Genomic DNA, 288,358 nt, shown 5'->3' with positions numbered 1-288,358 from the left:
TGAGTAGCTCCTATTCTTTGAACAGCCTTTTAGTATTATATTTGGATCCCCCTGAAAGGATCTTGTCCTTTGGTTGGGAAGCTAGCCTGATTTCTGATTGTTCCTGACCTGGAACATATTCAGAAGTTCTTTCTTGGGCCAAAAAAGCGACATCTCCAGCCTCCCTGAAGCCCCTGACGACACCAGGAAAGCTCTCTGCATTTTCTCAGAAGACGTTGTCACTTAACCTCCACAGAGCATTTCCAGTTGAATCCCCTTTTTTACAGAGTGAAATCAAACTGCAGGGTGAAGTCATGGTTAAGACTGTGGGCTCCAGAACCAGGTTACCTGTGTGAATCTGGGCTCCGTGTGACCTTGGGCAAATTAACTAACCTATTGCTGTTTCCCTTTCCTCTGCTTGAATGCGGATATAATAATAGAACAGCCTCTCAAAGGGCTGTTCAGAGGATAAAATGAGTTAGTATAGATGAGATGCTTAGAATATGGTAGTACACAGCAAGTGTTAATTGTTGGTATTAGCTCGTATGAAAGAAAATAGAGTATATCAATTGGAAAACCACTCAACTCCTGACACCAAACCTACAAACTAACTTGCATGCACTTATATCATTTTCTCCTGTTTCTCCATTCTTTTCAGAGGTTCTTTTAGGTTGCCTCAGGTTAATTCTTCCCCTGTGCTTCAGATACATCCCATGACCCCTTACTTTCTCAGGGACCTAATTCATTATACCCCTCACCCTCTTTCTCACTTCACGATGTGGAGGCCTGGGAGGTCTGGGTAAGGTTGTGGGGTAGTCCTTCCTTAGGTGATGTTTTATGAGAGTGCTGTCTTGTGTGGGCAGACAAGTCGTGTTGGGGATCTTAAGAGGGATCCTTGAACAGATTTTAGAATTTCAACTTTCTGAACTTTCAGGCTTCCAAGACTTCGGTTTGATAAAGGAAATTTGTCTAATCAAAAAAATTTTTGTTGTGATTTTTAAAATTGGAATTGGGAGGCACCTGGGTGGCTCAGTCATTTAAGCATCTGCCTTTGGCTCAGGTTGTGAGTCCAGGGTCCTGGGATTGAGCCCCGCATCAGACTCCCTGCTCTGCGGGAAGTCTGCTTCTCCCTCTCCCTCTCCCCCTGCTTGTGTTCCCTCTCTCTATGTCTCTTTCTGTCAAGTAAATAAAATCTTTAAAAACAAATAAAAATTAAAAAAAATAAAATTGGAATTGAGATTGCACTGAATATATACATCAATTTGAGGAAGACTAATTTCTTTACAATATTGACAATCCATGAACATGGTATATCCTGCCAATTTTTCAAGTTTTTAAATTTTTATCTTAATAATGCTTATTTATTTACAAAGAAGTCTTGCACATCTTTGTTGGATATATTCCTAAGCATTTTATATTTTTGACACAATTTAAATAGAGTCTTTTAAATTATATTTTCTAACTGTTCATTGCTGGCACATAGAAATTATACTGATTTTCGTAGTTTGTCACAAGGTCCAGCTCAGTCTTAGCTCTATATATTCTAATAATATATTTGTTGAATATTTTTTTGGATTTCTACGTAAATATACATATAATCATGTCATCAATTTTATTTCTTCTTCTTCAGAACTTGTACATTTTGTTTCTTTATTTTCCCTCAATACACAGGCTTGAACCTCCAGTGTAATCTTGAATAGAAATGATGACAATGGGTATATTTGTCCCTTTCCCTAATATTATTTTTCTAATATCATTTTCTCCAATATTATTTCCTTGGTTAATTCCAAAGAATAATAGTAGACTTACAGACTATTAGAGTGGGGAAGAAACTTTGAGGACCATCAGTTGAGACAGCAAGAGGTGAATGGAATTCCTTAATCGTTCAATGAGAGTGAACAGGGATCAGAACCCAGATACTCTCACTTCTAGTTTAGTATTCTTTTCCCTATAGCCAAAAACCTCTCTGGAAAAGGAATACAATTAAGACAATTTCTTTTTATCTCCTGAAGTTAAGGAGTGCTTGAAGTTAAAAGTTTTTAGAGTTGAATAACATGTGGGCTATGCCATTAACAAAGCTGCCACAGCTAGGCCAGAAACAGGGATGCGTCATTGGCAAGTCCAGCTCATTCCACTAAAAGCTCCAGGCCTATTTCACCTCCAGAGAGCTTCCAGAATGGGCAATGGTCCTACTTGATTTGAGATTCTGTAGTAATTTCACTGACCTTTCCTCTTGATCCTATGTCAATCTGTCCTGGCACCACAAGAATAGTTGGTGTGAACAAAGCTGTTTATACACCTATTCTCCTTCAGCCTGATTTCCCATGAGATCAAAGGAAATGATTTTGTCCAGTTTCCTCTTTTCTCTTTGGACTTAAATTACTGGCAGAGCATGACCAGTGAAACTTCCACCTGTCTCTTGCCATTGTCAGCACCTTCAATTCCATGACTTCACTACTCCTCATAACCAGATTGATGATCCCTGCTGGGACTTAGTATGTCAAGAGTGTCACCGACGGCGTAACTGACTGCTTTTGAGATGCCACCGCAGAAGGCAGTATACGTATCATACATAGTGATAGACCTTTAAGAGTTTATAATCTAGTTGCAGAGACAAGATTAACTCGCACGAATTAAAGAGCAATAAATGATAACATACATATAATCTCTATTAGTAAATAAGTATACAAATACATATATCAACATAAAAATAAATAGCCCCAGCCACTGAACAAATTCAAGAGTATTAAAGCCTGTGCCCACAGTCCTGACTTCTATATTGCAACTGCTCCGACACATTCCCACACATTGTTACCCCTCTGTCATCTCAGCTCCAATTACTGGTTCTTTCTTCCCCTTCCCCCACCCAAGTCATTAAGGGAAATGTTTGCTGTGGGTATTCTTGTTGGAACTTGGAATGTACTTTACTCCGGGAAACAGTGGTTAGGAATGATGTAAATACTTGAGCCACGTTACAGGTTAAATGAGCTTTTGTGAATGGACTGTAACTATTTCTTTGGGAAAGCTGTTCTAAATACAAAATGACCTGCTTTCGAGTGAAGTTTCAGAACACAGACTCTTCTTTAAATTCCAGATACTCAAAACTAAGCCCTCAGGAAGGATGTCCTGCCAATACCACAATGCTCTCCTTCATCAGCAGTGTTGATTGTCTTATTGTATACCTGCAAAAGGATAAATGTGGATGTAATGAGCAATAGAACATGTTCTTTAATTTCATGGAGACTAGCACTCTTCAGGTCCTCCTGTACAAAGGCAGGAGGGTTAAAAGCATTTCTGGAGAACTGAGAATGGATTGCACATGCTTTGTATACAATCATAGCTCTCAAGTCTGCAAAATGAACATATTATCTTAGTTTGCACCCTTGGCCTAACCTGAGGAAAACAGCTTTGGGAATAGATGTTGTTCATAATCCTGAGGCTGCTAAATAATAGAAGTCAGAACTGAGAAGGACAAAACCCCAGTGTGGTATTTGGCAGTGCTACTCCAAGTGTGGTCCATGGACCAATTGTGTCCACCTCATTTGGGAGGTTGCTGGAAATGCAGATTCTTGGGCCCACCCAGAATCAGAATCTCTGGGGTGAGGCCCAAATACATGGGCTTTGACAAGTTTCCCAAGTGATTTTTACGCACAGCAAAGAGAACTGGTGCTAAGTTTGTCTTCTCTCCACTCTGTGGAACCAGCATTGGTAGTAGCTGCCAGAACTTGTAAAAGTCCCATAGCCCTCATAGGGGCCCCATCTGATGGGTCCAACAGTCCCTGGAGCAAAGAGCATGGCACAAACAGGCACCCAATACTTGGGAAATGAATAAATGTAGTGCAGCCCATGTACATTCTGCTTCTCCTTACGTTCTATACACTTCTTGCGATCTGTTTTACCCCCCAATTCATACGTTGAAATGCTGACCTCAGAAAGTAACCATATTTAGAGATAAAGTCTTTAGTACAAGAGGTAATTAAGTGAAAACACAGTCATTAAGGTGGACCCTAATCCAACAGACTGTGTCCTTATAAGAAGAGGACATTAGGACGTTAGGACAGATGCACACAGAGGAAAGACCATGAGAAGACAACAGGGAGAAGATTAACAAAGAGAGAGTCCTCGGAAGAAACTGACCCTGCTGACACCCTTGATCTTGAACTTCTAGCCTCCTAGAACTATGAAAGAATAAACTTCTGTTGTTTGAGCCATCCACTCTATGATAATTTGTTACAGCAGCCCTAGCCAACATGACGCACCTCTGCCCTCACGCACGGGGAAAGGTTTATACAGAGCTCTACCCAAAGTAATTGCCAATTCCTATAGCAACACATCGCTGGCCTTTAGAGTGGGGATGGTGCATGGGATTTTCTGTGATGGGCCATTTGTGCAGAGTACCTCTGCCTGATGCTGACTCAGGTGAGAAGGTGCTCCTCTGTGCTGTCATGTCCAACCGGGGAAGGAGGGCAGCATCAGCCTAACACTCAGGGTTCCAGTGTTTACTACTAACTACGCGTGTGTCTGAGGGCAAATGCCATCACTCTGGGTCTGTTTCTTCATGTGTAAAATGGAAACATTCATGACCTTCATAATGTCAATAATTCTGTCTTTTACAGGGATGTTGAAAAAGTCCGGGGGCGGGTAACATGAGTGAGAACATTAAAATGCATTGTTAATGGGAGGTGGGGATGTGGACTATTGTTTTCACTTTATTAACAGAGCTATTATTAGCAAACCTGCTAGTTCTACAGCTTGGGCGGAACAACAGCTGGGAGCCCGCAAAGAAGCATCTGCTTCCCTGAGCTCCGTCACCTGGTAGAATGGAAGGGCCTTCAGATTCAACCTAGCAGCCACATGTTGGAAACTTGCCAAAGGATCACGTAAACATATTCGTATTTCTGTGATCTGTTTGTCACTGCACATTTTTATCTCGACTTTAGTGTGTGTCCATGTGCATGTGACCAAGTTAACTCATCTATAATTGGGGCTCCCTCTCACCCATGTCCTTAATTTAAATCACATTCCTTCCTACTCTCATTAAAGAATGCTTGAATCTTGGATCGTTAGGAGTACAATGTGATTGAAGATAAAGGCCCCTTATTTCTGAGTTTAGGTCATCAGAACAAAGAAATCATATCAAGGGCTCTGGTCAGCCAGGAAATGGGGCAGATTGAGTGCTAAATGACACCAGACAAAACAAGGGGATGTTTTGAGAGATCATTGGTGGAGTTTAGACTCAAAGACTTCTATTTAATTCGAACCACATAACAAATGATGGTGATATCATTAAGATAAATATCCCACATGGGCCACCCCTTTCCCTCCCATATCATAGCACTGACATCATTTTTGCATATTATATCAATGGCATTTTCATATTCCGCTGAAAGGTCACAATTATGTCAGTAATGAGATGCAGCCCCCAGTCAAGCTGTTCCAAGACACCACCGCCCATTTCCAAAACAATTTTGAGGGCGGCTTCTCAGCAGTGTGAATTCCAGAGAGCAGATGTCTCCTTGGGTGTGAGCCACAAGTTAAGTTGGGGGAGCCTACTCCAGATCACTGTGGTCATTGGAGCTGCAGCCAGGCCACCTAGGAGGACACAGAGTAGCATGCAACCTCCAGGAAGATAGATAGAGCAGGTAGAAGGAAGCTGAAAGCTCAGTGGCACCATCTGTCTGGGCTAACCCCTAGAGTCCTTGCTAGTACAGTCTTGCTAGTTGTCAAACAACGAATCCTTAAAATGAGACTGGTAGGCATTATTGGTCTAAATGTTAAGAGCTCTTTTAAGTGAAGCAGAATTGCGACAGAGACCTGGCCCTGTTCCTTGCATAGGTGTGTGGCTTGAAGCAAATTGTCTATCCTCCCTGAGGCTTCATTTCCCCAGCTATAAGATAGGGAAGGCAACGATGCCTCCATGACAGGAGGATTGTGAGGATTGCCATGTAATGCATGAAAGTCAGCCCTCCATGAAAGCTGGCTGCTACTATCACCATCTATGGGTATTTTAAGGTTGGGCTAAACTTGAACATCTGTAACAAAAGGGACCTACCACTCCTCCAGTCCCCTGCTGGGGCCGAAAAAAGGGAGAGTAAGGTGCATTTGACACTTGCTGAATCTGGTGACTTTTAGAACAGAAGGGAAGAGAAGGGCATATTTGTGAGCACGTATTGGAATCCTCAGAGGCTATGTAATCAGTTTCATGTCTTTATCTCTTTGTAAATGTGGATCTGTGCATGGGTCCATTCTGAGCTCATTTGCTAAGTCAATAAGATTTATTTTCATTCTCCATTCCACTGTGACTACACACTTTTATGCTTGTATTAGCAACCCTCCCTTCACTTCCAGTGTTCAGTGACTTCTTCACTCCCAGCTGAGTCGGTTAGAAAGGGGTCTGTTAGATCACTACCAGGTTAGTGTGAATTAATGCAACATGTTGGCTCTCCCAAGAGGGGTTGCCTTTCAAAAGAGAATGCATGGGAGACAGGGGAATCTTTTCACTACTATATCAGGGCAATGATCTAGACATAGACTATCTGGATTTCAGCAGGGCAATTGACAAAAGCTCTCACAATATTCATGTGGAAGAGAGGGAGAAACATAGACCAGAAAAGAGCACAGTTCTATTTATAACTTGCTCAATGTCCCTGACCAAGGAATGCTTGTTAAAGAAAGAAGGCACAAGAGGATGGTGTCCCTACCGAAGGTCACAGGGCTCTTTCTAAAGCCACATCCTGGCCAACATTTTTATCAGTAACCTAAAAGAAAACACAGATGGCGTGTTGAACATGTTCACAGTTGGCTGGGTTTGTGGCTGATACATTTTGATGATCGAGACTATTCCATGCTCTTATTTGACCTAATAGCATGGCATAATGGACCCAATTGTTCTCCGTGACGGCCCACCTGCTCAGCCCAGGTGATGTGCCAGGCAGTTTGCACATATTATCTCTGCCCCTCCAAAACAGAGACTATTCTCTCCATGTGATAAATAACAAAATCGACGTTCATCATGGTCAAGAAACTTGACTGGACCCTACAGCAAAATGGAAGGACAGCGCTGGAACTTGAATTCAGATCCCTGTAGCACTGAAGTCGTTCATGACTAAGGTGAGTTCTACGCTTCCCTTTAAGAGACAAGTGTACATGGTGTACAGTGGAGGGAAGGCCTTCTAGCACAGTGATTGGCACATATAGACGCAGAAATATTGTGCGGAGAAAACCAGCCACAAGTAGGAAGAAGGAGAGAGGGAAGGATAGTATCTGCTTTAATCTGGGCTGGTAATCATGACCAGTGGGAAACAGCTGATAATATTTTGTTTGGCAAATGGAGACACGCTAGTTCTCTTCAAGTATTTACAGGGCTATTGCGTGGAAGAAATATGAGATGTAAACTGGGGGTGGTGGTGGTGGTGGTGGATTTTCATTCAATGTGAACTGGAACTTTCTAAAGTAATGAGCACTATTTGTCCACACAGCAGGCTCCCTGCCGAGGTGCTCCTTGTCCCTGGAGGTCCCCAAGCAGGCCCAGGTCACAGCTCACTGGAGGTGACAGGGATGAGCAGCAGACAGAAGGCCTCTACTTCATGAGGGTCGTAGTGGTATTTCAGATACTTCAGTGCCTGGGTGGGGGACGCCTTTTGGAGCAGAGGGAGTTCTCTCCCTCCCGAAGTATACCACACAGATTTCTGCCTTCTCCATGGAATATGCCGAGATTATAAGTGTGAGATAGAGACTGCCCTTCCTTTGACCAAACACCAGCAGAACAGTGGCCTCATTTAGTTCTTTGAAGGAGAGGGCTAAAAATTCCCTCAAACAGGCTTCTGGGGAAAAGAAAAACCCTCGAAAGTACAACAGGGGTGCTTTGGGAAGCACAAAATAGGCTTTGTTCTGCCTCTGCAGGCCTGTGCCAGAAGAGTAGTGAGCAAATGGAAAAACGTCCTGACAGACCATGTTTATCACCCATGCCATCTTGCACTATTCACAGATTCTTATACAGACTTTCTTGCTGGGATACTCATGCTCATGAACTTGAGTATTTTTTCTTTTAATGTTCAAGGCAGTAAACCAGGAAGAGCTTGAGACATCCTCCCGGTAACTGGAATACTAACAATGAAATGCACCAAGAGCACAGCCTACTTGATTATTTCCTAATTTTCTCTTTATGCTGGTTCCAGCCCGGAGACCCTGCCAGATGCAGAAAGCTTCCTTCATGGCCGCACAAATAGTTTCCATTTCCCAGCTGAGAGCCAGCATCCAAGAGGATCTTCTGATTTGAGACTGAATGAAACAAAAGATGGCCCAGAGCTTGACTACAGCCAGGAAACAGAGGCTCACAAGCCAGAAAACTTCTGCAATGTCCCAGAAATCCCCATGAGGCAGAGAGGGCACATTGGCTACTCTATGCAAGTAAGCAAGCTTGCAGTCAGTACAATCTCCCAGCTACTTTTCGATCAAAGATTTCTTCAGGCTCTTGGTGAAATTTTGCAAAAAATGCATTCCACATTATATTCCCCATAGTATGCCCTGAGTCTGACTCTCTTCTCATTTATTGTTATGGGACTTCATAAATTCATCATCCAGTCATTTGGTTTTTGATTTACTTCTTTCATTTATTAATTTAGCAAACATATATTGAGCATCTCATAATTCATTCATTTCTTTGTTATTTCTTGAGCACCCATCACCAGCAAGAATGGGGTTGGGTTAAGGAGATGTATACAACATGGTTTCTACTCAGTAGCATTTCCCTCATGCTGAACCCTCACTAAATGCTCTGCACTTTCGAAGAGCTTTCGGTTACATGGAAAATGTTCTCAACTATGTATTTCCAATTCTGGCTGCTTTCCAGAGTTGCCAGATTTCAACATGCCCACTAGATTCAATTTCATTGGGAACATCCCGCTGACAGCTGCACTTCAACATGGTCAAAAGTGAACTCGTGCCTTGCTCCTCTAAGCCTGCTCTTCTCTGTGACTTTCCATTTCTGTTCAATGTCACCATCTTTGCATTGCATGGGCTCAGGTTAAGATACCTTTGAAGTTCCTCTTCCCTTTACCCAGGACAATAGTGACTTTCACCTCCAAAATGTCTCTCAAACATTTGTTTTTTTTTCCATTTCTGTGGCTACTATTCAAGGACAGGATGGAAACTCAGCAGTTCTTACTTGGACTATTGCAATAGCCTTTCGACCAGTCTTCCCACCTTCGTATTACCAAATTCTGGTCTATCCTGAGCTTTGCCTCCAGAATAACCTCCTACTCCCATGTCCTCTGTGCCCACCCAAACTGGTCAAATACCCTTTGCCACATATTCTCTAGGCTGTCCTGTCTCTATGCCTTTTCTTATGCTGTTCCCTCTGGCTGGTGCCCCCTTTCCAATTTCTGCCAGCAGAACTTCTCCCAGATGTAGTCTTCTAGCCCAGGTCCTCCATGAAAACTTGACCGCCTCTTTGGTGACAAGTGCCCTCTCCTTCCTTGAATATGATGGCATCTCATGTCCATGCAGCACTGCCTTAGGTCCCATCTCCCCTTCCAGAATCTGAGCTTCATGACTTCAGCACTCTGCTAAATAAATCATCGAAATGGAAATGTTACTTTGCACGAGGGGGTAAATGGACCATGCCTTTTTCATGAAAAGGAGTGAGTAGAGAATGAAAGATCAAAGGTACTCAAAAGGAAGTGTTTGGAAGAAGGACTTCATAGAATAGAAAAGAACTGAATCAAGGGAGAGCATTTTGTTCATTTTAGACCAGAGGTGAAACATCTCTTTTTTCTGACCTCTCAGGGAAGGATGAATGGTTGAGGAAATGTTCAGGTGGTGATGAGCAGCGCTCCTGCTCTGATGCGGGAGGGTACGGTAGAGTCAGAGATGCATGTGCTTCGTTCCGTGGTCTGGGGCAAGTCACTCTCCAAGCCTATTCCATCCTCTATGAGATGGGAGAAGAGCAGTGCCTATGCATTTGCTGCGAGGAGTATATGAAATAATGTATGGGCTTAACACAGAGTCTGGCCCCACACTAACAAAAATTGGTGTGGGTACTTGCTACATTGTGGCCCAAAAGGGGTGGAGCTGAAAGTTCTGGATTCTAGAAATAGCAGAAAGTGTACAGGAGATGTAAGTAACAAGCTGCAATAGCGGATGTGAAAGTTCAGAAGAGGTGTGATCACAGATGGGGGAAGGTGTGCTTCGGCAGAAAAGGGAGTAAGAACTAAGACAACCTCGGCCTTTATCTAGGATGCTACAGATCGGGAAGAGCTATAAACTACCACTCTCCTGGGATAGTCAGGGAGTTCCGGTGGAACTTAGCTGGCAAATGGCTATAATCAGAAACTGTTGTAGAGAATGACACAAACAAAAGTGGTAAGTTCCTTCCCTCCTGAATGCAGTTCCTTTGATTGCATCGTCAGTAAACGTTCTTTCTTAGTTCTTTCCTTCCTAGGACTCACCTCATCCTCCTCTATGGACTCTAAGACTGTTAAGTGGCACTTCAGAGTGTCCGAGGGACACTTCAATAGCCAGAGGTCCCCGACCACCTTAGCTTCTCCATTTACTCACATGGGAGTCACACTTCCCTAGAGCATGGTGATTTGGGGAGTGAGCAGAGGAATTAAAGACAAATGTCCACCCAGGGGACGACATGCAACTAATCATTAGTCAGAAACAGGAATTCTGGGACATCTATACAGAGCGTTATTGAGGTAGCCCATAAAAGAAATTCATGTCAGTTTGCGTGGGCCTGGTCTCCTTGTTAAAAAGATTTTCAGCGTTTGGGGGGAGGGTATTAGGGGGTGATCAGGTGGTTTTCCAACCTATCTTAGTACAACTTGATTACGGAAAAAGCTCTAAACCTGGGATTGTCTTAGAGACCCAACTGGTGCCTCCAACTGGCCTGATCTGTTGGCAGCAACCTGAGGAACCAGCAGCCCCAGGATGGCCCTCTTTGCCTTGGGAAGCGATTCAATACAGGACCCATTTTCTCATTCTGACTCCCCTGTCAGGATCAAGAGTAGAAAACAACTCTAGGAAGTCACCTTTTTATACGTATTCTGATTAACTGGTATCTGAGGCTAGACAGATGCCAGATTTAACTTGGGAAGACCGAAGGCAGCCCCTTTTCAACTGAAAGAGGTGGCTGAATTAGGATTGCAGGTTGCTAAAGGCATGGGCTTGTTATTTTGGCTTTCATTTCGTGGATATAGGAGGAAGACTAAATTTCCATGGACTTTAACCTAGAACTCCTGGGAGTTGTTGCAAGTAGCATTTTCTTTCTCTCTCAGTTTCATTTTCTTTCCTAATTCTTCTGTTGGAAGGTCAACAACAAGGAGCTCATATTATTTTCCTATCATAATCTCTTGTCCATTTTTAAACACACACACACACACACACACATTATATATTAGTCTGCTTGGGTTGCCATAACAAAACACCATAGACTATGTGACTTCAACAACAGAAATTTCTTTCTCACGGTGCTGGAGACCAGAGAGTCCAAGATCAGCGTGCCAGGATGGATGGTGGGCTCCCGGTGAGAGCCATCTTCCTGGTTTGCAGATTACTGCCTTCTCGTGGGTTTTCACATGGTGGGTGAGAGAAGGGCAGGGGTGGCTCTCTAGTGTCTCTTCTTATAAGGACACTGATCCTATTGGATCAGAACCCCACCCTTAGGACTTCATTTAACCTTAATTTCTTCCATTAAGGCCTCCTTTCCAAATATAGTCACCTCGGGGGTTAGGGCTTCAACATATGAATTTGAGGGGGGAGGGCACAAACATTTAGTCTGTAACAATACATGAATTCTTAACATGAGTTAGGGATGCTGATAAGCATCTAGATTGTTAAAAGAGTAAGCTCATTACTTGGGCTCATAGTACAGTTTCTCTTTCATCTCCAGTTCTCAGATAAAGACAAACATGAATAAGCCATTAGATGAATGCAAATCCCAGTCTCACACATTTTTTCTTCCTTGATTTTAATGTGATTCTTTGCTCATTTGATGATTTGTCAACCTTATTTTATTCAATACATAACTGCCTGACAACAATATAAATCCTAATTTGTTGTTTGATTATTTCTACCTTACCCTCTTCCAAACAGAAGTGTGTGAGGACGTTTACAGAAATGTAGACAGGACAATAGAATTTTTCAGTGAAAGGATGGAAAGGGAGAACCAGCATCGGAAAGGAGGATGGAGCCAAGGGTAATGCTAGAACCCAAAATGGTTGCCATAAACTCATGGGTAGTGCCCGTAACGAGCTCCGATTTTGTGATTGAGCTCCCCAGTAGCTAAAGCCAAAAGAAAAGCAGGAAGACGGGTTTTCTCTGTTGATGGTGAACGGTGAGTCCATGTTCTTTGAAGGCTGAACAAGTGGGAGGGAAAAGGGAAAGAATAGAGTGGACATGTCCTTATGGAAATTAAGAAGCCAGTCGGAAGACAGACTCACCACAGGTGTGCTGAGGGCATACGTAAGGTAAAGCCAAGATTTTCCTAAGAAGACTGCTTTTTCTGATATAGAGCAGGCGTCCTCAAGCTTTCGAGTGCAAAAGAATCACCTAGGATTGTTTGTGAAAGTGCAGAGGATTGTGGGATCCGACCTCAGAGATCTTTGTTTAGGAAGTTAAGGGCAGGAGCTAGGAATCTGTATATTTAGCAAGTTTTCAGGTGATGCTAATTCTGGTGGTCCACAGACCACACGGCGAGAGACATTACCAGAGAGTGCTTGTCTGTGATAACTTTGCCAAGAAACTTTTTCAAAACAGAATGTACAAGTTGCTTACTGTGCATAGAACTGTACGTGTGTGTGTGTGTATACAAAGAATCCATAGAAATCTAATCTTAGGCAGTACTCCTCCTGGTTAACCTTCCAACATAAACTAGTTGTAAAATAAATCCCTAGGAAGTTAAATAAGTTGATTTGCTATACATGGATTTTGGATAGAAGCCAATTAAAACTCCCAGGTTTTTTTCACATGAGCGGCCCTTGAGTTATTGGGTTGTTTTTTTTTTTTTTAAGCTCAAACACAGAACTTTACATTTATTCTTGTTACTTTCCACCTGTGATTCCATTTGATTGGCTGGCCTGAGTCCATGGAGTTGGCCCTATTTGCCCTCTACTCTAAACAGCTGAATTCATAAAGGGCGCCCCTCCCCTCAACATTTAAGCCTACGGAACACTTATCAAAGCCAATTTTCTTGAATTGACAATGAACAACATACTCTATTTAAAGTTTTTTTTTAATTTTCTTCCTAAATTCAAGTTTTTACTAGAGCAGTTAAGAACTAAACAAAATAACTTAATGCTTCCTAAAGTCTCTCAGCACGTGAAGGCAATAACGACTTTTCTTCCATAGAACTTATCACCAGCTGACCTACATTTTCTTGGTTGCTGGTGCTTTTTTTTGTTTTTTGTTTTTTGTTTTTTTTTCCCACAGAAACGAGTCAGACTCCATCATGGCTAAGAGATCTGTAATTTCAGAGGCTTCAATAGTGCCAGTCACTGTGAGCAATAAATATTGAATGAATGAATGAATGGTTGACACAGCATACGTGAAAAATGCTTTGGAAAATATGAAGATGCTACCACCATAAACAAGTTCTACAAATAAGTGGCAGACTGGAAGAAGTTATTTGTGACATGTATAATTGACCAAAAATATAGCTATACTATATTTCTTAAAATCCTAGATATTGATACGAAAAAGACCAGCAACATAATAGAAAAAATGGGTAAAGGGTATTAATAGGAAATTTATAGTAGAGGGAATGTGGTGGCCAATGACCTTGGCAGGTAACTTGACATCTGGATCTAATTTTCCTAACCCAGTAAAAGAGCTCCCTGCCTCCTAGGATTGAAAGAATAAAATTAGTTAATACAAATTAACTGCTTGAAAAGTGGCTGGCACGTACTGCTATTCAAGTGCTACCTAGCATCATCGTCAGTGGTGATCAGAGAAATATAACTGAGAAAAAAATACCACTTTTCCCCATCAGATCAGTAAAAATTTTTAAACAGGTGATGGGGATTAAGGCGTGCACTTGTCATGCTGAGCACTGGGTGATGTATGGAATTCTTGAATCACTATATTGTACCCCTGAAACTAATATAACACTAACTAACTGGAATTAAAATAAAAACTTTTTAAAAATTTGCTACGAGGGTAGGTCTCAATGTTACATGTTCTTAGTACAATAAAATAATTTACTTGAAAAAGAAAAAAAGCAAAATACACATAAAAATGTACCCTATATTTTCTGGGCATATATTTTATGTAAAATATGAAAATGGGCTTGAATCACACATACCAAACTCATGATACCATTGCCTAGGTTGGGGTGTTGGGAATGACAAAGCTTTCTGGGACCAAGGATGATGGTTAAACTTTCACCACCTCTGTGATGCTTTAAATATTTCCGCCCCCCCAGGGGGAAAAAAGTGGCTGGCAGGGGGGAAAAAAGCTAGATGCAAATCCAATAAATATTAAGTTGATGAGTCTGGATGATGAAAATATGTGTGTGGCATTACATTATTCTTTGGTTTTTCTATTTTTAGAACTCAAAATTTTTTTAAATATAAGAAAAAACATTCTAAAGAGCAAAATTTTTAAATTAAGGCATTGCTAAGTTTGAGGGGGAAATATTCATGTGTTATAGATGAGCCACAAACAGATGAAGTAATTTTTCTTAGTCACTTTAATAAGAGTGGCATTTCTCTAAAGTCTTCATTAATGATTGAATTTGGAGAATAAAATGAAACAGTAATGTTTGTTATACCCTTCAGCCCATCCATCCGCTGCTACAGTATGCCGCAAAAAACCCCTGGACGTTCACAACGTCATTGTTTTATTGTTAATAGTGAAACTGAAAAAATCTTGTTTGCTTGTAGGGACACAAAGACTGGAGCTCTCCCACTCTAACAGAGTTGCAAAAATTCAGATGGACTGTCTGCAGCCCAAGACATGGTTTGGCCCAGAGGATGCTCTTGCCGACACAATTGACTTCCTGGTCTCTGCACTGAGATAAAGCCATTCTCAAAGAAGGATGCCAAAAATAGGGAGTCTTAAAATACAAAGGAAACAACCACTGTTTTTTCCTGACATTGATCCTCTTGACGCGGGCCACCAGAAGATAAGTTATCCCCCCTTAAGAGAACATGTCCCAGAAAAAGAAAAAACATTGCAGCTACACCTGTGAGCCGTTTGAGTTCAGGTTGGACATTCCCGAGGCTCAGGAACAGCTTTGTGACCACGGTCAAAAGCTCCTGAAGAGCTGGATCCAAACACCTCCATGACAGCTTTTAAGGTCTGTAATTTACAGCCAATAATTAAGCTTTTAATTGTTATCATTTTCCTGTGTATTTGCTTAGCAGTAAAAACTCTGCTTCTCTTTGTTTACCTACCTTCCTCAGCCTGGATGGGGGGCCAGCCAAAAACGAACAGGGGACTCAACCAGAGGAGGGGCAAATTTGTGATCAGGCCCATTGAATGTTTGTTCAAAGTCCCCTACACAAGGATGAACCAATGTTATGTTGGTTTGATGGCTTGTGTTTTGTCCAGGATTCTCTTCTTTCCTTTTGGCCGGAAGTTGCTTTTTGCACGTAGTCTTAGGAGAGAGGAAACCCGTCGTCTAGCACCTCCCTCCTAATTCTCTAAGGATTTGGTTTCTTACTCTCAGACAGCCAGTCTCATGCTCATTTTGGAAAATGTGAAAGTAGATGTCGGTGTCCAGAAGTGCTCTTCTTTGTCAAGTGCTCCCTACTTCTCCAGGGCCAGGCAAGCCCCTCGGTCCAGTCCTCCACATGGAGCTCGGTTCCACACCAATACCTGCGCGACTCATTTCTCCAAGCCCCCCGGTCTTGTGTCTGGGGTGGGGCGGGGGGGGGTTGTGAAAGAAGGAAGAGAAGGAGAGAGAGAGGGAGGGGGGTATCACAGGGCATGGAGTCCCTGGAGGTGAAGGAGAGGAAGACAAGAGAAGCATGGGTTTGACTGTAAAACAAGAAACAAGAATTTCTAATGTGGCTAGAAACTCGCTCTGAAGGGAATCTCTGTGGGAAAGTCTGAAAATCTAAATTTTGAGTGGATTTTGAGGTGGTATTTTGGTAGGGGGAGAAATCTCATGCCTCATAGTCAAGCCTTACATATACTTGCCAAGCAGAAATGCAGACACCTGGCAAGGGTTACCAGAGGGATGTTCAGTGCAGGAGTGGCAGCATGAATAGACACTTCATTTTATGGCCTCAAGCTCAATCTCTGTACCACATGCCATTGACGTTACCTTCAACGTAAGCCAAAATTTGAAGCTCCTTGACAATGGGAAGTCACAATGTGGTGGAGGATCAAAAGCTGGGCTATTTGGTGTTTGGCATGAAGGAATAAACTAAAATGGCCAGTGACAGTGAGAGGGAGGCCCACAGAAAACCCTGAGGGGTATTTATGATGAGAAAGGGGGGTGGGCAGCAAAGCATAGATCTAACAGAATTCTTCAAAAGTGTCTGTCAATATCAATTCTAATCAGCCTTCCCGAATTCCATGAGTTGATTGTTGTAGTGACCGCATACACATATTATGTCATTTACAGTATGTGTGACTGGTCACCACACAGTATTTTAAAGTTATATATTCTTTAGAAATCTCCTTAAGGGGGTGCCTCAGTGGCTGAGTTAAGTGTCCAGCTCTTGATTTTGGCTCAGGTCAGGATCTCAGGGTCGTGAGATCGAGCCCCACATTGGGCTCCACACTGGGCAAGGAACCTGTTTAAGATTCTTTCTCGTGGGACGCCTGCACGGCTCAGTTGGTTAAGTGTCTGCCTTCAGCTCAGGTCATGATCCCAGTATCCTGGGATTGAGTCTCACATTGGGCTCTTTCCTCAGCGGGGAGCCTGCTTCCTCTGCCTGCTGCTCCCCCTGCTTGTGCTCTCTCCCTCTCTGACAAATAAATAAATAAAATCTTTAAAACAAAATTCTCTCTCACTCTTTCCCTCTCTCTCTGCCCTTCCTCCCCAGCTCACATACTCTCTCTCTCAAAGAAATGAAGAAAGAGATAGAAGAAAGAGAAAGAAAGAAAGAAAGAAAGAAAGAAAGAAAGAAAGAAAGAAAGAAAGAAAGAAAGAAGGAAAGAGAGAAAGAAAGAAAGAAAAAAGAAAGAAAGAAGTAAAGAAAGAAAGAAAGAAAGAAAGAAAGAAAGAAAGAAAGAAAGAAAGGAAGGAAGGAAGGAAGGAAGGAAGGAAGGAAGGAAGGAAGGAAGGAAGAAAGAAAGAAAGAAAAAGAAAATCTCCTTAGAGATGGGGGAAATGGATCTGGAGGGGCAAATGGAAAATATGGAGGTTGTATCTGGGTCTCACTCTCTTCCCATTCTTGCCAGTGTTTCCCTTTGACACACCCAGCAAGTGCCTGTGAGCAAGAGGGCCCACTGATGAGTACATAGGGGTAGCTCCTGAGACATAGCGCAGGTGTTTCATAGCAGAAAATCCATCTAGGAGAGCAAAGAGAGATGAGTTCTTCATCCTGGGAGACCACCCCCGCCCCCAGTTAGTGGCCCTGGAGGCTGAAGGGATTGCTGACCCTATGCCACAGAGAGAGGTGGCATCCCATGGCCTGAATGGTCTGCAGAACAAGCTCATTTTACCTCATGACACCACTTCCGGCCTGCACCGATGTCTGCAACTGTCATCAGAAGAGGGTGAAGGGCTCTTTTGGGTGTCTGAGGGGGCCACAGCTCTGCTGGGCCCATCCCACCTTGGAGCAACCCAAGGTCTGGAGCCCTGGGAGAGGACGGGGTCACCGTACTGAGAAACAGCCATGCACCATTTTTGTGCCTCTGAAAGTCATGACTCAAAAATCCCACCAAAGAGTCCACCAGAAGCTTATAAAAGTCTTGTCACAGTCTTATCCTCACATTTTAATCCAATAATCCTCTTAGACCTTAGACCTAACAGGCCCTTCTTGCTCTGGTGAGTTGGTGACATGTGAGGGTGTGCTTTTTAGTCATCTGCAAGTCTTGGTCAGACAAGAATTTCAGGTCCTGGTTGCCTGGACCACTTCCTAGCACCAGGGCTACTACACTATAAAAGCCTCAGTCCTAGGGGCCCAGCTTGTTGGGGCCTTCCCTCCCAGCCAGTTTCTCCCTCCGTCTTATACTATGAATTGCTGGATATCAGAGCTGAGAGGACCACACAAGCCTTCCCACCCAACATTCTCCTTTTCTGTGATGACTGGAGGCTGCAGAGTCGCACGGGATCGCATGGCCAGTCATGCTGGGGCAGTACTACACTGGTGAACTCCTAGCCAGAGAGTTTTTTTCTAGGTGGCATTCTCTGTAGCTTTTCTGAGGAAAATGTCCTTTGAGAAGAGCGGAAGCTACAGCCTTATTTTGAGACTTTGCTGTTTTGGAGGATGTCACAGGACTAACCTTACCGGAATATCTGTCACACTTCTTCCCTCCCCCTTACGTATCTCGGCCCTCCTCCTCTTCCTGGCTCCCTCATAACCCCCTCTTCTCCCATTTTTTGTCCCCACCACCTCTCCTTCTAGCTCAGCCTCTCCCCTTCTGGTTGTTTGCAAGAGATTTTGAAAGGGTGGCGGGCGGTGAGGAAAAAGCAAAAAACAGGCAAGACTGGGGAGTCAGGAGAGGGGGGAAGTACCTGGAGCTCCCCTCAAGCTGTCTTTGTGTTATTGCACTTTGAATAAATGACCTCATTTCCCAGGGAGTCTGTTTATGTGAATTTTTCATCGCACTCTATAACAAAGTCCTCCACATTCCAATGACTGGAAAGTGCATCCGGGTGCTCTCTCTTTAATTAAGCGCACTACTCTTGATCCACTTACAGCCTTGGAAAATTCTTTCGGAGTGACTGTCTCTTCTTCGTTGAACCCTGCTGGAAGAGTGGGCGGGAGGAAGATGGCAAGGGAAAGAAAATGCTAAACCGCAAGCTTGCGCCCTGCCTTGCGCTGCTCGGGGCCTGATCGGGCCACCCAGTGATGCCGCACACCCCTGAGCTCAGCTCTCCTAAACTGACCTGTTGCCCTGCCTTGGTGTCCTATTACTCATTGCCTGAGGTCCTTGCTTTCACTGAATATGGCCTGTTCCCTAAAAGACTGGATTTTGACCTCTAATCTGCCCACAGATTGGTTGTGACAACCCCTGAATTCCTTTTAGCTCTGACATTCTCTGAATCAAAGTACATTTGTTAAGGGTGCTACGTGTGTGTGCACGTGCACACACACACGCACACACGCCAGGGCCTTCTTCATCAAAGGTGTATCTACCGTTGCATTTTTTATGTATGTATTTTATTTGTCTCACATACAGTGGCAATTCTGATAGTGCTCACCTCAAGCCAGATGGGCAGAATCTGTAGTGCTGATGAGTCACGAGTATATTTGAGCAGATAAAACCTCGCAGCGGGAACGTCGCCACACCACATCATGTAGCCGCCGCACCATACGTGGGCCAAGGTGGGCACAGTACTTCTTTCTGGAGACTAACTGATATTGATGGCTGCTTCTGATCAGTAAGAATGTGCAATTCAGCCAAAGGGCCATTCATATCCACAAGACAAGAAATTTATCTTTCTTATTTTCCCTAGGGTAACAGCAGCATGTCTATGGAGATTAGTCCTTGACATTTTTCTGAAGCTAGAACAAAATTGCTACCCGAGGGGCTACAAACCGATTCTGCTTTGAATGTAAAAGCTTGATTTTACATCAGGGCAGAGTGTTCCTTTTAAGGGAAAAGCTGCTTTATTGGACTATTAATAGTTCATTAATGCAGTTGTCCACAATTGACTAAATGCCAAAACTAGAGTTTCTAGGTTTATGGTGGTGAACAAAACAGAGTCCCTGCCATCTCTAAGCTTGCAGCATAGTGAAGTATAAATACAGTCAAGTAACCAAACATTTCATTGCTCTCAAGTACACAAACGGGGCACAAATGGGATCCATGATGGGTAATAATAGAAGTTCAATTTAGACAAAGCATTCATTATTCAGGGAAAGTGAAGACCTAAAGAATGAAAAAATGTCAGTTAGGCATGACGGGGGAAGAGAGGATGTACTGAGGAAAGGGAACAGTATGTGTAGGTGGTGGGGGGTGGGGGCTATGGAGAAGATTTTGCTTGTCTGAGGAAATGAAGGTGTGAAACATAGTGTATGAAGTAAAAGGTGAGGTAGAAGGACATGACGTTGGAGAGGTAGGCAGGGATTAGGTCATGTAGGTCTGTGTAAGCCATGGGAATGGGTTTACACTCTATTCAAAATGTATCGGAAACCACTGTACAATTTTATTTATTTTTTTTAAAGATTTATTTATTTATTTTGAGAGAGTGAGAATGAGAGAGAGAGAGAGAGAGAGAGAGAGTACATGAGAGTGGGGAAGGTTAGAAGGAGAAGCAGGCCCCTCGCCGAGCAGGGAGCCCGATGCGGGACTCGATCCCGGGACTCCAGGATCATGACCTGAGCCGAAGGCAGTTGCTTAACCAACTGAGCCACCCAGGCGCCCACCACTGTACAATTTTAAACAGAAGGGCAACAGTGTTCAGTTAATATCTGGCAAAGGACAACTGGCTGCTGGGAAGAAAAGTTCAGGGGAAGGCCAAGGTATCTGATGGAGGCCGGTGGGGAGGCAATTGCTAGGTCTGAGCAGGAGATGGTCACCTGACCAGTGGGATGACCGATAAACTGCTATGAGGTGCTTTGGCTCCTGAAGGGAAACATACGGTAGGAGTTACTGAGGCATTAGATTGGGGTGGGGGAGCGGGGGAGAGGTGAGGGAAAGAGGGAACTAAGAATGAGATGCAGATTTCTGGCATGACAAACTGAGTTCATGGAGTGTCATTCAGGAAAAGAGAAGCCTAAAGAAGAGCAGTCTGAAGAGAGCGTAGGGGTCGGTCAGAATTTCCATTTTGAGGTGTCTATGAGCCATTCTACATCTGGACTTAGCCTATGCCTGTTAATTGATGCTTGTTTCTGTGAATATGCATGCTGCTTGAGCACTCTGCAGAAGAGGCGGGGTTTGGGCCAGAAGGAATGCAGGAGAGCCAGCTCTTCATCTCAGTACACTCGCTGTTGAGATGCCCCAGTGTGATTTGGTGTTTTACACAAGATGTTAAATCTGATATTTGTGAAGTGCACCCTAGGCCCCAACTACACCCTGTGGATGAGTTGGGGGGAGGAGGAGGGTCACTAAAGGGAAGCACCAAGACCATTCAATGAGGAAAGAACCATCTTTTCAACAAATGATGCTAGGAAAACTGGATATCCACATGCAAAACAATGAGGTTGGATCCTTACCTTATACCACATACAAAAATTAACTCAGAATGAATCAGACCTAAATGTAAGAGCTAAAAGCTATGAAATCTTAGAGGAAAACAGATTTATGACATTGGATTTAGCAATAATTTTTTGGATGCGATACCAAAAGTATAGGTAACAAAAGTGAAAGTAGATAAATTGAACTACATCAAAATTTAAAACTTCTGTGCATCAAAGGACACAATCAGCAGAGTTAAAAATAATGACTTACCAAATGGGAGAAAATATTTGCAAATCATATTTCAGATAAGGGGTTAATGTCCAGAATATATAAAGAACTTCTACAACTTAATAACAACAACAAAAAGCAACCCAACTTAAAAATGAGCAAGGAAGTTGAATAGACATTTTTCCAAAGAAGATATACACATGGCCAACAAACACATGAAAAGATATTCAACATCACTCAACATCAGGGAAATACAAATCAAAACCACAATGAGACATCACTTCACACTCATTAGAATGGCTACTAAACAAACACAAAAACAGAAAATAACAGAATCACAAGTGTTAGCAAGGATGTGGAAAATTTGGAACCCTTGCGCACTAATGGTGGAATGAAAAATGACGCAACTGTTATCAAAAACAGCATGGCAGCTTCTTGAAAAATGAAAAATGGAATTATCATATGATCTGGTAATTCCACTTCTGGGTATATACTCAAAAGTATTGAGAGCAGGGCCTCAAAAAGATATCTGTACACCTATATTCACAGCAGCATTACTTACAATAGCCAGAGGTGAAAGCAACCCAAGTATCTATCTATGGATAAATGGATAAACAAAATGTGGTGTATATGTACAACGGAATATTATTCAACCTTAAAAGAACAGAAATTCTGACACATGCCACACTTAACCTGGTGGACATTCTGCAAAGTGGAATAAGACAGTCACAAAAAGACAAATGCTGTATGATTCCATTTATCTGGAGTACCTAAGGTAGTCAAATTCATAGAGACAGAAAGTAGGATGGTGGTTGCCAGGGGCTTGGGGGGGTGGGGAGTTTAACGAATGCAGGGTTTCAGTTTTGCAAGATTAAAAGATTTCTGGAGATTGATTGCACAACAATGTGAATGTAGTTCACAACACTGAACTGTACATTTAAAAATGGTTAAGATGGTAAATTTTATGATATATGTATTTTACCACAATAAAAAAAATAAAGCAATAAGACATTTTTAGAATTAAAAAAGCTGAGAGATTTTATTTCTAGCATAATTCCACCATAAAAATACTGAAGGAATTTCTTCAGGCTAAAGGGAAATGCCATCAGAATGCAACTTGGATTCACATGAAGAAATAAAGAGCACAAGAAATGGTAACTTTGCTATAACTATTTTTTTCTTTTCTTAATTTCTTTAAGAGATAACTGAACTATTTAGCACAAAAATAATAAAGCATACTGTGGGCTTTATAAAGAAGTAAAATGTAAAACAACAAAACAATAAAAAATGGGAGTAAATGGAAGTTATACTGTTTTAAGGCTCTTACATATGAGGTAGTATAATATTGATTCAGGGGTAGATTGTATTTAAATAAGCATAGTGAGGAGTGCCTGGGTGGCTCAGTCAGTTAAGCATCTACCTTCAAATCAAGTCATGATCCCAGGGTCCTGGGATTGAGCCCCACATCAGGCTCTCTGCTCAGCAGGGAGCCTGATTCTCCCTTTCCCACTGCCTGCCACTCCCTTGCTTGTGCTCACTCTCTCTCTCTCTCTCTCTCTCTGTCAAATAAATAAATAAAATCTTTAAAAAAATAAAATAAAATAAATAAGCACAGTGAAATTTTCAAAGCAATGACTAAAAGAGTAAAACAAATAGGTACAGGTGATGTGCCAATGGATGAAAAAAAGTGCAATACTACAGAATATACAATTAATTCAAAAGAAGGCAGGAAAATAAGAAAACAACAAATAAGGCTTTGTGATAAAAAAAAAAACCAATAGCAAAATGGCAGTCTTAAATATGGGACATTTCATAATAATAAAAGTATCAATTCATCAAGAAGAGATAACAGTGTCGAATATATATGCAGCTATTAATAGAACTTCAAAATACATAAAGCAAAAAGTGACAGAAGCAAAAAGAGAAATAGACTAATCCAGAAGTACAGTTCAATATTTTAATATTCCTCCCTCAATAGTCGATAGAGCATGTGCACATAACTCTCAATCAATTTGGCCAATTGACATTTATGGAATATTCATGTTCTTGCAAATGCATGTGGAACATTCTCTAATATGGACTCTATGCTGGGCTGTTAAAAAGTCTGTAAATTTGAAATAAAGTATATGAAGTATGTTTTCTGAACATAATGAAATTAAGTTAGAAATCAATAACAAAAAGATATCTAGAGGATCTCTAAATATTTGAAAATTAAAATGTGGGCTGTAGCTAAAGCAGTGAAATAGAAAATAGAGAAACAACAGAGAAATTTAATTAAACGAAAAGATGGCTCTTTAAAAAGATCAATAAAATTGATACACTCACGCTGGATTGATCAAGGAACGAGATCAATTCATTCATCAATTCCATTAACAGGAAGTGTAGAGAAAAACTACTACAGGCATTACAGACATTAAAAGGAAATAAGATAATTATATATACAAATATATATATATTAACTATATAATATATTATATAATTATATTATAAACAAGTTTAGTCCAAAAATTCTACAACCTAGATAAAATGGACAAATTCCTTCAAGTAGACAAATTATCAATACTGATTCATGTAAAAATAAAAAACCTGACTAGCCCTACATCAGTAAAATAAATTGATTTTATATTTAACCTTCTCACAAAGAAAACTCTAGATCTTGATCCTAACAATATATAAGGAAGAACGTAGTATGTCTATGTCACAAGTTTTTTCCAGAAAATGGAAAAGTATTAAACACTTCCAAACTCATTTTATGAGTGTAGTATCATCATGGTATAAAAACTAGACAAAAATATAACAATGAAAGAAAACTACAGACATATATTCCTTATGATCATAAATACAAAAATTTTTAACCCAATATTAGCATATCAATTCCCAGAAATATATGAGAAGAATAATATATCATGACTAAAGGGGGTTTATTCCAGGAATGTAAGATTGGCTTAACATTTAAAAACCTATCCATGTAAGGTAGCATAGTAACAGAATAAGGGAGAAAAACCATATGATCATATTAATAGATATAGCAAAATTACTTAAGAAAATTCAATGCCTAGTCACAATAAAAATTAAACAAACTAAAAATAGAAACTTCATCATTCTGATATGAGGAAAAGCATACAATTACCCCATCAAACTTAATGATAGGAGCCTGAATACTTTCCTCCTATGACTGAGAACAAAGCCAAATGTCTACTCTCACAATTTCTATTTAACAGTGTGCTGAATACCCTTGCCACTGCAATAAGGAAAGAAAAAAAAATCAATCAGATTGAAAAGAAAAATTTTAAACCTTTCTTCACAGATGTTGTCAATATGTAATAGAAAATTCTATGAAACTTATTAAAAATACCAGAACTAATAAGAGAATTTAGAAAGGTCACAAGATATTTAGTTAGTACACAAAACATAGTTTTGGTCCTATATTCTAGCAGCAAGCAAAACTTTAAAAACAATACCATTTATTTTGGCATCAAAAAAATAAAATACTTCAGGATAAATTTAACAAATATATGAACAAGACCTGCACACTGTAAACCACAGTGCATTGCAGAGAGAAAAATTTAAAGATCTAGTAAGTCTATAAACATATTCATGGCTTGAAAGTCTTGATTTACAGATTTAACATTACTCCTATCAAAATTTCTGGTAGAGTTTTTTGTAGAACTTGGCAAACTTAATCTAAAATTTATATGAAAATGCAAAGGACCTGGAATTGATCCTTGAATATTGACCTACTTCTTGTTTCAAAAAACATTTTTGAAAACTAACACCAAAGGTAGAGAACTTACAATAATGGATTTTCAAGACTTACGTTAAAGCTACAGTAATCAAAAACATATACTAGCTCTGGCATAAGGATAGACAAACAGGTTAATGTAATACAAGAGAGTCCAAAAATATTATACACACATATATAGTCAGTTGATTTTGACAATGGTACTGAAGGAATTTAATAAGGAAAGGTTAATCTTTTAAGCAAATGGTGTTGAAAAACCTGGCTATATTCATATAGGGAGAAAAAAATAAATCTTGACTTATATTTCATATCATGCACAAAAACCAATTTGAAATGGATTATAGAGCAAAATGTAAGACCTAAAACTTTCTTTAAATTCTAGGAAAAAATCATGTGTTAAGCAAAAATTTCTTAGCTAGGATGCAAAAATTTAAAACATAAAAGAAAAAAAGAATGGTAAATTAGACATAAGCTAGAATTTAAAACTTTTCCCTTTCTAAATGCATGATTAAGAAGATAAAAATCCAAGACACAGGCTGGGGAAAACATACTGCAAAACATGTATCTGATGAAGGACTTGTATTCAGAACATGTAAATGACTCTTACAACTCAACAATAAGAAGATAACCTACTTTTTTTAATGGACAGAAGATTTGAGTAACACTTCACAGAAGAAGATGTACAAATGGAAAATAAGCACATGAAAAGATAAATATCATTGGAAGAAGACATAAAAATTAAAACCACAATGAGATACTAATATATATCTGATAGAATGGCTAAAATTAAAAAGACTGACAATATGAAGTGTTGACAAAAATAGGGAAGAACTGGAACCCTCATACATTGCTGATGAGATGCAAATGATACAATCACTTTTGAAAACAGTTTGGTTTTCTTATAAAGTTTGGATTTCTTATAAAGTTAAATATACACTTAACATTATATTATAAATTGTATAATTAGGCATTTACTCAAGAAAAATGAACAACTTATGTCTACAACAACATGGGTACATGAATATTGATAGACGCCTTATTCATAATTGCCAAAAAGTAGAAGCAACCCCAATGTCTATCAATAATGAGTAAGTAAACAAAATGTGGTCTATTCACATACTGGAATAATATTAAGCAATAAGAAGCAACAGAGTATTGATAAATGCAACAACTTGCATTAATCTCAAAAGCATTATGGTGAACAAAAGAAGCCAGCCACAAACTGATATATACCATTTGTTTTCTTTTTATGAAATCCTTGGACAAGCAAAATTAATTTATAGAGACAATAAGCTGATCAGTGGTTGCTTAGTACCAAAAATGGGGAGCATTCACTGCAAGGGAGCAACAATTTTGGGGTGATGGAAATGTTCCACAGCTTGATTGGATAGTGGCTACACAGATATACACATAGAACCTAAAATAGGTGCATTTTATGGGAGGTAAATTGTACCTCAATAAGGTGGAATTAAAAAGAAGAAAAAAAATTGAGGTATTTGCTACACACCTACTCAAATGTCTATAACTAAAAACACTGACAATACTGTTACCAAGTATGGGAACAACTCTCATCCACGCTCATCCACTGCTGATGAGTGTGTAAACTGGTAAAATCATTCTAGAAAACTCTTTTGCACTCATCATATGAGTAACCTTTGACACACCGAAATTCCTTTTCCAAGTATATACCCAACAGAAATGTGTACATGCATGCACCAAAAGAATGCTCATGGTAGCAACAGCTAAAAACTGGAAACAATGTGATTTACCAGAAATAGCAGAATGACTAGTGGTATATTATATGATGGAATACTAGACAGCAATGAAAATGAACGAACTGCTCCTATACGCAGGAAACAGGAGCGAATCTCACAAACTTTATACTGAGGGAAATAAGGCAGATACAAAAGTCTGCATACTGTATGATTCCATTTATATAAAACATTAAATGTGTAAAATTAACCCAGGACGTTGGAAATCAGAATAGCATTTTTCTTTGAAGAAGAGGGAAGGGGTCACAGCTGGAAGGGGGCAGGAAAGGAGCTTCTGGGAAGCTGTTAAGATTTCTGAGAGATATTTTTGGATTAAAAACATTTGAGTAATGTAGGGATCTGAAGGGGTACATGCACCCCGATGTTTATAGCAGCAATGTCCACAATAGCCAAACTGTGGAAAGAGCCAAGATATCCATCGACAGATGAATGGATAAAGAAGATGTGGTATATATACACAATGGAATATTATGCAGCCATCAAAAGGAATGAAATCTTGCCATTTGCAATGAAGTGGATAGAACTGGAGAGTGTTATGCTGAGCGAAATAAGTCAATCAGAGAAAGACATGTATCATATGACCTCACTGATATGAGGAATTCTTAATCTCAGGAAACAAACTGAGGGTTGCTGGAGTGGGGGTGGGGTGGGAGGGATGGGGTGGCTGGGTGATAGACATTGGGGAGGGTATGTGCTATGGTGAGCGCTGTGAATTGTGCAAGACTGTTGAGTCACAGATCTGTACCTCTGAAACAAATAATACATGTTTAAAAAAAGAAGAAGAAGAAGAAGATAGCAGGAGGAGAAGAATGAAGGGGGGAAATTGGAGGGGGAGATGAACCATGAGAGACTATGGACTCTGAAAAATAAACTGAGCGTTCTAGAGGGGAGGGGGGTGGGGGGATGGGTCAGCCTGGTGATGGGTATTAAAGAGGGCACGTTCTGCGTGGAGCACTGGGTGTTATACACAGATAATGAATCATGGAACACTACATCAAAAACTAATGATGTAATGTATGGTGATTAACATAACATAATAATAAAATAAATAAATAAATAAATAAATAAATAAAACAATTTGAGTAGCCCCTATTCTAATTTATTTAAAGCCAGTGAAAGGGAAGAATTAATGCTATAGGAAATAAATGGTTAGAATGATGAAGCACTGTTTTAAAAAATTTCTGAAGGAGAGACTCATGAGAAAGCAAAGAGGGTGTATGTGGACGTGCTAATCTTTTATAAGAATGACTTTTTTCTCTCCAACTCTCAAAAAAAAAGATAATAATGGGACTCTACAAAAGGATGGAGGAAGCATGGGAAGTTTGGGGAACAAAGCTAAGGGAGTTTGTATCTGATAACAAAGCAAAGGCAAATGCCGAGAAGTTGTGAATCAGGCTTGGGATCTTAAGAAAAAAGTCATCAAAGTTGGCACATTCACCCCTGGAAACGTGAGGGGCTGCTGCTAGGGATAAATGAAAGGAAAACTGAGTCACATTGGGGGTTTAGCTAAATTTAGAAACTACATTCTTCTCGCTCTGCTAATTGGCACCATCATTCTCTTGGACACCCAGGCAGGAGAGCTGGAAGTTACTGGTTTAGGAAATGTTTTATTCCCCCCTCCCACAGTGTTCTCATATCTCGCACTCCTTCCCATTCAGCTTCCTGCAGTGCAGGCCCTACCAGAGACAACCTACACCACCAGCTTCCCAGAGGGGACTCTGTCTCCAGTCTCTCCTTTCCATACTTGTCTTCTTAGTAAGGTTCAAAAACCTTCCATGGCTCCTAGTGTTGGATGCCATTTAAACAAAAGAGCCTCATCAGCTAAGCCCACCTCACATTTCAGACCATAATGGAATCCAGAGCACATGGCACCTTCATGGACCAAAGACTCACTCAGCAGCTTTCTCATAACGCTGCCAAGCCTTCTCCCAGCCACATATAAACTGATAATAGCTGACATTGATGACCTATGATGTGTGACACATTGTTCTAAGCACCTGGCATATGTTGGCCTATTCAATTCTCAGAACAACCTCCGGGGAAAGTTCGGGTTTTCTCATTTGGTAGCAGGGAGAATAAGATACGGAGAGGCCAAGAAAATTGCCCCACTCAGAGTCAACGAGTGAGAGCGCAAGGATTCAAAGCCCAGGCAGCTGGGCTCCAAAACCATGCACTTAACCCCCACACTAAGAACAGGAACTTGCTTGCCTTATAACACCTGTGTCTGGATCTGCTTGTCCAAGTCACAGTCTGGGCTCTGTGATCCACCTTCCCTCAGCATGGCTCAAGAGAACATTGGTTTTCTCCGGTTCTGGAAGCTACATGCCATTTTGAAGCAAAACTCTCTCCTCCCCCAACTCTTTGTTGGGGTTTGACCCCCAGCCGCAGCCCTTGTCTGTGATGTTTCTCAGTGATGTATTCATGTTTCTGTCCTCCCTGCTCAACAGTGAGAAATGATTACTAATTTTTAAATTCTGATTACGAGTATTAGGAAGTTAAAAAAAAAAAAAAGATTGTAAGGGAAAGCCCATCCTTGTAATGACTAAGTGGTTCCCTAAAAGATTATTTTCACTCTTCCCTGTACCTTGTAATTCGAGTTCCAACACAAAACTATCTTTATTTTATTAATATCTTAGCTTACCCTGTTCTGTTGGATTGAGTCTCATTTACAAAAAGACTTGTTCTTTTCTTCATTGCTTTTCTTAAGAAAGTCATGGTTGGAAAAAAAGAAATGTTTAGAGAGTTGGTTTTACCTGCCTCAGAAGTTTGTTTCCCCTTTCCAAACTCAATGGTTACCCCCTTTACCCCCCGCCTAGAGATTTTTTTTTTACAGGATCTTTTTTAGCAAGCTAGAGGTCACAACCACCTTTGCTATCTGAGACACTTTCAAGATTCCATCATAGCTATAACACTTATCAGTTTGAATGTGTTTACCACGTCACATAAAGTCAAAGATAAATGCTGGTATTCTTCAGCCTCAAATCCTGCAGCCTTGGAAAGTTTCTCAGGCACACTCTGTCCCTCAAGACAGAGCGAAAGGGCCGGTTGTGAGGGGCGAGACACCCCTACCTTCCCACGCTTCGATGTGAAAGCCCTATCGTAAAAACACGGTACATTATCCTTAAAACAAATTTCTCTCTGACTTCAGTGACACTAAAAGGCAGGGCAAACAATGGCTCTGGCATAGTTCCAGGGTCTCTGGACACTGCTTCTTAACATAAAGTGAGTTCACAAAGGCTGGGGTTTCATTTCTGAGGATAGCAGATACTTTAAATACTGTGCACTTTTGTGTCCACACAGACAAAGTAAAGCAGTGAATTGGGGCAATTATCCTTGTAATTCAAGTGCGCCCGTTCCTCCCCGCATACATATTTTGGCTTCAATTATCTGAATGTTTCAAACAAAATGTATCTTTATTCCCCCCTTGGATAATTGTTTCATTTCTCTTTCTCGTGTATATAAATTCCAAGTATTCCCTAGTCCGTATCGACAGATGAGAGAAACGTGTGCACATAAATTATCTCAGAAGCAACGCTTCTCTTTTTTTCTAATGGAGGGCCATCGAGCACCTCCAATATGGTGCAACAGGCAAAAAAAAAAATAGGTTGCCTGTGAGGCTGGAGTCCCACCCAGGCAGGGCCACCCTGCTCCCCATCCTCTAGCGCCGAGGAGCAGAGAAGACAGGAGAGGCCCAGCCACCCGGCATCTGACAGAAGCTGTCATCCAGTAGACAGGAACGCAATTCACCTGTGGCCTGCGTGTTATCACCAGACGTGTTGACAGGCATGGGGGCTGGGGAGGGAGGCAAAGTCTTCTATGCCAGCAGGTGAAAGGCTGGAAGCTTCCTTCCCCTCTGGCCCAACAGGAGTGAGAGACAGCTGCGGCACTGTTGACGGGCATGAGCCTTTCCAGGCATGGACAGGAAGTCCCTAGACCCTTTGTGGAGCCCTTCTCGGGGCGTCAGGGTGCCGGTGGGGGTAGGGGAGTGGGGGGGGCGGGTGGGGGGAGGGTTCTCACAGGATGGGATTCGAAATCGTTGTCCTCAGTGTGTTAAGAGTGAACGCATTATGGGATTAGCTGGCCACCCCGGGACCGGGATGAATCACCCATCCCAATGCGCTCACATTAGTTGAAGGGAAAAAGTTTCTGTGCTTTGGCAAGGTGAACCGAGCCGTCCTTTTTTATTGTTGTCTGTCCTTTGAACTAGGCTATGAAGGAATGTGTCGCTTTCTTTCGAAACTGTGTAGACAGAGATGAGGACTTTGTTTCGGGAACCCCTTAATGGAGTATAATTGAGTGAAGAAAAACAACCCACATGTTTAAACTCCCTAGGAAGTTCATCCTCCAATTATACACCAGAATCTCTGAAAATGACTGATTTTTGGCGTTCTCAAACACAGGACAAACAGGGAAGTGCAACTCTGAAAGACCTCGCATAACTGAAGGAGAAAGCTGTATGGTTTCCATTGTACCGCGGCTACCGTTCCAAGGTTTCAGACTACAAGAGATTCTAAAACAGTCTTGGTTCCCTTGGTGTTAACTGGATAGCTTGTTGATTCCAAATGACTGCAGAGTGAGCAAGCGTGGGTGTATCCTGCTCGGAAGTCGATTTCTTTGTAACCAGCTGGTAATGAGAACAAGATGCCCCATTTCTGGAAAGGGGAACTCTACAGGGCCATACAAACCAAGAGATGTCAAGAGGCTGGATTCATGAGAGCTGTGAAGAATGAGGTGACTGGTGGGAGCTGTTTAAGATAAATGGCCCAGATAAGAAGTCTGTTACCAAGTTCTGGGAATTGTCAGCAACCCATGTGGCCATGGGTATGAAAGAAAAATTATTTCATGATGCTAAGGTTTTTGTTTTCTGGTCATAAATCTGTATTTTTATGTCACTTTACCTTAAAAGGAACACTTAGTTATATGGGATATTTTACCATAATTTATTATTGCTTTGGGTCACAAACAGCAGAAGGGAGCCAGAAATACAAGGCCCTGAAGGGAATGAACCTTGTGTAGAGCTTGAGTGGTTCAGTTGGGTGGTCAGTGGTGTGAGCCACCTGCTGAAGGTCTGCAGCCATTCCTCCTTTCCCCCGTGGATGTGTTTAGGGATCCCCAAAACTCGCTTGCTGAAGCTTAATCCCCGTGTACCATTCAGCCTCTGTCATTTTCCCACTAAAACCTTCAAGCCTATAACCATCCATTTGGTCCCCTCTTCAACCCCTGAAATTTCCACCTCCACCATCCAGATGGAACCACACCTTTCAAAGTCTTCCATGACCTCCCTCTCTTTCTTGCTCCTCCTCTACTTCCTCCTCCTCCTTTCTCTCTATGTCCCCACAACCCCCACCCTGCTCTCTCCCCGACCCTCTCTCCCCAGTTCAAATGCAGGGCACGGGTCAGTGTATCCTTCTCCTTAGCCCTTTGATCTTGGACACTTTTGACCACTAGATCCTTTTAAAAATAATTCCTTTGACTTCCAAGGTCTCAGCAATTCTCTGTCTGATCCTGTGTCACCTTGGCATTTCCCTTCTTCCTCCCGCCCCCTTACCTGTGGGTGCCTTCAAGTCTCTACCATGTAGACACTCATTCCTCCCCCCATATTCTTCCCAAGACCTTTCATTCACTCTCTAGCTCCACTGAAATCCTCATCTCCAGGATTAATCCCTTTCATGCCTGCTACAGTCAAGCTGACCCACTCAACTGGTATCGGGAACCTGTCTTATGTGTCCAACTGACTACAAGATAGCTCTCGCTGTTTTTCCTGATGGCACGGGCAGCCCAAAATGTCCAAACCCAGCATCTTCCCTCCTAAAACTACCTCCGCTTCTCAATGGCCCCATTTCCGGTACCGCTCTTCCTGCTTCCTGTCTTTGAAGCTAAAAACCCTGACATGTGATTCTTTCCTGTTCCTCAGTCTGCATATCCAAGCTGTCACGTTTCTGACTTCAAGAGGCCTCTGTGTACTGCCTTTCCTTGCTCCCTCTCCTTAGCTACCATTTCTCTTGGTTTCTTTCCTCTTTGACAATTATTTCTACGGGTCCTGTGCCAGTGGATCTTCTGCTACTTCGTCCCTGCACCAGGCTGGCCTTTGATCCTCCATATCTGTCCCTCTGCCCATCACTGCAGTAAGCCCGAGCAGCTACTATACCCTCTGCATGGAAACTCACAAGTCCCCCTGCAGGCTGTGGCCACGATGGCCTGTATTTGAACCGTAATTGTAACACAGACCGTTTACTGCCCATCCTTAAGAACTGGATTTTTCTTTTTCAATATCTCTGACACTTGCCTCTTCCTTCCCATTCCCCCCCCCCACCACCACCACCTGAGTGCAGACCCGCTCCCATGGTCACCTGGACAGGGCCAAAAGCTCCCCAACTAGTCCTCATTCCAAATCCCCTTTTCTATCCATTCTCATCACCATCTTCTTCCTCAGCATCATCCTTGCTATGGTGCTCTGCATCCCAGTTTACTGAAGGCTTTCATATATATATTCCTAGCATGTCATCTCCATAATAACCTTTTGCAGTGCAGAGAGGAGAGGAGCAGATGAAGAAACTGAAGCTTAGGATGGTTCAGTGGTGGTCCAAGATTTCAGGGCTGGGTGACTGGTGGAAGCAGGACCCACATCCCTCAAGTCCCAGGATCTGAGCCCTGTGTTCACTTACAGCGCTCAGAAGCTAAACAACAATCATCACTTTTCTGCTTAAGTCTTCCAACAGCTCCTCACTGTCTACAAAATAGGGTCTAATGGCATTAGTCTGGCTCTCAAGGTGGAAACCCCATAGCCTGGTTCCAGATCACTTCCCCAGGATTATTTCTTAAAGAAATTAATTCCTTCTGCAATTCCTTATCTATAAACCAAACTCCAGGAAAAGGTGCCCCCTGCAACTCAGAGCTCATCTCACAACTTTAGCCTATTGTATAGTCCTTTCCCCTCTCAGCAGCTAGTGTCATCGTTTAGAAATGTGAGACCATGTCACTGCTCCCTGTCACACGCAGGATAAAATACCCAGCCGTTCCTGTTGCTCACACATGTCATGTGGTCTGCTCCCAACACTCTCTCTGGCCCCCGGGTCCTGTCATTCACCTCCTCTGACGCGTGCCCGGTTGGTTCACCTGGGCTCCTCAGACCTGCCCAGTATGATCTCTCCGCAGGCCCTTGGTACCTGCTGCTCCCCTTCATGTGGTGCTTCAGCCTCTGAAAGCCACTCTCACGTCCATCCGGTTTCTGTTTGTCAGAAGGACTTTCCCCACCACCTTCCCCTGTCACTCTCTGCCCTGTTATCTGACCCTAGTTTTCTTTTCAGTGCCTAACACCACCTGATACGTTAGTCTTATTTGTTGAGTGTCTTTCTCCTGCCCCTGGAATGTGAGCTCGGTGAGAGTGGAGACTTCGTGTGTCTACTTTATTCCTGCATCCCCAAATCCAGAACCATGCCGGCTGCACGGTAAATGAACATTTGCCAGACGAATCAATCAATCAGTGGAAATGAGGCTGCTTGTCATTGACTGTCTCTGCGTTTTCTCTTGCGCTGCTCTTTCTGCCTAGAATTCATGGAGTGTCCACTTTGCACCGGGGCCTCACAAAGGGATCAGTGCCATGCCTCAGTCCCTCAACCCCCAATTCACCTCCCTTGCCTGCAGGTGCGCTCACTATCCTCTGTGCTCCAACAGCAGTGTCTTTGTGTCCCTTTCGTAACCTCCATTGCCTCCTACCTGTGGTGTGGATAGTTGTGACGTATCCCAGCTGAGGGATGAGACCAACTGCCCCAGGGGCAGAGACCCCCTTGTATCTGTTACGGCACCCGGTACACATCTCAACACATAGTAATTATTTAAGTAGAGTAGTATTTTTAAATATATTGTAAGAGCATGACTGCATTTGTAATTAAATGCATACGTAGGAAAGTAAATACAAATGAAAGAATAGGATGGATACAGGAGCATAAGTAACTAAGGAAAGAGAAATATGGAGGAAAACCCAAGAGAAGCATAGATTTCTCCTCCTTCCAAAAAGTGCGCCCCTTTCTTTGGGTTAACCCCTTTCCTTGAGAAAATGCCCCGGGCAACATGACGGGTTAATTTCAGATGACCTCGACTTCCATTTGTTCGTGAAAGTCCGCGGCCGGCCGCGGGGGGAGGCGGGAAAGCCGAGCTCGGGTCAGAGAGCCCCCAGGCCTCCGTGCGAGGGGCCCGCTCCGCGGTCCTCGGTCCACGGTCGTCCGCGCTCTTCCCCACTGACCCGCTGACGGTGTGCGCCCTAACTCGTGTGCCGCCAGAAAGTCCAGTGACCCTCGGCCAGCGGGGCTCACAGGTGCCTTTCCCAGCGTCCTCGGGCTGCGCGCTGAGCCGCAGCGGGGACCGGTGGTCCGCGGGGGCGGCGGGCAGCGGCGGGGCCAGGGCAGAGGCCCAGGACGGCCCGAGCCCCCGGCTGCAGTCCGGCGCGTTGCTCCGCCGCGAGAACTCAGAAGCAGGACGCGGGAGCGGAGGGCAGGCCTCTCGGCCCAGGGCGGCAGCGCGGTGGCCGGTTTGCCCGGCCAGGCGTAGGGCAAGTCTGGGGAGAGCACGGCCAGCGCCCCCCGCCGCCCCTCTCCAGCTCAGCCTGTCGGGGGAGGGGCTGTGCTGACTTGGTCCCCTGCTGGCCCAGCGTCAGCGGCCCTCGGGATTCACCTCCCAGCTCCCGGGTACCCCTCCGCTGTCCACCTCTGTCCTCCGCGCCTCCCACGGGCAGTTTGGGACAGGCACTACATGCAACATCTACGAAAATTCAAGTCTTCGAGGAGAGTCAGGTACCCCCTGTACCCCAAGGTTCCCATCTGTAAAATGGGTAAGAGAATGCTTATCTGATCTGTGCCTCAAATAAAATGCTTATGAAACATTTCCTGGTAAACTGTTATTCTTACCATACTGACGTTCGCTTCCTTCAGCCTCCCTTTAGAATATAAAAATATTAGTTACGTAAAATTGAAAGGCGGTCACAGGGATTTTATTTCAAACCACCTCTGGTGGGTGCGGGAAATGGGGCTTGCTAAGCAGATCTGAGCCCCGAGGGTGACTTTGACAACAGCAGAGTTGCAGGCTGCCCCTGTGGTGTGATTCTAAGGGCTGGCAGGAATCATTCCGGACCAGCTTTATACCTCCCACCCCAAAACTCACTCTCTCTGGCCAGTACCTGATGCCTAAAACGCCGCCATCACTTAAGCCGAGGCAAGAGTTCAAGGTTAAAATGAGAACCTAGGTTAAGTCATTGGCATGATTGAACTCTAGCTCTTTTCTCACCAAGGGGGGTAGCTTTCCAGAGAAGGACACAGATGAAAAACAACTGTTTGTGCGTTTCACAGAGAAGAGGGCGTTGTTTTAAAAATGTTTGTGAAGAAAAAGCAAAGAGGCTATTAGACACTGCTTTTGTCCTCAAAGAATTTGTACAACTTTGAGATGGTATATAAATGCTGGTACCCTAACTCCAGAATCAGAGTTCTGTCTGGAAACAGAACGGGGGGGCCCGGGAGGAGTATTTTACCTCATAGGCCAAGTAGACAGCAGAGAGTCCTAGACATTCCGGGGGGTGGGAGGAGGGGATTTGGGGTCAGCCCAAAGATAGGAAAAAGCACCCCCACGTCAGGAAGAATGATCTTTCATGCCATCCCTGTCGATGGCTGAATTTGGCCTGATCATACTAGATCAGTAAGAAGTAGGAGACATGATCTCATATTTATTGTGTCCTGCTCCAATAAGCCAGCTACCTTGATTGAATACTTACTCTGTGCCAAGTGCTATCTTAACCACTTTACATTTAAGCCTTTGCAACAATTGCATGAGGAGGGTCTACTTACTGTCCCCATTTCGCAGATAAGGAAACTGAAGCCCAGAGTTGTTAAATTAGCTGCCACAGGGCCCCCAGGCCTTAGGAGACAGAACTAGGATTTGAACCCAGGCACTTGGACTTTAAAATCCACTCTCTTAGCCGGATACCTGACTAGCTTGAGCAAGGGAATTGACACAAGGCCAATGGAAGGTTTTCCTTCTCTTGGGACACTGACCCAGCCAGAAGTACACCCTTCTCCTCGCTGCTCCCACCTGCCGCCTTCCGGGGGCACAGCATAGCTTCAACTCCTTTCTCTTTCGGTCTTACAAAGGCTATGTTTTCAAGAGTGCCCACAGCAAGAAGCTGGTCAGAGAGGGCTGGATTCTCCATCTTACCTCCGCCCAGATGTAGGGGCCAGTCCTCCACTGTGGCCAGAGCTGAGCCCCCACCACCCTTCCAGGGAGGAGGGCGGAGTGAGGACTCAGAGCACCCTAGGTAACAACTGTTTCTCCTCAGGCACGCCCACACACATAGGCACACACACACACACGCACAGGTGCACACACACACGCACGCATGCAGGCGCCTGGGCATGCACACGCACACACGCACACATGCAGGCGCATGGGCATGCACACGCACGCATGCAGGCACATGGGCATGCACACACACAGGCGCACACACGCACGCACGCATGTAGGAGCATGGGCATGCACACACACACACACGCAGGCACGTGGGCATGTACACACACGCATGCATGCAGGCGCATGGGCATGCACACACACAGGCACGCACACACACGCATGCACGCATGCAGGCGCATGGGCATGCACACACACACAGGCGCACACACGCACACATGCAGGCGCATGGGCATGCATGCAAGCAGGCACATGGGCATGCACACACACACGCACGCAGGCAGGCACATGGGCATGCACACACACATGCACGCATGCAGGCGCATGGGCATGCGCACACACACAGGTGCACACACACACGCATGCAGGCGCATGGGCATGCACACACACAGATGCACACACGCACGCATGCAGGCACATGGGCATGCACACGCACGCATGCAGGCACATGGGCATGCACACACACAGGCGCGCGTCACAGGCGCACACACGCACGCACGCATGTAGGAGCATGGGCATGCACACACACACGCATGCAGGCACGTGGGCATGCACACATGCATGCATGCAGGCGCATGGGCATGCACACGCACCATGCAGGCACATGGGCATGCACACACACAGGCGCACACACGCACGCATGCATGTAAGAGCATGGGCATGCACACACACACACACACACACACACAGGCACATGCACAAAACATGGACACGGAGCAGGGACCTTGGTGCATTTAACCCTCTTCCAGGGATCACACAGAAAAGTTACTGATTGCTGCGTCTGAGACTGAATTGCTTCCCTCCGTGTATTTTCACCTTGCCCTCTTCCCTCCTCCACTGCAAAGGGGGGCTCCCCTCAGGCATTACACCCAGGCCTGTTGGGTCTGCACAGAATGAGCCTTCCGCTCAGTTCTGAGACATGGGGTTTGCAAAGAAGAGGTCAGGCTCACGTGTTTCAAGAATGGCTCAAAAGGATGGAGAGTGAGTTCGGGAGCTTGGGGTCTGCTGTCCTTACGCATCAATGTTGGTAATTATCTGAATCTCTAAACAATGAGCTCCAAAAGAATAGGGACAATTCCTTGACTATGTTTATTTCTCCAAATCCTAGGATTTGGACCTGGCATATGGGAAGGAAGGAGAAACGGAATGTGTAACTCAAACACCACCCTGCCTTCATGGGGCACACACTCTCTCTGTATTTCTCTGTAGATATAAGGAAAGTTCAAACGATGACAGGGGTAAGAAGAGAAAGAAATGACACCTGGTTGGGCAGATTGGGAAAGACTGGATGAAGACTCCGACCTTGGAGAGGGACCTTGAAGGACAAGTAGGATTTCAGTAGGAAAAGAGGCATGAACAAGGCATGCTTCAGGAAAGCGTGGGAATATTCAGGAAACAGGAGGTGGTTTCCTTTGGCCGGAGCACAAGGTACATATAAAAGAGCAGTAGGGGCCAGAGTGAGGGCGGTGTTTGGACCAGGCTGACAAGGATGTGAGCACCCCCAGCAGCACTGGGCTGGATGGCGCAGCAGGAAGGCCAAGGTGAAAGGGCCTGGCTGCCTTCCATGTTGTCCCACCTCCATTTCTCCACTGGTTCCAAGAATCGGTTCCTCTGCGTTGAGTGAACGGAGGGACTTTCCTGGCCTCCTGTCTATGCTTGTAACTAGACTTCGCAGAGCCTGCAACAATGGCTTTCTGTTTAGAACCAGAAATCAGGCTTTGGGACGTCATTTTCCATAGGTGGGGAAGGGAATAGATTGTTACTGACTTGTGGAAAGACTATCTGGAGGATGTAACAATTCTACCAAACTCCAATAGACTGCTTTCTTTATTAATAACGATTAATAGCACAAGCCTTTGGTCAAAAGCATATCTTCAACTTCCCACATTTGAATTATTCAACTGGACTCCTAAGTGGGGAGAGCTGAAGTGCAAGAATAGTTGGCATTTGGGGGCGCCTGGGTGGCTCAGTTGGTTAAGCGTCCGCCTTCAGCTCAGGTCATGATCCCAGGGTCCTGGGATCGAGCCCCACATCGGGCTCCCTGCTCAGCGGGGAGTCTGCTTCTCCCTCTGCCTCTGCCTGCAGCTCTACCTCCTTGTGCTCTCTCTCTCTCTCTCTGTCAAATAAATACATAAAATCTTAAAAAAAAAAAAGAATAGTTGGCAAGCCTGTACAGGATTCTAGAAATAAGGCAAATGAGTAAAACATATTCTCCATGTAAAATGTTACAAGGCTGATGAGGCTACAATCCTGTAGGACCAACCTCTGCTCCATCCTCTCACCCATGCCTCTACTGAGCTGACCGTTAGGAACATGCTGTTGTCTCTGTCTCCACTACTTTTCCCTGTGTATTTGCATATTTAGAAAATTTATACTCATGTTTGGTGTTCATGTACCTAAATGTATTGTTTATGTGGTTTCAAAATTAATTTTGAAAAGGCTGGATGCAGAAGGTCAACAGAACACGGTACTTGCTGCAGTGGAAATTTATTTTCGATAAATAGGGCATTTGTTCACTTACACTTGGATTTTCCTTTCATGCTCAGGAAGATGTGGAAGCGTAAAGTTGATACTGTGTGTTCCTGCTTGGGTTTCTTACCCCTTTCTGGAAATCTCCGCCCTATGTCCCACCTCACACAGTCATTAGCACACCTAATAAGCATAAGCAGAAGAAGAAACCCACAGATGGATGGGACTGTCACCCATTCTGCTCACACAGAGCTGAAGAAACCCCCCACCTGCTGGAAGAATACTGGCATCTGGGGGCTCCTGATACATACACCCCCCCATTTCAATAGGGAAAACCTGTCTCAGCCTAAAGGTGGGGAGTTCATCTCCTTCGCTTGCTTAGATCTCTGGTTTGATAGCGATATTGTGCAAGTTCTCTTGCTTTCTTTTTATTTGAAATCTGTTCTTCTACCAGGAGACACAGGGTTCAAATCCTTGCAGATAAAGGCCTTCCATCGGGAAAAACAAGAGACTTAGATAACTCATAGACTGGAAATGTTTAGGCGAATTACTAATAAAATGAACAATAAAGATTTCTTCACTTGGAAGTACACATTTTGGGCACTTTTGAGTTCATTTGCTTTTCCTGTCACCACTAAAAGTGTTAGCTCTCACAGCATAAAACTTGGAAAGTTAGAATGCATTTTCACGTCACCCATTGGCAAGGATCAGCTCTCTCTCCGGATGAATTAACTACTGATCCTTATTCTGCTCTCCTAAAGTGACGTGGGTTATTTTGCCTGTGATGATTTCATTAGGGGACGAGCTAAGGGCACATCATCCTCCCCTGACAATCTGTCTTCCTCTTTATCTCCATGTAGCACTCAGGTCCACGTTGGTTATTGTCAAATAATTATAAAAACTTCTGCTTTCATTGCAAAGGCCAATGACAAATTGCTTTGGGGTCAGGTTTTAAGAAGATGGTAAAATCCTCTAATCCTCTAATGGGCTTCAGGTGCATCTTTACCACCAGCCATGAGGCTCTCTTGAGGTCACTGAATGGATATTATCATAGTTTAGGGATATGGATAGGACAGGTGCACCTGATGTTTTTCTTCCACCCTGTCTTTTAAAGGATTTCCATTAGAATCTGGAAGTCTTGATGCTGAGATTTGCTAAGTGAAGGGAAAATGATTTTACCTTTCAAACGTCCTCAACAATTCTATTTCTGCTGTGACTTTATAATCCTCAAGAGCAATCGTCCCTATTGCCTCTCTTGTGCCATGAAGCCATGCATCTCTGCTTATCACCAAGCATGGTTCCCCGTCGGTATATAAATCATGCCTGATGACAGTACCGCAGTGGCAGCATCGGCTTTCGATGTCAGGCAGTCCTTTGCCTCCTACAGCTGCTTTCTTGCATGTGAGTGGGGATGCAGTACAGCGGATTTGGGAATCTGCGGTCCGATCTCTTACGGTAGCATTAGGAAGATAGGCATTAAAAGAGGGAGCATTGTGCTATGCTAACCTCATAAGTTACAATGTATCCATTACACTCAACTATAACTTTTGCCAAATTTTGAAATCTTCATATTAAAATGTTCAAGATTTATATTAAAATAGTCGTCTCCAGGGGCGCCTGGGTGGCTCAGTCGGTTAAAGCATCTGCCTTCAGCTCAGGTCATGATCCTGGGGTCCTGGGATTGAGCCCCGCATCGGGCTCCCTGCTCAGTGGGGAGTCTGCTTCTCCCTCTGCCACTCTCCCCAGTTTATGCTCTTTCTCTCTCTCTCAAATAAATAAATAACATCTTTGAAAAAAATAAAATAATAAAATAAAATAATTATCTCCAGGGGATCGCAAGCCTGATGAGTGAAGGGAAGGGGTTTGGTATTCCCTTTATCATGCCTCAGAATGACAAGCACATCCAGGGGATGCCTCTGGAGCATCTTTGGACGGTCAGTGTTGCCATGTCTCGTGGAACACCATCCTCCCCCGCGGGATTCCACAGCTCCTTCCTGGGCAGAACACCACTCTGGTCCTCCACCCTAGCCTCCTGCCCACCTCGCCTCATGCCTGGCTAAAGGGAAGAATGAGCGAGCACCCTGTTCCCAGTAGCTGACCCTGAGTTCTGCCTGCTGGCCCCTCTGTGGCATCGACAGCCAGTGGTGACAGAGAATGTGGCGTCTCCACTCCCCAAAAGGCTGGGCGGGCCACATCCCATCAGGAGCTGAGTCTCAACCAAGCCCGGCCCTAAGGCTCGCCTGGGTTACGTCGCATGTTCGTCTGATGTGGTTTCCTCTCCTGAAGAAAAGCCCTTTCAGTCAGCTCAGTCTGCCTGCAGAGCACGGCTTTCCTTCTCCCAGGAGGCTGTGACGCGCCATTACAGTGCGTACCATGCAGAGCGCAGAAGGCACGGGCATTACGGCATCGGGCGGGGCCAGACACCACCGCGCTCAAACCCGAGCCCGGCACCTTCTAGCTGGGTGGCCCTGGGAAAATTCCCAACCTCTCTAGTGCTCCACTTCTTTATCAGGGAAATGGAAGCAAGGACGATGTGCTATCTTTTTCATATGAAATAATACAAGCAATATAGCGATCTCTCAAAAAAACAGTAGCCAAATGAAATGTCTTTTTCCAACTCCCATGTTCTTTTACATATTCTGTAGCACACAGTATGTATTTTTGCCCTTTCCTTAATCACTAAAAAAATGCTAGACTACAGGATGTTAGAGGTCATGTCAGTCATCCAGACACTAAATGGACCTCAGTTAAATAGATTAACTGTATGTGTCCCATTGATGAAGAAAGCAACAAACTAAAAGAAAATAACCTATCGGAGATGCAGACATATTTTCAAGTGACTTCTATGATGAGGCCCAAGTGTCCGTTCAATCTCCCCTTGGCCCAGTCAACCCCGGCATTACACAGTTAGAATAAATTTTCAGAAAGGTAACTCTGAGCTAATACAAGATTGTATTAGGGAGAAAAGCATCCAGTCATTTTAAGACAACATTTTTAGGCATCAATATGCCTAGAGATTTTCTACATAATATATTACAAAAGAAAGGGAGTTCTGGTGACCTGAAAATTCAGTGAGTCCTGCTTCCTGAGGTTTCATTTTATCCAAACTTGACTGGAGTGGAGAACCTTTGTGAATCAGAAGATTTGGGGCTACGTGGGGCAGAACTAGCATACATCATGTTTCTCTTCTCTGTCCTCCAAGACTGTGCCATTAGTCATTATCTATGGCTTAAGCCTTGGAGTAGAGCACAGAAAATGCATCACCAGATAATATGCTCCACTCAAATCATGTTTTGTCATACTGTATCATTAACCCTAAAAGATACTCCTATGAGGCAAACATTCATATGCAGAAATTATGAATTCCTTTTCATTGCTGGAGAAATGAGGGCCCATAAGCAGTTGAAAGGCCACTTGAAATTGCAACAGGAGCTAGTCTTCTCCAACTAATACCAGTATTTAGGTCTGTGGTTCCTCTACCACCTACCGCATTGTTTTTGAAGACTTGTGAAGAGCTACAGTACTGACCTCCCCCCCAAACCTGCATATGACTGATTTAGGGGAGAATGACCATTTCAGGGAGAGTGTGCTCTGTCTCCTGGGTGGAAGCACAGTAACCCATTCACTGTGCTGATCTCCAACTGACTAATAATGCAGCTGCTTAGATTTATGGCCAGTTGATGGATTTAAGGGCTCTTGGCTCTTTTGTTGAAATTCATATTAATAAAGAAGGGGGCTTTATAAAAACTTACTGTTGCATGGAGCGAATGCATGAAGCATCGCAGTGCAAGGATTATGATGTCTTCACAGCTAAAAAAGTAGGGGAGAACCATGCTTTCTTTCATCAGTTTCTGCAGTCTTAAAAGCAAATAGGCTTTGAGGGAATTTACCCATAAAATTTGCAGGATAAAGTAAACTCTGGCAATTATATATAAAATCCTGTTTTCCTCTTCACCATTGCCACCACCAAGAAGTTACTTTGACTGCCAAGACATATTTTCTTTTAAGATAAGACATAAACACCCCAAGGTTGAATTCTGGCAAGTTCTCTTCTTGTCCAAGTTCTTAATTTATGTCTATATGCAGCATACATCAGTTCTCAGCTACTTAAGAGAAACCAAATCCTGGTTATGTCATGCAGTAGCATAAAACTCTAAAAGAACTTTCCAAACTTGTAAGGCAGAGGACCCATTGCTCTTTTTTACAAAAAAAATAAAATTAAATAAAATAAATCTCATCTGGCATTAGGAGTTAACCAGTCTCTTAATGTACAAAACTGAATGTGAGATAAATCAGGAAAAGAGTATTCATATTTGTTGCATATCTGCTATGTTTCAGACACAGTGTCTGTCTTATTTTACTTATCAACAAAATAATGCTTCAAGGTATGATTTCACTCCCTCGTACAGATGAGGAAACTAAGACTGATACAGATTAAGTAACCATCTCATCAGGGTCATGTTGAGAGATTGCAGTAGACAGAATTCTGAAAATGCCTCCTAGGATTCCATGCCTTAATCCCTGAAACCTGTAAATATAATGAGATATCATTCCCATGATTATATCATAGTGCTTAGTTGACCTTAAAATAAGAGATTATCCATGGACCTGACTTAATCACATAGAACCATAAGAGCGGAGAGATTTCTCTGCCTGCCACTGGGAAAAGAAGTTGGAGAGAGTCAAAGCATGAGGAGGCCTGAGGAACCACTGCTGGCTTGAAGATGGAGGATGGAGAGATGCCTCTAAAGGCTGAGAATGTCCCTTAGCTGACAGCCAGCAAGGAAACCAGGACCTCAGTCCTACAACCACAAGAAACTGACTTCTGCCAACAATCTCAATTGAGCCTGGAAGGCCCTTCGCCAAAACCTCAGATGAGAACATGGCTAGCCAACACCTTGCATGGGAGGTCTTTAGCAGAAGACCCAGTTGAGCCATGCTGGATTTCTGACCTTAGGAAATTATGCAACAATAAATGGGAATTGTTTTAATTTGCTAAATTTATGAAACTCTATTATGCAGCAATAAAAAACTAATACAGCAATTAAGTAGAGGAACTGAGATTCAAATTCAGCTCCATTTGGTTTCAACCAAGTAGATAAGACAACTTCTAACCTACTCATAAAACTTGCTTCAATAGATTAATGTGAAATAAAGAACTATCTCATTTCCATAACAGATTAGAACATTTAGAAGATTAGAATTTGTGTCCACCCCATCCCTGATTTCATCTTCAGGAACATCCACCTTTTCCGGATGAACAAACGGAAGAGCAAAGTAGTTAACTAATTTTTGTAATAGTCACCTAATTAGTAAGTAAGAGGAAAACCACTCCTGGCTTTCCTCCAAATGCAACTTTTTCGTAGAGATTAGGAAACTGAAATTCAGGGAAGTCGAGTGACAAGCTCTGGGTCAAAAATCTACTGGCCTCATAATTCCTGGTCTTCCTGGCACATTGACCTGCAACTCCTTGTACCTCAGCTATCTGACCCCAGTCGTTCTGCCCCCTGAAGCCCCCACAGCCTCTGTTGAAGCAACAGCCTCTGACTTGGGTCTCCTCCTCACTCACGGCCCTCCAACCTTTTCCCCAGTGGCTAACCATCCTGCCCCAGGGCCTTTGAATTGACTGCAAATGTTTTCTCTGCCTGGAACACTCTCTCTGTCTTCATCCCTTCCCCCTTAACCATGTTAACTCCTATTCATTCTTCTGATCCCAGTTCAAATGACCGTTTTAGGGACAACTCCCCTGAACCTCTAGAGCACATTAATTTCTATGTATGCATCCTTTGGTTTCCACAGTTGGCAATTTATACTGATTTGGGGATTAAGTCATTGAAGTCTTTTCCACCTATTATATGACAATTCCATGGGGACTAGAATAGCATCTCTTTTGCTCACCTGTGTCTAGCATGGTCCTGGCATATACACGGGTTTCAGCAAATATTGGATGAATTCATGAGTACCTTCATGGATTTGTGCATTACTGAAATAATGTAGCTACTCTCTAGGTAGGCAGGCCATTACATTAAAGATTGTCCCTCCAAAGGGTCAGCCAGTGAAGGTACTTTGGCAATACTAGACCACATCTGTCTCCCTCCACCCTGTCCATGCCAAGCCCAAGAAGTGAGTGTAGGGCTTTTCCAGCTCCAAAAAAAAAAAAAAAAAAAAAAAAATCCCAAAACAAAAAACAAAATCCACTTCACAATCATGATGGGAAAGCACCCTGTGCCTCCTGAGTACTTCCTCCATTTCATGGGCCGGTGTGGAGGTATTTCTCTCCTCTCACCTTTACAGCTTTATTGACAGATCCACTGAGAAAGAGCCACCCACCCCACCACCAGGGGACTGGCCGTAACCCAGCCACACTGGGAGCTGCTATGTAGACCGTTACTTCCATGACTGGGTCAATCCTTTCTCACAGCAGAATTCACTTATAAAAAACTGTTCCACATACTAGTCATTCATGAATAAATTGGCATTTTTATTTTATTTTCTTGACAGGTGTTATTTGGAAAATTGTTTGAAAAGTGGCACTAGACTATCTCCAAGTTCTTTCCAGTTCTGGAAATTTGTCAGTCTGTGATTTTTCACTTCGGATGTTACAGCCACAGATTTACAGCATCACCACGCTCATTAAATGAAACCAAACAGCACCAGATTCCAGGAAGTTATAGGGCAGCAGAGAGAATGCCTTCTTCTGTAAAGAGGGACTGGAGTAAGGCACTAAAGGTACTTTTAATCCAATCTAAGCTTACATATCCCCTACGCTCCTGCCAAGTGGTTAGCTGTCTATTAAAAAATACTTTGGTAGAGAAGCTGGGGCTCTAAGAACCCATCAATAAATCAGTTTATTAGATGACTACCTTCAATTATATCAATTTAAAGACAAAAAATCATGTACATGCAAGCTGACCATTATGAAATTAAATGTCTTGCCTGCCTTATTCTATCATTGTCAATAGTTACACTTTGAGTACATAGCGGGTAAAGGATTTTGGTCCTCATTGCAGTTTGTGGGGAAGACAACAGATGCAGGGCAGGGTTTGGACATTCTGAGAGAGGAACTCTTCCCTGGGATTTTAGGAAAACCTAACACAAGAAGTGGAACCAGAACCATTCTTTGGAGGAAGAGTATATCTCCTCAACGAACACATGGGAAGGCACATCCCAACCACAAACACAAGACAGTCACATGCTAATGATACGCTCTGATATGGGACCACTACTTATTGGTGGATTTGTTTGACTGAAAACTTTTGGTGGAAGAAGAAAAGGCAGGATGGTCAGATAGGGGCTAGATTAATTGGCCTTGAATATTGGACTAAGAAATTTGAACTTGATTCTAAAACTAGGGACCCACTGAAGTTTGTTCAAGGAGTGGCTGCTGATATGCATGTAATTGAGGTTCACCCAGCCCCGTGAGGGCAGTTGTCCCTGACTTACCTGTACACTCTGAGTATCAAGTTGAGAGTGAGGTCCCCATGGTTTAGCATCTTCCTTTAACAATCCTGAGGGATTCTTTGAAGATATAATATTGTGACATCATCAAACAAGAAATTAATTGAAAATTAACATATCCACATTATGGGATATGCATATACAGTTTTTTTAAGATTTTTTATTTATTTATTTGAGAGAGAGAGCATGAGCAGGGGCGAGGGGCAAAGGGAGAGGGAGAAGCAGGCTCCCTGCTGAGCAGGGAGCCCGAGACGGGGCTTGATCCCAGGACCCCGGGATCATGACCTGAGCGGAAGGCAGACGCTTCACCAACTGAGCCACCCAGGCTCCCTGCATATACAGTTTTTAAAAACAATGAATATGGGCACCTGGATGACTCAGGCAGTTAAGCATCTGATTCTTGATTTCAGCTCAGGTCATGATCTCAGGTTTGTGAGATTAGGCCCTGAGTCAGGCTCCACGCTGAGGGTACAGCCTGCTTGAGATTCTCTCTCTCTGTCTGCCCCCGTCCCCGTCTAAAAAAATAAATAAATAAAAGCAATGAATGTCAGTAAGTATGTAGACAACACACTGCAAATAATATGCAGAAGTTCCAGTGTTTGAGCCTATCTTAATAAGAAATCTGTGAAACAAGATTGATAGTGTGAGGATTCACAACCATCACCTTCTTTTAAGGGAAATATCTTCGTCCCAAGCCTGTCAAGTTCTTCTTTTATCTTTCTGCTTTAGGATAATTAGGTGATCCTTGTAGGCAGCCCATGGGTCCACTTTCCATGATAATTGAGAGTGGGTTGATTATTTCCTTACATCAGAAATAAAACAGTATAATTCAAAGATCAATTGCCAGTCAAGCCTGCAATTACTCAAAGCTAAGGGCATAAGTAGAGCAACTTCCTCAACTATAATCCCAAACTCTAGCTACATCTTTTTCCGCTTAACCCCCGTGCGAGTCTGGACAACACTGACATTTAATTAGATGTGGTCTTCTCCAACGGGAGCGCTACAAAACCACTTGTCCCAACCCCAAGTGACTGCCCACGGAATAGCTTCCCTTCTGGAAAGCAAGGGTAGAATTGGGGGGCAGGAGGTGGGGTGATCCGCCTCACACCTTGGGAAGAACAGTGGCCAGGAGTTAGCATCACAGAGAGAGAGAACGCACAGGTTGCAGGCCACTGGGCAAGTCTCCCCACTACTCAGAAGTCTTTGAGTCTTTGCTTACTCTCTGGGTCACACTCTCAAAGTCCTTCCTGAGCACACAGTCTGGTTTTCTTTTAACCATTTGGGGTCCCTTTCTGTGTTGTTAGCTATGCAAACAGTATCCTGCTGAGATCAGGCTCGCAGCAGGTTATGTAGACTGCAGTGGAGCCAGAAAGCGGACACAGCCTAGTCGGGGAATTACTTGATGAGGACTTGAACTCAAGCTGGAGGACGGGGACAGAAAGAAGAAATAGATGTGGGTGCTCCTAGGAGGTATGTAGTTATTTCAGCCTTATGTATTATATTTTGAATGGTAAGATTACAGATGCTTGTTAATTTAATTAGCCCACAGCAAGGCTATCTTCTTCTTTGGTGGATAGTTTTTTGTTTGTTTGTTTGTTTTTTACTTACTGAATAGTTTTAAAAGACCCTTTCTGTTCTTGAAAGGATACATTTCCTAAGAGAAATAGGAGCTCAAAACATCTTGCTTGGAATGTAGGAATCAACTCTCAGGAAGGTATTGGGTTGCTGGAAAGTGGTCATGAAATTGGGTTCTTCATAAACAAAGTCCTTCTGTAATTTCAGAAAAAGTTACTTTGAAACCGGTATATAGAATGTGCCTGAGGTTAATCGCATTACAAAGGACTCGAATCTACAGAGGCAGCTGAGTCCGTGTAATCTGTGAGGTCTCTACCTTCTATGGAATCTCTGTCTAGGTATTTGGCAGGTGGTTTTCTTCTATACCTATGTCAGTTGTCCAAGTATGGTGAATTAGTCAAAGGAAATTATAAAAATAAGAAATTAGTTTTTAAAAGAATGATCTTTTTTAAGATAAATTGAGAAAAGCCATGATGTTTCTTTGGCTTCTGGTTTAATTTATTCTATCACAAAATTCCAAAGAAAAGTGTAACATCTCAGAATTTATATGCAGTATGTTAATATTATGTAATCAGGCTTTGCTGAATTCAGCTGGAAGAAAATGCTGATGGGAATAAGGATTTTATAACGTGAATGAAGTTGAGCTTGTTGGCAGAAGCGGGCTCAGAAATTAAGAGAAAAAGAGAAAGGAAGTCTGGACGAATGGACCTGTACAAAGAGGAACAAATACATATGCAAATGGGATTGCAATGTGGAGGGGGATTTTATTTCTGTTCTGAGAAGGCTGATACACACAAGTGAAACAGCTAGATCTCACCCGTCTTAAACTGATGCAGATATGATTCTCCATATTTGGGGTGTATTCACTGAACGAGCATGAAGGAACTAATATGTAGTAAGAATCTTTCATTTATTCTTACTAATTCTTAAGTTTATCCAAGATCCTCCATATGAATAAAGTCTGATTGCTAAAATTAATGAATAAAATTGTTCCCAAATTTAATAACAAATTAGGAGAAAAAATGAATTTGAGATATTTTATTATAAATTGCCTGTATGACAGAGCGCCTGGGTGTCTCAGCCGTTTGAGTGCTCGATTCTTGGTTTCGGCTCAGGTCCTGATCTCCTGGGTCGTGGGATGGAGGCCTGCATCAGGCTCTGCGCTCGGCGGGGAGTCTGCTTGAAGATTCTCTCCCTCTGCCCCTCCTCCCACTCACTCGTGCTCTCTCTCTCCCTCTCTCAAACAAATAAATAAATCTTTAAAGATAAATAAATAAATGTGTGTATGGTAAAAACTCAGTCCACCATATTTTAGCAGATCAGAAACCTTGGTCATGCTAACTTGAAGAAAGTATCTTGGGGTTAGAAGGATACTGTCTCCAATCCTCTCTTTCCAAGGAGCTCCCAGAAATAAAAAAGAAATCTCAGCTTCCTCCCTCGGCTCTTTAATCACCCTTGCTCCCCATATTGTCCTACTGTTCTTCCAAGCCTGAGTACTATCAGCCTGCTGATAACTTCTTCCTTCAGCATTAAACTCTGTTTAAATTTCAGGTCTTCATATTTTCAAGTACCAATATTCCCCAATCAAAATTTTCCTTTTTTTTTTTTTTGAGAATATCATGGGACTTAATTTTATTGTTAATCTTGCGTTTGTCTTACAGGGCTGGGCTACATTGAGCTATATTTCAAAGTTCATGTTTTAACTTAGTATATATGTAATATGAAAACCCAGTTCTAGATCATCGTATTCCTACTACCAGACATTTGGAACAACATTTTGCAATTGATTTGAGAACAACCTTGAAAACCTGATTTCACTGGAACTTTTCCTTCTAGAGTTTTTGCTTGGAATAAGGTTATGTTTTATTCTTCAGGAACCATAGCCTGCCACCACTTAAAATGGAAGTGAAAAAGGAATAGCATTTTATTGAATATCCCAAGTCTCTAAATTTGCCAGTAGCTTCTAAAGAGTTGTTATAGAGACCTCAGTGATGGCCCTAGATCATTATTTCTGAGATGATCGTGTCCGAAAGAGCATTGCCAATCTACAGTCTCAAAGACCTTTTTTTGGTGTAAATGAGTAAGAATAATTATGGGGCTTTTCCCCTTTCTTCTGATCACTTTGTTCTTCATAATTATTCAGTTCCCTTTTTATTCTTTCGATAGCATGTGCATTCAGATCTTGAGTGTAAAATTCCTTTCCTTGCAGGTAGTGAAGTTAGCCTGAAAACATAAAAAAAGGAAAACTGGATAATCACTAAACTCCATTTGAAGGTAGCAGTGTAGAAGGGCTTCTTTGGGCTAAAAATCTTTTCCCTCCAAATTTGTGTTGGTTCATGTACTAACTGAGCCTCCCATGTGCTCTTGCTTCAATCCATACACTCCCCGTGGCCCATAAGGTCTAAACATCTTGCCTGGTTGAGTGCAGGAGGCATGGGTCCCACGGAATCCTTGTGACTGGCAACATCGTGAAGACTTTGCTTGGCCTCTGCACAACCTTAATCTGACTATTTTTCATGTCTTCCTTTAAAAAGAGAGACAGAGAGGAGGACGAGGAGAAAATTCACACCTCGGTCTTTATCACAACATGTGTAAAACTGAGATTGCCCCAACGTGGTGGCAATAATTGTTCACAATACTGAATTCCCTGGGGAGAACTTGGATGGACATTCTAAGGCAATTCCACGGGATCTCCTTTTATTGATGTACCAATATAGTGCACCTCGAATACGTAACTCCTTATTCCCTTCTATCTCTAAATTCCTGCTGCGTCTCACTTGTCAGAAAACCTTGGCCACGTTACCCACGCCTCTAAGCCTTTGTTTCCTGAGAAGTCTCAATCAATGCCCTAACAATCTTGATCAGCACTGTCAAAATTATCCCCAAGACAAAAAGATTAAGATAGTCTATGAAAAGTGTTTTGCCCCAGTGAAACCAACACTACATTTTCTCTTCGTCCTCGACCGTCCCTTAACACCTTCCAACTTGCAGGGAGGGTGGACTGGGAAGAGCTCACAGCATGGTATTTCACCCCCTTTCTTATCTCATCCCTACTTCAGTGGTGTGCTGGTAAATGTTTAACAATGAGCTTCCAGGCAAGACAGGAGCTTACGGGCAAGGCAGAGGAGGGAAATCTGATTTGTAGCATTTGCCACTTTCTGCAGTGTAAATATTCCTACCATGGCTCATTTCAGGCTAACCAACTTGATTTCCACTGGCTTACAGAATTCTGGAAATGTTAACAACCAGCTCTTGCAAACTAGTACAAGCCAACTCCAACACGCCACTGCTTCTTACCATTCAGGAAATAGAGTTTTATTAGTATCTCTTCAATATAATGTGGGCTTTTTGAAGCTCCAGATTCATAATCTCTCATGCAAGACGCTAGGGGTTTTTTGATGGGGGCTCTTAGAAAGGCAATACAGTGCATATAACATATATATGTAGTAGTCTTGCAGGAGTCTGGGATGGCACCCCGAAATCAATCACCCTCATATTTCTGCAGCTAAATGAAAAATTCATACCCAATGGGATTAAAAGCAAAAACTACAAATAGTCTCTAACTACTGAAGGTGAGGTTTTATTGCATAATGATTTCAGGTCAGGGCAGGCTTTGGTACAAAGGATTTCAGAAAAACTTCCCATTTGCAGAGTTGTTGGATTTCAGATTGAGGGAAAAAGATTTTGAACTGCAAATATTTACAGTACCTCCTTATCAGGGCACATGTGTGCATTAGCCCATGAAATTCTGTGTAGAAGTCATGACTACTGGTCGTGAACTTGTAAAAGGTGACCAAAATGGAGAGATGAAGATGGCTGATGCACGGAGAAGCTCATGTCAGTGGTACATGGCACTTAGGGCAGGTTTGGGAATCACAGAATCTGATTCCAGATTCTGGCGCTGCTTCTTACTATTTATAAAGCCTTGACCACATCACCTGAGCTCTCTAAGCCTTGGTGTCCTCACTTACAAAATGGAGAAAATACACTTAATTGTGAAGATTAAATAAGAGGCAGAGCATCTTAATGTAGACTTAAAACATGGTAGGGGTTCAGAATCCAGTAGTACTCACTGTTATGTCTACTAACTTGTAAGGATTTGTTGTACATCATCAACATCAGAGAAGAGGAGACACAGAAGGATGAGAGAACATGCTAGAAGCCTCTGTCATCAGTTTATTATTTAAATTTTTAATTAACTCAATTTTTCATGGTTAAAAATAGTCTGATTTTCCCCCCACTCATTTTATCATTTCAATTAAAGCATCCATGGCATTGAATTCTTAGAGGAGAAAAGCATTTTCTATTAATCTTTCCCCATGCAGTTGATTATATGTCTTTAAGAAAGATGCAAGAGGTGGAGCACTGGATGTTACATGCAAACAATGAATCATGGAACACTACATCAAAAACTAATGATGTCATGTATGGTAATTAACATAATATAATAATAAAAAATAAAAATAAAAATAAAGAAAGATGCAGGAGGAGATGGAGGAGGGAAGAAAGAAACTTTCTTTCATTTTTGTCTGAAAAGTCATCCGAAGCAACGGAAGTGAAAGGGAAGGAGCAAATGGGAGGTCTGCGAGAAGCTCCTGGATTTGGGGAGTGTATGTTTGGCCAAAACAGTGTTTAAGAAAATTTGAACGATATGCCTTAAGTGTGCACCACATCCTAACAATTCTGAGCTGCTGAACAAATTTTTTTTACTGGCCTGGCCCCAGAAGGCATTTAAATTTGTGATGCCCAATCTACAGGGACACCTCACAGTGGGTCCTTCAGGAGATGCTTTGGTATTTAGGATGGGACCACCCTTCATGGTGCAGGACTGTCCCAACATTGCAGAAAGTTTATTGACTTGGCACCCTACCACCAGTAGAACCCACCTCCCACAGTGACAGCCGAAAACACCCACCCCCAACACACACATTTCTGTAAGACTCCAAGGGCTGTGAGAGTACTCTTGTGGAGAACTTCTAAACATAATATTTTTGAGAAATAAAGTTGTAAGCAGCTCCTCCTTCGAACACGTCTGACATAGAGAAAACAGCCCAAAAAATACATTAAATTTTAAAAGCTTCCACATATATACTGTTATAAATTTGAAAATACAACTAATTTTGAGGCAGAAGCATAAACTGTTCAGTGTTGCTTTATTTCATATAACACAATGAAGAGCGTTCTCTATTACAGAGATGGTCAGGCCATTTGCATAAAATAATACTGGATTTCATTTAACGAAGACAAATTAAAAGTTTCGAGTTAGAGGGGAATTTTTTTCTGCAAATGTCAATATTTATAAAGCATGTCCACGTACATCTTTGCTGTATTGGTCAAAATTGAGGAAATTTAGGCAATTAGAGAAATAGACAAAATTATGATGTTGACTATGAGAAATTTACATGATGCTCACAGGCTTCTGTTCTCCCGGCACATTTCTGTTGTCCTTTTTGGCATTTGTTGGTGTCCCTTTGCTCTCTTCCTGCCCTGGCTGGTATCTGGGATCCTCTTCTTCCCCTGGGGCCTTCTTTACCAGCAGGAAATTATGCTTTTTAAGAAGATCTGGTTCACTCAATAGACTAGTTCAATAATGGGCAGGATAATCCTTCACCATATTATCCTTTGATAAATAATGAATTCACACTTGCCTCCTGGACACCAGGTCTTAATCCACTCGGCTTCTAGGGAGGGGAATTTTAGAGACTGTGCTGCAGGTCAGCAATGGAGATACTATAAAGTGTCAGGATTTCCAAATGGCCTCAAAATCCTCTACCTACTTTTAGACCCAACTCAGCAAGCTTCTAATAATCATGGGCATTTCTTATTTTATCTTGCACTCTTTGAGATCAGCACAGTTTCTTAATTTTTCAATCTTCTAGCTAATTTGAGACTTGAGAAGGATCAAATTAGGGATCACCAGCACCAATACAGATGCTGATCCCCACTCCTGGCTGGAGAGAATTTGAAGGTGCTTGTCACCCTACCATGCATTTACTTACGCTCTTGGTTTTCTGTCTTCCCTACATGAGACTCTATACCGTAAGACCCTTCGCTTACCCTAATCTCTCTCACTGGCCAGAATATTCTAGATCATTTCCTGAAAGCCTCACAAAAATCAAATTTGAAATTGAAACGGCTTTTCCAAAAAAGAACAAATAAACGATACCCATGTTTTTCCTGAGGTACTCTGACAATCCAATGGACACGATGTTTCTGATCTTGTGTGATCATAAATTCAGCCCAGCCATCATCGGCATCATAAAAGTTATCACCATAAGTCGTAAAATGAAAGCAAGGCGCGATCCAGCCTTTTGACTCTGTAAGCTTTGCAAACATTAACTCCCATATGGGCATGGACTGGTGACCCTGAAATGTGATTCTATACAAGACTGTGTATGATTGCACTGCTTTTCGTTAGAAACAGCTGAGTTAGTGGGACACGCAGGAGAGCTGAAACCTGCTCCACCACGTATGGCTGTGTGGCCTTGACCAAATGACTGAAACTTCCAGAATCTCTGTGACCTTGTATGTAATCTAGGGATTATAGTATCTATCTATAGTATCTACCTCACCAGGTCTGTATGAGGAATGAATGAGATGCTATGGGGGACACTCAATAATCTCAAAAGGCAAGAGCATTTCTTTGGCAGAAGTACAATTGGTAGACCCAATCTTATTTGAGAGGGGAGAGGTATGCTTTGAGGGATAGGCTAGGCCTGGGCTGGCTGTCCTCAGGTCCTCCTGGCCTTTTTTCTGTTCAGTATCACAGGATTACAGGGGTGGCAATGGGCACCTCTATAGGCTGAGTGTTCTGGGTTCCCCTGTCAGCTGGGTTCAACCCATGTTGGGTTATGGGGCAAAGGAAGGGAAAAACCAGGGTGTTTCTCCCCCTCTCTGCAAGTGTCTAAGGCAGTGGCTGTTTCTCCAGCTCTCAAAAACAGGTTCCATCCAGGACAGCCCCTCTCCCTGCTTCTCCAACCTGGAGGAGTGAGGAGTGGCTTTCTGCTGTTGATAATTTCTGGGCTGCTTCGTCATCTCTCCTTTTGGATTCTTGGTTCTTTCATCACTTGTGGAGTCCAGTCCTTGCATAAAATCTCTCTTTTGTAAATACTTTAAGAGGTTTCTTTTTCCCTTTTTTGACCTTGACTGACATTGGAATTAATAATAAGAAAACCTCTCACCCAGAGAATTTTCCTGATACTAGATGTACCATTAGAAAGTCATTCCATTGGAAGGGCACCTAGGTGGCTCAGCCTGTTGAGCGTCTGCCTTCAGCACAGGTCATGATCCCAGGGTCCTGGGATTGAGCCCCAATTTGGGCTCCCTGCTCAGCAGGGAGCCTGCTTCTCCCTCTCCCTCTGCCTGCCACTCTGCCTACTTGTGCTCTCTCGCTTTCTCTGTCAAATAAATAAATAAAATCTTAAAAAAAAGAAAGAAAGAGCCATTCCAAGGATTCTTTTCCTTAAAGGGGAGAGTAGGAAATTACTAACGTGGAAGGCTACATACTAGCATGTTCACGAGTCTTACATTGCCCTTTCTTTCATCCATCCATCCATCCATCTACCCACCCACAGAACTTTTATTTCTGTTGTGTTAGGAGTTGAGCAAAGTGCTGGGCACACACAGATAAACTAGATACACAGTGTGATAAACCAGGTGATTTCAAGATCGCTCTCTAGTGCATTCATTTGGGAAATCAGGAATGGCAATGCAGATTAGGTGCCTCGTGCTGTACTTGGCACTCAGTATCAATAAAAGAGATTTCACGCACCTGTTTCTACTTCCTACCTCCCACCTCTCACCTCATTAATAAACTGAGGTGCAGTGAATAATAACCATTCCATTGATAAAGAACCAAAGTTCACAACTGTTATCTGCCTAAGGGTGAGCAGCTAGTAAGTGACAGAGTCTGCGACTGGTGGTCAGATCACACTGCTTCTCTAAGTCCTCTGCGCAAAGAAATGTGTGAGTATGTGGGGTCAGGGAGTAGAGGAGCAGAGAGAGCATTTTCCAGGAATTGGGAAACCCTAATTCTCGTCCCTTCTTTTCCAAGCTGTCCCCAACACCCTATCCAGCAGACACACACATACACACCCACACAAACACGCACACACACGTACAACAATTAGCTTCTTTGAGCCTGAGGCCCCTGGAGTGTCAAGTGAGACCAGCACCTACCTCACAGGAGTGCTAAAGACCATCGGTGTGTACCAGCTCACAAATGTTGTACAAGTGTGAGGTATTCCTGCTCACTTCTATTGCGAGTAACAACAGAGAGAGATGAGGTTATAGGCACGGTTTTGTGTGAGCTCCATGTCCTGGAAAGGGTCCTGATTAAGCCTCCCCAGCCTCCATTTCCTGTCTGTGGAAAGAAGCTAGCATCTGTCCTGTCGACCTCACAAGGTTATTGCACGACCATCTGAAACGATGCTTTGAAGATGGCAAAGATCTGTTTTAGTCCCATTGCAAATCTTCCGTGGTAGTGTAGTCCAAGCATAACCCAGTCTCATCGCTTTAGGTAATACAAGTCAGTCGCGGAGACAAAATAAATTGTAAAACTGAACATAAACTGCACGTTGTGGGGCAAGAACTGTGACATGTGTAACCTTACTGCACAAAACCTTGTTTTGTTTCAGATCTTTATTATATTCTCCATAATCAGGTACACGCATAAAAGCGGACGAAAGGAGATAATCAACAACGGTAACAGCTTTTATCTAGGCTTTATTATCCAGGCTTAGTCTCCTAAGCCTTTCCTGTGCATTACCTTGTTTAAATCACACACAGCAGCTCTGGGGTAGGTACTACCATTACTATCCCCATTTTACAGATGAGGGAACTGAGGCACAGAGAGGGTAACTAATTTGCTCAAGGTCACATAGCTAATAACTGGTAAAGCTGGAGGTCTGTAAACGGTGTGAGAATGCATTCCTACAAATTACAAAACCTAATGGAGCCAATAGGCAAACATGGCATGTCTGCTTTTGACGGGATAAGTGTTAAGAAATCACTTCGCATGCCTTTGACGGTCATCCTAGGCACCTTTGACTGAAGTCATAATTTTACTGCAGAGCCGGCGCCTTTAAACATTTATCAGGCTATTACAAAGGTTAGTCTTCTTCGCTCCTTTTCACTTTTACTTTCTCTAAGCAAAGGTTATTTGGTACATGAACTTAGGTGACTAGGGTAATGATGTCTGAAAACCTGAGCTTCCCCCCTCTTTTTACATAGTATTACCCCAAAGCTTCTGTGCAATACTAGAAAGTTGACTTAAAGAAATGATTTTTGGTATTATTTTAAGGAAATTGTATGGGAAATTATCACGTCCAAGAGAAAGATAGACCCGAGGATCCCGGAAAATGAAGAAAAATGATGTGTCTGCGAAAACGGTAGCTGGGATTTAAAAAAAAAAAAAAATTCCCCCAGGGGTTGTAATTTGACTGCGCTCTTTGGCAATGCTCCAGTGACAAGTCCAAGTGCTTAATCTCGCTCTTCGGCTCTCCCCCTCCTCCTCCCCACCTTGCTCGCCCGGGGGCCGCGGGGAGGAGGGACCGAAGATCCGCTGCTCTCGGCGGCCGAGCCGGCGGCATCTCGGCGCTGGGAGGGGCGGGCCCGGGCGCGGCCGAGACGGGGAGCGCGGCCGAGCGGCGGGGCCGAGCCGAGGAAGAGGAAGTCCGAGCCCGAGCGGCTGCGCAGGGCGCTCGGCGGGCGCGGGAGCCGGAGCCGGAGCCCGCGCAGCGCAGCCGCACCTTCCCCGCCGACCTGCGAGCGCGGACCCCGGCGCAGGAGCCGCCCCTCTCCGGGTAAGCGCCCCGCTTCGCCCCGACGCCCGGGGTCCTTTTCCAGGGATGGGACCGCTCGCCGGGAGCCCCGGGGAATGGGGAGGGGACCCAGGGACCCTCGGTCTGGCACCCCAATCCGCAGGTGGCGGCGGGCGGAGCGTGGTGCCCCGGGCCCCCTCTCCCCTGCGCGCTCCCTCCGGGGTGGGGGCAGACGGTGTTCCCGGAGCGCGCCCCCGCCGCCGGGACCCGGGGCCCGCCGCTGCCCGCCGCCGCCTGGAGGGGGCGACGCGCCGCCGCCCGGGCTCCGGGGACTCCCGGTCCCCGAGTCCCGGCCCCAGCCCCAGCGCAGCCTCGATCTGCCGGCCCCGCGCTCCCGCCCCTCCGCCCGCTCCGAGAAGGGGTTTCTGCGTGCACCCAGGAGTGTTACAAACCCCAACCCCACAACTCGAACAGGATCGTCCGAAAACGGGACGCGTCGGCCAGACACCCGAGGTTAACTCCCCAACACAGGTCCCGGCCCCTGGCCTCCCGGGACCGGCGAACCGCGGTGGGAGTCGGAGGGCAGGGCGCCGCGTTTGGCTTGGGGGACCCCTGCCTTTGTGGGAACTAGCCTTGGGGTCCCGGCGCTGCAAATATGCTCCCTGGGGTGGGGGGCGGCGGTTGAGGTGGCTCCTCCGTCACGGGGGTAAATGGTAGCACCTGGTCCGCTGGGACGTTGCCGACCTCCTGGCCTCGGAGGACGGCGGGGGTCTGCGGGGGATGCCCCAAGCCCAGCCCCTCTTTGTGTCCTCCGTTGAGAGTCTGGTTCCTAAACCAGACGCCTAAGGAGGTTCTAACTGGGAGAAGTTAAGCTGTTATATTTCTTTCGCTTCTTGGGAGACAATGAGGTGGGTGACTTTTCAAGTGCGCCTTGGAGTCTTGTTTGTAGAGCCGCTGTTGTATTAAGTTCTGGTCCTTAACGCTCCGTTTGTACCACCCTCAGGTGGCCCCGGCTACTGCACAGATTTTTGAAATCGTTGAGTGGGAGCCCCGGGGAAGGCTGTTTCCAGCCGGCATCTATGTGGAGCTCCGGGGGAGAGTTGGTGTGGGGGTTTGCCGACGGGGTGGATACCGGACTACCTCGTGTTTCGTATTTAAACCAGGAGGAGTCCAGGATGTTGACTCTAGGTCAAATTTGTCATCTCACAGAATTCCAGGCCTAGATAGGTCGTGTAAATTCTGTGAAAATAGTTATCAGGTGTTAAAATCAGCTGCTTCTGGCTTCTCAGTTTCTGTAGTTGACTGACTTTTAAAGAATTTATAGGCTTTGGACTTTGATTAGACGCTATTAAGACATTCCCAAGCCCGTCGTGTCCGGGAATAAGAAAACTCTATTCTAACTTGAGACCTGAGCAGGCTACTCGCTCCGGGGCCCTTGGCTTCCCGATTATAAAGCGATGTACAGGAACCAGATAGTTTCTAAAGCTTCATGCTCACTCCCCCTGCCCCAAACCTCTGGTGATATTGATTTGGGCTATAATATTCAAGACTTACATAGAAAAGTGATGGTTTGACATATGATCCTTTAGTGTCTTTGAGTCTGGATCCCTAATTCTTCACTTTCCTTTTTGTCCGATTTGAGGCCCCTGTCAGGCCCCCAAATCACCTGAAGAAATGTTGTCCCATCTTGCTGACCTCATACTGCATAGGTCACCCATAGCCATCACTGCCTGACCTTCCCCTTCCGTCCTGCATCCGCTCTCCGAAGCTTATTGTTGAGGGGCAAAGTGAGAAAATTATCTGGCAGTCGGATCCGTGACCCAATCATGCTTTCCTTGATTGGTTTCCCTGCTCATCTCCATCTTCACCGTGGGCACCAATTCTTCCAGTGACTTGAATATGGATGATGCTACCAGGTATAAGCTTAAATGTTTCCATGGGACACTCAGTCTGTGCTCCGAAGACGTTAAGCAATCACTTTTAAACAAATCAATAGAAAGCAGCAGTGTAATTTTTCAAAACCAAGAATAACTCGTACTATTTTGTTCTCCTTTGAGGTTATGATTTTGAGTGATTTAATTAAGATTTAACGGTTCGTAATCTGACACATACATATGGGGATTGCTTGAGTAGCACTGAATCTTTTGAGCTGTTAGTAAACTAAAAGCAGTTCCTGGATCTAGGCTCCGATTCTTTTTTTTTTTTTAAGATTTTATTTATTTATTTGGCAGAGAGCACAAGTAGGCAGAGTGGCAGGCAGAGGGAGAGGCAGAAGCAGGCCCCCCACTGAGCAGAGAGCCCGACTCAGGGCTCCATCCCAGGACCCCGGGATCATGACCTGAGCCGAAGGCAGATGCTTACCCGCCTGAGCCGCCCAGGCGCCCCTGTGCCCTGATTCTTATTGGCTGCAATCCATTTTTTGCAGCGTTCTCCCTCCTGTTTTCATTGCTGGTGGTTGGTCTCTCAAATAATTATCACCTTTTAATCCTCCTGCAGGGATTTAGATGCATGGAATATTAAAGCTAGAATGCCTGGATGATCTTGGTCAGCCCCTGCATCTTAAAGATTTGGGAAAGCAGGGGCACCTGGGTGGCTCAGTCGTTAAGCGTCTGCCTTCCGCTCAGGTCATGATCCCAGGGTCCTGGGATCGAGCCCCGCATCGGGCGCCCTGCGTAGCAGGAAGCCTGCTTCTCCCTCTCCCACTCCCCCTGCTTGTGTTCCCTCTCTCACTGTGTCTCTGTCAAATAAATAAATAAAGTCTTAAAAAAAAAAAAAAGATTTGGGAAAGCATGAGTTGGGAAGAACCAAGTGCTCTGGAATTAACCCGTGAATGAAATTTGCCTCCCTACAGCTCATTAGCACTGAGACCTTGACCCCTCTAAGGAAATTATTTAGACGTAGATTATTTTATAATCAGGAAAATGTAACAATTATAGGTAGTCACTCTCTCTGAATTATCTCACCTTTACCCATTTCTTCCTCTGTAAATTTAGGAAATAATGACTCTTCCCTGTGGAGTCATGCTGAGCATTGATGATTATTAATGAGACGATCCATTGTGTTTGCCACATTCTGTGCTTTAAAGGTGATTGTTGTTGATAAACCAAGTCCCAGGAGTGAGTGTTTTTGCTGGAGGTTACAAAGCTCTCTACTAGCAGAACTGTGATTTAACCCAGGTTCACTTGTCTTTACCCCAGTCGGTACAATCTAGAAATGATGGTGGCATAGGGACATATGTTTTGTTAATTGTAATGGTTCATTCTTTCAGAAAAAAAAAATCACTTGTCTCTTTTGTCTTAGGAAAAACATGGTTCCTAAAGCAAAATGGTCATGTATTCAGCAGGGATGGAAATGGGAACATTTTCTGGACAGAGACTGTAAGCAGCCGAGTATTTGGAGGTGGCAAGCATCTCAACTACTAATGTTTCATCACAGCCTGCATCAATCTTGATAAAATGAAAGGCTGATCCCAAAGACCCCAAAGAGCCATGGGTGTCTGTGCCAAGTAGAACTTAGGACTACAGAGCCAGCTTTCAAGTAATTAAGAGACAACTACACGTTCAGCTTTATATTGCTCACGCTGATGAAAAGCAACAGATGTTTTAGCAACGATAATAGAAGTGTAGGCTAATCCTCCTAGTGAGGGGGCCCGGGTTTGTTTGTAGGATAACAGGGCCACAGGTTACCCAGATGCTACAGAACAACTTCCAGTATGCCTGGGTGATTCCTCTCCCAGTGATCAGGAGTTGACTGTATATCTAGAATAGTTTTCATGTTTGAGTCATGCTTTGCTATCTTTTCAATCTGTATATACAAGGTTACCCCCCCCCCCAAAAAAAAAAAAAAGTTTTTCTGGTGAGATAGAAGCCAAGTAAAAATTTCCAAGCCTAAACATCTTCTTTTGGTAAATATTGAATTACTCTTTGATGGAAAGCTAAAGTATGTTACATTCGTGGATCCAAAAACCCATAACCTTCTTCTTCTTCCTTCCCCCATCCCATACAATCCTGGAGAAAAAGTCGACTTGAAGCATGTGAGGCTAAGTTTTGGAAAAAGATTCCAGCTACACCCGCTTGATGTACTAACCCGATGGGAGGAGAGGCAGGGTTTTCACGGGTCTTTAATTAAGAAAGTTGTTTTGGTAAGCTTTAATAACCAGGCTGCTATGGGGCCTGCAGAAGCCACTTACCACCAGCATGAGGAAAGGCAAAACCGTTACAACAGGTGGCCAAAAGCCAGCAAGCCCTTGAGTGTAAGGAGGACATCTTAAAATATCAAAGACAAAGTTGAAATGGGTGTGAGTCTAACAATCGGCTAAAAATTTAGAATTCTCCTAAGAGGAATTCCTAAAGCAATAAATTATCATACGATTGAATTGGCTTTCATTTCTGAGGTGGTAGATAGATCTAGTTCTCTACATGTCTGGTCACACTAGGCACTAACTCAGATGACCTGTGTCAGAATAGAGGTGGCGGAGGACGCTAGATGGTAAGCCTTTTCCCGTAAAGAGCCAGATAGTAAGTATTTTCTGGCACCTGGATGCCTCTGCCATATATTCTTTGTGTGGGGGAGGGGAATGTTGTTTATTTACAGTCCTTTTAAAATATTAAAACTGATCTTTCCTCGACTGCCACGTAAGACAGGCTGCAGGCTGGCCTTGACCTATAACCATAGTTTGTCACCTCTGTCCTAAATGAAATAGGCTATGTTTGTGGTATCCTTCAGTATTTTTGCAGAAACCCAAAATAACCAATAGGCTCTATTTAAGCTGGCTCAATAGAAATGGACTTATAATCAAATCTCCTTTGTCATTCCTTTTTCCAGTCGTTCTCTATTTTCTCTTTATACTAGCCTTAGAGGTCTGTTCGACATAGCCATCAGTTGACATGGGAATGCCAGTGCCAAATTTCAATATTTTTCCTTCAGTTGGATGCTGAATGGGAGAGAAGCTTGGCTGAGATGGAGTAAAGCCCACACTGAAATGGGTTATTGATGAAGAGTACTGATCATATGAAATGAAGTTCAAACCCCCCAGCGTGGCACCCAAGGCCCTTGGACCTACTTTTCTTCTGGCACCTCCCATGCATACTCTATGTGCCTATCAGTGCAGGTAACTCAGAGAGCCCTAAGTTGGGCTATGCTGTCTGTCATCGATGGTGGAATCTTTCCATACAAAGTTTAAATATCCATCACTCCTATGGAGCCTCTCCTCATCTTATCAGGCAGAGATGTAGACACCTGCACTTCTATATTAACACAGGACCTTACACATGAGGCACTTGGAAAGACAGAGGAATGTGGTGATCCCCAGTAGACAAATATTACTTTTTGAGGGTGGGGGAAGTTTTATTTTTCTCTGTAGCTTCAGGGATCTTCCCATATAGCTTTGGACTAGCACAGAACTCTTTCCAGACTTTATATGTGATACACAGAATAGCATCGTGCCTATGGGTCTGGTTTTTGAAGTCAGGATGTGCCGAGGTCTAGTCCTGGCTTCTCCACTTAAAAGTAGATAATAAGAATGACCTCTAAATTGCTAGGATTAAATGAGATTTGCCTCAGTAAAACATTTAGTTCAGGTTCTGACATGTAGTAATTGCTCAGTAAATGGTAACTTTCCTTCATTCCAGAGCCAGTTAATCAGAACTTACCATGTTTAGAATGATGCCTGATCAGGTTCTGGGCATAGTGGTGAACACAAGAGATGTGATCTCCACGGAGATGGGATGACCAAGGGGGAAGAATCAGGGTAATGGGTGGGCCACCTTAGACCGGTGCTCCAGGAAGCCTCTCAGAGAAGGTAACGTTAGGAACTGTGACTTGAATGATAACTATGAGTTCCTGTCTCATCAAATCTAAGATACTTGTGAATTAGACCATCTTTTAAGGTCCCACTAAGAGGAAATGGTGTCAGTAAAATTGACACCCTCTCCTATAAGATACATCCGTAAGTTGTGAAAAATGTACATCTTAACATCAGTGAAATTTATTGATATTTGTTGCTAAGTAAATATCCATTGAATACATTAGTGATACTCTGTGGTTGCATACAAGATTGGGTTCCAGTGGTTTACATTCTGAGTTTCTCTCTTCTGTTTCATAGCTCTGAAAGGTTGACTTGGATCCACCAAAGATAAATTAAGAATATAGTAAATTAAGACATTGTAAGACACCTAAGACATTTGTGATCTGATGTGTTTTTTAAAATAGTTTAAAACTTTTACTTCGGTCATTTAAAGGAACAAAGCGTATAAGAGAATCCTGTCTACGTGGAATTGACCAACACATACCTTGGGTAGGAGTGAAGTCGAGCGGCTTCTGCAGCTGGATAATTCCTTTTGGCAGGTATCTGCAGGGATGTGTGAATCTTTAATGCACATAAATGCCTTTCTAGGGACAGTGAAGGCATTAGCTGGAGCTTATGTCCTTCTGTTTTCTAGAGTTAATTTAACATAAATACGCCTTCTCTCCTCTGTCTCCCAAGGGGCTGATCATTGTTCTGACCAAGTAGGTCCTTTCTGATAATGAAGTGGAAGGGGCTCCATTTAGATCAGCCCCCTTTTCTCCTCTGGCAAGTCTCCAGGTTTTCACCCTCCAAGGAATGTTCTCTTCCCATATTTCCCCACCTGCCTTCCTGTTCAGAGAGTAAAATACTGCTTAAGTCTTTGCTTTCTGACCACGCTCTAAACTCTGAATCCTTGCTCATCAAGGTCTTTTTCTGCACCCAGTGTGGACCCTTCCTGTCTCTCCTTGTCCAGCTCACCCCATCTGTCCAAGATTCTTTTAACGCCTCGGTTTCTGAATGGATGACTCCATGGGAGCTTTGACAATACTTGGCTATTTCTAGCTGTCATAAAATGTGCTTTCATGCTGTTTTGGTATGAATTTCATCATGTCACCCAAATCCCTAGCACTCAGTGGCATGCTGTTCCCCTGCACATAGTAACTTCCTGGGGTCTCTTCCTTTGTGCCCTACCCTCTCCCAGTGGTCGACTGAAGCCCCAGCAAAGTCCCCTTCCGTGCTCCACCTGACTGGGAGGGGTGGTCAGCGCTTGGCCAAGGAGGAAACACAGTGCAGACCTTTTTCTCTTCCAGAGCCACTCTCTGCGTCCCTCCGCCTTCTCCTGCAACAGAAGCCCTCATGTTTTAGGTGGTCTTCAGACTCGACACCAACTCTAGCTGAAATAGGAGTCTTTGCAAACAAGTAGATGCAAAGGAAAGGTCATCTGTGGGCATTCCAGGGATGCCCATTAACCACAGTCCAGCCTTAGGATGATTTAAGGCTGCTCCAACCTGTGACTAGAAAGCTGGCTGGGGTGGAGGGGGCTGGGGGCAGACATGAGGCCACGAGGAAGGGGCGGGGGCGCCGAACTGAGGCCATCACAGAGGTCAGCTTCCCGGGGCTGTGGGATTACACATGGTCCTCAAACACTAACATCTGTGCTTCTCTGACATGCTGGGAGAGAGGGAAAACTGTAATCTGGAGCATAAATATACGATCCTGTGTTTGTTCCCTTTAAACCATGTAAACCTGTTATTAGTTTAAGCATCTGTGTTGTGCTAAAATATTATCGACGCCTCAAAGGAGGATAGCGTAGCTTGTCTGAAGCAGCTTACAGTCTAAATATTCAGGTGTCTTACACTTCTTAAAATGTGAATCAACTAAACACATGAATTATGGAGCCTAAGAGTCAGACTCAGGAATATAGGATTACCTAGCGGGGGACAGTGGAGCATACCAGAGATGTAGACTTTAGAAGTTAATTTTTTAAAAGAAAAACCTTCTCTTACTTTATGCCTTTCCCATCTTCGATCAGATCTTTTGGAGATTTGCTGAGGAATAATTAGGGTGACGCTCAAAGGGTGATGAAGTGGGCAGGAGACAGATGGGAAATGGGCACGTGGATGGGCTGCCTGGGATTGGCTGTGTCTGGGAAAGTGCTTGGGGAAATATTTGGAAGCTTCTGGAATATAGTTATGGAACAAAATCTTGGTGGTCCTGGCTTTTTTCCACTATTCTTCACTGTGTATATGAGATAAATGCTTCTTTTCCCCTCTCTCCTTTAACAGTTGTTTGGGTTAAGCTCTAAGGAATGCCATTTAATCACAATATTTAATGATATCCGATCTGAAGCTAAAATGGTAAGGAAAGTAATGTGAAAATAATGTTTTTGTGGCACATGGAACCCCGTGGCCGCCGGGGTACCCTGTCACAACAAGACATACCTCTAGCAACTTACAATCCAAATGACTTCCAGAAAGTGTCATCATTATAAAGCACTCTTATTTTTGTTGTTGTTGTTATTTCTTTCTTTTTAGAAGTTACCCTGATGTGAAAGAAAATACCAAGAAGTTCTAAAAATTTGTCATGAGCCCCACAATAGCAATGCCTTTCAAAATCCAGAATAGCCCCAAGGAGCAAAAAGAGATTTATTTCGCTTTATGGTCTGCCATATCAAGATGTGATACTATCTAACCTAGTACTATAGTTCAAGAAATTTCCAAATAGGAAGTTAACAGGTATTTGTTTTTACCTTCTTATATAAATGAAGGAGAGAATACATGTCTGTACGAGCTAAAGACATAATAGCTAGTGACAGCTAGCCTAAAAGTCCCCTTGGTTTTGGATTACTGATACATGTCATAAACATATTTTACAAATGTTCAGAAACTATATACCATATACCAATGAGAAGATTCGTATTTGATACTCTAATATGTACAATAGATATGGCAATCAAATGTCATACTCTCATGCTGTCTTTGCTTCCTTATTGTAATACTAGTCCAGACACTCTTTCTGTGGCATCAATTATGGGAAAAATGGTGTGCATGGAAAAGATTAACTTGTTTTTCTAAGGTTTGAATCCTCAGAGTTGAGACGGGGGTGGGTGGAATATCCTGGAACTGGGCACTCTACACATGTCATTTAGAAGTTATTTGAAAATGCCTTCGGTAATGGGGTTAAAACCATATAACGAAGGTGTTATGAGATTTAAACATGCAATGTGTGTATACTGCCTAGTAAATAATAAGCCCTTGCTAAATAGTGGCTCTTTTACTGTGTTCACTGGGTGTCACTCTTCAGTTTTATTCCCTGCTACCAGATGCTGGAACAATAAACCAACATGACAATAACAGAGGCAAAATTCAATGGTAAGACGGAGGGAAGAACACATTTTTTTGGTTTGTTTTACTGTTGTAGAGACACGATATTCATTATACTTGAACATTCCAATGAGAATTAGTTTATTCCACAAAGATAATTTCTAAATTCTGGGGATACGTTGAACAAAACAGTCCAAGTCTGGAATGAAGGGAAACTCTGTGAGGAGTGCTCTAAAGAAAAGAAGATAGGAAAAATGTGAGAGGGGTGGGGCACTCTCTTTGCCGCGGGGGGTGGGGGGGGGGTGGCGAAGGGCCTATCTGAGCTGGTTACGTTGAGCCAGGGCTTAAATAATAAGTGACCCTGAGAAGATCTGAGGGAAGAACATTTTAGGCAGAGGGGGGAAAAAAGTGAGGAGGACCTAAGAGAAATAAGCTTGGTAAGTTCTAGGAAAGGAAAGGCAGGCTGTGGGTGTGAGACAGGAGAGCAGCGGTAGTGGGGGAATGAAGCTGGAGAGGTAGGCAGGACCTGGATCATGTCGATCTTTATATTATCAGAGGTCTTTACCATGGCTTAAAAGTGCAGTGCAAAGCCCCTGGAAGGTTTGAAGCGGGGGAGTGACATGATATGATTAATGCCCAATTATCACTCTGGCTGCCGCGCAGAGAAAGGACTGCCATGGAAAGTTCTGGAAACAGAAGAGTTGGGGCGCTATCGCATCGGTTCAGAGGATGCTCGCAGAGGAGGTGGTGAGAAGCGGGTTGATTCAGAACTGGAAAGTCAGCCAAGATGGCACAGCTCAAGGAGAAGGAATTTATGGGGATTTGGAAGCAGCCTGGCTACTGTTACTTGTTTTGACCTACATGCTTACCAGTCCCCATCTTGGCTTCCATCACCCTCTCTTTTTCAGCTCCCCTAGGTGGAGTCACAGAGCAGTATATGGCTGCAGGTCTCTGTGAAGCCAGGACCGATCAGCTCACCTCCCCCTAAACCCCTTCACAACCAAGTGCCCCTTCCTTCCAGCTCCGTAGCATCCTCATTACCTCATTTCTAGCGCTTGGCAATGTGGTATTTCTGATAACCACTTAGTTGGTCTGCCTTCCCTCACTAAACTGTGAGCTCCTTTTTTTTTTTTTTTAAAGATTTTATTTATTTATTTGAGCGAGAGAGAATGAGACATAGAGAGCACGAGAGGGAAGAGGGTCAGACGGAGAAGCAGACTCCCCGCCGAGCAGGGAGCCCGATGTGGGACTCGATCCCGGGACTCCAGGATCATGACCTGAGCCGAAGGCAGTCGCTTAACCGACTGAGCCACCCAGGTGCCCCAAACTGTGAGCTCCTTGACAGCAAGTATTTGCACAAAATAATTTTTCTTCTACTGGTTGAAATGAGCATTAAGAAATCTGGGCCAAAACCTTTGTTTTCACAAATTAGTTGAAAAAAAGGAAATTCTGAGTAGGTAGCTAAATATCTGAAGGAGGAGGAGGAAGGAAAGGAGAAAAAAAGAAAAGAAAATGAAAGGAGGAGGCAAACCCCCTGGAGAAATTCGGAGGTTCTCTGATTCAACACTTCATGAAGGTTTCTTTAGGAGAGTGTTTGTGTTCAAATGCCTTTCTGCAAGAGGAGTCCAGTAGCTATTGGTTTGAGAGTTGCGTGGGTCTGCAGTAAATGTGGTGCTCTATAAATATGTATGTTCATTGCCTGCCTTTCGCTGGTTTATAGTGTAGTTGGAAGCTCAGCAGTGTTTATTCTGGAGCAGAAACAACTATCAGAGAAATTGTAGTGGTAAGAAGTCTCTCTAATGTTGCCGCAGTTGAGTGACGGCTCTGCATTTCCAGACAGGATATCAACCCTATGCCAACTCTGTAAACAGGCTCCCTAATGCAGGGGGAGGGCACCTCAGACCTTTTGGTAGGTCGTGAATCTCCTGGGGCATGGAGGTTATGCCGTATTCATCCTGGAATTCCCAGTACAGAGCATGGTCAGTAGATGCCCTTGACCTTTAATCAATTGTTTGATTTCAAGTTTGATCTGGTTCTTGATTTCCACTGTAAAGTGGGATTGAGAAGTCTGATGTTCAATGTTAATGTTTGGGTTTTGGATGAAAACCTTAATTCTAGTTTACCAACTTTGAGCTTAGACATGTAAAAACAAGTTTGAGAAGTCTGTGTGTGTTATTCTCATATTCAGAATTTAGCACTCTTACTGGAAAAAACCGAATATGGCTAAACCACGTTGTTTCGTGTTATTTTAAGTGGTGCAATGCTTGTTCTGTTATTTGCAAATTTAACTTATTAAGACAGGTCTTCGAAGGATCCTGTCATGTTAGAAGGGATTGGATTCTGGTAGCCTTGTTTTAGTGACTAGGCTTATTAGGAAATAATCAAATGACACTTCTTTTAGATATTCCGATTTAGATTTTCTGGCTCAGGTAGGGAGGCACTATTGTGTTTCAAAAGAAATCAAGGGAAAAACTGCAGTGGGCCTGTCTAAGCCTCCCACTTATTTGCACACCTCCTGGGATTTATCTGTTGGCTTTTGCACAATTGATTCAAAGTCACCCACTCAGAATGGGGCTCATAATCTCTCTTTCCAGACCTACCTCCAACTTCCTGGGGTTGTTTTTTTCCCTCCTTTTCCAATTCTTAGTTAATAGCACTGTAACTCACTAGTCACGGCAAGCTATTTCCTTCTCTCTCCTGCCTTGTCCAATCAGTTAGCAGTGACTTCCTAAACAGTTCTCAATCCAAATTCACTTATGCATGCCCCCCCACCCTGTCCCATCCTCTTAGACACTTTTCTCTTTCCTAGACTGTTCGAATAATTGTTGATCTAGCATTGATTGATGTATCTAGAACACAAGTTTGGCCAGTGACTACCTTGTCACAGGGGCCCCTTGTAATGGCTTAACCCAAAGGAAGGGTTGATGGTAGAACTTAAGGCAGAGATAAAAGCCCCAGACAGAGAGACTTTTAGCATTTCTCTGGTCACATCCCTCCCTCCTGTCTCGTGTCCAGTAGGGTAGGCATACTCTGCGGGCTGTACCTCCAGAACATCCAGAATCCTACTTCTCATGGACTTCACTGCTCCCACTGGGTCCAATTCCTTTGCCCTCTCTGCCTGGATTAGTGCAATAGGTTCCTAACTGGTCTCCCTGCTTAGATCCCTGCTGTCTACTATCTCTTTTCTACACAGCAGCCAAAGTGCTGCTGTCCATAGGTTTGCTAATTCAGACCCCCCTCATGGTTTCCCAACTCACTTGGAGTCAAAAGCAAATCCATGAAACAGCCTCCCAGACCCTTCCCAGTTGGCCCCTGCTCCCTTCTTTCTCTCTGATCCCGTCTCCAGCTCTTGCCTACATACTCCCCCTGCCTTGGCTCACTGGCCTCTTTGCAGTTCCCACATACGCTGAACAAGCTCCAGGCTCGGAGTGTTTTCATGACCTCTGCCTGGAAAATTCTTCCCTGGATATCAGAGCCTTACTGTCTTTCTGCTTGTAATTCCCTGCTCAAGTGTCACCTTATCAAAGAAGTCTGCCTCATCACGCTTTATAAAATAGGAACCCCCATACCTTGCAAGTCATATCCTTCTTGCCCTACTTCATTTTTATTTTTGGCATTTATCAGCACCTAACAAAGGATATATTTGTTTCTTTTCTGTTCTTCATGAGAGGAGAGGCTTTGTGTTGTTTTCACTGTATTTCCAATATTTTAGAACAGTGCCCAGCACAGAGAGAAGCTTATACATTCTTCGAATAAATCCTTATCACCATTGCCGTCTCTGGCCTTTAAGTAAGGTAGGTTCTGGTTGTCTGATACCATTAACCCACATTCTAGAACAAGATCAGCAGCCTAAGGTGGTGTCTGTGGTTGCGGGTGAGTGGTTGGGTGAATACTTACGAGTAGAAATGGTGAGAACCTGCCCTGTGAGTCCACTTTTTTTGATGCCAACACTCCTGCTCCTGGGCTTTGAAGACATTTCCTTAGGGGATCCCCCTGGGCCAATTGTCTGCCCTCTAGCGCCATCTTTCCCCAGAAAGCTTTGGCTGTTCTCTCATATCCGCCTGGACTCCACCCAGGTTGCTTCCCTACATCCCGCCTTACTCCTCCACAGTGCCCACAGAACCAAATAACAGCTCACGTGTCGCGGACACTCAAAAAATATCAAGTCACTGCTTGATATCTAGGTCCACTCATTTACCCTTCATTATCCAAATGCTACATATCCATCAAAATAGGCAGTGTGGTATGACAGTTAAATGTTTAGACTCTGGAGCTGGACTACCTGCTTCCACACCAGGTTCCCCCATTCAGAGTTGGCATGACTTTGGACAAGCTATCTGGCCTCCCTAGCTTGGGGGCAGCACCTCACAGACAAGGGAAACAGTACCAGCTCCCAGGCTTAGGATGAGGATCAGATCCAGTCCTTCTTTAACATGTTTGCAAAACCTACTTCTAGCGTCCAGAAAACACTGGTAAATGCTAGCCGTTATTTTCATTAGCATTTCTTTAAAACTGACATCTTTCAGAAAAGTCAAATTGCTCTCTTTTTAATTACCAGGTTAATCAGCTTCATGTATATTAATGCCTGATATGGATTACCAACTTGTCCATGTCTTATTAATTTATATATCTGTATATATGTATAATATTACATTCATTTAGGAAATATTATATTTATCCACCCTCTTCTCAGCATTTTCTTCCTCCCTTCCTTGCTTTATTTTTTTTCTACATAGCACATATTTCTGTCTGATTGACACACTGTAAATTACTATTTATCTTTTTAAGTCCTTCAGGGAGGAATCTCTCCTCTAATTAAAGAAATTTCCAAATAAACACAAGTAGAGAAGATAGTATGATGAACCCCAAGTACCCATCTTGCAGATTGGACAATTATAATGGCCAACCTTGCTTCGTCTGTGTCCCCATGAACCTCCCTCCCCTGCTTTGTAGCAGTAAAAGCAAATCCTAGCTATCATGTTGTTTTACTCATAAATATTTCAATATGTATTTCCAATGGATAAGAACACTTCCATAATAACCACCAATTAATTAATATGTCTACTAAAAATAGCAGTAGTTCCTTAATATCTATTCTTATTCTGTCTGTACTCAAGTCTCCCTGTTGGAGCAGGGGTGTTTTTTTGCCTGTTTTGGTTGCTGCTGCCTCCCAACTACCTAACAGGCACTGCAGCATTTAACCGAATGAGTGGATAAGTTGTATTCTCGAATTTTATTTTTGAAAGACAACTCCATAAAAATATTATAAATGGTGATTGTGATCTTGGGCTAATGAAAGAAAACCCACTTGACTCATAGTGTAGCTGAGGCATAATTCTGTCTAATGTTTACATGTCGATAGAACTAACACCGGCGTCTTTAATGAGTTCTCAGTTGGGACGGGCCATCTTTGAACCTGCTGCTCTTGCCTCAGAGGACGTGAAACTCCATCTCTCTTCACCTTCTTGAACAGGGAATGAAGATAGCCTGGTTCGTACTTTTCGAGCTGAATGGACTGTTTTTGAACGTGAACTGTACTACCTACCTGCTGTTTCTTCTTTCGTACGGTGGGGGATAAAAATAACTACTACATAGGATTGTTAGGAACATGTAATGATAGTAGATAAACTGTTACACGGTGCTTGGGCTTTAGCAGCTATTTAATGAACAGTCGAGACCTGTCCGTTGTCACCAAGCCACTGTTGTTGGCAGTCTCCAAGGCAAGAGTCCCCAGGTGAGAGAGGAAGGCCCCCAAGGGTTGACTGGGGGGTAGCAGGTGGCTACTGAATGAAAGCTGACCCTCAGCAGGGCTCTTCCCCAGGACTTCCGGTCCCTCCATCCAGACTCCCTCTCTCTCCGTTCAGGTTGGCCCTTTAGGGTTTCTTACTTTTGCTGGGGTCTCCTGCAGAATGGGAAAGGGGTGTTGTACTTTTACTTCGGGGCAGTACACTGCCCTTTCAGGGATTACTTTGAAGAGCTTTTACTGCTAATAATGAGATTGAAAAACATCATAGTTCTGCCTTTTCTTTTGAGTAAACACTAGGGAAAAATAGTTGCATGAAAATCAGATTTTGTGCTTTCTTGAATGAATGACTAGGTTACACTATAGATTCCTATCTAAGTAAGATTATTTTCAGGTACACTGGGCTCCCTCGTGAATCTGGGGGCACAACTGGTCTTGTCAATGACATGTCGGCAAATCACTTCTCTTAATGAGCTTAGATACAAGGTCAGTTTTTCTCTCCATCATTCATCTAATACATGGACATGTCGTCTCGATTTTGTGATTTGAAGTAGCTTCCCTCTATTTCCAATACTGCAGCTTGCTCTGAGGCGGATTAACTTGGTATTTGAGGTGAACGAGGCTTTGTATAATCTACAACTTCTGCAAAGCTCAATCTCTCTCCACAGCACAGAGAGGTTCAAAATGTTAGATCCAACTCTGATAGCTTGACCAGAACATGCACCGGTGAGCCCTCTTCTGCATTCCGTGCCTGTGGCCCCTCCCCTCACACCAACCCCAAAATACAATCCAGAGTCTTCTGTTTGCTCTCGCTTGGCCAATGTCACCCTCTGAGAGCTGGCATCTGCTTTATTTCCTTCCTTCCCCATTGCAACGCTCCTCTTTTCCAAATCTCAATGGACATTCTGTAATATGCATATATTTAAATTCTCCCAACAGGGAAAATACACAGATGTAAATTCTCAAAGGCTAGAATTTGTTGTGAGAAGAATCAGAATGAAGAGGGATTACAGTGGGCGAAGTCAGCTATGAGGAATAGAGTGGAAATTCTAAATAAGCAATAAGAAGACAGGAAGGGGCAGGGCATCTGGAGAGCGGGCATGGGGGAAAGGTAAGGCAGTGCAAGGGCTATGGTGAAGGGAATGAAGCTTCGCCTTCTAATTCCCATTTGCCTCCTGTTACAGCAAGGAAGAGCAGACCCTGGAGAGATGGCCCTGGTGGTGGAGGTGGTAGAAGCTAACATTGAGCACTTACCAGCCCGGGCAGACTTCCAGAGGCTTTGCATACACTTACTAATTTCATGCTCACAAGCACTTTGTGGACAATCGCTCCCATTTTGAAGAGGAAGAAGCAGGCGTCATAATAGTTAGATGTCTGGTCCAAAGACACCTAACTAATCAACGGCAGCACTGGGATCAGTGCCCAATGGCCCGACTCCAGATCTCAGGCTCACAGTATGCTTGGTGTGTGGGTTGGGATTGGATTCAACTGCCAGTGGGGGTGGGGAGGGGGACACAGGTCTGAGTAAGTCCAAGGCCAGTAGGTAGCTGTCTGCTCATAGGGACCCAAGCTCCTTCCATCTTGTTGCTCTGAAAGATATCATCTTAAGCCTGGGCAGCCATATGCCCAGTTAAAATTGAGGATTGCATTATTATAGAAGAAAAGGGTGGCTAGTTGGGGGACAACTCAGCTGCTAAGATAAAAGGAAGGTGACATGTGCAAGGTGTGGCATTCCAGAGGGAAGGAGCACCTATTGCCAGAGTCACTGAACTCTACTGCTCAAGCGCCTTGCCGACCTATGACTCAGGGTAGCTACTGAAGTACTTGATTGACAACTGAGCTATCTTCTCTAAAAGTCAAAACCGTATCTAAAATACATAACATCTGGCAGGATGCCCTAAAGTACAAATAAATATTAGATTCTAGTGTTTGATTAACAACTGGGTATTTCCAACAAACACTTCATTTTGGCAAGGGCTGTTTACTAACAGAGTCAGAAGCAGTTTCTCCTGGAGAGGAAGCTTCTAAAGATGCTAATCATCGTAGGATGTCAGTCATTCATGGAGACATCAGGAAACACCTGAAAACTGATACGGTCTGCTTGCTTCCATCAGCTTAATGTCTTGTACGAACTTGCTTTTCTGTCAAAGAGCTGGACTTATCAGACACTTGCTTGAAGGACTCCACATTTGGAATGAATTGATTAATCAAAGAAATGCTTGCAGTTTCAACATTCTCAATCTACTGTGATAGAAAAGAAACCACTGGTAAATGCTGAACTTCTTAAAATTAAGACCTACGTTGAGGGTGGGCTGATTGCATCATTATTGAGAGGATTAGAAAGAAAATCAGAACCGAGAACGAGGATAGCAAAGATTTTTGCCAAGAGGAGGAATTTGAAGAAGTGCAGTCAAGTTAAATGGTATATTTTCAGAAATGTAGATTCTGTGAATTTTCTTCTGTTGCATATCCCCAGAGAATTACAGGAACTCCTTTGTTACAGGGTATCCTGAGTTGGAGGGTTTGTTAAGTTAAAAAACAAAACAAAACAAAAAAAACCACTCATTTGGTGGCAGGCTTCTGGTGAAGATTATAGAATCCATTTATGCTCCGCTGAGTTTGAGGAACAACAATCACTTTCATCATACTTGTTTGCATGGTGGTGGCCCAGAGAAGAATTAAGAGACTTCCTTTTTAAAAAGTTTTTGCTAAGACAGCACTTTTATTTTCCAGTTGAGTCAATGGGATTGTCTTCCATTGGAATTCCAGAAGCAAACTTGATGTCCTAGTGAGATTTAAAAGTAAATTGATGAGAAGTAATTAACTAGTTAATTACCAGTGTGGCAAAATAAACTTGTGCTTTAAAAGTCGCTGAACTACTCAAATGGCTGGGACTTTCAGAAGAAGGCTATTTGTTGATGTTGCGAAGATTTTGGCAGTACTCTAAATGTCCCTGGCCAAGTTTCCTGTAGAACTCAGCAAGGTTTTTGGTCTACTTTAGAGGTGTTTGTCTCTTTCCAAGCTGCCCATGAAAGTTAAGAACAGTGATGCTGATAGTAAGTGGTGAATAAAGCTGCCAACTGGTGTGAGTGGGCTTGTGAGGGGAGCTCAGCAGAGCGCTCACCAGGCCTTATAAATGCAAAGGATTTCCTTCCATTCTCTGAGGCCTTTTGACAGACAAATGATTACAGTTTATTGATGGGCATATCAGCAAGCATTGTTCTGTGGAGGGCCTGGGGTGTGGGAACAGGTCTTAAGGGGCGAGGGAATACATCCGATGATACGCGGGAGGATGGAAAGCGAATATGGTGTGTGTGGGGTCTGGGTAGGGGGCTGTGTGTGTGTGTGTGTGTGTGTGTGTGTGTGTACACAATACACATCGCACACAATTTGCAAATAATAATACAAATGCAAAATGATTTTCACAGAATGCTTTTGTTAATGTTTGCCAAACACATTTGTAAGCAACCTGTTAATAAGCAAATATAGTCTCCATGTGAATATTGTTATTTCTTTCACATTACTAAGACAATGAAGATGTGTGTCAGAGTTTCACTCATTCAGCAGTGATGCGGGTGACTATCTACTGAACTGAAAGCTGGATGAATATTTCCCCATTTTTTGTGCTATTTCTACAATGCAACAGCTATGTTTTAATTTGCATTATTAACATTTTCTTCAGCGCTTTCTTAGACATGAAGAGAACAAATCAAGCCCAGATTTGTAGTGTTTGCCAACTTCCAAGGTGTAACTATCCCCACTGTGGCTACTTCCCTGCTATGGATGTGACATCATTGAATGCAGACTGGGGCAGAAAGGGGCACTGGCCCACTGTTAATACAGGGTTTCTACGACACAGGGAAAATAGATGTCACTGACCTCAAGAGCATAGGTAGCAGTAAAATAATTAAGAAAGGATGAGTTTGGGGCATTTATATCTTTGTTTTTAATACAACTTATTTAATGTTAAGTTTATATTATTTATGTTTTAATGCTGCCTCTAACCATGGGCTCACAACATTCCTGAAATGTAACACTGGGCTCCTGCAAGCTGCTAAGGCAGAGTCTTGAGGAGGAGAGTGCCCCCTCTCCCAGCCTAGGGACGAAGGGAGGAAGCATGGCTGAGAGTGGTCATCTACGCAGCTTTTGACCTGACGAAACATTTTGGAAGACAGCCGCAATTTCCCTTCAAGTGTGGGGCAAACTAAATAAAGGTGGTCCCTAAATTACTAAGGGCAATTCGGATCCAAAGGGTGGTGCAGCCTCTGCCCAGCCACTGCTAGAAGTTTCCCCGCTGGTTACCCCAGGCTTTTTACTTGGAGGAGAGGGTGGTAGCCGCAGAACAAGAGAAGGGACTGTCAAATTTGTGAAAAACCTACCAATTCAGAAACCAAAGGGAAGAAACTATGAAAAGCAAAAACACAGTTTAGACTTGCTTTGGGAACCGATTCTAGATAGTTTGACTCAAGTGAGGACTTTTCTCAAAATTCTACCCACTGAGAGATCCACGTGGTTAAAGACTTGGGGGTGGGGTGGGTTCAAAGGTCACCTCTGTTCTGTGCCTGCTTGCTTTAGCAGGTCCCACCTCCACACACCCCTGCCCCCCCCACAGACCCCCAGGAAGGCTCGCACATTCTTGCACATTCTCCCTTCTTCCACCCTTGTAGACAGGTGTTTAGCTTTATCCACACTTGCACTGGCTCATACCTATCACCCAGCGCAGAGAAGACCCTCAGAATTCATACACCCTTGGAAGGCAATAGAAGATTGTAAAAATAGGCATATTTCTGACACGTTTTCATTTGAATTAATTCAACCTGAACCGCTTTATTCCTAATGCCCACTGAGACCTTCCATACTAAGGGAGCAGATAGTTAGGTGGGAAGCGAGGCAGTTTTGGAGCAGGGAACTTTGCGAAGCCAAGGGAGGCTTTCATGGGACAGATGGATGGGTAAAAGAAAATAAAATGCATGCTTCTAGATGCTTCCTCTCCTCGGGCTTGAAAGAAGAAATGTCTTTTGTTTTTTTTCCTCCCTCCCACTTTTTGCTGCCCACAAGGCTCCAAACAGCACCACTCTGCTTCTCACAGGAGCGAATCGTGAAAACCAACTCTGACTTCTAGGTGGGATGACAGAGCTTGCAGAGGACAACCCATTTGCTGCTTGGACTGCTTACAGTTTTGGCCATCAATTGATTTCTTTTTCCCAAAGGATGTGTTTTGAGTTAAGGAGGGTGGATTATAGCATTAACACTAACATTGATGCTGCCACATCTTGTGTATAAATGCCACGTTTTATTGGGTCACAGTCACACAATCATTACCATCTTTATATTTTTATGATGTGTGTTTATTTTTTTTTGCCTTTGTGTTTACTTTTACTGTTTCTTGTGCATGTTTTTACAATTTTTACTGACTTTTCAATAGGAAAGGAGATTTTTATGTATGGGAAGCAAAGGAAAACTACTGATTCAGGTTGGGTCGTTAGAAGTAATTCCAAACCTGTACTCCTCAAAATCCTTATCCGGCCGTTCAGGTAGCCCCAGACACGGGGCAGCCTGACTGCGTTCTCATGGCAGGAAGACATCCTGACTCAGTTGCCCCTCTGCTCTGCCCACTCCCGGCCACACCCAGGCCAGACCTGGCAGGTCCCGATCCCACAGGAGTTTGCTGCAGCTGCCTGGCCTATCCTTTGTCCCTCCAGACCCCTTCAGCATTTGTGCAAGGGGGGAAGGGCTCTATGTAAACACCGTCACTCCCTCTGTGACCACTGGGCATTCCACACCCACTTCATCCAGGTGAGGGTGAACAGAGCCAATTGTGTGTTCTGTCTTGCTTGTCTTTTAAATTGCCAGATCCTTTTGACTGACTTGGCTATTTTTTTTGAGGTTGTCTAGACTTCTGCTGTAATGATGAGTGTGTGTGTGTGTGTGTTCGTGTGTGTGTGTGTGTGTGTGTGTTCATTCAGTAAATATCTGTGTGCCTGCTCCTTGCCAGGTGTCGTTCTGCTGGTGTGTGGGCACAGGGGTGAACGAGGCTGAGGATCTGCCCTCTCGGAGTTTGCATTCTCTGCAGAAGACAGATACAAACAAGTAAGCATCAGATGCTCTCGGGACAATGAAGAAAAGTAAGGCAGGGTGGCGGGACAGAGAAGGAATATGGATTGGGAAAGAAGGGCTCTTTTTCTTAGTGTTACCCAAATAAAGCTCATTCGTCAATGTTAAAAAGTGGTAGTCGGAGGAAGTAAATACATCTCTGCAATTTATCCTGCCTCCATAAGGAGAAGACCACCTCTGGCTTCGCTTTCTCGGATCGAATCTCCAAGATTTCGTTTCTGTGCCTCAGTTTTCCCATTGTAATATGCATCAGTAACGCACCCCTGGAGTCGCTGAAAGAGTAATTGAGTGAATACTTGTAATGTGGTTGGAGTGGTGCCCGGCAGATAGTAAGTCCTCAAGTGTTACCTCTGATGCTGTATGATGGCATTTAGTGGGTGTCTAGCATTCGTGCAAGGAGGCTCTGTTCCAGAAGGGCAGGATGCTGGAGCTGCTGCTTCGCTGGGGGATAGGAGGCGAGCCACGTCCCTGAACCTCACCTTCCTTCTTTGTAAAATGGGTCCACCTAGCCATTCAGTGGTTTGTGGGGCTGATCACCTGAAACAAGATGGGAGCACAATTTGAAAACTGGAAAATACCATGAATATCGGTGGTGCAATTGATCACTACTAGGGCCTATTTAAAATACCTAATAAGGAATGCTATCAGAATATCCGTCTGTAATCATTTATGCTCCACATCCTGTCCTCCTGACTTCCTGATGCCTGTTTTCTATTTTGCTTTCCGTCTTGTCCCTTGAACACCTTACACATCCCTGTGAGACGTCAGGTGTTCGGCCTTGTCGTGCTGTGCCTCTTGCTGCTCGCAGCCAATTGCATTGTGTCAGGGCAGTTGGCTCTGAGCTGGAGATGAGAGAGGCACCTCCGACTCACACTCACACTTGAGCCTCTTTCCCTGGCGTGTCCCCAGCACGATCCCCTCCCCTGAGAAGTCTGTCAACCTCTAGCCAGCTCCTCACATCATACCAGGAGGAAGGAAGCAAAGAGCTGCGTGAGACTAGCCTACGGAAGGATACTTTCGTTAAATTAGCAAATCTCGATGAACGCAAAAATGTTATACGAGCACTTATTATATATAAGGCACTATCCTAGCGACCATATGGTGAGTGGAAATTTTAGCCCAAAGGTAACCAATAGTTTGTTATGCTACCTACAGTAACAAAAGGGAACGCTTCCCAGGGACAGACTTTTTTGGAAATTTGCAAAAATTAAAATAACTGGAGGCATGTGGCTGTGTTCCCGTGTTGGGGGGCAGCTTGGTGGAGCACCCACCGAGGCCCTGTCTCCCCGGCCCACCACACCGATCATCAGGCACTCTTTTGTGCCAGAGCCTCTCAGGCAGCAGCGTTTCCTCAAGAACCCTCCCCACTGTGCCACGCTTCTTGAGCCAGGACCCTTCGGGGAGGCCCGTGAGGTATATATTCCTCAAAGGCATTCCACACACCACCCCCTGCTCTCCTCACCAGAGTGTAGAGTCAGCAGGAACCCCTCTCTTATCCCCTCCAGACAGGTTTTGTTAAAGGGAGTTACTCCCAGAGGATGTACTATTGGGGGCTCGCGTGGTGTTTTATTGCCACGGAAAATTGGAGACTTTCCCCTTAAATTGAAATAAGAAATCAACAACTGTTTGTTTTAATGCCTCCCAAATGCCTAAAAGTGTAGAAGTCTCTTTTAGGGGATGGAATAACAAAGGAGCAGACCCAGTTAGGGGCTTTGTCTCAGCCCATCTGTCAGAAAGGAGCTGCCACTTCCTTTTGTGTCAACAGATACGGAGTCTGCACTAGAATCTTTTTCTGCTGTTGTGCTGTAGGAAATGAGTGAGCAAGCTTGCTGAGGCCGCTTCTGTCGTTTGTTAAGGATCCTGCATGTCAGGGACACAGTCTTACGGTTTCACTTCTTTTTACCCCAAACCTCACTCCGGTGTAATTCATCAGGTGACACTGAAGTCACGTTTGATGTGATGGTGCCTTCAGCCGCACAGGTGCAGCCAGAAAGAGGAAGACAGATGGGATGATTTCCCCCCCATTTTGCAAGTTAAATAACCTTGGTGTTGGGGATAGGGGGACATTATATCATTTTGTGAGGGCTGGTGCTGTTGAGGTCAATGACAGAGCCATCTTCTGATAGTACTGTGTGAGGATGTAGGCACCATTTTATTTTTTTAAGATTTATTTATTTGAGAGAGAGGGAGCGCACACGGACACACACACACACACACACACACACACACACACACACACACGAGTGGGGGGAGGGGCAGAGGGAGAAACTCTCCAGCAGACTCCCCACTGAGCATGGAACCCAGCGCAGGGCTCTATCTCACAGCCCACGAGACCATGACCTGAGCAGAAACCAAGAGTTGGGTACTTAACTGGCCCAGCCACCCAGGCACCCCTGTAGGCACCGTTTTAAATATTCCTTAGTAAAAAGCATTAACAGGGCATTTTGGGTTTTGTTTTTAGCCCCCCACTCCCCATCCCCTAGAATCATTAGGTTCTAGATCAGCAGTCTTCAAAGTCTGGTCTGTGGTTCACATGTAGGTCCCTAAGACCTTTTCAGAGGGTCCAGAAGGCCAAACTATTTTTATAATAATATGTAAACATTATTTGCCTTTTTTACTCCTTTCTCTCGCAAGGGTCCCACAGAGTTCTCCAGGTAGTACGCGCCATAGGATATCCCAATATACTGGATGCTGAGGTAGGTATGAGAAGCTGGCTGTCTTCCTTCTATAAAGCCAGACAATTGAGACACTTAGAAGACTGTAAAACAACACCAGTCTTCTCACTAAAGAATGTTTATGTTCCATTAAAATGTTATTTACATCAACCTGTAATGGGTTTATGAATGTTATTTTAAAATCAATTAATACGTATTTTGAAAATTGTTCGGGTTTTGTTTCTAATATGATAAATATTAGAATTCATAAGCCACACCAGCTAGAGCTCTTTGGGTTCCTCAGGGGTTTTTAAAGATGTAAAAGGGATCCTGAGAAAAGTTTGAGAACCACTGATCTAATACAAGCGCTCTTCACAGAAGAGCCGGGAAGATCTATTTTCCACAGCCAGCAGCGCCTAGGAGGGAATGATACCAGTCTGAAACCTGCCGTGATTGCCTGTGTCTGCAGAATGTATTACAGAGTTTTCACTCCAAACCTCAGCCCCCGAGATAAGAGCTTTACCTCTCCTTCCAGCACGTTCTCCTGTCACTGCTCTGTGCTCCAGGTGGGCTGGAAGAGCATGTGCCTAGGGCGTGCTGATGCCTTCCTACTTTACCCATCTCTGCTCCTTGTCCTTGGTCCCTGCCCTGCACCCCAGAGACACCACTGCAAGGGAACCCCCCTTCCTCCCCCCATACCCTCAATACCTGAACCTCAATTTCCCTGCCTGTCGTGTCCCTATAAGGAGAAAACAGTTCCTGTCTCACAGGGTTGTTGCAGAGAAGGAATGAGCTCATTTCCAAGGTGTTTGACACAAAGGGAGTGCTCAAGTATCACCTTCTGTTATGAATAAAAATGCTTTTGTCATATACATTTCACCCCCATTCAGATTATAACTCCTCACGGGTAAAGGAGGCCATTGGCACTCTGTGGGACTGGCCCAGCGACTGCTGGAAGGCAGTTTCTCTTAAGAAATTCAACCAGGAAGGTGGTAGTTTGCAAAAGAAAATGGAGGAGACTCTGTTACCATCATCATGATTCTTACAGACACGGTGATCTATTCTTCATCCTTCCCTCAAACAGATGGAATTTTTGTTTGGATTAAGGAATGAGAAGGATATTTACTGCAGACTTTCTACGCACCAGACACTTTCTGTAGTTTTGGGTTTTTTTCTCAGGGCAAATTTGCAATATATATATTTATATATATATTTAGCAGTGGCAGGCAGTGTTCGCTGTCCTCTCTGATGAGGAAAGTGAAGCCCAGAAATAGGAACCTTGCTTCAAAGTGCCCTGCACCGAGAAGCAACTCTGTATTTGAAATCCAGATTGTCTGAAATAAATGGCCATACATTTTTCCATAATGGGGCATGTGGGTGGCTCAGTCAGTTGAGCGACCGACTCTTGGTTTGGGCTCAGGTTGTGATCTCCAGGTCATGAGATTGAGCCCTGCATGGGGCCATGCTCAGCATGGAGTCTGCTTAGATTCTCCCTCTCTCTCTCTCTCTCTGCCCCTCCCCCCTGTGCTCTCTCTCTCTAAAATAAATAAATAATTTTAAAAAACCTTTCTACAACCACCAGATATAATGAGTGAAACTGGATTGAGTCATAGGTCAAAAAACTATTAGAATATCTTGGGATAGTAGGTTAACTTGTTAAGGCTGCCTTAAATTACCATAGACTCAGTGGCTTGAACCAACAGAAATTTATGTCTCACAGCCTGCAGGCTAGAAGTCCAAGATCAGGGTGTTGGCAGGGTCGGTTTCATTCTGACCTTAGCTGGTAGATGGCTGTCTTCTCCCCATAACTTCATATGGTCTTCTTACTGTGTGTGTTCAGCCAGATTTCCTCTTTTTACAAGAACAGGAGTCATATTGGACTAGGGCCCACCCTAATGACCTCATTTTAATTCAATTACCTCTTTAAAAACCCTGTCTGCAAATGTATCACATTCTGAGATACTGGGGGTAGGACTTCAACCTATGAATTTTAAAGGGACACAGTTGGACCCATAACAGAAAACCAGTTAACTTTGGACATGGACTGGGTATCCAGTGGCATTATGGAATTGTTGATTTTCCCAGGTGCAACAATGGGTTGTAGTTCTATAGGAAAATGTCACTTTGGGGGATGCATGATGATGATGTGTGTAGAGGTAGGGAGTGACATCTCTATATTACTTTCAAACAGTTCAACAATAACAACAACAAAAGTCATAAGGGCAATGAGAAAACTGCAAAAGACACCAAAACAGGGGCAGACTCAGAGGAAGTGTCTGCGACACAGGCAATGGACAGGGATGTAGGGTCCCAAATATGTCACAATTCCTGCGGGTCATTTGAAAGGGGGAGGGAGGGGACATATTTTGTTTCGGGTAAGGAAGGGTGTGTGTGTGTGTGTGTGTGTGTGTGTGTGTGTGTGTGTGTGTGTGTGTGTGTGTGTGTGTGTGTTACAAATTTGCCCGAAGAGAGTGTGTTGTCCTCTCTAGAGGTCTTCAGGCAAAGGTTCAGAGTTCCCTGGCCTGGCTGAGTGTCATTGTGGTCTTCCCTGAAGGCTAAAAGTATTGAACGTGTAGGCCTTGAACATTCCGTCCAGTGCCTTGTGATCAGGAGTCAGTACTGATCTCCCGTGTGTTTCCAGCCGTGGAGGGAGGTGATGGGGACCTGGGAAGTCAGTTCCATTCACTGCTTGGGCTTCTGAGTGAAGGGAAAAGCTTCCACGAACCCTGCACCCATCTTGGCAAACTCACTTTTTCTGGCCTCACAAGGCTCCGATGTACCCTGTTGGCAAGCCTTCTTTATGTTTTCAAGGTTCGGCTATGACACCAGCCAAGTATTATGGGATATGACTAAGATAAGTAAATCTCTTTAAATAGGTGCTTATCCGTTCCATTTCAAAAGGCTCAAGGCCCAATATCAAAGAATTCAAGCCCATTGTTTGGAATGCCTGAGGGATAATAGCCTATCAAGTATTAGGAGTAGTTCCATTTTCATCCTGAAACTGTGTGTGTGTGTGTGTGTGTGTGTGTGTGTGTGTGTGTGTGTGTGTGTGTGTGTGTGGTATTTTTACCCTCATTTTAGGTCAAGGCTATAGAAAACTATTTAAAGTTAAATATCTTTGTGCTCAACTGTTAGCAAACTCAGGAAATCTTATGGGAAAGGAAAATAGCAAATCAACCATGCTTTCTGGTGAATGGGACATTTGAGAGAAAAGCAAGCCAGAAAAGCCACTGTCTAGACTCCGTGGTGTGGCAAGTTCCTTTGTCATCGATCAAGGGAAGGGTGTGCTCACAGAGCCCAGTTCTAGAGATGTGATATAACAGGTCAGATCAGCAAGTCCATAAACAGATATGTTTGTTTATACCGTGTCAAATTCTGGACAAAATATTTATTTGAAAAATGAAAAATATTTATGTCTTGAAAGGTGTTTTTGTGGCAGACAGAGATGGAAAGAAAGGTTTTAATCATTTTTCTTCCCAAAGCTTCCCAAGCTCTATTATAAGCTACAAAATCTGCTCTTAAGTAACCTGCACTTGCAAGAGAATCAAAGGCATCATTATCTCCACTCTTGAATTTTGCTAACATCGCAATGATCCCTGATCCGAATTGAAATTTTTCCTTTGTTCAAAAATCAGGTTATCGTGGTTTCTTCCATTAGGACAAGTGAACATTTCCACGGATTACTGTGGTGCAAATCTCAGGAGTAAAGAGAAATGAAACTTAAGCTTACCAATGATAGTGGTCTTTTTTTTTTTTTAATTCAACACTAACATCATTTTTGAGAAGAAAACTTAAAATATCTGGTTTCCTTCTGGGAAATTGCACTGTTGTGTTTTTTTTTTTTTTTTGACCTTCATCTTAAAAAAAAAAGTCTTTACTCGTCTAGGCTCAAGTATGAAGTTAAAATAATTACTACATACCTGAAAAATCCAACATTGACTCATAGATTTTGTTTACTAAGATGGCAGGGTTAACAAAACTGGATAGAACATGTGTCCTGCCTGGCAAAATTGAACATAAATATTTGTGTCAACATATGCTTGCCACAATTAGAAAAGATTTCCATCACACTCTTGCCTTGAGCACCTTTGGAGGAGTTGATTTGCCATCTGCGATCATTAGAAACTTAAATCCCAGATTAGAGAGATAATAACGAACAATTGCCGCTTTGTTGCCTTCCAAACATGTTGCCGTATGACATGCAGGGAGTTTTATGGAATGCAGGCTTTATTCTGTTTTAAGCACAGACATAAGCCTCCATTAATATTGATTTTTAATGATAGCCTTGTAACCACATGATAATGGGATTTTTAAATAGAACCCGTCCTTGTAGAGCATCAGCATTTGCAAATTTAACTATTCTTACATCTGACATGTGGGAAACAGATTGAACCCAGAGTAAATGTTTTAAAGGTTGGGTAATATTGGAATGATGGAGGAAATGCTGTTTCTGTAGTAAAACTGAACAGTGAAGCAATGATTTAGGCATTTGAACTCCCACTTTGAGAGGCTTGAAATGTAATATGTTTCTGGTTGTTTTCTTCTCTGGGATTTTCTGTTTTACTGTAAATTGCCACCGCTATTTAATATGTGTGTGTTTTTCTTGGTATAAACTTCAAAAGGGATGTGGACCTAGTAGAAAACCCCTCGCCTGAAAGAATAGCATAAAGTAGCAGCCTTCCACACATAGCACTTTCATCCTGGTTTCTCTTCAGATGCCTTTGAGATCAGTTTTCAAAGAGCCTGCAGCAAACGGACATTGGTTTGGGGATGGTATGGAGGTAGGAAAATACACATGTGCACATGCACACGCAGGCACGTGCGCACACGGAGTTGTCCTTGCCCTGCCGGTCTATACGCTCTGTATCTAGGTTATGCATTAACTTGACTCACTTGGAGGGACTCGGGGTTGAATTCATTTAGTTTGGCAGGGTTGGTTAATATTCTGCCTCTACTATTAACAGCCTTACGATCCAGCAGAGACAGTAAGATGATTGCACGGTCATTTTATCATCCTGTAGAGTAAGAGGCTGTGTGGTAACAACATCCCCAGCTGATTGTCAGGCACATAATGGTAGAGAAGTTCTTCCACTGACAAGTGGGCATGCGGTGCTGTCACCCACACGCAGATGATGAAGCCTCGAAGTAGACTGGGAAGCAGTGGAAATGGAGAAGTCGATCCAAGAGAAAGCACATGTGTACATGTGTGTCTGCGCACGTGTGAGACCACTCTTCAATTTGAGCAGTACTGTCCATAGTGCCCTCTGAGCAGCCTCTGCCTTGTTCTGCTGGGAGGCCACGGGAAGAGTGGGTCTCAGGGAGCGGGTCCGGGTTTGGACCTTGACTTCACTCTGGGCGTGATGAGAAGCCCCTGGAGGGGTGTGAACCCGCAAGTGCCATGATCTGGCATATGAGTGGATTTGCTCTGGCTTCTATACACAGAATCAGGTGTGAGGATAGCAAGATTAATTGCAGGAGGCTTGTAGCGGTCCAGATGAGAGATGGTGGGTGCCGAGACCAGGGAGGAGCTGTAGGATTGGTGAGCCGTGGTTGAGTATCTGCTGAGAGAGGACCCAGTGGGATTTGAGGGCAGCTTAGTTGTGGGGGCATTGGAAGAAGAGAATAAAGGATGAAGCCAAGGATCAAGCCTGAACATCTGAGTGCATTTGGCATCATCGGCTGAGGTGGGGAACATGGGGGAAAGGCAGGTCAGCAAGGGTGAGAAGGTAGGAGTCTATGGTCATGCTGGACCTTGAATGGGCATTTCAGCTCTAAGCAGTGATGTCAAGTGGGCACTTGGAAGTGTGAATCTGGTGTTGCAGAAAGAGGTCCAGGAAGGAGACATACACCAGAAAACTATTGTCAATTCTGTTGTATTTACTATATACGATCTCTTAGAGTAGACAAAGAAGAGGCGGGAAGACTGATCCTGGGGTGCCCCAACAGTGAGGATGGATGAGAAGGAAGCCCCAGCCCAGGAGACTGGGAAGGAGCAGCCAGTAGGGGAGGAAAACCAGGAGTCTGTGGTCTCCTGGAAGCCAAGTGGAGAAAGTAGATCATAACAGCTGCAAAGTAAAGCAAGATTCTGAGAGTGATCACTGCATTTTGTGGTAGGAGGTCAAACAGTTGAACAATTTCAAGTTAATGAACAGTTTGAGTGGCGTGGAGGGGGCAAAAGCCTGATAATTCCTCTTACTTGCAAGAGAAAGCTGAAATCCTCAAAGATTTTACGAACTACTATGGAAGAGTAAGAAGGGCAAAGAAAATCTCATATGCCCAGGAATTCGAAAGCTCACGGAGTACAGGTTTCTGGATTTTCTGTGGTTGTGGCTTCCCAAGGCTTTGTCATCCTCCCAGCCTGTGATCACCCCACCTGTTGATCACCATGATTTCTCTCTTTCCCAATTAAAACCAAGAAGCCCGGGGCACCTGGGTGGCTCAGTCGTTGGGCATCTGCCTTCAGCTCAGGTCATGATCCCGGGGTCCTGGGTTCGAGCCCCACATCGGGCTCCCTGCTCAGCGGGAAGCCTGCTTCTCCCTCTCCCAGGCCCCCTGCTCTCTCTGTCAAATAAATAAATAAAATCTTTAAAAAAAAATAAAAAAGATAAATAAAACCAAGAAGCCCATTCCACCTGCCCTCCAGCCAGCAGCCTCCTTGCCAGGTCTGCTTTCAGGTGATAGACAGGACCACAGGGAGTGATGCAATGGATGATGTTACTCCTTTGGGAACATCCCCTCCCCTATACACAGGGCATCAGGGGACCCCTAGGGGCCCAGCACGACAGCCCACACATTACACCTAGTCTTGTCTGACCAAGTCTTATGGCCACTCACACCATAATGACAGCATCTTTAAGTCACCTAGCAGGATTCCCAAAGGAACTGAACTGCCATGTGCTGAAAGAGTCCTAGGAAAATGCAACGTCTGAGCTTGCATTTCAGAAGACTTCTCCCCTGCAACAGTGGGTTTGGGGCTTCCTTTTCCTCTTGCAGTAACTACTCCCCACTCGGCTGCCAGAAGGCTCACAGATGCTTCAGAGCAGGGGGGAGGCTTCTGGAGATGGGGATGAAGGGTTGAAGTGGCTGGTAAAAAGGGGATTTGGGCTGGTGGAAGGGGTGCCTCTAAGGGGAAGACCCCCGGGAGCAGGGAACAGGGCTTTGGAGGGGGTCAGCCTCCTGCCAGGGCTTCTTGGCCACAGGTGCTCCCGGGGGCCGGCTGCCTGCTTTTTTCTGCCACCTCCGCCAGACTGTCCACCAGCTCCCCTGGCCCTGAGCCCACTGGGCATGGCAGCAGTCCCTCCACTCACAGCTCTCTGATTCCTAAAACAAGCGTGTGGCATTTCTAATCTTTTTGGAGGAGTTTTTGCTGCAAGTCGCAAAGGTCAACAGTTTAAACTTCTCAGAAATGCCTGTATTATAATAGTGGGGGGGAAAGGGGAAGAAAGGTCAGAGGGCACTAAATTATTTCATCTCCATTCTCCTTATAAAAAAACAAACAAAGAGGCAAGACCGGAAGGAAAGTACCCCACGATTAGCTGTGATGGTCTCTGAGTTATAAGTGGTACCCTTTCCTCGTTTTTCTTTACAATGTGCATCTATTTGTATAACCAACAAAATGTAAATTTAAAGATCTCTTCCAAAGTTCAGTTCTCTGTTTGTATACTTTTACCATCTGCTTTGGCCACGTGGATGCCGGCAGGCTTCTATCAGAGTCTCGGGTGCTATAGCGGACGGTCAGATGGTCAGGGGACGCACCAAGCTGAAGCTGCTGCCCAGGCTGGCTCTGCCTCTCCTCCTGGCTTCTCGTCCCTCTTCCTCCATGTCTTGTTCCCCGTAGGGTGGCAGGGGCGGGTGCCTCTGGTAGAGAAGATAGTCCAGTGGCCACCATCCTTTAGGGACATAAATGGCAGGACTAATGTGCGTTTTCTGTCATGATCACCAGGTAGCCCTGCAAGGTGGACAAGAAAGACACTCTTGCTTCTTGGCTACTGATGAAGAAATGGATGATTCCAAAGTCAGGACAAGAAAGTCTGAACCCTTATTTCCTTACGCTAGTCAATGACAGTTTTTAAGGCTCTTAAAACCACCAGTCTATGTAGAAACAATTTGCGTGAAAAATTTTATACGCATGTAAAAAACATAGCATTGAACTGTTTGGAGCAGGAGTGAGAAGTAAGGTTCCCCCTCCGCCACAGGGAAGGGCACTTTATGATTGCCTGCGCCCCGGGGAGCAAAGATGGAAGCCCACTGGCCCAACCCAGACCGAGCACTGAGGATGGAAAGAAACCAAAGCCAGCAAAGGACTTAGAGAAGATAATAGAAGCCTGGGAATGCCTCAGGCAAGTTCGGCGTCACACAACTCTCGAGGAAACTTTCGTGGGGCTTAGTGTTGTTAAAGGTACCTGAGGGGTAAAAGATGATTGACATCAAGTAAGAGCTCACCTTGCAGTAAGAGGAGGCCTGCCTCTGTTCCGGAAGAGTCTCTGGAGTGGGAGGCAACTGAGTCTGTGCAAGGCAACGGATGTCTCAGGAATGTGAGCATTGAAAATTCTCTGCTCGTTCGGTGCTTTCGTTTAGAAAAGAACAGAACCAGGACTAGCCTGGAGGAGCAGGAATTAGAGAGGGTGGCCCTGAGTCCAATTTGGGAGTTGAAGAGAAAGAGACTCATGAGGGGAACCAGATGAGGGACTAGGGGAGTCACTGGGGAGATAAGAAGGGGCAGGGTGTGCTTTCTGACGCACTGTGAGGGAGAGAGGACCCCCTTCCTGTGAGAACCACCTATAAGGATAAGTAGAACTGGAGGCTCTGTTTGCTGAGGCCAAGTCCAGGCTGCCCTGGACTGATCTTGTCTGAAGTCAGAAGTGAGCTCATTCACAGAAGACAGCTGTGCAAGGGGAGACATAGAAGTATTGAGGCCTAAGTTTCTCCAGCTTGTTAGGACATCCAACACAGCTTTCTTCTGCCTGCTTCGCCGAACAGAATTTATCTGCAGCTCCCCCAGCTTGTCACAGCTGTCTTCCTGCCAGCCTCCATTATCATGCATCTGGAATCTCCGGTGGGAGGCTGTGTGTTTGTGTGTGCCCACGCACCTAACTCAAAAGCTGCTTCCAGAGCTTTGACTACGGGTATCCTTGACTCATTTATCCTTGACTCAGTCCATTTTTATTGAGTTCCAGGTGTGTGCTGAACCCATTGCGTGTTCCGACCTCCAGAAGCTATCTGCCTTTAAACTCTCAACTGACTTGGTGACTCCCTGACCTGTTTTTTCCCTAGCTCTAAGTTCCTTCAGATACCTTATCTCTGCAGCACCTGGCTTATTAATCATCACCAGTCCTTTGGCCTAAGGCCATGTTGGACGCCGTACTCCCCAGTCTTGACTATGGTCTGACCTCTCTTTGCAGAACTCACTGTGGCCACCAGGGTCCCAGCAGGAGAGAGAGCCCCACAGGCCTTCCAGGGGGTCAGCACAGCGTGGGAGCCCAAGGGAGGTGGCCCAGGGCTGTGGGTTGGCCTTGCAGGCTTGGTGCTAGGCTGGGTGCTGCCTGAGCAGCATTACAGAAAGTGGAATGAAGGAGGGGTCTGTGATGGGCAGTGTAAAGGGAGTCGACTCTTGAGTTCTGGAGAAGAGAGCAAGTAGATGTCTGGATGTATGTGTGGTAGTGGGTTCTGTGAAGAGGTTGTGGTTAGAGAGGCTACTTCGGATCTAGGGGCCACAGATGAAGCCCTGTCTCGTGTGGTAAAGTCTAGTGCTCTAGATTTCTCCACTTTACTTTACGTCAGAGGCGCCGGGGGAGCTAGGCTCCAGGGGGGCTGGGGCAGGGCTGACGACGCTTGTGCCGGATGATCCTTGGAGTAGCAAGGCTCTGAGGGCACCCCAGGGCACAGCCAGTCCCTCGATGGAGGCCTGTCTTCAGTGTGGGGGCTGAAGCTGTCAGGAGCAGTAGCTGGCTGACAGAGCAGAGAAACAGGCTGGGCGCAGAAGGCAGGGGGTGCCGGTAGGAGCCCCTCGGCGGTGACCCCGACTGGGGACATACATTTCCTCTGGCTGGAGAATTGTGGGAACTTCTTAAATACTTGTGTTCTTCGTTGCGGTCATGAAGCTACTTGGCTTGTGTATGACTCTCCGTTATTTTGGGGCAGGGTAATACTTTTGTCATGGGAGAGTCAATTTATGAGTTTAAAGAGCTTGTTACTTGCTAGAGAGCAGATTGGGCACACTGCCTAACAAATGTCCTGAATTTTAGACAGACCCCTTGGCTGTTTCTGTCTATACCATAGGCTTTGTCTTTCAGAGAAGCAATATATTTGCATATGTGTGTTGTATGTAGTATTTATATATGTAAATGTTTCTACTTTTATATGAATATGATATATACATAAGCACCACAGTCTATAAATCCTAGCATCTTGGAGCTAACTGGTAATTTACAGATTAGTCCAATCCTCTTATTTTTATAGGAACCATTAAGGTACGAGAAGAACAGGAAGTAACATGGGCACACTCATATTTAGAGGTCTTATTGGCTCATTGATGATGTGAAGGACTAACCTAGACCTCATTATCACATTCTATTATGAATGGGATGAAGCGGGGTCACTTTCCTTTTGAGAAAAGAAAAAGCAGCGTAATAGTAAGGTTGCGTTTCACATTTCCAAGGTCACCATGTGTGGGCGGCCCGAGCATCCAGTCCCTGTGAAGGGTCATCTTTTGCACAAATAGTATACACAGGCTGTGATGTTGTAATTTTTAGTATTTTTTAAAAATCTTATTATATTCGTTCTTATAAATACTTTTCCACACAACCTCTCTTAATGATTACCATACAAAACAGTCCTTTATTTGTGTATAGAATGGACATTTGAAAGTGACAAGGGATCTCCTGGCCCTGATTTGCCCTGGGGTTTGTGTCCACTCATGAGTGTCAGCTGCCTGGGGCGACATGACTCAGAGAACAAGGTCTGTCTTTTGAATCGTTTCCTTCTATTGCTTTTCATTGATGGCAACAAAGCTGTTCATGGTTACAAGCACAGTATAAAGTTGTTCTAATAAATATATGCAGCACAACTAAATGGATAAGTGAGAACTGACCGTTTAGCTGGTGGAGATTAGGGGGAAGGTAAGGAAGGAGGCACCTCTCTGACAGTAGTTCGGCCAACACCAACAAGATGTGAATTGTCCGCCAGACAGGTCCAGAAACCGTGCAGGTAAACTCATTAGGCTTCTAACTAGGCTTCTAACAGGCATCGCAGGGCTTATGTAGGAAGGCAGGAATGGTGGCTGGCAGAGGCAGCCTGCTCAAGTGCCAAGTGCCCCTTGATCCAGCAGAGCCTGAAGGTGCATCCTTGACTATGAAAACTGCCCTGACCCGGGTTCTGAGACCCAGCGGCTGCACAGTTCTGTAATCAGCTTTTGACTCTTGCATGTTAGGTGAGATTCCTGTTCAGATGTGAATCAGTCCAGCATGTTTGAAAGCTACCATGTGAATGGCACTTTGGGAACCCCCCAAATTACAGTTACAACACTGTTCTCTTGCATATACATAGTAGGATAAAGGACATGCCACACATATCCATCTAGTAAATAACACAAGGGTATGGAGGCGGCACACATGGTTTATAGGAAGTATAGACAGTGTGTAGAAAGTGAACTCTGAGTTAGATGAGAGAGGAAATCACTGTTGATCTGAAGAGGAATGACATATTCCTGGCTCCACAGGTGTTCCGTGTAAGAGGTAGGAAAGACGGAGAGAATAAAGACCATAAAGGTGGTGAAGGAATTAGGCCAAGTGGGGAACATGGGTTAGTCCGGAGAGATGTATAATCTTCTGTTTGTGATGTGTCTTCGTCTCACACACGCTGTGTTTTCTCCTGCCTCTGACCCTTGCTGTCAACATTCTCCTCCTGGAAGTTCTTCTCCTTTCCATCTTGAAGTCCTGCGTGAGCTTTCAGATATGCCCCTTTTGCTGCCTTCACATGGGCATTGCTGGGCTATCTCAATCTAATGAAAAGACCTCCTGCTCATTTCTTAGGCCAGCTATTGGGCATTCTGTCCCCTTCGCTTCTTGGGCAACAGAGTGGTGCATACCCGTCGTGGAAGGGCAGCCCCCCACTGTACCCAGGATTGAGCAGAGTACTCCATATGGGTGGATTCATTCAGTCAGTCAGTGCTTGTCGAACACCGAGTACCATAGTTCTTGTCAGGTGATGAGCAAAAGAGAGAAGAGACCACCCCCTTGTCATACAGGGTCTAGTTGGGAACACAGACAGGAAGGAGTAACTTACTGCAGTACAGGGGAAGGAATGCCGGGCTGGTAGAAATGTGCAGAGTTCAAGAGCACATAGGAGGGGCACTTAGCCTAACCCAGACCGAGCAGGAAAAGATTCCCAGAGGAGGTTGCATATGGAGTGAGTCTTGATGAGTTAGACATGAAGTATAGATGAGGAACTATCCATTGAACATGTAAAACGCATTTAGAAAATCTTGCCAGGCACACATATGCAAATACCTGAATTTCAGTCCCTTTCCTGCATTATTATATTAAGCCTTCTCAGCCCAGAAACATTGTCACTGTTTTCTTATGGCTCCAACTGCTCTCAGGCTGATCTCAGCGCTCAGGCTGCTGCTCCTCCAGTGAATGTAAGAGGAACGCTTAGAGGGGATCAGAGCTTCTGAGGTCCATGAAATACATCTCAGTTTACTTATTACTTAAAAGACTTTAAATAGAAAAGTATATAAGTGATACGTGATGACTGGGGGCAGGGAGGGGAAAACAGCTCATACACCTAAATCCCACCAGCCAGAGGGAACCATGTGTAACATTTTTGTTTTCCATCCTCTAGATGTTTTCCTGCAAACATGTCTTTTTTCAAAAATGGGATCCTACTATACTATGCATCCTAGTTTTCAGCCCCTATCTTGGGACCACATTGAGCATTTCTTAGAATATAAGCTTTGTAATAAAGTATCTTAAGTGCCTAATCCGTCATAATGCCTACATTTAGCTCTGTGAGTCCAACTTCAGGAAGGAATAAATGGAGAGACAGAATCATTTTGCAAACTTTTTATTCTGACAGATGCAATGTTGGTAGTAGGGACATTCGTGGTTAAAAGACTAGGCAGAGGAGGCTAAAGAACTCCGCCTCGAAGTGATGTTTTCAGGAATACTTTCAAAAACATTTTGCAATGAAATGATACATATCACTGATGGCTGGTTTTATTTGCCAAAAAGTTTCTGGGGAAACTAGCTGGCTTTAAGTTAGAGGTTACCAAATACTGAAGTTTGCAGGCACTTCTAGTATGATTTCATTTGAATTTCCTTTTCCCAACTTGGTTGATATTTTGCTAATGACTGACTTATTTATTTAGACTTTTAAGCCATTCTGTGCAAATACCTTATGCAATGCTTTTGTTTTTTTCCCCCAAAGTTTATTTATTTTTACCAAGCCAAAAACACACTTCACATCCGGGAGCAACCAACAAATGGATTGGCTCTCCTTTGAAGACTCTTAATCCAGCTTCGCATTTTTGAATAGTGACTCTGGGCCTGAGATCCCACCGATGAGACGGTGTTTCCGCCCTGGAGGTCCGAGTTCTGATGAAGAGAAGGAACAGCAATTCCCGGGAAATGCCCTGCTTGGGGGTGTCCTCCAGAAGGAGGTCATCGGTGCTGGAGCTGAATTGCGAGGGAGGAGAGGGAGGAGGCCAGGCACGGAAGGGCGGGAGTGGTGTGGCGGGCAAGGGGAGGGCAGGGCAGAGTCAGGCGGGGCAGGTGAAGGCCATCCAGCCGCCGTGGCTGCAGGCAGTGCGGTCCTGCTGGTGCAGGGGGGCGCGGCGCCCGGTTCACAGGGACCGGGGGGAAAGCAGGCCACGATCAGGTGGGGTGAGGGGCTTTCGGCTGCTGGGGAGTCAGCCACGGCGCTGCCCTGGAGCTGCTTCACGGGCGGTTGGAGACACAAGTCTGAGGGCTTTGCTTAAAGCTGCAGGTAAAGATCAGGAGCCTCTGAATACCCGTGCCTCACCCGGTTCCTCTTTTGCTCATCTCGGTGGCAGCACAACAGAATAGAAGCATGAGTAGAGTCAGTGAGAGACCAGGAAGTAGAGGATCATGAACAGTGACCCTAGGGGCGCCTGGGTAACTCAGTCCGCAGAGCATCTGCCTTCGGCTCAGGTCGTGATCCCGGGGTCCTGGGATGGAGCCCCGCATCGGGCTCCCTGCTCGGCAGGAAGCCTGCTTCTCCCTCCCCCACTCCCCCTGCTTGTGTTCCCTCTCTAGCTGTGTCTCTCTCTCTCTCTGTGTCAAATAAATACATAAAATCTTAAAAAAAAAAAAAAAAAGGAATAGAAAATTAAAATAATAATGTCAAGGGGTGCCTGGGTGACTCAGTGGGTTAAACGTCTGACTCTTGATTTTGGCTCAGGTCATGACCTCAGGGTCCTGGGATGGAGCCCTGTGTGGGGCTCCACACTCAGCAGGGAAGCTGTTTGAGATTTTTCCCCTCTGCCCCTCCCCCAACTCTCTCTCTCTCTCAAATAAATAAATAAATGAATCTTTTTTTAAAAAATGTCAAAAGATGGTTGAAGAGTATCAAGAACCCAAGTGAGGTTGGCAACCATGGGTTTATCGTGGTATCATTATGCACGTGTGGTGGGTCTTCAGTTTTCAGCCTCAGAGAGATATCACTTAAAATAGGAAGATGGAAATGACCCCAGTGTGGCACTTTTCCTGGGCAGTAGCAAAATTCAAGAATGGAAGGGAGTGAAGGATATCATTCAGAGAGTGGTTAGGGGTGAGCCAGGCAGTATCCGACCCACTAGGAGAAAAAGGAGGGGCTCAGGGGTTTGAGGGGACGGAGACAGTAAGGGTTGGAAAAGTGGGGACCATCACTTTTTTATTATGTACCCATAATGCATACCATAAATACAAAAGTTTCCTCACTTTTTAAATAATGATATTGGCATGTTGTTCATTCTAGGGTCTGTAAGATAAAATGAGAAGTAGTCTCAATTTCCAACAACAAAATCCTAAGTTCAAAGTGGTACATGATATCTTTGGGAATCAGTGATGGTGTCACATTTGACTCAGGTAAATATGGGGCTGGGAGAAGTGTCAATATCCAGCACAGTATTAACAATCAGATCTGGTTTTTTCTCCCTCTGAGAATCAAGGATTGTGCTGACTGCAGAGTGATGGCTAAGATATGTACTCCCCCGTTCAAAAACATGAGGACCTACTGCATGCCGGTCAGTGTGGTGTGGGGTACCACTTACGTCCAGAGTGCCACAAGTAACGAGAAGCCATGGGAGAGACTCCCTGACCCTCAGACTGGTTTCTCATGTGATTTTTAGGAGAAAGGGTCAACTAACCTATATGCCTTTAAAACAAAGCGTGTGATCAAGTGGCCACATGAGCACTGGAGTGTAGTGTAGTGTAGTGTAGGAAAAGTGTGTAGCCCAGGGCAGTCTTGGAAAGCTGGATGGATTTGGAGAAATGTTATACAGTAGTTGGGGTGAAAAAGGATGGGAAGCTCAGAAGGCACACAGCATACCCACGGTTCATTACCCGTTGCCACATTGACTTCTATCATTGAACTATATTCTAGACTAACTTGAGAACTGCACGGAAGCCTGAAACTTAGCTTTGGGATAAAGCTTTTTTTAAAAAAAAAAATAGTAATAATAAAGTGAATAGAAATAAATATTTAGAATATCTTAACTGAAAGAGTAAATCAGTTTTTCCATGACTAGATCAAGTGGTTTAAATTCAAACATATGGAAAAATTTAACTTTCAATTCCAGATTCGAAGCCTAATTTGGGGAGAAAACCCATTCCGGGGAGAAAACCCATTAAAGTGATGAAGCAATTGAACAATAAATCTTTAATTTGTAGAGAATACAGTGAGTGCTTGGAGGTACATCGTTATTTCCGTGCTTTGGGATTATTACAAACACCAGCATCGTTTCCTGAGAGTTATAAGGCTGTGATTTGTAACTGACTTCAGGGCAGGGGTGGGTAGGAATTTATGGGATGTTACCCTTCCAGGAAGAATTAGGACAATTTTTTTTTTCTTTTGGATGAAGATACTTAAAACAACCCAGGTTTTAAAGTAGTTGAGTGACTCTTCTCCTGGAAAAACAATTAGTTTTCAATCCTGTTGCATTTGAACATTCAATAGAGCTGTCACTGGAAATGGAAGAAAATGAAAATGCGGACGGATACACTCCCTCCCCAGGAAGGGTTTATAACAGAATACTTTGAATTTCACACAAATGTTTTACATTATTCATTAAGTTTACTCCAGTACATTTCAATCTGTTGCCTGGAGTATGAGTAAATTGCAATTTTCACTGCTTTAAAAAAAATTTTTTTTGGAGGGGGGGTGCCTGAGTGGCTCAGTCGGTTAGGTGTCGGTTAGGTGTCTGCCTTCGGCTCAGGTTATGATCCTAGGGTCAGGGATCAAGCCCTACGTCGGGCTCCCTGCTCAGTGGGGAGCCTGCTTCTCACTCTCCCTCTGCCTGCTGCTCTCTGCCTCTCTCTGTCAAATAAATAAATAAAATCTTTAAAGGGAAAAAAAATTTTTTGTTTTGGGGAGTCATGGAGACTTAACGCACTGCAAATTTCACTTTTAATAAATGACACTGAAATATTTTTAATGCCCTGAAATAAACAAATGAGCATTTTAAGAGTCTTGTAATTAAAATAAGAAATATTAAAGCCAGGGTGCCTGGGTGGCTCAGTTGTTAAGCATCTGCCTTCGGCTCAGGTCATGATCCCAGGGTCCTGGGATTGAGCCCCGCATCAGACTCCCTGCTCCGTGGGAGGCCTGCTTCTCCCTCTCCCACACCCCCTGCTTGTGTTCCCTCTCTCCCTGTGTCTCTCTCTGTCAAATAAATAGATAAAAATCTTAAAAAAAAAAAAAAGAAATATGAAAGCCATGGGTGGACATGGTAGAGCAATCATGGTTCTGTTGTTTTTTTCTGCTGGAACTTGTGGATTAACTGTATGTAATCTGTAATTCACAAGAACTGGGAAGTGTGTCTGTTTCGGTCTGATTTTGTCCTTTTTAATGTTTCTCATCTAGGTTGTCTTCACTTGTACGACTAACATCTCAGCTTATCTGGAGCTATATTTTTTTATATTCCTTTCACGGGTTCAAACATGTTTCCAGTGAGTTATGGATGGGATATTTTTGGATTTTCTCAGTTTCTGCACTCTGGATTTTTAAGATACTCAATTGACCGAACAGCTTCAGGGAGCCCAAGTAAACCCAGCCATGCTAAATGTTCATGTTGATTATAAGCTATGTCCTGATCTCAGGTATGTTTTTAAAATGTTAAGTGGATCTTAAAATAAGGAAACCTGATAGATGTGCAGTGATTTTGGCAGGTACCCAGTAAGTTGTTAAATGCATCGTGGGCCCTCGTTCCGTGCACTGGATGGCACTCATAATGGATTTTGATTATGTGCTTGGTAGTTAGTGACTTATGGAAGGCAGGATGATGGGCTTTTTCCATTTTAAATTTTAAATAATATATCTTTGAGGCGTTAACAGAGGGCATTCTTAAGTTGAAGGAAATGAAACAATCGTTATCTTTCGGGGTTGTGTTATCCTTTGTAGATAAGTCAATAGCTTACTGTGTAAATGATTGGCTTCAGCATACCTAAGATTTGGGTTCTCTTTAAAGACAAAAAAAAAAAAATCTATAGATACAAATCCCTCTTCAGGGTCATTAGGCAAACTTCAAAGTGTTAATGCTCATGAAAAGAAGCCCTATTTTGAATTTTTTTAAAGATTTTACTTATTTGAGAGAGAGTGAGCATGAGGGGTGGAGGGAAGCAGAGGAAGAGGGAGAAACAGACTCCCCGCTGAGCGGGGAGCCTGACTGGATCCCAGAAACCAGAGGTCATGACCTGAGCTGACGGCAGATTCTTAACCAACTGAGCCACCCAGGTGCCCCTTGAATTTTTTATATGAGTAACAATTTTGGCATAAAACAGCCAGATCATGGTATATCATTCAAGCTTTTTTTTTCCTTTATGTTAGTGTAATATATGACATCCATAAATAGTCACACCTCTAGAGAGGGAACAGAATGTCTTTTGAGCAGCTTGTAGGTAGAGGGACCAGACTACGATGGTTTACCCAGCAGCAGCTGTAATGACAGTATGGCTTCCAGTGACCTGTTACATGATTAACTCGGCTCACTCGGTCCCTTTTCCTGGTTCACTGAAGACTTCCTCCTCCCGTCCTTTCTTGTGACCACCCATTCTTCACGAGAGGTTAGGCACTGCTTCTGGAACAGATCCTCCTTTCCCCAGTTTTGTTTGTATTCTTGCTTTCCTATCATAGTTTGGATAAAAATCCCGTTTGATCATTTTTAGTTAGCTCCCCACGGTCAGAGCCTTAGGTTTTGCTCATTTTGAAACATTCTCTTTGTTAGAAGTTAGATGCCTCATGAATAAGACTTGACTTCTTCGACTCTAAATGGATGTATTGTTTTAAAAATCTAAATCGTTGGAAGGGGTTGAAATCAAACATAAAAACCCCATTTTCAAGTTCAGCCGCAGCTAACAGTTGCTATATTGATGTTGGTTTTCACCAACTTATTTCTTTTCTAAAGCTTCTATTGAGCCTTGGTTCTGCAAAACGGGGATATTAACATCTTTCATTCACCTCTTCTCCACTATGACTAAGGTGACAAACTAGTCCTGGCTTACCCAAGACTTTCCCAGTTTTAGCACTGGAAGTCCCATGCCCGGGAACACTCTCAGTGCCAGGAGGGTCAGCCCTACCTATAACCTCCCAGCGTGTTAGACTCTAATTTTTTTACAGTATCATGGTTTAATACTTCTGTTATACTTATTGTCACAGCGTAACTATGAATGATTACTTGGTCTGTGGATTGTTCCTAACAAATGAAAGCCAATATGCAAATATTATTCACTGCGGAGCCAAGTAATATATACCCAGATCCATGGAGAATGAAATTCCATTCTGGATCACTAAATTTTGCTGCTTGAAAATTTTTCCAACAGCTTCATTTATACACTCCTCTACTTTGGGGTTATATTTGGCTCCTACTATCTTTTTCATGCCATGTTCTCTTCCTTATGGTAGAGAGGAATCATTTGGTAGACTGTTTCTTGGAGTAACTTTTTATATATCTTCATTTGGTAGACTATTCCTTGGAGTAACTTTTTATATATCTTCATTTGGTAGACTATTCCTTGGAGTAATTTTTTATATATAATATGCATGGATGGTAAGCTCTGTTACTGCACGTTTGAAAATGTCTGATTTTGCCTTCACACTTGATTGATAATTTCAGTCTAGATTCACAATGATAGTTCTACTTTGAAGGCATTGCCCCTTGGATACCTACAATCTAGTGTAACCAGTGAGTCTGGTGCTGGACTGATTCTTGTAACTTAGTTGATTGTATATGCATCTGTCTGTTTACCTCTTTGAAGCTTATGGGAATTTTTATTTTATCCTTACTTCTGATATTTCACCAGTGATCTGTTTTTGAATCTTTTTTGTTGACCTTTGTGATCTGAAGTCTGCTCAGGCTCAGGATATTTTCTCCCCACTAATACTTACGCAGTCTTCACAGAGAACTCCTGTAGATGAGTTTAGGACCTCTTGGAATCAATTCTCCATATCTTTCATATTTTCCTTCTCTTTGTTTTGGCTATATGTTCTGGAGATTTAAATCTTGCAGCCTACTGAATGAGTCTTTAGCCATATAAATTCTATCATTTAGGCCATTAGTTTTCTGTTTTGGCACTTATTTATTTAATAATCTGAGAACTTTCCCATTCTTGTTCTTTTTTCCATGAAAGCAATATGAATATCTGTGAGTATTATTCCAGTCCTTGTGAAAGTATTGTTCTTGACAATGATGAAATTGACAGATGATCTTCTTGGATTGCTTAGAATTTTTCTTTTCCAGCATCAAACACTACTTTAATTTGTTAATTTTTAGATAGAACGCATTACTGTTTTCCACCCAAACCCTAGCTCTAGCTAAGTTACCTCTCTTGGTTTTTTGAAGCAGTTTAGGCTTTCCTACCTTCCTGTGCTCTCCAGTTGCTTGTAAAATGTCTTTCCTTCCATTTCCTGACTCTTCCCTAGAGCTCACTCTGATTGCCCTCCCTCCACTCCATTTACATAAAAGGTTCTGGGGCCCTGTCAGGCACAAGCAGTCTCCCCTTTCTCTTAACACTCCTTGGCCCTTGCTTGAAGCTTTCTTGTCATTGCTTCTCTCTCACTCCTGCTGAGGATCACCACTGCTTCTGTGTGATTCCTGAAATGAAGGTAAATAAGGGTGTCAAGAGGACAAGCAAATGCCCAGGCACAGGAGGGAGAAGATGGGGAGTTCTGGTGACCGGGAGGAGGCTGTCCCTGCCGGGTACCTCTTGTATAAAAATAGCTACTCGGGTGGTTAGGGGTTTAAACCATTTCCACCTCTCAAGTAGAAACTTCATTGGTTTGCAACAGTTTTTCAAATTATTTTGTGTTGCAACATTCTTTTAAGTAACAATTAGTCAATAGATGACCAAAATAGAAGCTATTAAGATTCTTTTTATATAGCTGAGAATAGGATAATACAATCTGGATGCATTCTTGAAATTTCTCTGTGGTTTGGCTTCAGTAAATTACTACTTTACATACAGCTTTTAAAATATATTTAGATTTAAGTTTAAAAGTGAGAACCACTTGTGTAAACATCATTGAATACCATTCTTTTAATGAATGGGGTAATGTTATTTATATTCTTTCTTCACTTCCTCTGGAAAGCCCATTTCTTTTAGGAAGGCTTTAACTTACACTGTAGTCACCTTGAAAAGTGAAAGGAATTCACTTTAGTATATTTTAACTCAGCCACAAATTCTTACTGTTGCTACCAAGAAGTGCTGGGCCCAAATCTCTGAGTCTGATGTTTCTAAATTGGGCTAAAAATAGCAAACGACAATACACGTATCGCTAAAGTAGTGAATAGGAATGTTTAGGGGCTGAAGAACCCTTATTTTATTTTCCCTTTAATAGAGAAAATGCTCTTTTTTTCTTTTCTTTTCTTTCCTCCCTCCCTCCCTTCCTTCCTTCCTCTCTCTCTCTCTCTCTCCCTTTCTCTCTCTCTCTTTCTTTTTAAATCCATTTTGCAGTTTGTGTTTCAGGGAAGCTGTGAGGCCAGAACTGATGATGCAGGGTTTCCTGGGCTGGACTGAGGAATCTGGACTCACCCAGACAGCAGTGGGGGGACCTTTGGAAGGATGGAAGCAGAGAAGCAGAAAGTCACGTGATCATGTTGGTTGTATAGATGGCAGGATGGCAGAAGGGTTAAAGGCAGAGCAGAGGGGAGGTCGTGGTGTAATCCATGCCAGAAAGCCGTGTGCCAAGACAGTTAAAATTCTGAATTTTTATTCTGTGTTAATTATACAGCCATTAGACCATTTGCCGGTTATTTTATAAAGACTTAGCCCTTTTAGAGCTAGAAGGGGCCTTGGAGATCTTTAAGCCACCTGTGATTTTTACAAATGGCAGAAACCTGGGAGCTAAGGAAACAAAGTGATTCCTCCAAGTCTAGCAACTCATTGCTGGCAGAGCTTGGGCACGGACGCAGCTGTCCTGATACCAAAGCCAAGGCTTTTCCTGTGGTGCCACCTACCCTTCCTCCCTGCTCTCTGCTATGTGCATGCCCAGGCCAGTGTCCCACCTGGTCATTGATGACACACAGTGTGATACCGACAGACGTAGTCAGCTCATGCCCCACTCTTGCAAATGACTTATCTCGCTTTCCCTACTCTTCCCAAATACACATTCTCGCTCATCACATTCAGAAGATGATCTCGTCTTTTACTTCCCAGGAAAAAAATAAATAAATAGATAAACCAGAAATCACCTAAGAACATGCTGGCCACTGCCTGCCGTCAAACCCAGTAACTGCCATGTGCCTGTCCCTTGTGATAACCAGCCAAAGTAGCCCAACCTTACTTAATACTGCGCTCCGGGCCCTAGGTCCCAGTTCCTCCTGTCTTTTCAGGGAACTTTGGAAGAGTTCCCCGTTTCTCTATTTTCAACCCCGTCTTCAGTAAACAATCTGTTCTGTCAACATTTATATAGCCTTTGGACGCTCCCACTGGAAACCCTGCTTACCATACGTACTCAGCATATTTTACTCATTCATTTAATAATTACTTGGGAGCAACTACACTGTGGTAGGCATTGGGCATCCTGTTGCACACAAAGGAAATGGGGTGTTATGTGGTCCAATGGGGCAAATGGATGCTAAACAATATCTGTGGTTGCTGAGCATTTACATTGGAAAGTGCAATTCTAACTAACTTTATGGCAGTAGGTACTACATCTCAGTGTTTTCATATAGCTACCGTATTTCAGTGTCATAGTGAAAATGGTGGCAGCGTGTCCTGTCTAGTATATCTATGTACTACTAGAGTCCTGCCCGTTGTTCTGGGTTTAAAATCACATGACCAAAGGCCCATGCTATTGCAGGCTCTTGTAACTTGTATATACCCAAGTATCTGGGCTAAAAATGCATCTAAGCAGAAGCCGAAGAAATATTTATCTGGGGCGCCTGGGTGGCTCAGTTGGTTAAGGACTGCCTTCGGCTCAGTTCATGATCCTGGAGTCCCGGGATCGAGTCCCTCATTGGGCTCCCTGCTCAGCAGGGAGTCTGCTTCTCCCTCTGACCCAGCCCCCTCTCATGCTTTCTCTCTCTCTCATTCTCTCTCTCTCAAATAAATAAATAAAAAATCTTAAAAAAATAAAAAGAAATATTTATCTGCTCATGGTGTCAAGTGCAGACTCCCTGAAGTATTTTTGAAATAGCGTTCATGTTAAGTTTGAATCTTTTTAAATCAGCAAAATAACTGTCTAAGCACACACAACGTACCCTAATGACATATTTAATAAAAAGACAAATAGTTTTCTCAAGTACAGATTTAAAATGACAAGGTCTCTATGCATATGTCAATTATCACCCGTCTATTTTCCTCATGGGCTACATAATTCAATTTTAGCATTTCCCCTCTTTTTAGAAGTAAAAACAGACCACATTTGCAAAACCAAAGATTTCCAGGAAGTCCTAGTTGCTGTAATGGCAAGGAAGACATAGATGAATAAATCACTGTTTGGTAGGGACTGTAAAATGTTTTATTGGAAGTCTGCCCTCCACATGCATGTTTCCTTTTTTTTTTTTCCTCCATGAACCTGAAAGCTCATTGAAATATCCTCAAGATGGATGTTAAATAAAAACTCTGTGATATATTTGGTAGTTCATTTTTAAAAAACTGAAGTCAAAGCCTGTTTTTCTTGACTGATGTGGAAAGGTTAAAAAAAAAAAAACCTTCAGTGAAAGGAAATTACCTTTCTAAATATAACATTCTGAAATGATGTAACAGTTTTTTCCATATGTTGCCTGAATAAAAGTAGTGTTTTTACAGAAGCCTGGTTAAAAAAAAAAGGAAAAATCAGTACTCTACCATTAAATAAACAGGCAAACACAAATTCAGATTTCTAACGCTGTCTCCCAAAATATCAGATTATTAAATATCTGGCATAAGAAACATGGTATCTTCTGTTTCCTTATACTAAAATCAATTTTACTTATAAAATATTCCAGCTTTCAAAACCACAGCCATCTGAATTCTGTTCATTTTAGGGAATTTCTCTGTGTTAATTAACATCTTTCATTTTTCCCTGCTTGCTTACACATCTCAGTTACTCCAAACAGTTATTGATCTAGATTGAAAGAGGCTCATGGACTCTAACCTTAGAAGGCATTCCTTATAAAATTCTAGAAATGTTCATCCATTTCCGTGACTTCCTCCATTTTATTAAATACAGAATCTGCCAAATCTTACAACTTTCCTAGTCACCTCCCTGCTTCTTATTTATGTCTGGACTTGCAGATCTTTGGAAACATTTGCCCTACCTATAGTATTCCTCCACTGATGTGTTACCAAGCCCCAAGTTTTAATATTAAAATTGTATTACTTTTATGCTTTCAAGAGCACACCGTGTAACTGCAGCTACCTCTGGACTTTGTTGTTAGCTGAATCTGAGACCCCCTCCCCCAACCCCATCCCACTGGCTGGAAGGTCTGTGAGGGTAAGTACCGAATCTGTCCTAGTCGCTGTTGGATCATCAGCACCAGCGCCCAGTGCCCGGTTGGTGCTCAGCTGTTGGATGCCTTCCAGGTACTTCACGAGTGGCATGGGTTGCTGGGGTGATAGGGAAGTGAGTTGGGAATGTGTTGATAACCGTACAGTAGCCCTTGAGATATAGCCACCATCCAGTCTGTTCCCTGATATGTATCCCTCCGAAGCCTGCTGTCTCGGGCAAAGTCTTGGTATTTCTCTTTGTAACCCTAGTGCCTTTCACAGCCCTTGAATGAAGGTCATTCATTCAAGAATCATTCACTACTTCACATTTTTGCGCAGTGACACCTGCAACATTGGGGAAAAAGAAAAGAAAAGAAAATGATGTTGAAATCCCCAGTTCTATTTGGCCAGCTTTCCTTATTAAGAGGTCCACTTTGTTGTAAGAATGAAAAAAAGAGAGGAACATAGGGGAAAGTACGAGGCAGGGGTCACCTGCTGGAACTCCTAATTTCTGACTAAGTATTAGAATTAACAATCCTTTGGTAAGTAATTACGCCAACTGTTGGTCTCTTCAAAAACAAAGCAAAACTAAGGTCTGGGCCATCAGAATCTAGTATGCACAGTTTTTGTTGTCTATCTGCTTTTGGTTTCTTTAAAAAAAAAAAAATTCACAGCCAACTTACCATTAAGTATGGCTCAGGGTTGGAACGTAGCCGGTATTAGCCTACCATATCTTAATAAGGTATAAAGAACTTTAATCATTTCTACCTACTTTGGTGTGTGACCCTGTGGATCCCAGGAATCGATACAGACTAAAAACTGAACTTGTCTTAAAAGTTCAACTCACTTCTAAATTTTATTCATATGCAGCATGTAGTGCCTGATCAGATATGCAAACCTGATATATAACATCAGGGTTGAGTGAGTAGAACCTTCATTTTGTATCTGTTAAAATGCCACTGAAAATAATTCAACTTATCCAAACTGCTTGATGTGTATAGTTTTTTCAAGAACACATCCATTTTGTTATAGGAGAAGATTTTCTTGGAGGCACTGTCCTTTACTCCATAACCCCACACCTGGCATACATTAGGTGTTCACTGCATAATTTAATCAAATTGTAGGTAAGAGTGGTATATTGACTGGTAAGGAAACCAACAAATATTAGCTATTGAAAGATTTTTACCCCTTTTCCATAGTCTCCACTTCCAAATTCTAGGGTTTGGGTTTTTTTAAGTGGTTGAGACCTGCTGTATTTCTTTCAAAGAAAGAAGTGACCAATTAGACATGTCAAATCAGAAATAAAGATTGACTTGATTCAGGGGTACAGGTCTGTGATTAAGCTTGCAAGGAAAGCTATAGAATGTCTGTCTTTGGAGGTCTCTTTGGGAATAGAAATGTATGTTTGTACGTAATAGATCCTAAATACTTGATGAATGAATGAATAAAAACCAAGTCTCAGTATTTAAATAATTACCTGCATGAATGAAAAATTCATGAAATTGTTTAACGTTCTTATTCTGAAATGTTTGATCATTTTAATTCTCCCCATTCCCTTTCCACCTTGGTCAACCAGTTTCTATTGTGAATTTCATTGCTAGTGGGTTTTCTTGCTTATCTCTGAACAATTATGTGTACATATAGCATCTCAGAACCAAAACTTGGCTCTCTGAAAGGACAAATACAATAAATACTACTTTTCTGTATATTTTCAAATATAACATTTAAAAGGTGTCTTCACCAGTGATAAGAAAAATAAGGTTCCTAGAAATATATCTAATGAGAGATCTGTGAGACCTTTATGTAAAAAAAATGGAATAACTTTAACTTTATTAAAGATATATTTAAAAGATCTAAACAAATGGGGGGGGGGGTAAAAGATGTCAAGTCTCCCAAATACAGGTCCAGTACAATCCCAGTCAAAATCCAGCAAGTTTTTGGTGGAACTTGGGTTGATTCTAAAATTTATATAGAACAAAGATCCAGAAATAGCCAAAAAACTCCTGAAGAAAAATCAGGTAGAAGGATTTAGAGATGTTATTTATATTGTTATAATGCCACAGTATTTTAGAAGTGATTTTGGCAATAGAGGTAAACAATTAGACCCATAAAAGTGTAGTTCTGAAACAGGCCCTTGTTTATATAGAAACCTAATATGTGACAGAGCTGGACTTGAAATTAGTGGAAAGAATAAATTAATAAGTGATACTGGGGTAATAGGTTATCCTTATGGAAAAAAATGAAAATAGATCCCTGCCTCACAGCATGAATAGTAATTTCAAATGGATCAAGGACTTAAATGTGAAATACACAATTTTAAAGTTTTGTTGAAAATGTGATAGAATAGCTTCGTATCCTTGGGGTAGCTAAATAAGAAACAAAAATCATTACAGCAAAAAGAGATATATATTAGAGCATCATATTTAAGCACTTCTGTTTGTCAAGAGAGAGACTGAAGATAAACCATAATCCAAAACAGGCATATGAATTTTTATATTGGGGAATATATAAAAAGCTCCAACGAATTCATTAGAAAAAGATAATTCTATAGTAAAATGGGCAAAATGCATGAACAAGTTTTTCACAGTGAAGGGAACATGAATGGCCAACATACATATGAAAATGTGTTTAACCTCATTAGTAATTGGGAAAATACAATTTTAAGCCACAAAAATATCATTTCCTACCCAGAATAGCTATAATTAAAATATTTTAGTATCAGATGTTGGCCATAATATGGAGCAAAGTGAACTCTTATATACTGTGGGCAGAGTGTAAATTGGTACAGTTACTCTGGGGAAAAAAATTTGGCGTTACCCAACAATGTTCATGTGTATAATGAACATCCCAGCAGTTCCAATTCCTGTTCTACAAGGTAGAACATGAAATCAAGGACCATGTACAACATTGCTTGTAATAGGGAGGAAAAAAATGGAAATAATCTAAAAGTCCAACAGTAAAGCATATGGTCTGCTTGGGCCATGTCCTATTCATGAACCAATCACAGTAATCAGGGGGGTGAAACATGATGAATAGCTTAGCCTAATTAATGTCATTCAGAGTGCAGGAGCTGGGAGGAGGGGAAAGGAGAGGAAATGTTAATGTGGTTGCTACAAGGAGGGTAGATAGATGTTGGGCTTCTGAAACCAGCAGATGATATCACTCCACCCACTTTCAACAACCAATTTAAGAAGGTTTGAATTACACTAGCTGTTGTTACCCGCTTATGGTCTATGAAGGTTGGGAAGTAGCTCAAAGCAGGGCAGGTAGAAGCTAGAAGAGGGTTTTATGTTGCACGGACCTAGAATCACAGGTTACCTCACCTTCTCAAATCAGAATGGACAGCTGTGGAGTGGCACTCCAAGGAGGTAGGTCTGGGGCAGAAGCAGAACTCTAGTCCAAATGCAGGGATCCCTTTGGATTTACATGATCCAATTGCATATCGCCTCAGAAATACTGTGTTTTTGTCCATTTGACCATTTGTGTTACCGATTTAAAGAATGCTTTCTGGGGGGGGGTGCAAAAAAGGAATACTTTCTGGATACTTACAGGAGGAACTTTGGGAGATTTGCCCCTTGTTGGCATTATGAATATTAACTCCATTATGGTCTACACTGGTCTAAAGTCTTATGATTTCTGGTAGCCCATTATGTGTATCTCTACCCTAATTTTGTTTCTTCTGTGAAGTTCATGTGTTTCACCGAAGAAATAAAGATAAGAAATTTTGTGCTTATGTACAGATCTCTGGGGCTCCTGTATTTCAAATAGTTGACATTTTAGGAGAAATGTTTATGCTTTGGGTCTTTGCAAAGTCATTATCATGAGTACAAGTGTTTTATCACACATGACTTTAAATTGTGCCTTGTTTAAGCCCTGCCTACTCAGACCATTAAAAGCTGTTTTACTAGTCACTGGGTATTACGGTTCTGCAAAGCTAACAGGCCTTTTATTGTGTCCTCCACATAAAGAGCGAAGTTGGTCCCTTTTGTGTATAATTTTTGTTCACATTCATTCTGATTAACTAGAATTGATCATGTAGTTGTTGTCAGGGCATTTAACATTTAGTCTCCTCACTCTTTAATACTAAAGGTAAACTTATTTTAGACACTGTAGCTAAAAGGACATGGTGACATATTTTGGACTTCTGTCTCCTTTTTATAAGACCAATCCTGACATTTTATTTATTTTTATTCTCAAACTCACATTACTTGTATTTTGCCTATGTAACTTATTTTAAACATCACCTTGCATGTATTCCAGAAGTTTAGCATTGTTCTTTGGCCAAAAGCAATAAAATGTCACCTGTTTTAGAATGATTCAGTGACGTGCAATCAGCGTTTTCTTTTCACAAATATAACATCAATGAGTATTTATAACCCTTCCTCAACCTTTAAAAGAGTAATGATGTGTTTTAGGGGCTTTTTTTAAAATATCAAATTCTGTTTGTTTCTAATGACCTGAGTGGGTTTTGCACTTAAGGCCGGATAATCAAATATTCGTAATGTGTTTTTTTCTAGAAATCCCATCTTGAATTTATAGAATAGCCTCTGAGGTCCTCAAGTATTCACCTATAAATAAGCATCGCTGATTGTAAAAGTCTCTTGCTGTTCTCATATTCTCATACAGGCAGTTCACCATCTCAGACTCAAACTATAAATACATTGGTTTACCTCATATTGAATTTCCTGGCCAAGTACTGCTTTTTTTTTTCCGTTTCTAAAAAAGCATATTTGTGCTTTTTATCATTTCTCACAAGGAAACCATTATCATAAAGATTTCCTTAAATGTACTCTACGTAGATTCTTTACTGTAAGCATCATTTTTCTGAATCTGATCTATTTTCTGACTGTCTCCATTTTCATTTGTTTGTGACTGGTCATTGCTGCAAATGAACAACAACAACAACCAAAAAAAAAAAATTGCTTTTTTTCTTTTTTTGGTCTATTTTCAGACTGTCTCCATTTTCATTTATTTGTGACTGGTCATTGCTGCAAATGAACAACAACAACAAAAAAAAAACCATTGCTTTTTATGTACTGTGTTTCAAATAATCTTACGGCACCTTCTCTTTTTCCACTAGGCTTTTTTTAGATATATCTTTTGACTTTTCTGGGTATTCAACCTTGTCACCTGCTGATGGTGGTAATTTGGCTTGTTCACTTCCTTTCATATTGCACCGTGAGCATATTTTATGATGGACTTTTTCATAAAAATGTCTGTTGTTTTTAGATTTTTAAAAAAGATTTATTTCAGAGAGAGAGAGAGAGAGAGCATGCACATGCGAGGGGGGAGGGACAGAGGGAGAGAGAATCTCAAGCAGACTCCACACTGAGTGCAGAGCCCAGTCGGGGCTCAATCGCACAACCATGAGTTCATGACCTGAACCAAAACCAAGAGTTGGATGCTTAACCCACTACCACCCAGCACCCCTGTTGTTTTTAGATCTTTTTAAAAATCATGGTCAATGATCTTTTGATTTCTCGGTTACTGAGAGGTTATCAGATATAGACACTGAGTTTAATCCTGTTGTTTCAGCATCTTTGAACATAGGAATATGTGTTGATCTCTTGTGACCTACTGACAGAACACAAGAGATCTATTTATATAATATTTCTAGAATAAGCCCAATTTATATCGGTTTGTCATTATTTTAATATACTCGAAATTGAGTTTTCTGAGCACATTATTTAGTATTCTTCTGCCTTATTTATCTAAGTTAAACAAGCCTCTTCTCTCTTAGTGTCTTGTCAAGTCTGCTTATCAGGCTTGTACTAGCTTTTTCAAACAAACTGGGGAGCCTCGTCTGTTCTATATCCTCAGAGTTTTTTATGTAGTTTGGGAATCATTTAATCCTTGCACTAATCCCTATTTATTAGCTCTGTAGCTTTTATATTTCTGGTTTAGTTTTAATAATTGAATACCATCTAAGAAACTGTTTCTACTGAGATGTTAAGTTATTCACAAGGATATTTTTACATAACACTCAATTCTTAGTCTCTTCCATGTCTGTGATGTATTCCTTTAGTAATTCTATTCCTGTTGGATTTTAAGACTAGATTCGCCTGAAATCTCTCTATGAGGCATTTCATTCTGTAATGAACCAATGACTGCTTTTTAAATATCTAAATTACAAATTCCTGCTTTTATTTCTATTTCTGCCTTTCCTGTATTATGTTTATTACTGTTTTCAAAGTTAACTAAGTTTAAATACGTATTTCAGTTCTTTATTCTCTCCAGTTTAAAACAAAACAAAACAAAAAATACCAAGCAGTTACTAGTGCCACAGTAAAACTACATTTTTTTTAATCCCGCATATATAAAATAAAATTAGCTCACTTTCACTATCCATCCCTACTCAGTTCTCCACTTTTTATAACATGATCTAGGACTTCAGACTTAGATGGAGCTAATTATTATAGTAAAGTTTTTTAAAAATAATTTTTCAAGGGGTGCCTGGGTGGCTCAGTCGTTAAGCGTCTGCCTTCGGCTCAGGTCATGATCCCAGAGTCCTGGGATCGAGCCCCGCATCAGGTTCCCTGCTCAGCAGGAAGCCTGCTTCTCCCTCTCCCCCACTTGCGTTCCCTCTCTCGCTGTGTCTCTCTCTAACAAATAAGTAACATCTTTAAAATAAATGAATGAATGAATGAATGAATATATAAATAAATAAATAATTTTTCAAAACTTTTGAAAATTTTCACTCTATTTGGACTATTCTTAGAATAATTAGCATACCTTACTCCTTTTTTACCTGCTTTTAACACTTACCACCACTGCTACTTTTTCACTCCTAACTTTTTATTTTGATTCATCCCTCAATCAACTGGAATATTTTTAAGTTTTTATCAGGAAGCTATCCAGATGATAAATTTCTAAGCACATTTGGTTTTTCTTTTAAAACTCTACAAACATAGAAATGTCTGTGGTTCCTTCTTTTTAAAAATAGTGACCAGAAAAAAAAGCCACCTCAAATTTTATCAGATGTAAACCTCACCCCTGTAGACTTCCACCCCCACCCCAACTACTTTGCAAAGATAGAAAGGGGGACGAATTATGGGATACAGCCCTGGAGAGGAATCAGGGATAGAGTGGCCATGACCTTAGGAAGTTGCTCATCCAATGGACAACTTGGGCTTCAGGGGTAGGGATAGTGTGGTTGAGACTGAGTATCACCCACTCTCCTCCTGCTTTCATCTCTTCTCCAGAAAGGAGAAAATTCTTCCCGGCTTCTGGGAGGTCATTGAACTTCGTTTTTGTTTTGTTTTGTTTTTTGTTTTTGTTTTTGAGAGAGAGAGAGAGCAAGAGAGTGCAAGCAGTGGGGGGAGGGGCAGAGAGAGAGAGAGAGAGAGAGAGAGAGAGAATCCCAAGCATGCTCCATGTGGAGCCCAACACAGGGCTCAATCCCATGACCCTGAAACCATGACCTGAGCCTAAATCACGAATTGGACGCTCAACTGACAGAGCCACCCAGGCACCCCGTGGTCACTGAACTTAGTTTTTAGTGCTATTGGAAGTTCACCTTTTTTTGAACTTTGTGTGGATTTCAAGGGAAAGGGAAAAATCAAGGATTGAACATCAGTAACTTTCCTAATACCACATCCTGTAAGTTTTTGTTTTTTAATTGAATCATTATGATTATTGTTATAGGTCTATTACAGACCCGTAGTATAGATGTGGCATTTTCCTCAGAAAATGCTGGCCTTTTTGCAGCCAGTGTTCCTTCTGGCACTTAGAATTAGCCCTGATATGTCATCTATGTTCCACTGAAGTAATTCCAGAAAAGTAATAAGAAGCAAGTTAATTTTTGTGTTTCCACTACAGGTGAAGACAGACATTGGGAGTCTTGGAGTGCAGACACTGGAAAGGCTTCAACTGTAAAAGTGAGCTACTTTCTTTTTTTGTCACTTGAATATGAAACATGTTAAAAGATTAATATATTCATAATTTAGGTTTGCTGGGTATTTTTATATAAGTACACTGCAGGCAAAATTTTTCTTGCTTTTAACTATTTTGTGAGCCAGAATAACATATATGGTAACCACAGGATGAAATATAAAAGAAAATGCATACTTTGAATATATATATATATATATATAGAGAGAGAGAGAGAGAATAAAAATGAAGTCAGGAAGAGTAAGCCACAGTGTGACCCGATTTGGAGTCATTTCTTCCCATTGGCCTTCAGCTATTAATGAGTTAGTCTTTTAGGTAATATTTTAAATGCTTTTTATCAGCTAGAAAAGTTCTTCTTGTCCTTTTAACTTCTAGTTTTTCTTCAAGATTTAAAATCTCAATCTAATTTTGTGGTGGTGGTATTTGAAAAACCACAATGAATGATAAAAGGCGAAGGAAGGGACATGCCTTTTTTTTTTTTTTTAAGGTTGAGGCAATTATTTTGCTTTGCTTCTTTCCTAAGTATTTGATCATTCTCTGACCACATGATAAACTATTGGTCAAGACATGGAATGTTGAGCTAATGTTGCTCGATGATGTATCAAATGCTTACTAGAACCGTAGGAATAGGTGAAGAAACCCAGTCTGCTAAGCATAGAATTATCATTTTTTACTCATCCGTTTATACTTTAAATTTTATACCAGGCCTTTTTTTTTTTAACCAAATAGTAAAACAAACAAACAAACCAAAAAAAACCCCACAAAATTAAAAGCATAAGTACAGCAGTGGGTTAGAGTTTTATTGCCTTTAACTAGCAAAATAATAATGCTTTATTGCAATCATAAATATTTGATACACTGCATTATTCTTCTTGAAGTACTCAAAGTTATTACAAGGACAAATGGTATTTTAATGGAGTAAAGATGACTTTGCTGTGTCAGAGTTCAGAATTCATCAATGTTTTTTTAACTGGTAAAAACAATGGTTTTCTTGCTGCAGATCTTCATTGCTGGCAATAAAGTCCCAGAAATTCTTTTGCCTAACTTACAATAGAATGCTGAGTAGCTTAAAAATCAAGAGCCTAGGGGCACCTGGGTAGCTCAGTAGGTTAATCATCCGACTCTTGACTTCAACCCAGGTCTTGATCTCAGGGTTGTGAGTTCAAGCCCTTCATTGGGCTCCACACTGGGTGTGGAACCTACCTAAAAAAAAAAAATCAGGAGTCTGTGGTCCAGAGCTGACTTACTCATTAGGCACAGTGCCCAGAATCCATGACATTTTTAAGGACTCATGAAAATGTTTTCATTTTAATTTCTTTTAAAAGCAGGGGACAAGTGAATATGATAACAAATATATGATAATGAAGCCCAGCCTGGATGATGTTTTTCTTTATAACAATGCAGTCATAAAATACAATTTTCGGTCCTTTTTGTGGAGGAAGGGCCCAGAGTGCCCACAAAAGTCTGAGTCACAGCCAGGCACCCTCTACATATGTGAGATTCAATCATTTGAATGCTTTTTTTTCTTTCTTTTTTGGAAGAGAATTATTAATTTTTAGAAATGATAGTCTTCTCTGTGAATGAGTCCATGGACTTGTCTGCTTATCAGAGAGAGAGACACCATTCTAGCTACAAAGAAAGAAGTGACATGTTGTTAGGTTGAGTAGCTGTGATTATTTGCACTGTTTTTCTAGATTAAAATAAATAATTTTTCCCTTGAGAGTTCCACTGATATTCTGTTTACTTTCTAATCTGATATGGAAAAATAAGGGAACGGAAAGCAAAACTTGACTCAGGATTCTTTGGTCCATTTCGGACAAGTGTTTTTGCCTGGGGGGGTGATGTTCATGAGAACAGTGGCTCACCTCACCTCCTTGCTGCTGTGGGAGTCTAGAATTTTAGTTCTTCCCTAGTTGCTGATCTCTATTACTGAGTATACAACATTTTCAATTACCGTGACTGATCTGGTTTTGTTTGTGTCTGAAGCCATGATCTGGTTTTGAAGAAAATATTTTTGTTAGTCTTCAACTGTACTGACTATATAAATTGTGTCCAGAATATCTTCTGAAAAGTCATTTGTTGATTTAAAGTAAGTGTGTTGCATGTCTGAAGAACTTTTTGCAAAGCAGGTACTCACTCAAAGATAAGCTCCCTGAGAGCTAGGATCTTTGTCTGTTTTGCTCGTTGTTATATATTCTAGAAAAAGCCAGACATATGAGAGAAGCTCAAATATTTGCTCAAAGAATGAATGAGCTAATGTCCTCCTTTAGCCATGTTGTACCTCAGAAGTATCCTGAAATTTCTTTGGGTGTGTAAGTGAGCTGCTAACCCTCTGCTCCTCAGACTAGCAGGTGTCTGGGCATGTACACAAAAATGTACATAGCACGTTAATATAAAACGGTAATCTACCACACTGTTACCACTAACTGTAGGTAAGAGCTTTCCTCTCTAGATTAACAAACCAGTATATGCCACTGGACACCACTTAATCACATTAAGCTAGGCAAGCAAGAGAATCCTAGAGAAAGGCACCCCTCTCCCCAGCTATGGAAAACATAAGTCTAGGATTATAAACAGAAGGAATCAACTGACTTTAATTAATAGTACTTGGTTAGATGGTCCTAGATTACTGAAAAATCAGAGGAGTATAGTTCTATTATGCATTATTTTTCTGTTAATGTGACATGAGTGCGTGTGAGAGAGATTCAGCTTCAAGACTACATTTTAAAAGTCACCCTCCCAAATATATGCATATATACACACCCACATGTACGTAACTTTTTTCTGAATAAACTTGCCTCTGCGTTTCATTCTCCGCGCCTTCTTGCCCAGGGTTTCACCTGCCCTCTGATGGAAGTGTGTGGGGCAGAGCTGCTGTGAGGAGGGCACAGTATAGAGCTACCCAAATAGCAGAAAGATGCTAACTGAATGTTCCAAGGCATGCGCCAGGCGCTGGGGTACTCCAGTGCCCTGATCTTTACTGTTCTTGCGAGCAGTTTCCAAGCCCCTTACACTGTCGAGTGGGGGCACAGGACAGTGGGGTGCTTTTTGATGGAGACACCAAAGGCTAGACGTGGTAGATCTCCCCTGCCAGATTTGCCATTACCCAGCACTGCTGTGTGGGTTCTTTCGGGACCTGCAATATGGTTGTGCTCTTCCCTTGGTGGGTGAGGATCTCTTCTGTCCAGCATCTCCATCAGAGCATTCTTCCTGCCCTTCCGCGAGCAGTTGTGGGAGGCACACACATTGAGCCCAGGTCAGTAGCTGCTTCTGTGGTGCCTCAAAAGTCTCTTGTTTTGGAGCTGAAGGCTTTGTGGGATTGAAATGTTGGGGCTCACTACCCCTAGGACTTACAAACAGTACAATGCACGCATGCTCAGGGAGGGATCGTCTCTGCATGGCCCTTCCATGTCCTGCCCGTGTCCTTGCCACTGTGTTCCCAAGGCCCAGTAAGTGTCTTACTTGGGGCTGATAGATTTGTCGGAAGGCAGCTGTTAGAAGGCTCATCAGTGGCTGCAGCATAAATGATTCACATTGTGAATATAGACCTTGTTGTCTTGAGCTAGGCACTGCTAATAACATAACCATCCAGCACAACTCTTGGCACAGTGCTAGAGGACAGGGACTTAATGCAGTATGGGATCTTTAAAAAGTCATTGAGATGCTCTCCTTCCGTGTCTTCCATTGCAAAATCCCCTGACTCGGTGTCATGGAAATGATTTTTAATGCATAATTGAAGATTAAAGGTGTATAACTTATAAATATAGTGGTTACAGAAATATAGCACAAAATTACAGCACTCAGAAAGATGTACCGATTTGACTCTGCACATAGAGTGGGCATCTCTCCCACGTTAAAAAAATATCTTCTTTTGAAGAATTCTTGAGATTGCTTGCATTACCGTGTGAATGGGCTTCACACTACCAAACTGCACACTTAAAAATGGTCAAGGTGGGAAATTGGATGTTATGTGTATTCTACCACAATCAAAAATTTAAAAATATTTTTTTAAAAGTATCTCCAGAAGTTTGCGTAGCTTAAGCTGGAGTAGGGATTAGACACCTTTTTGGGGTGAGGGGAGGGTGGAGGAGGAGGGCTTTCTCATTGTACATCTTTCATTAGAGATAGTGAAAGGTGTAAGAAGGGCCCCAGCCATTCTGGAGGGAAAAAAAGGATATTCATTAAAAAAAAAAAAAAAAAGTACTTGTTTTCTCATGAAAGGATGACCTTTGGAATGAGGAACTAGTTCCTATTTCTGGCATTCTCAGGACAGTGTGACATCGATTTTGTAGAATTATGGGCATAGGTTCCTGTCAAAAACTAGGAGCGGGCGGGAGGGCTTCGTGATCAAGTGCGTTTGGGATTTAAGCAACGTTTATGAGGTCCTTTTTCTGCAGAGTCTTTACCAGGCTGCTCTGAATCGTCTGTCTTCAACGAGGAGGTGCTACCGGCAGACTTTCTCAAGCTTACTGAAGTGTGGACTGTCTCCCCACATTCCCCGCCTGGCCTTATGGCTTTTTAATCTATGAATTGTGTTGTTCTGTGGAAGGTAGTTTGGTAAATACAGATGTAAGGTCGAGTATGGGAACACAAACACAGAAATCGGTTGTAGAAAGAAATGTAGATGTGGGACGCCTGGGTGGCTCAGTCGGTTAAGCGGCTGCCTTCGGCTCAGATCATGATCCCAGGGTCCTGGGATCCAGTCCCACATCAGGCTCCCTGCTCAGCGGGGAGCTTCTGCTTCTCCCTCTGCTTGTGCTTTCTTGCGTTCACTCTCTCTCTGACAAATAAATAATTAAAATCTTAATAAAAAAAAGAAAAGAAATACAGACGAACTGAAGCCGTAATCGTGACCTGTCCCTGTGGGAGGAGCTAGGAGAGCCGACATTTCTGGAATGCAAAGCCCTGTTACACAGCTCTGTACTACTCCGTCTGTGTACCCGGTAACGGAGCCACGCCTCTGATGTGCTCATTAGGGATCCCTCACCTTTTGCTCTCCCCTCAGAGTGGCCTGAAGGTCCCATGCATGAAACTTGTGGGACATCTTGAAGCGTTTTGCTAAGGCCCTGGCCCAAGGTTCAGCAAAGATGACATTTAGTCATCTGAAATTCTAATGTGGAAGAAAGTTTCCTTAGATCTTTCACTGTTAAACTACCGCCAGTCTAATAACATTTGATGGATCCTGATGGACTCCTTATGTAAAACATTATTGGAAGTAGCATAAAAGGACTTAGCCGAAGTTGCGAGTGACACTGCATTGCTGAAAGTGACCTGTGTCAGGGTGATCATTTCATAAATGAGCACCTACTTTGTATGAAGCGCTAAGTATAAGGCACTGAGCACTGTGAGGGGTGCCAAGGCAAGAAGCCAAGGCTTCTGCTCTTGGAGAAGTTATAAAGTGAGGCAGAGAAGGTAAGACACGTCTAACAAATAACCTTTCTGTGAAGCAAGCCTGTGAGAAAAAGTGGTATCAGAAATGTATTATACGAAAGAGGTGAGAAATGCGACCTGAAGAGATGTACTTCCCCTATAAAGCATTCACTTGTGTATGGTCTGTGCCTTTGAAAGTGATGCTTATTTTTGTTGGTTGGGTATGAAGTTATTAATTAAAACAAAATTGTTTTAATTGTTATTCAGATCATCAATATCCTCACTTAACCTTTTTCCTCCTGGACCTGTCATTTTCTGAAGAGCTGTTTAGAGCTCTCGCTGTGTGAGGGGGTTGTCGGTTTTTCCTTTTAATTCGATCACTTTTTCCTTTATATGTTTCAAAACTCTGCTTTTGATATATTAAGGTTCCTAAGTTATTTACTTGTTATATAGTTAGGTGCAAGTCATTGTTGTATTTTAGAAAGCAGATAGACTATCAGATCCCCATGGAGTATGGGGTCACAGAGGATTATGGGAAGTTTCATGTTCTTAACATCTGCAGCTGATGGTGAACCTCAGCTGGGCTTGCCCGGGGACCATCTAATAGGCATGAAAAAGCTGTCACATAAAATGTCAAAAGAACCAGATGCGCTGAGGGGTGCCAGATCGGCTTTTAGCAGCTGTAGATAATAAATCCAGTGTCTGGAACAGACAACTAGTTTTCATGTTTGAGAACCTTGTAGAAGCACTGGGCCGGATTCACCAAGCATAAGAAGTCAGTACAACAGAATTATCCACCATGGCTGGCGGGAATCAAGGCCCGTGGTTGTGGGGACTGCATAATGCGGCCAACACCACCTCCACCGTGGCCTCGGCCCCTTTCTTCCGGGCTCATTCCAGACCCCAGCCATCTCTAGGGCAGTTGCCTTTTCCAAGATACATGCCCTTTTGGAAATGTATGTGGGTTCTGTTGTTGTTGTTGTTGTTTTAACATATAATGTATTATTTGTTTCAGAGGTACAGGTCTGTGATTCAACAGTCTTGCACAATTCACAGCGCTCACCATAGCACATACCCTCCCCAATGCCCTTCACCCAGGCACCCCATCCCTCCCACCCCCCACCACTCCAGCAACCCTCAGTTTGTTTCCTGAGATTAAGAGTCCCTTGTGGTTTGTCTCCCTCTCCGGTTTCATCTTGTTTCATTTTTCCCTTCCTTCCCCTATGATTCTCTATCTTGTTTCTCAAATTCCTCATTATCCATGAGATCATATGAAACTTGTCTTTCTCTGATTGACTTATTTCGCTTAGCATAATACCCTCTAGTTCCATAGTTCCATCCACGTCATTGCAAATGGCAAGATTTCATTCCTTTTGATGGCTGCATAATATTCCATTGTGTGTGTGTGTGTGTGTGTGTGTGTGTGTGTGTGTGTGTGTGTGTGTGTGTGTGTGTGTATACATACCACATCTTCTTTATCCATTCATCTGTCGATGGACATCTTGGCTCTTTCCACAGTTTGGCTATTGTGGACATTGCTGCTGTAAACATTGGGGTGCACGTGCCCCTTCGGATCCCTACATTTGTATCTTTGGGGTAAATACCCAGGAGAGCAATTGCTGGGTCGTAGGGTAGCTCTATTTTCAACTTTTTGAGGAACCTCCATACTGTTTTCCAGAGTGGCTGCACCAGCTTGCATTCCCACCAACAGTGTAGGAGGGTTCGTCTTTCTCCGCATCCTTGCCAACGTGTCGTTTCTGGACTTGTTAATTTTAGCCATTCTGACTGGTGTGAGGTGGTGTCTCATTGAGGTTTTTATTTGTATGGAAATGTGTGTTTTATTGCCTTTCCCCGCCAGGGCTTTTCTATGCGGTCCAGAAAGCCTGTTCTGGAGGAAGATTACATTCGTGATAAAGACTTTTGAAAGTGAAGTTGGGTATTAAAACAGTCATTGTGTTTTAAAATTGAAAGACACGCAGTTGCAAGTGATCTTAAGTCCTGCATTAAGTATTTTCTTTTAATATTCTTTGTCTTAAAAAAAAAAAAAGGTGGGGTCTGGTTTCCTAAAATGTTGTGACTTCATATATGTCCCTTTGATTTCTAAAGCATGGTCATTCAAAGGAAAACAGAGTTGAGCAAGTTCACAGGTCCTCAGAAATGGAGTATTCGAGCAACCAGGCTCCCAGGCAGGTGATCGCCAAGTCCCGTTTCCTGGTTTCCCTGTTCTTCCTAAGCCCTCTGCCTTAGTTCTAACTCTTCTTTGGGTGTTTTCAACTGGGGATCTCCCAGTCACCTTCCTAAAACTAACTCTTAACTCCTATTTGGGGAAATAAAGATATTTTTGTGCAGGCTTTTCATTTTAAATGCATGTTCGGCTCTTCTCTCCCTCCTTCTACCCCAATCCCCACTCCAAGCCCCTATATCTTTTGTCACCAAATCTCACTAAATTTACCTCACCATCTATTTTTCATCCTCTCTTTTCCATTTCCACAGCCTTCATAAAGGAAAAAATACTGAACACTTGAGCATTTACCACCCGCCACACACTGCAGTTGACCCTTGAACAACACGGGTTTGAACAACACAGGTTTGAACTGCACGGGTCCACTCACACATGGAATTTTTTTCAATAAGTACTGCACGGCACTGTAAATGTATTTGCCTTATGATGGTCTTAATAAGATTTTCTTTTCGGGGCGCCTGGGTGGCTCAGTCGTAAGCATCTGCCTTCAGCTCAGGTCATGATCCCAGGGTCCTGGGATCGAGCCCCGCATCGGGCTCCCTGCTCCGCGGGGAAGCCTGCTTCTCCCTTTTCTCTCTGCCCCTCCCCCTGCTTGTGTGCTCTCTCTCGCTGTGTCTCTCTCTGTCAAATAAATAAATAAAATCTTTAAAAAAAGAAAAAAGATTTTCTTTTCTCTAGCTTACTTTATTGTAAGAATAGGGTGCCTTTTTGGCTCCTTCAGTGCCTCATGCACCCTGTAATCCATGCCCCCATGATTCGACTGCATTAAGGAGTCTGAAGAAGACTTTATTGTATGAATACAGTATATAATACATGTACAAAATATGTGTTAATTGACTGTCTATGTTATCCGTAAGGCTTCTGGGCAACAATAGGCCATTGGTAGTTAAGTTTTGGGGATAGTCAAAAGTTATAAGCTGGGGGGGGGGGGGTCGGTGCCCTTAACACCCACATCATTCAAGGGTCAACTGCATATACTTTTTCTTAATTCTTTTAGCCTTGTGCAAGTTATTATCATGAATTGGACTTCACATGTTAGGAGACTGAAGTGCTCGGTAATTTAAGTCATTGCCCAAAGTCACAAAATTAGTAATTTTTTTGAAACAAGACAAGTTATAAATACCCAGGTACAAGTCCAAGTCCAGTATCTTCTTTGCTGCTGTGAAATGTGAAATGCCACCCACAGCCCAGACATGCCATGTGACTCTGTGTTGCTACATCGGGGCAGAATTACCAGATTCTCTTTCTCTCTCCTTTTTCTGAACTTGCGAACCTCCTGTTCCTTCTGCCTACCAGCCTGATCCACCCAACATGCGGGGTTAATTATGTCAGGTGTCTGGTCTAAAATTCACAATGACATGTTGCTTGCTCTGTAAGATCTGATCTTTTTGTTTGTTTGTTTTTTCTTCTCTCTTTAAGCCACCTGTTCTAGAAAAATGTATTTTGTACCACGCAGAACTCTCTCTGCTCCTGGGAGTTGGTCTGCAAGAAACAGTGGGCTCTGGGGTCAGCAGGACCCGGAGGTATGTCTCTGCTCACCTCCTGCCTTGGACCTTGAGCAAGTGTTTTGCCATCCTTATCTGTAAAATCATGGCAATAAATTCACTTCAGTTTCATTGTGAGCCTAGAGAGTGCATGTTCAGTGCCAACTGTAGTGAGAGCCTGGCCCTTGGCAGGTTCTCAAACAGAGCTGGAAGGTAGTAGCAGTAATACTGTTATCTGAACCTTATCTATCCTTTAAAACTCAGTTCAAATTCCTCCTCCTTTTTAAATTACTCTGACTTGATTTTATCTTTCCTCTCCCCAAAGCCACTATATATATATATCAGTTAGACTCTGAACAATGCATTTAGTAATTTTAATTACGTGACACTGCTTTGTGATCTTAAAAATCCGTCTTGAAATGCCTTCTCGGGCATTTAATTCCTGCTCTAATGGACTGAGGTAATTCAAAGGCAGAACTAGGTCTTATGTGTAGTACGTAGCCTGGTCCCTGACATGTAAATATTCACAAACTTTTTTGATTCAAAATTAAGAAATTTCACATACATTCATAGGAAATCAATAAGCTGGGTTAGTTTTAAATACAGAGATATTTAAGACCAGGTAGATGCCTCTATTTTACATGATGAACTTAAATTTCTTTGTCCGTTGTTCTGAATGTGAAGACAATTGCAGAGTAAATTTTAAAACTCCAAGACATTTTACTATCCAATATTTCTGATAAAACTGTCTTTTAAACCCTTAAAACCTGGATGTATGTGTGGTCATTTGTGTTTCTTGGAATGATTCCAAATTAGAAAATATTCTAGTCTTCCCTGTAACTGTTATTTTCCAGGCTTAATCTTTTTTTTTCCCTCCCTTAGGCAGAACTCCACCTTTCTTCTTTGCCTCTTGAGTCCAGGTCACTTCTTCTCCCCTCCCCCAACCAAGTTTTCCCTGGGAAAGGTCTAGTGGGAACGACCGTGCTGGTTTTTATGCCTGAGGAAGAGTCTTAGAGATGAAAATCTGGTGGCACTTTTAAACTGAAGGGACAGCTTGGTTAATTATGGGCTTTTTAGCTTCGTTGAATCACCTTTAATTCAGAGCAGGTTTTTACAACTCCATAGTTTATCATTTTAACTGGAGGATTGGGGGCCCCTCTCTAGACAACACAAGGATTGGTGAAAGAAAAATCATTTGAAACAAGTTGCAGACAAGATGTGTGTTCCATCCTGACGTCCCATTTTGGTGCACTTGCACAAAGATGATTTCCAAACAAAATATATATTACAAATTTGGGCGATCTTTTGCCTACATAGGAAAAGTTATTTGTTGAAATATTTACTTAAGGATGGGGCACCCGGGTGGCTCATTCGGTTGAGTGGCCAACTCTTGGTTTCAGCTCAGATCATGATCTTGGGGTCCTGGGACAGAGCCCTGAGTCAGGCTCCATGCTCAGCATAAAGTCTGCTTGAGATTCTTTCTCCTTCTCCTTGCCCCTACCCCTGCTCCCACTCGCTCACTCTCTCTCTCTAAAATAAATAAATAAAATCTTTAAAAAAAAAAAAAAGATATTTTTTTAAGGCAAAAAACAGTCTCCTTGGTCTGCCAGGTCTAAAGTTGTAAAATTGAACTGTGTGAAATCCTTTGGAAAAGCCCTCCCCAGGGAAATGGCCTTCTGCCTTCTTGGGGGTTGGGGTCGGGGGTGAGGAGTTGGAAACCACTCCCCCAGCTGTGGAGATGTGTCATCTCATCAGAGGCTGAGCTCAGTGAGTGATTCCTTTCGTCTGTGCCCTCAATCTCAATGTCTGCCTATGAGGTGATGCTGATAAAGCCGCGGAAGGAACGCAGGCACAGGCCGGCTTGCCTGCACCACTATCTGGGTCTAGCAAGATCCCCCTCTTGGCAAAATGCCCTTCCCAAAATTTTCTGAAGAACATTTGAACATTCGAGACTAGGATTCTGTAGGGAAAGACTGGGAACCAATAAGGATTCAGGCAATAAAACTATGTATATACACAGCATATGTTATGTGCAAGCAATCTTCAATTTAAGCCAGAGTTGTTTTCCAAAAGTTCATTTGAAAAACATTTTGGAGTTTATTTTTTCCTCATTAGACGTAAAACTATGCATGGGAAGTCCTCAAGCAAACAGAGCCTCATTAACCCATACAGTTCCTGAGATGCAGTTAGGGCCATTTGGAGGGCCAGTTCCTGTGGTCTGTATTCTTCCCCACCATTCCTGCAGACACCTGAAAGTCCAGTTTGTGTAAACAAACCTCATCTCCTAGAGAACTTCTCACCTAGAGGATGTGGCATCCACGTTTTGTACTAGGTCACGTATCTTGATACTGGATTTTAGAGTTAGACATATGAGCTATAAAACCGTAGTAATACAGACATGAGTAATCGTGTGTAAGAATGAATCAGGAGAGCCTCAAAAACACATCAGAGCAATAACAGGACACATTCCGATTATATAGCACTTTAAAGTTTTATGCATTTGCATTTTATCCCAGCTTTAATTTTGAAACTCTAAGACCCAGGCATTCTCTTATCTCGTAGCAAGGGCTTAGGTGGAGTGTGTTGGAATGAACAATAAGACAGGGCCTTGTTTGCTGACAGGAGAATGAAGAGATGGTGAGGATGGTGCCTATTTGAGCCTCATGGAGGGTACTGTACATATCATGGAAGAAGAAAGGAGAGACATACCTATCATGACAGTACATTCCAGGGTAAGGATTTGCTAGTTATGGGTGATGCGAGGTTGAAGGAGAGAAGAGAGAAGATAAGGAAGTCGTTGCTTTTCCCTCCTCCTCTCAACTCCTCGTCTTCCCACTGAGGGTTACCCCCTGGCCTCCTAGACATGTTCTTTCATAAAGACACTGATCACCTAGAGTCGGATCCCACATTGAGGATTATTGTGTGTCAAAAGCTTTTATATGGCTTTTTATATGGCTGCAAACCATATATACCATTAGAACCTGGAACACATTTTCCTGCAGAAATAAACAACCATTTACCAGGAGTCTTTTGGAACGTACTCCATTTTTAAATTGGTTCTGCCTGTACATGTACAGTTCAGTGAGCCTGAAAACACTGTAAAGTTTTCATAGTAAATTAGTAAAGCACTGGATTCTTATGGGAGATGGAGGGCTTCTCTCCTTTGGAAGTCAGTGAACTGGTCTACCACTTGGTACAGCTTGAGACCAGTCTCAGCTATGTATTTCTTAGGCACAAAATACAATTTCAAAGTTTTCCATGTGATTTTTTATGAACATGAGCTCTCCTATCTAAGAAACTTTAAACACTTATGAGATGATTATGATGCTCATGGGGTCACTTATGAGTACAAAAAACAGATGGTAGAAGGTTCGTTGACATGACCAGCTGACCTGCCATGAGATATTGAACACATTAATTTATTTTTCTTCCTCCGTGATCGTTCTTCTGACCATCTTGAAAGGCAGCCAAGAAAACTTTTTCTTCTAATTATTTCCAACCACTTCTCGGCAGTTCATTCAAACTCACGATTAAACAAATCTTCTCTGCTTTGGGAGCACCAATTTAAACATCAAAATGTTTGCTTTATATTGCAGAGAGAGGATTAATTCTCTCTCCCGCCACCAGATTTTAGCCTGAAACGCAAGTTATTTACTGTTTCTCACTCTTGTATACTGAGCAGTTGTTGAGTAAATGGGTTAAATAATATGGTATCTTGATTCAGGAAAATGTGTTTCCCAAGTGAACCATTTAGAGAAAATGATGACCACTATGTATTTTAGATTTATAGCAAATTGAAGACTTATCTTCTCAAGAATTTTTATTTTAGCAGATCAGTGTATGTTCTGGAAGAAAATACGAGAGATATGTAAGGCACTTTCTTTCCTAACATTCAAAGCACATTCACATTTATTACATCTACTGTCTCCCACTATCCCCGTGGTTTCATATTTCCCTGGTTTACTGGTTTCATTATTTTCCCCCCCCCATTGGTGTTTCACTTGATGAGATAGAACATTTTCAACTATGATAAAGACTCTAATTCAAATGTGCTGAAACAAAAAGAAATTACTAAACTCTTGAGGGAGGATGTCCTTTAACATTCATTGACTCAGTGACTTAGGATCATCACTGATCGTGCAGTTTCTCCTCATCTTTCTGCTCCGCCATCTTTCTTGGCTTCTTTCTCTGGCAGTTTCCCCTAAATGATCACAAAATGGCTGCTAAACACAAATGGATTAGCAGAGTCCCTTGTCCATCTGCACAAGGAGAAAGAGAGGGGTCTCTCCCTAGCCATGGAATACGAGTCCCTCCTTCCAATCTGGTGAAGGCTCTTACATCACAGAGAGGAATAACCGTACTACGAATGCCATGAACTGATTGGCTTAGATTAATCGGTATCGACCAGTACAGTTGGGGATGGGATCCGCTGCTGCACCTATACCATATGACTCTGAGTAGAAGAGATGAAGAGGCAGACACTGCAACAAGACCAGGGGTTGCTGGGAAGGGAGAAGCGGAGAGTAGATGTTGGGTAAGCAACCTCTGTGCACATGAAAGTGTGGCTGTTGTACTTACTTTTTGCACTCTTATTTTCTAAGTAAAACTTTGTTGTGAGTATAATCTGTCAACCCCTGGCTCTTATCCCTTTGCAGATGGTCCATTCTTCTATAAAGTTCTTTCTTGGCACCTTGGGGAAGGGGAACATGTCTCCTGTTATGAACAACTGTTGTAGTGATGTCCTCATCTTCCGGTCTAAGTTGCTGAGGTCTCTATGACTGGGAGGTGCCCACAGTCCAGCCGACCACACTGTGCAGAATGGCTCATGCACAGAGCCCACCATGGGCCAACTGGCACTTTGTTTTTTGGAGCATGTGCCAGAGTCATACTATATTCTCTGCAGAACTGGAGATGTTTTCTGTGTCTCATGGAGTTCTAAGTGAAAATTATTCTGTTAGAAAAGACTGTCTGCTCTCCATTCCTCTATCTTTGGGACTCAGATGTAAACCATAGGGCCTATGGGGCCTGAGGACAGGAGACCAATAACTGAACTGCTAAGAGTGGTTTCTAGGCTTCTGGCTTGGACAGCTGGGTGAAACTAGGTTGCAAAACCAGAGGGCAGGCTCCCTCTGCTATTCAGTGCCAAGGTTAAATAGACCAATGTAGGCAATTTCATTACCTATTTATCCTTTAGAATGTTATGTCCGTGGGAAAATGTGTTTCAGACTCCAGACTTTAAGTCTGGGCTCAGAATGATTTAGAATGCAATCTGTTTGTAGGTTGCAAGTTACTTAAATAAACTGCAGTCCTTTGTGCCTCTGTCACTGGGGGACAAAATTCCTTGTTGTCCTCCTTTTCCAACAACATTAAGTCATTGGAAGAGAAAGTTGTAGGGGGAAAAAATGGAACTTTTTTCTGCCTGTGTCAAGGCTTTAATGATTTGATTTAATAATTAATGTCAAGGCTAGGCACGGGGCTTTCTTCCTGCTGGATCATGTTTCTCAATTCCTTAAAGACACCAGCACAGACCACTAGGGAAAGGCTTTTGTTTCTCTCAGCTATAAAACAGATGGCAAAACCCCCAGCTGCTTCTGGCATTTTTTCCTTTGTTCCTTAAGGTTTGTGGATCCAGGAAAGTTGGTGAAGGTAGTGTGGGGAGCTGCTGGGGATGGGATCCGCTGCTGCACCTATACCATATGACTCTGAGTAGAAGAGATGAAGAGGCAGACACTGCAACAAGACAAGGGGTTGCTGGGAAGGGAGAAGCGGAGAGTAGATGTTGGGTAAGCAAGCTACGTGCACACGAAAGTGTGGCTGTTGTACTTAATTTTTGCACTCTTATTTTCTAAGTAATTTCCAGAGCCCCACTCTGGAACTCAGGTCCAGTTAAGACCAAAGAAATTCATAATCTATAAACTCGGCCTCAGTGGGCCTGTCTGCTGTAATGGGGCCTTGCTTCTGGCCCTTAAGTGGAAATGGTGATCTGACAGATGATCTGATGTTTCCTTCCCTTCTTTCCACATTGGAAATGGCCTTGTTTGAGCAAGAATTCCTCCTTTAAAGCAATAACAACAAAACAACAAAACATGGAACAGAGATGTATGACTTTTTTTCTGAGTCTTCCTTCACCCTGGCAGTACTCTGGGTAAAAGAGGCAAGTTATATAAATATAGTGTGGACAAAATGTGTTAAAAGGGTCAAATGTTCCATTTTCTGCAGTTGGGTGGAGTTGTGGTTGTGGGAAGTAAGCCAATATATTAAGATTGGAATGTTGCCCAGAGAAAAGAGTTTAAGAACAGGGTAGACTTGACCTTCCTCTCAACAAGCTGAGCTCACCACTATCTACCGTTGTCTCCCCCTTCAAGGGCTTCTATGGTCTGGCTCTGTCCAGCCATCTCCGGTTACTTTCCCAACCCAGATCCCTGTGCTAACTTGAGCCTGTTTTTCATCTTGCCCCATTCATGAAACATCTCTCTTCTCTGCTTGGGGCAGAATTCTGCCTTCTAGATAACCAGTGAGTCTAGTGTGTCTCTACCACTCTGTGCTCACTTCAGTTGCACTAGGTATTAATTTTAGACACCAAAAGACCTAGTCCTAAATATCTCATGTTACTTGTGAGAAAATTGAGGCCCAGAAAGAGTTGGTGATGCCGCCAAATGCACGCAGAAAGTATGCATCAGAGAGTGAACTGGAATCAAGATATCCTGTCTTCTAGCTTAGCACAGTTGCCATCAGACCAAATGCAGATTCTTTATTTTCTTCACCAAGGATGTGTGTGTGTTGTATATTTACTTATACGTATACACACACATACATATATACACACATATTTAAAGTAATGAGCAATAAGAAAGGTGGATTTTTAAAAATTGGTTTGCTAAATTAGCCTGGAGCTGGAAATGCCAACCGTTTAAATCTCACAATGTGAAAATTGGACCCATTTAAACATATAGTAAGACTGAGTTTGTATCCCCTTGGGTTACCTAACTACTAAGATTTCAAGTTTCTCATATCCCTAATTTTTTGATCACTAGCCTTTTAAAATATTGTATTGCTGCAGACATAACTTCTTAAAAGAATTTCCACACATGACCTCACGGACACTCAGTCTCTGAGGAAGGCTGCTTGTTTCTACTATCCGTTCAGTTGAGTCCTGTGTTTTCAGCAAACTTACAAGAGATGGCATTATGTTGTCTTAATACAACACGAAAACGGGCTTTGTGCAGAATGGGATTCTGTTTGTTACACATAATCTAACATTATAAAATATCTTGGAAAAGAGTAATTTGAAGCACAGAATCCAGTGGCAGCCACCAATAATACAGTTTTCCTTGTTCATAGCAGCCTAGTTTTTCGTATTTGCAACAGATGTGCCTAAGCAATATGCTTCACTAATTCAAGCAGAAATATTTTCCTGCATTCTAATTACTGAATGTCACATGGTTTTTCTTATAAGAAAAAGCAGCCTCTATTCTGCTTAGAACTTTTAGAGAAACTGAATTCAGAAGTACAGAAATTGATGGAGCAGTGAAAAGCAGCATTGGCCCTCCCATACACCCAATGGTGATATTAAATCCAGCCATAACAAGGAAAAATACTATCTTATTGTTGTTGAGTGCTACTTGTTAAAGATTTCTCAGTCAGTCAGCAGGTATAAAAGGTTTCAAGACCTCTTGTCTGTTGGTGAGATGTGTGTCTAAAGAGACATAAAGAGCAGAGGTATTTGAAAAATGACATATACAAAAGTGGCTAAAATGCCTGTGTACAAATAGGTCTTTCCAGGAATATAAAGTGAAGATTGATTCTAAAAGTCTACTTGCTGTTTGTTTTTTTTAAGCTGGTTTCTGTTGGGTGTGAGAGCTTATCTGTGAACTAGAAGCTTCTTGGGCCCACGCATTGCTGTGTCCTTGTGCCAACACATGGCCTGAATGAGGACCTTGCCGCCATCTGTACCAGCCAATAAAAGACATAAAGGACTGGCTGTCCTATCGTAACTTTCCTAAAACCATAACAAAAAAAATTACCACAGAAGCATGAAACAATCAGAATACCTTCTAAACAAAGTGCAAAATGATTGGGTTCTTTATGGCTCCTTCAGATATTTTTCAACCTCTCTGTAGCCAAGTTCCAAAGAAAGAATTATGGTTTTCTTTGAAAGCCAACAGTTCCCTTTGTAAATTTCTGGATTTGGGGTGATATTTTGAGTTCTATAATAAAATTTAATGGTCCATTTGAGAAATTGTACCCTTATTGAGCACAGTTTCTATTATTGGGTTATTTGAGGCAATTCTTGAGTACTAAACTCTTCTTTGATCTGTTAGGACTCACTGGTTTCCATGGAGTCTTGCTGGCTCATGACCAAGGGAGAGCTCAGTGTTCCAGTCAGCTGGGGGTCAGTATTCCTAATCAGCCCTGACCTGAAATACTCACACAAAAGACTTTAAAATCAGAATGTTTTATATGGGATCATGAAAATAAGTTGATTATTTGGGGGGGGGGGGGGAGAAGAATACAGAAAAAGTTTAAAAACTTGTGTTTCTATCATTTAGTAAAATTTTGATTTGTTTCTGGAAAAATACTCTTCTGATGATACAGAATACATGGTTTTTCCAGTCCTCCTACTTTGCACAAAGTAATACAAAACAGAATGTCTTATTCGACCTTAAATATAAATAAGATGAGAGCTAAATTATTGTGACCGATATTTTTCATACATCTGGCAGTAATCTTTTTATTTTATGGCAGTGACGACTCAAAGCAATTGCTAATCCTAATTTATTTTTAAACATTTTAACTTAAGCTTTCTTCTCAGGGCTTCTTTGTTTCTCCCCCACCTAGTTCTGGAGGGCGGCTGAAATAAGATCACTGTAAACACCGACATTCATTTTTTTAACTCAAACATTTGCACAGCTACACTGTGGATTCAGGGGAGACAAAAGGAGACCCATGGCTTAGATGTAGCCCTCAAATAGAGGGAGCAAAAGCCTTCAAGGCTCCTGATTGTAGAGAGCTGGGATGTATCTTTATTGCACAGAATGAATAGGAGCAACAAGAAAGAAAAGGTGAATTTTGCCTGGGTGGACAGGGATTGAAGAGGCTTCTGAGGTGGGATTTGAGCTTTTACAGAGGTTCTCTGACCTAGTTTGATGCCTGACACCCTTGCAGTTACTTCTGCTTCAACCCGAAGGCTATAATATAAGGGGAGAATTAACCCTTTAGTAAACATACAAGATTATGAGATGCTCTTTGGGGTAAACTTTTACCTCAATTACTTTCAATGCCATATTTGTTGTCAAAGTTGCTTGAATTATTGAGGTCCTTTGGCAGAATCCTGTGAAACAATTGATCCTGTAAAGAACGATCCTGTACAGAATTGTAAAGACTGATTCTTAAGCTCAACCAAGTTCTTACCAAAGGTGTTCTTCATGTTGACATTGCACTTACCCAGATTTTGACCTTAAAGTGTATCTCTAATTTCCTTTTGAAACCAATCCTGGGATTACTGAGGGATTTTTGTATTTAAGGAAAGCAGTGGCTTTATTAATTTTTATCCCCGTTCCCTCAATGAAATGGACATTTATTTTTCTTCATAAGCCCCATGGATCTTGATGGAAATTTCAAGAAAAATAATCAAGAAAAAAATTTTATACAATATTTTCATTTGTGCTTATGTTTTCAAAGTAAATAAACAATGAGGAATCAATGTTCAAAAATCAGTCATGGTAGGGGGTGTTTTTCTAATAAAAAATTGACTTAGGTAGATTCTCTTTTCATAGCCTCTCACTGACTTTAATTTCATTGACTTTATAAGGACTATGATCCATTTAATCATATTTTTAAAGACATGTATAAGGTAAATGTTGGGTTTGTAACAAAGAATAAACCTAGGAGCAAAGCATAGAGCTGGAAGAATAATCCAAAATGTAAACATTGAGGAACTGAACAGAGCCACCACCTAGGGCCACACAGACCTGCTCTACACAGGGGGTTGATCACAAAACCCGCTGGGAACAGAGCCCCCTGGAGTTGTGCCAACATGTCAGCCCTAGAGCGAAGGGTTATAAAAAAATATTTTCGCATTCTGGGATTCATTCAATAAACCTTGGGGTTCCCTAATTATCCTGGGGATGGGGACACCTGGGATCACATAAGCATTCATAGCTAAAGGACCTATTAGTTGTTGACTCCAAATAATAGTCCATTTAGCCAAGGGAAATGACATAATGTTGTAACTCTCATGTTGCTTCCCTTTCGTCCATCGTAAAGAGTGCTCCTTTAAAGAGGAAAAGGCAGAGCCATTATGGGTGAGAAGGAACCAAAGCCCAAAACTGTTGAGGAATTGGTCAGATCAGGAGTCCCCTCACTCCTCACTGCTTAGGCTTTCATGCAGCCAACACTTACGCAAAGGCTCCATTTGCCACGCACTGTGGTAGGTGTTGCAGCTGAAGAGGCACTCATAGGCTGCTTAGAGTCTAGAGGAGCTGAAAGATCATCTTAAAGACCAGGAGAGTGTATAATTACAAATCACGGTGTGTTCTGGGTACTCCCAAGCGTATAGATTTCCATTGGCAGAGGGAGATTGGGGAAGGCCTGTGTGAAGTTGGGCTGGGAATGAAAGAATGAATGAAAACCAGAGACACTAGTGAGCAATGGACAAGGGGGACAATGAGGTGGGATGAGAGGGACAGATGGGGGCACTATCACGTGTGGCCTTGCAGGCCACATTAAGCAGTTTGGCTTTTATTCTGAATGCAAGGAGAATATACTTCCGGGTTTTAAGCAGGGGAGTGATGCAATCCAGTTGAAGTTTTTGAAGACTGACTTTAGCTCTTGGGTGGAGATTGAATTGCAGATAAGAGTGAAAAAAAGATGGTAAGCAAGTAGGAATATTTTGCAGAAGGCTAGTCAGGAGCTAATGATCCCTTGGGCTAGGGGGTCCCTGATGCTAAAGAAATTACCCTGTAGGTCACACAGAAGATGTGCTGATGGTATCAAGGAACCGCTGTCTGGGTAATGGAAAGGGAGAGTGATATCAGAAGTCTTCATACCAATATTTCTCTTACCTAACTCACCGGGGAAGTGGTGCAGGGGCTTCCTGGGCCCGGGTTCTCTCTATACCATGGAGAAAACCAGAGACCGATGCCATGGATGGCCACATGAATAAATTAATGCTACCAGGTGCTTTGCGGTACAGTGCAGATTCTAGAAATTGCTGCTGCCTCCCCTGCTTTCCCCTCTGTTCCTTTAAGTTCCTGGGAGAAGCCAGAGGGCATTTATATTGTTTGATCTTAAGAGATGTGCACGTCAACATTTAGGATCTTCAGTTGTCTTAGAAGTTGAACCTTTTTAAAAAGATCTAATTAGTTGTTCATTTTAACTAGAAGCCTATATTAAACGGATGCTCTTTTTCACCAAGAGTAGCATTTAGGTGAAGTAAGAGAACACAGAAAATTTTAAGTCATCATCACTTTGACACGTGTAATATAATTAATATAAACTAATATATAAATGTACATATTAAATTATAATACATATATAAGATATAATCACTAATATATTTATATTTATTACAGTATATTTACATATGATATGCATCCATTAAATTATTTATAAGATACAAGACATATTCGGGGAATGTTTCCCATTATTATTTTAAGTAATATTAATGCATTGGTGCTTAATACCTTCAGCTCTTTGCTAGTGTGCTATGATTTTTCCTCTGAGTGTCAGAACAGAAAATCATTATCAAAGGCTTTCGACTTAGAAGGAAGGAATTTTTAAGGATGAGTAGGTATAACATCCCAGTTTGGGTTTCCTTGTTTGTTTGTTTTATGGAAGTAAATGACATAAAAGCACTTCCTTATCCTGGGCATTTCCTTATCATGCTCTTCCCCTCCCCAGAAGAGAAATGCAGGCACAGTCTGACAGTGCAAACTGAATAAAATTTTAGTTGATAACTAATGAAAAGATAAAAATATGATTATTTGATTTTTTCTTTGTGGATTTTTTTTTTTTTTTGGTAGATGTTAATCTCATTTCCACACAGGTAGTTTTATAATGAAAGGAAAGTGAGAACTCTTCATTTTCCAAGTTTGGGTGGGAAGGAAGAGCACCATTTAGAGATAAAAAGGAAGAAAAGATTTAATAAAGTAACTGGCCCTCTGATGCTCTCCTTTCTCTTCCAGTATTTCTGCAGGTAGTCTGAGTGTCTGCTTCTGAGTAGCATGAAATAAATAATTCAGCATTTTCTGCTACATATCAACCCTCTGCTTATTTTCCCCCTCAAATTACATATTCTGGCAAGATTTCTCCCTTGTTAAAGCATTTAATTATTGTGTTTGGCAGTCATGGTTGGTTGCATTATATAAACAAATGCCTACTTCAAACATTGAAACTGATTTTTTTCATAGTCTGCCAGAAAGTGAGACTACTTGATGTGCAGTTCGAATGCTCTATTTCTGATTATATAATTTAGGTCTGGGAATAGAATTTTGGCATTTGTCTGCAGTCCTTATGCCACAGAAAATTAACCTTTAGCATCCTCTTTAAAAGGGCAGATCATCATGCATACAAGTTCCAAAAACACTTTTAAGGTAAGCTCCATTCTATTAAAAGATCCTTTTATCTTTAGGCATATGCACATCTGTCTGGGGCTGCATCGTTTTTAAAATGTTCTGTGTAATCCGTGACCTCTGCAGAGCCGTAGCTAACTCAGCCCCCACTTCTAGTAAGCATTTCAATGGAGAGCCTGGGAGACAAAGCAGATATCCATCTGCCTCTCTGCCAGTGTTTGCTATTAGATGCTTAAATATGTTCAAGAACACTCCTCAGGGCTTTAGACTCTCAGGGCATTACAGACACCTGTAGTCCAGCAAAATGTAGGGAAGCCAAAGCCCTTAATGGACTATTTCTTCTAAATTCAGTTTCTCGGAGAAAATCTAACCCTCCCCTCTACTGCACACATGAAGTACTTAGACATGAGGAACCGATTTCGGGAAATAAGATAATCCTGCTGAAGTATGTTATCCTAGGTCTCCATTCAACCCATTTCCCCCATCTTTCTCTTTCCGGACACTCTGGTGATGCTCCTTGTGCAGAGCTGACCCTGAGGTAGAGCAAGAGCCTGAATCATCAGAGGAAGGTTAAGTGATAGTTTGGACACCATACTTACTTATAGAGACGGGAACTTGTATGACCCAGTTTAGAGAAAAAGAAATGTAACAGGGGTTGAAAGAGGGTTTTATTGTTAACCCTAAAGTGACCAGACAGTTCATTTAGGCAGAATTTCTCATCTCTTGAGGAATTTGGATAATTGCTATTTTACTCTAATAATCGTGACAGAACCAATGACCTCAGAGGTCAAGCTCTCTTCCCCCGCTTCCTTTCTCAGAGGTAGCTTGCTACTGGGGCAGGGATGGGGTTGATACAAGCTCATCTGAGAATGATACCCAAATGAGAAGCAGAGAGCCAGCCAAGGTCAGGCTACTGTTACACATTTTTGTAGACCTACATTTTTGACACGCGGGTTTCACGTTGATTTCAAATCACATAATACTATATACCTTGTACCTTTCCTAGAAGAGGTGCTCACAAAGTAGAACTGTTTCCTATTTGGAAAAGTGGAGTGCTAAACTCAAAACTTTCATAACAACTGATGAAGTGGCCTTGCTGAGAAATGTTCAGCAATCACGAGCGCCATTTTGGGAGCTGACTGGGTGCCAGCAGGCGGTGTGGGGTTAAGTACTTAGTGTGCACTTTGTCATTTCCTTTCATCTCTACCGCCCCATGAGAGCAGCTCCTGCCCAGCCTGCCTGTGCTAATTCCTGTCCCCTTTAGTGTGCTCTCCATGACATGATGTGGGGACTTGCCTGAGGTCACACTGCTACCAAGTGGCAGAGACAGGACTTGAACCCAGATCTGTTGTAGACCAAAGTGCGTGCCTTTGACCACTTGAGCTGTCTGTCCCGGGGACATTTTCTCACATGTGCTCATATGTTCTTGCTATTTTACCAGGTTCTTCTCTCATGCTTTCCAGGTCAGCGTAAGGGGTTGGGAGAAGGGAGGTCCTACCCCTACAACCTTGTCTTTCAGTTTTTCAGATTTCTAATGTATTTGGGGATCTTGAGTCTTTTACCCCCTTCCTAAGATAGCTTTACATTGGCCTCTTATCTTTAATGGTAAAACTTATTTTTCTTATTGGAAGAATATGCATGAGGATTATTTAAATCTAAGATGATAAGATTAAATAGAAAAAATGGATCTATATAAATATTTCTTGCAGATATCATGAGACCATATTTATAAACTATAGATGAATCAAGTAAAAAACTAGTAAAGATAAAGTTACAAACCACAAGATATAAAGGAAAAAATATCCAAGATTCAGACCGTGTACCACAAAATATATAACTCAACACAATTCCAGTAATTAAGGAATAGTAGCCTTGGATAGCAGTTTCAGCTACAAAGGAGAAGATTTGGTTGGAGGAAAAATAATTGAAAAGGGAATGATGCACGAATGTATTTGTATAAAATTTTAAAACCTTCTGGGCATCTGGGTGGCTCAGTCAGTTGGGCGACTGCCTTCGGCTCAGGTCATGATCTCATGGTCCTGGGATCGATTCCCACATCAGGCTCCCTGCTTGGGGGAGAGCCTGCTTCTCCCTCTCCCTCTGCCCCTCCTCCCTGCTTGTGCTCTCTCTCTCTTAAATCAATAAATAAAATCTTCAAAAAATAATAAAATAAAGATTTAAAACCTTCTAAAGCTGAGACAGAATAAAAGCAACAAAATGGGGAAATGCACATAGCAAAAATTAAATACTTGATAACACACACACACACACACACACACACACACACACACACACACACACGAATTTATATAATGTGAGCACACTGTCAGATTGTAACTGGGTGAGTGGTCCAAGGATACAGACAGCCGTTTCACCCAAATGAAAGCAAATAGGAAAGCATATCTGAAGATGCATCCAACTTCACTCAATTTTAAAACGAAAACATTTTACACCAACCAAGTGAAGGAATGTCGAAGGCCCATGCTGGAAAGTCTGTAGGGCAGAGGGGTATCCTCACACGTTATTGTTGACAGTGCAAATGGATTCGTTCTTTCTGGAGAAAACCTGGCAGCCTATAACAAGAATTATCAAAGCCTCATCTCTTTAAGCCTGCAGTGCTCTTTCTGGGAATTTATCCCAAGGATATCCCGAGACAAGCAACTTGAGCAACTGCGGTGTTAGAAGGTGTGAGAAATGGGGATGACGGAGATAGATTCTGACCTAAAGGAGTAACTAATGCAATTCAAAGGCTCTAAAGAAGTACATGTTCAAAAATGCTTTCAAAGGATTAGCTGTAACGGAGAAGAAAATACTAGAGTAGCCTAAAGGTCTAGAAAAAAACGGAGAACTCACTGTTTACCTGAACCACTGCCCCGCACCCCAAACTCCTCTGCCGTCGTGCGCAGAGCCCGGTGAGCGAATGGCAGTGCTAACCCCGGAGTGTCTACACCACAGGCCTCAGCCCTCGCCCTCGCCTCTCCCTGTCCTTCACCCGCATCCCAGCCTAACCTGCCGCAAGCCGTAGGCGTCCCCACTCCAGGCCGCCATCATCTCTTTCCCCACTGGCCTCTGCCTCCAGAGTGCCAAGCCTTCTTACTTCCTCACCCGTTCTCCAACTTCATCGAGAGTCTTCTTTGCGAAACATGGATCTGATCGTGGTATTCCTCAATTGCAAACCTTTCAAAACCTTCCCATTGCTTTTGGATAAAGTCAGACGCTTTGTGAAGAAGGGCGCCCGGGTGGCTCAGTCGGTTAAGCGACTGCCTTCGGCTCAGGTCATGATCCTGGAGTCCCGGGATCGAGTCCCGCATCGGGCTCCCTGCTCGGCGGGGAGTCTGCTTCTCCCTCTGACCCTCCTCTCTCTCATGCTATCATTCTCTCTCTCTCAATAAATAAATAAAAATCTTAAAAAAATAAATAAAATTGAGATATAAAAAAAAAAAGAGAGAGAGAAACCAGACTCTTTGTGAAGATATATAAGACCCTTGGTGGCCTGGTTCCTGCTTACTTCTGTTGTCCTTCTCTTGTGAACTTAATCTTCATCCTTATAACTCCTACACACATGCATGCACGCACCCCCCAGTTTCTGCTTACTGCATTGTTTGCAGTTCCCCCAAAGAGGAACCACAGGTCTTTGCACTTGACATTCCCTATACCTGCTCCTCACCTCTTCCTACAACTCCAGCCTGGCTGACTCCTATTAATTCCTATTTGTTCTTCTGGGCTCAATTTATATATCATCCATCAGGGGACATCTTCACGACACACACACAGACATGAGACCAGGTTAGGGTGGGACCCACGTATGTTCATCCCAACACCTGACATATGCAAGTAAAATATTCTTAATTGGGGAAGAAATTCTAAATTCTGATGTCTGAATAGTCTATTTTTTATTTAACTATATACTGGCGCAAAATATATCAGCCAGCTTAATCCCTAATATGGTGTGACACTATCTTTTACTCTTTGGTTTCTTTTTAATATTTTATTTATTTATTTGAGAGAGAGAGAGCATGAGCGGGGGGAGGGGCAAAAGGAGAGGAAGAAGCAGACTCCCCACTGAGCAGGGAGCCCAATATGGGGCTCTATCCCAGGACCCTGAGATCATGACCCGAGCCAAAGGCAGACGCTTAAGGGACTGAGTCACCCAGGCGCCCCTGTCTTTTACAGGTTATTGATAGTAGTCACTCCAGCCATTTAAAATTGTGCATAAGAACTGTATTTCTATGCTCACTTCCTTGCTGTCTGCAGAAGCAAGAACAGATTTCTGGGACTGCAGATTTGGGAGCCTTCAATGACTATAGCGGAAGAGGAAGGAGAGGAGAGATATACTTCCAGTGACAGCGAGGCGGAGGTTTAGACCATTGGGAGGTGAAAGAGAGCTTACTACCAGGAGCTGACCAGGGTAAAGGTTCTCTGATCCGAGATTGCCCAAATTCCGTTTGCTAGAAAATCCAGTTAGCTGACTGTTTATTAATTAAAATGTCTAATGTCAAATATTTTCAGCAAGATAGAAAGGAGCCTTATAAGGTCTTGTCAGTGCGTTACCTTGTCTTTAATGTAAGTGGTATTTATGACGCCTTAAATGTTGGTGTGAGTAACATCTGATATGTAAAGACAGAATGTGGCCAAAGAGGTAGGTTTCTTCACTTTTTCTAGTCAAATGTTTAAAACTGTTCCAAATGGACACCTAAATTCAGCAGTGCCTGAATAAGCTTTAATAATTCCATAAAGTGAGCATGGAAAAATTTAACTCCTGGTGCCATGAATATGCCCCATATATAAACAAGAATTATTTCTTAACAGAAATAATCCATGTTAACTTCAGATGATTTAGTAAACAGAAGTTTTTATATTAGGTTCAGCCCTAGTTACCCATCTTGACCCAATCCAATTGATGTAAGTGATAGGAATTAATTTTGTGCAGACAGGGATCAAGACTAATCCTGGTCAATCAGCACCTTATAATTAATCCACCTACTCTTTTTATAAGAGAGAGAGAAATGTTGGCACGGTCCCTGGTTTAAGGTTCTGCACCAATCTAATATTGAGGTCTAACATTTTATGGGGTTCAGATTTCAGAGTGGAATCACAAATAACAAAGGTTTTACCAGAGCAGATGGTCATTTCCAACCACCAAATTTGTTGAGGATTTCTTGGGACTCTGTTCTAACCATCCGTGAGTGAATGAATGAAGATGTGAATTAAAGACAAAACATTTCTAGGTGCCTTTTAAATTGTGTTAGAAAGCCTGGGTTTTATCAACTGGGCTAGCATTGATATTGGAGTTTTTAAAGCCTGAAATCTCTGGATACTAAGTAATTATAAACTGGAGTTCAGTCTAAACCTGTCACTTTTCCCCTCCACCTGCTCGCATGCTCTCTCTCTCTCTCTCTCTCTCCCTTTTTCTCTCTCTCTAAAATAAATAAGTAAAACTCTAAAAATAATAATAATCAGGGGTGCCTGGGTGGCTGAGTCGGTTAAGCGTCCAACTCTTGATTTCAGCGCAGGTCATGATCTCAGGATCCTGGGATTGAGCCCGTGTCGGACTCCACGCTCAGCACAGAGTCTGCTTGAGATTCTCTCTCTCCCACTCCCTCTGCCATTCCCCCCCCCCAATAAATAAATAAATCTTTAAACCTATTGCTTTTCATGTCTGAGAATATAGATAAATACCTTAAAAAAAAGGGAAAAAATATTAATGATTTTTCTACAAAATCAATATGTTAAACAAATTCTTAGTAAATTGTAGTTGTAAGTGAGGATGTCACACTATTGTAGGGTGTAGCCTGCCTTCCTTCAGTGTAGACCCCAGAGCAGCTTGGGCTGGAAATACATGGGGCCACTTACATGCTTTTTTTTTTTTTTGATAAATACAGCACAGCCCTGTAAATGTATTTTCCCCTCCTTATGACTTTCTTAATACCATTTTCTTTTCTCTAACTTTATTGTAAGAATACAGCATATAATGCATATAACATACAAGGTATGTGTTAATCGACTATTTATGTTATTGGTAAAGCTTCCCATCAGTAGTCACCTATTAGCAAAGTTTTGGGGAGTTGGAAGTTACACGTGGATTTTCTACTGTGGGAGGAAGACGGGTACCCCTAACCTCCACGTCATTCAAGGGTCAAATGTAAATGTGAAAGTCATTTTTGCGGTTTACTAAGAGTTAGGCACGAGAAGGCTCTGCAGCCTTAATTTTCTTAGTTGTTATGTTGTTAATAGAGTGCAAGTTTAACAGGGTTTTTTTTTAAATATGATTTAACCTCGGTTTTAATCTTTTAATGAATACTAAGCTGCAAAGGGCTGTTTAGTCATTTGTTAAACTTCTGGAGCTTTATGGCTGTAGACAGCAATACAGATAGGATTTCTAGGGGCACAGAAGATATGAATCTTAAATCTAGGAGCTAAATAGAGACAGCCCACTTTGCACCACGGTGCTTTTTGAAGAATTCGCAAAATAAGGTAGGTATCATAAAGTAGATCATGTTTTCCCACGGGAATGATTTTATAATTATGGGCTGCTTTCTTGAACAGAACTTAGTTTCTAATTATAACAGTAGCCTGTTTTTTTTAAATTACAACAGCTGTGATAGAAATATCATGCACACTAATTATACCAACACCCCAGTGCACAATAGTTGTTCATTCATTCATTCAAGAAGTACTCATTGAGTGTGTACTATGTGCCAAGCACTATTCTGGGGTTTTGATGTGAGCAAAATCACATGACCCCCCCCCCACATCAATATTACAGAGTGGGCTGGTGGGGAGATGACTCTAAAGCAAGCATTCATGATAATTATAAATGCTAGAAAGGAAACACAGACAGGCACCGCCTTGAGGAGGTGGCAGATGGACCGAGACCAGTTGTAGCTGCAGCGAAAAGTCATCCGTCACAGGAAAGCAATGTGTAGGGACCCTGACTCCCTAGAGGAACTCAGAGAAGTGTGATGATGAGTCTGGAGCCGTCCGGGAGAGAATCCAGTAAGTTAGCAAGGAGGCTGGGCCCGGGACGTGCCAGGTGTTGGGAACCATGGGAAAGACTTGATCGTTGTCCTCGATGAAGTGAAAAGGCATAGAAGAGTTTTCAGTGCATGAAGTAAGGATGGGGTGACATCGCATCTGCAGTTTGCCCAGCTTGTGGCATGATGGTCCTATGCCCCAGGAGAAGGTTTCAGAGAATATTATGCCTAGTACAGGCGAAAGGTGACCAGGACAGAAATGGACAAAAGTAAGTGACATTTGAGAGTGAGCTAAAAAGTAAAAACAAACAAACAAACAAACAAACAGAAACACTGGTGGGGGTCACGATTTGAATATCTGGAGAAAAAATGGTGGAAAGGGCAGCTCCAATTTCTGGCCGGTAGAGCCACATAAGTGGGGTGGCATTCCCTGGAAGAGGACCAGATTTGGGAGGAAGATGGCATTTCATTTTGGGTATCTGACACTCCAGCTTCTCGTGAATTCTCAGATATCAAACAGTCACTTGCATGTGCTGGTCTGGTGCTTGGGTTTTGGGCCACAGAGGAAGATGAGTCATTGGCGATCCTACAAAGGAGGACTGAAAAGGAATGTCAGTACAGGGAGCAGGAAAACCAGGATAATAGGGACCATGGTCCCCAAAGGAAGACAGTGCTTCAAGAAGAAAGGAGGGGCTAAAAGTGTCAGGCACTACCAGAAATTCCATGCGAAAGCAACGGATAAATACCAGCTGGATTAAGCAACAGAGCCGTTCTGATGGTTGCAAACTAGATTGGAGTGAATTGGGAAAGAGATGAAGAGGTGAGTGCAGATAACCCTGTGTGACTTTTACCCTTGAAGAGAAGAGAGCTGCGGCCCCCCCACCACCACCACCAAGAAGCTGGACACCGGGAGAGTCCAGGGAAGGCTTCTTGGATGCGCAAGTTTGACCACATTTTCCTATCGCTAGGGCGGATAGAGAAGAGATGTCTTGACAGCTAATAAATGTTTCTAGACTGTAAGATGTGCTTGTGTATGTGAGAATCCAAATTGTATATGAATTTACAGAGAAGTTTTTCAGCGATTGACTTTTATTAACAGACACCACACGTTGATATTTTCCCCATCTGTGAGCCCTACAACACGGAGGTCCGTAAATAAGGCATTTGGGAATTAGTGTAATGTGGGCTGAATTTTGTACAGCATCCAGGTCAGAACGATTCAGCCTGGGTTATGCTTATTACTTCGAGAGAAGAAATGGCCCAAGAGCATCATCTTTTTCTTCTCATTTTGATTTCTTTTTTTTTTTCAACTTTAGAATTTCTTCTATGTTCTCCATGTTGAGAACTAAGCAAATACCAGTGACTCTAGGCCCTCCACATTTAGAAAATCAGTTTTTATTTCCCATCCCCTGGAGCAGTTAGTTATCTTCCCAACAGGCAGTACTTTGATCCAAAGACCATTGCCAAGTCCAGAGCGGGGTCTCCATGGTATGTGAGTGAGATAACCAATTGATCTAGAACCAACGTAAGGCCCCGTAGTGTGGGGAGACTCTCAAACCTGTGGATGAACCACCCAAATCCAAATTTTGCCCCTCCCACCCCCCCCCCCCCGACTTCCTCTTGGCCTTGAATACAGAATGGAATTTGGAGCAGCTAATCCAGTGCTGCCTGGTGGGCCTGCCAGTAAGCCCTCGAGGCTACACCCTACTCGGCAGTGCCTCCAGAACTTGCTGCCTTGCATACTGGTCCACCCTTGATGTCTAAAAAGCCTGTAAACACAAGGACTCTCCTTTTCCTATTGTTGATTCTTTGCCTCAATACACCTTCAGATACCCTGCACCTATGTAGGTCAAGGGCAAGCAATGGTAGCCCACCTCCTAAAGGCTAAGCTGGTAGTTGCTGGAGCCACCTAGCCATCTGCTTGGGGGAGTGAGGCCTGAGCCCTGCTTGCCGAGGGTCTGATGCTGCAGGCCTGACTTTCTGTCGGTCTATTTATTTCATTGAAGTATAGTTGACACACAATGTCACATTAGTTTCAGGTGTACAACATAGTGATTTGACCACTTTACACATTATGCTGTGCTCACCGCAAGCGTGGCTACCCTCTATCACCAGACAACACTATCACAATACCATTGACTGTAGTCCCCGTGACTTACTCATCCCATAACTGGAAGCCTGCATCTCCTGCTCCCCTCTAGCCATTGTGCTCATCCCCCCCACCTCCTCCCCCCCGACTCTGGCAACCACCAGCATGTTCTCTGTATTTAGGGCCTGTTTCTGCTTCTTCTGTTTGTTTATTCATTTGGGGATTTGGGGTTTTTTGTTTTTTTTTTTTACATTGCACATATAGGGGAAATCACATGGTATTTGTCTTTCTCTGTCTGACTTATGTCACTTAGCATAATACCCTCTGGGTCCATCTGTGTTGCCACAGATGGCAAGATCTCACTCATATGTGGCTGAGTTATATCCCATTGTGTGTGTGTGTGTATATATATATATATATATATACACCACATCTCTTTTATCCATTCATCCGTTGATGGACAGCCCTGATACTCTAGAAAGAGCCACTCACCTGTAGGCAAAGCCATCTTAAGCCGACTCCGCTTAAGTAAAAACTGCACATGGTATAAGGCTTAAAGCTGCCCACCAAATTACAAGAAAAGCTACCTGTGGGACCCTAAAAGCTAATTGTGGCATAAAACTATTTACTATAAATCACCGAATAAACACCAATGGCCCGCACTTAGAATATGGGGGAACAGGGCAATAAAGATGCTGTCCTCCCACCCACGTTCTGAACCAATTTGAAAATTTAAAACAAAGGAGTAAGGCAGAGAGGGGCTACACCCTCACCTTGATCACTGATAAAGCTGACATTAGAGATTGTGCCTTCTGTCGGTGGGCAGGTGGGCATCCTCATACTAAACTCAGGATCAGAAGCTTTCCCGTGCAGCAGGGTGAATGGGGCAGCCTTCCACCTCACAGGAGCAGATTTTGCATATGTCGCACTTACGACATCAACAGGTAGAGCAAAATGTGTGTTACTTGTGGGGCGTTCTCTGCCGAAAGAGCCAGAGTGGGGCTAGATTCTGCCTGCCCAATTTTCCGTTCTACACTTGCCGATCAAATTCCTGATTTCTGCCCAAAGAGAAGTCCGTGTGTGGGGTCAAAGAGACCAGGAGCTCCTGGAACCCCACCCAGGTGGATAAAAGCAATGAGGAGCTTGGAAGAAACTACCCCCCACACAGCCCCTCCTTCTGCCCCAAAAGCTCCTTCCTGACATCATAATACGAGAGCAGATATTCGCTGCCGAGATGGAAGTCATACTTAATTCGGATGGCTTAATGCACCTTTTAACAACTGAGAGCCATATCACAGTCTGACATGCTTTTATAGAGTCTGCATTTGCTAAGTGCCCTCTATGTACCCTGAACTGTGATAGGCCCTAAGAGATTACAAAGAAGCAAATAGCCCTCATCCTCTATAGTGGGTGGGTGGGGACAGTATTTGTGTTAGTGAAATTTTGGGACTACTTGGTAACTTATAGTTGCCAGAGGAAATTAGAGGCGAACATCTATGAACTAAAGTTCGTTGTGAACCATACTGGCCTTCAAAGAGCCCTCAGCAGGATTCTGGTTTTCTAGACCTCTGCAATCTGAAGAAAAAGTGTGTTTCCTTCCTCAATGTGTCCTTTTTCATGAAGAGGGGGAGGATATGTCATAAGAAGACTAATTTGGAGGAAAATGACCTCATGGGCTCACAATTAAGCTGTTTCCCTTTGCATCTTGGTGGAAGAACCCCATCGGCCTATGGCAGGTCCGTTTAAGGAAGTATATGTGTATGAATTAGGAAGGGTGGGGTTGACCTACACAGGCAGGACATTACTCTTCTTCCTCTTCCTGACCACACTTCCCACAGCAGTCATGGTCATTGGTCAACTTCCTGTTGGGGAAAACCTCTTGGATACTGAGCGTCCACCTGCTCCAGCGAGCAAACTAAGGATAGCAACATGTTCGCCGCTGTTGGGAAACCTGAGTTTTGAGCTTGCCTACAGACCCCTTTTCCGTACTATCTGAAGCAAAGATGGAGCCGATCTGCGTGGGGCAGAAGGGACCGGAAATGGCAGCCTTGACAGCCCACCGCCTGGAGTAAGACATGACAGGCGTGTGAAATGTGGGGATTCGGGGTGGGGGGCGGCTGGGGTGCAGAGACAACAAGCGGATGTCCTAAGGTAGCACCTGCAGCCAGGGTACTGTTGGCTCTAGCGGCAAGCAAGAGGTGGGTGGAAGGACGGGGGTATTGGACCACCGGGCCCTGGGGAACACTGTTGGGCCCCTGGCCACAGCGCTGATGCTCTTCATCCAACAAACCATGTGGCGGCTACCACACTGCGCTGGGCGCAACAATAACAAACGTCGTGGCCCCTGGCTTCCAGAGGCCCAGAGTCTGGTCACTTGGTTTCATGCCCTCCTCAGCTGGGTTCCAGGTTGGTAAGGGAAGAAAGTGGGTGCCGGGGCGGGGGATAAGCGGCTAGAGGAAACACAGGCCCGGCACTGTCTTAGACCGAGTGGGGCAAGCCCTGGGAATCTGCATTTTATGCAGAGTTCCGGATCCATAGCGAGGTTTGGGGGGAGCCGGCTGCATGGACAGAGTAAGTATGTGTGGTGAGTGGTGTGCTGTGCTCGTGGGCCCGGGGACCCATGAGAGCCCAAGGGAGGCAGACCTGTGGGGAAAATTCCGGTGTGAGGCTCAGGGAATTTTCTTGGAATGAACTGTTGGTTCCATTTACCTCCTTTTTCGCCTTTATGTTACCTCTGGTGGCTAATCACAGCAGCTGCGCCGAGTTCTCAGTGTCTGAATTTGGGCATTTCACTGTGCTTCAGGCTCTGGCCATCCACCCTGTGGCTCTCATCTTGCTTGGACTTCTGATTCGCCCACCACGGACCAATGTCGGTTGTTTATGGGGATCTCAGATACGGGGCAGCAGTGATGATCAGGGCCTCAAAGAAGAGCTCCATTTGGAGAATGTTAGTTCTCTATCATCTTCACAGCAGATCTTTTGCTTTTTCAGCATCACTGTGTTCTCTCAACCCCCCCACCCCAAAGACGGGGCCAAGGTGACTTCTGTTTGTCTTGAGGGAGCCTCTCCTGGAATCCCGACTAGGCCTCATCCCCAGCCCACTCGGTCTCCCACAGCCCGAGTTCCTAAACAGAATGATTCACGGTAACCACACACGCTGTGTTCCCACCTCCTGGTCCTGTCCCCTGATGGGTGACCCTGGACCATCCCAAAGGTTCCTGCTTCATCCCCCACCTCCAAGCCAGAATCAGACCCCAGGCTGGAACACCTGATTCCTCTGCTGTCCTTCCTGGATGCCACTCCACACCCACAGGCAGTATTCCCAGCAAAGGCATTTTCAGCCTGTCCTTGTGACACTGGAGGTCATGGGAACTAAGAGACTATTGAAGGCCCTGTGGCCTTTTCCCTGAAGGGCAGTTAGCATCACACCCTGAGTAGCTCTCTGCTGACCCCGTCAGAGCCCAGCTCAGCCCCCAGTGGCAGAAGGCATGCTCCAAGGCAGAGGGAGTCCCCACTCTGGGGTGCACCACAAGGAGAAATAGCACCCGTACCTCTCATCAAATGCTGCCCCCCTGTGATCACGCACTGTGCCCCGGCTTCATGGTTGAACCCCATCTTGAGGTTGGGACCAGGAGGGACGAGTGCCAACAGCCTCCTACTCTGGTACCATTTCAAGTCCCCATCCCCCATTTCTACTTTCCCTCCATCTGCAGTGACACTAAAGTTTGTCTAAATTTGGGGAATGTCAGAATAATGAGCAAATGAGCAAAATTTCAACTAAATGAATATGTAAAGTGTGTATCCTCAAAACTCTGCTGCTTTTAGTAAACTGTAGGCTTTTTTTTTTTTTTATTGTGAAGCCTATGGAGGGATTTGGGGAATTTGCCTCCTGCAAAAACAGTCTTCATCTTGTTAAGTAAGGTGCTGGCGGGAAGGGAGAAAAAAAGCGAAGTCAGGTGTGGATATGGATCATTTCATTCGCATAAGCCACAGAAGTCATAAGACAGTAAATAATATCAAAACCTCTGAGGCTGGCTACAATTAATTCAATTTTAGTACCGTCCAGGGTGAATGAACATAGCATCCAGAGACGCGCAAGGGATTCTAGAGCTTTCTGCTTCTTGCCCCTCCCACAACTTTAATGCAGTCATTGGTCTCCAAACAATGTGCACCTGGCATCTTGACCAGTAGGGGGCATAAGTGAGCAGTGTACTAAATGAGTGGAGCTCAGGTCCCACCTCCGCAGTAAGAGGCGGCTCCAGCCGGCTCACCAGGAGAGAGAGAAAAGAATGAGGCCATTGGAATCAATTCATTTTTTTTAAAAAGTCTTTGAGAGTTTACATGATTGTGCATTCTTATTAAATTCCCTTAATCAACTTTCCTCAGCCACAAAAGCTGATGTAATTCTGTGACTTGAACCCTCAGAACACTAGAAATGGTTTTCATAGATTGTGAGTGAATCCTGTTGATCTAGAAGAATGGTTCTCTTTGGAAAAGCAATCGCCCCAGAGCTGTTCCAGTTCAGAAAAGAAATGGGATGGGGAAAAGAGAAATAGATGCATAGGTACATGCTTCCCATACTCCCCCCCCCCCAACACACAGTCATGTTTAAATGTTAAAAAATGAGGCTTAAGTAAAAAGGGAAGATTTAAAAACGTGTTCTCTCCAAGAAAGAAGACGGGCACTTCTGTAATCCTGATCATCCCCTCCTATTGATCGGCTCTATTCCTATCCCTCATCTTTATTTTTGCATTGCCTGCTTTTCTCATCCCATCTCCCCAAACTTTCCAAGGGCCTCCTGAGGGAGGGCAAACAACAGCAGCCAGGGAGAATGTGGGTGGAGGACACAGGCGGTGGAACTGCCCGGACCTGTCTGCCTTGGGTGTAGTACCTCGTCCTGCCCCCAGCTGGACATGGTTCTCCTGACGGTGGTGGCAGCCTGACAGGGCTGTCCACCGCTCCTCGTCACCCGGCAGGGCCACGGCTGCCCGGGGAACATGCTGTCCACAACCATGGTGGGGACCCTGATCCGCGGGTGGAGGAATCGAAGCACCCCTCGAAGGCCTGAATCCAAGCTCCTTATTCCGCGGAGCCAAGATGGACCTCAGACTCAGGGTATGTTTGACCCTCGGCTATGACTGTGTGATTTTTTTTTTCTTAAGGGTTCAGGAAGGTGATGATGAGCATCCAAGCTTACCCCTACTCCAGATAGAATTGACAAACTAGAGTCTGTTTTCCTTCTCAGGTTATTATAAGTTATGGCTAGCTCATTTTCCTTCCAAAGCTTTTATTTTCAGATGTAATCCCTGTTCTGTGATATTTGTATTTGACTAGTACGACAAAAGGTGTACTGGCTTTTGGCAAATTCTAGTCTAAAGCACATCACTTTATTATTATTATTATTATTATTTCCAGTATGGAAAATGGTAACACAGAGTTAGCTCCTGGGTTTCCCCATTAATTATTTTTATTTTCTGTTACTATTGTTTTGAGGCGACAATAGTACTATGACCAAATCCTAGCCCTCCTGTTAACTGAGCTCAGAACGTTACTGTGGCCTTTTCTGAGACAAATTTTCATTGGAATGAAATACTATTGAAACACCTGACCTCATTCTGTTCTGTCTAGACCTTGAACTTTTTAATGACACTTATTTAGAAAGGAACTCTTTGGTCTTGCTGATGATTGACCTAGGAGAGCAGCTCAGAGCCAACAGAGGAAGTGAGCATGAGCCCAGGAGTCATAGGCTCCCAGGGCCTTTCTGAGTTGGCCTGCAGCCCCTCAAAATGCTTTTATCTGACCCATAGCCCCGAGAGCTGTCTGAGCAGTAAATGCAACTGTTCTTTCATTTCAACAAATATATATCGAAAGTCAGTATGTGCCAGGCATTTTTCTAGATACTGTCATGCTCTGATCTGTAGCTAACCTACGATTGAGTGGTACAAAAACTAAATGTTGTGATTTGTTTTGTTCTGACGGTGGTTTCCAGCCCTACTTTTCAGGCTGACTGTGTTCAAGAACCAGGCCAAGAGATTATTTTGAAAATAGTCTGATAAGTATTCGTTGCAAGATAGAAAAACCAGTTATTTAACCAGGCATACAAAAAATAGAAGGCTCTTCTGTGTTCTAAACTGCCAAAAGGATTAGTGATTATTTGTAGAACCTAGGTATTCAGTAAGAAGTATGAGTCATAGTATTTCAAACATTGATCACCTGGTTCTGCTCCTGGTCAATTTCTTTAACAATACTCAGAGCTTTACGAGATGACAAAGTAATATGCTAACATGAAAGCGATGGTGTGGTTTTTTTAACAGGTTTCTTGAAATATAATTTATAATTTTATAATTTAAATTCACCCAGTTAAAGGGTACAACTCAATAGTGTCTGGTATGCTACATTATTCATTTTTTTAAGTGGTAGCAAAATATATATAACATAAAATTTGCCATTTTATCCATTTTTAAGGGCACAATTCAGTAGCATGAATTACAGTCATAATTTTATGCCACCATCACCACTGTCTACTCCCCAAACTTTTTCATCACCCCAAACAGAAATCCCACAATCATTAAGCAGGAGCAACTCCCCACCCCCACCCGTGTATCCTCCCTTGGTAACCTGTCATCAACTTTCTGTCTATAAATTTGCCTCTTCTAGATATTTCATATAAATACAGTCATACAATATTTGTCCTTTCGTGTCTGGTTTACTTAGCATAATGTTTTCAAGATTCATCCATAGCCTGTATCAGAACTTCATTCCCTTTTATGGCTGATGCAATAGTATATTTTAATTCCCTTGTATTTTATTCTCCCTCCCTTAAATATACCTTAACTTCTAACCTACTCATGAAGAAATCTTTGGGTGTTTTCAGTCTGATGGTATTTTTATATTTAAGTTATGTAAAGCATGAAGAGACTCTCAAGAAGGTACTTATTTTCAGTTATTTCTTTAAAGGCAGGGGCCATAGATTAATCTTTTCAAAAATCTTTTTATCCTAATGCCCAGTCCAGGTCCTGGTGCAGAGTAATGATTCAACAAATTTCTCTTGAGAGGGACTGATGAATGGTTTTTAAGGTTTTACTTTTAGGTACCGGGAAAGAGATTTTAAATAAAAAAGAATATGGTTTTTATGCTTTAGTTCTTAGTTCTCTAGAGCAATGATACTTTCTTTTGACATAAAATTTAATAGTTGCAATTGTTTCACACTCCATAGAATCACTAAGTATAAAGAGTAAATCTGTTATATAAATATTTCACTGTGACGTGGTAAAAGTTAACTCAGGAAACCTGACAACACCTAGTTTGTGCCTTTCGTGAAAGTTTAGTGACATTTTTTAAATGAGAGTGATCAGAGCGTCCCAGCGGCTAGGCAGTGTGACTTGGGACGAGTCTTTGCAACTCATAACTGCTCTTGGCCTTGCCTACCTGGCTGTTCTTTCTCAGCGCTGAGTTCAGAAATGGAGAGGAAATTGAGGCAGAAGCCACTACAATTCAAGGAGCCCTTTTACACCTTACAGGGGTGAGGAAACTGAAGGCGAAGGCAAATTTGGGTCATTTCACAGCTTAGATCTTTAAATACAAAATGTAACTGTGTTGCTGCCAGTTCTGCCCAAATAAAGTAAGGATGCATATTTTATATATGGGCAGCCAGCCCCCCACTCGGCATACTAAAACATGCTGTAATTGTGCTTTGACTATTTCAGAAGTCGGGAAGGACAGGCGAGGAAGGTCGAGGAATGCAAAATGATGCCCTTGATCAAGGCTTGAAAACCATCAAAGGACATCTTTGCTATAGGCAATTTCCCCACCCACTTTCTCAAAATCTAATCAACGACGAACACTTGCAAATTTTAAATTGTGACCAAGTTATTTGCTTTGTTGAATGAAATCATGTTCATTTTAGCGCATAGGTTCTTTCAGAAATTCTGCTCTTTGTTGAAGCTCCTGGGAGCACCGAAAAGACTTGGCTGTGAGGCAGCCTTCATCATTCATTCACTTTCCCTGTGATCCTCCCTCCTTATCCAGATGGTGAGCCCAGGTAGAGCTCCATGGCTTGCTCCTCTCTTAATCCACCAGGCCCAGTGTCCTATGTAGAGCAGGCATTCAATGACTATTTGATAACCGGTGACTTCAGAACCATGAAATGCAAGATGTTACAAAGCCAGGAGCCTGATTTTCATATATGGCCAGTGGAATCTATCTTGATGCTTTGAAAGTCATACCAGATACTTAAGTTATTATTGCTTTTTACATTTCAAAGGCATATAGACTACCATTGGCCTAAATATAAAATAATAATTTCTGTCTGTAGAGCTATACACCCTATAGTCGAAAAGAAAGCCCTTCCTTCCTCATTTCTCGGTGACAGCCTGTAATCATCTTTGAGTAATTTTTAAGATTCTTTCTTAACCACCATTTCCTTCATCGTGTCGGCCGGGGACGGCTTCTCCTTGTATCGATGGAATGATTCTCATTCCTTCCCAAGCCCAACCACCCACCTAGTGAGAAGAGGTAGCTGTAAATCTCAGCCAACTTTCTTTTTCAACAATAACGCTGCATAGAAAGTCAGATGATAAGGTCAGATAACCTACCAAATATTTCTTGAGGACCTGGGAGGAGCTTCAGATAGCCATTAAAGAGGATATGACTGAGTTCTACCCAAACCTGATTTCCTCATTCAGGTCTAACGTTGGCTTGAAGGAACAGAGACTGGGGTGCATCTGGGTTCCTGTCCAGCCAGGACATGGCCCATTTCTTTCTTTAGGACCGGGAACAGTTTGAAGAAGCCTGGTTAGACAGCTGTAAGTTCCAGCTGGAATTGTTGACTTTACCCCATATTTGGCCTAGCAACTTCCGGCATGAATAAAATGCACACTGAGAAATTGCACCTGACAGCTTGGTCTATGGTTTGTTTATAAACTAAAAAGCATTTTGTCTTTGTAAGCCAAAATTAGTATTAACTCCATTATATAATTAATAGTTATGACTAAATATGGCAATAACACTTTAAAATGATCTTTATATTGTCACTGTTTTCTGACAGAATTTAACAGACTCTTATACTCTGACCTGTACTAATTGTTTTTCATTTAAATGAGCCTATAAGCCTTTTCCCATATTTCCCCAAAATTAACTATGCAATTACCACTTGATAAGAGCCCTTTATTTTAATTAGAATAATCACAGGGCTTATGGTTCAATAAATATTCACTAAGCAGCTGCTATGTGTAAGACTAATGGGCATGCCAGAAAGATAAAAGAATTACTAAGGCTTGTCCTTTTTATATAGAGTCATAATTGACATATAACATCATATTAGGTTCAGGTGTACAACGTAATGATTCAGTATTTGTATATATTGTAAAATGATCACCACGGTAAGTCTGGTTAACATCCATCACCACATATAGTTACAGAATTTTTTTCCCTCGTGATGACAACCTTTAAGATCTATCTAAAGCTTACCCTTGACCTCAAAACACTGTTTGTGATCTAGGGCAAACAAATGTAAAGAAATGCAACAACTATAATATGAGTAGACAGAATTAAGTAAGTGCAAATTGATATCAGAGGAATAAATGATTAATTTTAAGAGACAGTATAGAGTTTCCCGAGTAAGTAGAACTTAAATTGGGCCTTCCAAACCACTGAGGACACTTTCAAGTCTGAGATTAGAGTTAATAGAAAGTAAATATTTGCTCCTGTTACACCTTCAGTCTTTCTTTTATCTCTTGAAGGTTCTACTAAGCCAAACTCAAGATTTGAAATAGAAACAATTATATAAGCAGATTCAAAGGCCCCCAAAACCCTGTGATTTCCATATTTAGAGAACAGTGGGAAGCATCCCAAGGGCAGTCACTAGCCTGAGCAAAGACAGAGAGGCGTGAAAAGCTGTGACCTTAGTGGGCAATGTTGAGTTGTCTGATATGGCAGCAGTTCTGGGCCAGACCCTGGAAGGTCTAACTGCCAAGATAAGGAGTTGGACTGGATCTTTAGAGGAGAGGGAACTATATCAAGTTTCTGGCAGAGGGTAACCTACATCCTGAGTTTTAGAAGAGAGTCATGTGAAGGGGTGGTTTGAGGAAGCAAGAGATTGGATTTAGCAAGATGTACTCAGGAGGTTATTGCAATGATTCAGGTCAAGACTACGAAAGTAATAGTAAGGAGAGAAGGATGGAGAGAAGAGACATAAGCTGAACTGATTTGTTGTATGGCCTGTGGAAAAGTTATCACAGCTGTTGTTTACTGAGCTCTATTGTCTCGATGGTTGCACCTGTACGGTTTTAATTTATAGAAGCGACTGAGTGACAGAAGAGACAGACTCATGCCCCTCAAAGGAGATTTTTTATTACTTATATTTCCCAAGAGGAGAGGCGTGGCATGCCACCCAGGACCACATGGGGAAGCACCAGACTCAGGCAGGAGGCAGTAAGGAGCAAGAAGAAAGCCTAGGCTGAGCCTTTATTGGGGTTTCCATGGGGTTGCCCATGCAAGGCAGAACAGGCTAAACAGTTTAGGATTGGCTAGTCTGAATAATCCCAGCAGGCCTTGGGGCATAGGGGCTGTGCCCGGTTATCTGGTCCCTGGCCCTGGGATGAGTAGGGCAGGGAAGTATTGGTTTGGGGTATACAAGTTAGATAGAGGTGGTTCTGAGTGTGGGCTCTGGATCATAGGGGAGATGTAAACGGCTTTGGCTGTTAGCATGGCCCTGTAATGAATGGATGCCAAATGGACAAATACAGAAGCTAAGAAAACACAAGTTAGAAAATCTCTCCATGTACCAGGACTCTTGGCTAAATGCTTTTTGTCCTTTATCTCATTTAATCCCCTCAACAATCTGCAGTAAGTACTAAATCGTCCCCATTTTACACATGGAGCAACTGAGACCTAAGGCAGGTCAACAAGTGCAACAGTTTACCCAAGTTCACTCGAGTAATAATGATTTTTCAAGCTGGATCCAATCCTAGGCCTTGCCAACACCAACCCCCTGCTCTAGTGCATGTGGCCTTCTCCACCTGATTATCCTTCCTCACTCTGGGCTCCGGACATGAGACAAGCCCTCCGGAAAATGGAGTGGTGGAAACTCACAGAAGCTTCCCCAGAAGTTCACTGGAACGAGGAACAGAGGTGAATTCACATAGTCCACTGTCTCTCCGCAAGTCTTTCTGTTTCTACCTGCTTTGTCAGAATAGCGTGAAGATGCCTGCACTGGATACTGGCAGCCTACCATTCAGCATGTTAAAATTAAATAAATAAAATGTGTGACTTAATCACTGTCTTCTCCCTTCCTGGAAATTGCTTCTTGACTTTTGGCTTCTCTCTCTCTGATCATTCTAACTCTGGGACTTGGAAGCTCTCATGTCAGCAAACAAAGCCCTTGGCAGATTGCTTCCTCCCGGGTGTCATCAGCCAATGATCCTAATTGCCTATGGAGTGATCTCCAAATTCCCTGGGATAGGCTATGAGGTCCTGCATCAGTGACTGCCCTATTTGGTCGCAGTCCAGCCCAGTTCCTTGGTTCACGCCAACCACTCCCCATGAGTTCTGTCTCTTCATAACCGCCGTGGCTTTGTTCCCTTATACTCGGGGCTGCCTTCTCATCCCCTCTTATCTCTTCACATATCACTTCCCTGAGGAGTCAGCTCAGGGCTCAACCTCCCTGGAAAATGTCGACAGCACACATAAATCATGCAGCAGCATCTGTGACATAGTATCCACTTTGCGCAAACTGTTGGGGGGATACAGAGCGTGAGCGGTCCAGGGCAGGAGTTTAGAGAGGTCATGACTAGTTTGAGAGGCAGGGTAAAATGGAAGAAGATGCAAAGAATATGTCAAGAAAATGGAGGGTTAGACGCCATTCCCCAGCAAACTGGCCCCTCTTTGTATGTAATTATCACTTTGGTCATCTTCATCTTTCTCCTTGCTCCTGAGAGTTCGCCTGGGAGGTTTGGCTCTCCTACAGCACTGTGAACCATCAGGGAGAGGCACCACAAGTCCAGCCCTAAGAGATTCTGCTGGAGGAACATGGCGGAAAATCCTGTTTTCTCTCCACCATTAGTTCAGTTCTGTGGGGACAGTCCCTGTCCTCATGTGCAGGGCTTTGCCCAGTGAGTTGTCAGAGACGAGGGAGTAAAAGTCTCAGTCCCAGACTGGCTGGTTCCCGTGGTTCCAGTTTTACTACTTCCCAATTGTATGACTGCAAATCTCTCAGTGCCTCCGTTTTCTCAAGTGCAAAATAGGGCTGATAGTAATACTTGCCTTTTAGAGACTTGAGAATGATGTGAGTTAATTTAAATGTTTTAAAAAATCTTCAAAATGGCACCTGGCGCATCGTGAGAAATCGGAAGTGTCAGCTCTCTTTATTAGCTGTCACTATGTGGTCCTTGTGACTTCTGGATGCGGTCTTGGCAATTCCTAGTAACCAGACCTGCCTATCCTTAGACATCATCACTTCCGTCAATCTTCCTTGCTAGTAAATTTTTATAAAACCAGAGTTTAAAACCTTCAGCATAAACATTTCCTCTGGAATACTAGAGTTATTGGTATTTTATGATTTCTACATTGACATTTTAATAGCCAACAATGGCTTTTGAAAGAATTGGGAAGACATGCAGCATCTGTTGGTCTCCATATTGGAGTTCCTGTTGTGTTTTTGTTTCCATGCGAACCTTATTTTTTCAAAAGTTTATAAGCCTTTTGCTCCATGGTGAGATTCAGCAACAAGTTTCCGTTCCAAAGAACAATATTTGTTCTACTTGAAAATCGACCCTGGTTTCCATTTTCATTACAAAGGAGTTGCTCAACGCTTTATGCTTCTAGAACTTGAATTTAGCTTGATGTTTTTGCATATGTAACTTTTCATATTTGACCATTTGGAGAAACTTCTTAAAAGCTGTAAATACAGCTCATTGTCCTTCTTTCCTGTTTTCTTTTTCTCTTTGTCCTTTGGTTTTTAGATGCTGAGTTGCCTTTAGTTGGTCTTTGAGGTAAGGGTGTAGAAAGTGTTCCGAATTTACTAGAAGTATGTCTCTGTTCTACAGAGTGGGATCCTAGACTGCAGAAAGTTATTTCTTCTTGCAAAGAAAACTGCCGATTCCCCTTTCCTTGAAATTTTCAAGTACAGGGCAGTGTTTGAGAACATAACACAGGAGTAAGCAGATCTGGATGGAACCCTGGCTTTGTGCTTACCAGTTGTGTGACTTGGGATGTGTTACATGGCTTGCGCGAGCCTCAAATCAGCCATCTTGAAATGGGGATTATGAAATTCTTAGGACTGAATGAAACAGTGCATTTCAAGTACTCATGACAGTGCCTAAGAAACACAAGAGCTCAAATGTTCATTGCTGTTGTTTTGCAGAGATCTGACCCTCAGGTTTCTAGGATGAATTATATCTGGTTGTTGAAGTTTTCCTGAAACAAAATGTACCCACCCTGAATGGAGGGGGATTTTGTATGAAAATGTCTGTATGTACTTATTGTAGTCACAGCATTTAGGAAGAAAGAAGGGAGAAAAACCATTAAAATAATTCAAATTTAGAGTTCTCACCTTATAAATGTGAATTGATGGTTTTCTTGGCCCCTTTTACAACTAGTCAGCTGAACTTGGGGTACCCTTTATATAAGTTATGCAGAGAGTACTGAAAAGAGGTTATCAGCCTAAAATGGGTCAAAAGCCCTGCCTATCTATCAAGGCTGTGGTGAGGAAGAATTCAGATCACAGAGAATATTGTAGAACACCTTCCCTCTGTAAAGACTTTTTGAAGTCTGTATATCCTTTAAATTATTTCTTTGGTGGTTTAAGATGAAAGTCTGGGAAGTCCGGCCATGGAATCCATCCTAAAACCAAGAGAACCATGGTAGTACAGTGGGTGGGAGCATGAGAGTGCCTCATGACTGAGGTCTCCCCCTATCCCTAAAGCCACGAGCCCCACTTGAGGCCTGCAGGGATGGCAGGCTGTCAGCTCCGAAAGAAAACCTGAGATTTTAACTTGAAATCAGAGGATGACATTTGCACATGTTCATCTTGCACTAAAACACTCTGACTAACTAGTTACACGCACACACGCACGCATGTACACTTCCCCCCGTCCTTGGGGACATATCCGTGCAGGATCCCGTGGTCTGTTTTTCTTCAGCCCCATTGAGCTCGCTTTGTGGCTGTGTTTCTGAACAACAGCATCTCTATGCAAACTGCACGAAAGGAATCTTAAGCCAGCCAGAGTTTGAAATCTGAGTCACTGATTCATGAGCATAGATTTATAAGCACTTTTTAAGTCCAGAGATCTAAAAATCTGTGCAGCAGAGAAATGTCTCAAGGTGAATGTTTTAAAGGTCTTCTTTGTAGGCATGAGACTGAGTCCACTGATGGTGTGATGGTGGTTTTAGAAGTCAATTTGAAAGCTTTTACAGAGGTGGTTTTCTCTTTATGTGTAATCTATTTAATAGAAGACTTTGTTGTATTTCAAAGAATAAAGTTACTTTTTGTTCTACTTTAACAACTACCAAAAAGAATGTGCTATGGTCAATGAAAAGTTCCTTGGTTTTGATTATTTTGGTGGTTTTTAATTTTCTCTATGTACACGTTTGTATGTACACGTGCACACATGCGTATATATGCACACGCACACACACAGTGTGCACACTTTGCTGAAGATTGGTTGTAAACCATACGTTATGAGGCACCTGGGTGGCCCAGTTAAGTGTCTGACTCTTGATTTCAGCTCAGGTCATGATCTGAGGGTCAGGATCATGGGATGGAGCCCCAAGTCGGGCTCTGCACTAAGTGTGGAGCCTGCTTAAGATTCTCTCTCCCTCTCCCTCTGTCCCCCGCTCTCTCTCTCTAAAGAAAACAAAAACAAAAACATAAGATACTATCAGCAGTACTTTTAAAAAATAAAAATACTTCTAAGCATTTTAAAATTTCTCTGGGAGCTGAAATAGAATGTATATGACGATTTGATTCTGAAGAAATAAGGACCATCATAAAAAATTTGTAAATTCTTGAGCTTAAGAAAAATGAATAAAATAGTCAGTTTCCAACTACTTAGACCTACAGAGCCATTCAACACCCTGTAGGCAATGGACAGAGCACTGAACTTGGAGTCAGGCCTGAGGCTCTCTAGCTCTTTGCCTTGGGCAGGTTATTTGAGGGCACTCCCAGTGTCATCAGAATCTTTGTGACGTGGCCAAGCTTAAGACACCAGCCCTGGAAGGAGAGAGTCTCAGGTGCAGGGGCGGGGGGGAGGGGCAAGGGGAGACCTCAGGACCCTCAACTGGGATGGGTAGGGATGCCTGGGGACAGGGAGACTGCAACAGTGTGGTCCTATTTCAGAGCCTTGCCTAGGGCTGGCCTAGAAGGGGTAGGGGTTGGCGGGGGGGAGTGGGTCTGCAAAGGTTCGGCTTGGTCATTTGGAATTCAGATGACCCCAGCGGGGGTCATCAGCTCTGTGTGTGCAGTGGAGGGGAATTTGGCTCCTCCACCGAGTGAAGCATCTGTTTACTCTGGCTGGCCTTGCTGGTGGGAGACCCACACAGACAACTCCCCACCATGCAAAAGGAAAATGCTGTGTTTTGTTTCCTAATACCAGAGCAGCTTTCTTAGGGTGAATCATCAAAAAGGCTACCACGTCATTACCTGCTTATTAGGAAAGTACAGCTAGTCCTTTTTGATAGACCTGGGGAATCTGCTTCTTATGAGCTTCTGGAGACATCTTGTTCTTCTGGTGGGCTGCCGCTGCTTTTTTAAAAAGCATTTCAGCCAAAGACCAAATCCTGGCAAATACATCACACCGGAAGGGCCACTGGGAACCACCTCGCGGTACATCAGTTTTGAAAGAAGTTGTTAGTGAAGGAAGATGCTTGCGTATTAATGGTTTGATGTCCTGACTATATATTATGAAAATGAGATACACAGTAAAACCTTGCCTGTTCCAGCTAATTAAAATATTCCATTTTCATATTTCCAAATATATATATATATATGTATTTCATATGTATAGATGAAAACAAGAATGCTCAACGAGGAATATTTGTGGAACCTTTAATGACTTGATAAGACTAATTTATAACGAATACAAGAATAGGGGCTTCTAGGGCGCCAGGGTGGCTGTCAGCTGAGTGTCTGCCATCAGCTCAGGTCATGATCCCAGGGTCCTGGGATCAAGCCCCGCATCGGGCTCCCTGCTCAGTGGGGAGTGTGCTTCTCCCTCTGCCTCTGCCCCTCCCCCCTTGCTCCTGTGCTCTCTCTCTCTCTCTCTCTCTCAAATAAATAAATAAATTCTTTAAAAAAAAAAAGAATAGGGGCTTCTAAAGATTACTTAGGGAAAATAGCAAAATCCGAGTGCCTTCTACATGCCATTCCAGGCCTGGCAATATATAGCAAGTTCTAAAGCTCCTCATTTAATCATTTTATGAATTGTAAAGATTGTGAAGATCGTGTATGAGTTTGGGTGGGGCTGGGGTCTGTGTATAGTAACCCCCCTTATCCATGGGGATATGTTCCAAGACCCCAAGTGGATGCCAGAAACCACAGATAGTCCTGAAGTATCTTATACGTACATACCTATGATAAAGTTTAATTTAACAACTAGGCACAGTAAGAGATAAACACCAATAACTAATAACACAATAGAACAATTACAACAATATACTGTAATAAAAGCTCTGTGAAGATGGTCTCTCTCTCTCTCTTTCACAATATTTTATTGTACTATACTCACCTTTCTTCTTGTAAAGATGTGAGATGATGAAATGCCCACGTGATGAGGTGAAGTGAGGGGAATGACGCAGGCATCGTGACCCAGCACTAGGCTGTTTATTGACCTTCTGACGCTGCACCAGAAGGAGGGTCATCTGCTTCCAGACCGCCACGGACCGCGGATCCTGGGGAACTACTGAGTATCAAGTCTGGGATTCACCTCTCACGTCACTAATAAGTGTTCCCATCTACAGAGGATTTGAAAAACAAGTTAATTTGAATATAATGGTTAAGCTTAGTCTCTGGGAAAAATAAATTTTAAAGGTCTTTTTTCCAGGGAGAGTCTTATTGATGTAATTTTAGGTGCTTACCATTTATCTTCTTCTCATGACTAGGGAAAAGACAAATTTCAAAGTAACACCAGAGGAGTTGGCATTGCTCATTGTGTTCATTGGGTATCGCCTTTTGTTTCTCCTTTTTGTTTTTGTGTCCTTCACAACCAAAATGCCCCTGTCCTTAAAACTGATAAGGTTCGAATGTACTTCGTGGTCTGGGATGATATCGGTGTCCTGGTTTTGTGTCTATAGTGTAATCACACAAAGGTTACCACTGGGGGAAACTGGGTGAGGGTACAGGAGACCTCCTTGCATAGTTTTTTGGTTTTTTGCAGTTTCTTATGGATTTATACTTATTTCAAAAAAAATTTTTTTTTAATGTAAGTATTCTTGAGAACCTTTACCTGAAATCTCTAGTGCCTAGCCGGTATTCTGAAAAGATGCTTTAGTTCAGTAAGTGACAACCAAGTATTAAGTCCTGGGAGGTTTTGTGGGTGATAAATGGTTACCTTGTAAATGGAGATGCCCCATAAATGCTTCTTGAGTGTCATGCTTTTAAATCCCCTTCCTCCTGGGGAAGAGAGAGTTCTGATTCTGAGGTCTGTCTACTTACTCAGGTCATGCCATTTCACCCCACCTACTTGCCCAAGCAAATGGGCAAACCCCTGGGTTCTCTTAAATAATAGGAGCAATGATCTTCAGAGCTGGCTGGCACTCTGGACACATTTCCTACGTGCCAGGCTCGCTCATCCCTGACACTCATAAAGTGCTTAAGCCTCAGAGCACCCCGTGACAGCACGAACACTAAGCAGTGTTAACTGTGGCAAGTTTGAGCAATAATTAAATAATGTCCCTACTTCCAAAATAGTTCACTCTACTAGGGATCCTAATGAAAGGCAAGGGATCCTCTTAGCTCAACAAATAAGCAAAAAAAAAAAAAAAAAATTTCCTTTTGAATTATAATGTAAACCAAAGAAAACTTTGAAATGGTCTCATCATCCTTTTCTTCTGAGAATAAATACTGGCAGATTGTTCATGACCCCCTGCTCCTTTTGCTAAAACCCCTGCTGTGTTTAGCATTCAAAGAGCCACATTTTAGAGGGTAAGTTTTGGTCAATAGCTCAGAGTGAGAATCATACCTAAAACGGGCGGTAAGCAGGTCTGTGTTGTTTCAGATGGGGTATGTGCAGAGGTAGGTGGAGAGGGTCAATAGTAAAATACCAGCATTATAGTAAATCATGGTGTCATATGCCTGCTTGCTGGAAAGAAGCTTCCAGATGTCTCAGCTAAACTAGGAGGAGGAGGGCATTCTGTGCCTGGGTCCAGGACTGCTCTAGCAGGCTGCCCAATCTCCCTCAGAATTCTCACTGTTACAGAGGCCCTGATATCCACCATTTTGGGGGAAGATGCAAAGGGAGGAGAGCAGAAGCTTCATTCTGGCTCAGGCAGGGAACGAAATAGGTCATTGGTTCTTAAACTGTATTCCCAAGACCAGCGGCATCAACACCATGTGGGGACTTGCTGGAGATTCTCAGGCCCCACCCCAGCCCCACGGAATCAGACTCCAGGGGTGGGTCCCAGCAGTCTGTGTTTAGCAAGCCTCCTGGGATGATTCTGATGCCAGATACAGCTGGAGAGCCACTGGCCTAGCTGACCTTGGGTGATCTTCTTTCCAGGCTCTGGAATTTCTTCTTCCATAAAATGAAAGATTTATAGTAACCATTTCTAAGGCCCCTCTCTGAACGTCCAAGGCACACACCCCAAGCTCTTGAATTCTATAAATCTGTGGCATAAATGTACACATCTGGCAGAATTGTATAGTGAGTAAGAGGACAGGCTCGGAAATCTGATGGCCTGGCTTCAAATTCTGGTGCCTCCCCTTGATAGCATTGTACGCGCAAGCAACCTCCTGAAAGTTCCTGTTCATTGAATTCTTCCTTCATAAAATTGAGATAATAGCGCCTTCGTCCTGAGGGGGTTGTGAGGAATTGACCCAAAGCATGTAGAAGAGCACATTGCACAGGGCAAGTCACCCACACGTTGGGAACTAGCAGACCTCTCTCTCTCCCCCCAGAAAATTTTGGGACTTCAGGGATGAGAACCGCAGCTTGTAGAGCGCCATTTCCTATATATGAGCTATATATTAAAAACGCTCTTAAACACTTGCTAAAGAAATAATAAATCAAACCCATCAAAAATGTTTATTCCTAGGAAGGTTCCACATTAGGGCTCAGCTAAGGGTGGCATGGAAACTGAATTTTTAAAGAATAAGCAGTACTTCTTCAGGAAGGCATTGGTGGTGCTTACAGATGCATGTAACATATGTGACTGCATCCGTGTTATAACTAGAAGAATGTGAATAAATGAGTTTCGCTTATTTGTGTTTTGGGTTCTTTTTTTAACCATTTGACAGCAGTCTATCCATATTGGGCAGGAAACTAATATGACTGGATGTCTGTTGGTGCCATGTACCATGGTGGATGTAAGTGTCCTATCACTAAAATCAAACGGTAACCCTGTGAAATAAGATGGTCCCTGATTTTATTTTTTTAAGATTTTATTTGTTTGACAGAGAGAGAGTGAGCACAAGTGGGGGGTGCACAACAGAGGGAGAGGGAGAAGCAGACTCCCTACTGAGCAGGGAGCCCGATGTGGGACTTGATCCTAGGACCCTGAGATCATGACCTGAGCCGAAGACAGACACTTAACCGACTGAGCCACCCAGGCACCCCTAGAATGGCCCCTGATTTTAAAGAGACCAAGGTTGATTGAAATTCTGGTCCATGATCACACGGTAAGTTATAGGTCCAAGATTTGAAACTCAGTGTAATTCGCTCCGTAATTCACCCTTCGGCATCCCTAGTGTAGCCATTATACTTTAAAAATATAAACCAAACTTTCAACAAATGAGACCCAGACATCTTTTGCTACTTCACAAACAAACCTGGACAACACAGCAGTTCTCGAGAGCTCTGGTGTGTGGAGCACCTTCTGAAGGGCGTTGGAACTTCTGACCATCAACCACGCTTCTCTCATTTGTGCCTACAAAGATCAAAGCACCACACCTAGACCTATGTTTGGATCTTCATCATTCTCCCTCTGTCTGTGTGGCCTTCAGAAGAGAAAATGGCTGGTGTACTTGGGAGAGGTACCACGCTGCGGAGGGGGAAAGCCACACCCAGGTTTTCAGGCTTACAGTGGAGAGAATCATACTAACTCTCTCCTTACGGACCTTCTTCCCATGATTTTAGGATCAAAGCAAGTTAGGATACACAGATTATCTACTAATGGCTGTTAGAGTTTTTTTCTTTTTTCTTTTTTCTTTTTTTCTTTTTTTTTGAGAGAGAGAGAGCACTTCCCAAGCAGGCTCCACATTCAGCACAGAGCCCAACATGGGGCTCGATCTCATGACCCTGAGATCATGACCTGAGCTGAAATCAAAAGTCAGATGCTTAACTGATTGAGCCACCCAGGCACCCCGATGGGGCTTTTAGATTTTGACTCAATACCTAAAATATAATTTTATTTTGTCCATTAGAAAAGCCCCATTCCACTTGAAGGGTGCTTCTTATAGTATTTTTTTAAAAATCTAGAACATATTCTGCTCTTCAGTTAAATTTTACCTTAATTTGGAGTATGGTAACTTTCTTACCGTACAGCCATGGCTCTCTGTCTTGGCAATAGATAAAAATCACTTTGAAAAAAAAAAAAATTCCTAATGCCCTGGGCTCACCTTCAGAGAATATGCCAGTTTTAAAATAGTGTTTGATTGTTGTTCAGATTTTTGAAGATTTACAGGATTTTGTGTAGCACTTTTACATAGTTGAATGTACTCGGTGCCTTTCAATTTGCTTTATATGTTATTATTCCTGACAATATAACTCAATTTCAAGTCTGTTCAGTTGGACTGACTTAGTAGGATCTTCACTCAGGTGATTTTTCATGAGTGATTTTCACAAAAGTATAACAATAACCAATATTTATTTTCTATAGGCCCTTGAATTTCAGAGTCAAAAGTATCTTCAATGGTTGGTAGTTCAACTCCATTTTTTACCTTTTAGGATGTCGAAATGCAATCTTAGTTGATTCTTTGAGGAAGGGAAAGAGACAGCCAGGGTCCCAAGCATTAACCCCTCATATCCAGCCAACCACCTCCACTCTGATCCCTGCAGGCCATTATGACCACAGCAAAAAGGCACTCTTAATGTCACCTTTGCTTCACACCAAATCTTTATGTGGTCTCCTCACAGTGGAATTGGACTCATCTCACATGGGTCTCGAGGTCCCCTATTGTCCTTTGAGAACCAGCCCAGGTATGAAACTGATGTGGATTTTCCTACAAAGTACTTCACCTCTGACTCCAACCTGATTTCTGATGAGTTCTATTCATAATCTTCTGTCCCCCTTTTGGGGAGCCTAATTTTTTTTTTTAAAGATTTTATTTATTTGAGAGAGAGAGAATGAGAGATAGCACGAGAGGGAAGAGGGTCAGAGGGAGAAGCAGACTCCCCGCCGAGCAGGGAGCCCGACGCAGGACTCGATCCCGGGTCATCCCGGGATCAGGATCATGACCTGAGCCGAAGGCAGTCGCTTAACCGACTGAGCCACCCAGTCGCCCGGGGAGCCTAATTTTAAGTGCTTGAGATGTCTGTTTTATCATTGACCCCATAAGCTTTTCCTCTTTGGGGTGGTGGAATAGGGGAGGCTGAGGGAGGGGCTTGGGGGCTGGTAGGCAGCCTTGAGCTCCCCCCTGAAATAATGATTCTCAACCTTTACAATGACAGCTTTCCCCCAGGGAGTTAGTGACCAATGTCCGTTCCAGGTTCCCATCCCTAAAGGTTCCTCTTTGGTGTCAGGGGCCCAGCATTCGGTTGCTTGTTGAAAATACAAGCTGATGGTGATTGTATTAGTCTGCATACAGAATACCCCAGACTGGGTGCCTTAAATAACAGGCATTCATTTTCTCCCAGTTCTACTGGCTGGAGGCCCAAGGTCAGGGTGTCCGCAGGGTGGTTTCTGGTGAGGCCTCTCTTCTTGGACTGTAGGCGGCTGCCTTCTCTCTGTGTCTTCACATAGCCTTTGCTTTGGGTGGGAGCAAAGAGAGATCTCTTGTCTTTTCTCCTTCTTAAAAAGACTCCAGACCTGGGGCACCTGGCTGGCTCATTTAAGTTAATTACCTCCTTCAAGGCCCTGTCTCCAATTACAGTCATGTTGGGCTTCACCATATGAATTTGGGGGTGGGGAGCACACAATTCAGTCCTTATCAGTGACTTAGGAGGTGCTGCACCACTCCTGAAAAAATGCTGGGTTAGGGTTTGTACTCATAGTCACCGACTTCATTCATCAAGTATTTGGTTTACAACACCATTATGGTAACGGATGTATTAAAATATCTAAATAGATTAAAATCTCTAAATGCCTACAAAAGAATGAAATGCTTTTCCAGAGCATATCTGGAAGGTAGGCCATTAGAGGAGTCTTTTTGATGAATTATAAATGGTTTAGCTCATCTTCAGAACTTTTTTGTTTTTTTGTTTTTTTTATTTGCATCATATTTTTTTTAAGTTTTTTTTTTAATAAAATCATGAAATGGGATTTATTGACGCAGAAGAGAGAGAGAATCTCCCGCTCACTAACACTTTCTTGTCACAGGGTTTCCAGAGAAGCATCCCAGAAAAAAAGAGACACGAGTACCAACCCATCCTCCCTTGGCCTGGACCGGGGTTTTTCAGGCCTTGCTCCCCTCTGGCCCTCACCGTAAATGTCTAGGCCCACCTGAGCCTATTCCCCGGGGGCTGGGGGTGGGGAGCAGTGAGGAGGTGTGCTGAAAACGCGTGGCCTCATAAACACGTTTCAGAATTGGGCAGAGAAACGTAAGCAAGTTAAGTAGCCTGAAATTTGTTAAACTTGCTTGATCCATCTCCGTCTGGAGTAGCTTTTTCCCTCAGGGAAGCTTTTAGCTTTCTGCTTTTCTGCCACATCGGGACTAGGGGAGAGTAGCTGGGTTTGTTTCCTATCCCCCGCGCCCCTCCCCTCCTCCTGGTACTCCTGAGGGAAGATGTCACATGTCAGAGACGTTTCTTCTTCAGAAAGACTCGGGTATGCACGCAAATCCTCATTGAGGCCTCTGTGTATTAAAAATTTTATCTCCAGGGTTCAGAAAGAAATAAACACCGGTATGGGGTGCAGGATGGGGTTTTTTTCCCCTTTCTAGGAAAAATGCTGATGAGTAACTAATGCCTCTGGGTGTCTCCTTAAACGCCCAGTGTCAGAATGCACAAATGCTCTTCCAGGTGGGGGGGGCTGTTTATTCTTTGTTTTTTCTTGCCCATAAACCTAATCAGACAGCCTTCATTTATTTTGATGGGACCGGGATCTCCACTTCTAAGTCTTAAGTTCTCTCCTATTATTTTTGTTAAAGTTACAACCAAACTCATGTTTTATGAGATGAGGCCGATATGTTAATTTGGACATTTATAGCTGATCTTGGCTTGTTCAGAAGAGCATCGACCAACAAATCCCCACTTCCATCCTTGTATGAGGGCCTGTGGATGGCTGGGACCCCCACGTGTTGCCACATGAGTCAGTGTGTCATTCTTCTGGGACTGTGGCTTTTGTCTTACTGTCCCAGGGTTTTTAAATGTCAAAAACTCTGATACAGGTTATTTGGGTGTTGCTTTGGCAGAATTACCAATTAAATTGTTTCTTCTGTTGTGATTCCTTCATAAAGACCTTGAACAAATTCTAAACTTTATTGACCTGTTGTAGGCTTGTGAAAGACCTAGAAGGATAAAGATTTTGGTTAATAGGAAGCATGGAAAAACAGAAACAAGAGCTGAGAAGGTTAAGTAATGAAGACCTGCAGTGAACATTTTCCCCACCCTCCGCCAGAAACGTTTTCCCTCACTCCGTTCGCTAAATCTTTCCACGGTGCTTCTTGGTCTTATAGCACCGTCCCCCCCCCCCCCAGCTTTTCTAGAACAACACGCAAGTGATATTTTAAATTCTTTATGTTTCATTTTTATAAGACTCACAAACTGTAGAGAAATACATCGTTCTCACCAGATTATTTCTAGTCATCGGGTCATTCTAGGACTGCATCCAAATGTGTCCGTGTACAGCCAGAGTCAAATGGCTCCAGGCTACAGGGCCAGGCGGGTCATGGAAAGGAGTGAGAGGGATTGGTATAATACTAAAGGGGGTGGTGGGGACTGTGGCAAACAGGGAGCACGCACGCCAGAGTAAAGGAAGCAAGCTCAGCATCCCCATTGCTGCTAAGCAGGACTATCCGACCGGTGGTAATTAATGTTAATTGTCCCTTTATTTGCTACTCTCCCTCCCCAAGCAAAAAAAAAAAAGTCTGGATTTTAATGGGAAATATCCTGATGTTCAAAATTTGGTTCATCAGTTCAAAGAAATTTAAAGAAAGTCTTCAGGTCCCACTGTTCCTGCTCGGGCTCAGATCATAACTCTTGGGGGAGTCTTCCGCTCACACCAGGGCTCACCAGCCCTGGGGGTATGGGTTCAGTCACATTAAAAAACTAAACTTTGCCACTTCAGTGTCCCTTCCCACTGGCACTGGGACAAGACCTCCTTCGCCTCCCAGGCTGGGCCTCCCTGGCTCCCTAGTCCCCCTCCCCACGCTATCACCGCCCTTTGTCCAGGATGCCTACTCTCCCTGGGACCCCTGCCCTGAGATATCTGAGGTCCCCAAGCTTCCCACGGGGGTTCCCCTGGTTGGCCACCCATCCCCCACCCCCAAGCTGCTGGTGCTCATCTCTCTGTCTTTATGGGGAAAGGGCTCGCTTCCTCTTACGTTTTCTTCCCTTCAATAGAAGCTAAGTTGCCTGAGATGTTACAGCTGTCCTCTCCCTCCCTCCCACTCTCTCCCCCTCTCTCGCCCTCTGTCCCCCTCTCTCCACCCAATTTCCATGGCGGCTCAACCAGGACACCCATTACAATGAATTTGTTCTAATCACCATAATTGCCTGGGTATAAAGTATATGAGTTCTTGGATAATTTAGAACTAGCCATAACTTTTCATTATCTGTGTACTATAAGAGCATGATTTTTGCAGTGCTACAGTTATATTGACTTTTGTGTTACCACTATTCCAGAGGTGTATTTGGGCTGGTACTTGGTTGGGATGCAACCCCAAATGATATACCTCTGTGGTAAAATGAGCTATTTCATAATCTACATCCTAACCTGGTTTCCAGAATGCAATTTTGCAGAAAGTAGAGATGATGTCAGTAAGTAAAAAGCATGATCTTGATGCCAGTGGTCTCCTGTCAGATGATGCTGTTAAAAATGTTTGTGGGGAGGGGCGCCTGGGTGGCTCAGTTGGTTAAGCGACTGCCTTTGGCTCAGGTCATGATCCTGGAGTCTCAGGATCAAGTCCCGCATTGGGCTCCCTGCTCAGCAGGGAGTCTGCTTCTCCTTCTGACCCTCCCCCCTCTGGTGCTCGCTCTCATTCTCTCTTTCAAATAAATTTAAAAAAAAAATGTTTGTGGGGAATCTTTCTCTTGATAATAGTTAAGGTGTCCACACAGTTCTACCACATAAGGGATTATAGGTAATTTAAAATAGTTTCCCTATACAAACACCACGTGCTCCTGGCTTTTGCATCAACTCATGGTTATCTGACTATAATAGTGGGACCACATTTAAGATCATCACGTTACATAAGAGCCTCAAGAGAGACTGTTGAAGAATTTAAGAAGTGGGTCATCATGTCAACATATCCCCTAAAACCATGGAATCTTAGGTTTATAGATTTTAAAAGTGTTCTTAAATGTCAGAGTCTCCTGAGTTCTCATTTTACTAATCCAGAGGAATTTGGAACCTAAAGAGCTTAGTGACTTGCCCAAGATAACACAGTTGTCAGTAGAGCTAAGTTTCCACACATCTCAACTCTGGGTCCGGGGTCCCTTCCACACATCATGAGCAGTAAATCATGGCTGGAATTGAACAAAGTAAGTTCTGTTGGGGGAATGGCTTTTATTATTACATCACTAAGATGATAACCAGTGATCATTGTAAAAATCTGACTCCCCGGTACTCTCAGAGCAGCTTCATCCATTGGGGTCTGCCATTTTGTTATGTCCTCATTTACACAGACTCCTAAACAGATGTCATGTTTGGAGCCATACTGGCACTGGGAAGTTGTCCCTGGCTTTGGATCTCCTAGGAAAGGTGACCACGTGCTTGGGAAGTACTCAAGGCTCAAATGCACACAGTCAATCCCTAAGTCCCCTGAAAGTAGTAAGACAAACTGAGTGGGGTGACCCCCTCCCCCAGTCTGTCCTTTTGTGACCCTTCTCCTTTTGGGACTCCTCTGATGTTCACTTTAATCTGATTACACTGATGAAAATGCCGGGCAGGGAAATTTACATCATGATGTGCTGTCACCATACCTGATAAGGGGCCCTGTCTCAGTGATTGGGCAAGAAGAGAGTCCTGGTTACTGCCTGAGTAACCATGTAAGTCCAGTGACTGGACAGGACAGAAGAAAAGCCAACAAGAGAGAGGCTGATACATTAGGATTGGAGGACGGGGTCACCCCAGAGTAGAGAAGGAAACTAGCAGATACTTTAATAAGGAGGCATTGTTGCACTTAAAATAGTTATATAATGCAACAGTATATTTGCAAACAAGATTGTCCAGGGACAAATCTAAGCTCAGTGGTGACTGCAGGTGAAATGCGAAATATACCAGCAATCCGCCCTCACAGGACGTAAAACTACCTGGACGGTCTCTTCTCTGCCTGGCTTCCCCAAGCTGGCTTCTTCTCAGCCTTCAGATGTCAGTTCACACATCCCTCCCACAAGGACACTTTCCCTGAGCACCCCAAACCAGGCCTGGTCCCCCCTTTATATGTTTCCATAGCAACCCACGCCTTCCTTGCATTGTATACATCTCACATAGAATTCAGCACTTCTTCATGTGATGGCCTAGCGTCTGTCTCCCTGGCCATACTGTGCCTTTTGGGGACAGGGTGTTCCTGCATCTAAAAGTATGACTTAAGAGGAGCAGGGAGACCATTTACTTTCCAGAGGAATGGTGTCTTTGCAACATTTTTTACAGTAGTAAGTTGTTACAAAGGTTAAAATTCTGAAAAGACTTCGGTGGAAGCCACAGGAAAGCAAGATCTTGAGACACGGCGAGGAGGTGGTCACAGGGTGGCGCCATTTTTAAGCACGCTCCCCACAGCGCAAGGGGCACACTCCCCACTTTCCCCATCACTGAACCCTACCCCCCAGGAATCACTTAGGGTAGTTACTCGATAAATATTGGAATAAAGAGGCAAATATGTATGGGCGACTTGATAGCATCTCAAATAATTAATGCACTTCAAAATGGAGGTGAGGTGTGATTTGTCTTATGTTTTCCTGAAGTGGTCCTTGAAGAACTTCTGCTAAATGTGAGAAAATAAAGATTCGGACTGCCCAAAGTGTGATGGACTATCTGAGCAGGGATCAAATGGCAGGACCCAAGCAAAGATTCGGCATTGCTAGTGAGCTACTATTAAGTGGTAATTTGAACACCAAGTGAGGAATTAGATTAGAAAAACTCAAAGCATCTTTCCAATACCAATATCCTGCTGTCTTAGGATTAAAATCCATATATTCCCCCACTCAAAAATAAATTCCATAAAGGCAGGACTTGTTAACTGTTCACTGGTATGTCTTTTGGGCTTAAGGCACATAGTAGCTGCTCAAGAAATATTGTTGAGGAAATGAATTATATCCGTAGATATCAAATTCAAAAATATGTTTCTGGCATAGAATAGGTTCTAATTAAATGCCTATTTCATTGACAAGAGTCAAGCAGGCCATGAACCAAAAAAAAAAAAAAAAAGGCTAAAATTTGGCAGTGTGCCCCCTAGTAAAAAGCTGTGGTTAACATTCTGACTAAGCACGTGAAGTCCAACTGTATCAGCTTTTCAGCCCAGAGATTCTGGAGTGCATATAAAATTGTATCAGCCAGGGACCTGACAAGAAAATGAATCAGTTCAGCTGGCTCAAATGGAGAATTTAATGAAGGGGTCACTTCATTAAAGGTGGTGTGGCCAAGGGAGCCGGCAAGGAGTGTGACACCCAGGGACTGAAGCAATGACAGGCAGCCTTAACCACTGCTCTTGGGGACAACCCAGAGGGACCCCCAAGGGACAAGGGGACCCAATGAGAACTGGAACCATGGAGGTGGGGCTACCTCTGATGCAGCCACTGCTGAACACCTCTAGGTGTTCAGGCCTCTGGTCAGCCCCCTTTTCCATCTCCTCCTACCTCATAATATTGGGGCTTCCCAGGAGCTTCCCAATAGCCAAACCCAGCAGAAAGCCACCCGTCAGAAAGCCAGGCATGCAGACCTGGGCAGAGCAGGGCCGAAGAAGATGGGCTTGGGGGATGGTGTCCGCATAGGGGGAATAACTATCACATAAATCAATTTTGTCCTTTTTTTAAATTTTATTTAATTATTTGAGAGAGAGAGTACACGGAGGGGAGGGGCAGAGGGAGAGGGAGAAGCAGACTCCCTGCTGAGCAGGGAGCCCGATGCGGGGCTCAATCCCAGGACCCTGGGATCATGACCTGCGCCGAAGGCAGACGCTTAACCGACTGAGCCACCCAGGCGCCCCTGATTCTACTTTGATTACACAAATAATATATATTCATTAAAGAAAATGTAGAGACTAGATCGCAGTGGGTAATAAGGGGTCTCCCCCATAATCCCACCTCTCAACTGCTGGTATATTTTGGCTGTTTCTCCTTCTTTTTCTTTCATGTACTTGTACAGGATTCGAAAACTTCTCTTCAGAATAAACCAAAGTAAATTGGGTTACACTTGTTTCTTGGCCTAATTAAGATGAAACCTGCAGCCTAACAGAGAGCTCTGTTTCCCTTCCTTTGTTCTCTTAACATAAACAAGTTACTTCATGTATCTCTGTGGGAACTGGAAAGTAGGCAAGTGTTTAGACTCACAAAAACTTCCAGCAAATGTGGCTCTCAGCTTGGTTACCTTGTAATTAAATATAAGATGAAAGATGAGTCCAATGGAGCTTACTCTCCAAGACTGGGAGGGGAATCGAAGGGAAGGCAGCCCCACGTCGCTTGATTTTACTGTCAACATAAAGTTACTGTCCACTTTTAGTATCACTTGAAGGGCAGCTTGAATAGGAGGAAGGGCAGTTTAGGAAGAGGGAGCAGATACGTATGTATATAGTTCTTGTTACCTCTGATTCGTAACACTTGTCACACTTGTCACTAACTCTCTGATGCTTGTCTGGTCCTGCTAGGCTGGAACGCCCAGAAGGCAAAGCCAGTGCCATTCATTCACCGAGCCCAGCACAGAACCCGGCGTTGACTAGGTTCCCAGTCAGTGAGGGTGAGGGGTCGGCGCTGTTAAAGTAGAGAAAAGATGTGAAGGGAGAAGAAGCGTCAGCAGGTTGTTGCTGTGTGTGCCAAAGCGCTAAAAGGCAAAGATCAGTACACACGGTGACGGATGGGTGTTTACGACCACTGTAATAATATACATCTCACCTGGCAGCCCTCTTTGCCTTCTTCAGTTTAAAAAAGAAATCCTGGAAGGGCGCCTGGGTAACTCAGTCGTTAAGCGTCTGCCTTCGGCTCAGGTCATGATCCCGGGGTCCTGGGATCGAGCCCCACATCGGGCTCCCTGCTCAGTCAGAAGCCCGCTTCTCCCTCCCCCACTACCCCCCCCTCCCCGCTTGTGTTCCCTCTCTCGCTATGTCTCTGTTAAATAAATAAATAAAATCTTTAAAAAAATAAAAAAGATCCTGGAAAGTAATAAATCATCTCAATCCCTTTGGAGAAAAATAAGTTCTGCTTTCCTGGAATGGGATCTATCCTGGGCCCTTTAGAAATTTCTACATGAATGGGATTGGCCTCGTGACTTGGCCCAGGAGGCCAGAGGAATAGCCCAACCGACCCCTCTTCAGTTCTAGAAATGAGGTAGCCTCCCCTGCAATAAATCCATTTGCTATTAAAGGTTAAGCTGTCAGCCACGGCGACATTGAAGGTAGCCTTGGGATTGGGGGAAGGAGATGGATGGTGGCAATCCCAGAGGATGGCAGGAACCATGCAGAAGATTCAGCTGCGGTTCAGAAGAGATTCTGACTGCCCTGTGCAGCTGGGCTGTGTCTCCCCCACAAGCCTCGTACTCACCTCTGCTGCTTTTGATCTTCGGCTCTCTGAACCAACCATCGAAGCCCTGAGTCTGCAGGCCAGGGGTGCAGCTGGAGATGTCTACCTGGCCTCGTTCTTCCCTCTCACTCCATCACCTGGGAGTTGGGGGGTGGGGTGGGGGAAGCTGGCCAAGAGGGTTTGTCTCTGTCCTCTGCCAGCAGGTGAAATGGTTTTGCAAGCTCACATAAAGGTTATGAACCTCCAAGGTTGTTACTCTAAAACAAGAATCGATTCTTGTTTTAATTATGATTTTGGAAAAGAGTGCTGTGGGATATCAATAAAGTATCCAAGCCCTTTTTTACAAGTTCAAGTACATTTTTTTGAAGAGTGTTTTCAGAAGGATAGAGTGTGTTGAATGCCTTTCGTTATGAATGGATTAGATGTGTGTTATCTCCTGGAGAAAAATGTGTCTGGAAACATACTGCATTCTTAGAGGGATAATTAGTTCATTGTGCTTAGCACAGCGAGTCCTCCCATGGTGTCCTTAAAGATGGGACTGATCTAGGACTGAAAGCAAGAGACGATTTGCAACATATTGCTTGCTCGATATCTAAAAATTGTTCGGTTCAGAAATAACTAAGACTTGATTTCATCGTCTCTGGACAATAAAGACCAAAATATCCTAATAGAAGAACAGAGTGAAAAACAGAGCTAATGATTGTCCTAGAGTCGGAGGAATGAGCCCATGGAGGAAGTCCTGAAACAGCAGAATTTTAGAGCCCCGGAGTATGTGCCTTCCTTCCAGGCGATCTCAGCTGACTTTCATGGCCAACTAACATGATCGAGAAGTTAAAGCATGACTTGATTGCAAGGTAAAGAGTTGACTGTCAGAAAGTGTTGTGCATAATGGGCTTTGTGTGTTTGGTTCCTAAAATTCTTACGACCATGACTCGATACTGACATTTTAGTGCAGTAGGGGGTGAGGAATTATGTTTTCAGGTGGATGGTTTGAGTCCTGGGAAACCATTTATTATTTATAGTTTGGTTTCTATGATTAGATTCAGTACTTCAGGGCTAACAAAAAAAAAATAATACTTTCATTTAATTTCTCCTATACGTGAGTGCTTTTGTCTGCCTTAGATCTGTATCTTTTGTTGAGAGTAAACACTTTTTAAATTTGCAAAGACAAACTCACTTACCATTAAAATTATTTCACTTTGAGAAGAGTCTCTTAGAAAGAAAAAAACCAGATTAGCTTTTTTTGTTTGTTTAACAAAGTATATAGTTTTGTTTGTATAACAATAGCAAGGCAGGATTTATGGTTAGTGACATTCTCTGGGTTTAGAGTAGGCTGTCTGGAAGAGTGTATATAGATTTTTAATAAACACCCGTGATGCAGAAAGGTGTTAGTACATTACATCCCACTTTAAGGAGGAAGGTCAGTGTGTCCTTCAAAGGGACATCACTGGGGCTGTGTGGCACCTCTTGGCAGGCAACCGGTTCTAATGTTTGTCATATTTATTCTGTGGCATGCACTTAGAAAAAGGTAATCTTGTGCCTCATTCTTTCAAATAAAAGAGTTCTAATAAACTAAAAATATAAGAATGTTTTGTCAATGGCCTGTGCTTTAGAAAACGGTTGGTTTTACCATTTGTTTTGGGAAGTGTATTACAATGGCAATATCTCAAATTGCAAGATAACCAGGCCCCCGCTCCAGCGTTTTAGTTGTTACGTTCTGTGTATAAAAATATTAGTTGTGTTTTGAAGCAAAGCCCCTTGTAACTTCTAGCACCTTTGTATCTGAAAATGCGAGATGATTTTCTAAATTGGCCTTATCCAGTATTGATTGTATAAAGCAAAATCTTTCCCTGAATTCAGAAAAACAGTGTGCCTGACTTTGTCCTTCTTCCTTTCTCCAGGACATTCTTTCGCCCTTTGTTGCCCAGCTCCTTGGAGCTGTTGCAATTAGGTCAGACCTTGTTAAGCCCCTAGAACTGCGTGCTCTCTCTGCTTCCCCCGTCAGCCTCCCAGTCCTCCCCATTCTGTCCCATCCTGGCTTCTTCCTAAAAGGCCCGTATGGTTCCTTGGAAGGATGCGGTCGCCCAGGCTAACTCACAGGACTGTGGCAATGACACCCTAACCCTTCCCAGGGGAGATGAGAGTGTTAACTGACAACTTTTACCTTAAACCAAAAGGAGCTGGTTTCTCAGAGTAGAAGCGTGGGCCCTATGGCAGATTTCTGGGAAAGGATGTTTTTCAACAGTGGGGCTTTCTGGTCCTCTTCCAATTAGGCCACAAGGCTGGACTGCACTTGGCTGGCTGGCCGGTTCGTGCCTGCTGGCCGTGGACGTGTGTTCTGTGGGTGCTGCTCTTTCACCCCTGGGCCCCCACCCCTGGCGGGGAAACTGGGAATCGTTCCTGCACTTCTGATTGTGTAACCAGTGCTGCCCGTGAAGGAAAAAGAGCCGCTTTCCAGTAAGAGTTATCTTTTTCACCCAACAAGGCATCAATGTGCAGTTTATCTGCGGCCGATCCCACTATCATTTACAAGGATATTTTGCCGAGCAGTCTTTTTACCTGCTGTTAATATTGGCAAATCAATTATACAAGAAGAAGCAGCAAGGATGCCTTTTGCACGTCTTGGGATTTATTTTGCTCCGCACACAGAAGTCCAGCAGGGCCCCTGCAAGGACCGGTACCAGCTGGTGTGAGCGATGTGTGGGATCAGAGATGGGAAGGACTGGAAAGCGAAAACCTTGCAGAGTAAGGTGGGGCAGAGAGAGGGGCCTTAAGAAAACACTGAGGCACAGGAACACTACATCAAAAACTAATGATGTAATATATGGTGATTAACATAACAATAAAAATTTTTTTTAAAAAAGGGGCGCCTGGGTGGCTCAGATGGTTAAGCGTCTGCCTTCGGCTCAGGTCATGATCCTGGGGTCCTGGGATCGAGCCCCACATCGGGCTCCCTGCTAGGCAGGGAGCCTGCTTCTCCCTCTGCCTCTGCCTCTCTCTCTCTCTCTCTCTCTGACTCTCATGAATAAATAAATAAAACATTTTTAAAAAAATTTTTTTAAAAAAAAGAAAACACTGAGGCACAGAAGGCTCTTTTGCTCTCAGGTGTGAAAGAACCTTGAATGTTGCTCAAGAAATGTTCCTCTCCCTTCCCTTTTCCCTTCCTCTCCCCTGTTAGGCCTCTGTATTGTCCCTCCTTGGGCCTTGGGCTCCGTTCATCTGTTAATTCACTTAGCAAATATGTGGTACTGGGATAAATAGAAAGGCAAAGAGTGTGTGAGTGTGTGTGTGTATGTGTGTGTGTATTCCCCGCTCTGAAAAAGCTAGATTTTTTTTTTAAGTTAGATTTTAAAAGACTAGATTCAAAATCCTATGAACCACCCACGTTTCCAGGTGTGATAGAGAGTGGTTGCAGTTACTTGTGAGTGATATGAGCGGTGTTTCCTTACTTAAGTTGATGATTTTGCTAAAACAGGAAACACAGGTGAAGTGACAAACGACTGACCCATGGGACCAAATACGCCCTGTGCTGCCCCCGCAAGTCAAGTCACTTGTCCAATGGGGATGTTTACTGACCGCCCAGCATTCGCACTGGATACAGCCTTGCTGTTTTGTTCACCTACAATGTACACAGCATCTCTCAGAAATGGCTTTTAAGAAATGTTTCTTGGCCGGATGCCTAGGTGGCTCAGTCAGTTAAGCATCTGCCTTTGGCTCAGGTCATGATCCCGGGATCCTGGGATCAAGCCCCACATCAGGCTCCCTGCTCAGCAGGAAGTCTGCTTCTCCCTCTCCCTCTGCCACTCCCCCATACTCGTTTTCTCTCACGCGCGCTCAAAAATAAATAAATCTTTAAAAAAAATTAAAAATGGAGGTTAGTATGGAGGATTAAGAGAGTCCCCGAAGGGGTGCCTGGGTGGCTCAGTTGTTAAGCATCTGCCTTTGGCTCAGGTCATGATCCCGGGGTCCTGGGATCGAGCCCAGTATCAGGCTCCCTGCTCGGCAGGAGGCCTGCTTCTCCCTCTCCCGCTCCCCCCTGCTGTGTTCCCTCTCTCGCTGTCTTTCTCTGTCAAATAAAGAAAGAAAATCTTAAAAAAAAAAAGAGAGAGAGTCCCCACAGCCCAGGGAGGACCCTGCCTCACAAACTGCCTTTTCAGCATCTGCGATTTAGTGACTTCCGTCAAACTGGTGAATTTGGTGGGAGAGAAACTATTCGAAAAGTTGTCTTCTGAACTGACTGATCAGTTTCCATCAAAATGGCTTACTTAAGTGGCCTTGCGTATGTTCAGCCTTATTCGAGAGGAAATAGGCATTAAGGCAAATTATCCTATTATGTTGTTAGTTTAAAATCACTTAATAGGTATGCTAGAAATAGCTATATTAAAGATAATCAGCTAATGTTATTTTCCATAACCACAAACGAATGTTTTAAATGAAACTTCTATTTAAACGATTTTGATCGTTTGAAAGAGTTTACATTTCCGTGTCTATACATGGGCATAATCCATAATTTGAGTTTTAACTCCATGGTGCAGTCATACCAGTTTTCAGTAACATTTTGTACTTTTGAAGACCCTTCAATTAAAGAACTCAATATCTTTTTCAAATATGAACATTTTGAGTCTTTCTATAAAAATACGTATAGCATTTTAAGGACAGGTGGCCTTAAGGAAATCGAAATCCAAAATAATTTGGAAGTCTCTTGTACTAAAGTGTTGGAGTTCGATCATTCTGTCTTTCCTACCTCGTATTTGTGAATTAGAAGATCACAGAATTTGACTGTTTTCCTAAGAAATGCCTATGAGTTTACATTTTAGATGTTTTTCTTCAGATGGGTTTTTAAATGCTGTTTTTTTAAAAAATCAAACTTAAATATATTCATGTTTAACGTTGCCTACTTAAAACTGTATTAAATGTCTCGTTAAAGGAAACCAAGTGCCCAAACTTCCTCCAACTGTGTGATTCGCTGCCACCGGCAAACTTCAGTTTTAAAACTTAAGTTAGAGATGTGTCCATTTACTTCGAAACACACTTACAATTCAGGAAGTGAACTTGAAAATATCAGCGCTCCCGAGATCTTGATTCTTTTGTGGAATTTAATGAGAATGGTGGCCAGAGCCAGGAAGGTAAAGCCCAAGCCGCTTTAGGCGAGTGTGGGTTGTATTTGATGTTCACAAAAGAATGGCAGGCGCAGGGTGTTGCTCAGCGAAGTGTGCATTTTCAAGTTACCCACAGTGGTGTCTATTGTCCTGTTTCTCAACTGAATGATGTCATGTTTCATTTAAGGCTCTTGGTGATGCTGAAGTCTGTGGTCTGCACACTAGGGGGGAAAAGGCAGTGAGAAAGTTGCAAATCAGGTTTTTGTAAAGCCTTTGTGTGTTGGCTTTTGAGAGATAAAAGCTGACTCATGCAATATTTCTACGGAAGGAGCTGCACGGACTAGTAAAGACTTCTTGTTTTACCTGAGCTCCCAGTGAGGTCACTGCATCAGCTGGAGGCAGACGATGTGGCTCAGCCTGGGGAGAGCACAGGTAGGTGCCCACGTGAATGTGCCCAAAGCACCGATGCCCGTGCGGGGACAAACTCGTGCCTTCCGTCTTGGAGCAGCCGGAGACGGTCCATGGTGGGGAGAACCCATTGCAGGGGCTTTTCTTCACAACACAGTACAGGGAAAGCAGCTTCCTGGGATATGTCACAACTGTTCTGTTATAAATGCGATCTATGGAAACAAGTTATCCAACAATGGAATTAGTCCAGAAGGTGATTTTTTTTTTCTCTCTCTCTGAACTGGTGTCTAAAATGGTTTTTGCCTTGTTTGGGTTTGGTTTTTTGATCTTTCCTTAAAGTGAGGTTGAAATACCTAGAGAGCTGGTTGGTGTTTGTGATTCTGGGGGGAAAACGAAAATCCCAGGTTGTTGCGCATCGAATGCCCAGTATTTTAATGTGCTTTCTTTCTGAGGTTCACTGCAGGCTGAGCAAGGGGGCTGGAGGGGGGGGGGGCGTGGAATAAATGTTTGTAAATTTCGTGCTTAGCAACTGTAGTGGTGAAATTTATTCTGAGTCTGGTGGGAACCAAAGTTGAGGAAGTAAATGCAATTTCCATTTTGAATATTTATTGGTAAGAAATACTTTTTTTAGGAGGAATAATCGGGGTGAAGGAGGCATGCACTGTATTCAACACTGCACGTTGAAACTGATTTTATTTTTATTATTTTAATGTAGTGATAGTTATATATTTCAAAGAAGATATATGGCATTCTCTTCCATTTATCATATTGAACATAAAAATCAATTATTTTAATATAAAATATTTAAATATTTGATACAAACTGAGGTTGTGGTTTTAATTTCTTTAAATAACTTTTTTCAGAGTATAAAAGCAATACACATGTGGAGGAAAGTGATATTTACAGATAAATATCAAAAGGAAAAAAAATCACTATGCTCCTACTTGGTAAAACCAGTTCTATTATTTTATTGTACCTTTCAATCTTTTTCTAATGTGGATAATAAATAAGTGGCATTTTAAATTCAAAATTGGGTTCACATTGTACATTTAAGCCGTCCATTTTACCAAACGGCATATTTTGTCCATTTTCTACACCCTTCAGAATTTGAAAGGACATGACATTTAATAGTTTTATATTGTTCCTTCTAGATGGATGTATTTACTCAGATCTCTATTGTTGACACTTTGAATTCTCTTCCTCTTTTTCTCTAAGAAAATGTTTAGTGTACTTTGTGGATGGATTTATTTACTCAGAGTGCTATTGTTAGTCACTTGAATTTCTCCCCTTCTTCCTCCTCCTCCCTCTAAGCCCCCCTCCTCGCCTGAAAATGTTATTTAGCCTAATGCCTCCCTTTCAACGGTGTGGAAATGTTTTGGGAACTGAGTGCATTCAATACAAATAGAGCCTTAATATATAGCTATCCTTGTTTAGTTACTGCCCTGAAACCAGTATTTCCACACTAACAGGAAGGTGCTATTCAAAGAAGCATAGATTTTTAATCTAAATTAAAAATAGAGATTTTTTTTTAATAGCCTTTGGCAGAGTCACTGAACTACGTGTTAGCATCCAAGACCTGGCATTAGTAGGATGGAGAAGAAAATTGCTATTTTGCAGTTACTGCGTATGCTGTGATTCCAGCCAGGAACGGACCTGCTGTCTATTTCAGGGTTGGAGTCACATTCCGAAGGTTGGCTGGGATCATGGAATCTGGCCACCTAACTTACACATGAGGAAACCTGAAACCCAAAGACTGTAGTACAAACCTTGAATGGTACAGGGCCAGGGCACGAATGCAAACCCTCCAACCACAAGAGAGAGTGTTATGTCATAACCTAATTTCTGGCCCATCCTCTGAGCTCTTTCTATACATACAGTTGGGTACATATTCATTCCTTCACACACACACACACACACGCACACACACACACACACACACACATACACTATGTAGGCCCTTTTGGCTTTTAGCACATTGGTACCATGTGCTTTATGCAAGGAGCTTATGTTAAAGTGCATTTCCTGATCTCTAAGCGCCTTTTCTGCCCTACTGTTTTATGCATCTATACCCAAGGGCAAAGAACAGTGGACTAGAAATCAGAAACCATAGTCTCTGATCCACAGTCCAACTTTGAACCCTCTCTGTTTATTTTTCTCCCCTGTAAAATTTTAAGAAGTAGTGACACATGTGAATGAACTTTGAGGCTTTAGTTTGTTTTGATTTGGTTTTTTTTTTTTTTAGGATAATTTTGATGCAGAGTTAAAGCAGTGGCATATTATGGCAAAGCTAATCTGTTATAATAGAGACTGTTCAGGTTATCTCTTGCTGCATAACAAATCATTCCAAACCTAGTGGTTTGGAACAACAACAATCATTTATAATCTCTCCAAGTTTTGTGAGTCAGGAGTTCAGAGGAGGCTCTGTTCTGTGGTTCTGAATCAGGGACTTGAGAAATGCAGTCAGACATGACAGTGCTGAGGTCACCTGGGAGGCTTCTCACTCACACAGCTGGTACCTTGGCTGGAAACACTCAAACAGAAGGCCCCGGAGCAGCTAGGGTTGCTTGAGCGTCTCTCTACATGTCAATGTGGTCTCACCACATGGTTTCTCCAGCATGTCAGCTTCAGGATAACCAGACTTTTCTATGTGGTGGCCCAGGGCATGTCCACACCCAGTTTTAATGCAAGCCTCCTTCTGTCTTCGTGCTCTGCCATATTCTAGGGCACTGGTGCCATGTTCATGGTTCAGGCAAGGTCCCTGCCCCATCTGGGTTCCCGTGGGAAGGGAAAGAATGTGGAGAAATGATGGTGAATGCTTGAGAAACAGACTCCCCCCAAAGAGGCACTTATCACTTCCACTGGCGAGGAGAACTTGACCGCCATGCTGTTATGTATGGTGGGAAGGCCGGGAAGTGTACTCAGCTGAAACTCTATTCGCTGAAGCCGACCATAAAGGTAAAAACAGCTGCATTTGTATAAAAGGCCTTAAGGGAATTCCCTTTTAACCAAACTGTGGCATGCTTGTGCCCTTGAATGTAGAAATTCTAGAGTCACCACTTAGCTGAGGCACTTTATCTATTAGCCGCATTAACTATCAACTACCGTAGCCACTGTATCCCTTAGTCTCCATCCATTGGCCTGGGAATCCATTAGTAAATTCCCTGAATATTTAGTATCAGACTTTACAGCTTGAAAGAATCTTTGTTTTTGCTTTCTCATTCAACCTCTCGCCTCTTGTTTGAACAAGAGCATTTTCGCAAAATATCTCTTCCCGTTCTTGATCTTCTTGTACAAATACTGACTTAACTGACTCTTCTATGGTAATGCCATTTTTTTTAACTATTTACTTTGGAAAATTTTTTTAATTTACAGAAAAGTTTCCAAGATCGTCCAGAGTTCCTTTACGTCTTGCATCGAGCTTCCCCTAATGTTAGCATCTGGCATCACGGTAGTAATTCGGTCAAAGCTAAGAAATTAACGTGGTAGTATGATTATTTTTTTTTCTTTATTTCCAAAGAACTGCAGATTAGTGTGAAAATCATGTTACTGGGAGTAAATACTCCGAGCATTAAGGAACATGTGAAATTGTGGTCCTGGCCTTGACATTAATGAAGAATCACGTTGGTATTTTAGAAATTCATGTTGCTATCTGGTGGCTTTGATCTAGTGAGCTATCCACTATCTCAGAGGTGTAGAGCGGAGGAGGATTCTCCTCAAATACCAGGTGTTGTCTTTGACATATAGAAATGTACATTTCTTTTTTTTTAATAATTTTTTATTGTTATGTTAATCACCATACATTACATCATTAGTTTTTGATGTAGTGTTCCATGATTCATTGTTTGTGCATAACACCCAGTGCTCCACGCAGAATGTGCCCTCTTTAATACCCATCATCAGGCTAACCCATCCCCCCACCCCCTCCCCTCTAGAACCCTCAGTTTGTTTTTCAGAGTCCATCGTCTCTAATGGTTCGTCTATATAACTTCAACTCTAAAAAGTTTTTTTCGTTTGCTTTCTTTGTATACAACTTTGAGGCTCTGCCTGAGACTGGCTCTGTATTAAATGGCTTTGCCGGCTGGGAGAAGAACTTCTTGCTTATACTTTAGTGTCTCTGTCGGTTTCCCCCTTTTGAGAAATTCACAGGCAGTATAATAAGGAACTACATAATGTTAGTTATTCATTGGTCTTGAGCGCAACACGTTCTCTTGATTTCCATGACTGCCCTGCCAAGGAACTCAAACTAGGTATTTGAAGTCTAGAATAGCAATGAGCAGAACTTGGAAATCCTGATCACACATCAGCCCCCACTGTGCGTAGAGTTCTGCCTTGCCTCATAAAGCTCCTCTTGGGGGTTGTGACAGGGAGTGGTCAGCTGTGGACCCCTCTGTCCCCCCTTCAACATGTAAACATGGTCACGGGAAGCCTGGGCCTCACTTGCCATGGAAAGTTCTGCCTCAGCCCTAAATCAGCCTGAGACAAGTTAGAGCCAAGAAGGGCTGCTTTTGATTCCGGTAGTGACATTCCAAAGGAGAGCAGTTAAAATGATGGAAATTTGAGGAGCAAACAAAGAAAAGCCAAGGAATTAAATCTCTCTCACCTAGAAACAATTAGAGAGAGACTTGTCATGAAGTAAAATGGGGGAAAGCATACCTGTGTGGAGCTCTATAGCCATTATTTTCCTTTTCTTGAAGATGGCACAAGAAGGACTATTTTATGTTAATGGCTTTGAGGCTGACAGTACCGTACTCTGGCTATAAGATAGAAGAATCATTAAGACTCTGAGACCTTCGACTTGGGTTTCCAGCACCACCTCTGGGTTTACCAAAGATCAGATGGATCAAGACCCTCTGGGCAGGCAGAACCAGCTTCTTTCAGGATATTCACAGTCAAAAGACCCGCTGACATGGGCCATTAGCAATGGTGGGCAAGTTCTCAGAAGATGCTATGTAATCTCCCAGTGTTTGGGTTTTGGTAAGAAGAAAGAAAGGTTATAAGAAGAAAAATAAAGCATCACGTTAGCCAAATGGTAATACAAACTGTCAACGTCCTTCACTCAAGGTGGAGGAAGAGGCTTTCTTGCTCTACAGCTTTTTATCTGGGTGTTGCCGATACCAGGGGGATGATGACCCCAATATCTAGTACACAGTGACTGCCTTCACCTCTGTTTTTATTAGCTCATAACAACATGGCATATTAATGAATGGAGGGGAAGAAAAGACAACCTCGGAATTGTAGGTGCCTCTCCATTCACTATTATTTGAATAAAGATTGATAAGGAAATAAATGTGAATCTTACAGAACAATATAATGATCTAGAGGACTTCATTGTCCAACTAAAATACAATGCAGGCCACATATATAATTTGTAATTTTCCAGTAGCAATATTAAAAAAAGCAAAATGAAACCAGTTAAAATAATTTTAAGAAGATATTTTATCTAACTCATTATCCCCAAATATTATTTCACCCTGTAATTAATGTAAAAATTATTAAGGCAGTGTTTTGTACTAAGTCTTTGAAATCTGGTATGTATTTTATCCTTACACCATGTCTCAATTTGGACTAGCTGCATTTCCAGTGCTCAGTGGTCACATGGGGCTACTGGTCACATGTCAGCTACTGTGCTGACCAGGACAGCTCTGGAGACAAATATCAGTAATTGGTGTGCTATATTACGAAGAATAATCCAGACAGGGTGGAAATTTTAAATTATTTCACGGGAGGTGAGAACAAGACTAGGCAGTTTTTATGAGGTCCATTTCCTCATGTGAGAGAACTATAATTATCTTCTAAGCAATGAATCAACATAAAAATGTGATCCATTAGCAAATTCAGTCTCATATCATATGAGACCTAGCATTAAATGTTTCACTTCTGTCCTTGGCAATTTTGGAAGGTGTATAATTTGGGGCGGTAAGCTTGGTTAAATATTAGATACCAAATATCTCAAATACTCTATTTTAAAATAAAGCCTAGTTGGCAGTCTGAAGAATAGGCCAGCCCAGTGGCCTAGAATACATGGCCTGGTATTAGAATATATGAAGCTTTACCTGGAACAGGGCCCAAATTCATGCTGCCATTTAAGATTTATCCATGAAGGGACCTCCTGTTGATGTGAGTTTCATATCCCACTTTTTCCCACCTTTGAAAGTGTGAAAGGCACTCTCATCCCTAGCAGCCCAGCATGGACTCCTCTGAAACACCTGGCCGCTTCTAGTCCCCTTTAATCCCTCAGTCCCAGTACTGGCTGGCTAACGTGGCATGAAAGTAAAGAAATGAGTCTCTATTGTGTTCATTTCCACCAATCCTGATAATGGTATATGCCAAGAGTTTTATAAGTGTTATAGTTTTCCATACTGGAGAGAAGGTGTGTCCAGGTCTATGGGAAGTAGGTTGATCTGGACCTTTCCAGATGCCCTGGCTTTCATGGACAGTATATCCAGTTTATTTTCGGTACTAAATCATTGCCTCACTGGACCTGGGGGACCTTAAGAATAATCATATACTTCCCCCAAAGTAGTGCCCATTTCTGAAAGTGAGATCAACCTCACGGTTATGGTTATGATGGATGCCATCATGAGGGGAAGAAAACCTTGCTGGGTCTGCTTCCACTTTTGACAGCCTAGGACTTTCTTAACACCAGTCCCAAATGTGGGCAAGTGTCTTCTGCTGAAAGCACACCTACATGCCTGGCTGATTCTTGGATTTTTGCCATACTCAAGTTGGATCAGGCTTTTTAGGGCAAGTGCATTTTAACTACTATAACCAATCCATGTTTTATAGGCCATAACGTTGTTATAGAGCAAGCAGAAAGAATATTGCAAAAGCTTTAAAAATTTGTGGCAAGTTTATACCATGTGGTAGTGGTTATGCTGATAAATTACTCATTTCCTACACATTTCTTACTATTCCTGCTTGTTGACCCAATTTAGTTCTTTGATTTTACATTTATAATTGCCATATTTGCATTATAAGTTGGCACTAATACTTGCCGTGAATATAAGCTATCTGGAGAAAGTTAGGTTGTGGAAGGATACAGACCGGATGGATTCTTTATATTCTAGAAATATCGCTACCAGCTCTTTGAAAATCTTTATTACAGAGCCAAACCAAATTCATGTTTTGAAAAATGATCATCTATATTCTTCTTGTTGTGTGTTTTGTTATAAACTTCCAAACATAAGTTGCACTCTTGTATTTTTCTAAGAAAACCCGTAGGTATGGATCCTGGTGGTAAGTAACCTGCCAAAATGAAGCAAATGTCTTCGTTCATCACACTCTTCATTGCAAGGTATATTGTTCCATAAACTTGGGATCTCATTAGGGGCAAACAATGTTGGTCCTGCCTTGCAAATGAAGAAGACTGGAACTTTGTGTGTTTCACCAAAATAGCTTCTCTGAGTTTCTTTCACGTAGGGCCTCAAGATTTAAATGCTACATAGATTAAATGACCTTTGGACTTTGCAGTTACTCTCTTCTTGTGCCCTCTTCTAAACACTAACGGCCCTTTCTCTTTAAAAATACATAATTTTTCTCATAATTGAGTTTCTATATTATTTAATTGTATATTTACCCTGCTGTGTTGTCAACTTTATGTGGGGAATGTTGTAGTTAATCAAGTATCCTCTATAACAATATAACTTCATATGCACCACAAATGGGATGTCAATTTTCTTTTGTTTTGTTTTTTTTAAGATTTTATTGATTTATTTGAGACAGAGAGAGCAAGCACAAGCAGGGGGAGAGACAGAGGGAGAGGGAGAAGCAGACTCCCCGCTGAGCAAGCAGCCCGATGCAGAACTTGATCCCAGGACGCTGGGATCACGACCCCAGCCGAAGGCAGCCACTTACCTGACTGAGCCACCCAGGCGCCCCGCTGTCAACTTTCAAGTAGAAATTGAGAGAAATGTGTTGAGAGAGAACGTTTGAAAGGACGTATGGGTCTTAATAGTTTGGCTTTTGTTGCCCAGGATCAGAAAGTTATTGTCCCAACACTTTTTTTTCATGCCGTATCCAAGTGAAATGTGAAATTGTCAGCGTCCGTTAAGTAGAAAATTTTGTGGAACGAGAGTGGGGTACTTAAAATGTAGATCAGTGTTTCGTAAAATTCCATACGAATCATGCAGGGTGTGTTTTAAGCACATAAGAATCACGTGCGGCGCTTGTTAACGCTACCGAGGCCTTATGCCCTGACCACTGAGCCTTTGATTCAGTAAATCTGGACGGGTCTGTGTGTATGAGTCACTCCAGGTGATCCCACTTTGAGGCAGTGGCTGCTGGGCTTCTCGAACTTTATGCACAATGGCATTGGTGTCTTGTGAAAGTGCGGACTGAAGTTCAGTAGGTCTGGGGTGGTGCCTGAGACTCTGCATTTCTCATGTGTTCCCAGGTGATGCTTTAGAAACCCTGACTTTGCAACTCGACCTACCATGGGTGCCTTTGTATTTCCTTCTACAACGAACCCACTACCTTTTTTAACGTTTGACCATACATACTTTTGGGCTAGGTTTTAACCTCCTTTAAACCTTGTCTGATGTAATTTAAAAATACTTACCTTCTCCTTTTCTTTCTTTTGTTCTTTCCTTAAAAAAAAAAAAATGAATATAGATGTGCACCCGTTGTGTCTTGAAGTGCCATCAGCTGTAACAGAAACTCCAGATCGCAAGGCCTCCGCCAGGCATCCACACACCCTGGAACCCAAGGCCATGGAGCTCTCCGACAGCGACCGCCCGGTCAGCTTCGGCTCCACGTCGTCCTCCGCCTCTTCCCGGGATAGCCATGGCTCCTTTGGCAGCAGAATGACCTTAGTCTCAAACAGCCACTTGGGCTTGTTTCACCCAGATAAGGAAGCCGGGGCCATAAAACTGGAGCTGCTTCCAGCCGGGCCGTTTTCCAGCAGCGAGCTTCAGCGGGAGAGCCGGGCTGGGCCGCAGGACACGGACCAGGGTGGTGACGTTCAGCCCAGGGCCCCGCGGGGCATGGAAGCAAGTGGGGCGAGCAGAACAGGGGCCGAGTCGGCCACCAGCCCCAAGCTCCTCTATGTGGACAGAGTTGTTCAGGAGATTCTGGAGACCGAAAGGACTTATGTGCAGGACTTAAAAAGCATCGTAGAGGTAAGGCAAACTTTCTTCTTTGGTTCTTTTAAAGCTTGTCGTGCAGGATAAATATGCTTGCAAAATAAAGCGCAAACAAAGCCAGGGATTGGGGATGTTTTGTCTCCTAAGACGCAGGAGTAGGGTGAATGTTTAAACAGATCATCACCTAAGAGGAACCCGAGGTCCATATTCGTTGTGTTAAAAATCCTCTTCATATTTGCAGCAATGCACTAATGATGTGTTAGAAGCAAGAACAAGGGTGCCAACGCGCCCACCAGTAGATTGTGTGGATAACTTCTCCACCTGAGAGCTCCCAAGTGCTCCGCAGGGCCTGGAGCAGGACTGGAAGTGTCCTGACTTGCAGATGTCAGGTGTATCTGGACTGAAGCCATCCGGCTATCTCCACCTTAATCACAATTGTCTACTGGTATCTGGGAGCTTCCCAGACAGGTACTGATACCTGTGTCCCACCTCCAGAGACTGTGATTTCAGGGGCCTTGGGTATGGCCCCGGCAGAGGGCTGGTGGAAGATCCCAGCCCACTGGGATTCAGATGAGCTTGGGAGTCACTGTTTGATGCTGTTCTCTATTGGTTGGTGTTTGGGAGAAGATAGGGAAAGGAAGAGAAAAAACATGGGCTTTGTCTTATCTCGGGCATCTACTTTCTTTTCACTTTGATAGTGAACAAGTTTGCGTAAATTACTTGACCCCACGTGAATCGGGCTCAGCTGATGGGCCGGATTAGGTACTCTGGAAACTGAGTTATGAATCGACTTTGATTTATAGATAGGTTTTTAAGGATAAAGTAAAAATTACCATAGCAGCTCAGATACTAACTCATTCACAATTAATGATTAAAAATATGAATATTTTAAAGGCAAATTTATATACTATAAAGCTGGACCCACGTTGCTGCCTGGGAATATACCAAGTTCTTTGATTGGTTAGTGCCCTCCTCCTGTTTTAGACTTTTAATCTAAAATGTTTCAGAGTATAGTGGAATATTTGCTGATGAGCACATTCTGCACCAAATACATGCATTCTTAGAGCTTTAGAAAAAAAATTCTGAGGCATAATTGTGTGTTGAGTTCCATAAATGACAGAACCAGACACTGTCTACTAAAAATAGTTATGACATAACTTCCTGGTAAAAATAGAAAAATCAATTGATGCTCAACCAAAACAATATGGGATACCAAATGTAGAATACAGCAGGCCAATTTTCTTTTTAATTTCAACAATGATGTCATTTGTACTTGCGAAGAAATACCTGTGAAACTGCCAAAAATTTTGCAACCTCTCAGGAAATTCATGGTTGTCAAAGCTTGCTTTGGTCTGTCCTTTTTCTTTTCTTTTCTTGAAATCTCTCCACCTGGCCAAAAGTCACCATACTGAGAGAGAGCCATAAGTTACTGAACTGATATTCCATGAACACTGTTGTTTTTTTCTGAGGCTGGTTGCTAAGCCTTGGTGAGAGGAAATGGGTAAGATCTGAACAAAAGGGGACCAATAAAGACAGGATATTCTCTGCTAAGAAAGTTTCGGTAGAAGTTCTCTTCCAGGCTGCCCAGGTGTTCTTGCCCTTTTTTTTTTTTCCCCTCTCCATGATTGGTGAATTGACCATGTTTTACACTGGGGGTTGGTGGACTTTTTCTATAAAGAGCCAGAGAGTAAATGTTAGGGTTTCGGGGCCCTAAAGTCTCACTTACAATCGCTCAGGTCTGCTGTTGTAGCTCAAATGCAGCCACAGGACATTATGTCAATGAATGGGTATGGATTTTCCAGTAAAACTTTAGGGCTAGGTTTGACCCAGGGACCATACATAGTTTGAGGCTATGAATTGGTGCCTGTGTTTTATTAACTCTAAAATGAGACTAATAAGTAGTACCCACCTCATAGGATTAGTATGAGAATTAAAAAATACATGAAAAACTCTTAGAACAGGATGTGGCACATAGTAAGCTGTTAATAAGAGGAGAGTATCCTCAGCAGCAGCCTCCTCTGAATTTGCTGGTTGAGAGCGGTCACCATTCAACTATTGTGTTTTACCTAAAGTCTTTCACAGAAATAAACAGATTAGTCAGTTTGCTACAGCAGACGTTTAATTAGAAAAAAAAATTAAACCGGTGATCCCAGCATTACTATTTCGCATGCAACTGGATTATTTCCAATGAATCCACTGAAAACCTGAGGTGACACATAAGGTGACACATGAGGATGTTGGGAGGTGGAGTATTTGGGGAAGAAAAGTCCCAAACATAGTGGGAGGCACCCATGTAGGTTGAAGTAAATGCTGCTTTGTTCCAGAATTCACCAGAATGCTTTGGCTTTATTTACCCTCTCCACCTAGAAAAAGCCAGACTCTTTAGATGAGGGATTAGTTGTCACAGCCTTTTCTTCACGTACTTTTGTTATGGGGCCACCTCTGTTTCTCAAGATCACAATTTTCACAAAATGGTTAAACTCATTTTATCTAGTTCTTTCCTTGACGAAGAATAATCAATTATTTTTCCACTTGGAGCAACTCTACCCAATAGAGACGGTGAAAATCGATATTCTTTTAAAGTACAAAGTGTCGATTCCATTCAAATGTATTTTCCTTGATCCATTTCTAACTTATTTTTATAATTCTGTAGCCGACTTCTCTCAGATCCTCAATTTTTCAGATGCAGAATTTCAAAATGGGAAAAGAGCTGCTCATTAACAACCTGCTAATACAAGTTCTCACCACACCTAAGGGGTGGAGCTTGTTAGTTGGCTCCTTCTCAGCAAGAATTATTTCTGAGGGGGGAAAAAAAAAGTCTAAGCATTTATAGAGATACTGGTAAGTCACCTTTCATCTCTGCAGGAGCACATTTCTGATTTTCTGCACACTGCTTAACAAATTCCATCTAATGCGCTTCTTCCTCAATTTCCCCTGTAAGTAGCGTCTTTTATCCATATACCACAAACATCATCCCCACAGGTCAGGTTTAGATTTGTTTGTAGGATTTATAAATGGAAACATTTTTGTGAAAGATCATGGATATATACATAGATTTAAGAGACATTAACACAGAGGCCCCTGGCTGGCTAGGTCAGTGGATCATGCAACTCTTGATCTCGGAGTTGAGTTTGAGCCCCACATTGGGTGTAGAGATTGCTTAAAAATAAAATCTTAAAAAGAGAGAGAGACATTAACACCATGTGCTTTGACCTATTCAGCGTGGTCCCAGAATAACTGGCTTCGGAGAAGAGATCCTTCCAACCTTATTTAGGCAAAAGAATCCCCAGATGTTGGTTACACCTACAAAGAAGGTTATCTGCCTTTCTTTCCCATATGTAGAGAGATTGTACTAATCCCAAATATATAGGTCTTTTTCCTTTCCCGTTTCCTGAACATTTTAAAAATGTCATTGTTCTTATCCCTATTGCTGTTTATTTCTTGCATTCCTCCCCAGATCCTTTGTTCTGAGCCCCCTGCTCCTCCCTCCCCCACCATGGCTACTCCATCCTCTGCTTCTTTGCCTGACATGCTAGTCGTCTAATTTTATACACTTGACATTTGAGAGAAAGAAGGAAAGAAAGAGAGGTGAGATCTTGACTGTCCCCCCTACTCAAAGGAACAATGGAGCTGTTATTTCCATTTCTATATATGGCTCCTAATAGCATTCACAGATAAAATGAGGTAATAAATAAGAAAGCAGGTTTTAAAAGTTAAAAGTAAAATAACCAATGAGACAACTTGTGGAGAGATAGAAATCCGTGGTTGGAAAGTAGAAAATAAGTATCTCTTTCATGTTTAATGGACCTTACAGTGACTGAGTAGGGACTCTCATGGGTAGAGGGGGTTTCTTTAATCTTCCTAAATGATCTATAAAAGAGCCTTTGAAAGCCTCATAAGATTTGGCCCCAGATATACTTTATGGCCTGTTTTAGCCTTTTAGGAAAGTTTTTAAATAGTTCATAATGTTATATAATGCTGTGCAATTAGAAGTTAATTCCCTACTACAAAATATCATCTTTGAACTATAAGAGATGCTACATTAAATCATCTTTTTGGACATTGAGGACATGTGTATTTAGTAGAAAAAAGTGGGTAAACTACTAAATGTAACATGACTTTATTTTTTTCTATCATCTTCTAGAGAGCTAAAATTCTTTTCAAGCACCTTTGTCCACACAGTGTGTTTAAAAGCTGAGAAGTGAGTATCCCAGCCTTAATGTTTAAAACTTAAAGAGCCAAAGCCTTATTAAACATAGCTTTGTGGAGAGCATTCAGCATTGTTCAAAAGCTGTAGCTGAACAAGGATTAGAATGTTGATCTCAGAGACCCCCTCTCTGCCCCCTCCCCCACCAGCTCTTATGTTTAGCAGTCTACAGGGACTCTTTGTTTTAGTTCATGATAGTGTAGACAGTGTCAGGGTAGGTGGAGGAAAGAAGGATGCTTTTCACATGCTTGCTGACGTGAAACACACTGAAAGCTATTCTGCCGATTGCCATGGCTTCCAGAAGAGGTTGCTCTTAGTACTGGAGACACCACGTTAGTTGGAAGAATAACCTTCTTACACATGGGAAGCAAGCCTTCTCTCAAATCAGCAGAGGGGAAGAAAGAAACCTAGTGACCAGTCCTGAGGCGTCTGTAGGGCCTGTCCACCGTTTTCTCTGTCTAGAGACTTAGGGTAGAGACTCAGACTCTGATAGAATGCAATCTGAGTTAGCATTTGTCCAGGGCCGCCCCTCCCTCCAGGACAACGCTGTCAAGGTTTGGATGTGGTTTTCTGATGAAGTCTGGCTTGCTTTGGATCCTGTTGGAGAAACAAGACTGTTTGGTGTGGAAAAGGGGCAGTTTGCGTCTCTGCCGCTCTCTTCCCTTAGCCATGAAAATAGGATTCTCTGTGAGCATCTCCTGGACCAGCCATAACTGCGTAGGACTGTGAAGAGGAGAAAGGTCTCAAACTAAGAGATAAGGCTGTTGAGAAGAGGTGAACTGTCATGGCTTTTATTACCCTTTTATTTGCAGATGTCCTCACTAAATACTTTCCCTCCAGTTTAAATAACATTTATTATACTGGCACTTTCTATGAGGTCGTGTAGAGTTTTTTGAATACTGGGGGAAATATGTGCTCAATGCTGGAGTGTAGGACTTGGCAGGAATTGTTTTTAATGAAGGCTTGTTATGTGGGTAGATTTCATAAAGAACTTACACTGTGGGATTTGGCACAATTTAATGTACTTTTTTTTTTTACGTGGCATTTGAGTACTTTTTTTGAATGTCTCTATTTGTTTTTCCCTCCAAGGGCTTTTATCATAAAACCACTTAAGATCTATGAGAATTTAGAAGCAAACCTGTTAAATAGTTTTCTGCTTGTGTCGGAGCTATTCTTTAAGTAGCACATCTAATCGCTGTACCTAACCCCCCCAATCTCACTTCGACCATGCGCCATGCGCCATGCACCATGCACCGTGCGCCATGCGCCATGCGTGTCCAGATCTCTCTATTATTGTTGTCCTTGTTACCATGTTCCCTCCTCTCCTCCCCTACCTCATCCTCCTCTCTCGCCACCTCAATGACGAAAACTTAGAAGGTAGAAACACGATGATTTCTTTCCACTTCTCTTTTTGTTTGTTTTTATTGAAGCATAATTGACATACGATATCCTGTTAGTTTCCTGTGTCCGATGTAGTGACTTGACATTTGTATACATTGTGAACTGATCACGGTAAGCGCATTTACCATCTGTCATCGTACAAAGTTAACACAATATTACTGACTGTATTCCCGGTGCTGTACATTACATCCTCATAACTTATTTATTTTATAACTAAAAGTTTGTACCTCTTAATCCCCTTCGCCCATTTCGCGCCCCACCCCCAGCCCCCACTCCCTCCGGCAACCTCTGTTCTCTGTACCTGCGAGTCTTGGTTCTGTTTGGTTTTTCTGTTTTGTTTTTTATATTCCACTTAGAAAAGTAAAATCACATGGTATTTGTCTTTCTCTGACTGACCTATTTCACTTAGCATAATGTCCTCAAGGCCCACAAATGGCAAGATCTCATTCTTTTTTGTCGCTGAGTAGTACCTCACTGTGTATGTACACCCCAGCTTCTTTATCCATTAATTTGTCTGTGGCTGTTAGGTTGTTTCCATATCTTCATATCCATATCTATTATAAACAATGCTGCAATGAACATGGTGCAGATATCTTTTCAAATGAGTGTTTTCATTTTCTTTGAATAAATACCAAGAAGTGAAATTGCTGGATCATATGGTAGCTCTTTTGGAGGAAACTCCATACTGTTTTCCGCAGTGGCTGCACCAAGTTGCGTTCCCACTGTGTCTGAGGGTTCCCTTTTATCTACATCCTTGCCAACACTTGTTGTTTCTTGTCTTTGATAATAGCCATTCTGACAAGTGTGAGATAACATCTCATCGTGGTTTTGATTTACATTTCCCTGATGATTAGTGATGTTGAGCATCTTTTCACGTGCCTATTGGCCATCTGTATGTCTTCTTTGAAAAGTATCTAGGGGCGCCTGGGTGGCTCAGTCGTTGGGCGTCTGCCTTCGGCTCAGGTCATGGTCCCAGGGTCCTGGGATCGAGCCCCGCATTGGGCTGTCTGCTCAGCGGGAAGCCTGCTTCTCCCTCTCCCACTCCCCCTGCTTGTGGTTCCCTTTCTCACTGTCTCACTCTCTGTCAAATAAATAAAATATTTTGGGGCGCCTGGATGGCTCAGTCGGTTAAGCGACTGCCTTCGGCTCAGGTCATGATCCTGGAGTCCCGGGATCGAGTCCCGCATTGGGCTCCCTGCTCAGCAGTGAGTCTGCTTCTCCTTCGGACCCTCACCGCTCTCTCTCTCTCTCTCTCTCTCTCTCTCATTCTCTCTCTCAAATAAATAAATAAAATCTTTAAAAAAAATAAATAAACAAATAAAATATTTTTTAAAAAGTATTCAGATCATCTGCCCACGTTTTAATCAGATTGTTTGGTTTTGTGTTATATGTTATATGCATTCTTTTATATCTTGGATATTAACCCCTTATTAGAGATATGATTTGCAAATATTTCTCCCATTCACTACATTGCCTTTTTCATTTTGTTGATGGTTTCCTTTGCTTTGCAGACGCTTTTTCGTTTGATGTAGTCCCATTTGTTTATTTTTGCTTTTGTTGCCCTTATCTGAAGAGACAGATCCAAAAAAAAAAAAAAAATCACTAAGACTGGTGTTGAGGAGCTTACCACTTAGGTTTTCTTCTAGCAGTTTTATACTTTCAGGTCTTACATTCAAATCTTTAATTCAGTTTGCGTTAATTTTTGTATATGGTGTAGGAAAGTGGTCCATTTTCATTCTTTTGCATATGGTTGTCTAGTGTTCCTGACATTGTTTATGGGAGAGACTGTCTTTTCCCCATTATATATTCTTCTTCCCTCTTTTGGAAATTAATGAACAATATGTATATACATAGGTTTATTTCTGGGCTTTGTATTCTGTTCCGTGGATCTATGTGACTGTTTTGATGCCAATCCTGTAGTGTTTTAATTACTATAGCTTTGTATTATAGTTTGAAATCAGGCATTATGATACCTCTGGCTTTTTTTTTTTTTTCTTTTCTTTTTCAAGATTGCTTTGGCTATTTGGGTCCTTTGTGGTTCCATACAAATTTTAGAATTATTTGTTCTAGCTCTATGAAAAATGCCTTTGGAATTTTGATAGGATTGCAATGAATCTGTAGACTGCATTAGATAGTACGGATATTTTAACAATATTAATTCTTCCAACCCATGAGCACAGACTATCTTTCCATTTATTTATGTCTTCTTCAATTTCAGCACAGTGATTCTGAGTGTTCATCTGTTCTACCCATTGTAATGTAATGTGGGTGGAAGGGCAGAGACCTGGGTTTTCACTTTTTTCCGGTCCTAATGAGTTGGCTCATGTTGATGTTCTGTTCCTTTACAGTCAGTCAGAAGGTATTAACAATGCAAATGTTCAAGGTGGGCAGCATTTAGTGAAAGCAAGGCCAGTAGAAGTTTTCGGAGCTGATGAGTAAAAGTAGCATAGAAAAGTAGCTGTTGGCTCTTGACAAGTGTTCGTGTGTACTTAATGACGGCTGCCAGTTTAGGTTATTCTCTCCAAATCTTTATGGTTAGATCTTCAGTGAAAACTTAGGAACATTATTTAAAATACTTACATTAATCAGATTCTCCTGGGAGCATGGTAGAGAGTGACATCAAGCTTTGTGACCATTCCTAACACCTCACTGGTTCCCAACAGCTGTAAACACACTATGTATCTAACACTTCTAAATTTTCTCAATATGTGCCTTGATAACAACAACAAAAACACTAAGAAATAAACATGAACAGCAACTAATATTTGAGTACTTACCGTATATCAGGTGCCGCCTTAAGCCCCATCCTCACTCACAGCCCCATCACGTGGGCATTATTATAATTTTCCTATTTTAGCACAAGAATATGGAGTGTGCAGAAGGTTAAGTAAGTTGTCCAAGGCCACATAGGCAGTGGTAGAGCTGGAACTGAAATGGGTCTCATTCCAGAGCCCACTCCTTTTACCAGTAGTCTACACTGTTACTGCAAATCTTCTCTTAGAACCTAGCAAAGAGTTCAAAGGTCTTGCCCTCTTCTTACTCTCTCTGGAGCAGGGTTTTGCAACAGGAGCCCCACAGACATTTTGGATTGGACAATTCTTGGTTGTGGGAGACAGTCATGAGTGTTGCAGGATGTCTCACAGCAAACCTGGCCTCTACCCACTAGGTGCCAATAGAACCACCACCATCTCCTTTCGTAACAACCAAAAAGATCTCTAGACATTGCCGAACATCCCCTGCAGGACAAAATCACCTCTGGCTGAGAACCTCTGCTCTATAGATTCGGAACACGTCTTACACGTCTGCGTAAGAATAGGCTAAGCCACAGTCACAGATAGAAACTCTCCAATGTAGTGGCTTAATAGAACAGGAGTATATTTCTTTCTTTTGGAACAGTAAGTGTGCAGGTTGGCGGGAGCAGTGCTCCTGCATGCACTCATTCCAGGACCCCAGCTGATGAGGCTCTGCCATCTTCAAGATTGCTGCAGTCTGCACCATCTCATTCAGCTAGAAGCACAAGGAGACAGGGAGACATGCCTGGGGAGGTCTCTAAGACAGGCCCAGAAGGGGCTCACCCCCCTGGCCTCATTCCCCAGGTGAGACTCTTCTCAGATGGCCACAACCAACTGCAGATGGAGTCTAGCTGTGTGCCCAAAGAAGGTGGGAAACATTTGGTGAGCACCTGGCAATCTCCAGTGACACATTGTATAGAATGAAAACATTCTCGTTGTGAAACTACACCATGTGTCTCCCCTCCCCGCCCCCCCCACCCCCGCTAACCATCACTAAAAATAAAAATGAACAGGGAAGAAAGCAAAAACGATTTTGGTGATGCTTACTGCTGAGATTATGGTGACTCCCTCTACCAAGTGGTGCTACAGAATATTTTAAATGAATTCTTCATTTTGGTCTTGGAACAGACTCAGACCAATGTGTCTTTTTTGCTCCTCTCTCCCTTCTCATGTATCTTCATCACCCCCTTTTTCTTTACCCTTTCTCCCATTATTCTACTCATTCCCATCCACACAACCAGCCAATAGGGCTCTTTGGAATTATTGAACACCATAAGTAGTATTCCAGTTTAAAAACAGGGCTGCTGGGTCTAGCAATAGTTCAAAAGCAGGGTTTGTGCTTATCTTGCTAGTGTTCTGGGAACCTTGTGAACAGAAAGCAAATCAATGAAGATAATGGACCGAAGCCATTAACCACTTAACGGAATGATGCTTGGGATCTACAAGGTTATGGCCACACTGCTAAAGTTTATTTGAAAACTGAATGCTCTCCTTTTTACTGCTCTGCTCTTCTTTAAAACTCATTTCTTAGCTATTCTGAGAAGTCAAAATGAGAATTATGGATATTTCAACAAAAAATAAGTAATGAAAGGCCAAACTGTGAAAATTGTTTTTATACATTCTTAGCTTTTTACTCCCCAAACTAACTGACGTTATTATGGATGCTTTTCGGTAAGAAGCTGAAGTCAATTTGCATCCTTCCAGAATTGAACTTACAGAAAATAAATTTACCATTGATAAACGGTAGTCTGTTTATATTGTTAACCTTCACCCGGGGTACGGTTTTGAAATTACTTTGTAGCAATAGCATAATGATCACCAATTGTTATAATAATTATGGGTGCAGTGATGGTCTCATTGTCTCCCTGAGAAATACTAAACCTCAGATAATGGAAAAGTCACCCTTGAGTTCCTGACAGTCCTGATTTGTGACTTGCTTCTTGAGATGTGGGGCGGGATGAATAGTTGAGGTCAGTCTAAGGATGTCAAGGGTATTGGGGCCATGAGTCAGGCTTTGTAGGGTATTCTTACTGGGTTACAAGAGTTTATATTTTGAGAATAGATTATAGATGGGGATTGTTTTAATGCCCATATCAAATATCTAAGACCCAAGAAAGAGAACATACAGATGAGAGAGGGAAGATCTATATGCATGTCAAAGTGCCTACAATTGGTTGTGCTATAATGTGACATATGTATGACATGTGTGTTCCTAAAAATCCCACCCTGGGCAAAGTCAACTTGGGGGAAAAATAAGACTTACAGGAAAAATGAGTTTTGAATACAACATTCAAAAACATCATCCGTGATACATTAAAAAAGATAGGAATCTGAGGAAAATTGGAGACAGTTTTAGACCTGTTAAATGGTTAAGAAATACATACCTTGTATGTAGATATGACACTTGACCTTGAAGTTGCTTGTGGAAGCCCCCTGGTTGCCACAGCTGCCACCCTCTGTAGGAGAGGGAGCGAGAGGGAAAGAGTGAGAAAAAAGAATAGTAGAGAGGGAAAAGAAGACAAAAAACAGAAACAGAGAACAGAGAGGGTAAATGCAAGATAGGCTAAGAGGAATGAGAAAGATTAAAGAGAGAGGAAACCATCCAGAGGGTTGCCATTTAGGAGTTACTATGAAGGCACAGAAGGGGCTCACCCCCCTGTGAAGTAAGGGTACCTGACGTGGGTGGGTGTGGCACACGACGCCCGCGCAGGTGGACCCAGTTCCCTGGTAGGCATTTGGGGTGAGTGTGAGTGTTTTGAATTCCTGTGCGGCTCTCAGGAACTGGGGGCATTTTTTTGCACCCACCTACTGTTTCTCATGGATGAAATCCTGCACAAGCGAAGGCAAAGTTAGGAAATTTGAATTAAGTTCAAATTGTTCCTTTGTGGGGCGCCTGGGTGGCTCAGTCCATTAGGCATCTGCCTTCGGCTCAGATCGTGATCCCAGAGTCCTGGGATCGAGTCCCACTCCCCCTGCTTGTGTTCTGTCTCTCTCTCTCTGGCAAACAAATAAAATCTAAAAAAAAATGAAATAAAATTGTTCCTTTGTATTAATCATGTTGGGAACAAATTCATGTTTTCAAAACAAACATTATGGCAGAACTGACTGTACTTATTCTTTGAAGTAATATGACCTATTACAAGTAAGTCTCCCCACCACCCTCCCCCCCATCTTTGCTCAGAGTAGAAGATTGAAGAACAGTATCCCCACTGTCAAAAAACATGGCCTCCCATTTATCTTAAATGAGACTAATAAGGACTATGACAAATATCCTTAAGGCTCTTTTCATTTCCACCCTTTAAGAAAAAATGGTTTGAAAGAATTTCAAGTTCTCTTAGCAGTTTGACAGTTCATTTCTGGAAACTAACAAATAGGTTTTGTTTTTTTTTACCCTACTCTCAAACCAACAAATATGATTACTTATAAACACAAATAGTTGTAGGAACTTTTTCTTTTACTGAAAGGATGTGCACAATTTGGTCGAATGTTCTTGCACAGATGCTAGCATTTTCTGTCTATGAAACTCTTCGTACACCAAGGAGAGTTAAGGGGTAAATGTTAGTGTGTCTCTGATATTAAAATTAGAATGATTTTTTCCACCTACACTTGCAGATTCAGTTAGTCGATGTATTAAAGGAAAGTGTAGCCTTACAATGCAATTGGGGGGGGGGCATGGGGAAGAAAACAAAAACTGTCCTTTTCACAAACCTAAGTACATTCATTTCTTCTGCATGATCAAGCACTTCTAGAAATACCTGCAACCAAAAAAGTCCTTCCCATTCTATTAGCCTTTTCTTTTGAGGCAACATTTTGATTTTTAATAAAAAGGCATTTCAGAAACTTGAGTTAACTCAAGTGATTGAGTAGCTATTATTACTGGTCTGCTAAAGAACTGCTCATGGGGCGCCTGGGTGGCTCAGTCGTTAAGCGTCTGCCTTCGGCTCAGGTCATGATCCCAGGGTCCTGGGATTGAGCCCCGCATCGGGCTCCCTGCTCGGCGGGGAGCCTGCTTCTCCCTCTCCCACTCCCCCTGCTTGTGTTCCCTCTCTCGCTGTGTCTCTCTCTGTCAAATAAATAAAATCTTTAAAAAAAAAAAAAGAACTGCTCATATATTTCAAAGACCGCCCGTGGGCAAAATTCTATTGCAGATTTGCTAAAACAGGTCCTGTTCAGTTGGGTTAGAATCATGCTGCCTTTTGGATGTGTGCCATCTTGAATATTCAGTTATACTGAGTGGGTAGAAAATTATAGAATTCAGGAAATTATGCTCTAAACAAACCAACCTTCAGTTGGAAGAAGTTTCCCATGGCCAGAAATACCTTCCAAAGATGTTTGCACCTTGTGAAACTAATCACATGGAAGAATTTACCCAGATTATGTGATAAGCCTAAAGCCAAGTGCAACCCTGCTCTTTAACACCTAGAAGAGGAAAACGTAGCTCGGGCTAATGCACAGCTTGTCAGCCTCGCACAACATAGTAGTTAACTATTTTCCCATCATTCATGTCTTTGGCTTCTCCTTTGAACACCAAGACTACTTTGCCACTTAAGGGGTGTAGCACTGTTCTGTATAGTAGCTCGCATAGAATTTTTTCATCTCTTTTTTAAATTGGTAAAATATACATAAAATTTATCATTTTAACCATTTTAAGTGTACAATTCAGTGACACTGAGTACATTTACATTACATGGTTGTAAATCCATGTAAAGCCATCACCACCGTCCTTCTCTAGAACTTTTCTATCAACTGAAACTGTGTACCCATTACACAATAACTCCCCATTCCGCCTTCCCTCAACCTCAGGCAACCCCCATTCTATTTTCTGTCTCTCTGAATTTGACGACTCTAGGTACCCCCATATAAGGGGATTCGTACAGCATTTGTCCTTTTGTGATTGCCTTATCTCATTTAGATCATGTCTTCAAGGTCTATCCTTATTTTATAGAGTAAGCGTCAGAATTTTCTTCCTCTTTAAGGTTACATAATATTCCAGTGTCTATATAGACCACATATTATTATTTTTTTAAAGATTTTATTTATTTATTTGTCAGAGAGAGAGAGCGTGAGAGAGCACACAAGCGGGGAAGTGGCAGGCAGAGGGAGAAGCAGGCTCCCCGCTGAGCAGAGAGCCCGATGCAGGACTCCATCCCAGAACCCTGCGGTCATGACCCAAGCTGAAGGCAGACGCCTAACTGACTGAGCCACCCAGGTGTCCCTAGACCACATTTTATTTACAAATCACACGCAATTACAGAACCAGGAAATAACTCAGGTCTGACTGCAGATTCTGCAAGGGCTGAGGTGTGTTGGTATGTTTTCCTCCCCTTTCTTTCCTCTCCTCTCAGCACTGTATCTGACCCTCAACGGGCCATCCCTAAATACCTGCTGTAGGAATGATCTCGTTCTACCCAGGCATTTTTATTTTTATAGGTGAGGAAGTAGAGATTCAGAGAACCAAGTGATTTCCCCAGCTGGATGCAAATCCTAGTTGTCGTGACCTCTGATCTTAAGCAGTTACTTAACTTCTGTAACCCCGGTTTCTTCGTCTTAAAAAGAAAGCGATATTGCACCCATCCTAGGACCGCGCGAGGATTAAATGAGGTAAAATGCTCAAGCGCCCGACAGCTGATAGCCGCTCAAACCCAGACCCTGAGGCTAAGGATTGGCAGCACCAGGACGTACCCAGGTCCTCTCTCCCAGCCATTTCCCTTAGAAACAACTGGGAAACCTAAGATTTAGCAAGCGCCCCCTTACAGACCAATGAAGGAGAGTTCTCATACATAGTTGTTAACGAAATTTTCTGGAAACCTATTACTTTTATTGCCCAGTTTCCTCTCTCTCGGCCACTGATGGGCATCAAATCAAGCCTCTTCTGTGTCTAGCCACCACAGAGCTGAGACACGACCAGAGGGCTGATACAGAAGGGACATGGCAACAGGTGGAGTCCCCTCCTTAGCAACTTCTTGGGACAAGTCTAATACAGGGGGTGAAATTGCCCCAGCACAGGGGGAGGTAGGCTTTGGAAGGTCTCCTGCAGCCCCGAGAATGTGTCTGGGCTAGTCCGCTGGTGCTGATCATCCGGATGGTGCTCTGGGACCCTTTTTTGCCATTGCCCGCTCTGAAGTAGGAATCGGCTTTGAGGTTTGCTTCCTAATTTTAAAAAGTATAAGGTAAAGAAGGTTACTGATTAAATGTATAAATTTACTTAACACTCAAACGTAGCCAGACTCTTCAAAAACCACTTTTATTAAGATCCACTAGACGAAAACTCCTACTTCAAAAATAGGAAAAAGTAGAACATAATGAAGATCCCTTATGAGGAACACGCAATTAAGAGGTCACCAGCTAGATTTATACCAAGGATAGTAAGCCTCATAAACAGGTTCAAAGGGGCTATTATTTGAGCAATTAAAAGCTATCACCTCAGAAATCTGGTTAGGAGGAGCAGCTAAAAGATCGGGTGTAGCCCAAGCTACACCCTGGGCTAATGAAATCCGTTTCTCCGGGGGTGGTGTGTGTTTTTTTCTTTCTTTTTTTTGTTTTTGTTTTTTTTTTTAGATTTTTATTTATTTGAGAGAGAGAGAATGAGAGAGAGAGAGAGAGCATGAGAGGGGGGAGGGTCAGAGGGAGAAGCAGACTTCCCGCTGAGCGGGGAGCCGGATGTGGGACTCAATCCCAGGACCCTGGGATCATGACCTGAGCCGAAGGCAGACACTTAACCGACTGAGCCACCCAGGCGCCCTCTGGGGGTGGTGTCTGTTTTTCTGAAGCCCTCCAGATTCCAAAAGGCAATCAATGTTGAGGTCTACAGTTCTAAAGGGATTTTTTCCCCATTGTTATGAAGCAAACAGCCGACATTTAAAGACAGCATAAATTACAGCCCCCCCCCCCACCTCCTGCAAAATATAACAAAATGATGAAAAGCTAAACTCTGTGAGAACGGAACCCAAATCCTGACTCTGCCATTTTCCTGTGTCATCTTGGACAAGTTACTGAACTTTTCTACGTCTCTACATTTTCACCTGTGAAATGGAAATAATAGGGTCATTATGAAAATATATAAGGTTTTCCCTGCAAAGTGCTTTAGCACAATGCTAGGCACACAGTAAGCCCTCAAATGAGAGTTATTATTATAGGATTATTAATATAATTGGCATTATTTGCGAAGGCCAGTAATTTCTGGTAGGTTTTAAAGTATCATCAGTTGTTGTGTTTGTTAATCTATGTTATTTCCGAAAATTATTTTAACCGTGCAATTTAAAAAAGGATAGGTTATACCTCATTGCAATTTTTAGTTTACCTGGCATACCTACATGTAGTTGGAATTCATCTCCAATATAAAGGGCTGCAGTGGTGGAAGGAAATTACTTTCAGAATTTTGATTTGAACTAGGTCAAACTGAGATTGATTTTAGGGACAGAGGGTGGGCCTGGGCCCTGGTCCCATAGCTATGTGCCCATGGACGACCCACCAGTCTGACCTCAGCTTCATCCTCTATAAATGAGTTTAATTCAAAAAGCTGAAATCTAAAGATGACTGGAGATCTCATCTCCTCCAGTCTCAGCTCTCAAGAATGTAACCAGGAAATAAGCAAGTCCTTTGAGCAGCCAAAATAGATTATTTCAAACGCCAAACAGTAACTCCTATGTCTTTACCCCAGGAGAGGCCCCAAGCTCTCACTAAGAGCCTATTTACCCTACATGTTTAAAATAAGCTTAATTATTTGGTTTCCTCACCCACAGCAAGGGAGGGTGGGCGTGGGGGTGACAGCACAAGGAGCCAGAGGAAGGAACTCCTTAGCAGATCAACTAATGTAAGGCCATCTAGAACTCACCTCGGTCACCCTGGTGAATTTTTTTTTTTTAAGATTTTTATTTATTTATTTGAGAGACAGAGAATGAGAGATAGAGAGCATGAGAGGGAAGAGGGTCAGTGGGAGAAGCAGACTCCCCGCTGAGCGGGGAGCCCGATGCGGGACTCGATCCCGGGACTCCAGGACCATGACCCGAGCTGAAGGCAGTCGCCCAACCAACTGAGCCACCCAGGCGCCCCACCCTGGTGAATTTTACTTGTGAATTAGGGCTTAGAGCATAACCAAAGTCCTTACTGATGTTCCAGAAGAGCAAGAAAAAACTTTCCTTATGTTTGGTAAAGCATCTAAAATCTACCATCTGATGCCTGGCCTTCATAAACAAAGTGATTTTGTAATTATAGTAATTGACTTTTTCAACGTCTTCTGCTCTTGTAAAAAAATACACATTACAGAAAATTTACCATCTTAACCATTTTTAAGTGTACAATTCAGGGGCCTTAAGCACATTCACAGTGTTGTGCAATCACCACCACCAGCACCCCTTTCTAGAACTCTCTTAGCATTCCAAACAGAATTCTGTACCCATTAAATGATAACTCCCCATTTTCCACTCCCCCCCCCCAGCCCCTGGCAACCTCCAGTCTGCTTTCTGTCTATGAATTTGCCCGAATTAAGCAATATTTATCCTTCCGTGTCTCACTTATTTCCCTTAGCATAATGTTACCAAGGTTCACCCATGCCGTAGCTGGTACCCGAATTTCATTAATTACAATGAGCTTTTCATACTTAGAGAAGATTCTTGTACAATAACCCATCCATTAACAAAAGTGAGATGACGCTCCCTGAAAAGCGAGAATCAACCTTGCTCTGCAAGGGGAAGTATTAAGCTAATAATAAAGACGTGATGGGAAGTTGCAGGCATCTGTCCCACCCAAAGTGAAATGGAATGCTTGTTCTAAATGTTAAGATTCTTGTTTTGTTAAACTAATAGGAAAGAATCCATAATGATTCTCGTGTTGGAATCACTGACACTCCTCTTCCCTAAAGTAGGCCCCTGAAGGATAGAAGGTGCCGCCTACATCTGTGCTTTCGAATGGCAAATGGCAAAATCAAAATCACATTGAGGCAAAATTACTCCTCAGTTTTCTCCGCAAGCTGCCTAAGGGACATTATGGGGTGTGTGTGTGTGTGTGTGTGTGTGTGTGTGTGTGTGTCTTGAGAGGAGGCAGAACAAGCCATTCCTTTAAACTGCACTTTAAAATATTTTCTTCTGAAACAAACCATTTTTTTCTCTTTGGATCAACAAGAAATGTCACAAGAGTTCCTTCAGTTTTATAATGGGGCTTCAAGTTATGCTGTTAACCTTTCAGAAGCTCTAAGTGGGAGATGAGTCGGGAGGGGCGCCCAGCACTGGCCAGAGCAGCAGACTGCAAATACAGAACTGCTGAGAAGACACAGCTTTTGTCCAGTTTTCCCTAAAGCCCTGGATAAATCATGCAACCCAGGGGTCCATTTGTAGCCTCATAAATGGTGTTCCAAATGCAAATGTAGGTAGAGAAAAGGGTGTGAGTTAATCTACTTTTGATTAGGGGAACGTTTCTTTTCTTGTGCTAAACGGGGAGTTATGTGGGTGGGAAGCGAGTTGAAAATGAAATGCAACTTCAAGAGGTCTGTGGTCGAAATCGCGGTCCGGGGACAAAAGGAGGGTAGGGTGCAGAAGAGGAATGCCGGGTTGGCTTACAATTCAATACAACTCCAGCCTTAGGGAGTTTGAGAGCAGCCTGACTCCTTAACCCTTGCCTTCCTGGCTTGGCTTCAGGAAGTTAGCAGACAGACTTGGTGTCAGGAATTCACCGCCCTCATTCTGCAGACACTCGGGGGCTGGGAAAGCTAAGGGTAACACCTGCAAATTGTTGACGTCAGTTTTGAGGGCTAGCGGGAGCTCAAAGGCATTCTTGCAGAGCTGTGTGTGCCGCTGACTCCAGCCTCCCCTATCGTGGAATTATAAATGCAAATGCTCAGAGGAGCACCTGACCCTCAAGGGGTGGGAAGGATCCAGAAGGATTCCGGGGAAGAATCTTAGCCTGGATTTGCCAGTAGGAGGGGCCACGTTGGCAGCAAAAATAGAATGTGTAAAGACAGTGAAGCCAGGGGACGGGGGACATTCCTGAAAGTACCAGGAGTGAGTGCCTGTGGGTTGGGGGTAAGGGCAGGAGGGGAAGCAAGAAAGTGGTGAAAGTTGAGTCTGGAAAGGTGCACAGGGGTGCAGGCCTTGAAGGACCTCCCTCCATGCTGAAGACTCTGGGAAGTCATTAAAGCATTTTTTTGCAGGACAACAAATTTGACTTCTAGAAAGATCACACTGGCTTCCTTCCAAAAAGTTGGAGGGATCAGAGCCCCATAGAGGGATTAGTTAGGATGCCCATGCAGTGGGCACGATGGGAGATAACTAGAACCAAAGCAGGGATGGGAGGGAGGAGGGGTCGGTTTTAAGACAGGTAGGAGAGGCAGGATTTCTTGTCTGGGTGGGCATAGCAAGTGAGAGGGCCAGGGTCTGGGAAACTTCTGAGTGTCATGGAGACCTTGGGTGCATATATCTCCTCTAACCATCTTCAGACCCTGTACCCAAAGTGCTGGTTAACAGCAAGCTGCTCAAATCCATCGGCCTTCCTGTGGCACTGTGAATACCTGTGGCAGCGAAAGGGGGTAGAAGCTTTTAGTATAATTTATCTGTGCAGATAATTTGCTTTTGAACCAAAGGAGGTTCCAATCTGGCTCCTTCCCTGCCCTCCTGAGGAGGAAACGGGCACACAGAAGGCCACACATGAGCCACAGTTGCCAACAAGTGTGTGCTGGGCATGCCAGGCAGGCAGGGCTCCTTGGATGGGCCTGGTCGTTTAACCCACAGAATGAAGACAAGGTGCGGATGTTGCATTATCCCTACTCAGAGGCTGAGGCAGTGGGGTCTCAGCAAAGCCAATAAACCATGAGAGGGGTAGCTCCCAGCCTCTGGCTGCCTGCCCTTGTGGTCCGGGCACTTTCCACCACGCTGCATCTGGAGGCTGCCCTGGCGTGGAGGCCTTTGTAAGGAATCTGCTGCCCCTTTGCCCATGTCATGCTCTGTCCTCCTCTAAATCTCCTGTCCTGGGAGGGCAGGTTTGCAGCGATGAAAACTGCATCTATTACAAGAAAAAGCACGTAGTATACGTCTGTTCAGATTGTAAAGTGCTGCTGTAGAAATTCATTCTACACCATCTCTTGACGGTTCACTTATGGACATTTCATCCTAGGAGGTCAGTCTCCCTCCCTCCCTCTCACTTCTAAGTACCAAGATGGCCATGGGCATCGTGCCTGAGATTTAGGACAAGAGAAGAATTCGTTTTCCCCAAGTGGGCAAGAATTGAGATCAGGCCTCCAGGAGGACAGAAGGAAACTGCTGGGTTTACCCCATTCACGGAGCCCAGCACTCTGAGATAGGTTTCTGAGGAGCACCCCATCTTGCTGGCCCACCTGCACCCCCATTCTACCCTCCGTTCCCCTGCAAATCTCCAGGCCCGGCTTGTTTCTGTGCCAATACGTAACTTCTGGATAAGATTCTACCGTGATGAGATCAACACAGTGTAGCCGAGAAGCAATGAGATATGTCCTTAGGGCTACTCATTGTTTTTGGTACAACGAACGGAATAGTTTAGCCTATGCATCTCCATATTTAGCCCTTGGATTACCTAATGCCGCCAAAGCATAATCACATTCATCCGCGTTGAAAAACTGCCCATAAAGAGATCAGTCCTTGTGCAGTTCTTTATTTTAACATACACAGCCTCATTGCGTTGCAGTGTTCAAATAGAATAGCTTGACCTTGAGGGTCGTTATCAAACTGTGTGACTCAGTCGATGGAGGGTTGAGCTAATGCCTTCCAGCTTTTTGTGCTCACTACTTAATATAGCCCAGGTAGCTCCAGCCTTTTGGCCTCAGTTTCAGGGTTAGAGTTCCAAGTAAAGTAGCACAAATAGCACTAGGCTTTGGTGTCTGAGGCCTTGTTTCCCTCGAGTGCATGCTCCTTGAGCACCTACTGCATACAGATCCATTGCTATGAACATTACCTGTATTATAGTTCCCGTTCCAGGAAAAGAGAGTAGAAAGTGTTCCAACTCATTACTAAGTCATATAGTTAATTAGTGTCCAATACATGATCAGGGGACGCATGCAGTCACCCGTGATGTGTCTGTGGCAAAACCGTGTATCTGTTTGAATGGGCCATTATTTGCTGTCCTTACTTCACAATCTCTGGTCCTCCAGAATTCTGAGTGAAGTGTGGGCAGTGATGTGATTTGCGGACAGGAAATGTTTTTGCTGCCGAAAGCGCCCGCATTGTGATGTTGAGTGAAGGTTTTGAAGCCATCAGTGTGCTGATGTGATGTGCAGAGCTCTGGGAAGGAAGTCAGAGCCCCACAACAACAATCCAGGCTGACTGTCAGGTAGAAGAGCATGCCAGGGGCGCCTGGGTGGCTCAGTTGGTTAAGCGACTGCCTTCGGCTCAGGTCATGATCCCGGAGTTCCGGGATCGAGTCCCACACCAGGCTCCCTGCTCAGCAAGGAGCCTGCTTCTCCCTCTGACCCAACCCCCTCTCTTGTGCTCTCTCTCAAATAAATAAATAAATCTTTAAAAAAAAAAAAAAGAGCATGCCAGAAGTCCCTCTCATAAGCCTACCGCTTAGACCCGCTCCCAGGTGAAGCGTTAGAGCACCTGCCACAGTGGCTACACACACCTGCGAGGGAGCCTTCTTTCCTCCGCACGCCCTGCACCCCTACCTACCCACGTTCCGCTCCTGTCAGTCGGCCTTGTCCTGTGGCAAAGCCCATGCCCGCAGAGCTGCTAGACCTCTTTTAATTTCTGATGGATCTTCATTTTATAACAATCACCAGATCGATCGCTTCTAAGTGCTCTGCGTTCCCGGCTCGCCATCATGTAGCGTTTGTTGAATAGACTTAAAAAGTAGTGCGGAACCGGGAGATCTGGGAGGATTCTTTGGTGAGGATTCCGCATGACCGTTGTGCAGAGACGTGTGTTCCTCTGGGGAGAGCTACCCCAAGTCAGGCCCCTGAAGAGGAATGCAGTGACAGACCTGTGGGGTGACTGGCAAGGGGAGGGAGACATTTCAAAGGAGAGGGAGAGGGAAGGAAGAGAACTTGGGAACTGAACGGAACAGGAAGGTGTGGCGAACGCTGGGAGTCCAATGCCAGCTTGTTGAAAGCTGGTGTGCTTGGCTGCTGGGAAAGCATGCCCTGGGATGTGTATTGATGAGCACACGAAGGAGGTGGGCTCGGCGTGTCAGTGGACTGGTACTGATTCAGATACGAGTCCGTGACGATCCTACAAGGTGGTAGGTGCCGAGTCCGTGAGAGTGGTTGTCTTTGTAAGGCTCCTACCTCAAACCTAATAAAAACCACGTTTCGTCCCCAGATAAAGTCAACAGCAAACATTTCCTATGGTGTAAAGATACTGCATTAAGGACTAAAGCCTTAGGAGCAGTACTGCAGGGTTCCAGTGCACAGGCAGGCTATCATCAGCTGGTCCCAGTTTGAACGGGACTGAGTCACTCTCTGTGTGACCTTGGGAAACAATTGAAATTTTCTAAACTTCCAGTAAAATGGGACTAATAATGGGACCCACCCCCTAGGTTGTTGTGTAGATAAGATAACACATATAGTGGCGGGTGCCTAGGTGGCTCAGTCGTTAAAGCGGCTGCCTTCCGCTCAGGTCATCATCCCAGGACCCTGGGATCCTGCTCCACAGGAAGCCTGCTTCTCCCTCTCCCACTCCCCCAGCTTGTGTTCCCTCTCTTGCTTTGTCTCTCTCTGTCACATAAATAAATAAGAATCTTTAAAAAAAAAAAAAAGATAATGCACATAAAGCAGTAAGCTCAGTATAGCAAGAAACATAAAGGTAATATGACTCGTAATAGTAAGTAGCAGTGAGGAGGCGTTGAACTTCAGACGATCTAATAATGTAAATTTATTTTACTGATCTTTTATTTTCTTTCCCATATACAAAATCCTTTGGGCTTTATTTAATTTTCCTTAATTACCATGTTTCAAATTACACCAGCAGTACCGTGATTATAATGGAGATGAATCAGTTCTCATTTTCAGGTACTTAAAGCTTTGCCAAGACATCACATCTCTTTGCTGTTTTCCTCCTTAAGGATTATAGCCACATCTAATTGTCTCTGTCTGCTTCCTTCCCTGGCTTGGGACCTGGAGAGAAAAATGGCAGTAAAATAACGATGCTGTATGAAGTTAGCCCAGTGAGGAGAAAGACCTAAAAAAGAGAGTTGGAGAAAAGTAGGGTGACGGGGTGGGGGGTGGGGCTCCTTCTCGAGGAAGTGTACAATAAACTTCCTTCGCTTTCCTGTCTCATCAGCACCCCCTGGGACGCTGTTGTGCTTCATTCCAGATGGTTCTGGCAAATTCTCTGGTTACCCATTCTGAAGATGTTAAACATACTTTACATTAATGCATATTCAGTAAGCACGTGGATTATCCCAGAAATGCTTTACTCTTTTTTGGTCATTAGAAATGATGATGGGATTAAAGAGTATAGAAAACAAAAAGCAATGGTGGGTTTCGAGTAAGTATGGAAAGCTAGCTCAGTGTGAGCAGGACTTCTTCATGGGCATATGTCCACTGCTCTTATTTTAAGAAGAGCTTTACATATGAGAATGCCGTCAATGTGATTTGAAAACTCTGAACATGGCTTTTAAAAATAAATATTATTTTTATTATATTAACAAAGCCAATAGAAAATTAAGTTTCCTGCCATGTTTTTGTTACAAAAGGGACTGTTTTGTTACAGAAGAAAAGTAAGAACTTTTCTGTTGTAACGTGGTAAGATAAGAGATTAATTGTAGCATTATATTTGCACCAAACCTTTTTAATTTTGGTGACATTTTTAGATTTATTTACACTTATATACATCAAATTCTTCCTCTGGATGTCCACATGAAGTAAATAAAGACAATTGATTTCCATAATGGTTGTCAGAAGCACAGGAAAAATGGGCATTCAGCTGCTTGAAGAACTCTAATATATTAACACTAATCCTGTTTCTTCTTTCGGTTACTGTAGACTGCCAATTCATGTGTATTTTCTGCTTAAAGTCTTTGGGGAAAACCAAACAAATACACCAGTTGTCTTCAAGCAAAGATCTATTTCTCTTTCTACTCAACGTTGCTGTTTTTAACAGAATTCCTGTTTGTCCCCAGCAGGTTTCTCTTTCCGGAAGGACCTGCCCAACCCCCCCCTCCGCGCCTTTCTAGGGCAGGCTGTTCCATCTCCTCCCCGAGAGGAACCTCCTAGGTCCCCTCCTCTCAAGAGGGGGCCGCGAAACAATGGAGGGGACAGAACAGGCTGTATCATTTGTCACAGCTGAGCAAGAAAGCCATTCCTGACATTTTTTACTGATGTCTTATGTATTGAAAGTATTATACTGGGTAAATGAGGCTGAAAGCTCCCAGTTTTTTATGATTCTTTTACTCAAATATCTCAGAGGCATTAATTCTGACTTTCACATATCACCAATTAAGATCAGCCTCTATACCATCAGCGAGGAAAACTGAATGAGAACCAATACCACACCAGGAACAGAAGCTGCTTTGAACTCCCCCCCCTCCACTCCCCCTCTCCCTCCACCCCCCCCCCCCCCCCCCCGCCCCCTTCCCCGTGTCTGTGGGTCTTCCTCTCTTGCTCTCTCCCTTGCTCTCCCCATCTTCTTTCCCTTTTACTTTCTACTCCCCCTTTTTCTTCCCTCTTCTCTTCCCTCCTTGGGCTCCCCTCCATTCATTCTTCCCCCCACCCTCTCCCCCCACCCCCGCAACAAGTTGGCAGGAAGAGTTTGCCCTGGTGATGATATAGTGCATTTTCATTGCGGTTCTCTGCCGTGTGGGGGCTCCGTTATATAGACTCAGGGAAAACACTGTTCCCACAATAAGAGCTTTGTTTCCAGGTTGATGAAGTGGTCAGAGACCCCCAGCTCTCATTTCTTTAGCTGTACCTTCCTCCCTGTGGATGTGGACAGAGAAATAAGAGAAAAGAGATCAAGTGGAAGATTAGACTTCTGATACTTTATCTGCAGGCTACAGATGGAGATTTTACTATAAACCCTGATTAGTGGCTTCTTTGGAAGAAAGATAAAGGGCTTCTTTCATCATTGCCCCACAGCACTTTGTAAATAATCCCTATATCCTCACATTGTCGTACTCTGTATGACACACACATGTCTCTCCTGTCCTCTCTTGTGAGCACCTGGAACACAGGCATCACATCTTCGTTTCCAGATGCACCTGCTTAATTCGGAAACCTGCACATAGGATGGGCCCCCCAAAAGTCTTTATCAAGTACATTATAATAAAACTATTGGATGGAATACAGTGCAGCCACTATAAAGAATGAGAAAGAATTCTACTGACATATAGGAATCATGTGCGTTTATATACAATAAATGGAAAAAACAAAGTTGCGAATCAAGCAAAGATCTCATTTTTGACAGATGTAATTATGCGCCAGCACATAGTCGAGAAGCGTGCATACCACGTCATTGACGAGCGTTACCTCTGCACAGTGACACCTGGGCAGAAAAGGAAGGTTCTCGAGGAGGGAGAGGGAACTTTTTACTTCTGTGCTCTGACTCGTTAGAATTTTATTTTCTACGGCAAAAATGGAAGCTGACCTGTGTCATTTTGGCCTCTCCCTGCCTCACTCAGAGAGACAGTGTTCCCAGCCTGGACCCCCGCGAGAGAGGGGCTTCTCTTCCTCTCCCCCACCTCTTGTCTTGTCCGCTGACCTGGCTCCAGTCGTCACCTTGCCAGAAATTCTTGTCATTCCCAGCTTCCTCCCTCTACCTTCTACCTTCTCCTTCCCGCCCTCCACCACCATCCTGTTCGTGGGTGCATGAATGCATGCGTGGGTGCATGGCTGTGTGGGTGTGTGCATGGGCGCATGCAAGTGTGGGTGTGGGGGGTGTGCAGATCCATCAGTCAGTCCTCCCTGGTCCTACATCCCTTCCAGTTACTGCTCCTTCCTGGGTAGCCCAGCATCTCAAAATTGGTATTCCCCTTACCCACTTCCGACTCAGTCTGCAATTCTCTCTAATCCCTGCACTCAGGACTCTGTTATCCCCACTCGGTTTCCCTGGGACTGTCTGGAAGAGGTGGGCCCGCCAGGCTCCGTGGGACCCCTCCAAAACCCCTCACCGCCGCTCCCACTCAGGGGTGCAGTCTCGTCAGCGTGAGCCGCAGAGTTCCGTGCCGCCCCTGGCCTGGCAGCTCATCATTTACTTCCTCATTTCCTTCGCAAGGGCCCTTTGGTGTCCTCACGGCCACAGGGGACGTCCTGGGGGTGCCCTGGCCTGCTGACCCTCACCGAGGTTGCAATTTGCAGACACTGAGCTACTCCGAAGCTGCTTTTGTGTGGTTAGGTGGCCCCCGAAGAAGCGTGGGAGAATGTTTTGGCCTCCCCGCTGTGTCAGTGCTGCAGAAGCCGAAGCCCAGAGCTGCACAGCCACGCACGGCCAGCTCCCTGCAGAGCTTTCCGAGCAAACTGCTGTTCTTCTTCCCAGATCCTGTGCCTGACAAACCTCCCCTGCGAGATGTCCTACGGTTATGTCTGTCTTCACTGAGGCCGAAACTGAGGCCCTGTCTTTGCCCCCGCACCGCCGCCCGCTTCTCTTCAGGTGTCTCAGGAATGGGGAGAGGAAGTGCTCAAGTGGGGCCTGGGCAGGCCGGTGATTACCCATTACCGTCATTACCCATCGTGATGCTCCTGCGGGCACTATTTGTGCAGAGGACAATGGCTGGAAAATAAAACCCATATTTCTTCTCAGAGCTTTGACCCTAAGAAGAAAATGAGCCAGCTGGAGCTGCATGAAGACCTACTGTCTCGATGAGCGAGGCCAGAATATCTGCCTTGTCTCCTCTTTACCACAGATCCGTCGAGGTGTTTCTCAGTGTTGGATCTGGGCGTGAGGCAGTCCAGTACAGCGGGTACCAGCAGCCAACAAGGCCTAGAGCCGCCCCGCCAAGGCCTCTGTAGGCCTGGCCACAGGAGCAACCCTGGGTTAGCTTTCCCTCACCAGCCACCAGGCAAAGAGAAAGGAGGAGAGCCGGTGGGTCCTCTTCCCGGAGGGAGCATTCCAGTTGCCTCCATGCCGAAGCCAAATGGATGGGGAGGTGAGGGGTTGGTCTCACTGCCTTTTAATTCCCTCACTGCCAGTGAGGGTAAGGACAAGGTCTTGCTGGGAGTGAGAGGAACGGTGCTCCCCCTCCTCAGCGTGGAAAGTGAGAGAGAAGCGCAGACTCCCCGCTCCATGTTGGGCAGCAAGAATTCCTGTCCCCTTCAAGGTCCTTCCAGCCAGACTAAGAATCAAATGGACATGAAACAGATTAATAGGAGAAAATCAAATTTAACAGCATATGTACAGACAGACACGGAAACTCTAAAGACAGGCACAATGAGACCTGTAAGTCGTCCTCAACTAAGGAGAAGGGGGCAAGGGTCTGGGACTTCAGAGGAAAGGAATCCAATTTACAGGAAGATGAAAAAAAGTAAATGGTAAATGAATGTTTGCTGGGCCACTCAGAAACAATGGGACAAAGAGAGGACTTGGCTCCAAGTGGCCTTGCTCAGGTCCCTCCCTGTCTGCCATACCTAGTTCCTATCATAATGGAGTTATCTATGGTGATAGCTCTCTGGAGCAGCTCCTCGCTCTAAATTCTTTCTAGGCATTTGAGGGGGAGGTAAAGAGCTTTTCCTGAAATCACTGGGTTTTGATTGCTTTTTTAAAAAAATTTTATTTTTTAATTTATTTTTTTTTTTAAAGATTTTATTTATTTGACAGAGACACAGTGAGAGAGGGAACACAAGCAGGGGCAGTGGGAGAGGGAGAAGCAGGCTCCCCACTGAGCAGGTAGCCCGATGCAGGGCTCGATCCCAGGACCCTGGGATCATGACTGGAGCTGAAGGCAGATGCTTCACCGACTGAGCCATCCAGGCGCCCCCTATTTATTTATTTGAGAGAGAGAGAGCACAGGAGCTGGGTTGGGGTGGGGGGCAGAAGCAGACACTCCTCCGAGCAGGGAGCCTGGATGGATGCAGGGCTCGATCCCAGGACCCTGAGATCAGGACCTGAGCCAAAGGCAGATGCTTAACCTGCTGAGCCACCCAGGCGCCCCAGGTTTCGATTGATTTTTAACTCAAAATAGTCTTCATGCCAAAGTGGCCCATTTTGGGGCAGCCTGCCATTGGCCTCTACATCCTGAAAGCCAACAACGTCCCTCATCCCGTGACTGTCACCCCTGACTGGCTCCTTTCTCTCCTTCATGCCTCTCTGTAGAACCTGTGGAGGGCTTGGTCCGGGTTTACCTGCGCTGCTCTGCTGGTCTAACTGGTCTCCCCACCCCAGTTTTACAGCTTCTGTTCTGTTTCACTGATGCTGGGATGGTCTGTGGTCTCCCACCATCCTTCAGGGGTTGCCACCACCTACGGAGCACAGACGGTTCTCTATGATCAGCTCTAACTCCAGGACCTGCGTGCGCATGCGCCGAGGTTCCTGGCTTTCCCCGCCCCGCTCAGCACCTTTGAGGGTCCTGACTGCCGGCGGCATACCTTGCCCTGTGCCTCTGTTTGCACTTCTCTATTTCTTGGATGTCGTCTCCTCCCTTTCCCTCCATCCAGACTGCTGCTGCTTAAAGGCTCAGATCCATGCGCACCTCCTCTAGAGAGCCTCTGCCAGCCCAGGAATCAACCACTTCTTTTTCTGCCTCCCCTCTCTGCCAAAACTGAATATTTATCAGCCATGCGCCCTAAACACTGTATTGTACTTACTTGTTTACACTTGTCTTTCAACTACACAGAGAGCTCCTTGGGGGGAGGGGTCATGTTTTATTCATTTTTTTAATTCCTAGCTTGTAAAACAGAGCTTGGCACACATTCTTATGTCCTCAGAAAAGGTGGGGAGGAAGGGGAGGATGGTTTGTATGAATGAATGTGAATGCTTTTAAACTGTAAATTGATATACAAGTGTACGTTATTGTGGTATCAATGGCGTCCCACTGTAACACATGGCATTTGGAGGGCAGGTTTGGGGATAAACCGATGACTGTGTTCTAGAAGAGGTGCAGGGGTTGGAGAAACAAGAAAAAATGCTTCCTTCAAAATAAAGACCAAAGAAAAAAGTCTTACATAGGAGTTATATCAAAGAGCTTGGAATCTGGAAGCGCTAAAAAGAGAAAAACCAACCAGAAAGAGTAAACTATAAAACCACTAGGTCGAACTTTGAAATGTGAGCAAGAGGATTTAGGAATGGAATTTTTTTGTCTCTTACAATGGACTCTACACAAGGGTGGGGGGGTGCGGGAAAGAGTCGAAGGGACGTAAAGTAGTATTTCTTTCCCTCTTGTGGTTTATCTTCATTATGTCAAACAGGTTATAATTTTAAAACGTTTTAAATGTTATTTTAGAGGAAGAAGGGAAACGGGGGCGGGGACATTAATTCTATAGGCATCTTAGAGAAATAAGGTGAACTACCAAGAACAGTGAATTTGAGTTTAAATCTGAATTTGAATTCTGTCCATTTCTCCATCATCTCTGCGGGAGGGCTGCCTAGACCAGTGCTTCTCTATCTGTGGTGAGGGACAGGGATGTGTGTGCGTGCATTTTCTGTCAGTCACATGCCGACACTTTTGGAAAACACAATAAAAAGTGAATTGCTAGAAGAAGAAAATAGAAGAAATCGGACAGGCAAGATACAAGCCCAAATTGATCATTAGAGTCAACAGATCTCATTCTGTCAAAAGGCTGTAAGTTTCCATGCACTTACTCTCAGTTCTGCACTGAATTCATTGTAGTTCGGTAACACTTTGCAAACTGGCTCCTTTTCCATTTGCCACACTTTAAATGGCACCAGGTCAGTCTTCAGTTGGATGTTTTCAATAAGACATTACAGGCAATGACAAAGTTAATGTGAGGAGGACACCCATGCACAAATCTTGCAATCTTAAGGAGATCCTAAGGACATGAATTGATTAGAAAATAAATAGACAGAATTTAAAATGGCATAATAGGCATTTTTTTTCCACCAGTGGAAAGCTCTTTCTTGTGCGTATCTCCCCGCCTCATCCCTCTCCCAGTTGAGTGAACTCTTTGATCTTCTTGGCGAATAATTGTTTTCAATGCAAATGTTTTAAATTGATCCTTCATTGTTAACTGTAGGGTAGCCATAGATGCTGACATCAAGCCAATAAAATTAATAAGCAGTGTGACAGGCTCTAATAAATTTCATGGGTGTCTTTACTCTGTCATTTGAGCACAGACCCAACTGTTATTATCACTGAGCTTCGAACCTCTCATTTTGGCTGGAGATGATTATAGCTGCTAATGCCGTGCATGCTACAGTAGTTCTCCGTAACTAGTTTAGGGTTAAAGTATCATATTTAAAAGACTTAATTATGATCAGTGGGGGGAACAGTTGTGGCCATAGGACTTTGATCTGTTTTCTAGAGTGGCCTACAAAAATTTGGACTCCTAACGATCCGTTTTCTCAACAATTTCGGAAAACAAGCGGCTTTTAAAACCTAGTTTCCCTACCACGGACTGGGGGGTTTTGAAACTCTTTCATTTGGAGAGGGGCCATTATTTGTTGGAAGTGGGCCACGGTTCTTTGTCTCTAACCCCAGCTGAAGTTCTTCAAGCCCCTTAACTCAGTCTTTCCCTCACATGAAGAATTTAGTATCAGGTTTCTGCAAATGAGCAAGCTCTTCACTTGAAGTGAGAAAAAGGTTTGTTCGGTTTCTCATTTAAACCCCATGGCAGCCCGCAAGGTGAATTTGGCATGCGTACGTCATCTCTGTCCTGCCCTTTATCCTGCTATTTGGTGTGGCTCATGCCTATCCATATCCTTCTGGTTAAGTTCACGCCCATCTGGAACCTTTTACTGCCTTAATTTTGCATATGATGTGTCCTTTTAAAATCTTGATCAAAGTATAAACAGCTATCAAATATAAGTGTTCAAGGCAAGTTAAATATTAGCCCATCTTTTTGTACCATGTGTAATTTTATGTAAATATCAATGACTACATTTATGTTTTTGAGAAAGTATAGGTTAGGTTTACATGTTATTCAAAAGGCATTCATTTCACTTCTGGTTTTCTTGAGCATTTTTTATTTAGGCATTAACTCTATATCCTATGCAGATACTCAAGCTCCTTCAAATTGTTCCATTTATAAAAGTCCTTACTTTTATAGTAAGGACACAAGGCTATGTCTTGCTATTGTGGGTTTGGGGTGCTGGTTACACTTACACCTCATGAATTTAACTTCTTACTGAGATGACCACTGTCTTAAGAAGAAAAGATCTTCCCACAAAGCTTGTTAAAAGAGAATAAAGGGGGCACTCCTGCGTGGCTCAGTCGGTTAAGCATCTGCCTTCAGCTCAGGTCATGATCCCAGGGTCCTGGGATCGAGCCCCGCATCGGGCTCCCTGCTCAGAGACGAGTCTGCTTCTCCCTCTCCCTCTGCCGCTCCCCCTGCTTGTGATCTCTGTCTCGCTTGCTCGCTCTCTCTCTGACAAATACATAAAATCATTTAAAAAAAATAAAAGAAAAAGGGTTTATAAACGTTGGTTCGTGCATGCCAGTGATTTCAGTGTTAAAGAACCAGGATGGTGAGTTATGGGATGCAGTCTGTGAAACGTGCTCCCGAGAACGGTAATGGTGAAGCCCTGCCTGTGTTTCCTTTGAGGGCATAAAGAGCATGAGAGAATGAATGTGGCTTATTAAAATGGAGAAGGAAGAATTATCTGATGGTTTTTACATTTCATCTCTCCTTTGGCTGGTTGCACCTAAGTGCTATTGTGTTTGCGATGGAACACTGGAATGTGGCTGTAGCCTGGGATTTTCACAGGGTCTGTTCCTCCCCCGGGCTGCACGACGCCATGTGACATTTGGTCGAGGGCCATAGTACATTGTGCAGTCCGGAGCAGGGGATTGTATTTATTTTTTATTTTACGTTATTTCAGCTGTTTTCACTTTTTTCTTTATTGTTTTCTAGTCTCCTACTGAGTTCTTTTTTCAAGCATTGCTGGGGAAGGGGGAACACTCTGTTATGAACTCTCACACCCAGGGTGGAAAACAGCTTTCTCTCAGCAGCTCGAAGCTTCCAAGCCATGGACATTTAACCCACTGTGGATCTGAGCCCACATTAGCTCGGCTTGGGAGCTGTTGCTGTGTTAAAAGATATAAAATCATTTCAAAGTTTTCCATGGCTCATTAACATAGCCTACTAGATAGCATAAGTGAGTTATGTGCGTATTAAAATAAAAAGAGGCTTTTTTTCTATAAAATGGTGTTTGAGGAAGAATTTGGTTCTGCATTTTAACAACTGATAGCTTCCTGATTTCAAGATTATGTTTAAACAACGCTCTCTTTCCCCAGTTTATTGAGATATAATTCACATAGAACATTGTATTAGTTTAAGGTGTACAACATAATGACTTGATGCATGTGTATATTGTGAAATGATCACCACAATGAGTGTAATTAACAGCCATTACCACACACAGTTACAAATTCTTTTTCTTGTGATGAGAAATTTTAAGGTCTGTATTTCTGGCTTTCCGCTAAATGAATTTGAGTATCTTTTTATCACATAAGTCAGTCAAGGAAGCAGAAGATGATGTTGTTATGCCAAAAATCTGACATTATGAGAAACTATGGTCATTATATTATCCATCTAGGGACGCTTTAATACATTTGGGGGTTATATAGCCTAATGTATACCATACTCCTCTTCCTTGCTCCAACTCCCCATTCTATAAATTGGTGAGTATTGTCAACATTAATAAAAGTGACACTCTGTATTCCATAGTACAGTTAATGAGCACATTAGTATAATAATTGCTTGAAATTGATATGAGAGATTCATCTTGCATAAAAAATGACTTGGAGGACAGGAGTGTTTAACACATCCTTCTCATTGATTTCCCAGGATTACCTTGACTGCATCAGGGACCAAACAAAACTTCCTCTGGGGACAGAAGAAAGATCAGCCCTCTTTGGAAACATACAGGATATCTACCACTTCAATAGGTAAGTTCATACTCAAAAGATCATTCTCACCTAGGAATATGACTTTCTCTCAGATGAATGCCACCTAAGAGAACTTTACCTGTAATCCTTGATTCAACTTCCTACATTTCTGTGTGCTATCATGCCATGAAGTCTTCTACCCAAAAGCATCCTTGTCCTAGAAGGGTCTCACATTTATTTTATATTCCATCCAAATCCATCTTCCTGGCTCAGAGAAGAGACCTGTCTTCCCTGACAGAGCAGTGACATCATTCTTCTACAACACAACATGAACAGGGCATCCAAAAATGCATGCATGCTTCGTCTGTGGCACCCCCACCTCCACTGAATTTTCTAGAAACTTTCTTCTGCCTAGGGAGTGGGCAGGACACAGTAAACACACAAATACTTTAAGTCATAGCATACTGATCCAAATTAATTAATAATTTAAATGATTAACTCAAACATACGTTAAGTACCTACTATGTAAAAGACACTGGGCTTAGGAAATTTGCTGAAGGGGCCGGGACAAGCAAATCGGTTATGAAACTTCTGCCAGGCAGTAGGCAAGTTAGGAGCAGACTCTCATTTCCCACATGCCTGGGTTTGCATCCCAGCTGAGCCATGTAGGGATCCTTGGGTGAGTCTTGAAATGGAGTGGAAGAACTAACTCCTTCCCTACAAGTCTGTGCTCATGTCTCCCTTTCTCAATGAAGCTTGCCGGACACCCACAGAACACCTCACCGGCTCTGCCTTTTCTTTCTGGCATTTATCAAATTCTGTCACGCACCCTATGACCGACTTCTGGTTTACATCAGTTCTTTCTTTCCTCGCCACCCCAACTCATGGACACTCCCCGAGGCCTGGGGCCTGTTTTGTTACCGTCCAGGTGCCTGAACAGTGCCTGGCCCGGGACCCCTGGGTGGCTCAGTCAGTTAAGCAGCTGCCTTCGGCCCGGGTCATGATCTCAGGGTCCTGGGATTGAGTCCCACATCGGGCTCCTTGCTCAGCAGGGAGCCTGCTTCTCCCTCTCTCTCCCTCTGCTTGTGCTCTCTCAGATAAATAAAAATCTTAAAAAAAAAAAAAAAACAACCCAGTGCCTGGCCCATCAGAGGTATGCAAGCTTTTGTGGAATGAATGAGTGGAAATAATAAGAATATCTATCTCCATGGTTATTGTGAAGCTTCAGTGCACTCAAACACTGAAAGTGCCTACCTTGCTCAATTCCAGCCCAGAGAAAGCATCAAAATATCAACCAGTGATGATGTTGATTTTGTTAGAGTAAAATCCCATTATAAAATTCTACAGTGCCTTGTCATTGTGTGACTCAACCATAGTGCAATTTATAAATCTTATCCCTCTTTGCTTAGTGAAATTGGTGTAAGTGACACCTTGGGGGAAGGATCCACATCTCCTTTGCTACCTTCGAATCCCTAACATGTAGCACAAGCCTGACCTCTGGGAGATCTGTGTATAGACTTGCATCAACGCCTCCTTTCATATTGAAAGCCTAGGATGTAAAAACTGCCCGTGTTGTAACATCTCCCGGATTTGACTCAGGAGACTTTGGAAACTGATCAGCATGTTCCAAGACTGTAATTCTGGACCTGAACTACACTACTAGAATCACCTGGGAAGATTTTTTTTTTATATAATATGATGGATCCCACCCCCAGAAAATATAATGAATTGGTTTGGGGTTAGGCCAGGGCATCAGAAGTTTTTAAAAGGTCCTCAGATGTTTGTAATGTATAGCTGTGGCTGGGAAACACTGTCTACATAAAATAGACACAATAATAAGAAAATAGAGAAAGGTCATAAAGAAATTGAATTAGGCTGGGGCGCCTCGGTGGCTCATTCGGTTAGGCATCCAACTCTTGATTTCAGCTCAGGTCATGATCACAGGGTCATGAGATCGAGCCCTGCCTCTGACTTCTTTTTTTTTTTTTTTAAGATATTTTTTATTTATTTATTTGACAGAGAGATAGAGAGCACAAGTAGGCAGAGTGGCAGGCAGAGGGAGAGGGAGAAGCAGGCTCTCTGCTGAGCAGGAGCCCAATGCAGGGCTTGATCCCAGGACCCTGGGACCATGACCTGAGCTGAAGGCAGCCGCCTAACCGACTGAGCCACCCAGGGGCCCCTTTGCCTCTGGCTCCTTGATGGGCATAGAGTCTGCTTAAGATTCCTTCCTTCCCTCACCCCCTCCCCCTCCCCATCGATCATGCATGCTCACGCTCTCAAAAAAAAAAAAAAAAAATTAGGGAATTTAGAGTTCTACATGTTCCTTGGTATTAAAACAGGCTCCCATTTAGCAGCCGCTGATGGTAAAATCCCATGAATCCCCAAGTGGCTTCTCCTTCCAGAGGCTACCAGTGGCCCTGTAACTCAGGGAGAGGGTTGAGGCATATATGTGCGGAGGCCCCTGGCCTAAGCCTCTGGTGGTTTGGCTGTAAGTTGATGGTAATGACTATTTGTCTCCTGCTTAGTTCATGCCAGAGGCCATAGAGCTTTATGTGCATTATCACTTTATATGCCTCATCTGGGCTTCTCTGACCCCAAGCCCCAGGCATTTAACCACATTCCCTCTTGCCAGAGTGGAGCCCTGCTTTTCAGGCCATGGTTTGGGACATGGTAGCATAGTCCAGAAGGGCTTTTTTTTTTTTTTTACTCCCTGGAGTTTAAATCTTCCTGTGTCTCCTAATTTAAAGAAAGATAAGAATGACGTAGCCCCCTAGGTCAACAAGAAGGGACTTTGGTGGTAGAGCCCATTCTGCAAAAGTTGGAAGACTGAGAAGACCTTTGTATTCCTGAATTGGTTCTCAGTTCTTTTCTCTTTGGTGTTCTCTGAACAAGGAAGCCAGACCTGTCAGCCTGAGTCAGAGTGAACGAGTACCCGGATGATGATGTGTTAGGGATCCATGTGGTGACACAATGTGCACACAATGAACATCACGTATTTATGCCTGTCCCTTTTGTAGATCCCAGTTATCTATCCCTGGCACATGCATGATCTCCTGTAATCCTCTTAACAGCTCTGGGAGGCAGATAGAATGCATACTATATGCACATCTTATAGATGAATCAGGAGTGCGGTATGGAAAGTCCTTTGCTCAAGGACATAGAACTAGGCATCCAATCTAGCCTGTTTTGAATACCTGGTTTTGTCACGTTTCTATTGGTATTCCTATTATTTTATTTTATTATTTTCTTTTTTTTAATTTTATTTATTTGAGAGAGTAAGACAGACAGGGAGAGAGAGAGCACGAGCCGGGTGAGGGGCAGAGGGAGAGGGAGAAGCAGACTCCCCGGCTGAGCAGGGAAGCCCAAGGTGGGGTTCGATCCCAGGACCCTGGGATCACGACCTGAGCTGAAGGCAGATGCTTAACCAACTGAGCCAGCCAGGCGCCCCTCATTATTATTTTCAAGAGTATCTGCTTGCTGGGGGCGCCACCTTGGGCTTCCCTGCTCAGCCAGGGAGTCTGCTTCTCCCTCTCCCTCTGCCCCTCACCCGGCTCGTGCTCTCTCTCACTTGCTCTCTCTCAAATAAATAAAATCTTAAAAAAAGGTAGAATTATTCTATTAAAAAAAAGCATCTGCTTGTTTAACTTTTACAGCTGAGTCATCTATACGATTGTGTCCCTATTTGTTTTTATTTCCTTCCCCTTAGATCTGGAGTCTACATTTAGAGCTCAAATGTCTTTGCTGTTATATTTGCTTAAGTAAGAAGTATTGATGTGACTTTTTTTATTAATGCCTCTTATGAATCTTTTATTATATACCCTACATCAGTTGATTTCAAAGGTCTGACTCTCTGGCAAACCTATGGTTGGGGCTTGAACTAATTTTAAAGTTTCTGTTATTTCAGATCCAGGTTTTTCAACATAATATAATATTATTGTGACCAACTAAGCAAGATTTAAATCTCTAAAATTAAAGAGGGGAAAAAGAAATGGTTTTGTGCTGGCCTAAAAAAACTCTGCTGACTAGATTGTGTTTTCAGGGTATATTTCCAAAGTACAGAAAAGTAGCATGATAAATACCCATGAACCCTATCCCCACTCTATCAAAGCCTTTTCTTGTGTCATATTTACTTTAGAAATTCTTTAAAGCATAAAGACACTACAAATACTGTTGAAGCCCCTTATGTATTCCTCCCAGTTGCATCTCACTCTGTGGAGAGTGACACAGTAATGTGCTGGTAAACCAGTTCTCCGGCATTAGGACAAGAGAGGGAGATTCTGGGATTTATATTGTTTGCCACTTTCTGTGGTGTAAACACTCCATCACAGCAGATTTCAAGCTACTAGCAAGACATCACTGAACATGAAATTAGGAAGAGGTACACAGAATTGGCTCAGGCAAGCCAGTATAATCCGGTTCAGTGTACCCCCAGAACTGGAACTACTGCGATCCAAGACTTGGTGTTTCACTCCCAACTATGATTTTGTTCCATGACTATATATGTAAGCTTTTATTTGAAATATGTAACATGCGTTCAGTTATTTCAAACATGGCATAAAGTGTGCCAACCTTTCACAAAATTTTTTTCTCTCAACATTGTTTTTGAGATTGATACCTCTCCTTTGTTTAACTGTGATGTAATATTCCATTGGGGGATACATTACTTTGCATTTTGCCAATTACAATTAAGACCGAGAATCTTTTCTTGTTTGTTGGCCACTTAGATTTTTGTGCGTGTGAATTTCTGCCTTCTATTCACTGCCCATTTTTCTGTCAGGATGTTTCTTTTTCTTATTGCCGTGTAGGCATTCCTGATGAATTTTGGCTAGTGATCTTTGTGGATTATTTGAGTTGCAAACCATCTCCTACTATCAGACTTGTCTTTTCACTTTAATTATGGTTTCTTTGAAAAGAAATCATATAATTTATAAGTTTGGCCACACTAAATATAAATGTACATTTTATAACGTAGATTTTGCGTTGTGTCTAAAAAATTATCTTATAGGGGCGCCTGGGTGCACAGTTCGTGAAGTGTCTGCCTTCGGCTCAGGTCATGATCCTAGGGTCCTAACCTTGGGCCTTGAGTCGGGCTCCCTGCTCAGCGGGAAGTCTGCTTCTCCCTCTCCCTCTGCCGCTCCGAGCCCCTGCTTGTGCTCTCTCTCAAATAAATAAATGAAATCTTTAAAAAAATTATCTTGTAATCTCTGTTCATAAATATGCTCTATTATTTTTCTAAAAGTCTTAAAATTTTGCCTTGTCCTTAACCTTACTACAGTTGATGTAGGTATGGTATATGGTAGGAAATCCAAATTCTTGTTTTCCTATGTCTAGCCAAAAGCCTGATCACCACTGATTGAAAAGTACATCTTTCTGTGCTGATTTGTACCTCTACATTCCTCTCATGTGAGGTTTACATGTATGTATGGGTCTGTTTCTGAGCTCTGCATTACTCTATTTGTCCATCCCTGCCCCATACCGCATTGTCTTCATTATTAAGCCCACATTACTCTTCAACATTGGCTTAGCTTTTCCTGACTCTTGACGCTGTCAAGTGATTTTTTAGTTTGTCAAATTCCCTGAAGAACTCCGTTAGGGTTTTTATTGGAACTACATTTAATGTAGATTAATTTTGGCAGAATTGACATCTTTACAATATTGAGTCATCCCATCCATAAACATTATTTCTCTTCAACCAAGCCTTTTTGGTTGGTTGGGAATAAAAACTTATTCCTTTTGATGTTATTTTGACTAGGATATTTGTTCTGTTTTGAAATTGACTATTACTGTCCTCTAGGAATGCTGTTGATTCTTCTGTGTTGATAGTGTATCCTACTAACTTTCTAAGCTTTTCCATTAGTTCTAACAGTGGTTTATAGATCCTTTTGGGTTTTCTGTGTGGACACTAGTATCTGAAATTGAGGAAATCTTTTTGTCTTCCTTTATAGTTCTTCTACCCATTACGTTTTTTCGTATCTTATTGTTTGGTTAAGTCTTCTCATACTGTGTTGATTCAATGTTGGTACCCTTATCGTCTTTCTGACATTAGCAGGAATGCTTTAACTCTCTTAATAATAACTATGATGTTTGTTCTCGGATTTACATAAATGCTTTTTCCTATTCTGCTAGGATATTGTGAATGAATATTAAATTTCATTGAATGCTTAATCTGCCTTCAAGAAAATTAGCATATGATTTTTCTCTTTCTATTCATAATATGATAAATTATATTAACAGGCATTCTATTTGAATCATACGTTCATTACTGAAATAAACCCTACCTGGTCATGATGTTTTATATATTTGTGCCCTGATAAGTTTGATTTGTTTGTATTTTTTTTAAGAAATTTTTCATGCATGTTCATAAATGACCATAATCTATAACTTTTTTCCTCGCACTATCTTTATTTAATTTTGGTGTGTGACTAGATTTAAATCGTTATTTCACAAAATCTTCCAACATAAAACATTTTGGAATGCAGTTGATACTTCATTTTTGTTTTCCTTTTTGTAGCCAAATTTCTCTTTCCTCTTGTAATCCCTGTGATAGCCTAGAAATTTAAGTCTCTGGTTTGGTGTCTGCAAGAAATCCCTAAATGGTCAGGAAACTAGGTCAGTCAAAAGAAACTACTTTCCCCTTTGAATGTGCCCCTAAAATCCCACAACTTTTATTTGTTTGTCTACTTCCAATTGAAGAAAATGCCAATTGTTTTTTTTTTTTAAAGATTTTATTTATTTGAGAGAGAGAAACAGCATGAAAGGGGAGGGGGTCAGAGGGAGAAGCAGGCTCCCCGCTGAGCCGGGAGCCCGATGTGGGACTCGATCCCAGGACTCCAGGATCATGACCTAAGCCGAAGGCAGTCACTTAACCAACTGAGCCACCCAGGTACCCAAAACATGCCAACTGTTTTATACACTCATCCTTCTCTTGGAATAAAGAAGAGTTACCTAAACTGTAATTTGAATCTTTCTTTAAGAATGAAGAGTGAGGAAAGAGAGACCATTCCTTATATTGAATTTCTATTTTAAAATTATTAGCAAATTAAAATCATCTAAGCTCTCTTCCTTCCTCAGAAGTTGAGAGTAAATCTCCCCTTTCCCTTTAATTCTTTCTCTTTATTCTGTATATGTCAAATCACTGCTTATAAAACACTCAGCTAAGTCTAAGTCTAAAAAAAAAAAAGGTTTTTGGGTCATCCTTTTTTTCTTCCTTGAAATGTAATTTAGAAAGTGAATCATGGGATATATAGAACATGAAGGCAAGGAAGGTGGGGGGAGTTCTCTTTTCTTTTTTTTTAAGATTTTATTTATTTAAGAGAGAGAGAATGAGAGATAGAGAGCACGAGAGGATAGAGGGTCAGAGGGAGAAGCAGACTCCCTGCTGAGCAGGGAGCCCGATGTGGGACTCGATCCTGGGACTCCAGGATCATGACCTGAGCCGAAGGCAGCCGCTCAACCAACTGAGCCACTCAGGTGCCCGGGAAGTTTTCTTTTCTTTTAGAGCATTTTCCCACTACCAAAATCTCTTTAACTTCTGCACAGTGGTAGAAATGTTTTCACCTGCAGGCTTTTTTCAAGTGGACTTTCAAGGCCAGTGTTAATGTATCAGTGAGATTAAGGGAACATTTGGTGCTGTTAACCTCATTCCATTTCCTGTTCCCACATGCACGTGTGCCTGTATGGACGCAACAGCTTGGAATGCCAGCTGACCTAGTTAGGTAGGTGGGGAAAGGAAGTGGTGCTCAGAGGCTATTGTAGACCAGAAGGGGAGAGGCCCCTTTCCTGCCTCTTATTTCCTGTGAGGCAGTAGAATCTTCAAGGTTAAAATACAGTTCCTGCCTTCAAGTTCACATCACTGGTCAGAGAAAATTTTACATGTAATATGTTCCGTAAAAGAGAACGGTGTTTCCTCTAATTGCACACCCGAACAAGAAATGTAAGTAAGAAATGTTACCTTCTTTTTCATCGCCCGACTCAAAAAGGAAGAAATATTTGGAACTCAGGGAAAAGGGAAAATACCCAAAACCCGAAGGTGGGATGACTCTAATTTTAGCTGTGAGTACAGAACACAATCTATGAATCACTCCCTCCTGCCAATGTACAGGTAGAGTTGTTCATTAGATACACTGATGCAATGAGAAACCTGGTCTCCACCCTTAGGCTGTAACTCCAGAACGACGGTCCTGTTCTTTCTGGAGTATCTTCGGTGGCTGATATACCACATTCCGTGGCCACATTTGTGCTCCCCTAGTACAGGGCATATTATTGTTTAGTTAGTCTTTTTCCTGTATCTCCCATGCTCCTATTTTCACCAAACTCCAGCCACAAGGGCTTCCTTTCTGTAACCTCACGCAAACGAGTCCAGAATGAGCTTGGTGTGCTCAACTGATTTCTTAAAGGACTTTCTCCTTCAGCCCTCCCCATACTCCAATATCGCCTCCTTCAGGAGCCCTCCATGACTGCTCCAGTGCCCTTCCACGCCCACCCAGCTTCAGTTGCTCTCCCCACATTGCCCTTTTTGCTTTGTATCACATAGCAGAGTGTCATATTGTGTTGTTTTGTTTCTTTTTTCAGTAAAACCAATACTTGATTATTTTTCACATAAATGTTTCTCATTAAGTGATAATGTGTTATGACATGTGAGTTTCTATTGTAATTTCATTTAGGTTTTTCTGTTTTTAGCAAAATGGTGCTTTCAAACTTTATTTTATTACATAAGAAAGCTTAACGTGAAAGCTACCCTCTTTACTGTACAGCAGATCTCTCAGATTTGTTCATCTTGTTTAACTGGAACTTTTTGCCCATTGAATAGCAACTCCTCCATTTCTCCCCATCCGCCATCAAACCCCTGGTAACTACCATTCTACTCTCTGATTCAGTGAATTTGACTACTTTAGATTCCTCAAGTAAGTGGAATCATACCGTATGTGTCTTTTGTGACTAGCTTGTTTCACTTAGCATGATGTCTTCAAGGTTTACCCATGTTATCTCAGATTACAGAATTTCCTCCCTTTTCAAAGGCTAAATAATATTTCATTGTATGTATATACCACATTTTCTTTATCCATCCATGGATTAAGTTGTTTCCACATACTGGCTATTGCGACTAGTGTTGCCGTGACCATGAGTGTGTTTATATCTCTTCAAGATCCTGATTTCAGTTCTTTTGGATAAATACCCAGAAATTGGAATGCTGGCTTATATGGTAGTTCTATTTTTAATTTTTTGAAGAACTGCTTTCCATAGAGGCTGCAGCATTTTGTACTCCCACCAACAGTGTACAAGGGTTCCAATTCTTCACATCTCTGCCCACGCGTATCTTTTGTTTGATACTATGTTCTTTATGTATTCAATTATTAACATTTACCACCCCTGATCGGAGCATAAGCGCCATAGGACAGGCCTGTGTTCTTTATCCCATACCTTCATACCTATAACAATGCCTGACATGGAGGCTTTCAATAATTACTATTGAAAAGGAGAGCAAACAAGATGGTGGGCCGAATACGTTAGGACAGTGGCCCTATAACAAGAGCACAAAAGAAATCCCATTACTTCCTCCTCATTGTTGCCATCCTTCGTGTTTGTCCTATTTTGGAAAATGATTGTAAAGGAAAGCTAGCCAGGTGATTCAAGCTAGGGCTCCCAGGTAGACAAGGTCTCCCACCGAAAACACCATAATGCAGAGTCCAGCCCTCGGCTTTCTTGAGTCGGTCAGGAAATAAATCTTTCAATAGATGTGTTTATAATAGAGTGCATGACTGGGATTCAACAGCCCTGATACTAACCCCAGCTGTGGCCATTAATTATTAGCTGCGTGAACTAAGGTAAGCTACTTCCCTTGTATGAGCCATGATTTCCTCACCTTAAAATTAGGGGTTGGACTGGAAAGTGTGTGAGCCCCTCCCACCCTGTGGTTTGAGCAATGAATGCCAGTCATTCATTTACAGGTGAGCTATACCTGGAGCCTGGGTGCGTCCCCCGAGACACTTCCTCCTACCAGGTAGTCCACTCTGGAGATGAAGGTAGAGCTCAAAGGGAGATTGATTAGCATAACATATAGAACACAGGGAGTTGAGTATTGTCAAGGAATATTTCTGTTAAGCTAGATGGATTCTGCTCAAAATTCTTCTCTGATCAGGAAGAGGATTTGTATTGAAAGACCTGGACACAAAACCTAGATCTTGAGCACTCCATCCTCCAGTAATGGAAATCACTGGCCCAGAAATATTGCTGCTTTGACTATTACTTTTCTTCAACCGTTTCTCTTCATCCAGTGCTTAGGTCCCAATGATTAGATTTCAACTCTCTTTAATTTATTCATACCCATCTATCTGTAAGAGATATTGGTATAAATATCAGGATTGTATTTTCCGAAGTAAAAATAATCTTACAAAGGGAATGTTTTTATAGGAATATCAGGAATGGGGGCACCTGGGTGGCTCAGTCAGTTAGTCGTCTGCCTTTGGCTCAGGTCATGATCCCAGGGTCCTGGGGTCGAGCCCCACGCCCGCTTCTCCCTCTCCCTCCGCCTGCCACTCCCCCTGCTTGTGCTCTCTCTCTCTGTGTCAAATAAATAAATAAAATCTTAAAAAAAAAAAAAGGAATATTAGGAATGAATGTTTGTAATTGGGACTATCCTGAAATCATGCTTTGGTAACATTGGTAAAAGATCCTTTCAATGTGCAACGTAGACCAATGGATTTTAAAGTAACAAGGTATAGTGCATTGGTATGGTTTCAGACTCCAACAGATCTCTAAGAAATTATACATTCAGTTTCAGTGTAATATCAAAGAGTATCCACACTTTTCTCAATAGGTATTCAAAGACTCCTCTCTTTTCCAGTGATATATCTATGTGAGGCTAGATTGTTTTCTGTGTATTTCATCAAAATAACAGGGGTGCCTGCCTGGCTCAGTCGGTTAAGCATCTGCCTTTAGCTCAGGTCATGATCTCAGGGTCCTGGGATCGAGTCCCACGTTGGGCTCCCTGCTTAGCGGGGAGTCTGCTTGTCCTTCTGCACCTCCTCCTCCACTCATACTCTCTTTCTCTCTCTCTCAAATAAATAAATAAAATCTTAAAAAAAAATAACAGATTGTGACAGATTGAATGTAGAAGCAGATAAGAGAATCCATCGGTGTTCCATTAAGGTCAACATTAGAGATTTGCAAAAATGTAAAACCAAGCTACTCCTCTCACTAACTTTGGTTTTATAAAATCTGTTTTTCACAAAAGTTATTTATATTAACATGTATTGGACTTATTAAATGAATTGACCGATTTCAAAAATATTTAATTTTAATTTCTAATAAATATCAGTAGATACAATTCACATAAAGAATTTTTTAGAGTGTATACAGGTCATAATAGTACAAAGTTGGAGAACAGCTGCCTTGAGTGAAGAGGGCCCGTGGAAAGCTCCACTTCTCACGTAGTTTACAGTCGGCATTGTCATCTCTCACCTTCAAATAGGAAAGGACAATTGAAGATCCCAGATATTTGGGGAGAGCCTCTAACATGAATGACAGAAGCCAAAAGGATCGAACAGAGCAAAGAGAGCTCAGCAGAAAGCAAAAAGGCAGGAAAGAAAAGCCGCAAATAATTAATAATAATAATAATAGTAATACCATCATCTTTAGAGAGAAATTTTGCACTCATAAGAACAGAAATATAAGAACCATCTAAAGAGCATATTTAAAAAAAACACTCTGGAATTAAAAATCAGGTAGTAGAAAGGAAAACATTTAATAGAGGGGACAGAAAATAAAATTGAAGTCTCCCAGAAAACGAATAATAAACAAGAAGATAGAAAATAGGAGAGGAAGAATAAGAAAGATTAGAGTTTCACACCAGGAAATCTAAACTGTGAATAATAGGAGCTGCAAAGAGAGAAGAGAAAATGGGGGAAGGAAATATCAAAGACCTAATTTAGGCGTAGAGGTTCCTTAGCTTTTTGGTCCCAGGATCTGTACATAACTTCAAAATTACTAAGGACCCAAAAAGTTTTTTTTAATTTATGGTGTATGATGTTTTGGTTACCATGATAGAAATTAAAACTGAAAAATTGTTAAAACTTCAATTTATTCAATAATAACCCACACATTTTTAGAAAAATAATTTTACTGCTTTTCCCCCTAACATTTGTGTATATTTTGGAATTGGTTTACATTTTTGCAAATTTCCTTATTGTCTGACTTACTAGAAAATCACTGGATTCTTAAGTGAGCTTCTACTTTCCATCTGTTTCCTCATCCCAAGTCATGTCACCTCTGAAAAAGTCCACTGTATGCTCATGAAAGAATGAAAGTAAAAAAGCCAATATTGCCTAAGAATTTTTATGAAAATAGTGACACTACGGACTCCTGAAGGGGTCTCAGGAATCCAGGGGTCACTTGGAGAAGTAATGCTCAAGAACATTTCCCAAATAGTCAAGTTGGCTCAGTGCATGAAAAGACTCACCCCTTGTTGGGGTACCTGGGTGGCTCAGATGGTTAAGCGTCTGCCTTTGGCTCAGGTCGTGATCCCGGGGTCCTGGGATTGAGCCCCACATCGGGCTCCCTGCTCACCCCAGGGAGCCTGCTTCTCCTTCTCCCTCTGCCTGCCGCTCCCCCTGCTGTGCTCTCTCTCTAATAAAAAATTAAAAATCTTAAAAAAAAAGACCCCAAAGTCAGCCATCACAGAATTTCAGAATTATGTTAACAAAGGGACAATTCTAAGAGCTTCCAGAATAGAAAATCAGGTCACATGAATCCTGGATCATGGATCAGAATGTTACTGGACTTCTCAGCAGCATTAGAATTCATAAGGCAACGGATAGTTTCCCGAATACTCAGAGAAAATTATTTCCAACCAAGAATTCTATATCCAGTAACATGATCAGCCAAGTGGGAAGGGAGAACATTCTAAAACAGGAAGAGTCTCAGAAAATGTATTGCCTATTACCTTGACTCAGACAGCTACTGGCTGTTGTAATCGCCCAAAGAAGGATACATCTGAAATGGTAGCTCAGAAACAGGGCATCTAACACAGGAGCCGGTGAAGTGCATCATCAGGATGGTGCTGGGAGAACCCAGCAGGTGTGGAGAGCAGGTTAACCTGTTCAGATGAGGGCAGAAGGACTGAGGGCTCCAGCAGGGAGATGACCAAGAAAGAATACAACCAATAGGTGATCTGATGTTTGAACACAGGGAGGCGAGAGTTAACCCTTCCAGCGCAAAGTTTGAGGATAAATTAGTGGTGTGTACTTGGAAAACTAAGAAAAAAAAAGGGGGGGGAAGGGGTGGATGATTTTAACTCTAGGGAAAACATGGTTGTACAAGAAAGGAAATGTAATTATGGTATACTCCCAGCCTCAGCTGAGGATAATATTTATACAGTCTTCAAAATGTAAGCTCTGACTTTTAATCTAATCAAATTTCATAATAGAAATCATTGAGATCAGATGAGGGGAAGTTTGGGAAATTAAGAAGTAAATAATATCTCAAATTAAAAAATGCTGAAAATGCTGCATCGGCATGTTTAGAGCCATGGATAGAAACAGCAAGACATTGAGAATGCTTCTCGAGAGTGGCAGTAGAGAACAGGAAACAGAAAGTAAGAAACTGCTTGTTTTTATTGTTTAGCTTTACTATTTAACTTATTTTCATCTTTTTAAAGTAGTCTCCACGCCCAGTGTGGGGCCTGAACTCACGACCCTGAGATCAGGAATCCTATGCTCTACCGACCGAGCCAGCCAGGCGCCCCTATTTAACTTTTTATTAAATATGTAATATACCTCTTATTAAAATAAACACTGAACATAATATATGTATTAATACAACTTATAGAAAGTGCAATTTGGAAATGTGTTACCATTTAACTCTGTGATGCCCTTTGAGGCAGGAATTTAATTTTATCTAATAGTAAGTTTGTTACATTAATTATACTGTATCCACACAAAGAAATAGTATGCAGTTCCTTAAAATAATGCTACTGCCATTAAAAAATAAGATAGATTTTCATCCGAGGAAAGATATTGTCTCCCAGCATATTTTTCCTTTAGAGCACTATCTCCAGTTATAATTTTTTTTTTTTTTTTAAGTAAGCTCTATGCCCAACCTGAGGCTTGACCTCCTGACTCCGAGATCAAGAGTCCCATGCTCTACCAACTGAGCCAGGCAGGCACTCCAACTCTGTTTATAATTTTAAATTTGTTAGTGTGATCTTTCATGGAATGTCTGACTCTTCCAATGGATTCCGAGCTCCAAGCACTCAGGGACCATATCTCCTTTAGCTCACTGATGTGTTTGTTCTTATGCCTTGCCTGGCATTTGGTACCTAGACAGCTATTTGATGAATGAGTAAGTAAGTGTGTGTGAACATGCATACAGACAATGCCAACCGTCTAGAAGACTTAAATGTCAGGCAGGGCTTGTTATCTCTAGGTGGGAGAGTTAAAGGTCGGACCTGTATTTAAATCCCTGGGGTACAATGACCTTGGGCAAGTCCCTAATCTAAGCCTTGGACCTAATGACAATAGGTCCTCAGTTATCCAGTTAAGTATGATTCCTTGTAGCAGTTGCCACCTCTGGGCCTGCCTGCTCTCCTACCTCGAGAGTGTACTTTGGCTTTGACCGCTATTAAATCCTTACCTAAAAAAAAAAAAAAAAAATTCCTTGTAAATGCCATATAAATGTGTAGACCTATGAGTTACATAAAATGGTCTCAATCATCAGACTATAATCTAATACTTTCTGCCTATTATTTTTTTATTAGTGACCTTCTGCAAGATTTGGAAAACTGTGAAAATGATCCTGTGGCCATAGCAGAATGTTTTGTGTCCAAGGTAAGCAGCGTTCATTTCTCTGGGCCAACCAAGACGGACGCAGATTGCAAATTGTTTTCATTTTAAAGTTAAAATGACTGGTTTGTTCCATACTGAATGAAGTTAGCCGCTAATCTCTCTCACTCTGTTTTTCTTTCTTTCCACTAGCAAGGAAAAAAAAAGTGTTACTGTCCCCAGTAAGTTAGGAAATGCTAACTTAGTAGTTGTCTTAGAACTTGTATCATTACTGAATGATGCTTATGCATCTTTCCTAAGAAAGAAATTTGAGCTTGGTGGGGAGGAAAATCCAGAATAGAATAATGTTTGAAAAATAAATACGCACAGAATACCTCAAGACCAGCTACAAAAATCTGCTAGAATCTAGGTATTTTATCTATAATATACGTGGCACTAGCCTAGGCTATGTAATTATCATTGCGGGGAGGGGACTAAGGAGATGCAGAATTAATCTCTTATATCTTAAAAATACATTCGCATTTTCCTACATTTTTTCTTAAGCTGTATTGATGGTTTAGAAAAATAGAAGAAAAGGATCTGACCTTTAAAAGCTTATGAAACGGTCAGCTCCCACCCCGCACCAGGATTCTGAAACATACAAGACAATCCTTTACAGAGTTTTCCCACGTGCTACCTACTCTATATAGAATCTTATCTTAAGTTTCTCTTAAAAATGCAACAACTTTTGTTTGGAAAAGGTCTCGTGGAAATTATTTTGCAGCAAAACGTCATGTGATTTCCGCAGTTGTGGTCTCAAGGGTACAGAAGTGTAAGCAAGTTTCGTGACGGTGCTCGGGGATCAACCAGGCATTAGCACCTCATTTAGAGCTGCGGAGTGCGCTGTGAACTTCGAGATGAGATCCGGACCTGGCTCAGGATTTGTTTCAGGGTCGTTTCTTACAGCCACAGACCATCCAGTGGTTTCAAATCCAGACATAACACTCCAGGTTTTATTGAAGCATGATTCCTTAAAGGCAGTTGATGGGCTTGCATATAAAACCCTCCTGACTGTGGGCGGGTGTGTGGATGCCCACGTGTTAACATGTGAAGTTTACACACGTGCTTGCACACACAATTCTTGTCATACGTTGCCGTCATAATTAACTCTTATAAAGGGCAGGAATTTGAAAAAGAGAGGGAAGAGGGAGGACAGGGAAAAAGATATGCCGCGTGTATCAAAGAAGATATATTAAAACAGCCACGGCGCGTAAACAACATGGGAGCGATCGGAAACGCTCGGGCTTTTACCGGTAACTGTAATCACAAGTTGATTAAAGACGGTCCAGCATATGCTTAGCTCCGGCTTAATTATTCACATAAAAGTTTGTTTATGTGCCACGTTGCCAACTCCCAGATCTCATTTTTTCATTGTAATATTGCCAAGTTTAATTAGAAGCCTGACTTCAGCACTCCACACTTTCACATGGAGGCAGGGTGCTGTGAGAGAGTGTTTGGTCCTGGCACGGGGTGCTTCTCACTCAGCACCCTGAAATTTAGACGATGTTACGTTTTCTGAAACACAACCAGCTGCTCGACTCTGGGGAGGAATGGAAAATTGCTTTAATTGAGAGGCCATTAATGAAAGAGGGAAGGCTGGTGGTTGACTTCTGCTTTAATCTGAATCACTGGGGCTTACACAGAGATTCATCTTTGACCTTGATTTTGTGGCATGTGGAGGTTACCGAAATCCTTCCTGACAAAAGGAGAATACATTACTTCTTACCTGCTGCTTATCAAAGCACAAGGGGCTGCAGGGGCCATTCTCTGGAGGGACAGAAATACAAGTTCCCCAGTGGGCGGGCCAAGCTGTCTCCCAGCTGATTCAGCTCCCATTTGTCTGCTCCTAGGGCTCTAGAAACACCTGGAACAGGTTTCCTTGCTTTCCTGCTTGCTTCACCTCCATCCTCATTTCTGTCTCTTATCTTGGCTATCAGCTGGGCTGACCCTAGGCAGCATTTAGGAGGGAGACAGAGTTTATCTTCAGAGACCCAACTTCCCCTGAACCTCCTCTCCCCTCCCGTTGGTGCCCTTCTCCCTTCAGTGCCTAGACATGCTCACCCACGTATGCGCTGCACACACACCCTGCCCACTTATTGAGATTATCCTCAAGAAAGTGTTGACATTGAACATTCATATCATTGGAATGAATTCAAGTCCATGTTACCTCACCCAGATGCTACTTACATATTAAGCCTTTTCTCATGTGTCTAGTGAAAACTTCTCAGGAATCAAAGTGTGTGTGTGTGTGAGAGAGAGAGAGAGAGATAGACCCCATGACAGAAGAAACCCTAAAATCATACAGATTTCTTTACTATTCAACCAATAAACAGCCAAATGCCCCCATGTGCCCAATTGGCCAGCCCTAACTGTCTCTTTTATTTTGGTTCTTTCATAATTAAACATCTCATTTTTGCATCTCTAATTACAATTTGATAGAGTTGAATCAGAAAGAAATATCTATTTTTATCTAATTTCTTTATCATTGTCTTCTTTTTCCCTAATTACTTCTAAAAAGTATTTGGGGTAGCACATATATTGAATAACAGGCATTTAAGGATTAACTAGGAGCTATTGATTTTTGTATAAACCATTGTTTGGATTGTCCACAGAACTTATAAATCTAAGATCAAACATACATTCAATTCTACATTAAGAACATAGAGCTGATTTAAATCAAAACCTAATTTAATATTGGAATAGAGCCATGAGGTGACAAAATACACAGCAATTCAATTGTGCAGAAGTCTTGAGGCTTTATTGGGGATAGGTGTATGTAGGTGAAGCATATGATGTAATTTAGATATATTTTCACTGAAGCCTTTTTTTTTAAGATTTTAGTTCTTTATTTAGAGAGAGAGTGCGCAAGAGTGCAAGCGGGGTGGGGGGTGGGGAGGATTCCTAAGCAGGCTCCACACCCAGAGGGGAGTCCGACATGGGGCTCGATCCCAGGATCCTGAGATCATGATCTGAGCCGAAATCAAGAGGTAGATGCTTAACTGACTGAGCCAGCCACCCAGGAGCCCCTGAAACCATTATTTTCAAGTTTGGCATTTCAGATGATCCTAAAAGTCCCTAAACTTAAGGAAAGTCAACCTGATATTATTCAATTGCATGTTGAGTGCCGCAGGAGGCAGGCAGGAGAAAAGCAAGAAACTCAGAGTGTGTGAGCAAATGCAGAGAAAGGCTCCATCTGACATTACTTTACTAGACTACCTTGGGCAAATCACTTTGCCGGTCTTGTCCATGGAGCCAGGGCTGGACGCTCCAGCGCCTTCAAAGCACACCGGTGAGTGTAGCACGTGTGTGGGCCCAGGTGGAGGCAAGAGCCACCACAGCACCCAGGTTCATGAGGGCAGAAGTGTCACATGAAACTGGGCTCCAGGCCCCGTGGATCTAATATGTTTTCAGGAGAAACCAGAAATTAAGATATTTTGATCTTGCAACTTTTGGAAACTGACAACTAATTTAAACTTTTAAAAAGTACTATGTTTGAAAATTTGGCAGCCTACGCAGTTGGTGAGGGCATGGGGAAACAGGCACTCTTGTAATTGTGGAAGAACAGAATGGCACAGGCCCTGTGGAGGAGAATTTGAGTATATCTAGCAAGATTACATTTGAATTCATCCTGTAATCCAGCAGTCCTCCTTCCAGAAATCTGCTCCAAAGAGACAGTGACAAAAACACAAGTGTAGAGATGCCTGAGTGGCTCAGTCGCTTAAGCGTCTGCCTTCAGCTCAACATGATCCCAGGGTCCTGGGATCGGGCCCCGCATCAGACTCCCTGCTCGGCCAGAGGCCTGCTTCTCCCTCTGCCTGCCACTCCCCCTGCTTGTACTCTCTCTCTCTCTCTCTGACAAATAAAATAAATAAAATCTTAAAAAAAAAAATCGGGGCACCTGGGTGGCTCAGTTGGTTAAGCGACTGCCTTTGGCTCGGGTCATGATCCTGGAGTCCCTGGATCGAGTCCCGCATCAGGCTCCCTGCTTGGCAGGGAGTCTGCTTCGCCCTCTGACCCTCACCCCTCTGGTGTGCTCTCTCTCTCTCTCAAATAAATAAACAAATCTTTAAAAGAAAAAAAAAGAACTGTAAAATTAAAAATTGATCACTGATAAGGGAGGGATAGACCAAAATGGAAAGGAACAGAAGCTAGGCTTCTTTGAATATGCATTTTCTTATAGAGTTGACCCTGAAATGATGTAAATATTTTTTCTCATAATTATAAAACTAAAGTTAAAAAGGCAGTCTCCAAAAAACTGAAAGCAAAATGAAATGATGAGCCTACTGATATAGCCACTTTGTGGCATAATCACACAAAAGAAATCCCAATTGATTTTAAAATAGACAATGGAGAAAATACAGCAAATACACTTTTAACTGTTGTCAGTAATGATACCAAATACGGTGGTGTTGGTATTGTTATGCTGAAATCGAGTGTATTGTGGGATAAAACAAATGAGGATTTATGTTAGTGTCATTGAACTGGATTTGGTAGGAGACAGAAAACACAGGGTAATCATGAGGCTAATTAAAAACACTGTAATCCTGAATCAGAATTGCACGTTTGAACCAAGAATGTATTTTATGTTTAAAAAACACCATATTCCTAAGTCTGTCCACTGAAAGGGCCTAGAAATAACGATTAACCCAGTGGCAAGACCATCTCTGATACCCAGACTGTGGTCTCCAAATACAAGTTGCACCCAAAGGGAATCAGGGCCCCGTGAAGAATAAGTGTGGGCCAGGAAATGTATAAGGTGGTCTGGAACATCTTGTCATTCCAGAAAACAAGGAAGCTCCCGGAATCTGTAGGTCAAGGTCACGAATACTAGAGAAGAGGCTCCTGCTGATCAAAGCTGGGATCATTTCAGCATCAGTAAAGATAATTAATTAGAAACAACTGAAACCCATTAAATATGTTTATATTCATGAATTCACAGTGATTAAAAAACCCAGAATGGTGGCTTTTGTGGGATGCTAGAAAACCAATGCATTATCTTGAAAGCAGAGGGAAAGAATCAAAGCATTCATACTGTCTTTCCCATACCAACTACAAACTGCAGGGTAACAGTTAATAGAAGGAAGTTCCTTTTTTTGGAAAGATTCTGGCTAATAAATGAGGAAGGAATAGCAGAGTCAGAGATATCACCTTCCGGCAGCTCCTAATGCATTAATGGATCAGGCAATAATGACCAGTGGTGGTTAACATCACAGAAAGAGAGACAACCAGACGTTCTGTGCCTCCTGATGGAAGCACGATACAATTATGATGCACTCCTGCCAAACTGTGGAACTTAAATCTATCCGATCTCCCCTGAACCACACCAGTGCAGGGGGCAGGGGAACATATTAACGGAAACCGTAGGGATATAACCGGCAAAACAGACCATGAGAAACTCTGTAGGACAAACCATCTGGTTTCTTCAACTAAATTGCAAGGGGAAAAAGGATAAAGGGAGGAATTTATCGATTAGAAGAGTCTTAAGAGATACCAGCTGGTTGCTTTGTGGAGTTATTTGGACTCCAAATCAAATAGGCCAACGATTTAAAAAAAGAAAAGAAGATAGAAGTTTGAATAGTGACTGTTGAATATTCACATTATGGAATTATTTAAATATGATAGTGGCATTGTGGTGATGCTTCTTTATAAAAGTCCTTATACTGGAGATATATACTAAAATATTTACAAGTGTGGTGATCTGATATCTAGAATTTGCTTCAGAGGGATGGGGAAACAGCGTAGTAGGTGGATATAGGTCATGAGTTACTACTGAGGTCAGGTGATGGATACTTGGTGATTCATTATACCATCCTCTCTACTTTTATATATATATATGCTGGAGACTTTGTATAATATCACATTTTAAATCTAATCCTAGTCAAGTGAACAGAAAGGATTCTAAGTAGACATTCCTTTTAAATAAGAAAAAAATTAAAGCATTAACATTACAAAACAAAAGTCACTGTCTTGGAGTCACATGTGAATCTAGCATGAAGTAGCTTACGAAGTAAAAAGAGCAGAATATGAAATACCACCAAAATAACGTAATGTCTCTTTTTCATAATGTAATTCCATGTTAGAGTTTGCAAAAACAATGACTCCTGCTCTCAGATAATTTTCAGTTTAGTAGAAAAGAGGGGGATTCCGTGGTTCAATGAGCAATCTGTGCCAGATGAACACCATATGACCCCTACCTTGCAGGAACTCACAGCCTAGAGCGGGAGACAGAGAGGCAGAGAAAACGTCGCTGTCGTTTGGTAAATGCTACTAGAGATTTGGGTGTTGTGGAAGCCCAGGGTAGGAGCAGTGGGCTCTGCCCAAGCTCCAGGGAGGCTCCTTGGAGGAAATAAAGCCTAAGTTCAATGTCAAAGGAAGCATAGTGGCTATCCAATACAAGAGGTAGGAAAGACAGTGGGCAGAGATAATTGTATACGTGAGGGCCTGAAGGTATATGGCAGCTTTCTTGTGCCCTGCACATACTTCAACCATGTTCTTACCACCCTAATTAAATTATCTACTTCTATTTCTCTTTCACGTTGCAAATCTACTGGAGGACTATAAGTACCTGGGGCAGAAACCTTACTTTCCTCCTCTTCCTTTTCACCTTCAGATTCACCTAACATAGCAGGTGCTCAGTAAGTGTTTACTGACCTCAGATGAGTTCAAGTCGAGGTGGATTCTAGTATGAAACAAGGTAGATAAAAAGCCATAGGTCATTGCCATGGGGGCTCAGGCAGGCCTGCGTGATGACAGAGCCAAATTTATGGGTATGAACGGTATTTCTTTTTATTGTTTTTAAATGCCTACTGATGCCTGTGCTTTTTTTGCCTCTGAACATCTCTTTTGTTTCCTTGCAGAGTGAAGATTTCCACATTTACACGCAGTACTGCACTAACTATCCAAGGTACACGTTGTCGATACGCAGCTGTGCGTCTCTGTGTTTGCATCCTGGTTCAGGCTGAGGGGTCCCGTGCATGCTGGTGGTAGGCGTTCTGTGCCTGGCACTGCGCTGAATGCCACGGAGAGACCAACACAGTGTGCTGAGAATGGATTACGGGGTAGCCAGATAGGGATCCACTCAGCTTAGGGACTCCCGGGGGAACCAGTGGGAGGGACATTGTGAAAGACCATGAAAGAGACCAAAAAGATCGTGAGGTGTCTAATTCTTGCCCATTACCGCTCTTGTATGTGTGGCACGTTTTGAAGAATTTGGGGTGCCCATAGAATGAGTTTATATAATCTAGCTGGGGATAAAATATCTTATATTTTTACTATATAAGCTCTGAGAACTATGTAAAAAGGACTCCTCGTCTCACCTGGATCTTGGCGTCAGTTTTGCTGACCCAGGGAGCCACACAGCGGGACGGGGCGGGAGGGGGGGGGTGGGGTCCAGGGAGGGCGGGGTTCAGGGAATGCCATATGGACAATATCATGACCATTTCAGTAAGGGAGCCAGGCCCAAGGTCACTGTTGTCATTTCTTTTTTTCAGCAAAAGACTTTTATTGAGCATTTCTTGAGTCCTGATCACTGTTAAATGCTATAAATGCAAAATGTTGTTGAATTTAACTTGCACAATAATCCAGAGATGTCAAGGGATTCCAGAAAAGCGAAGCATCCATCACAGTGCAGGGCACGGGATGATAGGTTCTCAACAGTTGCTTCCTCATCATCGCCCCTGCCCCAACCCAGTGTATGCACGAAGGAACCGAGACTCCGATAGTTTGCTGATTTTACGAGGACCACATAGCTAATGGGTGGCCCAGCTAGGATTTGAATCAAGGTTTCTCCAACCTCCGACCTACAAGGTTTCTACTACATCCTTGTAAAATTTCTCAGCAGAACTTGAGTTGCTATCTCAGGGGACAAGCTGGGAAGATAAGAGCGACAGGCTCTGTTGTCTGTCTTGGTGGAAACCTGTCCCTAAGGCTAAGGTGGGTAGCAGGATCCACCTAGAAGCCAGTAGGCTGCCCTCCCTGCCCCCACAGCTACCACAGCAAGGAAGAAATAGGACCCCTGTTCTGAAGTGGCCTCAGAAAGCCAATTTGGAGTCAGAGGCATGAAGCCAGAGGCCGAGACTTACGTACAAATACTTTCCACTGGAAGACTGTAGTCTCCCTCTCTAAACATCGGTCAGGATATTGTGCTGTGGGGATTTATTTGGTTAGCGGCCGACCGCGCTTTTCCCAGGTTTCCCTAAAAACCAAACAAAACCCACCAAAACCCACATGCCAGTTAATACGCTACCACCATATCCTTATCATAGACACACCCATAGTTTACACAGTTTCACTTAATGCTCTCTCCTGTAGTATTTGTTTCCACCTCTATGCTGAAGGTAGCAGAAAATTGTAGGATGCACCAACTAAATCCCATGAACCGGAAGCTAAAATCCAGCATGGCACCACACCCCAATCCAGAGAAATCACAGAATCGGCCTTCAACTTCTCCACTCGGCATCAAAGGGGGAAAAAAAAAATTCAAACTCCAAAGATTTAACACATTTCTTGACCCCATTATCAGCATGGGAGACCCTGGAGGGGCTTGTCTGGGGGATTATGTCTGTATAAGTTTCATTATACACATGTCATTTGAAGAAATGACTTCTGAATTTGCAATTTGGGAAGTTTATATTAAGAAGATTTTTCGGACTTAGTAATAAGAGAGTACAAAATAAAAGGCAGCTTTTTCTCTCTGAGGCTGCTTCAGGGTCAAAAGACAGGCAAAATCACTCATGCAAGAACACCATGGAACCTGGTCCCAAGCCCACTGTGTGTTGGCAGGAAATAGGAACTAATATCCTTGTCTTCTAGCAACTTTTAGGGGTTTTTTTGAGCATCAAACTCAACTAAATGCAATCGTGGAATAGGGTGTTAGGGAAGATCAAATCAGTAAATACAAATTAATGTAGTACGGACTCAGTCGTGTGTAGTGGAAGCTAAAGATGCATGAGAGAAAGGAGTAGTAAGTCCCAGGGAGGAGAGTTAAGAACAGTTTCTGTGAAGAAGTGTGTTTTTCTATTTGGGTTTTTTTTGTATTTTCATGTTTTCTTTTTTATCGTATATCTTCAACTTCGAAGAAGGAAAGAAACAGGTTAGCAGAGAGATGCTCACAAGGCATGCTCAGTGAAGCAGGCGTGTCCGGTTCTTGCCCAATTGTGTGGTTTTCATATTCATAGAAGAATATTTCCTCTTGGCTCCTTGTCTCCAATCCAGTTTGCTTTCTGAAGCCCTGGTCTCCTTTTCCCTATCTTAACAAGCCAAGAGTGCCAGGTGTTTCAGCCCATCTGACAACATTTCTTCTCCCTTCGGATCCAGGCTAGAGATATTAAATGTCGCCGGCACACCTTGACAGATGTCCACCTTCTTCATACCAGTCACGCCCCAGCAGTTTCGCTGGGAAGAGACACAAGCCCTCCCTCCTTTCCCGAAGGAGGGGCCCAGGCCCTGTCAGGTCATTGTCCTCAGATGTCTCCCTGGGCCCTGAACCGGGAGTTCAGTGTGCTCCCAATTTGTTGCAGGTGTCCTGTCCGTGGGCACGAGCTGAAGCCTTCAGATGGCCAAAGGGCAACTGGGCAGCCGATTCTGGCCCTGGAAGAACCTTTAAAAAGACCCTCGGCTACATGATAAGGAGTAGTTTTGAAATCTCAACTTCTGGGGGGAATAAATCCGTTTGGACAGATAATTCTCAAAGCAGATGGGCACAAAAGTGATTCTAATAGGTTCATTAAGAGACCTCCACTTCACTTCCTTCCAAGGAGTCTAATTTGGCCCTAATTTTCTAAATTAATCCTGAAAACATATTACTGCCTTGGGGAGAGGGGCTGAAATCACTTCCACCTGCTTTCTTCTAAGTTATGAGACCATACGATTTTAATTTACGCGTGTGTGTGACTTCACAAGCCCACTGGCTTTCATGTATAAGATATGAACACTGGTTCAACTATTCCCCTGGGGTGTTAGGGGGCTATACTTACTACCTTTGGGGAAGCTGGGATGCAGAAGGAATTCTGACCCGCTTTCCAAGTCCACTGAGGCACACTCCCGACGAAGTGAAGTTCTCTAGCTGTTTCAGAAACTGTCTTTAGAGCGATCTGTTCAGAGATTCTCAAAGGGAATTTAACTTGTGGGCCACAGTCTCCAAAGATCTGCACAGGGTATCATGCAGTTTGTGCATTCTACAAAGGCAGCCGGCAGAAGGGGTGACAAATGTCCGGCACGGGGCTGGCTCTACTGAAGAAGGAGCTCCTTTTTTCCTAATATAGAGGTGCCCCGGCCTTGCATTCTGGCCTGTGGAGACTGAATACAGATGTGTGTTTCGTGCACCACACAGATACCCATATGGGATGCAACTGGGGGCTAACATCTGACTCAGATCCCCCTTTTGCCAAGCATGTGTCCTGGCCGGGGACTTCATCCCTAGAAGGGAGGAGCTTGCTGCTTAGAAACCATCTGTCCATGTGCAGCCAGCTTTTTCTTGTGCCTTTTTCTAATGCATCCACCCAAAGAGACACCTTTTTCTAACTTGTCCAGAGGCATTTTAGTCTAGCTATAGCTCTGTTGCTGCCCCACCTGTTTTAGGACATTTAAAACTTACATACCCATCTCACTATTACAACTGAGATAAAAACGTGTCCTTCCTGCAGGTCAGTGGCTGTGTTAACAGAGTGCATGCGGAACAAGATGCTGGCCAAATTCTTCAGGGAACGTCAGGAAACTCTGAAACACTCTCTGCCTCTGGGGTCCTATCTCTTGAAACCAGTTCAGCGGATTCTCAAATATCATCTCCTTTTGCATGTAAGTTTCTGCCTGCCCTTGAATACTTTCCAGGGGATGGTGATTTTGTGCATTTATCCTCCATTAAGCTTCGGGGAAAAAATATCAGAACAGGCTGTGGACATATGGAAACGTTTTCCACACTCATACTTTACAACGGACTAATCTGCTTTGAGGAATTAGAGATATTTATATTCTGGGCCTACAGCCCCATTGACACCAGCCAAGTGAAAAGATTCATTTTAGCTCTGATTCTGATAGGGCTTAGGAATACCTCACTCTGGGCAGTGAATGGTTTCAGACAGAGCTATCACCGTAATGAAAAACAGATTTTTGTGTGTCTTATCTCCACAAGCCTAGATTCAGTAGGCAGTTGGGCAGGAGAGCTATCTGTCATAGATTGGCTTTTGTATGAGCAAAGAGAAGGTGCCGAAAAAGGAGAAGACCAATGAGTGGTGTGATGAATGATCTTTGAGTGGGGCTTAGCATCACTTCATTGTATTTGTTGCATTTCCCATTATTTGTATACAATGCAAGGAGGCTTTATAAACAAGGGTAGACATAGCTCTCACATTCTCATGTCTTCCCTCTAAGGAAGTTGATAAAATCGGGGAAAAGTTTTGTTGCAAGTCATTTCCATTGGGTCAGTACGATTGGATTGCCCTTGTAACACAAGGGAGACCTAGCGTGGTGGTTAGGGGCCAGGCTCTGGGTTCAAATCCTGTAAATTGTCCATGTTCACTGTAGCTCACGGGCAGTCCATAAAAGTGAACTATTGTTTTTGTTTAATTATTTTCATACTACATTAAAGTCTTGAAATTTGAATCCAGAGCTCTTATCTGTATCACCATACCTGCAATTTATATATATCTCTTTTTAAATGATTCCAGGTTCCCAACTTAGATAATCATTCCAGTTTTGCTCAGTTCACACACATGTACAATTTTAAGAACGCTTATGGTCCAACTTTGCTAGAAATTTCTCAACTTTGTTTGCCTGGGTGGCTCATGTTTGGAGAATCCTGTGTCCTGTGAAGCCACATCAGGAATATTACTTTAATTGTTAAACTAATATTCATGACCTCTTAGATTAGTGGGATTAATTTGCTAAACCAGTGTCCAAATAATGCTGAGATAATGCCTGTCCCAGGATAGATCTCTGCTGGACTCTGCTAATATGGCATTTAAGACTAGTATTTCTCAATAATCTCTAAATATAGCCTTCTAGATAGTTAGGGGGCCATTGATCAAAAGCAAAGTCTAAGATGGCAGTTACTTAAGCATGTGAAACATAGTCAAGATCCTTACAAAAAAGTAATTAATAGGGAAAAATAGCTCTTACCCTCTAAATTAGGAACTGGTGTCTTAGTTTAGGCTGCTATAAGAAAATACCACAGCCTGGGTGGCTTCAACAGCAAACATTTATTTCTCACAGTTCTAGCGGTTGGAAGGCCAAGATCAAGGTGCAAGTCTGGTCAGGTTCTGATGATGTCGCTGTCCAGGGTTGCATTCTTGTTTCATTCTATAGTGGAAAGAGGCAAGAGAGCTCCCCGGGATCCCTTTTATAAGAGCACTAATCCCACCCATGAGGGCTCCACCCTCATGACCTAATCACCTCCCAAAGGCCCCACATCCTGAGACCAGCACAATGGGGGTTAGGATTTCAACATGTGGCTTCTCGGGGGGACACAAACATTCCATCCATAACAGCTGGTAATGAAGAACAGTGGTTAGATTAATCAAAAACTAACTTCTGGTTGCCTTTGAAGTATTTTTGCTTTTATGGGTGATTTAGAGTGTTCCTTCTGTGTCATTTACATCACTTCAAAGTTGTGTAGCCAACCATGAAGATCCGCACAAGAATACACTCTGTACTCCCGAGTCTGTTTGTTGTTGAACAGGATTGCCTCTCAGACCAAAAGAAGAAATTATTATTATTTTTTTTAATCTGCTGTTGATCTGGAGCTTACCTGGGAGCTGTTATTTTAGCGGTATAGTTTCATAGTACCTTTCTAACAGCTGAGTCTGAACGTGGAAAGAAAATGCAAATTCCTTCCCAGTTTCAAGCTTAGATGGAAAACTTGAGTATTTAGTAAAAGTAAACAGAGATTTATGAAGTAGGATTATAAAATAATGGAACTAACCTTCATAAGTTATACCGTAAGATTCAACCTCCATCCTTTGGCTCAATGACATCATCAATGTCCCAGAAATGATCTCATTGACTATAATATCTTCTTACTGTTTTACATAATTTATGTAGGTTACTGTTATTGTTTTAAGAAGATAAAGCTTCAACTTAATAAGCATTTATTGACCACCCAGCTCTCTGGTGTTACTATTGAGTAGATAAAGAATTAAATAAGTGATACAATAGTCCCTCTCCATAAGAGGCTCTTGAGGGGTCTAGGGACTTGTGTCTTATGTGCTGGAAAGAATTAGAGCAGAGATCATGTCCCTTTCGTGGCCCTAGGATTGTGGAACTCCAGTGCTAAGCTGAGTGCTGATCCCCAGAGAATACTTGAACCATGAGATCATCCTCGACACTCTGAAGACTTGTCTTTTGTGAACTCTCTTTGGGGCTGTAAAGCCTTGACTCGGGTGCCTGGGTGGCTCAGATGGTTAAGCATCTGCCTTCGGCTCAGGTCATGATCCCGGGGTCCTGGGATCGGGTCCCGCATCGGGCTCCCTGCTCCTTGGGAGCCTGCTTCTCCCTCTGCCTCTCTCTCTCTCTCTCTGTCTCTGTCTGTCATGAATAAATAAATAAAATCTTTAAAAAAAAAAAAAAAAACCTTGACTACATGAAAAGGCACTTGCTATAGACGTACTTTTAAAGATAATGTCCAATGGTTTAGTCTGTTACGCAGTCCTGTGTGACACCTTTATTTCCTCTGGGAGAAAAAGGAAAGTACGTCTTCTCTCCTGTAGGGGTGAGAACTCTACTACATTGGCCACCAGGAAACTTGCTAGTCCCCAACTGTAATAGCAACTCCTGTATCTGTTAAAACTGGAGCATCTCTACGAGACTTACTGGACTGTACAGTGTTTTCTTTTATCCTCCTCGTCATGAAATTCTAACCCACTTCTATTTTTCTTCCCCCGCCCCCCATTTTCATTCCTGTCTTACCATTTTCTTGCAGGTATCTCTGGTAAGTCATCTCAGACTCTTAAGGCATGATGGTGGTGTGTAAATAAATAGGCAAAAGTAGGGCACCTGGGTGGCTCAGTAGCCTTCGGCTCAGGTCATGATCCTGGAGTCCCGGGATCGAGTCCCGCATCGGGCTCCCTGCTCAGCGGGGAGTCTGCTTCTCCCTCTGACCGTCTTCCCTCTCATGCTCTCTATCTCTCATTCTCTCTCTCTCAAATAAATAAATAAAATCTTTAAAAATAAATAAATAGGCAAAAGTAAAATACAAGGAACTCATCATAGAGATGCCCTGTGTGAAAAAAAAAAAGTGAAAATAGCTAGTTCTCTCTTTTTTTTTTTTTAAAGGAAATAGAAAATCACCTTGACAAGGACACAGAGGGCTATGATGTGGTGCTTGATGCTATTGACACGATGCAGAGAGTGGCTTGGCACATCAACGACATGAAGAGGAAGCATGAGCACGCAGTCCGGCTGCAGGTAAGCCCTTGAGCTGCTGGTACCTGGCGGAGCTGCGGAGGCACTGACCTATGACTGTGTTCTTTGGGGGTTTTTTTAAGATTTTATTTCTTTGAGAGAGCATGAGCAGAGGGAGGGGCAGAGGCAGAGGGAGAAGCAGGCCCCCCACTGAGCAGGGAGCCAGATGCAGGACTCGATCCCAGGACCCTGGGGTCATGACCTGAGCCAAAGGCAGACGCTTCACCGACTGAGCCACCCAGGCACCCCTACCATTTTCCAAATCAGACACTAAGGCTGCTCAAGTGTTGCATTTCATCCATGATCTTCATTGTAGGTCTCCTTGAAGAAAGATCAGGACATGGCTAATACTGATCACTGTTTAAGGTGATATTTTAAGAGAAGTTACATTATAACTTTTAAACTAAGAGTTTGCTCATAGCCCCTTCAATTACCCAAGTTATAAATTGGAGTCTCCCACGCCCTTATCTTAGGTTAATTACAAATAAATTCTTGTTGGAAGCAACTTTCTCTAAGCTGTTGAAAGGGTTTTTGAGCCTCACTTCCTGTCTCCCTAGTGAATGCAAAATTGTGGGTTGGTACGTGTGTGCTATGGGGCAGGGACTCAGAGAAAGGAGAGCTAAGTCTGGAAGCAGGTTCTTTGCAGTTCCACTTGGGACGAAGCTCACCATTGCATGTTAGAGTCCTCATTTCTAAAATAAGACAGACAAGAGCTTTGCTAAGGCTCCTTCCAGCACCAATGTTTTGGATCTGAAATCCTTGGAGACATTTGATGAATGCTAAGCCAATGATCATGTCCCGGGCACTATTTAAAAACAAAAGGTCAGGTGCCTGGATGGCTCAGTTGGTTAAGCATCTGCCTTTGGCTCAGGTCATGATCCCAGGGTCCTAGGATCAAGTTCCCACATCGGGCTCCCTGCTCAACGGGGAGTCTGCTTCTCCCTCTCCCTCTGCTGTGTGCTCTCTTTCTCTCTCTGTCAAATAAATAAATAAAATCTTAAAATACTTACAAACATACATAAAAATAAATAAAAATTTAAAAAAAGTCGGGGTGCTGGGTGGCTCAGTCAGTTAAGTGCCTTCAACTCAGGTCATGATCTCGGGGTTCTGGGACCTAGCCCTGTGTGGGGCTCCCTGCTGAGGAGAGAGTCTGCTTCTCTCTCTCCCTCTCTGCTCCGGCTCCCTGGCTTCTGCTCTCTCCCTCTCAAATAAATAAATATAATTTTTTTTAAAAAATAAAAACAAAAGGTCATGCGGGCCTAGAGGCTGGTCATAGGCTCCTGCGTGTCCCTGGAGTGAGACATGAAAGCCCAGAGTGACTCCACACTGTGCAGAGCGCCTATGCCCAACTCAAGAAAAAAGACACATTATTCAGCTCACAAATTCAAACAAAACTCTAGGATTCATCTATAGGCAGCCAGAATGTGGTGTGATGCAATTGATGCTCAAAAATGGAGGGAAGGGGACATTCTCATCTTTCAGGCCATGTCCAGAAAAGGTTTAATGTGTCATCAGCCACGTGTTCTGTGGACATAATGTCCATTGCATATTCAGAAATGGCTAAATGACTGGTTTTGCATGCCTTATGAATCCGTTTGGCATTCTGAAGACACTGCTAAATCAGGCTGTGGCTCAGACTTTTATCTCCATTTCGATCCACTTCCACTTTCAACCAGTGAAATTTGGCGTTGTCAATTAAATGCTGTTTGTGAATATTTTCGTTTTTCAAAACAGTAAAAAATCAACTTCCTCAAAAAACGTTGATATGGATGGACAGCAAATCCCAAAGATACTTCAAAGTCATGTTCTCAATTTATGTTTATCAAGTACCATTAAAAACATAGTGGTGATGAACTTCATTTCCTTTCCCCAAATAAATGGGATTAATATCAGGAAATTTCTAAGATGTATCTTCCGTGACTTCTCACGGGCCTTAGTTTTGAGTTACTTATATGTAGTATGGATTTCAGTTTCTGGAAGAAGGTTTGCATGTCAGTCACTCTGCAGGCTTTTTTGCAGAGAATATGGGTGAGAATGTCAAGGGAAAGATGCCTATTGGAGAAGGTCACATACCTGTGGCCCCTTCCCCCTGCTTTTGAGAGACGTAACTGCTGTCTCCAGCCGTAGAAGACGGATTATCAAGGAATGGAAATAAGGAATTGGCAACTCATCAACTAACAACTTGATTCATTTCTGTTAGCCCTTAAGTGACGGCACCCACACCTGTGGATTCAGGTCATGGATCATTAGACACCACTGGACACCAAATAGAGCCATTAGACCCAGTCAGAGATAGTTAGACACTGTTCTTGAGACTCAGCAAATGGGCCACCTTGTTCTCATTGCCACGTCTCCCCACCTCCTGTGTAGTCACACAGAATGGTCACTTTTTCAGGAGATCCAGAGTCTGCTCACTAACTGGAAGGGGCCAGACCTGACCAGCTACGGGGAACTGGTGCTGGAAGGCACCTTTCGCATCCAGCGCGCCAAGAATGAGCGGACGCTCTTCCTCTTTGACAAGCTGCTGCTCATCACAAAGAAGAGAGACGACACGTTTACATACAAAGCCCACATCCTGGTAGGTCTCAGTGTTGGTCATGGGCCAGGGCTTCGTTCTGTTCTCTTCCAAGCGTGCCTCACCCTCCCTCTGCTCTCATGCTCAGTGTGGCAACCTCATGCTTGTGGAAGTGATACCCAAGGAGCCGCTCAGCTTCAGCGTCTTCCACTACAAGAACCCGAAGCTGCAGCACACAGTTCAGGTAACATCAGGGCCCCCCCCCCCCACCGGCCACCCCCCACACACACACCCCTGCGGGGCTCGCTCTTGGAAATGAGGAGCGCCACGTGCCGGCCACGGTGTATTTCCAGAGCCTCTGGCCAGGGCCTTCTGGCCACGCAGTGTATTTCCCACCTTGTCGGAGGGTTATCGGAGGGTCTGAATCTTGTGAGTGGGGGAGGCGTGAGTCGTCTGACTGTCCACATTGCCTTCCGGTAGGCTAAATCCCAGCAGGACAAACGCCTCTGGGTTCTGCACCTGAAGAGACTGATCCTGGAGAACCACGCGGCCAAGATCCCGGCTAAGGTAAGACGATGAGGTCAACAAACAGTAAAATGTGAAGGAATTCAAGGAAGATTCACATGTAGGGAGATTGTCGAAGGTTGTTTTTTGGTTTTGGTTTTTAAGATTTATTGATTTATTTTAGAGTACAAGTAGTGGGTGCAGAGGGAGAGGGAGAGAATCCTCAAGCAGACTCCCCACTGAGGGTGGAGTCCAATACAGGGCTTGATCCCAGGACCCTGAGATCATGACCTGAGCCAAAACCAAGAGCCAGACACTTACCCGACTAAGCCACCCAGGCACCTCCAAAGGTTTTTTGTTTGTTTGTTTTTTATAATTGTTGTTATACTTTCTTTCTGGGCTTGAGCAAAGAAAAAATTAGGAAAAGACTTTAAGAAAATTTCTAGAGAACTAGTAGAATACAGTTGTGAGAAGTGTTCAAAGCTACACTAAAGCACCTATTGTGAACAGAGCTAGCTTAGGTTCTGTGGGAATGCTAGGGGAAAAAAGATACAGACTCAGCTGTGAAGGAATTTGTCGATGAGGGAGCTAGCCATGTAAACAACAAACTGTTTGCTAAAGAGGATGCATTAATAGAGGTATAAGCCAAGTGTTGTGGAAGGATAAAGTGTTCAATTACAGTTGACTGGGGGAAGGAAGGAAATGCCTTTTACCTCAGTCTGGAAGGATGAAGAATATTTTTATTAGGTAGAGGAAGAAGAAGACCAGGCTGAGGGAACAGCATAAACAAAAACAAATGTGAATGGGTGCACCGTGTTCACAGCACGCAGACGGTGCCTAGGTGGAAAGGCTGAGTCCTCAAGAGATGGAGTAGGCGGTGAGGCTGGAGAAGTGGAAGGCAGCCCGCTGGGCTACGAAGGTCTTTGAAGGCACACACCAAGGAGTCTGGTGGTATTGGGGGTAGGAAACTACCAAAGGCTTTGGAGAAAGGGGATGGCATGGTCTTCCCTATGTTCTGAGAGGGGGACCCTTAGGGACAGGGTGATAAGTGAGTTGAAGGAGTGACACTGGAGGGAGAAGAATTAGCAAGCCACCATAGTAGTCTAGAAAAGAGGTGAGGGGCACTTCCGGGGGGCCCCAGCAACAGAGGGGGAGCAGATGGAAAAGCTTTCACAGAGGCAGAGGGAACAATATGTTGCCCACTAGGTGCAGGAGGAGAGAAAGAAATAGGAGGCAAGGATGAGTCAGGGGTTGGGCCCGGAAGACGGTGTTGAGTCCTGAGATAAGCTGCCAAGGGGAGGAACCGGTTGGATGGGAGCGAGGAAGAGCTCTCGCTGCTGCCTGTGCAGGGGCCAGTCAGCCCAGGTGGAAATTCAGGTCTTGGGAGCTGCGGATCTGGAGGCTCTCTTGACACAGTCACTGAGCCCTGAGCTTTGATGGGATGGCCCGTAAAAGTGTGTAAAGGAAAGAACCCCTGAGAACGGCACCATCTCGGTGATCTGCGAGCCAGTGGGGACTTAGAGGACCACCAACGGGAGAGTGACCAGGGAGGCAGTAAGAAAAGCGAAGGGGAGAGATGTGGTGACAATGGAAAGAAAGGGTCTCAAAGAGGGAGAGGGTAACAAGAGTCTCAAATGCTGCGGACGTCACAACAGATTCAAACAGAAACGTAGATATTCAGTTTGGCAACTAAGAGATCAGGGAGAGCTTGCAGGGCTTTGGAGAGAAAAGCCGAAATGAGAAGCAGCAGACTGAGTGCAGACTTCTTTAACAGAGTGCAGAAAAGATGCAAGGTGGTGGTTTGAGGAGAGGCGGGATCAGAGCATGACGCTTGGCGTAGGTGAAGAACACCATGGACGTGACAGTGGGCGGCGGGCAGGGGAAGGGGAGCGTAGTGATAAGCAGAGGGGTGCTCTTCGGAATCCACCTTGGGGAGCTGGGAGGGTGGGATCAGGAGCGCTGGGTGAAAGGGAGGTCTGGGAGGCTGAAACTTCCTTCCCAGAGCTGGGAGAGAAGAAAGCTGAGACAGGACTGAGAACCTTTGAGACGGACTCGAGTGAGCATATGGAGTTTGATTTCACTGGAGTTGGTGATGTTGTCGTGTGTCTGGTGCGAGGAGCCCGGGTGGGTTTGGGCACCTGAGGGAAAGTGGCAAGGCTCGGAACACTTGCTAAAGGAAATGGACCAGTCTGTAGGGATGACTACAATAATTTGTGCATCCAAGACCTGAGGGACGTGGGTCACCAAGGATCAGTGTGGTGAGGTCATTTGGAAATCCGCTCAGCAATCTGGAAGCTAGTGTTGAGGAACCACGGCGCAGGGGAGCTCCCCAAGGTGAGGCTCAGCCGAGCCACTAAAGGGGAAGATTAGCAGCACAGGGGAAGGTGGGTGCCCATCAGCACAGTGAATGAGCATGCTTTCCAGGCTGAGTGGAGAGGGAAGCCAACAGAGAGAATAGGCACGGCTTGAAGGACCGGGGGCCTGTGGAGTCCAAGAACTGGCTTAGAAGGGGTTGAAGATGGAGAGATGGAAATACAGATGTCTGTAGTTGAAAAGGGAACTTTTAGAGTTCTGGGTGCTGCTAAGGTCCTGGGGGCCGCTCTGATTGTGTGTTGCTGTTCTGGAGCTGAGGGAAAGCTTACCAGAGATAAAGTGGCTAGGCGCTAAGGTGAGGGTGGAGAATGGATTGTCCATGTGGTTGGTGAAAAGGTCCTTGCTGGGCTGGGGGAAATGGAGCAGAAGGTGGGTTGGTGGTCATGAGAATAGAACTGGGGCGGTGGGCCGGGGGCGGGGGGTGGGGGGCGGCAGGGAGGCAGATAAGGAACAGGGACATTCCTGAGAAAGGAACATCTATTTTGCTCTGTGTATTTTGAGAAGCATTTGAAGCTCGTTCTCAGGCACTGTCAGCACTGATTTGGTGCCCAGGAAATGAATGTGCATAGGTGTGTGCTTTGAGTTAAGCATGAGTCTCATTTCATCAGGGTGTTGTGAGATGTAAAGGAGCTCATGCAAAGAAGTGATTGTGTTTTCTTCATGGTTAGTTATTCAGTTGCTGGCCCTGTGCCTTGGAATGCCCTGAGCAATGACAAAGTGTCTTTGACATGCCCCACCTACGGTTTACCTGTCTCCTGGGAAAATCAAAGCTGCCACAGGATTCTGAAAGGCCATTACAAAACCAGACCAGCTTGCATACCTGTCTTCTTTCTCCCCCACAAGACGTTTGTATTCCAGGCCATTTTCCCTTTATGCATTAAAATGGTTCATATAGTCACCATAGAATTGCACTTTTTTACCCAAATTCCTGACCCTTTTAGAACTAAAATTATTGTTTCAGCTACAGCGTCTTGAGCACACACACCTACTTTGTATTTCGCCCTCAGCAAAACACCTTCTGAGGAGGGCCTTATTCTCCCCATTCTAGAGAAGTAAAAGCAGAAGCTCAGTGACATTAAGTGCTCTGCCCAAGTTTATACAGCTTGCACATGACCGAGCCTGAGTCAGACCCAGGTCTGTCTGGGTCCAGGGAGCAAGCCTTAGCCACATTGCTCCCAGTGGAAAACACTTATTTAAGACACTTGATCCACTATAATGTAGTAATAATTTTCCATTTTATTTAAGCAGGTTTATTATTAAGTTGAACTTTTCACTTCTTTCTTCAAGACTTCTTCTTAAATCTTTTTCTCCAAAGCTTTCAAAATCTGTTTATTCCTAGTAAATAAAAGAAATGCGTAACGGGGAATTTCTGTAAACCTCAAAAATCGCCTCACCATTCTAACACAGTTAACTTGCACAAGCTGTTGGAAGTTCATTTGTGTGACTCCCAACCTCCTTCCGGTCGTTCAGTTCAGTGATGGTCCCTGGCTGACTCCTAGAGGAAAATATGGGAATAGTACTCTTCTGAAATTCAGTGTCAAGATGGGGGGAAAAAATACTGAATTCTTAAAGTCTGAGTTTATAGATACCAGGAAACTTCTTGGAAATAGCCATTTTGTTCATCCATATACATGAGATATACACTCAGTCTCCTCTAGATTGAGAACAAAGATAAAAGTAGAGCCTTCTGCATTTTATATATTCACCTGGTTCTGGAAATGCACTTCACAGAAATTGAGCTCACATCTGTTTGAAATTAATTCCAACTAGTAATCCCAAACTGACTAGATGATAAAAATATCAATGTCATAAAAATATAACCATTTGTTTTCTCAAACTTATATGGTTGCATCAAGGCCTTTTTTTTTTAACCTCCCTCTTTTGTGTGTGTGTAACTAAATATTACCATTTAGCCTGAATATTTTTACTGCTAAAAATTTTTACTAAAGTAAATTGCTAAAAAAATTTACTAAAAATTTTTCTTTAAAATTTTTTATTGTTATGTTAATCACATACATTACATCATTAGTTTTTGATTACAATTAAATTATTTTTAAGGTAATTTTTAGCCCAGTGTTTGGAGGTTAAGTTACACGACTCTTGAACTATGAAAATGACACGAGGGGAGCAAGACAGTCTACCTAAAGTAATTTTTTTTCCCTTTTTGAATCCTCAGGCAACATGATTCATGTTAGGGTAATTAACTATCTTTTTATATTTCCCTAAACATTAATACCATTGGCAGCAATAACAATAAAAAGAAGCCTCAAAGCACTAAAGCTGCGACGGTTGGGGTTGAAGGGAGAAGAAAGCCAGAGCTGAGGATTATCCGGCCCAATCCCTTGGCGGGCGGGTGGTAACTTCGTTGGATTGAGGGCCTGTCATGTGGGCCTAGTAGTAGCAACCCTGGAAGGTAGGTCCTGTCTTGCCATCTGTGGCTTCCTTCCACGTGGGGGCTGCAAGCTTAGCTCTGGTGCATCCGTTGTGTAGCATCTACTACCCACAGGAGGGCGCTTGTCTGCTTGAAGCCCTTGTGTTCATGCCTCAAAGAAATAATGAGTTGTTTAAAGCTTTTCCATAAATCCCTGTTCAGGTGGCATAGTGTAGGTAATACAGGTCTTCTGTATTACGACTGGTAGCTTAAAGAAGAAACAAAAAGTAATTGCAATTAAAGCCATACTTTTCTTTCTTTCAGGCCAAGCAAGCAATACTTGAAATGGATGCCATTCGTAAGTTTGGTTCTCTTAATACAGTTTGAAATTTTCTTGTCTCCTTGCATCTGTCATATTGTCTAGCTTAAAGTTTACAAAAATGTCAATTGTAAGAAAGGAGCTCTATTCACTGTGTTAACAAACAGAGCCGGCAGACGGTATAATCTCTTCCTAACACATTGGCTTATTTGTACATTGATTTCGCCTGGTTTATCTGAGTCCCCTGATGGCTGGCCACATGTCTAGATCTCTGCATCAGCTAAGAATGTAAGATCTGCTGCCAGGGTCCATTCTTACCCTCCTTTCTACCACCACCAGAAATTAAGGTTTCACATACACTTCCCACCGCACCCCATCAGAGGGAAATCTATGTTGATTTCCTGCAAGAATCGTGCCAACAAGATAGTTCATACTTTCCCTGATGCGGCACAAATTTCAAAATTACAGCAGCCCCACAAGTGTGACGGTAGTTCAAGGCTTCTAAAACGGGCAGAAAATAAACAGAGGTGAGGTCTGTCCTACAAAATAAAGCCTCGTTCAACAGCATTTATCACACCCTTATTCTCCCCCAGATGAAATAGGAAAAAAAGAATCAGTGGCTTTAAAGATTTACGACCGGGTCTGACAAAAACTTTTACCTACAGCATGTGAAAGAACTTACTTTTGAGGCATCTTGCCCCAGGTGGGAACACTGATTCACGTCCCCTCCACACCGCTGGTGCTCAGCTCTTCAGGGGAAACAGGAAGCATTCGTGAGGTAGAAAGATGAGCACTCCCACCACGTGACTGAGACCCCCCCATGTCATGCCCCACAGCTCCTGAGAGTGACCCCTACCAGAGGGCTGGGCTGGGGCCTCCTGCCCTGTCTTCTTGAAAGTCCCCCCATTTTATTCAGTGGAAAGCTCTTTAAGATTTTTTTTTTTTTTTTTTTTGGATAATAACACTCTATAAAGAGAAGGCAAGGTCATGGATGAGCATGTTAGGTTTAGGAGGAAAGGTGGAGGAAGATGGGGGTCTGAAGAAGTCTGCTATTTCTGTGACCGACTTCATTCAACAGAACCAAGTCCTCGTTCCCAGCCTCTGGGCGAGTCCGTGGACACCAGTAAGGTTCTGTGAGTGCACAGAATGATTTCGAGCCACTAACTGGTGCCACGTGCCTTTCTTCCAGGCCCAAGACTAGGCCAGAGCAACCCCGCCTGGGAAAATCCCCCCCATTTGCCCTGCCTTGACTCTGGACTTGGCTGGGTATGAGCAGAGTAGGCCAGTCCATTGGGCCAAATGACTTCATTTATGTAACTTTGCCACTGACATTGGACAAACGTGTGGTCTTTACAGTCCTCAGAACTCTCTCCAGCTTTGGACACCCTTAAAGAGCCTTAACCCTATTACAGCCATGTCCTAAAATTGTTTACCCTCAGGCTTCAGATATCAGTGAAAGTGCTAGAGTACTTTAGGATTGGACCCAATTTTCTTTCTTTCCTTTTTTTTTTTTTTTAAGGTAGGCTTCATGCCCTACGTGGAGGCCAGCGAGGGGCTTGAACTCACAACTCTGAGATCAAGACCTGAGCTGAGATCAAGAGTCTGATGCTTAACCGAGACAACCAGGTGCCCCTAGACCCAATTTTCTTAATATGATGTTCGTGTACCCCTTAGCATAAACTGCGAAATTAAATGAAAATCCTGGGGGCGCCTGGGTGGCTCAGTTGGTTAAGTGCCTGCCTTCAGCTCAGGTCATGATCCCAGGGTCCTGGGATCAAGCCCCACATTGGGCCCCTTGCTCAGTGGGGAGCCTGGTTCTTCCTCTCCCTCTGCCCCTCCCCCCCACTCATTGCTCTCTATCTCTCTCTATCTCACTCGCTCGCTCTCTCTATCTCAAGTAAATAAAATCTTTTAAAAAATAAATGAAAATCCCTTTTCTGGTAAGAGAACCTAAAGCACCTATCAAATATTCAAAAGAACAATGTCTAGAAAAACACTAAGAGTCACGGCCCTAGAGGACAGCTTCCATAGGGCAGGAATAGCTTGATATCCTCCACCACCAAGCCAGGCATAGACGCCTCGCAAATATTGTACTTCAGTTGAATTCTCAAGATGGCTTCGCCCTCCCTGACAGAGCCCCTGTTGTGGCCCGTCACCACAGCCTGTCAGGGCCTTGTTGGCAAGTTCAGCAGTGATGTTTATTGTAATAGAATTTTCTGACCTCTGTGGGTCATCAAGTTGCAGATGATCCTGAGTGGCAGTAGGAGTTTAATCACACCTTACACATCTTAACTAACTTCCTACAAAGGGTAAAGACAATGGTTATGGCTCTTTCTGCTAGTGAGCAAAAAAGGAGAGCGTGTGTGTGTGTGTGTGTGTAACAGAGAACCTGAGAGCACACACGTGTACAAGAAACGCAGCTTACCTTGCTGACAGACTCCTGGAAGTCCCAATGTAAACAAAAAGTCCCGTGATACATATTCAACACCAGTTATGGAAAGGAGAGATTATACCCTGTCTGATGAAAATGAGTAAATCCATAGATACCCAAAACAAGTGTACCGATCTCGGAAGTCACTGAACACCTCCTTCTTATTGATGCGTGTGGTTATCTTTTCAGATTATCCTGGGTTCTGTTACAGTCCTGAGGGAGAAACAAAAGCATTGTGTGGTTCGAAAGACGGTTCTGCTCCATATCGGCTGAGAAGAAAATCTGGTAAATAGGATGTTGTGATCAAAATTTAATAATCTGGGGGGATAAGCAATGAAAGATCCTTTCGGTCTGTCAGGCTTTTGCTCTAAACAAAAACTTTCGTTCTAAACTTTCTACATAACTTTATTTTCCAGGGGATATAAAACATACCAATCAACTAATTTTGCTTTGCATAGCATCTTTTTTTGTGTGTAAATTTATTTTTTAATTTTTTTAACTTAATCTTATTTTATTATGTTATGTTCGTCACATACAATACATCACTAGTTTTTGATGTAGTGATCCACGCTTCATTGTTTGTATATAACACCCAGGGCTCCAGGCAGTGCGTGCCCTCCTTAATACCCATCACCCGGCTCACCCGTCCCCCCGCCCCCCTCCCCGCTAAAACCCTCAGTTTGTTGCTCGGAGTCCATTGTCTCTCATGGTTCGTCTCCCCCTCTGATGTCCCCCCCTTCATTTTTCCCTTCCTTCTCCTAGTGTCCTCCAGGCTATTCCTTCTGTTCCACAAATAAGTGAAACCATATGATAATTGACTTTCTCTGCCTGACTTATTTCACTGAGCATAATCTCCTCCAGTCCCATCCACGTTGATGCATCTTACCACTAGCATGCAGGTACTTAAAGCCTGTTGACTAACACTGGGGAAAAATTGTATCCTATAAATGACACATACAAAAGATTATTCAAGCCTAAACCTTTAACACATGTTTGCTGAACCAAAGTCCATGTAGTATTCTCTTAGCCCTCAGATCTTTTTTTTTTAATTTGAATCAGTATTTATTGAGTACCTACCTAACCCCCTGCACTGTGCTAAGGACCCAGAATGCAAGAATAAATAATACATATGATTCCTGCTTCCTAGGAGGTTATAGTCCAGTGGGAGAGTCTAACGGGTGAATACGTACCAGTCCGTGATGGACTGTGGTAGAGGCTGAGTGGGAGGAAGAGTGGAAAGACAAAGGGGGGAGAGAGGGTGTGACAGTAGGAGAGAGAAGGCTTCCCAGAGCAGAAGACCTGGGATGGAGTCTGGGGGCTGAGGAGGCAGATGGGGCAGGACTAGCACATGCAGAGGCCCTGAGACTTGAGCCGGCATACCTTAGCTCAGGCCTCTCTTGTCAGTTGTTCAGCCCGGCTGGAACGTGGGATGGAGGTGGGGGGAGGTGGAGATGTGCAAGGTAAACCAGAAGGAAAAGTGGCTGGAGTTGCGGAAGGTATGAGCTTGATCCTGCAAGCTACAAGACGGATCTTCAGCAATGAAATGTTTGCCTTTTTTTTTTTTTTAAGATTTTATTTATTTATTTGACAGAGAGAGAGAGAGACAGCGAGAGAGGGAACACAAGCAGGGGGAGTGGGAGAGGGAGAAGCAGGCTTCCCGCTGAGCAGAGAGCCCGATGCGGGGCTCGATCCCAGGACCCTGGGCTCATGACCTGAGCCGAAGGCAGACGCTTAAAGACTGAGCCACCCAGGCGCCCCGAAATGTTTGCCTTTTAAAAAGAGAATTCTGCCTTGATGTGGAAACCGAAGTAGGCTGTCCATCTAGTCTAGGGGAGAGATGATAATGGCCTGGATTGAGACAGTAGTGTGGGGGGAGGCGTTATTAGGATCCCACAGGACTGTGATGGATGAAAACAGGAGAAATTTAGAATGATGTCCTGACAGCTAACTTGGGCAGGTAATGTCAGTGACAACCAGGATAAGAACTTGATTAAAGGACAGTTATGGGGGGAGACTGGTGACTTCGAGGCATGTTGGGTTGCTCGGTCTGTGGGCACATTGGGGAATCGTCAGTTTGACACTTAACATTAGAGGCTTGGGAGAGGAGTGGCTTAAGGATATAAAATTGAACACTGTCACCTTACAGGTGGTAGTTAAAGCTAAGGAAATTTCTCTACTAGTTGTTGGTAGGGTAGTTTTCTGTTATGTGACCCCTGATTGCGCAGCTTAAATTTTATCCTACAGCTTTGTCAGAGTGAATGTCTTGCTGTTAAGTGTCTCTAAGTGATGGGGATTTCGGTATATTTGATAAAAAAAATTTTTTTCTAGAGCTCAAATAATTCATTTATAAAGGAAAAAAACCCTGATTTGGTTTTGCAAATGATGCCGGCCTTATTTTTTCTCCTAGAACCTTCCTCAAGATCACATAAAGTTTTGAAGACCAGTGGTAAGTCCTGAAATTATCTTTCTTTTTTTCATTCTTGCTGGTATTCACTAAGTAAAACCATACAAAAACATAAACACCAGATAAATTACAGATTGACAAATTTTATTAACTTCTATAAGTAATAGTGCCCCATTATATGATATAAAGCCAAATGACATAAAATGTCTGCAATATAGATAACTGGCATAAAAAAATTAATATCCCTATTATGTAAAAAAAAAACCCATACATCAAAGAGAAGAGACAAAGGACTCTCTTTTAAAAGGCAGAGGGGCACCTGGGTGGCTGAGCTGGTTAAGCATCCAAGTCTTGCTTTTGGCTCAGGTCGTGATCTCATGGGCATGGGATTGAGCCCTGCATCAGGCTCCGTGCTCAGTGCAGAGTCTGCTTCGGATTCTCTCTTTCTCTCTCAAATAAATAAATAAAATCTTCTAAAAAGGATAATAAAAATGAAAAGCAGAGAATATAATTGGGCAGTTTCATAGAAAAAACACAAACTGTCGATACAATTTATAAATGGTCATCCATGTTAGTAATCAGAAAAATCATACATTTAAAGGAGATAAATAGAAAGGGGAAAGCTGTGAATTCAACCAAAATATAGAGAAAAACAGGCACTCCAAAACGAATGGTGTCTAAATTTCTGCAACCTTTTTGGAGCAAAATTTGGAGCATTTAAATTTAAAATCCACATTTGCCCTTGACAATTTCACTTTTTTCACTTTTATAAATGTCACAACATGTACTTCCTATATAAAAGTGCTCCCCCAAGTGTGGCTAGATCCAAGTGTGTGTGTGTTTTCTTTGCAGCATTTGTAATAGGACAGCACATAAAATGCCCATCTAGTGGGAAAGAGTTAAATAAATTGTAGTATATCCTGGAAGGCTGTGTGGAATATTCTGCAGTTTCTGTCAAAAACAGTGCAGTACCTCCTTCCCTACTGACGAGCGTGTCCACGTACATTTAGCAGGAAATGCAATGCTGCCCATCGCACCTTTACTTCATAAACAAAACCGTGCATTGTTGTGGGCTAGGGTCAGTGGGTATGGAACTGGAAAGAGGGCCGTCGACTGCTACGTATGATAACTTCCACAGGGTGGGATTTGTGGAGGGGATTCGATCACCGTTTACTTTATATGCTTCTGTAATTAAACAGTGTTTAAAGAGGAGCCACACATCATCGAGGTATCTGAAAGGGCATCTGTAAGGATGTGGCTATGTCCAGGTCCCCCAGAAACCCACCTTTACTGCTCCTTAGCACAGTGCCAAGGTGACCCCAGTGATAAATGCTGTTTGTGACATTCAGGGAAAACCAGTAAAATGTTTAAAAATTAACAGAAGCATAGTCTTATGTTTAAGTGATTCTCATGGCTTAAGGTGGGTATTTCAGATAATACATATTTGGGGGGAAGATTTTGAGACTTATTACCATGAATCGGTCTGTTGCTCTCTGGGATTAAGAAAGGTACTTGACACTCAGATGTATGTAAGGTTTTGGGTTTTGTTTTGTTTTTTTTTTTTACACATATACTACAGGATATATAACGAAGATAACTGAGAGGCATTTTCTGAGAATTAGGTCTAAAGGGTCCAAAAGCCTCTCGGGCTTCAGTTATTAACAAGTTTTAAAATCCTATAAAATAGGGGCGCTTACCTATGTATGAGATATGTTTTTAATCCTCAAAAATTCTTTTAAAACCCTTTTATTTTTCAGAAACAGCACAAGACATCCAAAAGGTAAGCACAATTACCTTTCTTATTTTGGAAATGTTTACTTACGCACCCCTTATAGGTACCCTTATATATCTCATCCCCAGCCTATATTCCAATGTAAACAATTATTTTACGTTTTGAGATGGACTTAAGGACTCATCCTTATAACCTCCTCCCTCCCCCTGCTTCATTTCTCAGAACTAAGGCAGTGATTTCTTCATCCCCCTCTCGCCCCACCTCTCACCTCAAAAGCTGTAAGGTGACCGAGGGTGTAATACATGCACCCTAAGTGCTAGTGTGGTGCACCCGACTTTGTCACAAGACCAAGGCTCCTGCCTCCCAAATGTTGCCCCCTTCTCAAAGCATTAGCCTTTGGTCACAGAGATCCCCTTCTAAGAATATGGTCCTGCTGCTGGTATGAGAAGTATGATCCTATGTCCTATAATGAAACTTCACTATATGAAGTTGGGGCTTTTCTTCCTCTGATAAAAGGTTAGGAGAGGGGGCATAAAAATGGTATGCTCTATTGGAAGATGTATATCCAAATGTATTACCTATGAAGAAGAGATATTGTATCCTGACCTGAGTAAACCATGTCCAATTGTCTACAGACCAATTGTCTAAGTTAACAACTCTTAGAGAACTGATCGTGGTTTCTTGCTTAATGTTCTGTATCTGTAAGGATGTGGTTATGAAACTCTCTCCCCACAATTCCACTGCATTGCTTCTTAGCACAGGGCCCAAGTAACCCTGCTGATAAACTCCGTACCTTTCCAATAAATCCAATAAAATGTCTAAAAATCAGCAATCTTACCTCAAGGTAATTTTCTTAAAATTGGAGCATGTGAATTTCTTTCGGGTAGTATATATTTTTGTTTGGAAGCTTTTGAAACTTATTAGTTGGTTGTTGTTCTGAAATATAGCATGAGATTTTGATTTTTTTTTTAAATCTACATTGTTTCCATAAACAAACACTGCAGAAGGCGCCCAACTCTTTAAGGCTGCCAAACTAGGATCATGGAGCTAAGCCCTGCTCAGTACCAGGTGGGGGGATTTCTCCACCAGCCCTAAAGAGGGAATCTCAAGAGCTTGTTGGAAACTTTCGACAATAGTGATCAAGCCAAGTCTCCATATGGGGGCTAACTAAACCTTTTAAAATTTGAAGACAAGAAAGAAGTAAAGCCATGTACTTTTTTCTTAGTGGTAAAATTCCATCTCCTAACACTAATGAACAACACCAAATGCAAGGAGAACAGATTTACTAATGGTTAAAGAGTTTATAACAGGAAATATTCCTTAATAATAGCCTCACATTTCTCCCAGAATATGTATTCCAAGGCCATGCGTGTGTGTGTGTGTGTGTGTGTGTGTGTGTGTGTGTGTGTGTGGAGAGACAGAGAAAGGGGAAGGAGGGAGGGGGAGAGAGAGCAAGAGCAAGGGGGGGGCAGTTAAGGTCATATACATGCTGTGGATTCAGACATGGATTCAAATCCATTTCTGTCAATCCTAAGCTATATGACTTACAAGGATCTTGTTAGAAAACTTAGTTTTCTAACTTATGGAATTATTATAAAGACTAAATGCAAAAATATATTTTTTTAAAAGTACTTAGTACAGGAGTGCTTGGCTGGCTCAGTTGGTGGAGCATGTGACTCTCGATCTCGGGGTTGTGAGTTTGAGCCCCACGTTGGGTGTAGAGATTACTTAAAAATAAAATCTTAAAAGAAAAAAATGCTTAGTCCAGAATCTGGAACAAAGCAAGTGCTCCACAAATGATAGCTATTGTCATATTATTATTAATAGCCATAATGCTAAGAATATAGAAAAACAGTGGGGGGAAAATGTTCATCATGGCTCTAGTGAAATCAAGGTATCTAAACCAGACACTTCTATGTTGTGCGTAATATACATACTGATTATTTCTCAATCTAAGAGCTTCTTCAGTTCTCCTGAAGATTTCATGTAAAATTTCAGTTTCCAAAGTTCCAAGCAATTACCCTAAAAATATCAAATTTGATATTAAAAATTCAGGTTTCCTAGTTTCCTAAGATGTCTGGGAATCTTTCTGGGATGGAAGATTTTAAGAAGGTATTACTTCTGGCTGTTCACAAAATCCTTTTGTTACACTTTCAAAGTGTTTTGTCATGATTTCACTAGTTAATACTAACTTGCTTTTTTAAAAATGTAGTTCCTGGGTGTCTGTATTTTATAAACATGGTACCAGGACAATCTGAGTAAGAAAAAGGGAGAGATACTAAAGGGTAAAGAAAAAAATAGTGCCATAAATAAAATGTAATACTCTATATGTGTATGTGCGTATATATCCATATGTGTGCATATTCATATATTTCTAGGCCTCAGATGGTCCACAGTTTGACCATGTGAAAAAAGGCAAAAGATTAAATGACTAATTAGGTTATTTTTAGTTTCAAATTTTAATGGAAAAATAACCTTCAGGATGAAATTTTATTCTTGCCCTCCCTACTTCCCTTCCCTCCCTGATAGGCAGGCGGGCAGGCCAGCAGAGAGAAAGACATATTGATAGGAGGTTATTCCAAGGCAATATATATATCGCAGTTTCATTGACAAGTGAGGAAAAGTTCTTGCTAACTTAACATTTCTAATAGGTTACAAAAAATATTCCTAATAGTGTTTGGGTCAGAAAATATGCCCCTGGTACTAATGAGTTTGAACTGGTCTCAACCCTTTCAACCCTTTGAAGCTAATCCTTATACCTATAGAGGGCATCAGAGGGCAGTCTGCTCCCTGTCTGCACAATTGAGCTCCATCAAGAAAGGTTCCAAGTTATAAAAGACCCCATTGGTTTTGTGATTAGAAATTGTTAACGTCACTCACATTTTATTTCCTAATAGGCATCTAAATATTACTTAATTAAATGTATTTTGAAAGAAAGTAAAACGTTCATTAGCTCAATAGTGGATTAAGTTACATGTCTGCCACAAAGGCTCTTTGCCTAGAATCTATAAACCAAGGCAATGCCAGTCAGGTCTATGGCAAGTCTGCAGATTTCAGAGAAAGCCTTAAGGTGTGCAGTCGGATTACCGACTGAGGCTTCTGGTATACCAGAAACCACAATAAAACTCCTAGCAGTCAAGCCTCAAATAGAAACCAGATACAGTGGCCCTTGATACCTATATATGTTCATTTATAGAATGTTATTCACCAAGTGCACACTGGAATTATGTGAAGTATTTAAGAGTTTTCTGTATTTTGCTGATTCCCTGCACTGGGGTAAGGGATTTGGAGTCAGGCTTAGTTTGCGTCCTAGCCTTTCTACTGCCTGGGGAGAGCCTGGATTTCCTTACCTTGAAATTAGTACCATCATGTCTAATTCACAGAGTGATTGTAAACGTTAAGTGTGGAGAATGTCTGCACATGGCCTAGCCTGTTTCTAAGTAAATATCAGTTCCTGTCCTTTCTGCGCCTTTTGCAAAAATCCGAAGTGCTTTTCAACTCCATTAAAATCAACAACATTTACTGGTCATTTGCTTTAAGACTATTATAGTCCAGTGGGAGAGGCAATGTGTAAAACCAGGAGAGTGTCATAAGTTATGTGGTCATGTCTTGAACTGCAGTTCAATCAGTATGTTTCTATCCACCTCAGGCTTCCAGAGAGGAGGGGTCTCCCCAGCGGACCTCAGCGGGGCCATCTCCCGCCCCAAGGAACAGCCAGCCGAGCAGTTCTGCCATCATCAGCGTGCTTCGCGGGGGTGGAGCCATCAGAAACATCTGGACGGACCACCAGATCAGACAAGCCTTGTTCCCGAGTCGTCGGTCCCCTCAGGAGAACGAAGATGATGAAGATGATTATCAGATGTTCGTGCCATCCTTCTCCTCCTCAGATCTGAACTCTACCAGACTCTGTGAAGATAGCACTTCCAGTCGCCCTTGCAGTTGGCACATGGGACAGATTGAGCCCACGGAGACCACCAGCTCCGGCCACCGGGTGGTCAGGCGGGCCAGCAGCGCTGGCGAGAACAACACATGCGCTCCTGAAATAAGAACTAGGGACAGTGGTGGCTCTCAGTACAGCCCCCGACGGGAACTGCAGAGTGACCCTAAAACAGAAGGGCAGGACGGAATGACTCCCTTTGGGTCATCTGTGGAGTTGACTATTGATGACATAGACCACGTCTATGATAACATAAGTTATGAGGACTTAAAACTAATGGTTGCTAAACGGGAAGAAGCTGAATCCACACCCCCCAAAACAGCCAGGGACTCTGTTCGCCCCAAGAGCACGCCAGAGCTCGCCTTCTCAAAGAGGCAAGCTGGCCCCGAGAAGAGCTCTCTGCACACAGAGAGGGATGGAGCTCTAACAGGTCGCCAGGCATCGAACCAAAGCACACATGAACTCCAGATGGTGGAGGAAAACATCTACGACACCATAGGGCTCCCAGATCCGCCCTCCCTGGATTTCAAATGCAGCAGCCTGAAGCGCCCCAAGAGGAGCACCTTCTTAGGGCTGGAAACCGACTTTGCATGCTGTGACAGTCTGAGGCCCTTTGTTTCCCAGGATAGCCTCCAGTTCAGCGAGGACGAAACTCCTTACCCCCAGGGACCCTCCGATAATGATTATTTGAGTCTGCTCTATAACTCTTTCAGCTGTAACCTGTCTTTAGGTGATAAATCTATATCTGATAAACTGTCTGAAGAAGTAGACGAAATCTGGAATGACCTGGAAAATTACATCAAGAAAAACGAAGTCAAAGCTAGAGACCGGCTCCTCGCAGCCTTCCCTGTCAGTAAAGAGGATGTGACAGACAGCCTGCACTCCGAGAGCACCCCCGAGCTGGGCAGAGACACGGTGCGTTCCGTGTCTACCCTCTCGCTTCCTGAGGGCCATGCTTTCCTCACGCCGCTGAAAGACAAGCCCGGCAGAGCTGGCCGGACCCACTGCCCGTTTGAGGAGGACCTGATTTCTAAAGAGGGCTCCTTTATGAGTCTTAACCGGCTGTCTCTGGCCAGTGAAACACCTCCCATGGAAAACCCCTACGACTTGGCCAACAGCAGTCTATCCCAACCAGACTTGGAAAACCCTGACCCTGGGATGGATGCCACAGATAAGACAAAAAGCAGGGTCTTTATGATGGCCAGGCAGTACAGTCAGAAGATCAAGAAGGCAAATCAGCTTTTAAAAGTGAGAAGCCCAGAGCTGGAGCAGGCACTGGCCAGCCAGCAGCATAAACCCACGCACAAAGACCTGGCAGCCATCTTAGAAGAAAAGAAGCAAGGGGGTCCTGCCATCGGTACGTTCCTTCACACTGCTTTCCCTCCTTCTTGAAAGTAGGATGTGAGGGCAGCTTTCAGGTCCTAAAAGTCCTTGAAACGGTGAGAATATTGCCACTCAGACATTCATTCTCTCAAATTGAGACCACAGCTTTACTAACAAACACCGATGAGGCCGTTCCTAATTCTTTTCCCACTTTAGCTCACAGAGTCGCCCAAGCTGGAGCAAGATTCGGTCTCGGAGGGTTTCGTTGTTTGTGTCACATTGTCACTACCAGACTTGATGTTTTAAGAAGTTTTCTCTGATCTGAAGTGTGAAAAATAGCAATCCGCTGAACTCGTGGCAGGTAGAACTTTTCCCTGTGTGTCGCTGTGTCCGGAGGAGTCATGGCTCATGTCAGCTTTGAAGATTCGGAAGCCTGTGGAATAGGGTTGCTCCAGAATCCCAACAAACATGCCCACTCATCCTAATAGATGAAAAGGAGTCCTTTCACACTATATCCTCAGGGATTTGCTCACGTATTTCTCTTACCAGTTGACTTTTTGTTTAATAGTTGCCGTAAAATAGCCCGTGTCATGCATTTAATACTATCTCCCTTTAGTATTCTCGGGTAGCTTCCAAAAAGTGTGATTCTTTCGGTCAAGCCTCCTTTGTGGGGCAGAAAACTGGGATCTCGGGTATGATGTTGGTAGGATTAGGGCCAAAGGTTTGACTTCTTTCTCTTTTATAAAGAAGTGCAGAGACCAAGCTTGACACCGAGACACTGATCTCGGTTGAAGAACACAGGTGTGAATGAGACACATGATTGTCACGGGAAGAAGAAACCCCAGGGCCCTGGCTCTCACCTCAGGAGCTTTTCACCTCTAGACCCAGACAGATTTCTGGGGCTAAGCCCCGGAATCTGCAATTTAAAACAGTGTGGCCTTTTGAGCCTATTTTAAGATTCCCTGGCCTAGATTTTCTGACAAAGGACCCCCTTGGTATCAAATGAGAGGAGACCTTTCTCCAGTTAAAAGTAAAAGCCCGATGGCTCGGTATCAAGGCACACTGAGACAGGTAGCAGGACGATGACATGGCTCATCTGGCCAGATCGATGCCACTAACCCCCTTTCTTTGAGATTGATGTCTTTATCTCTGCGAAAACCAGAGAATAAGGAGGGGATATCCAAATCCTAAATGAAGCCACAAGTTACAAGTTACGTGACGAGAATCTATAGGGAATTTTTTTTAAGTTTGGGAGTATTTAAGAATTGTCTAAAGCTTTACTCTTTTCTAGAGTTCCTCCTACAGTAAGGTTTCCTATCAAATAGGGAAGGTAAGTGCTGGAATTTGCTACCTGAAGGATTTTACACACTCTCTTGAGTTGTTCTTCTTTTTAAATAAAGGTGGAAAGTGAATTTTGTATGAATGTAAGAGACTAGATGGCATATATTTTTCTCCTTGCAAGAATATGCTGGAATTAATTCATGTCCCTCTTCCAGTACTAGCGTTGCTAAGCTGGTTTGTTGTTACCCATGGAAAAAGTGACTGAGTTCCAGCTGTAAAGGACCCTGTGGGGGCATAGATGGCATTGGAAGCAGTGGTATGTGGGCAATGCAACCACTGACTGAACCTGGGCTAGAGAGAGAATAGAATGGGTTTCTGATGATCATGGATTATGCCAGTAGACTATTGTTTCAAGAGTGGTAATTGCCTGAGCCAGGTTGTTTTGAATATGGACCATCCATTAAAATGCAGAACTCAAACCTTGATAGAAGCATGTCCTCCAATGCTGAATCATTAGGGCTTACAACTACCTTGAGTAGTCTTCTTTTTTGCCCACCTTTTAAATATTCATAGATGTCCCTTTGGGGTTTTCTTTTGCTTCTTTTTACTTTTGGTTTGTTCTCCTTTTGGTTTTGCCTACTGATGTCTTCTTGAGATCCCATGGGATCTTTTCCCAGCTCTGCGTCTGGGTCCTTTCTTGACATGGTGGGCTACTACCGACGTTCTCCCCAACCGAGAGGAGGAGATCTCTCCAAAGTCATCTTCTGAGAATGGGGTCTCCCCTGCTATCTGGCAGGAGCACGTCCCTAGGGCCTGCCATCTCTCGGACCTGAGGAATCTTCCATCTGGGTGGATCGAGACCACTTCCTGTGCCCACTAGGCTTTCAATCAGTTGACATGATGACTCCTTTTCTCTCTCTCGTTTATCTGGGCACAGGACGTCATAATCGAACGGACCGATTCTCCAGACTTCTTCGTATGGGCCTTGCCACTTTGCCAGGAGCTTGCTCTCGGTGTTGTACGGAAGGAGGAACGCCCTATTCACCTGCTGAAACTCTCGAGCACCTTTATTGAACTCTCTGGCGGGGGTCTACAGGCCCCGGGTCAGATTTCTGCCTCTAAGTCACCCATCCAGGTCTAGTTACTCCCACCGTCCAGAGCCTGTTGTCGTATGCCAACATTCTTGTTCAGTCAGACCTCCCTCCTCATAGTCTTGGAGGCCAACGAGGCCTTTGGGTTCCCTTTCTTGGTGATGTTTTACATGGGGGAAAACTCCATACAGGCTTGAGGGATTTTTCCTTTTTGTGCAGCGAAGGCAAAGTCACATTTTATGCTTTGGTCTACGTCTCAAGCAGCATCAGAAGCTTTGATTTGAATCCTCTGTCTTGAAAACAGTTTATTTCATACTTTTCTCAGCAAGGATCATTTCCAGTTTTTATCTGGAATCCTAAGAACGCCACCTTTTAAACTTACAAAAGAGAAATAAACCAGAGACGGCCCTGAGGTTGTCACATAATGATAATATACATATTCTATAAAAGGTATTAATGCCGGGACTGGGATGATGGGGAACTTGGATCCACCTGGCTAATACTAAGGTTTTTAGAATGGAGATGTCTTCTTGGGCTGGCTATTTCCTACACATCTGGGTAAAGAAAGCTAATGACAGCTGTTGCTTTGGAAGCATTCTCTTGTTCACATTGCCATCAAACAAGTTACAGAATGAGACAAACAAACAAAATCCCTAAAACTTAGATAGGCACTGTGTGTTATCTACCTGTGAGATAACTTTTATTCCAAATTTATAAATGGTCAACTTTTTATTATTCAAAGATAAACTGTGCCCATTATGAGTTATCTATAGGAAGCATTTTAATCAAAGGCTACTTTCCTGCTTTTTTTTTTTTTTTTTTTTTTTTTTTGCTATGCCCCTGATTTTCTAGGCTGCCTGTCACTCTCTGTGGTATGGTCTTAGGGAAAGCACGTCCATTTTTAAAACTATGCTTAAAATAAAAGGAGGAAATCCAAAATATATCTGGATAAGTAGTTCTTGAGACCAATTTATATCTAGAATTGTGCTTGGTGCTCTGTGAGGATTGTTCTCCAAGAGTAAATGCTCATGGACTAGCTGGAATGATAAACCAGCCCATGTAAAAAAAAAAAAAAAAAAAGCAACACGAGATTGTGTGCACGTGTGCGTGCATGCCCATGCATGTGTGTGCAGCCAATAGCTGAATATTATGGTCCACACTAAGTATATAAGACTTCAGAGAAGAGAAATGGGTTAGAAAATGATTCATGGAAGGGGTAGTGCTTATAGAGGGTCTTGAGTGGTAAATAGGATTTGATTAAGCAAAGGAAGAAGAGAGTGTGATTAGGAAGAAAGAGGCATGAGAAATACTGTGGATATTTTGAGTAATACATGGTTTCAGATCATCTGGGCTATCGCAGTCAAAAGTCAAAAGCCAATTTTTCATCCACGACTCTGTGGTTAAACTTTGGTACTGAAATAGTTGAACCAAATGTTTTAATTAGTCCTCATTACTTTCCCCCAAATTGTCATCTCATTGGAACCTTGTGAAAGTTCAGAACCTTCCTGACTTAGCTGTGGGATCATGTTCAGGGTCATCGTGTAGATAAGAATGGTTTGGGCAGAACAAGTTGATGTTCAGGAGGGACTGCTAAGCAGTGACTCTGTCTCAAGGTCCAGCTGCCTTTGTTTGGGCTTCACAGTTAATGAAACATTATAGACTTCAGAATGGCTAACATGGGCACTTTAGTGTTCACGTAGACTTTCAGTCTCTTAAGGGGTTGCCAAATTTAATTGGTATCAAGAGTCTTTACTATGCCATTTAAGGAATAATAGCTCAAGTTTTTGTTACTAGAAATTCTAAACTATTATTCTCTGTTCTTCCAAGGAATTTGGACTTGAAAACCTGAAGGATCTGAATATAGGATCTATGAGAAGTTAAACATGATTTACCCTGATTTGGGGAGTTGGGAATGCAAACAATGTGAGAAGGTTGCAATTAAAGGCACACCAGCGGGTGTCTTCTGTCCTCATAGAAGATAGAGTTGAAAGAAATGGCAGAAACTCAACTAAATATTTTGTTTAAATTCAAGGAAGAATTTACTAACAATAGGTTACTAAAAATATAAATAGCTTAAGAAGAAAATGCAATGTCACTTGCTGGTCATCGTACATGGGATAGATCTGTTTTGTAGGGGCTGTGTAGATGTGGTCTGGGAAATTTATAGGATGCATGGAATTCTTTGATTCTAGGGCGGTCCTGTGGATACCTGGATTGGGGTGATGGTGTGTGTGGGCGGGGGGGCAGCTCTTGAAATTGACATCTCTGGGCTCTGTCTCTTAAATCATTCCTGGCCCAAGAGAGTATTCTATCCATAGCAGCGTTCTGTTAATGTCTTTAGAAATGTAGAAATGTCTGTACTCACAAGTAGAGTAGAGAGGAGAATGGCCTCCTAGCTGAATTTGAAGTGGCAATAGCTTTCATGGATATAACAGTCAAATCCTGTTCTGGACAAACACCAGAGAGTATTACATTATCAATTATATGCATAGATGATTCATTCTCAATATCTTAGGGGCATAGACTTCAGTGCCTGGCTTCTTGGGGATGGGAACGAAGATGTGGCTCAGTCAATACACGTGGTTTTGAAATCCTGGAAGGGAGGGCCTCCTGTAGACACTTGTTTCCCAGATGGTAGCAGTGAACGGCTGCTCAGAAACAGGAAATACAGGAACAGTGACCAGGAGCGGACTCTTCTGGGAGTCCTTGTCTCAGAGAGATTAAGTCTAGTGAGAAGCCAGGGGCAACCACTGCATGGTGGATTGTGTCATCTTCCTTTTAATGACTACTTGAGTTATTTGTCATTGACCAGGGTTTAAGTGCTGACCTTCTTGTTTTTATGATGCCTGTTCTGTAGCACTGACACGATTTCATGCTTGTAAAGAACGCTAGAAATTTTCATTACAAGTAGTGATCATTTGCAGACCTAAAATAAAATAAGCCAGAATTTGATCAAATTAAATGAACCTGTAGGTGACCTCTTTTTACATTTTTGTGTCTTATTAAACTATGGATTATTTTATTAGTTCGCATTGCTTAGTATTCAATGGTGACTCACCCTCAAACTTAAAGGTCCTATCTATTTAAATTTTTTAAATCTGTTAGGATGTTAGATTTTTTTTTTTTTTAATCTTTGCATGTGGAACTAATCCTCTGTACGTTTATTATTTCCATATTTGCCTTCCAGGTGCCAGGATTGCTGAGTATTCCCAACTGTATGACCAGATTGTATTCAGAGAGACCCCCTTCAAGGCTCAGAAGGATAGCTGGGCCAGCCCTCAAGAACCCTGCCACCTCAGGTCCACCTCACCTTCCCAGGCCCAACATAGCAGCGAGGATTGGCTTTTGCATTCAACCTACAGTAACGGAGAGTTAGTGGATTTCTGTCCCCGGCCAGAGCCAGACTTGAAGTCGAAACATCCTACCTTAGCGATCAGTGCAAAGAGCGCTCCAAGACAGCTGTCTGCAGCTTGCTCTGTGCCTTCTCTTCAAACCTCCGACCCCCTGCTGGGCTCCTTGCAGAGACACAGTGTCATAGTCAGTCAGCCCAACAAAGAGAACTCTTTTCAGGGCCACCTTTACAACTCTTTGGGTCGCAAAGGCCTCAGTGCAAAATGTCAGCCGTACAGCAGGTCCCGGTCCTCTTCCTCCATCTTGATAAACAAGTCGGGGGACTCCATCAGCTACCCTGGGGAGATGGGAAAGAGACAGCTGCTGTCTTCACACAAAAGTTCGAGGTGTGAGAGTCCCCAGGATTTGCTGCCAGGTATGGCTGACTCATGTCCTCAGGGCGCTGAAAAACACTCAGATCTCACGCTCCGAGACTCACAGAAGGTTCTGGTAGTAAGTAGAAATTCACCCTTCAGTGCCCAAATAGCGACCCAGAACTACTTCTCCAATTTCAAAGAGACTGAAGGAGACGAAGACGACTATGTGGAAATCAAGTCAGAAGAGGACGAGCCGGAGCTAGAGTTCTCGCACGGCCGGAGGAAGAAATCCGCCCCGGGGGTCATGGAGGCCGACTTGCCCGAGAACGCCTGCAGCAGCAGCACCCCGTACTCTTTGAATAGTCCATGCACTCCAAAAAAGCCAATAAGCGACAAGCTGGGGCTGTCCCCCTATCTGACGTCGTACAGCGATTCGGACAAACTGAATGACTATCTCTGGAGGGGGCCGTCTCCCAACCAGCAAAATATCGTCCAGTCGCTGAGGGAGAAATTTCAGTGTCTCAGTTCCAGCAGCTTTGCCTGAGGTTCTTCGGAGAAGCCGCCCCGGGTCAACGTGGCGCGATGGCTTGTAAAGGACCGATACCCAGAGGTGTTTTCTATGTACCAGATTAAAACAGTTTTGTAATAACCAGGCGTGTCAACCATGCTTTCTTTTACACAACAGCTCTCTGAAATGGCTGCCAAGCCAGCCGGGACTGTACTGTCTAGCCGGCGTCAGCATCTCACGGCGTGTCTTCCTGATGCTGACTGCCTTCATGTTTCATGCAAGTCAATCTTACTTGGAAAGTTTTAGGCTTTTTTTTGTTTGTTTAACATGATGGCCATGACATTTTGTCCCGTGCCCTTGGCAATAGTGCCCAGAGTCTAAGAAGTGCAGTAGCCCTCGCCTATCATCCAGAAGCCACGAGTAGTTTGATTTTAGGACCCAAAGGCAGCAAGGAGGCTTTTCCACATGTTTTTAAAAAAAAAAAAAAAAAAAAAGGAAGGAACACTAAAGCTGTTTGAAGGATTAGGCTTATTATACCTGGCATTTTGGTTACGTTCGGGACAAGACCCCAGAATAACGTAAGCTAGAGATCTCTAGTTAGGGGTGTAAGTGCACACTGCCCGTCTCCCTCTGCATGGGTCACTCCTACATCTGTTCACTCTATTGTAGAAATCGGGTAGCTGTGGGACATCAGGAGGGAGCAAGAACGATTATAAGCAAAGACCCTTACCTCTATTCCTGGACACGTTCCAGAGAATGCGCTGCTTATCGTGTTTATTTTTGATTGCTGGAGTAAAATGAATGATTTCCTCCAATGCTCAAAGGAAACTACAAGCAAGAAAATGCAGATTGACTTACCTGTTAGAAAGGATGGGGACAGCTTGGTGATCTCCTCATATTCCAGTGGAAGGCAGGGGTGGAAATGGGAACTCTTCGTGCAATATTTTTGTGCGGCTGTCTAATCAACACAAAGTAAGCCATGAGCTAAAATAAAACACTTTAGGGCCACCCTTTCCAGAGCAGTTTTTCCATGTGTACTTTCCCGAGTTTTGTACCTCAGCCAAATGACCTGATCCCAGCCTTGAGGATTTCGTTTGCTGCGGTGAAATCTATTTTCCAAACTCAACATAACAGGGGGGCCTTTTCTCATTGTTTTGAGGCACATAAAAGAAAAGAATCTTTGGCTACTAAGCTCTGACAAATACCGTCTTTGATGTTGTCATTATGGTCTTCAAATAGCCGTCCATTGTGATAATCATGGACTAACCTAAGGTTTTATGGAAGGAAACAGAAGATCAAAAGCAAGGCCTTGTGAGTAAAAAGCAAAAATCAAAGAAGCAAAAGAGAAAAGTGAAGGCCAATCTGTTGCTATTTTATAAAAATGTTCTATTTTATGGAAGACTCCAGTCAATGCAACAAGGATGTTTTCTCAAAACAAGAATGTTGTATTCTCCTTTCAAGCAATTTTACATTCTAGAACCCTTTCCCCAGTGGGCTCAGTTTTCATTAATATCTGTGTAGGAAAGGGGATCTAGGCTTTCTATTTGAAGGCAAGCTCTGATACTGATTGCAATCGGTGACATCTAACCATAATTCTTTTCCTCTTTTTAAAGTCCTGTGCCTCTTTTTCTTAACCATGAAGCATCAGATGTGACCATCCTTATTTTACAAACAAGTACCTATGGCACTCATTTTTCCTCTTAAATAACAAAAAATAACCCAAGCTTCTTGTTTCTCCGTAAGATTCTTTCTTCTCGTAGCTTACAAAACCAAGTCCATGTTGAATGGCATGGTTCTAGAAACATTCCTGCTTTCACTGCCTTTCTTTAAACTTGATACAAGTTTTCAAGAGTAGGAGTATCAACAAAGACAAGCCCTGTAGGAAAGTATGTTCTTAGTTTGCAAAACAAAGTTACCTGATTCTTCTTGTCCTAAGAATGGAGTTTCCTATTTTTCCCTTTTAGTTTGTACGACCCCCAACTCTATATTGTCCATATATTACTCTGGTGTCTTACTCTCAGAAATTATTAATTCTTCACACCAGGGTCTCGTTGCACAGCTTTGATGTCACCCTATAGGAGTTACCCTGCTGCATGAAGGTGGATGTCTTGCTGTATAAAATGTGTGGTTGTTTTAGGTTCTAGGACAAATCTTTAGCTTTATAGACCACTTCGGTCAGCCAGGATGCAGATTTTGAGAGCTGTGTGTATATGTATAATCATGTTTGTATTTTTTCTCAAAGTTACCAATTAAAAGCTTTTGTTTAAGATAGTTTCTTTTGGAGGTGGGGTAAGATTGTATATAATTGGGGGGAAAAGTTATATGTACTTAAAATTATGTCAAGTTCTTACTAGGTCTCTGTACTGAAGGTTCAATTTTTTTTTAAGAGTTCACTTTTCACCTACTCTTTGTGCAAAAAAAAAAAAAATGCATCTAGGAAAAGATAGTTTAAATATTGTATATAAGATAATGAAAGTTAGTAATGCTCATTATTTAATAAAGTTTGTAAAGTACAAAGTAAATTATAGTGTGAATTCGTGTGTTTGTTCTAGGAAGGTCAAGATTTTTCCAAACTACACTGAGTTGCAATGCTTTGCCTTGCCTTCTGAGCCTTGCAGACAAAGGTTCTGGGTTAATGACGATATACCATGTTTCAGTGACAGCATATTTTCTGTATCTTTGGATTACTTTTAAAATACTGAATTTAATGTCTGGGATGGTATGTGTTTTCTTGATAGGTGGCTAAGTTAGATCAATCACTAGATTATCCTTTTTATTTTGTAGTAACAGAAGACATCTTTTTTAACTATTTCATTATTGAATCAAAAAAATTAAAACTTTGGGGGCACAAATTAAGGTGGGTTTTTCTGTGTGTAACTTCATGTTCCAAATTTTTTTGACAAAACTTTTATAGAGAACAGAAGCATGTTAATATAAATTGGTAATTATAGATCATTTCTTAAAGCAATTCTATTTCCAAACATAAGCATAATACCCTACCCCAACATAACAAAAATATATGTTGCCTAACTTTCTTTGTACAGAGGAAAATAACTTTTAAATTTTTCTTGAGAGTGTTTTAAAGTGGAGAACTTCTAAACCTCACACTGAGGATCCATCACACTTACCTTACTTTTCTGCCTTGAGGTTGAAAGTAGGTGGGGTTTTCTGTAAGTTATGAAAGGTCAATTTATTTTTTTTAAGATTTTATTTATTTGATAGAAAGCAAGCAAGCAAGAGAGCACGAGCAGAGAGAGCAACAGTGGGAGAGGGAGAAGGAGGCTCTCTGCTGAGCAGGGAGCCTGGTGCGGGGCTTGACCTGGACCTTGGGATCACGACCCAAGCCAAAGGCAGACGCTTAACCAACTGAGCCACCCAGGTGCCCCTTGAAAAGTCAATTTATAGAAGTAAATGATAGTAGAAAAACCATGCCCTGTGTAAATCCCATACATAAATCCTTAGGGGATAGACAGAAAAATCTTAAAAATCAGGCTTGTAATGAACTATAAACACAGCTGTTAAACATGAATATTTATTAACATTTGTTAAGTTTTCTTTTTGTTAAGAGGAATTTGTTTAGGGACACCTTAGTGGCTCAGTCAGTTAAGCGGCTGCCTTTGGTTCAATCAGGTCATGATCCCAGGGTCCTGGGATCGAGTCCTGCATCGGGCTCCCTGCTCATTGAGGAGCCTGCTTCTCCCTCTGCCTTCGGCCTGCTCTGCCTTCAGCTCCCCCTGCTTGTGCTCTTTCTCTCTCTCTCTTTCTCTCTCTCTGTCAAATAAATAAAATCTTTTTTTATTATTAGTATGTTATGTTAATCACCATACATTACATCATTAGTTTTGGATGTAGTGTTCCATGATTCATTGTGCATAACACCCAGTGCTCCACGCAGAACGTGCCCTCTTTAATACCCATCACCAGGCTAACCCATCCCCCCACCCCTTCCCCTCTAGGACCCTCAGTTTGTTTCTCAGAGTCCATAGTCTCTCATGGTTCGTCTCCCCCTCTGATTTCCCCCCCTTCATTCTTCCCTTCCTGCTATCTTCTTTTTTTTATTTTTAACATATAATGTATTATTTGTTTCAGAGGTAAAAATTTAAAAAAAAATTTTTTTTTAAAGATTTATTTGGGAGTGCATATGAGCTGGGGATGGGGGGTGGAGCAGGGGGAGAGAGAGAATCCTCAAGCTGACACCCCACTGAGCTCAGAGCCCCAAAAAACTCTTTTATAGGAGATCGTAAGTTTCTTTTTGGAAGAATATTCTAAAATTTAGCACGTAACTCATTTGACCCCTTGAGATGGAAAAAATTTTTTTAAAGATTTTATTTATTTGACAGAGAAAGACACAGCGAGAGAGGGAACACAAGCAGGGGGAGTGGGAGAGGGAGAAGCAGGCTCCCCAGTGAGCAAGGAGCCCGATGAGGGGCTCCATCCCAGGACCCCAGGATCATGACCTGAGCCGAAGGCAGACGCTTAACGACTGAGCCACCCAGGCGCCCCAAGTTGGAAATGTTTTTACCAGCTCAGTACCTTGCCTGACAATTTGTAGGTGTTCCATAAATATTTAATGATTGAATAGATAGAGTCAAAAACTTGTATGAGCACAAAATACGAGAAAAACATTCACATCAGAGACACAAAGGAGGGAAGAACAACAGGGTCTACATTGCTTTTTAAAATTCGCAGCAGCCACCCTCAGAAATCCAACATCTTGGAATTTCTATTGGGTGGGTCAGAGAAAAGCCTGTAGGCCCCTTTCCCATCTCTTGGCTGATAGGATTCCAGGGAAATTTACTCTGTGTGAGATTTCCAGTGACCTTTTCAACCAAGAATCTACATGGTCATGGGAGAGTCAGATGATCAGGCCCCTCTCTAAAGTTTAGACAAAACACCTTTCCCAAGAACTGGTTTTGAGGATGTTCGGACAGCAAAGAAGAACCAAGAGTGCAGCGGTGGGGTTGAAGTCAGGTGAGGGAGAGGGGGAGAGCCCAAAATGCTGAGATGTTACGGTGCCGAAAGACAAACTTGCCTACTTTACAACGTAAAGTTTCTTTTTGGAAGAATATTCTAAAATTTAGCACGTAACTCATGAGCAAAATCCCATGCATTTTGTGCATGCCCTTGAGCAAAATCCACTTTGTCTATGAAAAACAATAAAGCTTGATTTTCCTGACAATGGCTTAGACACCAACACACAATAGGGGAAAAAAAAGAAGCAAGCAGTTCTACTTCATTAGTTCTAAAACCATGTTTATTCAGCTGAATTTAAAAGAACAAGGCTTGGATGGTGAGCAAATCATCCGCTCTGTGGGGCAAATACAAGCTCCCAGATGTCCTAGTGTTTGAATGGCAGTGTATGGATCTCCACGTGGTCCTCATAGAACTGTTCACGCCAAGACCTTGACTCAGATGCTGAACCTCACTTGCACATTTTTAAAAAGTTTTAACGTAAAAATTCCAATTCCCAGCTTCTTTAAATGAAAAAAAAAAAATAATCTGGCCTGTTTGGGCCTGGACACTGGCGAGGCAACTCTTTGAGATCTGAGGAAATCTAAGGGCAGAAATCACCCTAAAACGTGGTGACTTGCTCTAACATTTGGGGAGACTGTTCCTTTGTTCTCCATCATAGACTTCATCAGCCAATTTAAAGCAGCCATTGCGTACTTTCATGCAGATGTTGTAGATAGAAAATAAAGGCTCTTAACATAAAATAAAACGTCATAGAGGGGCACCTGGGTGGCTCAGTCGGTTAAGCGTCTGCCTTCGGCTGGGGTTATGATCCTGGGGTCCTGGGATCGAGGCCTGCATTAGGCTCCCTGCTCAGCGGGGAGTCTGCTTCTCCCTCTGCCCCTCACCCCTGCCCATGCGCACGTGCGCACTCTTTTCAAATAAATAAATAAAATATTTATAAAAAATGTCATAGAAAGTCTGTTGTACCTATTGCTGCTTTTTTTTTTTTTTTTTTAATTTGAGAGCAAGAGAAAGAGAACAAGTCAGGGGGAGTGGTAGAGGGAGAGGTAGAAGCAGACTCCCCACTGAGCAGGAGGGAGCCAACATGCCTGAGATTCTCTCCTCTCTCCCTCTCCCTGTGCCCCTCTCCCTGCTCATGCTCTCTCTTTCTCTAAAATAGATAAATAAATCCTTAAAAAAAAAAAAAAGGAATCCTCAGTCATAAAGGGCTACTAGCAAACCTGTCCCACCTTTGCATCTGGAGGGAGCCATTATCTTTACTCTTTGGACAATAAACATATCTGTCCTCTGCCCCAGAGGGAGATCCTGTATCTTCCAAGGCTATGCAAATGTCCCTGCAGGGACGGCCTGGAACAAGACTAATACAGTGCAAGAAGAAATGCAAAATAAAAGAGATACATAGAGAGTTGTCTAAGAACAATGATACAATTCTGTGACATAGAAAAAAAATTTTATTTATCCAATATTGTTAAGGATAGAGAAAGATGGTTACTCTTAACCAAATGAGAATATAAGCTGGTACAAATTTTTCAGAAATGAATTTGGTAGTAGGGATCAATAACATCAAAAATCTCTGACCCAGAAATTATACATCTAGGAATTTATTCAAAGAAAAGCATCAGCTGGGCACCTGGGTGGTTCAGTCGTTAAGCGTCTGCCTTCAGCTCAGGTCATGATCCCAGCGTGTTGGGATCGAGCCCCGCATCGGGCTCCCTGCCCGGCGGGAAGCCTGCTTCTCCCTCTCCCATTCGCCCTGCTTGTGTTCCCTCTCTCGCTGTCTCTGTCAAATAAATAAATAAAATCTTAAAAAAATAAAATAAAACGTTTAAAAAAAGAAAGAAAGAAAGAAAAGCATCAGCTGCAGCTAAAAGATACATGTATCAAGTATCTCCAAGCCTGGCCTCACCTGCAGAGCTGGTTGGTAATAATGTAGATTTTGCAGACCAGTGTTGGTGTGGGCCACTCCTCGAGAGCTGCCCATGAGCTGCATTAAATTCAGAGCTTCTCTTTCTTTTTTTTAAGATTTTATTTGAGAGAGAGAGAATGACAGATAGAAAGCACGAGAGGGAAGAGGGTCAGAGGGAGAAGCAGACTCCCCGCTGAGCAGGAAGCCCGATGTGGGACTCGATCCCGGGACTCCAGGATCATGGCCTGAGCCGAAGGCAGTCGCTTAACCAACTGAGCCACCCAGGCACCCAGAGCTTCTCTTTCTAAGTCCAGGCAAATCATTCAAGATTCAGGTAGTCCCTCCTGCAAGACTAAAGTCTCATCCATCCAAGGTTCGAATTCCCGTGGAAGTGAAATCTGTCCTGACCCTTGAAAAGTCCAAGTGTCCTCACTACACTTTTTTTATTTTTTTAAAGATTTTTTATTTATTTATTTGACAGAGAGAGAGTTAGCTAGCGCAGAAACACAAGCAGGGGGAGCGAGAGAGGGAGAAGCAGGCTTCCCGCTGAGCAGGGAGCGCGATGTGGGACTCGATCCCAGGACCCTGGGATCATGACCTGAGCCGAAGGCAGACGCTTAACAACTGAGCCACCCAGGCGCCCCCTCACTACACTTTTAACCTTCCTGATATGTACAGGTCTGTCTCTTTGGCATGTGGACCACTTTAATCACTGTGCTCCATTTCCCTGATGTCTTGGGCCACGTCAAAAGACACGCGCCCCTCCCACCATCTTTCCTTGGCCGCAGCTCTGTCTTACTTTTTCCTAAACCACCTCTCTTGGCTGCCATTCTTCCCATATCTTTTCCTTGTGTGCATCAATTCCATGCTTCAACTCCTCTACATCCTCACTTTTTAAGTTAAATAGTCCCTTAATTCATTTCCTTTTTTAAACCAAAATTTAGCTCTTCCTTTCAGGTTGCTGTTCCTCCTAAGGCTATCTTAGGGGGAGGCTGTTCCTTTTCCTACAGTCCAACACCTTTCCGGAGGTGGAGTCAGCACTCTCTCTCACTCCCGACTATGGCTCATGCAGTTCTTCTACTCTGAATGCTTGTTTCCAGCATCGTCCTCTTAGATCGACTCCTAAGTCATCTTTAAGTATTGCCTTCAGGCGTCATTTCCTTCAGGAAGCTTTTTATGACTCTCCAGGTCTAGGAAGATGCCTTTCTTTTTTTTTTTTTTTTAAGATTTTATTTATGTGAGAGAGAGAGAGCATTAGCAGGGAGAGCAGCAGAGGGAGAGAGAGAAGCAGACTCCCCACTGAGCAGGGAGCCCGATGCAGGACTTGATCCTGGGACTCCAGGATCATGACCTGAGCTGAACACAGACGCTTAACCGACTGAGCCACCCAGGTGCCCCGGAAGGTGCCTTTTGTGGTATTCTTAAAAGACTTTGAACTATCATACTTCTAACTTTCCATTCACATGCCTGTGTTCTGGTGGATAGTTGTGCACAACTCAGTGAGGCCAGTTCACAGTTGACTCCTTAATTATGTGCCTAGCATAGAGCCTGGTATAGAGCAAATGCACTTATGTATAAAAATTATTTTAATTTCAAGTGCATATTCCTTATGCTGAAAACGAAATTTCTTTGACTTATGTCCAAATATCATCTCAAAGTGCACCGAAACGATCTCCATCCACTAGGGGAAGAACATTAGTGAGTGAATTTTTAAAGGCTTCAACATAACGGAGTCCCTTCCTTTGAGCGTGGTTGACTTTTGCTAAGCAGACTAATGCATATTTGAGTTTTGGGTAAATGGATTCCGACGTATCTGTCAAAATGAGATAATGATCCCTATGAAACAAACCTGGGACTATGAAGGATCCTAAATTTATTTTCATAAATCTTTCTCCCTTTCCTATTCTTTGGCCGGGCAAGTGTGCATTATGAGCATGCAAGAACCCAAATCCCTTTCTTCAGGAATGTGAGCACCTTGGGCTCAGGCTGTGTTGACTTCAGGATCAGGCCCATGAGGGAGTGAAAGTGAACAGAAGACAAGGCCTCCATATCATACACATCAAGATTCAAAGAAGTCAAAGCAGATAGTTTAACTGGCTCGATCAGCACAGACATTTGTTGTCCCAGGCCTTTTAAAGAAATTTTTAAAAATTACATATTAAGGCCACAATCATAATAGACAGATCTTTTTTTTTTTGGACAGAGAGAGAAAGAGAATGCAAGCAGACGGAGAGACAGGCAGAAAGAGATGGAGAGGCAGGCTCCCTGCTGAGCAAGGAGCCCAGTGCTTAGCTGACTGAGCCACCCAGGTGCCCCTAATAGACAGATCTTAATTAAGCAGCAACTATTATAAAGAAATCATGTGCTATTAACTGGTCCTACATGTCATATACATAATGTCCCCCCCTTGTTTTGTTCCACTATTTCACGGTCAAAGCAGAATGGGAGATCTAACTCCTTTAATAGCATTTATTATAACTCATTGTTCTCTGATTCAAAAAATGTTTTATTACCTTAATGTTAAAAATAGCAACTCATTTTCACCTAAAATTATTTAAGATTAGAAAGTAGAATATTAATTCAATTTGGGGCATCTGGGTGGCTCAGTCGGTTAAGCGTCTGCCTTCGGCTCAGGTCATGATCCTGGGGTCCTGGGATCGAGCCCAGCATTGGGCTCCCAGCTCAGCGGAGAGCCTACTTCTCCCTCTCCCTCTGCTACTCCCCCTGCTTGTGCTCTCTCTCTCTCTCTGTCAAATGAATAAATAAATAAAATCTTTAAAAAATATACTAGTTCAGTTAAAAAAAACAATGTGTCTCTAGGTACGGGACATTACGACACTTGAACATACCATCTACTTTAAAGATGTAGAGTATCATCTCAGAGGTATGGATCGCCATGGGCTTCTGCTAATGACTGAGAACAGTCTCCAAAGTGCCTTATCCAAAATGGCTTCGCAGCACATATACAGAGTCTAAGTGATTTCAGTATCAGCGATTTCCAATAACAAGTTAGTTTTGTGGTTCCTCATTAGTTTGGCTTAGGTGTGACCTTTTTAACTTAATCTTATCTATTCAAATTTTCATCCATACAGATTATTTAATTAAATGTTGAGGTCTTCTTTGGAAATTACTGTGCCATGCAGAGCCATGGAATTCCTAAAACTGCTGTAATTTCCCTGCAATTCAGGATGATAAAGAGGGTTGCCCTTTAATATGAAGCTGTTACGTTATTGTCCACTTCTCTGTACTGTACTATTTCTTTCTCAGTTTAACAACTACTAGTTCTGAGTTTTCTGAGAACTGCTTCAGCAAAGGATGACTGAGAGGTCAGTGACGCCCCCCCACCCTCCACCCGCTTCCCGTTAACCTTCTTCCGGTTCTTCCCCAGCACACAGAAGGATCTCACTACAGAGCTACTGACGAATGAATGAAAGGATATTCGCAACAGCATTGTCACATCGAAAACTAGAAACAATACAACCAGCAACAGGGAGAGGTAAAATAAACTATGATCTACCCACAAAATAGTTATAATATATAACCATTATTTCAAATGTTCTCCTTTCTAACATCATTAAATCAGATATATAGTAAGTGAAGAGACATACACACACACACACACACACACACACACACACACACACACACACATACA

The 288,358-nt window shown here is 43.0% G+C and overlaps 1 protein-coding gene and 1 long non-coding RNA gene across 14 annotated transcripts; one reads left to right on the top strand and one right to left on the bottom strand.

Annotated features, from left to right (window-relative positions):
• The first annotated feature begins 58,530 nt into the window (after positions 1–58,530).
• On the top strand, positions 58,531–278,687 carry PLEKHG1 (pleckstrin homology and RhoGEF domain containing G1). 12 transcript variants are annotated; one of them, XM_027602558.2, is made up of 18 exons: positions 58,591–58,721; positions 79,526–79,620; positions 114,239–114,297; positions 189,356–189,861; positions 222,077–222,177; positions 236,870–236,939; positions 243,791–243,837; positions 247,577–247,727; positions 251,199–251,330; positions 253,723–253,905; positions 253,991–254,086; positions 254,323–254,409; positions 259,415–259,448; positions 262,030–262,125; positions 264,248–264,286; positions 266,002–266,024; positions 269,626–271,270; positions 276,796–278,687. In XM_027602558.2, the coding sequence occupies exons 4-18, from the start codon at positions 189,454–189,456 to the stop codon at positions 277,857–277,859; spliced, it is 4,176 nt and encodes a 1,391-aa protein (XP_027458359.2). In that variant the 5' UTR covers positions 58,591–58,721; positions 79,526–79,620; positions 114,239–114,297; positions 189,356–189,453; the 3' UTR covers positions 277,860–278,687. The 12 variants fall into 12 exon arrangements, with proteins under 12 accessions (XP_027458367.2, XP_027458359.2, XP_027458358.2 ...); XM_027602560.2 differs by lacking the exon at positions 79,526–79,620 and adding an exon at positions 99,378–99,613 and having other exon boundaries at positions 58,605–58,721; XM_027602557.2 differs by lacking the exon at positions 79,526–79,620.
• LOC113927032 lies at positions 258,571–278,819 on the bottom strand. 2 transcript variants are annotated; one of them, XR_003521487.1, is made up of 4 exons: positions 278,682–278,819; positions 261,972–262,053; positions 260,092–260,158; positions 258,571–259,358 (listed from the first exon to the last, which is right to left on the bottom strand). It is a non-coding gene; the product is annotated as an uncharacterized LOC113927032 (long non-coding RNA). The 2 variants fall into 2 exon arrangements; XR_003521486.1 differs by lacking the exon at positions 260,092–260,158 and having other exon boundaries at positions 261,835–262,053.
• Between the last annotated feature and the right edge of the window lie 9,539 nt (positions 278,820–288,358).

Source organism: Zalophus californianus, chromosome 7, assembly GCF_009762305.2.
Source record: "Zalophus californianus isolate mZalCal1 chromosome 7, mZalCal1.pri.v2, whole genome shotgun sequence".
Classification (NCBI taxonomy): Eukaryota; Metazoa; Chordata; class Mammalia; order Carnivora; family Otariidae; genus Zalophus; species Zalophus californianus.
This window is presented reverse-complemented; position numbering and strand designations above follow the sequence as displayed.

Excerpts from the sequence above, each read along its gene's own strand:
- PLEKHG1 (XM_027602556.2), top strand. Across the intron at positions 259,449-262,029 it reads ACTTGAAATGGATGCCATTC|ATTATCCTGGGTTCTGTTAC; the intron begins GTAAGTTTGGTT and ends TTATCTTTTCAG. Across the intron at positions 264,287-266,001 it reads TAAAGTTTTGAAGACCAGTG|AAACAGCACAAGACATCCAA; the intron begins GTAAGTCCTGAA and ends TTTATTTTTCAG.